This window comes from Dunckerocampus dactyliophorus, chromosome 10 (assembly GCF_027744805.1).
Source record: "Dunckerocampus dactyliophorus isolate RoL2022-P2 chromosome 10, RoL_Ddac_1.1, whole genome shotgun sequence".
Taxonomy (NCBI): domain Eukaryota; kingdom Metazoa; phylum Chordata; class Actinopteri; order Syngnathiformes; family Syngnathidae; genus Dunckerocampus; species Dunckerocampus dactyliophorus.
In genome coordinates, this window is record NC_072828.1 from 18,093,582 (window position 1) to 18,318,492 (window position 224,911).

A 224,911-nucleotide genomic window follows, 5' to 3' on the forward strand; every position below is an offset into this window, starting at 1 on the left:
ACACCCAAAATGGACCGGTTATATTTACCCCGAACTGAAGGTGGCTTAGGGCTCACCGAAATCGAGCTCTCGTATAAAATAACTACCAGACTTGAGAAATCCCTCAAAAGAACGGCGGACACTCTACTGAAAATCATCACAGACCATCAGAACACGATAAAACTTAACTCCATCACCAAAGGGGAAACGTTATAAGGTCACATGAGGCAGGAGGCAGGAGTTCTTCTTTTTGCGAGAACGAAGATGAGGCAAACACCAACTATGCCCGGCAAACAAAGACAGAGGTTAAGAATGTCAGTCAAGAACAGTTCAAGTGAAACCAGAGGCAGAAGGCTTTATAACAGCTGCAGAAGATCAAAGCTTGGATACAAGATGGTATCACCGCAACACCTTGAAAGATGGTACAGACTCCTGCTATAGAATATGTGGAAAATTCCCCAAGACCATAGACCACCTGGTCACTGGATGCCCCAGGCTGGCAAAGACCAAATATTACAAGGCCACAACAAAGCAGCTGCCCCATATATCTACTGGAAAATAAGCAAGTCTACTGATGAAAGACAAGTGGTATGAACGCATGAATGACAGTGAAAACCTCCACCATACCAGTCATCATCGATGCCCTGGGTCACAAAAGGACCCAACAAGTACACAGACAAGATACCAGGCAAAATATGATAATAATAAAACAGTTGTGTTGAGCCTTTTAAGTTGTTGTTTTTTGGATTATTCTAAACTACTACAAGTTTATTAACTTTTCAAAGAGACAATTTGGGTTGAATCATTTTCAGTGTAACTGCATATGGTTCTGTAACGGTACATATGTGAATGATACAGTCTGAGCAATTTTGTGATCACTAAACATCTTCCAGTGTTGCGAGCTCTCAAGTGTTTTCATCATGGCTGTCTCAATCATTCATTATTCATCTTACCGGTAGAAGCATGTGTCATCAAGCATTATAGATTATAGCTTAATCTATATCAAGCAATTATACATTTCTGTACATTTTTACTCCAGTGTGTATCTGTTTTTCATCTTTAATCTCGTTTTAACCTATTTTATGGTCTATTTATTATGAATTCTATTTATTCTTATTTTATTTACCGATTTCTATTTTCCGCTCAGCCATTTGTATTTTTAGTGTTTTATATCTTTATTTAACACCTTTTTATTGTTCTTTTCTTGTCCTTTATCACAGCATAAGATGTCTATGTACCGCTACAAAATCCCTGTTCTTTAATGTCTCTATTAGAAAACAGTAACACCTAAAGTGTTTTTACTTTTTAATGGCAAATTATAAACAAACTCATGTAAGTGTTAACATGTTAAACACATGAATGAATAAGCAGAAATAGATGAAGGAGAAGCAGTGGATTAAAAAATCTCTTGTTCTTCCCACTCCTTTTTGGAGTTGAATTGTACAAGTGTAATCATATGATATTCTTTAATGTCAATTGTTAAGCATGTTTAAAACAAAAAAAAAAGAAAAACACGGTCATGACTGATGACACGATGCAACTCGACGATCTTACATCAACAGCCACGTTCCGATGAAGCCGTTGAAGGGTTAATTCCCCACAGCCTTAACATGCACATAAAGTCATGTGTAGATCGGGGAACACAAAAGTTGCACATTTACTACACCGGTGTGCTTTCTTTTATGAAGTCCATGCTACCCCCCACCTTGAACCAAAGTGGCAGGTGGGAGAGATAAAATGTTGGGAGATCCAGCGCACAGGACATCAAAGGGATGCATCACCGGTGAGTCACTCCCACAGCTCCAGATCAGTGCCCTGCATCATGAAAACAGGACAGCGGGGCATAAAACACTCAGCCCGCACAATGCAACGCGGGATATGACAGGTCACAGAAGAATGTAATCAAAGTGAATTTTATAACATTCCGCGGCAGTGCCGTAGGACTCCACAGTCCTGACACACCATTCCACACTTCCACTTTTGGAGTGTGTATGTGTGTACCGTTAAGATGAAAGCGTGTGTATTTTCCATTCATTTATTTCATGAGTGCGCAGGAAGAGAATGCTAGAATTGTCTTAGGCTATGTCCACACCAACGTGGATACTTTAAAAACACACTGTTTTGGCCTTTCTCCCACACGCAAACAGAGGTGTTTTGACCACGGCAGCTTTTGGAAAAATCCAGCCGGGGTGAAGATTTTCAAAAACTCCGGCTTCAGCTTGAAATTGTGCTTTTTTGCTTGTATCATAAGAAATCTGCAAAATTATCTAACAAGAGAATGAGTAGTTAAGTTCTTGACTTGTGGCCGCTGATTCCATTTAGTTCAGCGGCAGATGCGCATGAGCAACTGATGACGCCCACAAGCGATGAAAACGAACATTTGGTGTGGTGCGGTCTGTGCAAGGGTGTGTTCACATTTAGATTTGGACTTAGACAGACTTGGTCCACAAGGGAAATTGCTTGGTTACAGCAGCTTAATTGCAGAAGAAACAGACAAACACACTCTTAAATAAAATGCAATGCAATATGAATAGAATCTAATCAAATTAATAGAATATAAGATAAACACGCGGTCGGTCAGTGGAGGAAGAGGATGAAACTATGGACAGGAACACAAATTCAATGTCACTCACTGAAAAAATCATTGACATTGTCCATCCATCCATCCATTTTCTATACCGCTTCATCCTCGTTAGGGTCGCGGGGGCATGCTGGAGCCTATCCCAGCTGACTTCGGGCGACAGGCGGGGTACACCCTGGACTGGTCGCCAGCCAATCGCAGGGCACATATAGACAAACAACCATTCACTCTCACATTCATACCTATGGACAATTTAGAGTCACCAATTAACCTCACCTGCATGTTTTTGGGAATGTGGGAGGAAACCGGAGTGCCCGGAGAAAACCCACACGCACACGGGGAGAACATGCAAACTCCACACAGAAATGCCCAGGGGAGAATCGAACCCAGGTCTTCCCGATCTCCAGGCTGTTCCTGTATTGGCCAACATGCTAACCACTAGACCACCGTGCGGCCATTGACATTGTCAATAAGTGTAAAACAAAAACATCAACTGATTGTAATGAAATCGATATGGAAACGCTAAAAATGGTTATCAACCAGATTGCAGAACCACTGACGTACATAAGTAACTTATCATTCCAGATCGGTAAATTTCCAAACAAAGTGTCAACAGTATGTTTGGGCAAAACCATCGTTGTGGCCTTAAAAAAAAGATGCATTGATGAACCAAAGCATGTTTTCTACTGTTGCATTTACCATAAGTGACCTAGGCATACAAGTACGATAAGTCAAACCAAAAATAACCAAAGATTTAATAACATCTTTGACAACGTATTACCCTGCAGCCATGCTAACAATGCATTGTCACAGCCAAACAAATGAGTCAAGTGAAGGACAGCTTGGCGAAGCGTGACAATACAACCCCTCTTCTTCCTGTATTTCTTTCTGTGACAGCCTCCTACTTCATCCCTCAGTGAACCCAATCTATGTTTAGACTGGCGAGAGATCTCAAGGGCCAGGATGGATAAAGCTCTCCCGCTCTTGTCTATGCATGGTGATTCTGTCAGTAAGGAGAGTTATAAGTCTTGCCCTTCCACCGCCCCTTGGCAAGTGGCAGTTAGTCAGCTGATTTGTGCTGCTGGGGAGGATTTGGTGTTCCACATAGGCTATTTAAATCGCTCCAACACCTCCCTCTGTCTCTCGCGCACTTTTCCACTCACTTATTCACAATCTCATGCTCCAGCTCTCTTACAACCACATAACTTTCCCCTCAAGCGCCCAAAGATTGCTCTGTTTGCTCTCGTCCTGACTCCTCTTTTCAGTGTATTGTGTGTGATGCATGTTCCCGCTACTGTACACTATCTTCATTTGAGAATTGTGTTTATTGGAGAATTGCCTGTCAGCAGCTTTTTTATGTTTCATCTAGAAAATAAAACCGGAAAACTGCACTTTTTGGGAGTTTTGCCCATCATCCACAATCCTTATGTGAAACATGAGCAAATATTTCTTTCCCTTTTCTGTGCGTTCTAATGAGAGACAGTGAGTTAGCATGAGGCTAACAGCTAACATTGCATGTTAGCTGCATGCACACCTTAAAAAAGTGTGCGAGTCATGTTTTGGATTGGAAAAAGTGCCAGAAGTGTTCCATTTACATAACTGACCTGTATGTTTAGCAAACTACAGTGATATTGTTATTGTAGCAGCAAACACAAAAAACTATATCAATCATGTGAAGTCATAGTGGGGATGGATGGAGGCTAATGTCGAGCTTTTTGTTGTTGTTGTCCTCTGTCAGCAGTTCTCTGACTTTGCCCTGTTACATTTACAGCGAATGACAAACATGATCATGGAAATTCTTGGAAATATTCACTATTAACAGTATTTGCTAAGCCATGCTTACAGACCGAGTGTAACATGTCAGGAAAAAGACTGAGAAGTTGTTACCGAAAATTAATTTAGATTGCATTTCCATAGGATAAAAATAGTTTATAGAAAATATACAGATAACAAATATGGACTAAGCACGGAGAAAAACTAACCGTAATAGCAGTGGGATCTGCTGGAAGTAGATGGGTAGAGTCACAAATTAAACTAAATAAAATGTCAACGCAGTACATGTTGCCGTGGCGGAATCCTGTCTCTTATTTGCAAACCTACTGGGTCCTCCATGCTTTAACTGTGACCTAGAAGATCTCGAACCGCCATGCTGTTAAGGATCTGATTTGTCAGCTATAATAAAATTATGAAAGTAAACAATAGACCTAAAATGTGTTGATCATGATTATAATCATCATAAAACACACATGAACGATTCATTTTTTCATTCATGCTTGTCCTCACTGGGGTCGCAGGGGTATGCTGGAGTCTATCCCAGCTGACTTTGGGCAAGAGGCGGTGTACACCCTGGACTGGTCGCCAGCCAATCACATATAGACAAACAACCATTCACACTCACATTCATACCTACGGACAATTATTACTTTAAATATATATACAACAATATCAGACAATGAAACAAGAGTAACAAAATGACAGAATTATTCTCTTATTGCTTTTTATCATACAAAAACAAGGTCAATAGTGCAAAATGACTAAACAAAATCAAAAACTACTATTGGCTCACATTCAATTCCTTTGCTTGACAACAGACAACGCAACAAAAAAAACAGATTTTAGTGATCTCATCATGCTAGTGTTGATCCGATAGTGATAGTAGCGTTGGTATGATGCTATCAGTATCCGGATTGAAGTCCAAATCATCATAGTGTGGAGGGACAAGGCTTTCATCTGATTCTTTTTCCATTTGCATGCCCTGCAAAGATAATTTTTTTTACTAATTCCTTTCACAAAACATTTCTAAATTGACAGAAATTGACTCCTTCCACATAATTTCTTTCCATCTGTCATCTGTCTGAAAGCATGATCTTAAATGTTTCAACAGCAGTTAACACAACAGTAATAGTTGCTTTAATGATGTCAAAGACATAGCATATGTTTATAGTCGTCTCCCTTTATTTGTGTGTGTCTGTGTGTCTGGTTGCCTCCATTCGCCATCTTCCTGCTGGGGAGATAAGCTGAATAAGCTCATTGTCGGCCTGCGGAGAGTGCAGGTGCACCTCTTCTTTTTCACCTCCGACCCTGAGCCCTCGACCCCACAAAGCCCTTTGTGAACCCTATTTGTTGACTCCAGTGAAACTGCAGTCCATTACCAACATTTCTTCTCTCCCTTTCTCTCCCTATTTTCTACTCTTCTCAAGAAACCAATTAGCAACAATACAAGTAGGTTAGACTCCCTATTCAGAGTTTGCATTGTTGAACACAATACCAGGAAGCATTGTGAGAGAACAATTAGCAGCAGTGGGGTAGAGTGTCGCTGACATTGTTGGGAGTTACACAAGGCTGGGTTTGTTCCCAAAGAGGGAGTTGGACAAGGGTGGAGGAAGCAAGGAGAGGGGTTGCCAGGTGATGAATTAGCCAGAATTCGGACACTTATCTCAAGCAAGACCGAGTCCCCAAGAGGGTGCGCTACTTTCTTGATGGGTATAGATGTTCAAGTTAAAGGTAACCCTACCTGGATGGGATTATCTCTGCTTGCATGCATTCCTGTATTTGTGTGGGGATGATGTGTGTGAATGAAGTTACCTGTGTTGTTCCCGTTGTCCATTTGCTCTTTGTATGCAGATGCGGTATTTGATTACTCCTAAAAGGAGGTGTTGGCTCAGGGTCCTCCCCTGACCTCCATTAACCCATGCTAATGCTAGGCCGCCACGTGAGGCCCCCACTGACGCAAAGAGGGTTTGCCCGGCCAGTGACTCCATGCTAGAGGGTCACAAGCAGAAGGTCAAGGGTTCAGCCATCATTGTTATCCTGCCCCCGCACCATCCACCCCAAACACATTCCAGTGACAGGATGACATCGTGGCTCACTCAGTCGGGTCAGGGAGTCTGGGGGAGGAAGGTTGGACCAGTCTCATAGGCGCAGAGCATCTGACGGTTGACACTGCCTCAACTCGTCAAATTTCAGAGTTTTTGTGACAGCTAGGTTGGTCCAGGTACAAATCATCTGAAACATTTGCTGGTGGAGAACGACACTCACACGCAATAACACAAACTGATTTATCTACATGGACAGTGATGTTGTGTATCAGATGGAATACAGTAATCCCTCGTTTATCGCGGTCAATTGGTTTAATAACCCGACCGTGATAAGTGAATTTCTCCGAAGTATGATTCCTTATTTATAAATGGAAAGCTCTGCTGGCCATTGAGAGGACACTGGTCAAGTCCCTGGAAAAGATGCCTAGTTGGTACGACAGGGTCACAGATCATTTTCGTGAAAAGGAACGGAGCGTAGAATTTACATACGGTATGAATAAATAATTATGATGTAGGCGGGGAAAATATTAGCTTCCCCTCATTGAATGACCAGCAGCCGCCACTGGTTTACACATTTTGAAGCGTCCGCTGGCGCAAATCAATTACTGTTGTTGCGCACTGACTGAAAGTGCTCACAATATTTACCCGCTTTTTCTTCTTCTCTCCATTTTAATGGTAAATTGCAACCACCTGACGGAGCATTATCGCCAGGTTCGCCCGATAAAATACCTAGCGGCTTTTTTACCCCTCATGAGAATCGACACAGCCGCGCACATACCCACACGTAATCCCTCCCTCTTTCGGTGTCTTGTGGGGATGCTGATGTAATGCAAGTTAATCTGTTGGCCTCTGGTTGGCTCGGTGGCTGAGCAGGAACTCTTTGTGTGGGATATTACCACACTCCCACCCCTTGGAGAGAGATTCATCAAGACTGATGCTGACACACAAGTAACCGGGTCTTTCAATGTGAGTCAATTATGCCTGAGACAACACAATGAAGAGGCCCACCATAAAGGCAATACTTTCTCACATGTGCCGGGGAGCACGTAGGCCAGAAATCTTGATTGGCATGTAGATGTGTCAGTTTGCATGTGAGCGTGTGCGTGTGCCTGAGTTTCCGATCAATCTGAGCTTTTTCCTGCGGCGTTTTCACATTGAACTGTTGTTCCAAGTGTCATATACTTTCACCTGAACGACAATTTATCGATTAGAAACATACATTTCAGCCCTAACTAACAAAAAAGCAATATGTCTCACAGATACAGTAGTTTCACAATGGAAAAGGAATTCATCTAATACATTAAAAGCTGCTGTGCATTGCTTTTTAAAATATACTTAAATACTTTTGGGGGGGAAAAAACACCATAATGTCAGGAGAAAAGTTTCAATTTGACAGTTACAAAGTTTGTTTAAATACATACACAGTAATCCCTTGTTTATCACAGTTAATTGGTTCCAGACCCAGCCGTGATAAGTGAATTTCCGCAAAGTAGGATTCCATATATATAAATGGAATATTTTTGTGGTTAGAGCATAGAAAACCTGTTTACAACCTTCTAAATATGATTTTTAACATTATTATAAACTGCTAGACATCAAATAAAACCACTATAGCAGGGATAGGGAACCTATGGCTCAAGAGCCACATGTCGCTGTATTGATGACTGCATGCGGCTCTCACACATTCATTCACACGATAAATTTTATTTGTTTTTTGCTGAGATTTTAAAGTAAAAGACTACAGACATCACAGTGTGAAAAAACACACTTATTGGTTCAGTGTTAACTTATTCACTTATTGTAAACTTATTGGTTACGTTATTAAAAAGAATAATTTCACAGTTATTATGTTATTATATTCTAAAATTGTTGGTTAAAAATGCACACATTTAGTTGTATTGAATGTTAAAAAATATGATATGGCTCTCACAGAAATCCATTTTACAATATGTGGCTTTCATGGCTCTCTCAGCCAAAAAGCTTGTCAACCCCTGTACTATAGTCACCTTTGCACTCGTATTACCCAATATAACAGAAATAAAAAGAGTAAATAAGCCATTTAAGACATAAATAACACTTGTGCTCGTGTGTGTTACGATACATGTGTTTCCCTCAAGGGAGGTGAGTGAGGGGTGTACAGGAAGTTACGTCGGGGGTTCAGATCTGCGTGGGTCACGGTCGCAAACAGTAGCCTGTGTATTTGTTAGGAGTTATTGTGCCTGTTGTGAGACCATTCAAATCTGCAATAAAAGCCTATTGTTCGACTCATCTACTAATTCTAACAATAATAGGCCATATTTAACCACGAAACAGCATGATTTATTCATTCATATATTTTTTTATTTTTCAGTTAACGAAAATGAGCAAGGCCAAAAATAAAATGAATTGCATAACAAAACACATCCTTTAAATGATACTTATATTCTATCAATTTCAAAGCTGCGCTTAAAGTTTGTGATGGTGTACTTGAGAATGAATGTACTGTACTTGGAGGCTATAGGTGGGCAATGCAACAAATGTTGGTATCGATCCGATACCAAGTCAATAACGCAGATACAGATACCGATAGCTGTACGTTTTAAGTGGACATTTTTTATGATCATTCAATGATTTTGTGATGGTTGCTTTAATTTGTTGATCAGAATAAAACACAAGACCAAGATTTTTGGTGAAAAAAAAAATATTTACACACACACACACACCTTAATACACACCATTTTGATCAGTTCAACAATATTTAATAAAACAATACAACAATGTAACAATATCACTAAAATAGCAAGATGAAGTCAGTAGTGTAAACTAATTGAACAAAAGCAAAACCCACTATTGGCTCTTATTGAAAAACACAACAAAAAACACAGATTTGTGAAATTAACCAAATGCAAACTGAAAAATACCGACTGTATCACGCTAGTACTGATATGATACGGTATTGGTAATATCGATATTAGCTTTCAAACATGCTTGTTGCACGGGACATATTCTGGTCTCGGATTTTTCGTTTGTTTTGTCCGTTTAAGTGCTTGTGGTTTTAACTGTCGTGCGTTTTTTTGAAAATTGCTTTTGCTGAGCTTTTAGCTGACATTCTTCCGGTGACGTGGATGTATAAAAGTGTATGTTAATACAAGTGTTGTGTAGCCGCTACCCATAACAACACAGATGCAACCCAGCTGCCCTTTTTCCAGAGGTCTGGCAGTTTTGAAAGGTACAATCAAATAGAATACAATTTTTATTGTCATTATAATACACTTCAGCGTACAGCACAACTAAATGAAGTGCACTGTGTGCACTTCATTTAGTTAAATGCATAGAATTTTGCAAAAGGTATTCATTCTTAGTCAGGGGTAGTACATTTTTTTTTTAATCATTTAAAAAGAATTTAAAATAAATTGTCTTTGTCTGCCTGATTGCAGCTGCCCATACAGGCTGTGTTTAAAAATAGAAATTATTTGTGGGCCGCTGTGGTTTTGGTGTGTGCTCAGCTACAGCAGTGCACTTAGCGTGTGCTTTAAATAGCTAACTCAAATAAAGTGAGAAGAGGCCAGGGATCAGTGGCTGAGAGCCGGCCTTTTGGATCCGCAAACGCCATTCGTTGCGAGCAATTCCAGGAATGTGATCTCGCCGACTGCAGCAAGCAGCAGCCATGGTTGTGAAAGCTGCCAGGTCACCTGGTGCTACCTGGTGACTCGACAGAAAATGCAACAGGAAGTTCAAGCAGAGGTCCAGTGAGAGGACAAAATGGTGACAAGTGAAGGAGAGGAAAGGAAACAGGAGCCCATCCTGTGAGCCATTTGCTGCAATGATAGAACTTCTATCATCCTGGAAAATCTCAGAAGCCATAAAAAGGGAAGAGGGCTCCTCCTCAAAAAGAGTCTCTTTTTCATCAGCCATTGCCTGCTCTTTTACGTAGTCTGTTAAATTTCTATTCTTTCTCATCCTTTTTACCTTTTGACGGCCTTCTTTGTGGGCAGGCTGTGGGAAAGTTTCCCGAAACGGTGAGGTCATCCACCACCAACACCCCCCACCACTACCAGCCCCTCTCATACTCTCACACCATCACTTCACCCCCACCCTTTATATGCTGGTCCCCTTTTTCCTGACCTGGCCAGATGACATGTACCATTTCCAGTTCCAGTTCCAGTTCCAATCCCCGCGGAGACCAGGATGTTGAATAGACCTTAATTCTAAGTTTGTATGGGATGATCTGTCTCCTAAAAATATCAATTAAGACACAGGCGATGAAGAGAACCATTGTCTGTGTGCTTCACAGGAGGCCAAGCAGTCATGAAAACAAACTGTCCCACACAAAGATTATTTTCTCATCTAAATCCATCTACAGTAATCCGCCGTTTATCGCGAATAATTGGTTCCAGACCCGACCATGAATGTGAATTTGTGAAAAGTGAATATCCGAGAAGTAGGATTCCTTATTTAGACATCAAATATTTTCGTAGCTGTAGCACAGAAAACCTTTTTACGACCTTCTAAATACGAATTTTAACATCATTAGAGCCCTCTAGACATGAAATGCCATCCCTATAGTCACCTTTACACTCATATTACTCAATATAGTGGATGTTATCAAATAAAATAAGCAATTTAGCCCTTTAAACGCCAAAGTCGCAAAATTGCGACAAGCAACGTTGCTGAATTCAAAAAGCCATTTCTGCAAATACGGTGCCTCATGTAGTTAATACTTTACACCAGGACACGGCGGACATCTGTAACTTCAATCCGAGCAAAATTTGTGAGTGTGTTTTATGCAAAGTTTATAAGTTTACAGACTAGGAATCCCCTTGTGCGTACGGCAGCGAGTCCGCTCGCCACGACAGTCCACACGCAGCATACTTGCTTGAGCCAATGCTTTGCTAAACCCTGTTCGGTGTGGCAGGAGGGGACGTGGTGGGTTGTCAAAACACCGCTAACGGTGAGGGGGGTAGCGGGAATGTAAAAAAAAAGCATGGAAATAGTGGCATACGTGGTAATATCCGCGGGAGACTCTGCACTGCAAATAGATATCACCTGAGAAGACAATGACCTGGATGAATGAGAATATTCACAGGCATAATAGATAGATAGATAGATAGATAGATAGATAGATAGATAGATAGATAGATAGATAGATAGATAGATAGATAGATAGATAGATAGATAGATAGATAGATATAAAGTATCTATCTATCTATCTATCTGTCTATGTAATAATAGCAGTAATAATAGCTGTTGAGGCAGCAGTGGTGTTCAAGATCCCGCTGTAAATGATGATGGTGATGGCTAGGTCTGCTTGAGAGATGAGGAAGAGTATCACAAGTGGATCAGACATTTTGATGAGCCTGTTGATGAGCGGGTATCGTGGAGACAGGGATCTGACAAATTCTGAGCTTGGTGACGTCATAATATGCAAATTAGATGAGTACATTTACTCCCATCACAAACTTTGGGTCGTACTGAGGATTTTTCTAATTTACAGTATGCCGTTAGTGCTAACCATTTTGAAGCTGCAACCTTTTGAAATAGTCATGTCAAAACTGATAAAACTGAAAGACATGAATAAAACTCATGCTTGTGTGTGTTGCTTTACGTGCGTTCCGGACGTGTGGAGGACAGGAAGTGACGTCAGGGGTTCAGAGTTGAGTTTTAGCTTGGCGTGGGTTACGGCCGCAGCAGTAGCCAGTGTTATTATTGCGATTATTATTATTAGGATTATTATGTTGTTATTGTGTCTGTTGTGAGATCATTCAAACCTGCAACAAAAGCCTGCTGTTGGGGCGATCAAGTTTCACCGAACATTAAAGTAACATCACTGACACCTAGTGACCAGTGTAGAATACTACATTCACCATTTGAATGCATCTTCTTAGTGCCTTGTATTTGTATATTAGTTCAATTAGCCATTTTTATTCTTGAAAATGCTTAATTTAGGCAAAACATATGTATGTTTGCTTAAATATGCATATTTTTTTACTAATTGATAGGGGTATCTTAAGATCTCGTGACACAAACTCTCACAATTATTTATTATTCATCGTTTATTACGGTTAAATGGTTCCAGACCCGACCGTGATAAGTGAATTTCTATGAAGTAGGATTCCTTATTTATGAATGGAATATTTTCATAGTTTGAATGTAGAAAACTTGTTTACGACCATTTAAATACATTTTTTAACATTATTAGACATGAAAAACCCCTATAGTCACCATTACACTGATATTAGCCCATATAGTAGATGCAATAACAGAAAATAGGCCATTTTGGACATACAGTAAGCATGTGTTGCTGTAATTGTCACAGGAAGGGACGTCAGTCATTCAGTATATTTCACTTTTCTTCAATCTCAAGTACATTTGTGAAACTAAGCTCAATGAACTGTCACGTTCATTTTTAATAAAGGATACATTTACTACAAACAGCCAGTGTAACATATATGTAACATCACAGATCTTTCACATTGGTTAGCAGTATTTCAGGAAGGACAAAAACATCAGAAATGTGTTGTATGTATTCCACTTTGTCTGCCGTACAGTATATTCCCCATCTTTTTCCTTTCAGTGCAAATGAGTCCGGATTCCTATGGGTTAACAGGGTAAAATAAATCTAGTTTTTACTAAATTCATGAGCCATAAATTGAGTCATCCATCACGTCCCAGCCCACGCTCTTAGAAAAAGTTGGCAAATAGCGCCATCTATTGGAAAAACTATAAAACACATGGTTAATGTTGAAGGGTTACCAAATACAGTATCGCAGACACATTTTGTCATGGAGGAGACGTTTATAGCAGGAGTATCCAACCTTTTTCCAGCAAGGGCCACATAGTGAAAAATGAAAGGATGCAAGGGCCATTTTGATTTTTTGTAAAAGCAACAATTCACAATTCCACATGTCCGAAAAGGAGTAGGAAGAAGCTAAGTTTATTTAATCCAACCTCATTCTCCGTTCCACATCAATGTCTAATACGTTTGTTTGCGCACTTGCTGTATTTACCAATTTTGAAATAGAAACAAAATTGAAATATCATAAGAAAATGATAAGGCCGTATATAGGAGTTAACAGTTGCAATGTATTGATAAATGATGTGACGTTCATAACAGAATATAATGAATATAGAACAATTAGTGCTGAAAAGTTGACACAACATAGTTTGTTGTTGAGTGGGTATTGTATGAACACAGTGGGTGTACTTTGTAAACATCAACCGCTGGTACCGTCTCTCGAAATGGCTCATTTTAGTGCATCGTTTGAGTTCATTACTCAATCCGTTCCATAGTTTGAGTCCACATACTGATATGCTGAAGGGTTTTAACATTGTTCTCGCTCAGAAGTGTTTTAAGTTGACTTTTTCTCTAAGGTCATACGTCCCCTCTTTTGCTGAGAAGAATTGTATTACGTTTGCATACTCGTAGCTGTTTGAAGGTTGAACAGATCAGCAAGTTCTAATAATTGTGATTTATTTTAGTTAGGTTCAGGGATAGTCTGTTTTTATCAAACCATCTATTTAGTATAGTCAATTCATCTGTGATTTTTTTTTTATTAGCTCCTGCGTACTTCCTCTAGAGCAAAATGCAGTGGTACCGCCTGCAAATAATACTAGCTTGAAGTCTTTTGTAACTTTACAGATGTCATGTATCCACAGGGTGGGGTGAACAGTTTTGGTGCCAGTATTGAAAAATTAAAATGTTATTTCCTTTTGTTTGTTTCTCATAATATTACAACTTTAAAAAAACAGCTAATAATAATATTTCAGCTCTACGCTACTAAAAGGACATTATTTTTCCTCATAATTTTACATTCATTCACTTAAAATTGTGGCTTTTCTTCTCGTTAGAATAAACAATTTTTTCTCGTAATATTTGTACTTTATTGTCGTAACATTGTAACTTTTTCTGCAATCAAGTTTTCCAAAAATTACACCTTTATTTGTTGTTTTGTAATAATAAATAAATCATAATAATAATATATAAAGATTTTTAAGCTACTAAAATGACATTATTTCTCCTCATAATATTACGACATCATCGTCAAATTGCGACTTTTTTGCTCTTCATATTTTGACTTTATTTTTGTAAAATTAATGCTGATTTTTTTTTTTTTTTTTTTGCTGTTATTTTCTGCCCTGCGGGCCACAGTTTGGACACCCCTGGTTTATAGGTTTATCTTTTGCCAATGTTCAAGATGTCCACCAATGGAATGTTTGTTTGTATGGTAAAATACATTCATCAAGGACAGCACACATCCACAACACTCATTATTCACACTCCTACCGTCAGGCAGACGCTACAGGAGTTTGAAGTCCAGGACCACAAGGCTGGCAAACAGCTTTTACCCACAGGCCATCAGGCTCCTCAACGAAGCACTCGCACACGCCGCACGCAACACACGCACACACTCATAGCACTTTATTTATTTATTTATTTGTATTATTTACTTGTATTAATGTCTCGTCTGTTGTTGTTGCTTAATTTATTGGTATATATGTTTATGTGTTTATGTTTCTTATGTTCTTATTCTTTCATTTGTTTCCTTTCTTTTCTTGGGAGAATGAACAGAATAAGATTTTCATTGCATGGTATAACTGCTGTTGTACTATGCACATGACAATAAAACTCTCTTGAATCTTGAATCTTGAATAATGTATAATTTCAAATGACATGAACCATATAGGCTTTTCCAGTGCAAATCAAGCAAATCAGGTTTGTATTTTTATTTTTGTACACAGAGTTTGACAGAGGTAATGCTTGAGCTTGTCTCTTTAGTGTTTTGGTGTCGTTGCCTAGCCTGGGCCTTCTTCACGTCGTCCAAACAGGAGAAATGGAGCGCAGGTTGTGCGATAGAGGACAATAGAACGGTGTTTATTAGATTGTTTTTTTTCAAGACAGTGTCAGTGGCTTCAACCACAGAGACCTTTAAAAACAGGTAAGCAAGGGAGGTGACAGTTCTTCAAAATAACACGTTTGTCTCTAATGACGTTCCAAGTAACAATAAGAATAAATATTTGGACTGAAAACTGTCGTTTTGGGGAAAAGAAATGTTAACAATTACACAGTTTTGAAAAAAAGAGACCACTGCAAATTACATTTTCCTTAACATCTTAAACTCTGGGCCATTTTGCTCAAAAAAATAAATAAAGTTTTTCCGTGCATCTGCAGGTCTACGTTTATGATCTTGGAATCAAAATTTACATCTGTTTACAGCAGATTGAACACGTAAGATATCAATACTGCTGAGTAAGCGTAAATGTTGTTTGTTCAGTGAGTTTTTATTTGCATTATTTGATATCTGGAAACTGTGTTTGGTTTTTTTTTGTTTTTGTTTTTTGTTATTTTGACCAGGTGTCACTTTCTCCAAATACATATTTTTAATACTCTTTTTTTGTCAATAGTTAAAGGGAAGTGCTCATTTTAGTCAAACACATACATGTAAATAGTAAAACCAGAGAAAATGACCATTTTGCAGTGGTCTCTTGTTTGTTTTCCGCAGCTGTACAAAAATGTTCCATTCAATAATCATATTCATCAAATTCAAATCACATGACATCAAAAATGCGACATAATAGCACAAACACCTGTCTTTTTATGGTGTACAATATGTGTTAAAATACAAAAATACAGTTTCTGGCACACATGCAGTATAGAGTATTTGGGGAAAATACTTTTATACATTTGAATAAATTGATACATAGTGTGGGAAATATCAACAGAACACCATCCAACATACAAGCTAGCAAAATGTCTTATATAGTACAGTTCTTCTTTTAATGTTTAAAACATACTTTTAAGAGTTAAGTTAAACAATTTTTTCCAATAAAAATTATAATCTATCGTAATGCTATTTTTAGAGCTGCTTGCTGTATCAATGAGAAAAGCAACAAGGTAGTAACAAAAAATGGTATTATATTGATCCTTTGTGGAAAGAAAGCGCTATAGTCATTCTTTGATCAGTTATGGATGAGGCGATACAGTACAAGATAGCGTTGGCTCCCTCTAGCGGCAACACCTTGCAGCACACTCAGCACAAACCTATCGAGGAGGTGTTGCGGAGCCTTTGTTTGGACATTTGAACGGCATGTGATTTCAGGTTTTGGTTTGTGAACTCACCGTTTTAATATTGGAAGTTGGTGGGGTAGCTGTGTTCGATTTGCCTCACTTCTTGTGTGACCCAATCATGACCTTTGAGACAAAGTTGACAATCGCACTCGCTGGCTGCTCTGGGTCATGTTCAGCAAAGAGATGGCAAATATTTTCAGTCTCGCTCTGAGATTTCCTTGCCACGAACCCAAAGATCCTGGCAGAAAGTCAAACAGGGATATTTGAATATAAGCATAGAGCCTTAAAATCAGTTGCAATGAGTAAGAAAGTGTCTGTCATGAAAGAACCATTGACCACGATGACCCACTTCTAGTTAACAAATGCAAAATACAGCACACTGATGCATCAATCACATAAAAAAAATGACTACAAGGTTCAGGAATGATGTTCTCTCACTTTTGTGCAAGTTATGTTCAGACATATCGTGCGCCCAGCATAAACGGTTGAAAAATTCAATACCATTTATTCAAATGAACTCTTCCAGATGTTCCCAGGCCAGTTGAGAGACATAGTCCTTTAGCATGTCCTGGGTCTTTCCTCCAGATGGGACATGGGACATAACCGGGAGGATTCCTAACCAGATGTGCAAGCCACCTCAACTAGCTCGTCTTGATGCAGAGTTCTTTTTAGTCACTACCCACAGCTCGTGACCATAGGTAAGGGTGGCAATGTAGACCTACTGGTAAATCACCTTCTTCACTATGACACACCCTTGCAGAGTCCACTGCAGAGTCACTGCTGACGCTGCACCGATCCCCTCTCCATTAATTATCTTGGGGAGGGCACTCCACCCGCACGGGTGATCAGCTCATGGGAAGAGGGACCACATCATAGGGGGACTTTCGAGCTATTTTTTTTAGCTTTGTCTTGGACTTTTTTTCCCTGGATGACCCAACCAGGAGCTTAAAGCCCCGGACAATTGAGCTCTTCGGATCAATGGGATGCAAAAACTCCCCCACCATGAAAAGGTGACGGCAGTGAATTTTGCGTCTAAACATACTGTACGGTCTAAAACTGGAGGCAAAAGTATTTGTGCACGGTTCCCTCGGTGCTTTAACCCGACTTCAGGTGTTGAGAAAACACGATGCACCATTACACATGGGAGAAGGAAAATGAAAGCACTTGAATGAAACACTCACTTTGCTGTAGAACCGCTGCCTCTTGTCCACCTGTGTGGAACAAAATACTCATTAGGTCCAACTGTTCCGAAATATCATGACAAATTTCAAAAAAGGCACAAAAAAAGAGTAATTTGTTAAGTTATTAGAGACATTTAGACATGACATAACACTCCTATAGTAATCTTTACACTTGTATTACCCCATATAGTAGACATAATAACAGAAAATTCAACATTTATGGACGTATACTGTATATACTGTACATGTAGACATGCACACATACACATCTAGAGAGATACCTGTACATGCATACTGTACATACGTAGTTCCCCACATAACTCACTGATTTATCCATGATCTTGTCATGTTGTTGGTTTTATTACAGTGATGGTGATGTCGGCAATAAGATTATAGTTATTACAGTTGTGTGCATTAAAGTCATTGTCATTTTGTTCACTATTATGGTTATTATCTTGTCATTTCCATTATGGTGTTTATGGCCGTCATATAGATTTGCTGATGTAGTCTTGTTTGTTTCTGTTGTTTTGTTATTATCATTGCAATTGTTGTTGTTGCTGTTGTTCTTGTCTCCCTCTGTATAGTCCCACCCTGCTCCCCGCGCTCCCCCCTCCGTCTTCTTAGCTGTTCTTTTCTATTCCCCTCCTGCCCCGGTCTGGCCGCTCCAAATTTGCATAACAATAAACATCAAATAAAGTCAAATCAAATCTATATAATAGTGGAAGAGTATCTTACACTTTTCCCTGGCAGAGCAAAACTGTTTAGCATGTAAGGGAATTTAGATCAACAGTATGCCCCGGTGCCTAGAAAAACAACAACAACAGAAAATAAGCTTGTGTTGCAAATATCACAGAAATTACCTCCTGCCCTGCGGGTCCAGAGAGCAGAAGATGACTGTATTGACGACGTAGTGTCTTCTGAAGAACAGCCTGAAGGAATAATATACAGATGAAATAGCTTCAGGTAAATTGATTGTAATTGTATAGACATCTATGGACCTATCTCAGGATACATTTTTAAAAATGAAGAACACTCACTTCCTCTGGTTGTCTGTGAGTGTGATTCCCTGCGCTGACACCTTAAAGTGCACAACGGTCGAGGCTGATGGAGGGTCCATGGCGAGTGTTAGTGTGGTCGCTTTCTGAACTGCCTGGTGTCCCGTGAGAGACTCCAATTCCACAGAGCCAAGGTACCACACATTACATGCTATAAAAACATGTTAGACACAATATCTACAGTTCACGAAGTTACACAAGTAAGTAAGTAAGTACCGTATTTTCCAGACTATAAGTCACTCAGGAGTATAAGTCGCATCAGCCAAAAATGCACAATGAAGAGGAAAAAAAAAACATATACAGTATAAGTCACACTGGACTAGAAGTCACATTTTTGGGGGAAATGTATTTTTCTAAAATCAGAGACCAAGAACAGACATTTCATCTTGAAAGGCAAGTTATAGTAATAACAATAAAATGGAGAATAACAGGCTAAATAGACGTCTGTTAATAGGGGGTATGTTAATGTAACATATTAAAAGAACCCGCAAAGTCATCTATATTCATCGCCTTGCAACCTACCTGGGCGTGGAGACGTAACTGCACTGTTGACAAGCCTCTCTCAGCAGCACGTTGTTCAAGCAACCACTTGTGAACTCCTCTAAGCTGTGGTCATCTAGCTTTTAGCCCGCGATTAGCTTTCCTTCACTGCAGTTAGAGCATCGTCCGCTTTTCGCCAGTCCCTCACAAGTTTCTTGTTCAGTCCGAGCTGTCTTTCTGCTGCTCGATTACTGTTTTCGGCTGCATATTTCACGTCCGTTGTCTTCCGTTTACGAGAAGTGGAATTACTTCTGCGAGTCATTATGGAGTAAAAGACAACAAAATATCAGGAGAATGTCGACTGGGGTGAGTCATGTCCGCCGAAATATTCAGATATTATGTTGCCTTGTCGTCAAGGCTCACTTCTGGTCATGTGACGGCGACGAGGCGGTGGTGGGTCGGTGACGTCATACACAGCAACTCTGGAAGCCGTTTTCAAAAAAAAACCTTTTTAGGTCCCCAGAACGCCGTTCCGTGTGGATGAGAGGCAGAAACTAAAATACTTTGCCGTTTTGACCTGAAAACGTTTCCGTGTGGACAGCCCCTCTGTTGTCTTTAGATGTTGATGTTCACATTGTAAATTTTCAATGGTACAGGAGTGATAGGAGTAGCAGATATTGGCTGTGATGCCTTCATATATCAACTAAAAAGAGAGAAACTTATCTCTTGTTTGGGTGGCTTTATTTCAGAGCGGGCGTAGCATAGCGATGCCCACAGATGCCTAACACAGTGGTGACATCTAGGGGCATTGAAGTGTAACAGCATGACACATACACATAACACTGGCACACAAGCCTAGAGCGCCCTCTCGCAGCTTTCAATGTGAAAAAAAACTATCTATAAGTTGCTCTGGAGTACAAGTCGCAGGACCAGCCAAACCATGAAAAAAAGTGTGACTTATAGTCCGGAAAATACGGTACTTGTCTAACTGAGACGTAAGTGTAATGTCAGGGTAAAAATTAGAAGCATCTTGCAGTATGACACAGTGCTACACCACAGCAAAATAAAGTCTTCACATTACTGTATTATCTTTGTAAGGGTAGATTTTATGTGTATTGCATCTCAAGTCTCAACTAAACCACACAACTAGATAAAGCCGAATCCCAGTCAGTATAGATTCAAACAGAAACATTGGTTAGTTTACTTTTCTGTACCTGCTCCTTGCTTTAAAAGTTCAGCTGCTGAGTTTGTTGCTGTCTTTACAGAAGATTCACTAAGCTCCTCCAACGGGTCTGCAAAAAAAGTCACACAATAAGTCAATGGAAAAGAAACACTCAAGCTAATTTATTAGCAGCAGACTAATGCTGAATTGCACCAAGCATTTGGTAACAGCCTGCTTTCTACACTGGTCGGTTTATTAAAAAGAAAAGTGCATTCTCACATTTAGTATGAGAGTACTTAGAGCCTACCTCTGTCGGGCAGGATGAGTTTGCAGGGCAGAGCGAGAGGTGTGATGGAGTGTTGACACACCAGAGCAGTGAGACTTCCTGACAGAAATCCACAATGAACATTAGACAACAAGACATTAAAAACAAGAGAAGAACGTAATCAAAATGGGGCATTCCACTCGAGACTTTCATAAGATTACAACAACTGGTATAGACTGTCAGTGAGCAATGTTAAACTGCTGAAAGCACTTACAAAGGAATGAATACAGGCCGTGTCTTTATTTGTGCACTTCCATACTTACACTTACAGTCTTTGGAGAGTATAATTGTGTTCACACTGACAATTACAACAAAATGTAGTGCACTGTCAGTACAGTATGTAGCTAGGTAGCGGAAGGGGAGGGACTAACTCAAGTAGTTGCAATTCAGAATTAAAAAGACAAGAAAAGGAAGCAGGTACATTGAAGGTGGTATAGCACCTCACAAAAGTGAGTACACCCCTGTTACAAGGTCACACGTGTGAATGGGGAGCAGGTGTGTTAAATTTGGTGCTGTCGCACTCACACTCAGACTGGTCACAGTAAGTTCAACATGGCACCTCATGGCGAAGAAAGATGGCCTTGGCCGGTGGTCTTCAATGGGCAGCTTTTCATTTGGCCCGCCAAGCACCACCCAAATAATGTCAACCGTTTAGCCTAACCAGAGAAGTGCTGATTCATGCAGTACTTCCTCTGCTCCGCGGGGGGCAACAGTGAGGCGTACATGTCACAATGAAGCAGCGAGAACAAGACGGCTTGCATTTAAAATAAATATGGAGCTATCAACCCTTAAAACAAGACAAGGATGTACAGTAGAACTTTGGTTGTATTAATAACACGAGAAGAGGCGCGCCATATTGTATGCACGCAAACCGAGGCAAAATTGTGGTGTACATTTTTCAACGTTAACCGAAAAACACGCTAACCGAGGTTCCACTGCATCTTCATATGCCAGGGGTCCTAAATTGCATTTGCTCAAGGGCCAGAATTTTGTTTGTCAGACACTGTGAGGGCCAGATAGTTGTTAATTATATTATATTATTTATTAGTATTACAGCATGACAAACTTCCGCTTTGTTGGTGAACTTGCAGCATTTCTCTCATGTAGCCGTTTTTGGGGTTTGTGGGTCTTTTTAGCATTTGCAGCATTTTTATATCACATTCGTTTTTGATCCTGCAGTGATTGCAGTATTTTTGATTAGCATCATTTGTCCGTTGCATCTATTTTATGGTATTTGTGTGTTTTTAGTTTTGGATCATTTCTGTATTTGCACAGTTTGGACGTTGCTGCACCTTTGCTCCTGTTGGCCACCATAAAAAATCCTTTTTTCTGATGTATATTTGGCTTATTTTAATAAATACTAAAACTACATTTCAGATTTCAGTACAGCGGGAGCCTTCTCACCAAAGTATGGCTCATTGGGGCAGCCTTTCAGACGAACTCCTTTCTGTGTGCACTCTATCAGGAAATGTCGAACCAGCTCATTGGACAGATCTCCAACTGCATAAACACAACATAATCATTACATTTGCATTTGGAACTGTTCCAGAGGGATTTACAATGCATGCTCAGGACTAAATCTGGTACAATGCTACACTTCAGCTTACCTTTTTTACTGTGTGTACCGTGCAACACAGATGGAGGGGGTATGGCTACTTTCATAGCCAGTCCATATGCCCCGCGGAATGAATGACTGTCTCTGACAATGAAAGAACCTGCGTCTTTATCTTTTAAGACTGAAATAGCTATGAGGACAGAAAGACAAAGCAACGTTAGAATGCTAAGAAATACAGTTAAACTCCTGGACACAGTTATTCAAGATCAGTATTTACATACCTTGGTCTCTGGAAATGTCAGGCTTGTACCAGAACTTAGAAGTGTCTTGAACAAATTTCACAGTGTCCTGCTTCGTGCCAAACTCTAAGAGAAAGTAGAGTAAAATATACTGGCTCACTAAGCTCCAAAAAATCCATTCTATTTCTTTGCAAGGTTTATAACCCTGCATTATCTAGCAATAAGCAAATAAATGAAAACATCGATCAACTCCTCGGAACCAACGGTGACAACGATAATTTAAATGTCCTAAAGTGGGCCTTGTAAAGTGGCTTTGTAATTGACTAACGCATCCATGTAGCTGAAACATTTACATTTTGGAGTGGTTGTCACGTGACAGTCATGTGACTATCCCAGGCTATGCCTTCCTCCAAATGGCAGTGTGTTAAATGAACAAATGTAAAGGCGCTAGCTAATTTCATATACACATACATCACATCAAGCTTTTAGCCTTAAAATTGCTATGGAAAGCCTGTGGCGACGTATTTGTCACAATAGCAAAAAATGGTAAGAAGCCACTCAATTAATTTCACTGATCCAATTACAGTCATCCCTCGTTTATCACTGTTAATTGGTTCCAGACCTGACCGCGATAAGTGAAATAGGATTCCTTATTTAGAAATAAAATATTTTCGTAGTCGGAGCTTAGAAAACCTGTTTATAACCTTCTAAATTATGTTTTTTAATGGTTTTTAAATAATATATTTTAATGTTAACATGAAATAACACCTCTATAGTCATCTTTACATAGTTGACATAATCAGAAAAAAAGACATAAATAAGCCATAATATAGACTCCCACACGCACACATGCCAGTGTTGCCAGGTCCGCCTATTATAAGTGACTTTGGGATCGTTTTTTTTAAAGTCACAAATTCTGAACACACACGCCTAACCTATGGTTCATTTCATTTGATATACTTACTACGCATTTATATAGTAATAATACTTAAATTCATATACATTATAGTTAGACACACACACAAACACAGTTCTTACACACAACCTTTAACATGTGAAAAAATTGTGACTTGTTCAATGATGATGATGATGCTATGTTAGATACGGTTACCAAGGCCCTTGTTTTTCAATCCCTTATATTTGTATTTTAGTTCATTTAGCCATTTTAATGCTTGAAAATACTTAATTTAGGTCAAAAACACGTCAAATTTGCTTAGAAAGCGCCCTGGGGTGTCATTTATAAAAGTGCTACTCTGCTACATAAACTGTGCATACACACAAAAGCTGAAAATGGCGTACACACATAAATACAGTATTCTCTTGTAAAAGCGTTCTCACGCACACCTGCACGCAATGTTCCTTTCCTGGAAATGTGAAATGTGAGACAATTAAATTAATAAAAGCACTTCTTCCACTGCCAAAGGATTTGTGTAACAGACGGAAGTACAAGTAATATGAGTGTCACGCTTGTCAAAAGCGGACTTTGCTGCAATTCTGTAGTGGCGTAAGGTAAATGTGAGGTACGGACTATTAGTGCCTCAGGAAACAGCAGTTATGTTACGTTGATTTTCTCCTGCAGGACTAACAATGTTGTAGTAATTACTGAAGAGTTGGGGTGCAACGGTACAGTACAGTTGCGTACTGATTTCCTACACGTGCACATTGAGTGAAGGACAGGAAGTGTGCCTTGTGTTACGCGTCTCCTCGGAAAACAAATACTGTACAGTGTAGCCCAGGCCTTGGGCTATCAGGAGTCATGGATAGTGATAGTGCCAAGGAGAAGCCAGAGCATGAAAACTCTCTTGTGTGTTTAAAGTCTACTGTTTGGGAACACTTTGCCTTCCTGGTGAAATACGTAAACGGACAAATACAAGTGGATAAGAATGAGCAGATGGGCTTAAAAAACTGATGTTTTTTTAAGTTAGAAGAGGAGTGGAATAGTTAGGGGACAGTATGTAAGCACGCGCTTTTTTATAAACATGTACAGTACAAATAAATGTGTTTGTATAAGCGTACAAATAACATGGCTGGTTTCGTGATGAAGCATATTACATTGTTATGCCAAGTTGTTTTAATAAATCACGATGTAAAAAGTGGCGTACGCACCTTTCAGGACCTGCTTTGTGTGTACACAACCTTTCTAAATGAGACCCTAGATTGTATGAGTACCTGCTCCACTTGATGTGGCCCCGCTTAAACCTTTGTAGAGGTCAGAGGTCAGTGACGAGAAAGGTATGCTGACACAGCTACCGCTGTGAGGACTTGAAAACCCGCTCAGAGAAGGTGAGCAGGAGCCAAGCTCACCACCCTCACCCTCTCTCCTCTTTTCAGGCAACAGTGGAGGGACGTCCGCATCGCCACCGAGGCTCAAGTCCCTGAGGTCCCCCATTGCGTCCAAGAGGCTGTGCTCCAGGTTGCCATTCACCATCAATAATGAAGAAAAGTCTGTGCTTTCAATCTCTATGTGGACTCCTGGATCCCCGCCCAGGCCTTTAAGAGCCCCCCGAGGAGAACTGTGGGCATTGGGTGTGCTGCGCTTGGTAGGAGTTGAAGGCTGCGAGGAGTTTGGAGTTTGCTGGTGCCACACAGGAGATGGCGTGCAGCTGCATGGAAGAGAAAGGAAGAAGTGTGGTTTTAAATGTTGAAGAAGAAAGCTTTAAAATAACCAGCACACTAATACTGTAATTAGTGTTTTATTACTATAAAATATCATCCATCCCATTCGCTACACTTGGGAGGATATTTAATTGGTTTTGTAATTTGGTTTTGTAAGTTTCTTTAAGTTTACAAATTTACGTGCACTGAAAACACAGCAGTGTTGTATATGGTGTCTGTACCTGTCTGAGTGAGGGAGGGGGCTGCTCGATGACACGGAACACATGGAACCAAATATCCGTGGACAGGAAGCAGAACTCACAGACATGTCTGATCCGAATAGCTCTCCATCAGTAGAGTTTCCTGTGTGGTTTGCACTGTCCAGGAAACTTCGCGAATCTAGAAAAAAGGGTCATTTATTAACCTTCAGTCATGGTAAATGTTAGGGAGGGAAATTAGGTAAAATAGCAGGCTATATAAGAGAGTGTGTCCCTAACGTCTGAACACTATTTATTAAAATTACCAGCAACATTTTATTCAATTGGAATATCAACAGTGTTTCCCACAGGACTGCAATCTATCTATGGTGATTGGTTACGGTGGGCATATGACGTGATCATCTAATTTGCATCAATGGCCATGACGCACGTCGCAAGAGTGCTTTGAGGCCATGTCTGCACAAATTGCTGGGTCGCACGTGACGTCACAACCGGTTGTTGTCCGCCCCCCGGCCTCATTATGGGGGCGTATTCATAACTACAAATTTGAATTTAAATTTAAAAAGGAGACAAACACCAATTTACAAATTATCGACCAGTTTCCTTGTTACCACAATTCTCGAAAATTGTGGAGAAGCTATTTAATAATAGGTTGGACAAATTTATTAATAAGAATGAACTATTGGCTAGTAGTCAATATGGTTACAGAGCCAACATTTCAACTTCTATGGCACTGATGGAAATCACGGAGGAAATCACTACTGCCATAGACAACAGAAGATGTGCAGCAGCAGTATTCATGGATCTGACAAAAGCTTTCGATACAATTAATCACACTATTTTAATTTCAAAATTAGAAAGATACGGAATTAGAGGTTCAGTCTTAAATCGGGTTAAAAGCTACCTAGCAAAGAGGAAACAATTTGTAAAGCTAGGAGAAAATACATCTGGGAGTTTACATACCACGTGTGGAGTACCCCAGGGGTCCATACTGGGACCAAAACTGTTTAACTTGTACATTAACGACATTTGTAAAGTAACAAACAACTTAAAATTGGTCTTATTCGCCGATGATACCACCGCTTTCTGTTCTGGTGAAAGCACACAAGAACTCATTAAAAAGGTCAAGGATGAAATGGTCATATTAAAGTCATGGTTTGACAAGAACAGATTATCTCTGAATTTAAGTAAAACTAAAATAATGTTATTTGGTAATAGCAGAAAGGACACGTACGATCAAATACAAATTAATGGAGCGGATATTGAAAAAGTGGAAGAATATAAATTCCTTGGGGTTGTAACAGATGAAAAAATGAGTTGGAAATCTCATATTAAATATATACAGCAAAAGGTGGCGAGAAATATCTCTATATTGAATAAAGCAAAATATGTTCTTGACCAAAAATCACTCCACACTGTACTGTTCCTTAGTATTACCATATCTAATGTATTGTGTGGAGATATGGGGAAATAATTACAAAAGCAATTTTCACTCACTCAATGTACTGCAAAAAAGATCTGTGAGGATAATTCACAATGCCAAGTATAGAGAACATACAAACCCTTTATTTTTAAAATCAAAGATATTAAAATTTGCAGATTTGGTACACTTTCAAACCGCTAGAATAATATATAAAGTTAATAACAACTCGTTACCCAAAAACCTAACAAAGTATTTCTCTATCAGAGAGGAGAAATATGATCTTAGAGGAAAATTAAACCTAAAACATTTATATGCGAGAACAACGCTGAAAACCCATAGCATTTCTGTGTGTGGAATTAAATTATGGAACGGATTGAGTAAAGAACTCAAACAATGTACAGAGATGAGCAAATTCAAAAAACAATACAAGCAGTTGATGTTTGCTAAATACAAGGCAGAAGAGTCCTGATTGTTCTGTCAGGTTTGTTATTTTATTTTTTTTTAATCTTTTATTTATTTTTTTTTATTATTATTATTTTTTAATAATTTTCCTTGTTGTGTTAAAAAAAAAAAGAAAAAAGCTTTGTTCTTTTTTATTTATTTATTTAGTATTGTCATCATTATTATTATTATTAATGTATATGTATGCATATATATATATATATATATATATATATATAATTTTTTTTTTTTTCTTCTTTCTTTTTTTGGGGGGCAGGGCTATCTTACCGTTATCTATTATGTGTTATCCTGACTATCACTGAAAACATGACATGGAAACCAGGAAGTGAACAACATGTACTGTACTAGATGTAGAATGGATGGGGGGTAGGATAAAATAAGCTTTGCTTCTTCCTACTCCTTTTGGACATGTGGAACTGTCAAAGAATGATTCATGAGATGTATTCCATTGTAACCTTCATGTTCAAATAAACTAAACCAAACCAAACCAAACCAAAACCAAATCAGAGCAAAAATGCCGCATACATGCACCATTCTCGCATGTGAAAACCATTCAGATAAATACACTCCTGATCAAAACCTTAAGACCAGTTGAAAAATTGCAAGAATTTGAATTTTTCACATTTGGATCTTAATCAGGCTGCACGGTGGTCTAGTGGTTAGCACGTTGGCCAACACAGTAACAGCTTGGAGATCGGGAAGACCTGGGTTCGATTCTCCCCTGGGCATTTCTGTGTGGAGTTTCCATGTTCTCCCCGTGTGCGCGTGGGTTCTCTCCGGGTACTCCGGCTTCCTCCCACATTCCCAAAAAAAACATGCAGGTGAGGTTAATTGGAGACTCTAAATTGCCCATAGGTATGAATGCGAGTGTGATTGGTTGTTTGTCTATATGTGCCCTGCGATTGGCTGGCGTCCAGGGTGTACCCCGCCTGTCGCCCGAAGTCAGCTGGGATAGGCTCCAGCATGCCCCCGCGACCCTAATGAGGAAGAAGCGGTATAGAAAATGGATGGATGGATGGATCTTAATCAGGTTTTAAGCAGAGCTAAAATATGCAAAAAAAACAAGGGGCAGTGAGACAAAAAGCATTTTGAAAAAGTAACTTATTGATCAGGAGTGTATTTTGGAAAACGCTATTACTAAGATTGTCCATCACAAGAAGAATAAAGTTTAGGAAACAACAAAAAAACACAGAGAAGCCACCTTTCTCGACATTTGTAAACCTTGTTGCTCTCGTCGAGCGGAGCCGAGTATGGACACGCTCTGGTTTACAGTGAGCAACAACAAGCAATTTATTGTAAAAATAAAAGTTAAAGCATTGCTGGAACTCGGAAATGTGAAATGCAGAAATAATTGCCTTATAACAGAAAACTATAGATCCGTCATTTCTACTACTTTTTGGATTATGTGAGTGTGTCCTTAATACCAGGGTTTTTTCAAACTTTCCCACAACCTGCAAATTTACAAAAATATCATGTTTCAGAGAGATTGTATTTGATTAATTCTTACTTTACGCTAATAAATATACCAGCTTGACAGTAGAAAACTGTAAAACATAGCAAAGAAATAAGAATCAAAAAATGTGTTTTAAGCTAAAAACAAACATGTCCAAGATAATTGATAATTCAATGACAGAGAACAAGTGAAGCATGTAAAAGGGTGGCATGTAAGCTTAAACATCCCAGATTGACATCCTGACATTCCTACAGCAGTGTGTCATGCAGCAAACATGAGCACAGGCAAGCCTGAAGTAGCATGAGTCACTGCAAACAGTCAAAGAGCTCCTTGTTCTGACAGACGCCCCCCGCCCGGCCCCCCATCACTCCCACCTCTCACCCAATCGTTTCATTCAAGGAATGGAGATGAAGGAATGTGGATGAGTCCAGCCTTTTTTCAACTAACTTCACTTGCAGCGCCACACGACATGCTACAATAAATCACCTCAAGCTTATACAATTACACGTGGGACTTTGATGGATTTAGTGCTTCAGCAGCACCCATAAATCAATGCCACCAAAAACACAAATCAAGCGTAAACACTGGAAATAAATCAGTTACATTATTAGATTCATTCTTTTCTTTTCCACCATTACAGAGGTGGGTCACCCAATCGCAGAGCTTCTTCTTCCTTCTTCGGTAGTCCGTTGTTACTGCCGATAACGTCCGACGCAAGAGTTGCTCCCAGAAGCGTATTATCTCATGTCTCCGGAGCCCAAACAAACTCTGAGGCATAAAACCTTGTTGGAGGTTTTTGGAAGTGTTTTAATATCAGTTCCTGTAGGCCGTGTTCCATTACGTGCAGTGATGAGTTGCCTCTTTTTATCTGTTTTTACATCTTTACAATGCACGGAAAAGAGAAAGACGTGTATTCATGTCTTACATAAGGAGTGTGGATGACAAATATGCATTTTTGTAACTAATAATAAGCTGTCGTCAACCGCAAAACAGCCATCATTTATTAATTAATTACTTTTTGAAAATACGCTAGCTACCAGGTCGAGCTAGATACACTGGAATCCACTTATTGGTTGACTAATTCTCGCTTCACAATGACAATGGAATGATCAGAGCACAAAACATGTTTTTCCACTGTTCAGTAGTAGTAATGTTATGTAATGTTCAGTGAGACAGAGGGCTCAGGCTTGATTGCCGGAACAACAGGTTTTTATTGCAGGTTTGAAACTCCACTCTGAACCCCTGACATCACTTCCTGTCCATCTCTCTTTCAGGCCCCCTAGGGAACACATTTATAGTAACACACACGAGCACTAGACTTATTTATGTCTTAAATTGCTTGTTTACTCTTATGTTGTCTGCTACATTGAGTAATATGAGTGTAATGTTGACTATAGGGGTGCTAGTTCATGTCTACAGGGCTCTAACAATGCTAAAACCATACTTACAAGGTTGTAAACACATTTTCTATGCTCTAACTACGAAAATATACCATTTATGAATAAGGAATCTTACATTGCGGAAATTCACAGTTGGGTTTGGAACTGCGATAAATGGGGGATTACTGTTTATAGAACACGCATATTTACAAACTAATTTCACTGTTATCAAATAAAATGATCAAATTGGCCTTTGTTTAGTAGTATTAGAAATTCAAAAAAATGATTTTGTTAAATTAGATTTTTTCTTTTTTTTTTTTAGCACAAATTCAAAGTGTTGACACTTCTGTATGTTCTTTTAAAACATTCAAGCTTGTCCATTGTTTTCTACTCCCTTGCACAGCTCTGAGTGAACACAAAGCCTGCTTAGTTTGGGTCGAAGCTCGCTAACCCACTTGTGTTCAAGCCAAGAGGGGTGGGCGGATCGATCCAAATAATGATAGTATTGATACCCAGGGTAGTATCAGTATCAGATCAATACTAGCGTGACGATATTTGTCAGTTCTCTCCTCTGTTCACAAATGTCTTATTGTTACCTTGCACATATTGTTATATTTATATATTATAATATTGTTTACAAATAAAAACTCACTTCAGGGAATAAGCTCTCAATGGATTTGAATGACAGCCAATAGTAGTCTTTACCTTTGTTGAATTATTTTACACTATTGACTTCATTTTTCCGGAAATTCATTGATATTCTCATCACTAACACTATATAGTACATACACACATATATAATCCTACCCTGTTTTTCTGTTACTAAAATACAGTAAAAATGGTCATATTTCAGACATAGTCGCAAATGGTGATTAAGCATGATTGACGCAAAAAAACTGTGACTTTTCTGATTACAAAATTGAATCATTTAGTTAGTTTAGTTTAGTTTAACAGCCCTAATTTCTATATCGTTCAGTTGTTCACAAAAAAGTAAAAAAAATACACGTAGAAACGAGTGAAGAATTCTAATTTACGGCTGCTGTTTACGGTTAAGGAGAGACTCATGATGCACTACAATCGCTTTATTAACAAGCAGAGATGACATGCAATGAACATTCACATAACAGCTGCTGTCGGCCTTTCTACACTGCTAACCTGCTGCTAGTACTCAGCTAACAACTACTACTCTAGCCAGCTGACATCATACACGTCACTTCCCACGCCCCGCTCCTTAAAGGAGCACGTAACAAGTCACAGATATTGTGTTACACTTCGTATCTCGTCTTTTGAATGCCTTATGTCTATATTTTCATTCATTTACTTGTTTTGATGCTTGGAAATTTTTAATTTAGGCCATGAATACGCACAATTTGCTTAAATATGCTTTTTTTTTTACTCATAATAGACCATTTTCAACCACAAAAGAGCCAACATTTATTAATTAATTGAGTTTTGAAAAAAATTACAGAGAGTGAGGGCATGATGTTCGAACCGAAGATGTAGCGAGGGACGGCCGTATGTCAGTATTTTGGTCTGCCACAATAATGTAATGAATTTAAAGGAAAATACCTCAAAGTGAGCGTTTTTCTATGCAATATTTAGGTGAGATTTCAAAAAGAGATTAATTAGATCAATTAATTACAATCATAGTTTATTAATCTCTTTTTTTTTTAAATCTCGACAGCACTAAGTTAAATGTGGAGTGTTATTACGGCAGAGTCCCTAGAGTCACACAAAATCCGACGCTTTATTCTGACTTTAGAGCGTCAACAGAGGTGCATCACAAAACACAAGCAGGTCGTTCCATTATGCACTGACAGGGTAAGCTCTCAAGAGCACACGCCGGATATGCGAAGGTCTTTCAAAAAAGTAGCACAATGATTACTTTGCCTCACACCAGCATCTTAAAAGTCAGCTGTGTGAACCGCTACCGTTGGTGTGCATGCATTCTTTTAGCCAAGTGACTGCTCCGAGTTAGCCCTACATGAGAATGCAATGAGTTTTCTGTCATTCAGTAAAACTCAGTTAAGATCAGTGACTGCGGTGCCTTCCCGCCAGTTTCTATTCAAAGCTGTCAAGTGTAGGAGGCATGTGCCAACCACATTCCTCTGCCCTCACTTGGTGTTTGGACAGCCGGCTTTATCAACTCAGCTATGGGGCAGCGATGAGATCAAGTTATGAGGCAGCTGCAGAGGAATAATAGCCAGCGGAGAGCCGAGTCTGAAGGGTAGGAAAAGTAAATGGAAAGTATAGTGACATCACTGCATTGTTGACAGATTGATGTTTATGGGTGAATATATTATCTTAGTCAAGGATAAATCAATATAATAGCATATTTAAAAATAACAAAGCATAGTCATTCACTACATAGCTGAGGGGCAGCGCGAAGCCTATGTTGATGTTGAAGTAGATTACTTTCAAATTCTAACCGAGATATTTAATATATTCCACAGAAAAGGGTCCGGACAATCGACTTTTGTAGCTATTCAAATTTCCTGAGACGTTGCCCATATGGTGAAGTAATCATCACTTTTTCTTCCAAAGTACGTTTTAAGGAAAAGAGCCAGTGCTCGGTCTATATTTTACAGGACACTACGATCATGCAAACATTGAATAAAAACTACACCTAACTTTCCTTTACTATATGTAACATCACAGATATTTGACATGAATGAGTAGTATTTTTTTATAAGAAAATATCACTAATGTGCTCTGCATGCTCCACTTGGTGTGTGGTATATCCGCCAACAATTTCCTGAAGGCATTAACGGGTCTGGGTTGTTGTGGGTTGTGACAACCTGTACAATAAAATATATTACTATATAGGAAAAGAGCAACTCTGTTGCACTTAGAGCCACAAATGTAATAAGTAACTGCTGCTGTGTGTACTACACAGAATGGTAAATTGCACTGTTTTGAATGCAGCTAGTGCTTTTGTGCTGTTATGTAATAAAAAAGTGAATATACCAAAAATGTTTTTTTGCGGCTAGTGCAGTGCTTCTCAAATAGCACGGCGGGCCCACCTGGGGGGGCGTGGCGAATTGTCAGAGGGGCATGCGAGGCAGAGGGAGTACTTTCAATCTTAGGGCACACCTGCCAACATGTACAAATTTTTTGTACTCAACATGCAATTTGACGCTTTGACACTTACAAGCTTTACTGCTCTCCATTTTGTTGCATTTTGCTGGTTTCAGTTTCGAGTTCAGTCTGTACAGTTCAGATAAATAAATAGATATTATCGCGAGGGTAAAAACATTTCTGTCCCCTAGTGGTGGCATGACAGAAAATAACCACCACCATAGCGACTGGGCTCGTGAGTCATTTGATGTTCCGCTATGTAAAATACAGGTCAATTTTGTGACACTAACTGATGCTGTGAATGACCTTTTCTGACCTCAACCACCTCAAACATCTTTGGGCTGACCTTGAACAGCCAGATCTGCTCGTCCGAAATCAGTGAAGTCTGACCTCAGAAATGTTCAATTGGGCAAATGGCCCAAATTTTCCACCGAACAATCTCTTTTTTTTCATTCATTTACAGTTCCTGACCATAGTTCACACATTACAGTTAATCCCCGCACATTTGAGATTCAGTATTCTGAAAAAAAAAGACCAAACGCCGTTTTTTTAGACCTTTTTGTAGACCTTGTAGATGCAGAGAAAAACATTTGTTACTTTTATTTTGGATATGTTGTCTTTCGAGTAAGCCTCACAAGCCTAAGGCTGAAAGATACTAAAACCTGCCCAGTGTAGGTCAATATATGCTAAACCGTCTAAACAAACCATCTTTGTGTTATCGGTGACCAAGCAAATGAGTATAATATCTAAGAATATACTCAAATCTCTTAAAAACAATGGCCCCTGGGCCGCACTTTGGACACTCCTGCAGTAAATAAACTACTATCCAAAAAATTAAACAAATCCAATCAAAAACAAGTAATCACCTAGACATAGAAAACCTTTACTTGAATGGGTTTTGCATGTGAGTGTGTTTTGGAAAGGGGAAGGCCATCTGAGATGAATAAATGCAAAATATGTCTGCAGACTTGGAAGACTGAGGGTTATTTCAGTGTGTACTCCTTTCAAATCTCAGGCATGGACAGACCAAAAAAGAGAATAAAAGAGATGAATAACATAAGAGACATGAGCATTTACTTGTACATACCAAGAGATGCAGTCATGATGTGACACTTAATAGGCCAGTTTCCTGTTTGCCCACAGATCTCCTGCTCTATGCTTCTCTCTGTTGTACGCTGTAGCTTCCAGTGTGAATGAAACACTCCCGTTATACTTGGTCAAACTTTCTTCTTCTCTGGGTCACTTCAGTACGCTAAGAACAATCTGGATTCTGTCTCACGCCAGCTATTTATCAGTTTGTTAGGTCGCCATGGCCAATTTCTTCGTCCCACTGATGGAAAAATAAGCTTGTTGTGACACCACTCGCCTTCTGTGTTTCCACGGGGGGAGGGACACAACGAAGGGAGAGAGAGGTAGAGAATACCCCCACCTCCAACCTCTTCATGCCTCCCTCCTCCTCTTCCTCTGACTGACCACGGAGCATTGTTGAGTCTGGGCAAAGACTTCACACCAATCAGAATGGATTGCAGGGAGGTCAAAGGTTACATGTGGTATTTTATGGACTAAAGAGAGAAGAGGGTGGCAATCGTGGTGGTTGTTGGCGTGGGGGGGTTTCATGTGGGCGTTTCTATGGCCTCTCCGTCAGGGTATGTGTCCACTCCTACCATCTGCTCGCAACAAGCAAGGGGTGGGCGATACTGCAACTTTGGCATCAATACGATACAGTAAATACAGAGCATGTATTGCCAATGCCGATACTGATACCAATCATTTTTACTTAAAATTTTTCACGATCCTTGAATGAATTTGTGATGTTGCCAATAATGTCTTGATCATGATTATAATCAGAATAAAACAAAGGACAGAGATTTTAGACAAACAATACACTGGAATCCATGACCCCTCTAACATTCATTAGCATTCAACACTCTTGATATTTAATGATGGCCGGGACAGTCGAGCGGTTGAGAGCAAAATAGAGGCCAATATTGGTGTGCGTTTCTTCTCTTTCTGAGCTTTTTATGATGTTTGTTTTCACTTTCATGGTAAGGGCTTTCCTTTTCTTTGGCGCACGGCCGCTTGCAAGACATAATGAACTACAAAGTTAACAAATGAGCGATTAGCGTTATTCTCCTCGGTGCAGCTGCGCAGGCACACACTGCATACTTGCCCCATGTGTGCTATTACTAGTTTTCGGGTCGCGTGCTTACGGACCAAAATTAATTAAAATTAATTAAGAGGACACATATTAGATATATATTACTAGGTATATAAATATGAAATACTGTACATATTATGTAGAGATACAAATAAATATTACATTTAAAGGTATAGAGAGATTTTACAGATGGATTATACTTTGGCCTATTATTACTCAAAGATATGCATATTTAAGCAAATTTTACGTATTCTTGGTTTAAATTTAAGATTTTCAAGCATAAAAATGGCTAAATTACAGAAAATATCAAACCAAGGCATTCAGAAGATGCATTCAAAGATGTAATATGTGGTACTCTAGACTGGTCACAATGTGTCAGCAATGTTATATTGATGAGACAATAGCCATCGGAGGAAGTACGCTTTTCAGAAAAAACAAGGAACTCTCCCAACTTGTGAGTCTATATTGTATCTAATTTATGTCTAATATGTCTTATTTCCTGTTATTACGTCTACGATATCGGGTAATAAGAGTGTAAAGGTGACCATTGGGATGTTATTTCATGTCTAGAGGGCACTAATAATGTTTAAACCCGTATTTAGAAGGTTGTAAACATGTTTTCTATGTTCTAACTACGAAAATATTAAATTTATAAATAAGGAAATCTACTTCATGGAAATTCACTTATTTCAGTCGGGTCTGGAACCAATTAACTGCGATAAACGAGGAATTTCTGTACATGAATATAACAATATCAACACTGTAACAACATAACCAATAAATCACAGATATTTCTATAATAAACATTGAAGAGAACTGAAAAATATTGCTCTCATCACACGAGTATCGATCTGATACTGATGCTACCCTTGGTATCGATACTATTGACATTTGTATCGATCCGCCCACCCCGAACTTCAAACACAGGGGCAAAGGCATGCAGGCATCCATGACCATGTCTCCTGCCAGGAGGCTAATCTGAGCACATCATAAATTTCACCAAAAAACTCCTGGCTGAACTGTGTTGCATTTACCTTTGTTTCAGTGATCAAATGTTCCTTGTTTTTAACCCCTTCAGCCCCTTCAACCCCTTCTGCCTGCTTATCACTTTAAAGAACTACACTCATACATATGGGATAAAACGAGGAATGTTGAGGAATAAAAAATATGTAATGTAATGTAATGTATCTCGGCCACACCCTTTGACATTCTCCCTGACCTTTAATCCCTAAGGTTTCAGACAGTCAAGTGTTTGTCTGAGCGAACCATCTGCCTCCAAAGCTCAGTTTATACTATTTACATTCCTCTGGCTCAAACCTGCTTCTGCGAGTCGCTTTCACAGGCACACACGTACATAAAAAAGGGGAAGTTATGTAACAAAGTGTACCTTGTGACTGTGATACCTCACTATGAAGACAGCTTCAGAAAAAAACAGCAGCAATAATGTCTGGATTGTTGGGAAGATGAATGATAATATAAGAGTCATTCTGTATGTTGACTGTCTCTGTACTCTGTACTGTATGTTTACATACTCTTATTATATACTATATTATGTACTCTTACTTTTTAATATCCATGTTATTAGTCATTCAGAGCAGATATTTCATTGTGAAATTAATGAGTATAAATAATCAGGTATTACAATACTTATACAGTCATCCCTCATTTATCATGCTTAATGGGGTTCAGACGTGACCGTGATGAGTGAATTTCCACAAAGTAGAATTCCTTATTTATAAATTAGTTATTTAGTTAGAGCAAACCTTTACAACCATATAAATACATTTTTTTTAAAAATAATTATAAGAGTCCTCTAGACCGGAAATAACACCCCATAGTCATCTTTACGCTCGTATTACACAATATAGTAGACATAATTAACGAAAATAAGACATAATATAGAGCACACATGTTAGGATTGGCGGAGTTTCTTGCTGTTGGTCCTTGTTAATTTCCAGTTTCTGCGGTGGCTGTCTGATCAATGAACATTACTGACACCTAGTGACCAGTGTACAATACCACACATCACGATGTCTTTGAATGCGTCTTTTTAATGGCTTATATTTTTATTTATTTTATTTATTTATTTACCATTTTTATGCTTGGACATGCTTCATTTTGGCCAAAAATAGGTAAAATTTGCTTAAAAATGCATATTTTTTTACTAATAATAGGCTAGATTCAACCACAAAACAGCACGATTTAGAAATTATCTTTGTGATAATACAGTGGAACTTTGCTGGAGGGTTCAGCCCAGTCATCACTTATCACTTCTTGCATCGCCACAGCCTCAGGTCATGTTGTGATTACAGTAATCACTGTAAACATGACATGAAAATAATTGAAATGCCGAAGCTAACTGTCCCAACGGGACAAACAGATTCTTTCCCAGACTGTCATCTGGCTTTTCAGTGGTAAACAGGAAGCGGTGGTCTCTGTGACTAGAGAGTGGGTCGTTGTTTTCTTGAAATAGTTCAGCCCAGCCATTTGAGAAAAGAACCATTCCACTGCTTCATCTCCTGATGCCTCTATGCTCTTTCTAAATATGTACAATAAACAAACAGAGGTACCCTTCAAAGGATTAATCTAGCTGCACACAATACGTCAAAATACCATCATACATATCAAACTAGATTTGTTATTAATAAACAGCTATGCGTCATATGCAAAGGTCAGACTTGTCATTGCATAATATACTGCATTTATAAATACATGTATGACTGAAATCAGTATGAGTAGCACAGTGGAAGAATGCTCCGTATTGCTGCATCACTTTGCAGTAGACGATAGTAATAGTAATGGTACAGGCTGGCGACCCCGCCTGTCGCCCGAAGTCAGCTGGGATAGGCTCCAGCATACCCCCGCGACCCTAATGAGGTACAAGCCTCACATACATACACAGGCCTGTCACGATAACACATTTTGCTGGACGATAATTGTCCCACAAATTATTGTCAATAAACGATATTAGTGTCAAAACTATTTTGAGACCATTTTTTTCATTAATGTAATGATAATAATATAGGGCATAATAATGTGAGTACAGAGTATCAAAAGCAACTTTCATTTCTCAAGAGTAATTAACATTGTAATTGGAATGTCAAGAGCTTTTAAATAAAATAAATTAAACAAACAACATAATAAATGTAAAACCAAAAAATATGAGAAAAAATCACTGAAAATCAAATGGACTCTTAGTCTCTTTTAGTAAAAATTGCACTTAGATAAAAACCACAATAAATCACAATATTTCTGATTTTGAATCAGTGTCACTTTTGTTGTTTTCAAAAAAAATAAGGGAGAAAAATGCTTTTATATCTTATTTATAAATTTGAGCAATATTAAGATGGGTGAGTGGCTGCTTTGCATACATAACATTTGTTTAAATATGCATTTTTTGTACTAATAGTGGCCATAGTCAACCACAAAACAGCAATCATTTATGAATTCATTTTTGAAAAACCGTGATAGAGGAAGCGATGCTCGAAACGCAATGAAGCGAGAGACGACAGTAGTCCTGAGAAACAACTGATATACACTCATACACAGAACAGCTGAAAGGCAGCACATGCAAGACAGCACATCGTATCGTACACATAAACGTAGCATAGTTGGCATATGGCATTGCTGGTGTGTCTAACTCAGCCTGGGCATTATGTGTGTAGGAATGCACAAGAAGTTTGACTTCTCAGTGAGTTTCACCATCATCTTACACTGAGTCAATCAAAACAATCAATCGGTTATTTAGAGTCTCTAATAACCTAACCAACATGTTAGTGTACTGAATTAGCAAGATTACACAAACCAATTTCCACAAAACTATGTCAGCTGGTGGCGTGAGCAGCATTACCTAACCATTACAGAAACTGATGTTGAAGTTGTGTGGCACATACCGCTCACCCTTTAGGCACTTGTCCCTCAGGATGTCCCAGCAACAAAAGACCCTCCCCTCTACCCCTGTCCCCTCCCAGAACAGGATGTGAGTGGACATCCTGTCAGCAGAGGTCTTCCTTTATCACCCAAATATATTATTAGACATCCAAGCATCAACTGTTCTCCGTGAACCTTAAGATCTGCTTTCCAAACAACCATCACGCCAACCGTGAAAATAAATAAATAAATACAAAGACAAAGTCACAAGCAATTGAAACTATAAGATCCAAATACTGAAACCACAGAACAAGACCTTTCTCTCCTTTTACTAGATTTACCAAAAACAAAGTCATACCCACATTGCACACCAATAGCAACAACATACTTGCCAGGTCTGTGTGTGTGTGTGTGTGCGTGGGTGTGTGTGTGCGTGTGCGTGTGTGTTATGCCAAGAGAACATTCCAGCCAGCTCTTGAACCCTGTCTAGCAGCCAGCAGCAGTGGATGTTTGAGTTCAACCTTCCTCAGCAGTCAAGCAGAAAATCCATTCTACATGCTGGCACTTCTGCATATATAAATGCTCACAAAGAAATTGTACCTTGTGTCCAGCTGTCTTTTCCGCACTGGCCACCAGTCTTGATGTGAGAAAACTCAGAAAAGTGTTTCACTGGGAAGGGAAAAATGAAACAGATACGATTCCATCACATACAAATACAGTACCAAGAGCAGAGGTGTCCAAACATTTTCCATCAAGGGCCATATCTGTAAAAATCTATTTAAAGTGGTTGAGCACATCAGTTGCATGTTATTTGTACCGTTTGACAGCTTCTTGTCTTCTTCAACTTCTTTCTTCTCTCATCTTTTAACCTTGTATACAGTGGTTACCTTGCTAATCTTGGTTAGCGTCATTATTTCGTTCCAAAATGTCTGACTACAACCAAAATGGATGCTGACCAAATCAATTTTTCCTGTAAGAAATTATGTAAATCCAATTCATCTGCTCCAGAAAGCCAAAAATGTTAACACAACACACAATTTTATAGTTTTACATGTATAAAACGTATAAAAATGCATATAAACACATATAAATGATGAATGAAAGGGATAAATTAATACCTAAGGTTACTTTTACGCTCACTGAAGACGTGATTCTTGACGTGACTGTTCCCAAAGACACGTGGCAGCAAGATCAACAGCTTCCTCTTCAATACCGCCTCCCTGTTTTGCCATAGTTATTTTTAAAATTCAATAGTGTTTCTCACCTAAATAAATGAGCCAAACAAAGTTGCAACTGCCAGCAGTTTGATAAAGAATGTGGAAAACACCATTGAATTGAAGAAATAACGAAGGTGGTGTTAAAGAAGGTGTTGATCTCGCTGCCACATAGTGTCTTTGGGAAAAGTCTTGTCTTCAGTGAGGGTAAAAGTAAGCTCAAATGTTAATTTATCCCCTTCGTTTGTCTTTTTTACTATTGTTTTATGGATGTAAAACTATAACTATAATTGTAAAACTATAAAAACTATAAAAACCTGTTTTCTATTAACATTTTTGGGAGTCAACCGCTGATGGCAACATAGACAGGCAACATAGCTGACTTTGGGTTCGGGTTGCCATTTTGTTAGCAAGCTAAGGATGCTAACAAGGACATTTGTGATAAAAATACATTAAGAACACAGTTGGACTCATGTCGTGTATTAATAATATGACAGGATGTGGGCCATATAGTATGCTAATCGGAGAATGTACACAACAGAGGCAAAACTCTGACAACCAAAAAACATGCTAACAAAACAGACACTAACCAAGGTTCCACTGTATTTGTATTTTTAGTGTGACCCTAATTGAATTTTTTTATTGGGATATAAGTCATGGTCCTATAAAAAACATGCTGGGCCAGACTTTGGACACCACTGAGTAAGACCATGTTGACAATGACTACATTACATACACACAATATTTCAGTATTTCATATATTTCATATATATATATATATATATATATATATATATATAAAACAATATATCTGTTTACATGTCAATCAGCATATTCGGAATACTGGTGGTCCTCGATTTGCGGCGTTCCAAGTTTCAGCGTTTCATGGTTACGTACGTACGCACTACATAACGTACAAAAAGAAAGAGAAGTAGTTACATGCCAGTGGCGGAGTAATAAAAAGGGGGATAAAAACATTGGCAGACTGGCAGAGTAACACGTTGCTACACTGAGAGAAAGGGCACCATCACTTTTGTTCTTTTTAGTTAACTATTTAAGTTTAATCTCGATTATGGCAGATTTGTCTGGCGGCAGCGCATAAAAGTGAAAGTGAAATTAAAGTTAGACATTGTAAGACGCTCAGTGAAGAAATCAACACTGGTTTCCTGCCCCGTCCAAGCTGCTGAAACATGTCGACCATCATGAAGGAAAAAGGAGCTGCTCCTATGAAATGGACAGTGATAAGAGTATAAGCAGTGTAGTGGTCTCATTAGTCTCTCACTTCTTCCTCCCAATAAGATCCGACTTGCACCAAAACTCAAGTTACATCACAGTCTAATAACAGAACTCACACGTAACTCGAGGACTACCTGTATTGTTGGTAATAATGTCATGATGTCAGAAAAAACGTATTGTTCTTTCCACTTGCCTTTATTTTGTTGCCTTGGCGGTTTCGCTTCAAATGCTGATTAAAACCATGAATTATATACTGTACACATTATCAACAGTTACAAGAATGGACAATCTGAGCAGTTAGCATGCACACTTCCGAATGTATATTCCCGTTGGATGTATTTTCCGATGTATGTGTTTACCCATATATGAACTAATAAGCCAGGGGTTCAAATTGGGTTTGACCTTGATTTGGAATTAGAAACCTGAAAAAGGTGTCTTGTTTGCATGTCTCAAAGGTTTTCTGAATATTTACTATATTCTGCTTAATGCAGGGATATTGTGTGTGTGTAAACATTGTGATTATCTCTTACCATACGGTGTTGGCGGAGACACTGGGAAGGCTGGAGTCGTTGGGACAAATTCAGAGCTATTGCTTGGTCCACTGTTGTCTACACTCTTTAACTTGTGCTTGAACAGATAAAGCAAGGAGGAGGGAATGGGACAAGGGAAACCAGGATCAATAATTCTTCCACAGTCATATGAGGCGATAAATCCACACACACCAGCAGATAACAGTCTTGTGACGTGTGTGTGGGTACAAGCTGTGTTTGGAGTAAACAAGACTGTCTATTCAGGCCAGCCAGCTTTAAGAATAAACAGAAAAAGCACAACTAAAACACAATAAGAAAAGAGGGAAAATATATCTCTAACGTCAATCTATTGTGAGGGGAAACATACTCTATTTGAGTTAGTTAAAAACAAATCAACCTTACAACAAAATGACCAATACATAATCTTTATGGCAGTTTTTAGCAGTATTTGATCCCCCCCAACCAGCAGGAATTTTGAGCCCCACAGACCAGTTATGTGCCCATGAAGCACACAAATTAATCCTGTTTCTTCAACAAGATGCTTGATGGAGAGCACCGGAAATTTGCTCTGAGCTCCATGCTCACCAGATCTCATCATGTGGGGTAGGGATGATTCTGATCCGTTGTAATGGATTGAGATTCATTTATAAACTTATTTAATTTGATGTTTTTTACAGATTTTTTTGATATCCTGTCTCTGTCTGTTCAAATAAAGCTACCAAAAAATGTGGACTGTTAATGCCTTTGTAAGGGGGTGAACTTAAGCAAGGGATCAAATAATTATTTTCCTCACAATAGGTTTAACTTGCAACTTAATTAATGTTAAGGCATATTCTTCCCTACAACATAGACTAAGGATCTGTTTTGTTAAAATGTTGGTGCTAATGCTTACATTGACATAATTAAAGACGTAAATTCTCTAAAATGTATGTGTGCATGCACGAGTATCAGATTGCTTTATGAATAGCAAAGAACCGGGTTGCGTGTGTGCCGCTCAAGATAATGTTCTTGATAACATTTCTCCAGTGAAGCATTTCCTGATACAGTACCAGTGAACATTACTCTCATAATTCAAATTTTTCAACCCAAGTACGGTAAATTGGTGTACTTCAGTGTACTGCCATTTTTGCGAGATCCTTGAAATTTACCTCACTGAACTCACTGTTCAATCAATCATGAGCTTCATAATTCAGAATAAGGTTAATGCAAAGCCTTTGCTTCCTAAAGGCTTTGAAAGCTCAAGAACACATAGACCATATTTTTACAAAGACGATCACATTTTAAAAGAAAAAGTAATACAAGTAAGAAAAGATAGAAGAGTGTAGTGAGTACAAGTATTTAGAACCCGGTCGATGTACTGGATTCATAATTTCCGGTCAGCAGCAGACACGGATCACAGTTTTATTTGGATTTGGATTCATACTTTGTAAGGAGGTTAAGGTGTTTTTCCACGGATTCAATGTTGTTTGAAAGACAGTTTACAATTTTATTTGAGATGACCTGTTGGGACAACATTCATGGTATACAGTATAGACTGTATAGTAGCGCAATTGCAGGATACCCAGTAGGTTACATTGTGATGATCAGCAACCATGCATTTGTAGTTTGAAAATAATACACACATTTTTTTTACTACTACAGTATATAGCAGTGGTGTGCAGTCAGGTCCAGCAAGGCCTTCTCTGCTGGCCTAACCATGACCAGAAGCACTGGCATACATTTAAATTATACTAATTTATTTCCGACAGTCTATTATCTTCATATGTATGTACTGTATATGTATGTTACATTATTTTGTCCAATCAGATTTCAGCTTCTATTTATTGCCACATCAATGTAATCAGGAGTGCTGGCCCATGTCAAATAAACTGGCGTTTACTGTATAATTATTTGTTATTGGGATACTAAATGTTACCTGTGATGTTAAGAAAGGGGGACTGTCGATCAAGGAGCCCCCAAAGCAGTGAGGTCCTCCCCCTCTTGATCCTGGACCAAAACAACCAGGTTTTAGCATCCAAAGACTTGAGTAGTCAGTCACGTCGCTGACCTGCTTCTGCCGCTTCCAGCCTGAAAAGGAGTAGAGAGATAAAACCAAGGGTGAAGGTGGGGACAAAAGCAATGTGGAATCAGTCAGCCAGACAATGTACTGTAATGAAGGTGTGCCACTGTGAAATTTAAAATTACAATTTGCATTTTGTTCCCTTACTGTACTAAAAATAAACAATCCTGACCTTAAAACTGAGGTATGTACTATACCATGATTATGGTGTACCGTTAGAACCCTGCTCTCTACTGATGTACTTTGTTTAGGTACTAATTTATAGTAGGATATACTGTAGATAAACCTCATTGACAAATAATCAATGTTGGTCACAATCATCCATCCATCCATCTTCTACCGCTTATCCAGCTTGTCCAGCTCCTCCCGGCAGATCCCAAGGCGTTCCCAGGCCAGTTGGGAGACATAGTCTCTCCAACGTATCCTGGGGCTTCCCCGAGGCCTTCTACCGGTCGAACTTGCCCTGAACACTTCCCCAGGGAGGCGTCCAGGAGGCATCCTGACCAGATTCCCAAGCCACCTCATTTGGCTCCTCTCAATGCGGAGGAGTAGCGGTTCTACTCTGAGTCTCTCCCGGATGACAGTGCTTCTCACCTTATCTCTAAGGGAGAGCCCAGCCATCCTACGGCGAAAACTCATTTCGACGTCTTGTACCCGCAATCTGGTCACAATCAAAAACAATAAAAAAAACAACAGGTTCGGTATTGAGTAGGGAACATTTATTGCCAGTGGGCAGAGCAGATAAGCTGGAAATGAAGGTTGCTTGACTGACAGGAGGAGGTTTGACACAGAATCAACTGGTCAGGAGTCTGAAGTGCCACTCTGGCTGCTGATAAACAATCATATTAACTCTCAGGGGAAGAGAAAATGTGTGATGGGCTTCATTTGTTAAACTCAAACTTCCCTTTTGCATCCTGCTAGAATTTCATTGATCCCTTAAGTATCTGCATGACTCCTCTAGTTGTAAGAATGCAGCCCAAAGAGACGAAGTTACCATGAAAAGCACATGGGAAGCATCATGTTTGTCCAACTTCAAAGCATTCCTAATCATTACAAATACCTGACTCAATTCATCTACTAACATGTAATACAAACACCTCTGTGCACATAGTCATCGTCCAAGTATCTTCGCTGTAAAATATCAGTGTTTATTATGCCCTTGAGAAATACTGTATTTATCACTAGCCCACTGACAGACTCTGTGACCTACTGTACATTTATCTAAAGACGTATTCTCCATTTTCTGTGTTGAAATTCCACGTCCTAGGGGGCACTGGCAAGACCTCTGTTCAACCTGATTTTCAAAAATGCAGGGTTAGAGGTTAATATTAGAACAGAGTTGACCTTGCATTGCTGCATCACCATGGGTCACTGAGGACCACTGAGAAGAATCCCTAAAGGATACCACCACTTCTCTGCTTCTTGAATGAACCAATGGACGACATGGCTGTGATGGAAGTGTTGCTTTTGCACGCTTAAATCTGGGGAGTGGTGACAGTACGTATTACCAATGACTTTTTTTTTCCTGAAACAGAAAATGAATCAAGGATGGAGGTCAGAGAAGAAATGAAGAAAACTCTTACTCCAGGCTTCACCACAGTGGAAATGAGAGATAGTAAATCTGTCATTGTCTGCCAGCAGGCTTAAAAGACAGCGGTAGCACTGAGTCACATGGAACATAAACTTCATCATTTTGAGACTACGGCACAAAAGTAGGAGTGTAACAGTCTGAATCTTACTGTATTTAAGGCCTAGGCTACCAGCACTTATTAGTTCGCTGACAAAACTCTTCGGATGAGGAGCGAAACGTCCGACACCTTCTTCACAGAAGTACAGATGACGTCTCAAGAAGCCTTTCCCTCGATGGACAACTCCTGTACGACTGAGAGCCTACACAGACGCAGTCTGAATTATTTTATTATGACTATATATTATTATTTAATTTTAGTTAATTAAATGTCCTTCTTGTCTAAAGTGCAACATTCATAGTTACAGCTTCCGCATCTCTACTGAACTATGTCTGCATACTGCTTTTGTCTTATCCACTTGTCTTTGTCTGTTTATGTATTTCACAGGGAAGGCAACATGTTCCCAAAAAGGCAAAAGGGAGACTTTAATAAAAGAAGAGGGTCTCCAGGCTCTTCTCCTCGTCACTATTGCTAGCCCTGACTCCTGCTAGCCATAGGCTGGTATGCACCGCGTTTGTTAACCGAGTAGACACGTGATGCGAGGCACACTTCCTATGCCTCACTCAATGTGTATCGTGTGGGAAATCGGTACGCCTCTGTACTCAACTGAAAATTCCGTACTGAAAATACCACTGAATGCTTGTTGAACTGAACACACAGTATAATGTTTATGTGCTTTTTGTCAAAGAAAATCTATATTTTGTGGTCAATTCATGTTGTTGCATGGATGGTATGGTACAGATATGTTATTTTGGTATCCCCCACAGAGTGACAAATGTATGCACCTGATCAAAAAGAACTACTCTAGATCTTAGATCTTAAATGGGAAGGTTGACAGATATGAGCAGAGCAGAGTTCTAATACCAGTGTGCGGTTCTCTAACAAAGGTGTAATACCCTTTCTGGCTATGGGGATTGTTCAGATATTTCAGTATCGGTCAAAGTAGTGTATAAACTGAATGACCCACCCATATATCGAAATGCTCAAAATTAATTTATACAACTAGCCACCATATACTGTAGTAGTACCCTACTCTATTACTACCATACCCTTACAAATAGTCGTTGATCTGTTGCACTATTAACAGAAAATCCTGTTAGATACTTGAAACAAATTGTTTATTTTGAAAGGTCTTACCAGTTACATGATTATTTCCTTTATCACTGAGGCAGCTGCTGTTGAGGGAGGTGGCTCGAGACAGGGGGGGACAGCCAGTAGGAACAGGAACAAAGGTGGGGTCCAAATCCAAAATCAGTTGGTTCAACTGTTCTATTGAGTCATCTATGTCTGTAGATAATGAGGCTAACTCATCTTCTTGGCAAGCATTTTTGGAATAAATTGAGTTCATTGTGTCTGATGTGTAACCCTCATCCAGCAGACCTCTCTCCACCAGTTTCTGGCTGCGGGTCCCGCTGGTTGGTGTATGAAGAGCCGCCAAATGTGACAGCTTCTCTTTTAGAATTCTGTTTGAGCTGTATTCTCCACTTAATGTAAAGTTATTTTCAGTTTGCATTTGCTGCTGAATCCTGGTGTGAGTGGAGTGGTCGACATGGGCTGACGTCATGGGCTCGTCGGGGAGGTCCTCAAAGGAAAAGGAGCAAATATTATTTGCCATGCCTGAAGAAGAAGGAGCTGCCACGCCATCTCCTTTATCCTCATCCTCCAGTATATCAGTCTCCCTTTCACTGGATGAAGCCTCTCCATTTCCAGACATTCCCTGATTTGTTCTATCAGAGGAAGCCATCTCAGTCATGACCTCTAGAAGACCGGTTGCCAGCTTGCCTGGCCCTGTCCTACGCTGCTATTCCACTCTTGCAACCCAAGACAGAGGCCTGAATTATTGCTTATAGATGGAGCTCGTTCACTGTAGATAAGTCATTTCCTTCATCCTCTTCTCAGCATGGGCTGTAGGTGTTCAGCTGTGAAGACATAATAACTGTGCTCAGTGTCACGTTTAAATGGATGGATCAGATGCAAACGCGGCCCAACAATGTTAGGGTGCAAATTTGGAATAATTCAACAAATTTAACCAGAAACTTTACTTAATGGAGACAATTTTGAGTCATCACCAAACTGTGCACCCTCAAAGACAGCCACCTGCATATGTGTGAATATGCAAGTTAGCATGGTTAGCATGTTGGCCACACAGTCAGGAGATCGGGACGACCCGGGTTCGAATCTCTGCTTGGGCATCTCTGTGTGGAGTTTGCAGGTTGAGTTTGTAAGGGTAACTTGTTTTTGCAGCATGGAATGCACTGGCAGTGTCAAATCACACAAAAACATGCGATTAAAGTTTTTATAATTGCCCACTACTACTAAAAACACAGTCAGACAGTGACTAAAACATAAAACACGACCTGGTCAATAAAGAAACAAAGAAGTACATGAGGAAAGTACATTGGAACATTGTGAAAGATATTTCTTATGTACCCTTGATAATCGTCTTCTTCAGCTTGGCCGCCAAACCTCCACTTTTTTGGTACTATAAGCTATCCTGATACTTTTTAAATTCAGCACCAAATTTGCTGAAAACAACGCTCATTGTTATGACATTATTGTAAAATTTAACCACAATTTTTAACACAACATCTTGTGAAATAAATTACTTCCTTTGTAATGAGTTTTTTCCTCATGTACTTCACATCACTACAGTGTTGTGAAGCACTGTTCAAGTTGACAAAACACAAAAACGCCAGCAAATAAATTTTGGATCATTGCCATCTCCCCTGACACACTACCAGAAGAAGTGTGCTATTGCACATGCATGTGTGTTGTTGTTAGTGTGCACGTCACGCAAAGAGCATATCTGTCAAAGACGTCTGCCAGAGGTCAAGAAGAGCTGATTGCTCAGGCATACAGAGAACACAGTCAAGCATTCTCATTCACTCATACTGTTATACTTTAACAGACTCAGGCAGCTACACAATACACTTCTTGTTAGAGGCATGCTTGAAAGTAATACATTGAGCAAGGTCTTTCCTGAAAATGTGTTGCATTTACAGTTCTGGTCAGAAGTTTACATACACTCATTTCAACGGTTTAAATGTCTATAACAACATTTTGGGCCCTAAAGTATTAATTTGAACACTTTTTTCCAGGATAGAGTGATAATATTACATACATCGTAAATGATTTATAAAACGAAATGGTAAATGGTCTTTCACTTGTATAGTGCTTTTCCACCTCCAATGCGAGCACATTTACCTACTGATGACGCAGCATCGGGAGCAACTGGGGGTTCAGTCCTGCCCGAGGACACTTCAACACGATCACGGGAGCATGGAGGATTGAACCCACCCACAACCTTCCGGTTGGGAGACGACCACTCTACCACCTAAGCCATGCCGAATTTTGTTTTCTCTTGAATTTACACAGGATCAGATTGAAATACACATACTGTACACTCCCCTATATATAGTAAGGCAGAGGTCACCAACCTTTTTTTTTTTTCCTGAGAGATACTTTTCATAGCTTATTTCAACTCAAACAAACTGAATAAACGTCTTTTGCCAAAACATTAACAAAACGATGGTATCACATTTTGTATTAAAACATCAACAATTACAAAAATGTTCATCTGTACCTTGTATTTCAGTATGCATTGCTTTAATGCATTATGCATTAGAGTAACTTTAACAAAAAAAAAAAAGAGAAGTGGTGAGCTATTTTTGTTTTATTTTTATGACTGACAACATAAATTGTACTTTATTACCGAAGCAGCTCTCTACTCAATGATCAATGTCTTTAAGCTATTTTTTGGTAATTTTTCATAAATAGAGGAAAAGTTTCTGTATTGGATAGTTAAAATACTGAAAGTTTAAGCAAATATTCTTTGACCCTTGGGTAAGCTACTCAAAATTAGCTGGCGAGCTACTGGTAGCTCCCAAGCTACTGGTTGCAGACCCCTGTTCTAAGGAGGGCAAAAAGTTGCAGAATGTCTTTTGGCTTGGCCAGGCCAAGCCCTACTGACTTCTTGTTAGTGATCATGATTGACTGCGTGATTGACTGATGTCTCTTTGGCAGGATAAAATAATTTGACAGAACTCATTAGAATCCGCAAACGCTGATGTTTTTCCGCCAGACAGGCAAACAATCTATTTTTATGCAGGGAAGTTGTTCACCAGCCAAACCGGGGCACAATAACAAGCACAAAAGGACAACCCACAAACTCACCAGGGACATAAATAGGCAACGCCACACCTAAAATTTTACAACAGACGAAACCTTTTGAACGAAAGGTGAAATGATTTTTGGGGCCATACGGAACCCATTTTACAGGAGTGACTGTGGATATGTCACCACTTGTGTGTTGTTTTGTGTCATTTTTTGATCATTCTTTTTTGGAATTTGTGTCTTTGGTTATAGATACTATTATGTTTTTCTGTTAACACGTTTTTCTTTGTCTGAATTGTTCAATTAATGGAAACTCTGGAACAGGATTGTAGTCCGCCTGCTGTCTAGATGTTTGTCATTACATCCATTCCCAGGAATGTCAGAGGCCTTTGGTACCACAACAGCTGTAAGCTGTCACACTGATGACCACACAATTACTCTCAAGACCACCACATTTGATTCCAATTGAGGTCCTCACAACAAGAGCTATTGCCAATGAATAGCAGTCAAGGTTACATTGATATTTTAATTCATGAGAACCCAGACCCATTTCTGCTTAAAGGAAGGTTATGGGGGATATACCACAGACACACACAGAACTTATTTTGGGTGTTTTTTTTCTAAAATACTATTATACTAATACTAATTAAATACTGATTCCTGTCAAAGATGTTTCGGATGTTTCGGAACGTTCTCAGTCACATACTGTATGTCATGGCTAGAGTTTGAGGAATATAAAGAACACTGGGGCTTGATTCAAAGACTGAGGCAAGTGTTTGCATTTTCAATTCCCGCCAGACATGTATGTGTACATGTTCACGGGCCAATATTTCCTGTTGAGAGACTGGGAGAGACAGCAGTACTTACATTGCTTCACAACACTGCCCCCACTTGGTAATTTGTTGAATATGGGATCATCCTAGTTAATATTCTTTCATCTACTATTTATTTTCTACAGCTTTGTTTAGGGTCACGGTTGAGCTGGAGCCTATCCCAGCTGACTTTGGGTCATAGGATACATCCTGGACTACACCCCTCTGATCACATTTACACCCATACATGATTGATTGATTGAACAGCAAATGGCAAAGCTACATACAGTATATGGAAATGTACAGGCAATAATAAAGGTAACAATTCGTGCAGTTTGAAATTTATATGATTGCTTGTGAGTGGAATGAAAGTTGACCTAAACCGTTGTTTACAGCAGAGCTGAATAAGACAATTTTTCAAGGATTCAAGGAATTTTATATCAACATGCACGATTTAGAACTAAATTGGAACTCCAGAAAAGGAAATATAGAATAAAGAAGATAGAAAAACGGGATAAATAGAATAGAACTTATTGAAGAAGTAAGTAATAACTGTAAACTGTGTACTTAGTTCCTGAGAGCGTCAATTTCGACAGTGTGGTGCTGTCCCAAATCTATTACTGTCGCTGCGTACTTACTGTACCTCTTCCTGCTCCGAGCATGTAAGCTACGACCCACATAACACACACACACAGGAACCTTGACGGTGTAGATGTCGGAACATCCTTCTTGTATTTTTCATACAATACATTTAAGTTAATATGGCTTCTCTGGGACTGCGTTTGTGTATGTCCGCTTGTTACAGGCATGTGCGTGTGTACAGGGGCAGCTGTGAGTGGCAGCCATGAACATCAGTCGGCAATTTCTATTCAATTTACAAAAATGTTCATCTGTACCTTGTATTTCAGTATGCATTGCTTTAATGCATTATGCATTAGAGTAACTTTAACAAAAAAAAAAAAGAGAAGTGGTGAGCTATTTTTGTTTTATTTTTATGACTGACAACATAAATTGTACTTTATTACCGAAGCAGCTCTCTACTCAATGATCAATGTCTTTAAGCTATTTTTTGGTAATTTTTCATAAATAGAGGAAAAGTTTCTGTATTGGATAGTTAAAATACTGAAAGTTTAAGCAAATATTCTTTGACCCTTGGGTAAGCTACTCAAAATTAGCTGGCGAGCTACTGGTAGCTCCCAAGCTACTGGTTGCAGACCCCTGTTCTAAGGAGGGCAAAAAGTTGCAGAATGTCTTTTGGCTTGGCCAGGCCAAGCCCTACTGACTTCTTGTTAGTGATCATGATTGACTGCGTGATTGACTGATGTCTCTTTGGCAGGATAAAATAATTTGACAGAACTCATTAGAATCCGCAAACGCTGATGTTTTTCCGCCAGACAGGCAAACAATCTATTTTTATGCAGGGAAGTTGTTCACCAGCCAAACCGGGGCACAATAACAAGCACAAAAGGACAACCCACAAACTCACCAGGGACATAAATAGGCAACGCCACACCTAAAATTTTACAACAGACGAAACCTTTTGAACGAAAGGTGAAATGATTTTTGGGGCCATACGGAACCCATTTTACAGGAGTGACTGTGGATATGTCACCACTTTGCCAAGGTTTGGAAATTGAATAGGATGTTCAGAAACCGCGCAAACCACCAGTGTCACTGACGATAGTGAAGCCAGTTTTACACAAGTTGATCTCCATGGGCTGAGAGGGTGTTGTTCAAGAAAGAAGTTCCTGCTCTGAAATTGACACCATCACGCCTGAATGAAATGTGCAGCTGCCGAAATGAAGCAAAATGCCTTCTAGATGTAGGACAAAGATTGAGCTATTTGGCCACAATGACCAGAACTACTGTATGTTTGTCAAATAGTCAAATAGAGTACGCTGTACCAACTGTCAAGCATGGTGTGGAAGAATCATGCTCTTGGTAGCTTTTCTTTCAGTGGTACTGGTGCACTGCACAAAGTGGATGGGGATGGAATCCTGAAGAAGGACTGCCTTCATTATAGAACTTTACTTCTAACCGATTTGGACACAACTGGTGTTTCAATAGGACAGTGATGCCAAACACATATCAAAATTGGTTTTGGAATGGATAAAGCAGGCTATAATAAAGCTTCTGTCTCCTTCGCAAAACCCTGTCCTCAATTCCGCCAAGAGTAGTGCTTATATATCCAGTCAGAATTATGCCAAAAATGTGTTAAAAGGAAAACTGCAATTATTTTTTTTATTTTGCCCATCATCCACGATCCACGGAGCCAACCCCACATGTCTTTCTCTTTTGTGTACATTCTAAAGAGAGAAAAATAGTTAGCATGAGGAATCTAACAATGCACGCCTTGGGACACACCTATTTCCACTATAAAGCCCTCTAAAAAACCTCCAACGTTTTATCATTTTATATACATGCCGTGAACATGCAGCATAATTGTGATACGTGGAGCACATAGCACATGATATCACAACACAGTCCATCTAGCCGTCTATAAACAAAACATAGAATGTGGGCTAATACTTTACAGATAATTTGGTTGTCTATTCGTAGTTGTTCATATGTTGTTCTTGTTTCCCAGTCAGTACAGATTGGTGTCCTATCCGATTGTTATGGAGTGGGCATGTAACATCTCAGTAGTGAGGCGCTTCACTATGCCAGAAAGATAGTTCTTCGTGTTAGCTGCTACAATAACAATGCCACTGTAGAGTCATTTATATCAGTGGTTCTCAATTATTTTCTGTCATGCCCCCACTGGGTGACAGAAATGTTTTCGTAATGTTTTCAAGAGTCAAATTGCATGCTGAGTACAACAAATTCATACATGTTGGCAGGTCTGCACTAACACTGAAAGTGCTGTGCAAAATTCAAAGTGAATTAAATCTTGTCCATCTAGGTTTTGTTTTTAGTGTTGTATAACCATCCCACCCTACAAACAGAAGGGTTCGAATAAATCATTAAGGGACCAAAATTGACATGACATTCATTATCATGATAAGTGTATGTAAACTTCTGACCAAAACAGCACACTTTATAAGAGTGCACTGTATACTGCTTGCAGCAAACCATACAGTGCATACCTGGACTATAACATCACAGCCTATTAAATCAAGAGAGGCAATAAATACCAGACATGCATGGTAAAATAACATAGTTGGTCGAATAGAACTCACCCATTCAGATGCGTCCACATATTTAATACATTTTTAAACGTATTTAAAACATGCTAGAGGATTAAACATGATCATTAATACAATAGAAGAAACAAAGTACATAGTAAATTCTAATAAACAGTATGAAAAGCAGCCTACTGTACCTGCAGTCAGAAGAAATCTTTCACCTTTCCCTCTTCAAACTAGCAGAACAATAGCATAGTTGCTGAGATCTCCCATCAGAGTATGTAGAAGAGGAGTAGATGATGACAAAAAGGAAGGAAGGAGAGGCACGGACAAGAACAGAAAAAGAAGTGACAGAAAAGAGATGGGAAAAAAATCAGAGGAGCCTCTATTTACTCTTCCAGTACTGCTCTTTCTGCTCTTTCTGGCAGTCGCCACAGAAGAAACTTTTAAGGTGCTAACAGTCCACCCACCCTCGGTCCCTCCTATGTGTCTCCCCTCCCGTGTCTAGGCTACACTGCTTTCTCACCTCCTCCACCTCAACAAATCTCCGCCTTCACCGTCACCACTGTTTTGAAATGGACCTGCTTAGCCGCGCGTCTCTTCATCAGCTTCCCTTTTCCTCCCCCGTGCATCCTGTCCCAGCTGACATACAGTATGTATCTGCAGAGTAAAAGTAATCATCCATTGTTGTGTTTTAGAGGAAGAGCGAGGTTGAGGGGTGATCATCTACACCATCACATACTTAATTAGGTAGAAGAGCTCGGACTGCACCCATAATGCACTTACATGTCAGAAAAAAGCATGCATGAAGGCCTTGAGCTGCACAAATATGGAGAGGGGAATGTAAACATGGGGGCGGGCTCTGAAGTGTCTTGTGTACAGAAGGGGGAGGTGAAGAGGCATGGACAAATTGCAACCTGCAACTTGAACCTGAAAGGCACAAGAGAAGCTGGAATTTGAGAGACAGGATCCAGATAAGAGAAAAGAACCCAAAATGAGAATGTGAGTGACAAAAGAAGAAGGCGCGCAGATAGAAATGAGGGGATGCACCCCCGGAGCGGGCTGAGAGGATAAAGTACTGTACTGGAGAACCCCCTGTGGTTGAAAACAGCATTCATCAAAAACAACATGATGATTTATGGGTGTTACTTTGTTAGGGTTGGAATTAGACTCAGGGTTCACTAGGATTAAGGTTTATGATAGGGTACGATAGGTTTTCCAAGGACGTCCTGTTCTGGCCGCCATGTTTTGGTTGCTTTTTTTATGGAAAGTGATGAAAATGTCCTAGTTTTCATTGTTTTTCATTGGGCCATTAAATTGACTCTGCTGCATGTGCTGTAATCCCTGAAAGGCTGCCATGTGGGCTCTTTTTGAATTAATGTTGTGTTGAAATTAGTGTTCAATTAGTTGCAAAAAAAAATGCCAAAAGCCAAAGAAAAAGCAAAACATGCACTGGGTTAATTTTCTGATGCTTGCAGCATTGTAATCTCAGAACATTTGGGACGTCCTGCACAATGGCGGTTACAATTCCTAAGTTCTTGCAACTTTAGAGGCCACGTTTTTTGCAAAAAATATCGGTCATATTAAAAAAACATAACAAGCATTTGACCTCAGGTTCCTGTGCCGTTCGGTTTTTGGAATATGTTTTGTGTCATTTTTTGATCATTCTTTTTTGGAATTTGTGTCTTTGGTTATAGATACTATTATGTTTTTCTGTTAACACGTTTTTCTTTGTCTGAATTGTTCAATTAATGGAAACTCTGAAACAGGATTGTAGTCCGCCTGCTGTCTAGATGTTTGTCATTACATCCATTCCCAGGAATGTCAGAGGCCTTTGGTACCACAACAGCTGTAAGCTGTCACACTGATGACCACACAATTACTCTCAAGACCACCACATTTGATTCCAATTGAGGTCCTCACAACAAGAGCTATTGCCAATGAATAGCAGTCAAGGTTACATTGATATTTTAATTCATGAGAACCCAGACCCATTTCTGCTTAAAGGAAGGTTATGGGGGATATACCACAGACACACACAGAACTTATTTTGGGTGTTTTTTTTCTAAAATACTATTATACTAATACTAATTAAATACTGATTCATGTCAAAGATGTTTCGGAACGTTCTCAGTCACATACTGTATGTTATGGCTAGAGTTTGAGGAATATAAAGAACACTTGGGCTTGATTCAAAGACTGAGGCAAGTGTTTGCATTTTCAATTCCCGCCAGACATGTATGTGTACATGTTCACGGGCCAATATTTCCTGTTGAGAGACTGGGAGAGACAGCAGTACTTACATTGCTTCACAACACTGCCCCCACTTGGTAATTTGTTGAATATGGGATCATCCTAGTTAATATTCTTTCATCTACTATTTATTTTCTACAGCTTTGTTTAGAGTCACGGTTGAGCTGGAGCCTATCCCAGCTGACTTTGGGTCATAGGATACATCCTGGACTACACCCCTCTGATCACATTTACACCCATACATGATTGATTGATTGAACAGCAAATGGCAAAGCTACATATATGGAAATGTACAGGCAATAATAAATGTAACAATTCGTGCAGTTTGAAATTTATATGATTGCTTGTGAGTGGAATGAAAGTTGACCTAAACCGTTGTTTACAGCAGAGCTGAATAACACAATTTTTCAAGGATTCAAGGAATTTTATATCAACATGCAAGATTTAGAACTAAATTTGAACTCCAGAAAAGGAAATATAGAATAAAGAAGATAGAAAAACGGGATAAATAGAATAAAACTTATTGAAGAAGTAAGTAATAACTGTAAACTGTGTACTTAGTTCCTGAGGGCGTCAATTTCGACAGTGTGGTGCTGTCCCAAATCTATTACTGTCGCTGCGTAGTTACTGTACCTCTTCCTGCTCCGAGCATGTAAGCTACGACCCACATAACACACACACACAGGAACCTTGACGGTGTAGATGTCGGAACATCCTTCTTGTATTTTTCATACAATACATTTAAGTTAATATGGCTTCTCTGGGACTGCGTTTGTGTATGTCCGCTTGTTACAGGCATGTGCGTGTGTACAGGAGCAGCTGTGAGTGGCAGCCATGAACATCAGTCGGCAATTTCTATTCAATTTGAGTTGTGATAGTGAAAAATATAGACTTTTTTTTTCTTTTAAACCACTCATGGTAACATTTGCTAGCCAGTAGTGTTCTTCCTATATTTTTTACACTTGAATTTTGTGGTTTAATTTAAGAGTAAGAACATTTAAGTTGTATTTACACTTAAAAGATGGTGGTTAAATGTATATGAAAATGAAGTTGTGACCCCACATTAAAGTTGTTAGATTAATTAAAGTGTACGAAAATGTAATTTATTTAAGTTATTTTACATATGTTATTTTTTATTATTTCCAACCTTTATAGATGATCAATATTTTCTTAAAAATGTTGAATTTGTGACCATATGAATGCGCCTTATAACGATGGGTTTCTATTGATCCAAATCCATGCTGCGTAATAATAAAACAAAATAAAACAAAGATACCTAACCAACAGTGCTGGGAGTAACGCTGTTATTGTTTTCCAGTAATGGGGAATCAAATTAATTACTATTTGAAATGTAACAACGGAGTTACTGTTACCATCAGTGAAATGTGTCACAATATTATGCACTGATTATATACTGATATCTACTGTATATCTGGATTTTGCTATAAAGCTTGTCGACAGGAAAACACTGTCCCCTAGCGTTTTGACAGAGAATTGCAAGTCACGAGCTCTGCCTGTTTCATAAAATTAGAGTTGAGGTTAGAGCTGAGAATTCTCTCAACAGAATACGCCAGTACAAAGCTAAATCCGAATTGTTTTGCATAGCTATGTGAAGTTGTTTTGTTTTTTTTAATTAATGCAATAATTACGTTGCCTGGTAACTGATTACATTTATGAATGAATAATTTTGTTATTAACTTAGTTACTTTTTTCGGAAAGTAACTAGTAAAGATAGCGAATTGCTTTTTCTTTAAAATGATATGACAAGACAATAATAACGCTCATATTATCAACCTAATGTATTATACCAAGCGGACTACAGTTGATTTTTACATAAATATTTAGAAAAACTTTTTGTAATGTATTCCACCACTGGCTTATGTGCTGTCCTGCAAAAAGAAAGTGAACTGAGACAACAAAACGTTATATCCTTGGTGGAGATCATACTGGTATATTGCTACTGTCCACAGTTTTTGTTCTGACCAGTAATGCAAATATCCGAGCGTTTGTTTTGACCCCGAATGCGCCATAATTCATATCCAATGAGACCCGCCCTACCCTACACACTGACCGTCAATCATCTGTCTCTCCATTCTCCAACAGCGGACGCCTCCTCTTACTGGCTTCCCTGATGACAAACTACAACTGTCTTTAAAATTTTAGCTCTTAGTGGAGAGCTAAAGGAGGTATTTAAGAATGGGGTGATGTGGTGCGGTAACTCTTTGGACGAGCTACGCAGCACCTTAGCATGCTAGGCTAACGGAGAGCCACATTCATTTGACTGGCCGGAGTGGTAAGTAACTGAGCGAGCTAAAGGCTCCGCGCTAACGAAGGCTAGCATTCAGCTGCAGGCTGTCTTTACTAACCACCGCGAACGGGATGGAACGTGTGAAGGAACACGAGTGTGGGGCCCTTTCAACTTCGCAAACACCACAGTGGACGCCAGAGCCTAATCATGACGGTGGTCCAGCGAAATCTATTGGATTTACAGCGATATCTGTTGGAAAGCGACCATCCATCGGGGAAGATGAGGGTGGAGGCGCTGAGGCAAAACTCTTAGGGAAGGGAATTGCAGCCACCTCCCTTCTCCAGATTGCAATAAGGAATGGGATCTATCAAAACCAAGTTGCTAACGCGATTGGTGGCGCCAAAAATAACATGTCAGCGGTGAAGACAGCTAACATCTACAGTCTGTCTTCCGTCAACAACAGCACTTCTCCCAACTCTTTGCTGAGCAAACGACGCCAGCGGCACAAGAGGAATCTATCGCTGGGTTCCCCGCCGACCAGCTGCTCTCCCGGGGTGTCTGCTGCGGAGGCGACCAGCCCCGCTCCTTCAGCCTCACCGCTGAGCACCCTCAGCCTGGATAGGAAAACGTTCCTCAGACAGAAGCAGTCAAAGCAACTTTTGGCCTCCGACAAGGGATGGGTGAGATCGGACCTTAAACGGGGTTGTATTCACGTCCATGACTGGCTCACGCCCTCCTACCCACGGCCGGTGCTGTGCACAGTGGATACTACTGCTAAAGAGGTGGCCCGTAAGCTGGAAGCAAGTAAAGCTGGGGCTGTCTTGAGAATCAACTGCATAACAACTGCTGATGTAAATATCTGTAAGACTAGTAATGGACAGACTGATGACATACATAGTATAGGATTGGATCCCAAAGACATAAAGGCAGAAGAGAATGAATCTCTGCAGTATAACAGTCACACAAAACATTATTTTGATACTAAACTGTCTTGTAACCCATTTGTAGATGACAGAACTGCAAGTAACTCTTCATCTGAGGTTTGTCTGAATGACATTGGCGTGGATTTGAATTCGAGTGTGGCAGACGGTTATGTTGTCTACTCTGGATCAGATATAGAGAGTAGCACTTGTGAAGACTTCAGCCTAGGAGGACCTAAAAGCACAGTACACCAGGACTCGCTAAGTGATGGCACGGGTTTGGGTACGGACTCATCAGCATTGAGCCCAAACTGTGACAGTGCCCCAGAGGGACCTGACCCATTTGAGAGCTCCTCTGAGGAGATCGAGCTCACATCCTCACCAGCCCATTCCACATGCAATTCTCCTGCAGACCAGCCCACTACCACTGACCTCACAAATACCCCCGAGCAATCGATAAGCACACTAGAGATTGACAGTGGGACTATAGCTGGTGACTGCAGTGATTCACCCCAACTCATCAAACCTCCATCAAAATGCTCCAGCAGCTCTCTGACTCGGCCCCTAAGCAGCCAAGCATCAGTGCAGTCTGACACGGAGGTTTCAGCAGGGAGCAGAGGCTGGTCAGAGCACATCAATACTAGCCCAACTCCTTCTCTCTTTGTCCAGCTGCACGGTGGAGTTGTGCGACATTTACAAGATGAGGAGAAGCCTCTGCAAATATTAAATGAGTACCTGACTAGCTTGGGCTTTGAAGACCCATGGAGGGTGCAGGAGGAGGGGATGAATGCTGGTATTGGCTGCCTGATTCGTTTCTACTTTGGTGAGTACTGAGACATGTATGCACTTATTTTTGTATTGTATGTATTTAAAAACAGGTTTCATCTCTTTGCCTCAAATCATGAACAATAGGTGACAGGGAGCTGCTATTTTGCTAGATATAGCAGGCCACTTGTGTGTGCTAGGTTGTTTTTATTCTCGGTGTTCCATGAACTCTATTGTGTGTGTTCAGTCGGACTGTTACGTGTGTATACAATTGTCCTAGTGGGACAAAACTCAGTGTTGTGCTCTTCTCTCTGTACATACACTAGTTGGGAGACACATCTGGAGGCATCAGGTGTGCTCTGTTACGTACTCAAAATAACAGATCTGTGACATTTTAAATGTATCCCCATCCTTGTTATGTTGTCATGGATCGCGTTGTTGCTGCAACTAACAGCTATCGTAATGTTCGACTAGTCATCGACTATTTAAAAGGTAAATCGACAAGGCGTTACAGATCGCTTAAAACAATCGCTCGTATGTATCCCTCAGCTAAATTTATTTTATTACTTTAGTTATTACATTATTAATTAAATGTAATATTGTTTTTCAGCTTGTTGTAATTATTGCATAACTGTGATTTTTTTTTTTTTCCTTTTACTACCAAGAAAGTCAACAGTCCTTCCAGAATCTCCCGTGAAAACCATTGGAAGTTTATTTAAAGAAGGACAAGACAATCAGGACTCGAACGATGATTATAATAATATGTTATAATGGTAGAGGAAGCTCTACAGCAGGGGTCACCAACGTTTTTTCTTGCGAGAGCTACTTTTAGAAAATGAAAATGGCCACGAGCTACTCATTTTTGTAGAAATGATTTTCATACCTTATTTCAACCCAAACAAATCAAATATGCTTGTTTTACCAAAACATTCACAAGATGCTGGTATCCACAACTCACATTTTATGTTTCAGAATACATTTCTTTCTAGTGTTCTCACATTATTAACTGAAAACCCGAATGAAAAGCAGGCCTGCGGGCGCCTCATGTGGTCGTGGGGGGCTACCTGGTTCCCGCGGGCACTGTGTTGGTGCTCTACAGAGTGTACCGGAATTGTAAGAGATAGGAAAAGATGGAGACAGCTGCTCTACATGTCCATGACCCCTGACCTTCAGATGTGAGGATGGGACTAGGCAAGGCGGAGGCAAAATAAGATTGTGCAGGTCGTCATAAAGTCTGTTACTATATATGTAAGAAGAAAGGAAATACATTTTGGTATTTATTATAGTACATGTTTTTCTAGCAGTGCCATAAACAATTGGAGGAATACTAACACACATATTTACAGTACAATTTATTTAGTTGTCTTTGATCATGCATGTATTTTATTAATATATTTTAAATACATTTACACAATGCCAATAGTTTTGTGTCTATGATACTGAACAGTTATTGCAAAAAGTCCAGCTCATTTCCTCTTTGCTCATTTCTTACTTGCTTTACATTACTGCTTTTCAGATATATATTCCAATTTTTCGCCCCTCATTGTAAATGTCATTATTTGCAAATTCTGTAAACATGCAGTAGTTTACAATAAACCAACAAAAATGTCCGTTAATTAAATGCAAAAATCCTTACATTTATTGATGCAATATATCATTGACCAATTTTGCCCAGTATTTCAGAAACAGATGTAGCCTGGCTTACTTTTCTAATGGGAATGTCAGCCTCCGCACACATGTAGTAATGTGTGCAAATCCTCAACAAACTGTAATGCCTGTGTTTGTGGTTAAGAAAGATGTGGTCACCAATGCAATTTCAATTTTTATTAATATAAGATATTTTATGACATCCTTATTTTGTTTACACCATTAGACAGCATGTGGTGAACAGCGCACAACCTGGATGCTGGACAGTGCAGGTGAAGTTTCCTAGATTCCTGTTGTTTTTTGTAAGGGAATCAGGTATTAATTATTAATAATGCTGACATACGTAAGAATAAATTATCAATGAGTACAAAAATGTGTTAAAAATGCAATAAATAATCCTGATGAACAGAGGGTGGTATAGGTTGCCATGATTAATTATTTACTTTAAATAGTGCAATCCAAACCTGCCTTTTTGCACCCAATGAGGGACATTATGCAAATCCTTCAGCAAATGGTATCGTCAATTAAGTGCTGAATATGGGGATTGTATTTGTAACATTCATGTGTTTTAACCTGGACATGCCGTGCTGGATGATGATGTCACTAAGCGTCACTGCTACTGGACCTTAAACTAACGTCCAGAGGCATACAAAACGTCCTTATTTTGCATATTGTGCCCAAAAATGTCACTTAAAATGAGTTTCAAATAAGGCCAGATGAGTTAAATATGAATACTGAATAAAGTGAATGAACTGACCAAAAGAAGAAGCGAATCAACTGTATTTCACAGGTCAACTACAACTCCTATTACAACCACATACCCGGAAGACAATGACTTCACCGACGTTTAACGTCTTTATCAAAAACTCTTAAAAAAAAAAAAAAAGCACACCCATATAAAGCCCTCTGTGCTTAAATCCAATGCTTCATTTACTAATCAATCGATTGATTACCTTTTAAACGATGTTAGATCAATATATAGTATATATGTAGTATAACTACCTGTTTTACTGTGCATATGACACTAAAACTCTTGAATCTTGAATATATATGTCCTCCTGAATGGAAACTTGAGAACCCAGATCGATGTAGTTGAATCCTAAGAATATAAATTGGTGCATCAATGTCGTGAATGAATCGTCACACCCTTAGCAAGTTTGTTTTTTATTTATCTTGGAGTTAATTGATTTATTGATTACCGTGACAGTCCTACCTCTCAGCTTTTCCCCTGTTAGAGGTCACCACAGCAAGTCAATCACATGAATGGTTTTGGCTTAGTTTTTATGCCGGATGACCTTCGTGATGCAACCCTGGCCGTAAATTGAACCCATGCCCTCTGCCATGAAAAGCAGAAGTGTGTACCATTACACCACCAGTGAGAACTTGTTTTAACGTGCATAAGACCTGAAAAAGAACCCCGTGTGTGCTGTGTATTAATCACTCCTCTGATATAACAAACCGCTCTCTTTTCAGGAAAACCTCGAGCAATAGGTGGTTCAGAGCGCGTGCAACTCTCTGGGGTGTTCAATGTCCGCAAAGGGAAGCTGGCGTTACCTGTCAACCGCTGGTCCAAACGTCAGGTCACTCTGAGTGGAACCTGCCTTATTGTGTCGTCTGTGAAACACGCACACACGGGCAAAATCCATATCCTCCCTCTTGTTGGTGGCAAGGTATGCAATGAAAGCCAAGCCTTGAATTGTAAACCAAACAAAGGATATCCCAATTTGCATCCCATGTCAGTTTGGTTTTGGGAACAAGGTTCTAAACATTTGGTTGCTGGACGACCACTTTACCACCTAAGCCTGTGTCTATGTACCTATTTACTGTGTATGTAGTGGGTTGCTTAACAAATTATAATTTAGGGCTGTCAAAAATAACGCATTACCGGCGGTAACTAATTTATTTGAATAATTACGTGATTTTTTTTTGTGTAATTAACGCATGCGCACCAGAGCAAGCATGCCTCTGTTACAATTCCAACACCAGATACTGTATGTATCTCCAACTCACACACACACGTCTCGAGTCCACTCACACTGGGAATGACACTTCCTCATTCTCTTCCTCATTCTCATTACAAGGAATGCAAGATGCATTCAGGGACACTCCGAACATCACAAAAACGGCTTTACAGTGTGCGTGTGTGTAAATAAACAGGAAGATCAAGAAAAACATGAAGTGGATATTCTTATCACATACTGCGTAACTCTTAATTCGGATGTACAGTTTGCTACATTTAAGTATGCTGGAAAATACACAGAAAGCAAGTAAATTTACCTTAAATTACGTGTCTGAACGTAACCCCTCATTGCTCATAATAACATGTTCTGCTAATATTACAGAGACTAATGTTAGACAAATAGATTTTTAGACTTGTGTGGTATCTTTTAGCTTGATTGACATATTCAGTTTTTTTTTTAATACATACAAATATGTATAATCCTGTCCTTTCATTTATCTTTCAGTTAATTAAATATTACATACAATAAAATGGGCATATTTCAGACATAGTTGCTAATGGTGATTAATCATGATAAATGTTAAAACATGTGATTAACCAGATTAAAATTTGTAATCATTTGACAGCCCTATTATAAATATAAGCAGTGGTATCTAATTGTGTTTATTGTCCCAGTGATGCTTGGAATCATTTGTGATGCAACTTAAATTGTCTTAGTCTTTGTCTAACACAGTAGATGACAGAAGACATTCATGATTTGCTTGTGTTGCAAAAAAAAAACACTTCAAGTTCCTTATTGCAGGTCGATGAGGTGAAGAGGCACAGCCACTGTTTGGCCCTGAGCTCCGCTGGTCCCCAGAGCCAGACCTACTACATCAGCTACGACTCCTACACAGAGCACCTCCGCTGGCACAGAACGGCCTCAAAGGTGTGAGACTGTAATTACTGTATGTGTGTGAACATTTCTTTATCCCACTACCAAATGAAAATAACGTGGTTTCAGTTCAGCTTCAACACCAATTATAAGTGAACCTTTTTTCTGTCCATCCTCCTGCTGAGTCAGATTGTGTCCCAGAGGGTGAACTCGGTCGACCTGTCATGCTGCAGTCTAGAGGAACTGCCAGCTCAGTTGTTTTTCAGCCAGGACCTCACACATCTCAATCTCAAAAACAACTTCATGTCCTTGCACAAAGGTGTTCCAGCACTTACCAGGTGAGTTTTCAGGACACACCACTACACAAGTGTTAGTGTTATAACATCCTGCCATCCTATTTGTATGGGCAGACATATTGTGTAGTCTGCCAGTAAACAGCCAATTTTTTTTCTTTCTAAATTTCGCAGTGCTTTTTACAGTCTTAATTAACTACAATAAATTCCAAACTGTAAACACTTGAAGCCAAATTAGACGTGGCCCGTGTGAAGCTGGCAACGTGATTTTAGCAAAGGACAAGCAATTTTTAGCATTAAGCTTTTATGATATTCTATGATAAAATATTTGTATTCAGGCATTTTGCCATCTGGGCCAGAAATAGCAGCTGAACAAATCTCTTTGTATACATAAAAAATGGGCAAATTTATGGTCATGGTAATGGTTTAGTTTATTTCCAAAATGCTTAATGGTTTGGCCGGTGACCAGTCCAGGATGTACCCCGCCTCTCACCCAAAGACAGCTGGGAAAGGCTCCAGCATACCCGCGACCCTAGTGAGGGCAAGCGGTATAGAAAAAGGGGGGATGGATGGATGCTTAATGGTGTTATATTAAAGTCCATCACATGTTTACGCTTGGACAAATCAAAATGTCCGAAAAGGAGTAGGAAGAAGCCAGCCTTATTTAATCCTATCCAATCTCTGAGTATCAGCAATTGCTGATAATTTTCTTGCTTCCTGTGTTTAACATGTACTAGGGGTGTAACGGTACACCATAATCACGGTTCGATACGTACATTGGTTTTAAGATCACTTTTAAGATCATAGTAAGGGAACAATATGCAAAACATTAAGCTCCTTAGCTTTTGTGTAAACGGTTTTAATGATTTTAAAAATGAAACATAAAAAAATTAAAACTGCTGACAGGTAATTGGCCAAAATAAATGGGGGCACAGCATGTACAAATTTATCATACTCAACGTGCAAATTGACTCTCGAATACGCCCGTATGCTTCACAGCTCTCCATTTTGTTGCATTTTCCAAGTTTCAGTTTCAAGTTCAGTCTGTACAGTACAAATAATTAAATAGATATACTAGTATTTCAAATCGGGGAGGCGTGAAAACATTTTTGTCTGTTTTCTCACTGTTTTTGATTAAAATGTCTTTGCAGGTTTTGTAAACTGAAGAGCCTCAGTTTGTCTAATAATGAACTGTCGGAGTTCCCACTGGCCTTGTGTGACATCATCTCCCTGACTGAGCTCAACTTGTCAGGAAATTACCTTTCATCTCTTCCTGTAGAAGTAGGAACCATGCTCAAGTAAGTTGACAAAAGTAAAGACTACAATTTTGGGCAGAGGTTTATATATACACACATTGGGCATACATGTCATATTCATTTTGAGCACTTAATGATTTATTTGAACAATTTTTTTTATCCACGGTGGATTAATTATCCAACATACATCTTCACTGATTTTATGTGCACAAGTTAAGCTAAAAAGAGGCAGCTAAGAATGCATGTCCTTTAAAACAGGAGCTGCTGTTGGCAAGAACCCGCGCCAGTCACACGCATGCTCCATACTGCTAACACTCAGCTAAACACAGTCAACTCTAGCTTGCTGACGTCACACACGTCACACACTTCCGAGGCCCCGCCCCTTAAAGACACACACAACAAGTCACAGATATTACTCGACATATGTCTTCTGAAGACCAGTCCAGGGTGTACCCCGCCTCTCACCCGAAGTCAGCTGGGATAGGCTCCAGCATACCTCAGCGACCCTAATGAGGATAAGCGGCATAGAAAATATATGGATGGATGTCTTCAGAATGCCTTATATTTGTATGTTCATTTAGCCATTTTTATGCTTGAAAATGCTTAATTTAGGCCAAGAACAAGTCAAATTTGATTAAATGTGCATATTTTTGACTACTAATGGGTCACAGTAAACCATGAAATGGCAATAATTTATTTTGAAAAAGTGTGTTTGGGTGAAGCTGAGAAATTCACAGTTGAAAGTGGCAAGGGACAACTGTATTTAGGATGTTTTTTTTTTTTCAAGTTCAACAAATTTTTCTGATTTATTAACGAAACCAAAAAACTATATTTGCAGCTTGCAGGCACTTCTTCTGGACGCAAACCATCTGAGTTCATTGCCTGAGGAACTGGGCTCCTTAAAGAGCTTGGCCTACCTTGGCTTGTCCTTCAACTCTTTCACCTGTGTTCCCCCTGTCCTGGAGAAGCTCAGAGACATAGAGAAACTGTGTCTGGCAGGAAACCAACTCTCTTTCTTGGATATGGCAGAACTGCAGTGGTTGCCTGCCTGTCACATAGATCTCAGGTAGACAACTCCTAATTCATGTATTGATTAAGAGGTGTGTTTTCCTACTGTTGTTCTTTTGTACCCCCTTTTTACTTTACGGTACCAAATCTACTCAACATAGCCAGGTACCAGCCAGGGTTGATATACTTCAGAATACTTCAGTGACATAAAACATGGCTTCCATTCTCAAAATAAAAATGGTCTCTCTTATGTGGTAACAGCGACATACCGAAAAGTACAATACAGTGTCCCTCTGTACTATACAGTGTATATTTCAGTAATGGAAAACCCACTACCCCATATTGAGCCAAGCTGAGCTGAATCCTAATGTAAAGGGGAAAAGCACCATAGTGTTTCATCAGCATGCAGCGTGCCTATGTCCAGGTTATCACCATGTTTTAACTGACTTATTGTTAATGCTAACTTTTTTATAAATTGTAGATTGTTAGTGTATCCAGAGCCAAACAATAAGCTCGTTGAATTGATTCATTTTGTATAAGGTAGTACAGTGTTCCCTCGTTTATCGCGGAGGATAGGTTCCCAAAATAGCCCACAATAAGTGAAATCCGCGAAGTAGCCAACTTAATTTTTTGACAATGATTATATATGTTTTAAGACTGTAAAGCCCCTCACCATACACTTTATACACTTTTCTTAGGCATTAACATTTTCTCACATTTCTCTCTTGTTTAGACACTCTCAAAAAAGTTCAAAACTTCGTTTGAATTTTAGTGATCAACCTACGAAGGTTGGACACAAGAAATTATTAAGTGACTCACATGTATTTCACTCCTCTGACCACGCATCTTCGTCCTGGCACCGTTCCGCTGTGCTGCAGCGTTTTTGTATCCTTATTAAAATATATTGCTCCTGTCGTCATATCGTCGTCCTCCTCGAACGAAGATTAATTTTTTCCGTAATGGCGCCCTACAGCCGCAACTTATACCTTCCTTCAGCATGTCCAGAAGTCCAACTTTTGTGGGATGGTTAGCATCTTCCTCTACCTTTTAGGGGTGACCGCAGATGCTTTTGATGGTGAAAGGATGTTTTGTCGACACTGTGGGTGTTGTCGGGGATAAAACTTGCAAACATACAGCACTTCAGATTCACACTGCTAGCGATCGAACATTTATGTACATTTGGCAAGCCGAACGCATTCTGTACTGCACAGGAAGGGACGAAGGAGATTGATGGACAATGGTCTACAGTCTCTTAGCCAATCAGGACGCAGAACACAATGCGTGGGTTCTCCCTTAGCCAATCAGGACGCAGAACACAATGCACGTTCAAAAAGCACAGAAAAAAAGTCATCGAAATGTGAACCGCAATGTAGCGAGGGAACACTGTATAAGAATATTTCTTAGCGAGCCAAATACCAGCTGATGTCCCTTAATTACTGCATGTTAATGATCATGCAGGCTGAACTGGCTTCAAAAGGTGACATTGGGAGATATGGAGCAGCTAGTCCACATAGTGCACCTGGACCTAAGGGATACTCGTTTACCAGTGCTGGATGTCAGGCCTCTCTGTAAACTGGAGGTTCTCCGCTGTGACAGAAACACACTTTCCCTCCTCAAAGTCAGCGGACACACCCTCAAGAGCCTGCATGCTGCACACAATGGTATAGAAACTCCCCGTGTTGGCTATAGTTATTAAACACATCATGTTTGATGCAAAATTTTAGTTTTCCGACAGCTCACAAAATAATCAATGTTCTGCTTATGATTATAGAGCTCAAAGAACTAGAAGTACAGCCTGTGCCAGAGAATCTGACTGTTTTGGATTTGTCCTGGTACTTCGACTCATTGCAAAAACAGAAGTGCAAAATATGTGCTTGTGTTTAGCAGCGTGTTGACTGTTTTTATTTTCTAAAAGGAACAAGCTTGGCCTAGTTCCTGACTGGGTGTGTGACAGCAATAGACTGGAACTTTTGGACATCAACCATAATTGTATTACAGAGCTACCCATACGGTGAGTGTCAAGGATTCAATAAGCTCTGTTTACTCCTTTTCAGACATGTTGAATTGTGCAAGGGTAAACGTGTTGCTCTTTAATCTAACTTTGTTAAACATGTTTGAAATCAACTAAACTGTTACCATTACCATCCTCTTGAATTCAGTATCTTAGCAAAAGCTAGTGGAATGTACAGTAATATACAGTACATACGTCTCAAACATGGGACACGAGGATTAGATAAAGTACACATTATGATTGTTAGTATGTAATTTCAAGAATAGGAACAGTATGTACAAGTCATCGTAGTAAAAGTCCTACAAACAAATGTAGTATCTTTACAAGTTAATACATTTAAAAAATCTAGTAGTTTTTAAGTATTCATCCTTTGTTTGATGTTCAACACTGAATTTTAAGTTACATTACTACAAAATAGCATGCGGCATTGTTTAGCATTGTTGATCGCTAGTCTGTTGTTTATAAAAGTTTATGGGTGCATATTTCCTTGAAGGAAAGGAAGATATAGTTGGTTCTGTCTCCTATTTAGGGTAACGTGGTAATGAAGATTGGGCTTGATGTGTTTTGTGTCGTAGGTTGCTGTCCAGTGGGAGCCTGATAAAGCTGTTTGCAGGCTGGAATGCTCTTTGTCAGTTGGCTGAGTTGCTGGAGAGATCACAGCTAGAAACCTTAGACATGCAGCACAATCATCTGACTGAACTTCCAAACAACCTCTTCATCAAAGCCCAGAAGTACTTACAACATCCTTTCTTTAATTTTTATCTTGTCTTATCTACATTTATATTGTTTTTTTTTTTATTTTATTTTATTGCAGCTTGCAGTACCTAAATGTGTCAGCTAATAAGCTGGAGTGCCTCCCTGCAGCTGGCCTATCACATGAAAACTTGAGCAACCTGAAGGAGCTCTATGTGACCTACAACAGCTTGACAGACAAATGTGTCCCTCTCCTACCAGCGCATGCCCACCTTAGAGTTCTTCACCTTGCTTATAACCAACTGCAGACCTTCACTGCCAGGTAACCGTTGGGTGGTGAGAAGTGAGAAGAAGTCACCCTGCATAAAGAAAATAACTGTCAGGGGGATATACTGCCTTTAACACAAAGTCACCTGGGATAGGCTCCAACTCACCGGTGACCTTGAAAAAGGGTAGTACAAAAAGTAGATGAAGGCAACCCAATTTAAATGACACCACAACATTAATCTTTTGCATGTCTTTATTACGGAAAATTATCTGTTGCCACTTATTTGTTTGTGGAAAATGTATTTGACCCTTTAATTCAGTAGTGGCGTGACCACCCCATGCAATGTCCCCGGTATCAATTTTAGCCCATTTCTCTCAGAACAGCGTACAATCATCAAGTATTTTGGTGGTCATCCTCACATGTACATCCACAGCATTTTTATTGATTGAGGTTTGGGCTTCGCTAATGTTTTTGGTCGTTGGTCATGCAAAACTAGACACAAATTCTTAATGTTTTACAAACTTCCCGCACCACTTGTATTACACCGAAAAAAGGATTTTTGTCATTGGCGTCATTAATACTTGTTTTGTTTTTAAGATGCTTTTCAAGTAATGTGATCGCTCCTCTATAGAGTGATGATGGAGAGCAGATGAGAAACTGAGAGAGAAATTCCATGCTTTCATGTAGATGAGGCTATTTAGTCTGTCTAATGAAAGGATGTATAAACGTGTTCTATATGAAAATCATGTATTTTAGCGTCCCGACAGAGAGACGCTGATGCCAACTTTAACACGCCAGCAGCAATGTTCCAGACCAACACCCTATTCAAAGGCTTACACACATGTTTTTGTATCAACACTTCCTCCTTCCTCCTAATCCACCACCTTATCACACTTAGTTTTGAACAGATGGAATCAAAGTCAGCTGTAGAAGTTACACTTTTGCACATGAACGCTTGATGAAAATAGCATCATCGGTGAAGCATAAAAACTTAAAAATTGTGGGCTTTTTTTTAAACAGTGGTACAGATATACTATACATTGTAACTGTATTATCACGTAGTTACAGTATCAATTTTTACCAACTTATGTTCCATGAGATGTGTGGAAAAATTGCCTATTTTTGAAGAAGAAACAAAATTCTTCAGACCACAAATCTACAAATTTGCTACCTTGCAAATGTGCAGGTATCCACTGTAGTTCAAACTACAAAACTTCTCAAAATGCCAGGATTCATGCACAAGCTTTTTTTGTTGCTGTGGTTTGCACGCTAGATGATTTTTCCAGTGAGAGGAATCAAAGACGTCTGACAGACAAACTACTTTCTGTCTTTCTTTGTGTGAACTTAGACAGGAAATTACAGTAAAGATAATGCTTTTGTTCCAAACATAGATGTTTGGACAAAAAAACAAACAAGCCATTTCAGTAGTTCTTTTCCTCCCATGTGCAGGAAGGTCACACAGATGTCAAGCACTGCCTTCTTTTCATTAATGCTGAAGTATAAAACTCCCTATAGACTGTCAATAACATATTAACCAGCTAAATTTTTGTCTTGAAGGTTCACACGTAAAAAGCTAGTTGAGAAAGGCTGAAATTTCGTATGCTGAACCAACCAGTAAACTTAAAAAAAAAAAAAATCTGTCCCTGATACAACTGCAACTCTCTCCTGCAGTAAACTGGCACAACTGGAGCGTCTCGAGGAGTTGGACCTGAGCGGCAACAGACTGAGGACTGTGCCCACAACGATCCTGAGTTGTCAGCGCCTGCAAACACTGTCTGCGCACTCCAATTGCATTGATGCCTTCCCGGAGGTCCTGCAGCTGCCTGAGATAAAGGTTAGCAGTCAATATTCAGTCATTCGGCGCAAGTCACATCTTATGCTTTCTCACAGGTTCTTTCAACGCCTCACAAGAAATTGATGGTTTTCTGAAAAATGGATGAAATTAGCATACATTGCAGTTAATAGGCTTCATGTTTCCCTGACCCTTACAGCAACAATATGCTGAAATATACATGCTGCTGCTAAACCAAGTATGGAGGAACAATAAATAAAAATGCATCTTCCTTCGTAGATGATAACTGTATGATACCGAACCAAAATTAGGCATTACAGATTAGGCATATATCCATCTTTGCCTCATATTAATATGCCACCTAATCTCCCTGTAATACCATCCAAAAACTCCCTGAATACAGAAACACCCTCTGTGTCCAACCATGTCTTTGTCAGTGTGTTGACCTGAGCTGCAACGAGCTAACTGAGGTTACTCTGCCAGAGTCGCTACCTCCCAAACTTCAGGAACTGGATCTCACAGGAAATCCCCGTCTCAACCTGGACCACAAGAGCCTGGAGCTTCTTAAGTGAGAACCTTACTGAACAATTCACACTCTATATATAAAATATATATTTGACTCATTGAATCGATTGGTGGTTTTGCCGTGATCCGTACTTTCTCTCCAGTAATATCCGATGTTTAAGGGTGGACCTGTTCCCCTCTGCATCAAGTGCCAGTGAGAGCCACGGAGGCCCAGCAGTCTGGAGCCACGGCTACACGGAGGCTTCCGGAGTCAAAAACAAGTGAGTTCTGATGTTTTGTGTGCCCTATTTTTTCATTTTTTGTATACCTTATTGTGTCTGTTGTGCTGTGGCTGTATAAGATAGTAAGGTAGTATTAATAAGTTTGTTTGTTTGAACCACATTTCCAAACATTTTATTGATACATTAGCATGGCCAGTTTAATTGAATGAAGCTCATTCCCATAGTATTGCCTCATGTAGTATAAATTCTACTATTGAGCTCTGCACACTATACAGCATCTTTCTGAAGATCTGATATTTGAAGACAAGCATTTGTTGCATCCAGTATTTAGATTTACTGTGCTGGAAACTGCAAGATTAGTTGAAACTGATTTAGTCGTGCTATGCTTCATGGTTGCTTAGTTTTTCACCGAGTTGCTGTTCCTCTCAGGTTGTGTGTGGCAGCTCTTGCCCTGGACACATTCTGTGGCGTCCGTGAAGCTCTGTATGGTGTTTTTGATGGCGACAGGAATGTTGAGGTGCCTTACTTGCTGCAGTGCACCATGGGGGATGTGTTAGCAGAGGAGCTCCAAAGGGGCCCAAGCCAGGGAGATTACATGACAAACACTTTCCTCACCATGCAACGGTTGGCAAATTACTGACTACTGTAATTCAGCAGGAAATAGAAAATGGGGCCTTGATAATACGGCCCCGGCTCCAGCTGCCCTACTGACCACAGAATTTCTTTGCTGATCTTACGCAGGAAACTGGGCACAGCAGGCCAAAGAATGGGAGGCTCAGCAGCTTTATGTCACATTAGACATGACCCAGTGCCTCCTGGTGAGCATGGCGGCTGCTTTACCCTAAAGGCTGCCAACGTAGGCAGATGCCAAGCTGTTTTGTGCAGAGATGGAAAAGCTATGCAACTCTCCACCATCCACACTGTCAAAGAAGAACTAGAGTACGAGAGGGTCAGGCAGCATAATGCCATCATCACGGAGGTACAAACAATGCTCTTATGTTTCATGTGTTCCTGCTGGTCATATGGACAGGCTTTATTCTTTCTCTCAGTCTGACCAAATTAGACACCAAAACACTATTTCCACAAACAGTAGAGTTTTGGTGTGGTATTCAGTCTTTCCCCTACCATTAAAGTTCAAATAAATTGTATTTTAATTTCTATATATCATTTACCATTTAAAAAGAACAGGTCAACTTACCTATTAAACAAATAAACAATAGCATTACACCTGCACGTGTTCCCAAACCTGCAGGTGTTCACAAACTTTTGGATGGCAGTGTATGCTATGTATCTTACTTTCACGTTCTTTCTGTCTCTCCTATCTTGTGCTTGTACAATTCTGTTCAATTGTTATATTGCTTGTGCTCATCAAAAGAAACTGATTTATTGCAGAACATTAGGTAGAAGGTAGAAACAAACCTTTTTTTTCTGATGACAGACAGGAGTCTGATCTTTCTTTTGGCAGGTTCCATGTTTATTTAGCCATAGAACACAATATTCTGTGTGCCTGGAAACATCAGTCAACATTGTCTAAAATGGACGGTTGTCTTTTGAAAAATGGCTGGGATTGAATGAGTTAATGGAAAAATTAAGAGTTGGCGTTTTGTACATTTGTTTCTTATTTGCTCAAAGGTCCTGTTTAAAATAGGGTTAGCCCATTTCAACTTTTTCACTTCCAATCCGAAGATATTGCAGCCTAGAATATCGGCCAATACCCACCGATATCGATCCAATACAGTATCAGCACAGCACATCTCAGTCGTCACTCACAATATTGTATTTTTTCAGAATTTAATTGATAAATGAAGGCTGTTTTGTGGTAGACTATGGGCTATTATTAGTCAAGACATATTGAAATACAAGTGATATGTAGTATTCTGGTCACAAGGCAGCAGTACTGACATAAAACATTGAGCCATTACTTTACATTGCATTACCTTAACACTGCATGAAGTTATGAATCAGCCATGGCATGTCCAACATGACAGAGTGGAAAACAGTTCGCCTCCCATTCTGTGTGGAAGTGGTAAGTTTTTGGCATCTTAAGCTCAGAAGAAATAAATTTGAGGCTAACTGATTAGCTCGCTGTTTCAAGTCCCTGCAGCATAAGAGTTGGGCAATGTGTTGTATGACTAATAAGAGTGTAAAGGTGACTATAGGCGTGTTGTTTCGTGTCTACAGGGCTCTACTAAAGTTAAAAAAAAAACATTTAGAAAGTCATTAACAGATTTTCTATGCTCTAAATACGAAAATATTCCATTTATTAACATTGAATCCTACATTGTGGGAGTTAATGTATCACGGTCGGGCCTGGAACCAATTAACCGCTATAAACGAGGGACGACTGTACTTTCGTTACTTGTTTAGTAGCGTGGAATGTTCGAAAAGGCGTGATCAAGAGAATAAGAGTCAGCAACGGTAGGTATGGGAAAAAACTACCTGCTTTGCCTTTTACTTATCCGCCTAGCTTCTGGTTTTCGGGATCTGTCTTTTTACCACAGTGACATTTTGTTTTTAAAACCAACAAGCAATGCGGTTAGTTCAGAGCTCGTTTTTGTCCCACGGGGAAGCCACAAGTGGATATCACGTTCATGGGTTGCGTACTAACTTTTTCAAGTGTCACTGAACAACGTTACTCTCTTGTTGTCATTATACTTATCATGTCTTGTCCTAAAAACACTATTTGTGTGTGGTGGTTTAATGAACATAAACACAGTGTGTCCAGCCTCATGATGGTGATACAGAGGTGATACAGGAGTCTCCTATCTCGCCAGGCGATTTTGAGTAGCTCACAAAGGCTCAAAGAATATTTGCTTCAACTCTTGGTATTTTTTTTTTTTATTGTAACTGTTCAATTCAGACTTTATGCCATTTATATGATGACAAATGACCACAAAATAGCATAAAGACGGCGGCCACACTGTTTCAATGGAGATCTGCTTGGTAAATAAAGTAGTGTACAATTGAAATGCTGCCAGTCATAAATAAAACAAATAGTCGACAGCTCTAATAGTGATGAATAGTGATGAGACCCCTGCAACCTGGACACTGAATTTACGTTGAGCAGGACATATTTTTATTTAATAAAGATATTTATTTGGATTATTTTACTGAGTTCATTTTGTTACCTTGAGCTAAAAAAATAACAGTTCATTTGCCATGTATTCGTATTACTCCAAAACATGCATCAAATTAAATTCAGGTTTCTGTTAAATAGTACAAAAATTGTTTCACTCAAATAAAGGCAAAAAAAAGTCTATCCGCCCAAATGTTGTTTTTTTTCCATACATACCTATTTGCTAGGGGCCCTTGGAATTGTCTTAACGGTGCTCAATAGCACTCATCATAAATAAATAGACAAATGTACAGTTAATCCATGTGATCGGTACCAGTATCGGATTTGGCAGCATAAAACCCTGATCGGAGCATCCCTATTGAATAATATATGATTAATGTGACAGTTCAGTGCAGTGAAACCGACTGTAATACCTAATGTGACCAGCAGGTGTACTCGCATCTCTTAAGTGATGTTGCTAAAAGCCTTACTCAATGAAGAAGACACACTTCCTGCCTCAAGAGTTATGCTTTTTTTTTGTGTCACAGCACGACAAAAAACGAGCTGTGGGCTGCAAATGACTCTCGGGCAACACTTGGGACACCCCTGCTTTAATTCTTTGTTGTTTAGTTTTTGAGTTGAACAATTAATAGTATTTGCAATTACAGTAATAGTTAATTAGTCAGTTAATTAGTCCCAGACCCGGCGTGGTAAGTAAAGTAAGATTCCTTAGCTCAGCTTGCCATGGGTTACGGCCGCAACAGTAGAACCTTGTTTTTATTTGGCATTTGTATAATTTATTTTTATTATTCTGCCTGTTGCGGAATAATTCAAACCTGCAATAAAAGCCTGTTCCAAGTATTGTGTCTCACAATAATATGACTGACACCTGTTGATTAGGGTAGAATACTATGTCAACGTTTTTGAATGCCTTATTTCTATTTTACTTCATTTAGCCATTTTTATGCTTGAAAATTGTTAAGTTACGCAAAAAAAATGTAACATTTGCTTAAATATGCATATGTTTTGACTAATAATAGGCCATATTCAACCACGAAACAGCATCATTTATGAATGTATTTTTGAAAAACTGAGAGTGAAGCCACGAAATTCAAACAGTGATGTGGCGAGGACTGCATATTCTAATACGATTTTCACCGTTGACATACACAAGGAAGAGTATTTCATAACGACATGACAGAAATCACTTGGGCAATAACAGATTTATTGTGAAAGATATGTTGCATTATTTTATTGTAAAATGTTCTAAGTTCTATTCGCTATGTGATCCAGTACCAATGTGAAATGTGATCTGGTGATGTAATTATTAGCCAGCTTGCACCGTTGACTTAAGGTTTCTTCCTTCTCTCTGCAGGACAATAAAGTCAGTGGTGTGACTGACTCCACCAGAATGATGGGATATTCCTTCCTGTGCCCATCAGTCACCCCCCGGCCACACATCTCTGTGGTAACACTCACCCCACAGGATGAGTTTGTTCTGCTGGGCAGCAGAGGCTTGTGGGACATGTTGTCTCCCAGCGAGGCAGTGGAAGCCGTCAGGAATGTTCCCGACGCCCTGGCTGCCGCGAAGAAGCTTGTAACTCTGGCTCAGAGCTTCGGCTGCTCCGACAGCCTCAGTGCCGTCGTCGTCCAGCTCAGTATCACCCAAGACTGCTGCTTCTGTGAGCTGCCGCCTCCACCTCCCAGCCCAGGCTTGGGTGTGCACGTGCAAACCGGTGTTCACCCTTGTTTGGTGAGCGGCGACGGGGGCAGCTTACCGCTGCTGCCTGCTTCGTCGGGAACTGTCAGCGAGCTGAGCGAGTTCAGCATGTCTGAAATGAGCAGCGAGGTGGGCTCCACAGCATCCTCAGAAGAGCCACCTCTTCAAACTGAGCCAATAGCGTCTCATCTGAGCCTGCCAGGAAGAACCGGCATGCGGCGTGTCGGTTGCGGCACTGGCAGCTTCCAGAGGCAATTCTCTGGAGCGCTGTCCGACAACGGGCTTGACAGCGAAGACGAGGAGCCCATTCCGGGGGTCTTTTCTAACGGGAGTCGTGTGGAGGTTGAGGCTGATGTGCATAGCCTGCACAGCAGGGGCCACTCTCATATGCCCTCAAGCACAAGGGTTCCTCAGTCCGTCGCGTCCAGTCATGATCCGTCGCCTCTTCCCATCTCAGCTACCCCTTTCCCTGTCACTCCATCCTCCCCCTGCCTCAGTGGAGAGACTCAATCAGGCACTCTGGGACGTAGGGCTCGAGCTAACGGTTCTGTTGCCTGCCAAGGGAGAAACCAGGACGTGATTGAGGAAGCGGCAGATGCACCCGTTAGGAAGCAAGGGGGCTACTTTAACGCTCCTGCCCAACCCGACCCTGACGATCAGTTCATCATTCCACCCGAGCTGGAGGAGGAAGTGCGGCAGATCATCCAGCAGCAGGAGCAGCTGGAGACTCACCAGCAAGCACCCACCTACCAGAAACCCATAGACTATTTCATCACACCTCTGTAACTCTTGTCATCTGCCGTAGTGGCGGCCATCTCCATCTAACAATCCAGACGTCGGTCACTTTGATTCATTTTGCACCACTTGGTCCAAAACCCGAGGATTCAGATTGTTAAGGACCAGACTGTTTTTTATTTGCTTTATTTCTACAGTTAACTCTGTGCCCCAGAAAGTCAATGCAATTTTTATAACACTCATGTTGATTAAATCATCACATTTAATGTATTTGATTTGAATTGATACAGCATCATTAATTTGAAGAAGCATTGTAAATGCTTTTAGTATCATTTTGACTACATCGCATCATCGATGGTACGTTTCAACAGTGTTGTTTTGTTGATGCTCACACTTCTTTTGGCCTTGGTTGTTAAGTCAGGCCTTCCAGGATTTTGAAATTGTTGCGGGCGTAAATTCCTGAGTTCGCAGGAGTTTTTTTTTTCCCAAAAATTGCGTTGGAAGTTGCTGTGTTTTTTCTAGATGTTTGTTGCAATATAATTTCGGGAGAAAGTAAAAATTGCAATAAACCGTGATTTTCCTCTGTGTAATTTATAGAGACATTTTTTTTAAAGAAGCAATTAATGAGCATATATTGAGAGCAAAAAGACTGAGAAAAGCATCTTACTGACATGGCACACAAAAATGTAGCAAAATAGGTTTTATTCAGCCACAACAAAGTACACCTCTAGTCCTGTCAGGGAAGACTAACAATCACAGCTCAGCCTTCACATGAGAAAAACATAAAAACTTTCACAGTTAAAAATCATTCATGAAGATGACTACAGTAAATGATGCAAAATTCTCTCAAAGCAACATACTAAAGGCACTTCATACTATGTTGACACGTCATACAAGCTGTACGCTGACTACTCTACAGTCAATTATATCCAGGCTAGTAGTCTCCCTTGAATATATACCGAATATGTACATATTCCTATGGTCATTTTCAGTATACAGTGGATCCCTGCATACTTGCAATTCAGCATTGGCTGATATTTGTTCAACATTTTGTTATTTCTTTCACAAAAATACGCAGTTTTTTTTTACACAAACACATCTCATTCAACCCGAGTCACTGCTAATTTATAAATAAGTGATGAGAGGTAAAATGTACAGCATACATATACTACTCTTATAAAAGGTCCACAATTTTTTATGTTTACCTTTACGCAATGCGTTGAGATTTTGGCAGTCCTTGAACGCACCATAGTTGCTGTGAGACGCAAAAGTGAAACTAAACTTCTACACCGTGACTCAGATTCCATCTGTTCATCCATCGTCTTACATTATCATTCATTAGTGCTGATGTGATTCATATTGAAGAGAGAGAGGTTCTGGAGAATAATTACAACAGTCACGCTTATTGCAAATGTTGATCTGAAATCGGAAGACAACAACATCCAGCTAGCAGGAGGATTTGTAGGGGGCTCTGTGTCAAAAGTAAAACATTTTCATGGGCGTATCAATTACTCCAATCGAGTGGTCTTGGAAAATAAACCCTGTGAATAGCAGGGATCTACTGTATTATTTTTTTCATAGTGTATTTAGGCATGGTGTGTTTACCTACATGTCTTAACCAACAGTTGCCTTCAGTGTGTTCCATCTGCTGGTATTTTTACACATGACCACTTAACACAAATGTGTGCATCGTTTGCAAAACACCACCACAGGCTCCCTTATTGTCTGCTGTGATCTATATTGGTGATTTTTGTTGGTAAATGAGAGATGATGAGATTATCATCTCACACAGACGTCTGCCAATGTGAATAAGGAAGTAGGACATGGCTGGGCGATGCAGGACCACATTTGATTGGTTAGACAGTTGATGTGCGCGTTTGACCGTTATTCAGGGACAAATTCGATGGTCGAAAATGACGATTGGCCAAAACGTGTGGGGAAGTTGTCGGGACTGGACGTAGTTGTGAGGTTGCGCATATTTTCCGGGAATTTGCAAGAATCGCAACATTGTGAAATCCTGGAGGGTCTGGTTAGTAAACTGTTTAACTCCAAGGAGTTTAAAACTCTTAAGTGACCTAGTCACTGATGCATGCTAATATTCTCTGAGAGAACAGATTTATTTCTGAAGGCTGTTGTTCCATGTTTGTGTTATGGCAGTATTGAGTGGTGCTGCGGTGGTGAGTGAATGCTGAACAAGAGGATCGTACTGTACGAACCGGCCCAGTGAATGTTCTCACAACTGTTACATATTTCTCAATGCACAAGAAAGCTCTTTTAATACAATATATAAAACATGTACATTTTCAGATAACTATTTCATGTTGACTCATGTCTTTAATAAAGATGGCCATGAAGATATACAGTACACCGTACTGACCCAAATATAAGACGACCCGAGATTTTTGTTTTCAAAATCACCGTTTCAATATTAGTGAAATAACTGGTAGAGTGGCTGCTTGACAGTTGTTGGGTGACTCTGCATCACTCATCACCGTGATGTTAAAATTGGCATCAGAACTCCTTGACAACTTGCCAAGCTTTTAAGGTGTTCACGCTGGTAGTTCGGTAACAAAAGATTAGTTGAGCATTCACAATGGCATTTTTGTGCAGTAAAAACACAAGTTTAAACTAAGGACATAATCAAGCAGCTTTTGCCACATATTACGTGATGTACATTAAGTCAAATATTCCAAACCAAAATGCTGTATGCTGGGTTGAATATGTTGGTTATTTTTATATTCTTCTACTTCTACCAGCTCAGATGTCATGAAAACCTTCTAAAATCTACTTTTAAAGTTTTTGGAGCATTCTGCCACACATAGAGAGGGGAAAGAGGAGACCTGAGATGGTGCTTCTATTTCCTCATATACATTTCTAGTTGTAGACCCCGATAATACGACAAGCCGTCCTTTTGAGACTTTTTTTTGTACAAAAATATAACATATTGGGGTCTATGTTTAGAGAAAGTGGCAAAACTGCCCGTCTCATTCATACAGATGTGGTTTCGGCCCTCAGTGGGGCCCTCTGAGGGTGGGATCTCGGCTGCTCTCTCTCCACCTCACGGTGTTTTCGCTCTTGCAAGTAGCGCTTCACCCTACGCATGGTTTGGATGGTGAGAACCGTTCCGACAGCATACAGGACCGCCGTAATGAGTCCAAATAATGCCACAGCTGCATCTGCGCCACTGACGTCACAGTTCATCCAAGTATACCCGTTTCGTGCATACAGCCGCTCGCGCTGCTGGCACACATCAGTGGCATTGACCCTGATGACAAAATGCAGATAGAGGCCAACAGCCACCACGTAGGCCACAGCTCCCACAGCCTGAAACACCAGCGCTCCATAAAAAAGCTTACGGGATATATGGTGGGGGGGCTTGTTGCCTGCAACCACAAATAGGAGCGAGACCACACCCATTGTCAGGCTGAAGGCAATGCCGCCGTAGATTCCCGGCGCTCTCATCTGGCTGTACTGCATGTCCAGTTCTCGCACCTTCTGCAGCTCAGTGCCTTGCAGGTTAAAGTTGGAGTTGATGTTGATGCCGCCCAGACCTCCCATGGAAGACAAGCCTGACATCACCATCTGAGCAGCCACCACGCAGACCAAGACCAGACCATTGGTCAGCACAGAACAGATCAGAACAATACCTGATCATGACAGGAAACATTCAGGTCACTATAAATCTTCCAATTGTTCAGAAAAGGCCAGTTACATATATTGTATTTTTTATTATATATTATTTATATACAGTATATATAATATAGCAACACCTCTCAGTAAGAAGTTGGAAGACCTTGCACTGGGTTTCTTTGACACTACAGCAGGTGAAACCACCTCCTGGCAGAAAAGAGACAGCTTTTGAAACCATGCTGCTAAATCCTAATGACTGCCACCTGCAGTTCAGATGAGACGGTCTCGTTCAGGTGTCAAAAGTTCTTTTCAACGCGGGCCACATTGCCGTGATGGTTGCCCTCAGAGGGTCAGTTATAACCGTTAAAGATGTATAAACATCATACAAGTGATCCATTAATATATAATTATTGTTATATATTTTGAAATCCTAATTCACTGAAAAATAGAGGCGAGCTGATGGGCATACATCCAACTACAGGTACATATATTGTATATTTTATTTTAACAAAAATAATTTATGGTAACAAAAATAGTTGCAGGGACTGCAGTGGGACTGACGGCTCCTTCACTCTGTGTGGGGTTATCAGCTCCTGTATCTACTCAGAAAGTGACAACTGCTGCGCTTTAAGGCTATGTCCACACGAATTCAGGATCTTTAAAAAAGGGCATATTTTTCTACGGCTTTTCGTTCACACGCAAACATACGTTTTTGTCCTTAAAAACTGAGTGTGGTGAAATTATCTTCATTAAGAATTATCTAAGTACGAGTTCCTATTCAACGACTGCATCTCATATAGCATCTTTTTACCTCGGAGTGAAAGAGGTGGTGAATGCAAGAAAACCAGTTTGGCCAGCGTGAAGTCATAGAATCCAGGATGAGCTACGCATATTGAAACCAGTCTGAGAAGCTCCAGTCTCACCTCTCCTGGAGCACATGTGTGTGCATTTGGAGTCGTGACGTTCAACATGTGGCACACCCTGCGTATGTGTGGGTTGATGGTCGTTTTCTCTGGAGTGGTATGGATGTTGGGAAGATGCTCTGGAGAACACAAAAGATGTTAGAAAAACAACATTCATCTATCCATTCCTGTGCCAATATTACAGATGGCTGCAGTCTTTCAAGTTAATAATACTGGTATGACTCACATTGTGGCAGTTTTTGTAAAACTTTTAATAAGATATAGACTGCAGTGGTGTAGAACTGCAGTATATTGTACTGAAAGGTGTTTCTATATTCCCCCCATATACTTATAGTATTAACGCATGTACTGTGACGTTTTACAGGTAACATGTGGTGTTTTCAGATGACTTCATGCACACCTGTCAGATGATGAACTCCCCCCACCGTGTGGCTCACGGGGCTGCCTACGGTCACCATTTCTGTCTCTGTGGCCCCGGTTTGAACGGGTTGGTTGGCTCATGGCTGTGGACTGAAAAAGATAAGATTAGAATGTGAAATAACATTTCAATATAAAGGGAGGTAGCCAATATAGATTACATTATAAAATGCATGGAGGAAGGTGTTTAAATGCCTTAAGTGCCTTTTGGACTGTCAATCAATCATCCATCCAATTAGTTAACAAAGTTGAGGTCCATTTGGTTTTAATTTGCTTTACAGTGGTGCAATCCTAAAAAAATAAAATAAAATGCTGTAAAAAAGTACACAATTTTGTTGCTATACAAACTTGCAAGTTGTGGCAGGCATTGTGTTGTGGCTTGTCAATTTGGTGTTCATAAGTACACAAAAAAAGTGGTTTCCTTGTCTCTTGTGGCATGGTAGGCTCCATTATCAGCTATTTAAATAATTCCCATGTATTTCCTTACTTGATCAGTTGCATAGACAACACTGGCTTCTTCAAGTTTTTCCGCCATTCATAGACAAATATTGTTGTTTGCCCATTGATGCACTCCATAATACTTAAGTCTTTAAACAGTCTCTTCACAATTTTGCTGGCTTTTTTTTTTTTTTAGATAGATACTTTATTTATCTCCAAGAGAAATTCACGTTTTCAGCAGCTCTGCAAAAGTAATAATACGTAATAATGATAGCTGGAGTAGCGTACGCTAGCGCCTCGACACAGGAAAGTACTTATGGCTTTACCAACCTCAATAGTGGCCATTTTGGCTACGTAGCAAAAGGGGAGGGACTAACTTGAAATAAAAGTGACAAAAAGAAGCGGTTAAATATTGTGATCGTCATTTCCGGTAAGTGTGTAGCGACAGTGATCAATTTGGGACCGCACTGCACTGTCATATTTGACACACTCAGGAACTAGGTACACAGTGTACACAGTATACCTATTGAAGTGTACTGGTGGAAGTATTCAATTAGAGACCACGCCTATGACCTACTGTGTGCTCACCTCACCATGCCAATGGACTAAATATCACAATATAACACATTACAAAATATATTCTTCATTAAAAGGAGTTGCTAACTGTCGAATGTGTTATAAGTATTGTAAACCCATCATCTTCCTGTTCTGAAACTGCAAGTCACGCCACACGTGCCTTTATGTTTGTTGGCAGCTAATGATAGCGATTCGGCAAAGTTGAGCTGCTAACGTTAGCCTCGGACATGCACATACTGTATATACCAGACAGCCGCGAGTAAAAGCCAAATGCTCACCAAGTTTAACTTCGAATTATGACAAATATACATTAGACATTCATTTGTTCAATCTGTTTTTTTTTTTAACCACTATTGGTAGAATATAATAGCCGCTGGTGTTGTACTTATATTTTATGGTTGTGGGGGGGGGGGAGAAACAGTGTAATTTGGAGCCGACGCAGGACAGCACCAGAAATGTACTGACGGTCCCCAACAAAGTGGAAATATAGCTGACGTTACGTAAACACTTTGCCAAATAAGTCTCTAAAACAAGAGTAGTTTTTCCAAGTCTCATAACTTTTAAATAACTCAAATCAAGTGAATGTACTTAAGCATGAAAAACTATTAAAATGTCACAATTACTAGACCACCGTCTACAACATAAACACACTTCTATTAAAACAAAACTATTAAACACGAAGCTTTCTCAAGAGTGCGCTCAAAATGGAACGTGTGTGCTTAACTATTACCGTTGACTGGAAAAGAAATAACGTTGAAATCCGAGCAGTGTAGTCCAACTATGTCGCCATTACTTCCCGTGCGCGGCTGGCCCAGGTAGAAGGGAAGGAACCCAGCCCTGTCTCGAGGTGGGGAGGCGGAAACGACACTGTAGTTTCAGGTGTACTGTTTCCATTAGCCCCTTATTAGTGGTCTTTAAAGAACATTGTAATGGGACATGTGTATTAATTCAAATATAGCAAATATTTTCTTCCTTCTGACAGTATTGAGGGACGTATTGATTGACGTTCAAATGTACTCTCGTGCTATGGTGTATTCAAGTGAGTTTGTGCAATCAGACAACAGCAACTTCTCTCCCAGTCGGAGTTATTGAATATTGGTATGCAGTATTTTGGTGCATTAATACATTTGAACTGAAGCATAGAAAACTATCGCACAATAAATGTTTTCATGTTGCAAATTCCACACACACTCACAGTAGAAGAGAGTGAGTTGGGTGGGCTTTACAGTTGCCAACGGCAAATTTTTGCATCTGTCCGATAAGAAGGCTAGTACTGTTGATACCGATACTTTTTACTTGAAAGTTTTCAAGATAATTGAATTATTTTTTGTTGTTACCTTTAATTTGCTTATTATGATTATGGTCAGAGTAATGCACATATTTAAACAAAGCATTTTATTAACATGGCGCTACATTTTGTATCCACTAAGTGGCAGTATTCAAAAAGAAAAAACAACATAGAAGTATTTCCGGGTTACACCATGACGACAAAGTTGCATGTTGGTATGGAGGTTATTTACTGATATAACAACTTTCCTTGGCCACACCAGGTGTCATTTGCACTGGAATAAAAGAACAGTTTGAGCCTGAGCTCATGTTGTTTTTTCGGACTACTGCGGGTCTCCGCAGTCCGCTTCTAACCAGTTTACGCAGCTTCCCCTGCGGCTCGAGCACCTCCAGAACCGCCGCTGCATACATCCAGGGCCAGAGCCCAGAAGCGCGTATTCGAGAGTACTTCTACTACATTGACCACCAAGGACAGGTGAGAGATATTTTTACACATCGTATCAAATCAGTGTTCCTTCCGTCACATGGCTTGTGGTCCACTTGCAGTTGTTCCTGGATGACACCAAAGTCAAGAACTTTGTCACCTGCTTCAAAGGTATAAAAACCTCAACACAAGCAGCATGCTGTTTTTTTATTTATCAGATGTAGACGTCATTGTAATTTAAATGCAACCTTCATTAGAGACGTAAAGAGTTCATTTGCTTCGTTCAGGTTGTTTTTAATTGAATATATCAGTTTGTTGAAAAATAATAGCTCTTGGGCTCTACGTATCTCAGCTCGCGCGCTTACATGCTTGCACTCAAGTACATAAGTGCGTACTAAGAAGTAAGGCACAGTGCAATGTGCTGTCCGACCCGGATCAACCGACAAACACGATCGGTTCTGCACATGCGCAAGACCTACGTAAGGGCCTCCATTGGCACATTTTTTCGACAGCGCTTCTATGACTTGCTCTATTATTTATTATTTTTGAAATGTATGAATATAAATGGTCAATAACCATACTTCATATATATAATATATTGTTGAGTTATTTTCTTAGTGACTCTTATTAAAAGACTTTGCTAGCATGCGGATGTTTCTATCATCTTCATTCACCAAGAGTGACACTACGTAAAAATGTACGTAATACACGTAGCACATGTGCATGTGCGCCACAGATGTAAACGTCATACCCGGTCACATATAATATACATAAATAAATACAACTACAGATACAATAAACCATATAAAATAACACATAAAGTGCAGTGATATTTAAAATGTAAACAACTGTAAGCAGAGAGCAAAGATGGGTTCATCTAGAAGTACGATCCATCCAAGCATATCTTGCTTGGTTTTTGAATTTTAAAACTTAATTTATACAACCAGGAAAAGAGGGCTTATAATTTTCCACTTGCACCATGGATATGGTATATGAAAAAAATCTTATGTTGTAATTTCTCCAATCTAAATTAGGCATTTTGGGAGTCAGGGGAGATGACGTATATTGCACATAGTACAGTTCATGTTGCCTGACGTTACGGTCTGTAACTGCCATAAAATAGACTGACGCATGATGTAGTTTACACATGCGTAGTACAAATTGAGTTGCCTAACATGTGACTCCCAAATAATAGGCCGACCGTTGTAGACGCGTTCTGCACATGCATAGAACCGATCAGCGGGTCTGGGCACCCTCACGGAAAAGTTCTTCCTGTGCCACTGTAATAAATATTTGTCAAAAACACTTCTGTTTAATAACTGAACAAACCCAGCAGAAGGTGTCAATCTGTGCAGTTTGACAAAAATGATTGCACAGTCACTGTAAACCAGGGATGTCCAAAATGCGGGCTGGGGGCCATTTGCACCTACAGTGTCTGCAATCAAACGACTAAGTTTGGAAGTCTGTAAATTGATGAACAATTAACAGAACTTGGAATTCAAAGCGTCATCATACATGATAAAATAGTGTCAATTTTGTAAAGTGAGCACTTTCACACTGACAATATGGGCACATGTTGTGAATAATAATAGTAATAATAACAATATCATATCTGGGTCGTCAAGTGTGAGTCCATAGTGATGTTATTCGTGGTCTTCCTTTGTCACCAGACAAACAGTTCCTGGCTTTCTTCTTCAGTCGTTTGCGTGTAAATCAGAGTGGACGTTACACTGAGGATTTCCCCTTCCTGTCTCTGTGTGGGAGGGAGAGGAACTTCCTGCGCTGTGATGACCGACCAGTGGTATTCACCCACCTGCTGCAGGCCATCACTGGAGACCAGGAGCTTCTATCGTTCTGCGGCGGCGCAGAGAAGCTGACTGCGCCCTTCCGTCCTGAAGCGCTTTATATGCATCCAACCAGCGGGCGAGTTTACCACCCCTGCTTGGAGCGGACAGGTGGCGTCGGCCTGGTGAGGTCCGCCCTGGCTATTGAACTCAGCTCGTTCTTTATTTACGCTTCAGAGCAGGGCCAATCGGGACCGCCCACACACTTCCTGTGGGGAGAACAGCAGCACTTACTGACCAATGAGCTGGCAGGAAGCTTCCCCACAGTGGAGGATGGCGGTGTAGCAGGAGTGCCTTAAAATCCAAATGAAGGATTGTGTGCGAAGTACTGCTAGAAGGATGATATAATGCCACTTGTTGTTTGGGATTGAACATTTCAACCATAATCATATCCTAAAACTAATAATGTTGTATTCCTCATTAGAGGACTTAAAATTGATGTTAATGGTGTGCAATTATATGAGAGCTGCCTTGTCCAGCAATATTAGAACCACTAAGTATGTGATACAGACAAAAAAAACACTGTTACATCTACTTGATTTCCAAACAGAATTTTATTCACTTCTGTCAATCAAGGCCACTTAAGTACATATATCAGACTAACTTTAGATTTGACAGTCTTGGGCTTCTTTTCGTTTAAATGTTCATGCATTTCATGTGATGGCCAGCAGGGGGAGACTCCCAACTTGCAAAAATGAGTACCTAGTAAAGTTTCCACAAGGAGTTCCAACATGACCCTACTAAACGTTTTACTGTGAAGTAAATTGATGAAAAATGTAGGTTCACCTACAATAATTCAATGGCATCCATTACAATATCAATATCCATTCCAATTGAGGTGTTTGTGCATCTGATGAACACTTCATGGAAATCAGAAAAGCGACAATAGCGTAAAACCCATGCATGTTGTTGCAATGTAGATTAGGCACTGTGGTTTTAGTTTGGTTCTGAGAGAATAAATAAAGAGAAACAATGTGTTAATTCGTGCTTTATACAAAGATGTGTGTTCTTAAAGTATCCTTTTTAAGGTGCTGATTTGAGTTGGAAAGGTGATGACGTAAGCCGAACGCATTCAGTACTGAACAGGAATGGTTGATTGACAAAGGTCTAAAGTCCCTCAGCCAATCAGGATGCAGACACAACACGTGGGTTCTCCCTTAGACAATCAGGATGCAGACACAACACGTGGGTTCTCCCTTAGCCAATCAGGACGCAGAACCCAATACACATGCTGTTAAAAAAAAAAAATCCGCAAAACAGGAAGTCTGCGAAAAGTGAACCACGATGGGAACACGATTCTGATTACGGATAAACTAACTCAGCGGTAAGATGCCCATATCTATAACGAAAGTTCTAAGCTGACTTGTAGTGGATAGTTATGTAGAAAAAAAGTGAACTGCTTAATGGCATTGCTTCGCATCCTGAACTCCACTATAGAAATGTGTGTTTTCTACGCCTCCGCCTGTTAAACTATTATTTCACGATTAATTGCAAAATGTGTCCATTGCTGAAACCTTTTTAATATGTTGCCTTGACTTCGGCTGCATTGTCTTTTGCATAACAACTTCCATTTCTTGTATATCGGTAGGGCGCATGACGGCCGAGTGGTTAGCATGTTGGCTACACAGTCAGGAAACTGGGAAGACTGGGGTTCGAATATCCGCTTGGGCATCTCTGTGTGGAGTTTGCATGATCTCCCCGTGCGTGGATTTTCTCCGGGTACTCCGGTTTCCACCCACATTCCAAAAACATGCACATTGGGTTAATTGCCGAAATTGTATGAATGTGAGGGTGAATGGTTGTTTGTCTATATGTGCTCTGCGATTGTCTGGCGACCGGTCCAGGGTGTACCCCGCCACTCGCCAGAAGTCAACTGGGATAGGCGGCATAGAAAAAAGATGGATGTATATCGGTAATGCTTGATAGCAAACGCTGTGTGTCTAATGAACACTCCGTAGCTATTTTGACTGACATATTACTGGTACTCTGGTCATGTACACAACTATTGAGGAATTATGTGTAACTATCTTTATTGTCATTTTGAATTGAATTGTGAATTACTGATATCAAGCGCATGGAGGAGATAGGAGATGTGGAGGAGGCCGGCCATAGCAACCCGAGCACTGCCACAGCGCTGCAAAATGATCACTAATGTGCTGCTCAAACGCCCCATGAGGGTTGCATGAAAGCCTGACATCTATACATGGGGAATGTGCTCACAACATTGTGTAGCAATATAGTCGTTTTCCAGAGAACACCAAGTTGGCCATTGGTGCTCTGTCAAGTCACGGGTTAGTGCAGATTCAGACAGCACATGTGACAGACGAGTAGAATATGTAGAATGTTCTGCAGCCTGTAACATCCGCCAGCATGACCGCTTTAGCAGTGGGTCAGTGATGTTCTGTCTGGGGAGGCATATCCGTAGAGGGCCACACAGACCTGACCTGACCTGACCTGACCTTACTGCCGGGAAGAGAGCACCAGCATATGGTCTAAGGCACAGACCATATGCTGGTGCTGTGGGCCCTGGGTTCCTTCTGGTGAATATGGCTGGAGGTCCATCACCTTTACACTCAGCTTCTTCAGCAAAGCAGGTTTCATCCTGGAGGTGTGTTTGAGGTCCTTATGTTGGAATACTGCCCTGAGGCCCAGTTTCCAAAGGGAGGGCATCGTGTTCTGCTTCAGTTTGTCACAATACATGTTTGCATTCATGTTTCCCTCAATGAACTCTTCTCCCCAGTGCCGGCAGCACTCATGCAGCCCCGTACCATGACACTCCCACCACCATGCTTGACTGTAAGCAAACTTTTTGCAGGCGTTCCCTTTGCGTCATCTTTAGAAGAGGCTTCATTCTGAGATGACAGCCAACGTGCCCGCTGTGCTTCAACTCAGTTTCATGATGTTGGCAATCTTCTTATTGCCTACTACATCTTTATGGAGAGACATCAAACTCATTTGCACGGCGGGCCTCTTGACAGTTCTGGTTGCCCTCAGAGAGCCGCAGCTCTGCCAACAATCTGTTCAGGTTGTCTTAGAAGACGTTTCGCCTCTCATCCGAGCAGGCTTCATGAGTTCATGCTCAAAGACCAGATAGGACGGCATGTTGGCCACAGTCAGGAGACCTGGAAGACCTGCTTTCGGATCTCCGTTGGGCATCGGTATTGGTTATGAAGTGCTGTACACTATTGGTATTTCGGATATCAGTAAAAAAGCCAAATATCGAGCATCTCTTCTCATAGCAGTCTTGTTTGTTTCTCCACTTTCAACATGTAGCAGAAGTGGGGCACTTGAACTCAATAATTTAGGTCTGCCAACCGCCAGCCAACATTCCTGCAGATGTGACTTTGTTCAAAGGCGGTAATTTCTTTGCAGGTCATGCATACATTCATCTCGCTTAAATGATTCAACGGTCACAATACATGCGGGGTCTATGCTAATTGGACGTGCACACAACTTGTTGAGCTCCAAAGCCGAAGTCAAGTCAAGTTTTTCTTTGCATCGATAAGGTCTTCATGGATGATCTTGGTATCAAAGGATGGTTACTGTAAATGGGAAAACGTATCATTGCTACAGGATAAAAGTAAATAAAGCAGCTTATTCAGTGAGCGTTAGCAGCGATGATACTTGTACTGTTGGAAGGGCTAATTAGTGTTTTGTTTTATGAAATGATTCATAACATATGCTGGTCTTGGACCGCTTGTTTGTTTTCTCAACATTTTCCCGTTAAGTGCTTGTGGTTTTAATAGTCTTCTCTTTTTCTAGAATTGGTTTAGCTGAGCTTTTAGCCGACGTTCCGTGGGTGTATGGCATGTGTGTACAGTCGTCCTTCGTTTGTAGTGGTTCATTGGTTCCAGACCCGGCCGCGATAAATGAATTTGATAGGATATGGGATTCAATGTTAATAAATTGAATATTTTCACAATTAGAGCATAGAAAACCCATCTAATCTAAATACGTCTTTGTTAACATCCTTAGAGCCCTGTAGACATAAAATAACACCCCTATAGTCACTTTACATTCCTATTGCTCATTGTTTACACCACATTGCGCAACTCATACGCTGCCGGGACTCAAGACGGCCGCTAGCTAGCACGCTAACAAGCTAGAGAGCTAACCAGTTAGCCTCAAACTTATTTCTTCTAAGTTTAAGAAGCCCAAAACTTACCACTTCCCCACGGAATCAGAGAACTTTTGTTCACTCTATCATGTCGGACATGCCACGGCTGAGTCCATGCAGTGTTAAGGTTATGTAATGTAAGCTAATGTCTCATCAATGTTTTGTGTCATTACTCCCACCTAGTGACCAGAATACGACATATCACCTGTATTTCAATATGACTTGACGAATAATAGACCATAGTCTACCACAAACAGCAATTCATTAATTTCTGGAAAAAAGCGATATCGTTAGGAAGCAATAATTGAACCGTGACTGTATTAATAATGTTAGAGCAGTTGCCATAGCAGCAAATAGGATCAGGCGGTTTCAATGATTTTAAGCCTCGTCGGGAATCGTACACCTTCAACATGACGATCACCTGTATTTCTCGCGTGTCTGAAATTTGGTCAACAGTTATGACTGTTCGTCGCCTGTTCCCCCCTCTCTGTGTACACGTGAGCGCTTAAGTCGATAACTTTGACTTTCATTTGTGGGTGATTTACCCTTCCGGTGTTCAATCAAAGCTTACAAAATGAAATCATTTTTATCTTTGCGACATTTTGCGTGGTTTTATTTCGTCACGTCTGGACTACTGTAATGCACTTTACTTTGGAATAAGCCACAAATTACGCTCTCGCTTACAGGTAGTCCAGAACTCTGCGGCACGGCTTTTAACAGGAGCCAAAAAGAGGGAGCACATCACCCCAATTCTAGCCTCCCTGCACTGGTTGCTTGTGCGTTTTAGAATTGATTTTAAGATTTTATTGTTTGTTTTTAGGGCGTTGAATGGACTGGCCCACTCCAGCGTGCACACTGAAGTCCGAAGGCCAGCTCTAACTGGTGGTGCCTAAGACCAGACTTAAGACCAGGGTAGACCGGGACTTTTCTGTACTTGTCCCCAAGCTGTGGAACACTCTCCCCCCTCATGTAAAAAACGGCCCCCACAATTGAAAGCTTTAAGTCTCGTCTTAAAACCCACTTTCATTCTCTGGCTTTTAACTCGGCGTGAGTCGTGTGGTCCTCTGTGTCTTTTATTCTTTTCTTTTTAGTTTTTATAGGTTTTATTTATTCTAGTGTTTTTCCCTTGTATTTATTGTTTTTACTCGTTGTTTCAAATATTTCACAATTTTAAGCGTTTTGTTTTTATTTGATCTTTTAGTTTTTATTGTAGTAATTTGTATTTTTACTTTACTTCTTTATTTATTATTGTATTTCATTCTTATTTATAGTTTTACTAGCCCGTGCAGCACTTTGGGAACAGCGTTTATAAAATGTGCTGTATAAATAAAGTGGATTGGATTGGAAAAGGTCTCACCTCAATCCTTTGCACACGGCTGGTGAGGAGTTGCAAAAACTAATGCTGAGGAAGAAACACAGGAACACAAACTTTTGAATTCACTCTATTTTCAGATGTCTTCAAGCTGTACAGTCATTACATGAGTTCTATGTTTGAAAAATAAAAAATAAAATATCCACAATCGAAAACTTATCAAAACTATCTTTGTTACACAAAAAAAATATATTTAAAAAGTAAATGAACCAAGATTAAGAAGCTCTTTTGTGCCGTCATGGAATCCTTCACGCATTACCTTTCTTCATTTGTCGGAATTACAGAATCTGATGAGCGTTGAACAAGAAAAGTAGAAAGCGATATCTTTCTGTTCTTATCTAGACTACAAAAACTATTTTCACATTCACACATATTGTAGAAAATACTTCTATTTGTATACAATGTACACCAATGTTGCGTCATCATCAGTACAAACAAGGACTTTTTTTTTTAAACCCATAAGAATCCACGCCACCGACACTTCCAACGTCTTCAAATGTATCGAATGCTGCTGCAGTCTGAATGTTGGGGTTGTGTATAACTGTCCCAAAGTTCCCACAAATCTCCCGCAGACCAGGGGGTGGGCGTGGGGGGTTCGCAAATAATTGGGTAAAAACGTTGACTCCGATCTGCGATTGGCTGGTGACCAGTCCAGGGTGTACCCCGCCTCTCGCCCAAAGTCAGCTGGGATAGGCTCCAGCATGCCCCCGCGACCCTAATGAGGATAAGCGGCGAAAATAGATGAATGGTTTTACTCCGGTTGCACAAAATCCTTGAAATTGCCAAGAAATGCGGCAGGACTCAGATGCCAAGTTTACTTCCGTAAACACACTCACACGCGTGTGACATCGTGTCTTGTGTGCATGCACGTTACTCCCCTTACACATTGGGTTCACATTACACACAGCTGCAAAAAAATAAATAAAAATAATACATAAAAAATACCTACGTAAAAAGATTGGATTTTAATTGGGTATCGTACACTGCAGTGCGAACATACTGTAGCCCGTGAGCACCTTTCCCCAGCTCTCGCACAGCAAAACACACCATTCAATGACGTACAGGTCAGATATGCCTGACTCGGACGCTCAGACTGCAGTAGCATCGAAAACATTTACATCCACATCCAAAAGAGGCCTGGCTTGCATTTGGAAAAAATCGGAATTATACTGTTCACATTGACACACGTCATGAAAACAAATCAGACACAGATCACACATAAGCAAGAACAGAATAGCGTAGCCTAAGTGACGTAGACGAAACATTTTGGGGTGACAGTCGTGTGACTATCCCAGGATACGGCTTCCCCAAAATGTCAGGAAAGCTAGCGAATTCCCAAAATGCTTATTTTTTGCCATTAAAAAGGTCACCCATTTAACAAATCTCATACTGGTGTCAAATATTACAACTCGACTGTTCTTACTATATTTCTTGAATGAATCAACATAAAACAAAACCCGTAAAATTGCTATGGAAAGCCTGGCGTGACGCATTTGTCGCAATAGCAACAGTGGTCACAAGCCACTCGATGTCGAAATGATGTCACCGTTTCAATTATTTTCACTATTTTAGATATCAGAAATGCGTTGTATGTGTTCCACTTGGCGTGTGGTATATCCCCCACAATTTCCCTTGAAGCAGAAATGGGTTCTTATGAGTTCAAGATTAAAAATGTGGTCGCTCGCGTCTTTTCGTGAGTTTTTACAGCCTGACGCAATCGGAGCAGCCACTCTGTGTCGTCGTTTTGCTTTTACTTTGATTAATACAAGCAGCTGTGTTTGTATCTTCGCCTGCGTGTGTCAGGTTTTATGCATCAGGTCAACGGCTCTCTCCTCCCGGCCCTCCGTAGTCTCAGCGTGTGTGACTGAGGCCGACGGGGACGTAAAGTTACAGCTTGAAAGTTAACAAGGACTTTTGGGGACACAAGCATGCACGACAAAGAGACAAAGACGGCGACAGAAATAGACGGACAAAGTGTCTTTTCTAGTTCATCTTGGCATTCCTTTCATTGAGGCGGCCACAACCCTAACGACCGTTGGCTTTGTGTCTTGTGGGGATTTTTGTTAGTTTGGGAGATCACTGTGGTCACTTTTAAAGGCCACTTCAGCACCTCACAGTAAACACGAGTCTCCTTGCATGGGTGCAAAGTATCTCAAATATTTCTTACTACACTGAGAAAGGCGCGAAATAGGAAGCAATTTGTGTCCCACAAAAGGTGCAATCTACATTAATGTACTTCTATGACTGGACCTTTTCCAGGGACGAAAAAGTGCAGCTATTGAGTAACAAGCTTGAACGCGTAAAAGCACAATGGTGCACTTGTAAAGTATTTTGTAACGTATGCAAAGATATAAACACATTCCTGCAGCAAGCCGAGAAAGCAAACGAACAAATAACCCTAAAGTGGGCCAGGAAAGTCCAAAGACTTCCAAACGGATCTGAAATAAATGACAAAAAACACATTGTACAAAGTTGAACTGTATAAGTATACTGTACGTATATCTTCAGCCGTAGCGACAACTGATCAAATATAACATCCGGAAATAAAAACTGTTGAAAAAAATCAATGAACATTCATCAAGGAAGCCAAGCAACTGTTTGACAAGGAGCTCAGCGGTGGAAGCTATAGAACAAAAAAAAAAAAAAAAGAAAAGACTAAAGACCTTGGTGGAGGTACGAGATAGAAACAATACATTCAAGCATTGGGAAAAAAAAAAAAAAAAAAGTCAGACAACTTGTAAAAAAAAATAACAGAAGGCACACATTTGTCTTTGGTCTGTTGCTTTATGTTATCTCATTTCTGCGGAAATGTCGTTGGTCTCATTTTTTCCATTTGCAATCGTGTCATGAATACCACGGTTTTACTGGATGCTGTGATTGCATCCTGAACAATGATTATTAGTGCGCTGTTTGGAAAATATGCACACAATTTCTACTACACTGATCATTTTGACCAAGTACAGGAGGTTTGGAAATCCATTTGTGTCCGCCGCCATCACGCAGGTTAATTACCGTGGGAAGCGTCTTCAACGTCTTCTGTTTTGCTTTTAACGCGCACCAGCTGCAAAGCGAGAAGCTAGGGTGTAGTTACGGCACCAAATTACGCCACGTGACTTAAACCTTATTAACTCATTCAATACCAAAGACGTAGTTACACCTTTTTATAATCCCAAACGCCCGATCCCGATTTGAAGGTTTTTTTTGGCGTGAGAGGCAAAAAGACGCAACTCTCCACCAATGCATTAACACTTCGGAGCACTTTTAAGCCGTAAAAACGACCACAAGGTGGGAGAAGTGCGTTTGGTAAGAGCTCGGCAGGGGTCATCTTAACGGACGAATCACACGACAGGAAGGAAAAACTGAGAGAGCGAGGAGGAGTGTAGCGTGCAGGTTGAGCACGGTAGGGAAATTTTAATGCGTGGACGCGCATAGTTTAGTTCCAAATGTGAAAATTGTAAATAGTTCACGGTGTTATATTTGTAAATAAATTGTTATTTTGATGTGAAACAAACCCCTTTGTTGCTTTGTTGCTGTTTAGTTGTTCAGATATTTCAGCTGTCACAAAAGCAAAAAAAAAAAAATGTGTCAAAGTGAAAGTTTTGCTTGTATCTCTTCACAAAAAGCTTGTTTTCTCCCTTTTATAGTCAGGAGCTGATATTTTCCTGAAACTGTTCTACTGCTGATTACTAAAGAACAGGAAAAGGTAGAAACAAACTTTTTTTTCCTGATGAAAGACGGGAGTCTAATCGTTCTTTTGGTACGTTCCATGTTCATGTAGCCATAGAACACAACATTCTGTGTGCCTTGAAACATCAGTCAAAATTGTCTAAAACGGACGGTACTGAAGGGGTTGTCTTCTGAAAAATGGCTGGGATTGAATGAGTTAAGTTAATTATGTACTGATTATGTACTGATTTCTAAAAAAAAAAGTCATGTGGTGTCCAATCATCAAGGTTTTGTCAGTGGTTGAAAAACACGGGCGCAATATACACTAAGTCCCCTACTAACGAACATCCGATGTGCGAACACTCGTAGATACGAACACAAGCCGACTGGTCTATTTTTTTTCATGATTTTTTTTAGAAAATTGCCATATTTTGTCATTTAAATTTTTTCGAAATACAAAGGCGCTATTTTTGTATTGCGGGCCATTCCGCCGCTACGAATGGTGGGTAGCAGCATCCCTCTCGCGCAATCTTTCATAGTTCGTCTGCACTTGTCGCTGATAACGTCTCGGCGCACGCCGTTTGTACCCCATTCGGTACTTTACAGAGACGTTTGTTTTCCGTTATCATGGCTGATAAATCGAGTGCAAGTAGTAGTAGTAGTGGCAGGAAACGTCAAGCAATTTCTATGGAAACGACGGTGGCCATCATCAGGAAGTTGGACGGTGGCGAGAAAATGGCTACTGTAGCGCGTGCTTATGGAGTGAATCGCTCAACTATAGCAACAATTTACAAAGGCAAGGTTCGAATTATGGAACATGTGAAGACTTCGACGAAGATTTGTCCTTTCTTCAATAATTCCTTCTCCTGCTCCACCACCACCACCACCGACATATGCTCGACCACTCCTCTTCAGAGGTAAATAACATTTATCATTACGTATTATTATATCATTTTTATTATTGTTTTTTCCATTAATTATCCTCGTTTAATATTACTACTGCATCCAAACTCATATTTACATACATACACATATATGTATATATGTATACACGTACATGTAGTACCTATATCATCGGTAATATTACCTTTTCCCCGACTTAAGAACGGTCGTCTGGAACCAGTTGTGTTCGTTAGTTTGGGACTTAGTGTAGTTTAACGTCTTTGCAGGGACTTACTACAACTAACAAGTCTTTGACCATGTGTCAAATGATTCTAAAACTTTTATGGATTACATGTATGGAAGCATGTAAACGGCAAATCCATTTCACTTGTATCGTGCTGAGTTCTTCATCAAACGAATGAAAGGATGATCTACAATGTCGCATTCACCTGTACGCATATTATCACTGTCAGTCCTTTGCAGCAATGGCTGCGGTCACACTTTACAATAAGGTACACAAAAATACAGTAGTAACTGAGGAACTAATGAAGAACTAGTGAGGAACTAGTGAAATTTAGACTAGTTACCGAGGAACTAATGAAGAACTAATGAGCAGAGTAGTTACCGAGGAACTAATGAAGAACTAATGAGCAGAGTAGTTACTGAGGAACTAATGAAGAACTAGTGAGGAACTAGTGAAATTTAGACTAGTTACCGAGGAACTAATGAAGAACTAATGAGCAGAGTAGTTACTGAGGAACGAAGCCACATCAATTTAGAGTACTTACTGAGGAACTAATGAGTAACTAATGAGTAGTGGTTAGGGTTAGGTAGGTTCGTTCCTCATTTACTACTTTTTACATTTTTGTAATTTTGTGTACCTTATTGTAAAGTGTTACCATGGCTGCTGATCCAAATTAATCCTTTTATACGGCTAAATGATTATTAGAGAAGCATTTTGCAATTATGTTGCACAGCTGAAAACATTGCACTGAAGCATCAGCAGTTCAAAACGAACAGAAAAAAATGAGCCGTCTTCAGGCACCCGTCCATCTATTGTGCGATTATTCGGTGCAAGGAAACTTAAAATCTCTTACCATGCTGTTAACTGCAGAGAGCAGCACAAACTGTCTAACAAGGGCAGCAAAATGAAAGGGGGCCCCTGATGCACAAGAAGACAAATATCTGAAATTGTGTAGTTAGAGGGAAAGCGCCTCACAGGTCAGCCGGCAGCTGCACTAAATATTCCTCGCCAAACACCACAGTCAGCATCGTCATCATGTATCAGGATGCTGGATTCACAGTGGTGTTAATTCAAGACATTATTATTACAAAATCATTTTTCCAACTATGTTTAAACTAAAAGTCAGACGAACCCTAGCAATCCAGACTTTAAAATTCTTGTCTGAATTTAAAAAGCTCCTAAAAGATAAAAAAAATCGTATTTGCCCTGTTTCTTAAATCACTTATTTCCTTTTCCTGGTGTTGTGGAGCATGATGAAACTAATTTCAAAGCTTTTGGTTGGAGTGTATTTGAACTGCATTCAGAATGGAAATAGACTGGTGGGAATCATACTGGGAGTGGTTATTCAAAGGACAGCAGGTCTGGGTGCGGCTCCGTGTCGTCGAGGCCCACTTCACTGTCTTTCCTGCAGGGACTGCCGTTGGCCAACAAGATTTCCTCATCCGGGCCGATGTGACAGGGAGTTTTGCCGGAGCTGGGGGTGGAGGCCAGTCTGGAGTCCAGACCTGATGGCTTTTGCCAGACATCGCAGGTTTTGGCTCTCGGCTCCAGCAGAGGAGGATCTTTGTTGATGAGGTCTGGCACAGACAGGTGGAGCTGGTGTTCCTCTGCATCTCCTCCACTTGGCTCATCGCTACATACCACTGTGTCCACCTTTCCATTGCTGTCCATTTCTGTCTCCCCCCCTGGAGACGTCTTATCAGCTTGGTCAATACAGCTGATCTCTGCTGATGCATCATCCAGCTCACAATTCTGCACATCGTCATCGCTTCTTGGCTCCTCCTTGATAATAAGGGGTGTCTTGTCGGGCGAGGACGAGTCTGCGGCGTCCAGAGTGGAGACCACAGGGTCAGAGGAGATCATCATGTCCTGGGTGGTCTTTAATGCCCGAGGGAGGCGCTTCTTTCCCGATGGTGGTGGTGGCTCCAACCGAGGGATGGAGTCGAAGGATATGTGACTGGACGTGAGGGAGTGGAGAATGTTGGAGATAAGAAATGGAAAGTTGGGAGCGGGGCTGACACAGAGAAAGAGAACATGCAAACTCCACACAAAAACATTAAATCTGAAAACTGCTAAACTGCGCACGCCTTTATTTTTCAAATGACTATAACGGTACCATAATGTACTTGTAACCGTGTACAGTCATTACATTGTGAGCTTCCAACAGTGCTGCTCTAAAAAGCTCAGGAACAATCCTGTCAGGAGGCCAAGCTGTGTGATCGTTAGTGTTTGGGAAAGGGATCTGGTGCTGCTACACACCCTAATCACTTGAGGCTAAGGGCAAACCTATCCACATGTTTTCATTCCCGATCCCGATACCTCAATTTGGATATCTTTTGATACAGCTACAATTCCCCAGGCGCCCACGCCAAAAGAACATCAGCAAATGTAGCTGGAGGGATATCACCGAACATAGCTGTCGCCACTGCACAGGCAATCAAGCGACACAGAACTCTTAACATCTCACATAATTTTGGGTCGCTCCATTATCATTATTGTTGATTTTATTTGAGGCAATAATAAACTCCTCTGTTCAGGCAAATATGGACTGGAAATGTCCACCGGTGGTGTCGGCAATTTCCGATTAGAGAATTATGCTGGTATCGTGTCCTGATACCGATACTGGATCAAATCGGCCTGATCTCGACTTGACTCCAGTTGAAAAATAAATGTCTACATACTGTGCAGTTTAAATGCAATCACAAAATAGTGCAGTGTATAAAATAAATAAAAAGTCCAGATAGTTGTGAGCACAGTGGTATAAGATAGGGGTCACTTTAATGTAGACGCAAATCGTCAGTCCAAGATAATATGATAGAGGCAATAGATTGAAAGTGGGCATTAAAACCTGCAGTGATTCTTGGGGAGTAATATTAAAGTGGGATTAAAGTCATTTTGTCCATCATCACATTAGCATATACTGTATGTGTGTACCTGTTTGGAGAATCTTGGTTGATTTGGTCCATGCAACTCCACACAGCACCAACGTTCTTGTTGACCTCAGTGACCCCGATGTCCCCATGACTGGACTCCTTCCTTCTCAACAGGTCGTTGACCTAAAATGACGGAAGGAAGGGTAAAATGTCAATGGGCCCACTTTTACTTCCACTAGAACTTACTGCTAACCTTTGCCCCGACAGCCTTTCCCAGATTAAAAGCATTTTTCAGCCTCTGTTGACCTCCAGAGGAAGGAGAGTCAGAGGAGCAGGCGCCCGTGTTAGAGTTAGGCGATGCTGCGGATCGTCTGGCAGAGGGTTGGCCTTGCCTCGGGGTCTGAGGACTCTGTTGCTGGGCAACAGAATTCTCAAACATACTTTGATCAACTGCAGAGAGAGAGGGAGAGAGATTTGAACTGAGTGTATGGAGCTGATATGCAAAGGTTGGCCAAGTCCTCACTCAACAAAACTGATGTCCTTTCGCTATATTCTGATGCTGAGGCATTTCGACATGATGCATTCACAACAACAAGTTGTACATATACTTGATTGTTTGAAGCAGCATTTTGAAAGATGCAGATTAAAGCTGTCACACTCCACAGACAAGAGCACAACACCCAATAGATGGTTGAGTCCTTTAAAGAGCAAAATGTCAGAATCATTTTGACAAAAGTCTTTGCCTCCTTCCTGATTTTGTATTTTTTGCATGTTTGTCGCACTTACATGTTTCAGATCAAACAAATTTTAAATATTAGCCTGAGAGCACGACTGAACACAAAATGCAGTTTTAAAGTGAAACGTTTTATTATTAAGGGAGAAAAAAAAATCAAAACCTACATGGCCCTGTGTGAAAAAGTGATTGTCGTCGCTGTGCTCTTGGGGTAATTTTGTTTGGTCGGCCACTCCTGGGAAGTTTTCACCATGTTTTTGCCATTTGTGGATAATGGCTCTCACTGTGGTTTGCTGGAGTCCCAAAACTTTATAAATGGCTTAATAACTTTTTCCAGATTGATAGATCTTAATTAATTTCAGTTAAGTTATGTGTTAAGGGGGGGGCAATCACTTTTTCCACACAGGGCCATGTAGGTTTGGATTTTTTTTCTCCCTTAATAATAAAAGGTTTCGTTTATAAACTGCATTTTGTGTTCAGTTGTTTTGTTATTAACTAACATTTAAATGTGCTTGGTGATCTGAAACATTTAAGTGTGACAAACATGCAAACAAAGAAATCAGGACGGGGGCAAGGACTTTGTCACACCACCGTACATACAACATCTAAATGACATCAGTTAGGCCATCCATTTTTGAATCCACAAACAAGACATTCATGAGAGAATCCATGCACTTCATGAAACCGGTGAAAAGGAACAAGGAATGGAAGGAACAACAGTAAAAAAACAGTGAAGTGAAGCTCAGGTGGTTTTCAATCCACCTGAGATGGAAGATCTTACCTCATGAAGAGGAACATTTCTCGGAAAGCAGGTAATGAAACAAGGCAAAGCAATCAGAATTCAGAGCATTTTAAACTCTCAAGAGGTAAAGCACGTTGAACTATTTTTGTTTAATCACAGGAATGCCTCTGATTCATGATGCACTGGGGCACAGGAGAGGGACCCTTAATGGCTTAGAGTGCAGTCTGGCAGTGGACACACGTCTGAGTGATACATTGTCTTGGCCAGATAAAAGGAGGGAAAAACATCGTCATTTGGAATCGGAAGCAGCCTCAAAATCTGGCAGAGTAAGTAACCTTGAAGCCGACCTGCATGCACAAGCATTTTACTTACGTCCCCAGAGATCGACAAAAACGCATTAGCCAGAGGACCACAGGAAATGAGATGAGGCATTATGAATCAACCCGGTACAGACAGCATTTACGTATGGCAAAGGTCAAGGAGATAAGGAAACAAATATGAGAAGGGTGAAAGAATTTATCTCAAACATACACATTTACAACAGTCATCAGATTGCCAACAAAAAAAAAAAAAACACTTAGTAGAATTTAACAAACACTGTGTGATGCCAAATCCTCTTTCATTCTTCATACACCCCTTCCAAGGTCAAAGTAAAGTTTTCCGTTTATCAGCACTGTACAGTTGTGGTACAAATACAGCATATGCATCCTGAAAATTCAAATTTTACATTTTCATATTAAAAGAATGGCATTATGCAATATATGATAAAAAAATAGAAGAAAGAAGAAATTACCGTAATTTCCGGTGTATATGCAGCCACTTTTTTCTCGCGCATGTATGGCTAAAATAACATGGAGCAGCTTCAGGAAGTGAAGTGGACGCTAATATCCCGTTTTGAAGTCTTATGCAGCGATCGAGTCTTGATCTGACACATCTTAAGTAAGTTTGATCAAGTGTAGAATTACTACAGCTTCTCTTTAGATGGCTCGGACCGCCAGCCGTCCACTATCACCAAAGGGTTTCGAATGGCTGGACGTCTGCATGATGAAGAGGACAGCTAAATTTGTGACAAAAGTGACACCGATAGCGACAACGAAAGAGGGAGCGAGACCGACGTGTGTGACGAAGGAATTATGAATCTGTTCAAATGTTCCGCTGAAGACGATGACTTTAGTGGGTTTAGTTCCCAGGAGGAGGATGTGGACGGAGATGAATGACTTTTCTGGCAGGCTACTATTTAACCAGCTGTATGACATGCACTGTTTGGGGAAAAACATTTATTTTATCAAAAATTAAAAGAAAAATTCTGTGTAACAAAGGGGTGTGTGTGTGTATGTCTGAGAGAGAGAGAGAAATATGCATGTCTGTGTCTGCTTCCGCCCAATAATAAGTGCACTTGTTTTTAATATTTACCATTTAAAGGCTTGTGGTTTGAAATGTGTACACATTTAGCTGATATTCTTCCGCATTGCCATGTCACGTGGCAATTACCATAGCAACACTGACAACTATTTGGAATGGAATATTTTCCACTGTTTTAGACAAAGCACTGCAGCGTGCTTATCTACCAGAGACATAACACATTCAAAGAACCTTTCACTTGGAAAAGATGCATCCTGTTGTTTTTATCTGTGCACACACACACAGTTTCTAGATATGCTACTTATGTAATCGCTGTCTGAGGAGTGATTAGCTGTCCAAACCGAGACTGACTGTAGTCAGTTTAAATTAACATCCCAAAGAACTAAAAAAAGGGACGTTTACACCCATTGTACCACCTCTTTGACAGAAGTGAGAAAAGAAAGCGGGACAGAATTTTTCGTCGGAGATCGATTGGACTTCGATAAACCTTCGCTGGCAGGTCATCGTTCTCTCCAGCACTGACACCGCAATTGCTGGTATCTACTCCTGTTTGAATTAAATTGCAACCTGTCCTTGAGACTTCTAGACTCATTTCAAAGCTGTTAGAATAAAAAAATAATGACGGGAATTTCGCCTTATAAGAGGGCTGGCCCCAACACAACCCAGCAGCCCCCAACTACCCAGCAGTTTTAATTGGTTAAAACATTATCAACACTGTAGCTTTAATCTTTCCTCAGTTTCAAATGAATCCTTGTTTTGTCCAACTTAGAACAAAATAATGGCTTTTAACACTTCAGCCTCTCATAGGCAATGAAGTCTCTCTTGCTCTTAAGAGTTAGAATGAAAGATCTCTGCCACACCTATTCGATTTTTTTTCCCTTCTAATGGGAGTCATGTCCCATTTTAGTAGCGGAATTAAGGATACATGTTCACCATGCATCACCCAAAACCATACTGTACAAGCATGGGGAAAACATGTAGAAAGGTTGAGCTGAGATTACAAAAAAAAATCCAATCTACCCGTGTCTCCATTGAGGTAGACATGCTAACCACTATTTCCAATAATCCGAGTGAATTTTGTCTAAATGTGGCCTGTGATTGACTGATGACCAATCCAGGATGCCCCAAGTCAGATGCGATAGTCGCAACCCTGAAGTAGTATAAAATTAACAAATGAGTAAAACCTTTCCAATAAAAGGGTTAGGTACTCCTACTAATCTAGGGTTGAAATGAAGTGTGATTACTTTTGACGAGACCGCCACAAAGCATTTTCTGGTTTATTATTCTAATTTTTGCAGCCATCTGCTCAGTAAATAGGCAGTAATGTTGAATGATGATACAATTAAGGCTTCAAATATGGCATACCTCTCTGGCACCAGATTTAGTATCTCAATGCGAATACTTTGGCAACGGTTGGTACTGTCACTCAGAGCAGGTGGGAACTACTTGCTCACACTCAAAAGTCTTCTCTGCCTTGAATTTTATCATATATTTAACTTCTCAACCCCCTCAGCCTGCTAGAAAAATCTAAGTAAAAAAATGTTTTTCTCTGCTTCTTCAAGGTCCACATGGATGATTGTGGTATCAAAATAATCAGGCTTTGATGAACGACAGATTAAAAACAGATTTATGTTGGGCAATTATGTCGAAAGACTGAACAGTTTCATGAGTCTGCAGAAAAAGAAAGCAAACCACTGACAAAGTATTACCATTTCTAATAATGATCGTGATAGTGATCGTTAAAAAGATGACATCAGAGCAATGGCAATGGATGCAAATGGTAATACCATGACATAACTGACATTTTTGCCTTTTTTTTTTAAAGCTTATACTGTACTAAATAATAGTTCAGCTATCCCAAATGAGCTGTGCATTGTGCTCATTAAATAACCAAAAATCTGGTAACCACGATTATCTTTATGTGTGTACTGTGATTTAGACCTCAACTAGCACGCCGAAACGGATTGTGTTTGACACGTTCCCTGAATCTGATGATTTCATCCTGGATATTGGAGAGAAAAAAAAAAGGACACAAAAACCTGACACCAATATTATGGTTTTATAGAGCGGCTCTGATATTAACTGTCATTACGTCCTGCAAAATGATTGCAGTGGAAGTCATTATTGATGGGCCGTTTGCAAAATACACACATCATTTCTGCTACACTGATAATGTTGACTAAGTTCAGGAACTTTAGAAATCCAAACACTATCGTTACCTCACGTGTCCGCTGCCATCACGCTCGTTAATTAGCGTGGGAAGCGCCTTCTGTTTTGCTTCTAAAACACACCAGCTACAAAGCAAGAAGCTAGGCTATAGTTATCTGGCCAAATTACTGCACGTGAATAAAACTTGACTAAACAGGGATGTTCCAATATTGGCTTTCTGCTTTTGCTTTGCAATTTGCTCCGTTTCCCCATCACCAGGCAATCTGCTTGAATCTACGTTCTTCTTCCTTAACTACGTTATACTGCATTAAGTACTACCTGTCCTTCATAGCTACGTATCAGTCTAATACTCAGCATCGGATGGGAAGTTTAGTCATCTAATTAGCAAACATTGTTTTGTCTCCTGTTCTCAGCAGTGCACAAAAGGGAAGTGTTTCTTAATCCACCTTTTTAGCATGTGGACAGTTTTACCTCCTGATTGTGTTTCCCAAGCCAAAAGAAGCAACAGAAATTAACTCTGTCTTTTCACTTCAAATACAACATAGTCGAAAAGTAGGGTTCAGAAAACCAAGGTCTTTGGTAAAAGCACTCATTTATGTCCCTTGGCATTTCCACAGCGTGTGTTACTTGCAAGACAAACAAAGGAGAAAAACACTGTCCCAGAAATAAGGCTGTTTATAATTAAGAATTCCTGTTGCAATTGTTTCAACAGACATCTAAGCAGAGCTCTTGACTTTTAATCAAGGACTGACAACAGTCTTAAGACACTACAATGCAACTACACTATATCGCATCTTTTACTCAAATTAAAGAGAGCACAACCTGTGATCAGCTTCACCTCTACACAAATTGGCCTTAACATACACCCAAAAAAGACAAAGGTGCTTAGAATAAATACAACAAACAAACCGTGTCACTTTGGGGGGTAATGCTTGAGAAGGGGTGGACAGCTTCACCTACCTGGGGAGCAACGTACACAAATCAGGAGGAACTGACGCAGATGTCAGAATAAGAATTGTCAATCTGGCGTTCATCAACCTTACCTCTCAGATCAAAGATAAGGATCTTGAACACAACAATTCAACCTGTACTTCTTTCTGTATGGGGATGAAACCTGGAGAACCACCCTAACCATCATATTTATAAACCTTTCTTTCTGAAGAATACTAAGAATCCATTATATCGATGTGACCCGCAACCAGCAGTTATAGGAAAGGACAAGTCAGCAGCTCATGGAACAGGAAATAATACAGAGACGTTAGTGTTGACAACCAAACAAAACAACACAAGGGCAGCGCTCAACTGGTACCCACGGGGCCGTAGAGGCTGACATCTGAAGGACGGGTAACGCCTGGCGGGAAGTAGAGAGACTGGCATAGGTCCAGCCTGGTTGGAGGAATCTTTTTGGTGGCCTACTGTACGTTCCAAGAAAAATGCTAAGCATAAGAAAGTAACACCTAATGGCTATTCTCAGCTGGGAAAATAGATCTTTGCAATCTACAACACTATTGCAGTTACCTCTCCCCTTGCATGTCAGCCCCATGACACATGCCAGCAAGCTAGTCTGTTCACCACAAAATAGTGGATTAGGAGCAAATCACAAAACCTCAACAAAGACAAATTTCTGAAGGTCAGTGACAACTACTTCATAACATGCACCAACTAGGTCAAATAAGTCAAATGAATCACAAATAATCACATTATACAGGAAACCTCAAACACTCCACAGTGTGCATACATTCTTTTTTGGCTTTTCACCGGACCCCTGACGCCAGGCCTTGTCGTTTGACTCTCCAGAGACTGCCGCCGAAGTTAAGAACGCACTGCTGAGGTTCGCTGTTTAGTCGCTCTGTCGTTATGTGTCACGATTGACACGCAGATAGGCCCTCAGCTGCACTGCCACCAAAGATTAATTTACTTGTTGAGCTATTTGCATCTGGAGGGCCATATGTTTTGGATTACATATTAAACCCAGTCTCCGCTCATTATAGTCTCTCGCTCTGCATTTTGGTCACATCAATGCTGCCTGGCACTACACCCAGAAGTCAGCATTTGGAACAAATCCTTCCAGAGCTTGGGTGTGTCTCAGCTGAGGTCCCCGCTGCTTCAAAAGTTCCACATGTTTTTGTCTAATGCCAGGCTAAGTCAAAAGCCACCCATGAGGAATTTAATCTAACAGCACAGTTGTTTGCATGCGGTTCAACAAGTGGGAGGAAAGTTAATCCAAAAACCCAAAGGGAAGGTCCAAAGAATGTCAGTTTAATGATGAGGAGTGTAACCAGTAAAAGAACACACAATTGACTACAAATCAACTTTTTTGTATAAAACATGATGTCTGAAAAATGCCCCAATTGCTGCTCATTTTGTCTGTCAATATATATCAAACATAATACAAAAAAAAATTCAGGTTGATCCTAAAAAAAAAAAAGCTTTACATTTGAGAATGGCAAGTTTGCGCCTTTGCCGCTTCTAGGGTTAAGTTGCTGCGCGATGGTTATTTATTTTTTGACACTGTATAAAGTCAAACTGTTATGTTGAGTAATGACCTCCTGCCGTTTCCAGTGTATTGATGATCTCATCGCAAGTTCCCTTTTGGCTACACCTTGCTGAAATAAAGAGAAACTTCCTTTTAGCAAGCTGACCTGCCTGTGACAGTCTCATGTGAGACCTAAGAGTGCCACAATATTACATTTTTAGATATATATTTTACATTTTTTTAAATCACTTACAGCCTACCATAGTTCAGCCTCATGACAGCTTATGGTGATGCTTGTTGACTAGTTCATCACTGGGTTGATTCCAGGCCGAATACTTGATGCGGCTCAGCCTCAACCAGACCTCACAACGGCCCCCAGTTAAGTTGAGTTTCAGCATGCGAACAACATTGGTCAGCTTTTTCCACTTTCTGATCATTTTACGATGGCTAGTTTCACTTGACTTTTCTTTAACAATGCGATCAGAAGAGTCTGGCTTATGTTTGGAAGACATAATGGAGGTTAAAGTTGAAAATTAAAGAACAAAAGTGACATTGTCCTTCCTCGGTGTAGCTGCATGCAACTTCGTGTTACTTCAGGGCTATCCACACGGAAACGTTTTCAGGTCAGAACGGCAAAGTAGTTTGTCGTTTCAGTCTCTCATCCACACGGGAACTACGTTCTGGGTGACCTGAAAAGGTATTTTTTGAAAATGGCATCCAGAGTGGGAAAATCTGAAAACGCCGGCTTGTCGTTGCCTTGTAGACAGACAATACGAGAACCATGACGTTACCGACCCACCGCTGCCTCATCGCTGTCACGTGACCAGAAGTGAGCTGTGACGAAAAGCCAAACATATCTGAATATTTCGACGGACATAACTCACCCAAGTCGACACTCTCCTTGACTTATACTCCAGAATGACTCTCAAGAATAATTCCACTTCTCGTAATTCTAAAAGAGCCGCGTTGTGCGTTACATCGTTTTCACTCAGTGATTCGTTCCCGTCTAGATGCAACTATTTACTAATGCGGCACAGTATGGATGTGACTTTTTTTCAACCTGCCAAAAAAATAAATAAAAATCTCAGGAACGTTCCCGTGTGGACAGGGCCTTTGCCTATGTATTCTTGGACAGCACACACGTAACTAGTTCTCTTTTTCTTTGTGTACATTATTAATAATCTATGGGAGTGTGTTGGAACCATGAAACATTGTGAAACGCAGACGGCCTGTATACCATTTTAAAGAAGTTGCAGCGATCCTACTATACTGTATTCAGTGTGTGGCCAAACTCTAGCCTTTTTTTTTTTTGTGTCTGTCGGTCTGTAGGTTTTGTGTGTCTGTAGGTTTAATGGATGGGTCGGAGGTGGTCCATGAGGAAGGAGGTTTTTCAGAACTTCAGAAGCAACCGTTTGAGTACCTCTTCTCTCAAAAGTGGAGCAAAAAAGCGAAGGAGGAGGATAATAATAGGATAATTCTTTTCACGTTTGGTGATCATAAAGGTACACATATGACTACATAATAGGGGACAATTCAGCGAGTGTCATGGATTGTTATCAGATTATTATTTTTTTTTAGCACTTTTTGCAATAACTAATAAGGAATTTGGAAGACATCGGTGACCTCGCTGATATGCCGATAGGTGACATGATTAGATCTTGGTTTTGGTCAGGGCACACCTTTAGGGTAAGATCCCACACAGACAATCTGTTCTCTAAATAAGCAAGACACAGACACAGGCAGGTCAAACTTGACATCTTGTAGAATAATGAGGGGAACGAGATCAATTAAGTGCACTGGTAACCATGGGCATTTACTGTAAATGGAGAGACATTAGTAGGTGGAATGGCAAGCTGCTGTCTTCTCTGAAAGTAGCTTAGAGTGTTACACTGCTATTTCATCTCCCAGACAGTCGGGGGTTCCTTGTTGGTTAAGAACATTTAGCAGCCTCAGGGTCTCTGCATCTGTTCCCCAACCAAAGAAGTCCATCTCCTCCTCTTCCTCGTCCTCCCCTTCATCCTCACCCTCCTCGTCGTCACTGTCATCTGAGTTTGATTCATACTCCGACACAATGCCTGACTCGCGAAACCTAGCAAAGACTCGCCGCCCCAGAGATTCAGCGTCACAGCCTGACAGCTTTGCTGTGCCCTCAGGCACCTCCAGCCTGTTGGTGTTTAGAGGAGGGGGAGGTGAGGGGAGTCGAAGTGATGGAGGCCCTGGGGGTCCTGGAAGAAAACGAAAACATTCCAGTTTGAGAAGACGGTCCCTACCTAGTGGGCTTCCCAGAGTCCCATTGGCGGAAGCAAACGCGTTACTGGTCCCGTCAGTGGAGCAAAGCTGGGGTAAGTTCAGGGCAGACACCTCCGGTTTAGGGGTAGTCGGGTCACAGATTACCGGGGGCACAGTGGACCGAAAAGTAATCTCCAACAAACTGTCCAGGGATCCCACTGACAAGTAAAATACAGAAAAAGATGTGAACAGGGTTAGAATTCCCTACTGTTGATAGACACAAGTGGATGCACGATTCAATCAATACAAAGTAAGCTACTCAATTTGTGCTTATTAATAAATGCATTTATGTGTTACAGTATGTATGCAAAAAAAGAAGAATCAGGTGTGCCCAGTAAAACAAGTTTTGCTTTCTTCATTATAGAAACAAAGTATAATAAATAAGGTTTGTAACATTTGGTGCATCACTGTCTGCATATGAGGAGGGCGATACTGCAAATTTTAGTATTGATCTGATACCAAGTAAATACAGGGCCAGTGTCACAAATGCAAATGCGTTTTACGTGATTTTTTTTCACAACCATTAAACGACTTCATGATTTTAAGCAAAATAGGAAACAAAAGCAAAAACTACCATTGGATCTCATTTAAATCCTTTGGTAATTTCTCCCAATATCAAGATCAACTACACAACAAAAACAGATATTTGTTAAACTGAAAAATAAAGGAACTGAAAAATATTGATTTAATCACGCTAGCAATAATCCAATACTGATACCACCCTTGGTATCAATCTTTAATGCATACCCAGTGTGTACTGGACTAAAACTAGCCAGACACAAATGAAAATACACTTCCTTTTCAGATTGAGACCATATACAACTGAGGTAGCCCCTGTATGAAAAAAAAAGGTTGCCCTGAAATGTGATATTTTATGTATATACTGTATGTTTGTCTGGATATGTGTAGTGGTCATGGAGGTGATGATCGGAGCTGGTGGAGTGCCATGATTCAGCACATTATGGTAATCTGTTTTTCTTTGTTACCGTCATTGTCCAATTTGTGTTTTCTCTGCACCATTTATCTCCAAGGGGTATCCATTTCTCAGCAGGAATTTAATTGAAATGTTTTCTCTAGAGTTTGTTTTGGCTGGTTGCTCTTTTTTTTTCCAAGGACATTTATTTTCATAACTAGAATGAAGAACATTGGCACTGGCAGCAGGCCAAACAATATATGTTTAGTCGCTTTAACTTTAAGATTTACCATGTACAGTATATATGACACAAATCAGAATCCAAATACAGAGGAACCCGTTTATGTCGACGCCCCTTGGACTGGCTAACTTACACTGACATAAGTGGTAGTCAATATAACAGAAATCTAAACCTGGCTGAAGAGCCGCGTGTTGTCGAGCGCGGGTCTAGGGCCTAACCAATTACTCGATTAATCCAAACAACAAGCTTCAGATGAATGAATGAATTGTTGGCGTAAGCAAGACCGTCTTAAGTGAGTTCCAACTTATGATAACTTATTGTATATCATCTACATAAATGTTGTCTACTCTGTATAAAGGCAATTAACAAGTACACTTCTTAAGTCATTCTTCAGTATTTTGCTACAAGTGTCATAAAGTGTGTCACCTCTATCCCTATCCCTATTATCATTACAATATTACTGCTCTTTATCAAGCCATAATTGTGTGCATTGTTTCAGGACCTTGCCCCCCACATGTACACAATGAGTCTCTCTTCTAGTCAATGTTTCTCTCTTTTAGAATTGCAATTTTTCCTTGCCTCTGTCGACAAAGTGCTTTCTCAAGTGAGGTTCAGTTGAATTGCTCTAATGTGTGAGGAGTGTGGTCTTGAGCCTACTCTACAGTATATGAGAAATGCCCCAATATAACCTTTTATGTGAGTGTGCAATAAATTCTCAATTGCTAGAGGACCTGTTTTCAGTGGGTCACAGGTAAAAAAAAAAAATAAATCATACAAAAACAACATTCTCTTTTTATTCTTAAGGGGGTATTTTTAATGCAGCGGGTTGTCATCTATTAATACTTTTTAAGCAACAATGCTTACGGAGTGCGACCTGAAACCCACTTTAGGAGAAGCCCTACAAAACTTGTGAATATTTTGTGGCAAGCTTGAGTGACAAGAAATGGTCAGAGGCACCTCCGGCTTGCTTTAATGAAGAAGTCTTTCCCAGAACACTCTCTGCCGACACAGAACAAACGAGCAGGAGGTCATCAACACAGACGGCTATCTAGCTGGCAGTGCGAACAAAACCAACACAAATGGAGCACACAATGCAACTGCACCACACGGACTACGTGGGTATCAAAATAACGCTTAAACACAAACATACATGCAAAACTATACCCACACCTACAACTCACAAGGCATCCTGGGTAACCTCATGGCCATTTACTGAGGACAAACAAGAACGGAAACCTCAATGTGTAGTGTGCGGCAAGGTATTGGCAAAGGAGAGCATGTAGATGTCAAGCTGTCAAGGTATGAAGAAGTCATGTGACCAAAAAGAAAATTCACAGAGGTAAGCTTATCTCGTTATGAGTTTGTGATTAAAAAGCTGCTCCCAAAGGTTGTTAGTGAGATTCAATTATTAATTCATGTATTATTAATCATGGTGTTATTAAAAGCGTTAAATGTGTGTATTCTATCATTTTTTTGTTCATTGTTCATTTGAAGAGTTTAATCACAGCAATTGCACTACTTTGATTTTCTCTTTAACCTCTCATCCCGCTCCAAGTCCAGCTGCTCTGATTCAATTCCTCAGATATACCATCTACTGAAAACCTTTACAGTCATTTTTCTTAATAGTGCACTAAATTGCACATTAAATATAAGATATTGGAAAAATTTTAGTCTAAAAATTTCTGCAATGTGGGTCGTCGCTTGTCATTAAGGGGTGATGGCACAAGCAAACAGTTGAGAACCACTGCGGTAGATGAAATTGAGTTGAAACAATGTATTAATGTGTGGGGAAGCTATACTCACTGGAGTTAGGTCCAGTGATCTTGGTCTCCAGTTCCTGGATCTGTTTAACCAGGAGCGAGATGTGCTGCAGCAGATCTTTGTTTTGCAGCAGTAGCTGATGAACTCTAGCCTGGGCTTCCAGTCGAGCTGTGGCTTCTGCACTTAGCTGGTCTTTTAAGAGGTGAACCTTTCACGGGAAGAAATGAGATAGGTGGAGAGAGAGGAGGAGACAACAGGATATGAGGCAGAGTCATCTCAGTGCAATGCTGAAGAGCGATCAACATAATAGGAATCTTTTGCTCTGACAGGATGAAAATTGCTTTAAAGTTCTAACCAGTAGAAAGTTGAAAAGTAACATACTGTAATACTGATTTAGTATCTGATCTCAACTATCTCGTGTCTTTTGAAATCATTAGTTTTTGCTTTGATAAATACTGTAGATACATTCCAGAATTTTCCTTTAGAATTTAGACAAGGAGCGTGTTCCTACAATAACAATTGGGCCACTGATCTTAGCTGCACAAGCTCTCTTGGGGCAAAATTCTACAGCTCATTGGCCATTACATAAAACAATTTACTATATAACTTTACATAACTTTAGGTTGATTGAGTTCCAAAATAAAACAACACAACTCTAAAACTGAGTTGTATCACAATTCTCAAGCAAAGTTGGCCAATAATTTATTATTATTATTATTATTATTATTATTATTTCAAAATATGCTTTTTTGGTAACTTTGTTATACTTTAAGTTAGCAAAGTGAAAAGAGTACACAGTTTCAGCAACTTGAAATGTTCATTGGAGACCTACTCCATGACAAACTGTAACAATAATCGAAGAGCTGTTTGTGGGGTTTTGCTTTGCAAACTACAAAACACACAGTTCCTGGGGAAAATCTTACATCTCTGCTTAGTCTACTGTGGGTGTGGAAAATTTTAAGTACTTGTATGTTGATCCTATCAAAAATGGGCATCACTGGCTTGGCAGCTCCTAAACCAAACATTTCCAAACGCTGCAGTGGCGTATAATCCATAACAACAGAGCTGTGTACTGATTTAAGCACGGTGGTATTATTTTTGACCAGTTACAAGAGCCAAAAGGGAATAGGTTACAAAAATGAATAGGTTCTGTACTGACGGGCTCTAAAGGAAGACCTTCACAAAGACATGGCACATGTGTACAGTGTGTGTAGGGCAAACCCACCTGTGCCACAGCAACTTGTGTTTGCTGCTGTTGTTGCTGAAGCTGCTGTTGGAGAAGTTGGATCTGGTGGTGTACAGATAAAGGGGTGCCAGGTGATAGTACACTTGACGCAGGGAGCAGCATCCTGGGGCTGGACATCAGCAAGGAGGTGTCTTCTGAAGCCTGTCAAAATAAAGGGAGAGATGAAGTCAATGTACATGTGAACAAATAATTAGTTTAGCAAAAATGAAAAGAGTTCACTTTTAAATATGTTTTCATTTGTTAATCCATCCCACCACAAGGAAGCCTCATTTGTATCACTTTGTATCACTATACTGTACATAAGTCGGCTGTTGTGCAACTGTGCTTCACAACACAAGTCGAGTTGATGCCCAAAAGCTCAATTTTGATCTCATCTGACACATTACTGTTAGGAGATGGGAAATGAGTTCTGTTGTAGGCGTAGAGCTGCAAACAAGACTTATCTGCAACACAGAGATAACACACACCAAGACTTTTCTCTTGGAACAAAAGCACGCTGTTCTTCTTTAACTTCACACACATACACATAGATTTACTGTATTATGAGTAATCTTTCCTGTCTCCTTGCGGGGACGCTCAGCACTCTATCCAAAAATTGGCTGAAATCAGATCGGGCTAATACACCCACAAACAGTTAACGAGAAGTTTCCTGATCATTGAGACCGCCTCCATAGCAGGCCTATTAGTGTTTAAACTACCAAATATCTCGGTTGGTGGGATGACCATTCTCTCCAGCACTGCAATTGCTTGTATCTACACATTTTTAACTAATTCCTTACCAAAGACGCATTTATACATTTTTATAAACCCGAACGCCTGATCCCAAAGACGTATTTATATGTATTTTCCTTTTTCTTTGCGTGAAAAATCAGTCCAAATCGTCTTACATGGCCGGTACTGAAGGGGTTGTCTTTTGAAAAATGGCTGGGATTGAATGAGTTAATATTAAACTGTTAAACTTGACTTCAGACTCATAGCCTTATTCCGACAGTTGTTACAACAAAAGAATCTGGGTGGGCAGTGCCCTGTAAAAGGATCAGCCCTCCCAAGCCTTGTTAGAGTCATTCAGGTGTTCATTGACAAACTTCAGACCCCCCTGTACATGTGTCATCTTGAGCAGAGAAATCTTGAGATCCAGATCTCAGTTCATTACAGTAAAGTGTGTTACTAATGATTTTCTTGGTGAGTGTGGCCCCAGCGCCTCTGAGATCACAGTTTTCAGCACACTCGTATTTAAAAATTAATGAAGTCAAACCAACTTCAGCAATTGCAGTTTTTTTTTTCAATAATATTAATTGGGGTGCTGGATCAGGCCAAAGAACACTGCAATGCGGTGTTGTTTTTCGAAGGTTTTCTTTTGGATTAATTTCTGAAGAAATATGCAGGTAAAAGATGAGTGTTGTTTATATCACTGCCACTGCATGAACACTGCAAGATGCGTTCAGCCAACTTATGTGAACAAATGCTATTCTAGAGCATCTACTGTATCTATTAGAGTGGGAATTTTGAAAAGGTTGTTAAACAGCTCTCAGAACCCTTAACATACATCATTAACTTATCGTTTAAATTGGGTAAATTCTCAGATAACTAAATAGCTAATGTATTACCGAATTATTAGACTGGAGACAAAAAAAACAGAAACTAAGGGACAGTTTCCTTACTTTACAAAATTTTCCAAAACTATTGAGAAATAGGTTAGATACTCTTGGCATTCTTCCATTAGAGTTGACAATGGTCTGGCTTAGTTGTTGTTACACACAGCATTTCCTATTATGGCTGAAAAGTCAAATCAGTTATTGACAGTCCTTGGAGAAATGAATGCAACTACATGTTATGGTTGTAACTTTACACGTTTTTGTCTTCTGTCTCTTCTCTTTCTCGGATTCAAGGTGCCATTTTTCAGCTTCCTTAATGCCACTGGATACGAGATGGTGCCACTTCCCGTTCGTTTACTTTTACACGTTCTTCACTATTTTCTTTTCCTATTAGAAAACATTAATATGGGAACCTGTCAAACACAGGAAGTGAACAGACAATCAGTAATTGCTGAGACTCAGCGAAGGGGTAGAATTAAATAAGTTACACTTCTACCTACTTCCCTTCAGACATGTTGAATTGTGTAAGTGTAAATGTGATGTTTAAAGTGTAACTGGTTGATTAAATAACATGTTTTGGTAACACTTTACAATAAGGTACACAAAATTACAGTAGTTAGAGGAACAAACCTACCTAACCCTAACCACTACTCATTACTTCTTCATTATTTCCTCAGTAACTACTGTATTTTTGTGTACCTTATTGTAAAGTGTGACCATTTTTCTTTGTACATAATGTGAGTATAGTAGATAGAGAGCCAGAAAGGTATGAAGTGTTAGAACCTCAAAAAATTGCTGCTTGCAGTATAGTAATTTTAATGAGAGAAAAGACAGATATTCATTCATGAGGCTGCATTATCTTAACATTATGAAATTGTTTGATTTCTAATCCTTCATCATGTATGCTCAACCTCCCCGGGAAAGTCTATTCCAGAGTGCTGGAGAAAAGTGTATGACCAAACCGCAGCTCCAAGAGGCGCAAGGTGGCTTTCGTCCTGGTCGTAGAACACTGGACCTACACCCTTGTAGGGTACTGGAGGGTGCATGAGACTTTGCCCAACTGATCCACATTTGCTTGTTGGACTAAGAAAAGGCATTTGATCGTGTCTCTCACAGTGTCCTGTGGTGGAATGCTACTACGTGTCATTCGGTCCTTGTACAACTGGAGCAGAAGCCTGGTTTGCATTGTCAGCAGTATGTCGAGCCTGTCCCCGGTGAACGTTGGCCTCCGCCAAGGCTGCTCTTTGTCACTAATTCTGTACACAATTTTTACGGACAGAATTTCTAGACACAGCCAAGGTGTTGAGGGGGTCCAGTTTGAGGGCCTTACGATCTCTTCTCTGCTATTCGCGGATGATGTGGTCCAGCTGGCACTGGAAGAGGTTGATGAAGACCGGTAAGTCTGCACTTCGTTACTTACAGAGACTGCTGCCTCCACGACCCCAGACCCAGATAAGCGTAAGAAAATGGATAGGTGGATGATGTATGCTCTTCACAGCACTTTTTTTCAGCCTATTTTGCTGCCAAACCAAGTGCAAACATCCTGCTTTGACATGTGGATACACAGCCTGAACAATGATTGATGAGTATTCTCAGACTCCTGTGAGCTCATTTGATTAGAGTGCACTGAGGGACTTGTCAGTCTAAAGGGAGCTGACAAGATGATAATGAATTTTAACATATCCAGAATGCTTTCCTTTTCATGTGTGTCTCAAAAAATCTTGCAGCAAATCACCCTCTCCGCCCCTTCACGGATACACACACGTTTGAACAATGCACATGAGGACTGACCAAGAAGATACAGAAACAATTCAGTGCTACATTTTTCACTTTCAATTTCAAATCTAAATATCTAAAACCCATTAAGGATGTATTCATTCATTTAACCTGCAATATAAAGTCGAATGTCTGTAATGTCTGTCTAAGTCTGCCCCAGTGACCTAAGAATATCATCAATTTAGAGATTCTTTCAGTGATATCAGGGCCAACAGGTCATTTACTTGGGCCCACATAACACCTAAAATCTGGTACACAACCTCTCCTCTGGCATGATTGGAATAGCTGGACCACGACCTGCCAGATTGGTTATGCTCACATGCACGCAACACAGCTGTATCATATAATTACTGTAATGTGATTGCTCAGTAGGGATGGTCGATTTTATCAATCTTGCGATATATATTGATATTTTGTTTTCAAAGAAAGCATCGATCTTTCAGAGGTAAGTATCAATACAGTATATTAAGTCCCATTCAAATCCCCTGTGTTCCACGTGGAGGAGTGATTAGGTCTGCTAGCCGCTCCTGTCGCTACAGAGCATTTCCAAAGAGTTACTCAGACACTGATGCCTTCCTCTTCTGGTTCATGCAGTCACAGCAAGAGAGACAATAGCAGCAATAAACAGTACAGCACCTCAGTGCTTAAAATCAGATGTGTGGGAGCACTTTGGCTTTAAAAAGGAGGACAACACTTCAGATAGAAGTATGACGGTTTGCAAGATGGCGTTCTAATGTAAAATACTCGGGAAATACGACAACCCTCTGAGCCCACCTCAAAGTCACCACCCACACAGGTAACGTTAGCACAGAAACCCAAGAAGAAGGTGTGGCATGATCCAAAATAGACCATTCTTGTCAGTTGAATTATTGTATTTTGTAGAAGTCAATGCTTACTTAAAGTACCTGGGCCCGGTAATGCATAATAAAGATGAGCCATTTAATAATATCAATAAAAAAATAGCTTTCCTCGCAAGTTATAAATGGCAGACACCAGCTTAAGTAATACAAATATATAGAAAGAAATAACAAGATAAGTTTTGAAATAATTCTCAAAGTCAGGAAAATTGCAGTGTACAAATGTTGGCACAAGCAAACAAGAACGAAGCACAAAAGCCAGCGGGGAAAGGGACATCACATAAAATAAGACAAATAAAGATATTGTGGTGAACAATTTTGCCAGCTCACTAAAGGGCCCGTGTGCCAAAGAGCACAGTGATCAAACATTTTAAACCCTCTTTGTACAGTTATCATGCTCTGCAATTTCAATCAAAAACAAAATTCCCCTCCAGTGCATGGAGCTTTAAATCCCAGTAAACCACCCACGGTATCTCTGCTGCACTGCCAACAATTGTTGTTGTTCAAATACCTCCGGCAAGACAGACCAGAGAGTATTTAGCTGGTTAAAGACAGAATGCTGATGGTGGGGTGCCTTCAGCCAGAGAGGAGGCAACTTGAATGAAAGCTGTAAACTCAATCAAATCCAAAGCCTCTTTCACAGAGATTCCACAAAAATGCAGTCGCAAGAGAGACGTAACAGTAGAGCACGCATGCAAAGGAGCTGAGTCATAGAATGACTAATGTGATCACACCTTACCCGGTCTTCATGGTATAGTGGGGGAAATTATTATATGTTACCCTGCTGATTTTTTTTAATGTTACCCACTTACAACGACATAAACAGTCCATCATTTTTATGCTCAGTTTATTTCAGAGGGAGACAGAATATCAACAAAACAAATCTGAAACCACAAAACGATAAATTAGCTTGTATTTGACTGAGTGACAGTATTGGATTCTCAAAATTAGTATGAGTGATAAGGAAATCTTTGTTTCCTTGGCGTGTGTTTGGGTCATTGCTATGCCGGAAGACCCATGACCCTTGTTCCTCAGTTCCGTAATCTTCCTGCATCCTTGGCAGAGAAACATCCCCAAAGCAGAATCAATGGTGTTCTTGGGGTCATCTTCTACCTCCAAAAACGGCAAGTTGAGTCAATGGCAAATGGCTCCATTTTGGTCTCATCTGACCAAATTAAATTCACCCAAGCCTTCTCTGAGTCATTGATTTGTTTGTTTGCTTACTTCAGACGGGCCTGTGCATGTGTCCTCTTGAGCAGGGGGACCTTGTGGCCACTCCAGGATCTCACTCCATTACAGTCAAGTGTGTTATCAATGTTTTTCTAGGGGACTATGGTCCCAGCTCCCTCATTAAGATCATTAAGAAGCTCCTTCTGTGTATTTCTGGGCTGATCTCTCATATTGATAACCACTAGCAAGCCAAGCCAACCGTCGCTAACGGCTGAACTTCAAAGGTATTGCCTAGCAACTGAACAACTCACGGCCGCAAAGAGGCTTCTCTCGCCTCGATGAATGCCCATCAGGACAAGGAGGAGGAAGATCCAGTAACCAGGTACTCTCAGAGAGATACTAACGATGGTGAATTACATCAGGGAAAATCTAAAACATCCACTGACTGGAATGGAATATGGTACATAAACTGTGTGGGGCCCTAAGAAAATTTTGAAATGTTCAAAATTTCTGGCACACAATCTTCGTGCTAGTTGCATGACATAGTCGTGAACATTTCACAACCTATGTGCAAGCAATCAAAGCGTGTCACACGCTCATGAATGGGTTAACTTTTCCACTGCCTCTTGGAAAAAGTCTGGGGAATTCTTGGATCTTCCTTGTGAAGTTGTGTTAATAACTGACCATGATGTCCAAAGTGATGTCTTCTAGTTAGCCATTCCTCACCCACACGTCCGTGCTTTATGCCTTCTTCTTTCTGCATTCTATCTTGGGATTCAGCAAGTAATACTAGTACTACAGCTGCAACATAATATAGACACTTTTTCTGCAATGAGAGCTCTTTCCCTGGAGTTCAACATCTTGTAGGTTCCTTGTAAATAGAGGAATTAATGAAGCTAAGGGTGATGCCTATTGTAAACGTGGCACCAAAAGCGGGACCAAATAATGCCACGACTGTTCCATGGATGCAGAATGTGGTGCCGATAATGCTTATCCATGCGGGAACAATGCGCGTCGTGCATACTATATTGTACACTAGACATAAACAATACTTGACTTAAGTGTAAATAAGTCTTGCTGGAGCATGGCATTTCGTGCAAATGTTCACCATGTTCGGTCACAAATTGTGTGCCTTATACATAACTTATGCGTAAACACAACACAAACGGTGCGTAAAAGTAGTCTTCACAATTTGCGGGCATACCATCTAAATGGCACGCATTGCTAGAACGAATTGCAGGACAATGCAGAGGCAAAATTCGTGCATGTGTCAAGGTGGCGTTAGTCTGAGCACAAGCCAGCACGGGCCAGGAGAGGGAAGCTCGGCATGACCTCGGCAAGCAAGACGACTCTGGATATACTGTCGTGTAGCATCAACATTTAAGCATAGATTGATCGTCCCACATTGTTCTTCTTGTACATTGTAAATAATTAGCTGTAAATGTGAGTAAATGCTGATTGATTTCATTCGCACAACAAAAATAAATAAATAAATACACTAACTTTAAAAACGGGTGGGCAAAGGTTGTGATTTCAATAGCTTCCACTCTGTAACTTGGTTTCTGTATATGTATTCTTTAATGCAAAGGCAAAGAAATGCACCATTCTTCAATGGCTATGTCAATTGCTTGAGCTAAACCTAATAGAGCATACTTTTCATTTACTGAGGATAAAAGTGAAGGCAGTGAGACCCACAAACTAACACTATCACGAATGGTAAGGGCTTTTCTTTGCAGTATATACAGTAGTTATACGAGTATTTCCCTGTTTACCAACACACTTGAACCAGCTTTCTTATTTTATTTCCAAACTTCCTTTCTGAACTTATGATCCATTCACCCATTGTTATGTGCTATGTTTTATGTAGAATAAAACAATAGAATGCCTTTTATTGTCACTATACACGTGTACAATGACATTTAAAGTAGCTCCTTCTCTGTGCAGCTACGTATGTAATGTGAGTTAAATGTGTTTAAATGTGTGTTCAAACTGGGGCAACAAGGGCCCCACTATCCTTTCTCTTATTTTGTATCTATACCGTGCAGTATATAGATGTCCATACAGTATATTAACTTTTCTCTTGATAAAATACTTCAAATGTGATGGGAAGCAATATGCCAACTTTCAATACGTTTTCGTGCCAAACTGTAATTCCTGTCAAAAACAATCAACAAATCTGTGTTGATGAAGAAATTATGTGACCTTTAACTCTAGCTACCTAGAGCCTGTTGGATCAGACATGAATAAATGTCAGTCAGTAGAACAAAAACCGTCATAGTGAATATCCACTCATCTTTTACCTTGTTGTCTGAGTGGTTGAGGTCTGATGTCTTGGCTGTGGCATCCAGATCTGTCACCCCTCTGTTTATGTTCAGTTCCTCTGAGATCGGTATTTGGTTTGTCTCATCAGCATCGATGTCTGTCTCCTCTGCTGCAGTTGTAGCCTTCTCTACTCCTGGTATCTCTTGAGATGAGCCAACTAAAGCACACACACATACAGCTGGATGAACATGCACACAATGTAGGTATGAGCATGTACACAGGCACACATGGGTGGACACAAACAAACACAAGCAAGTAAAGCACTTGATCCATACACTATTAGACTAGTTGCTTGCAATGAATGCATCTTCAATGTACAGTATTATCTGTTTAGAAGTAAGTATTTAATAAAGAAATGTAGATGGTAGTTCAAAAATGAAAATACAGCGACATAGAGAAAAAGGAAATAAACTCAGGGCCTGCTTTATCTAATATATACATCTATTATTGTGGTGTATTATAACATATTATACAATAATAATATTATTATGTACTGCATATATAACCTATATACTGTACTCTGTACAGTAATCCCTTGTTCATCGCGGTTAATTGGTTCCACAAGCAATTTAGAGTCTCCAATCAATCTAACATGTACAGTATATTTTGGGGATGTTTTATGCTTGGAAATGCTTAATTTAGGCAAAAAATGCATAAAATTATCTTAAATATGCATTTTGTTTTTATGAATAATATATATAGTATTATATATTCAGGCACAAAACACCATGATTTATTAATTCATTAATATATTTAGGAAAAACCGTGAGAGAGTGAAGCCGCAAAATTTTAACTTCTATGACGCTGTTCAAACATCGCTCCCTCACTCTATCGGGGGTTTATGAAAAGTAATTCATTAAAGACTGCTGTTTTGTGGTTGCCTATGAACAAAAATGAAAAAAAAACAAGTTACACAGTATGTAGTATTCTGGCCACTAGACATCAGTAATGTTACATGACATTAGATCAGATTACCTTCACACTGCATGTAGTCAGCCACGGCATGTCCAACAAGATATACTTCCACCCAATACTCCTTCCATTCCGTGTGGAAGTGGTAAGATTTTAGTTTCTTACTTTGTCCTTCTTCCCCACTCAGTTTGAAACACTTTCTTATGTTTAGAATAAGTCAACTGGAGAGGCTAACTAGTTAGCTCAGTAGCTTGCTAGTGGCGGCCATCTCTTGCAGTGATCCCGTAGCCTGCGCATTACAGTTGAGCAATGTGTTATAAACAATGACTAATAGGAGTGTAAAGGTGACTATAGGGGTGTTATTTAATGTCTAAAATGCTCTAAAAATGGTAAGACAAGGTCACAACTGGACGTATGATTTTTTTGGCTGTGCAATTTTTGGCATTCCCCAAATTGCTGTGTTTTTTCTTTTGTTCGTAGTTGTGGTGACCATGAAGAAGTCACGGAGGATGTACGAAATATCTGAACGTGCATTGCCCGCACTACACTACGTCTTCATGCATGGACGATGCATGAAGACGTACGAAGTGCGTACGTTTGTCTTGTAACCTGAGAAAAACACAAGTGCCCGTAGAGTTTGTTAGACATGACAAAGAACCTCTGCGGCCGGTCTGTGGCCAGTCCACAGCTCGAAAAACAGTACATCACACCTGCATCCTCCGTGCGTGTAGGAGCCTGTACGACCGAATGTGACCTAGGCTTTGTCGCGGTCGGATCTGGAACCAAGTAACCGTGACAAACGTCATGCAATTGTATTTATTTATTATGTAAATTTTTTCTGTCCACTTTTAATTATTTAGAATTTTATTTAGAATTCTTTATTACTACATAAGATATCTACAAACTTAACTTTCTATTATACTGTATTTGTTTATTTATTATTCTTTATTACAAAATAAGCTAAAACCAATTTTTGATATGATTAATAAGAACAATGGCGCAGTTACTCATTACTGAATGTGTTTTTGAAAACTGTATTTCTATTTTAGGGAGATTTCAGGTTTTTTTTTGTGATCTGAAACATTTTATCAGCTGATGAACAGCCTATATCAGTTTAATGGTCGCTTGCAATAAATATCTACCATTTCTTATTTTTGCATTTTGATACTCAGAACCTCCTTAACATGCAACATTGTAAAATGTAAATTCTTGCAATTTTTCAGCTGGTCTTAATATTTTCATCCGGAGTGTATAGTGAAAAATGTACAGTTTATACATGTGATCGGTATCAGTATCAGCCGATCTCACTCGTGAATGATCGGTATCAAAGTCGTCAGCATAAAACCCTGATCGGAGCGTCCCGAATATAAATGCTTTACCAAGGGGTTTCCTGTAATGTGTATGAGGAAATGTTCTCTAAAAACGGTTCCTTTTTCATATTCTTTCATTTCACACATACTGCATAATCTCACTAAATTGACAGATTGAGAAGAAGGTATTAGCTTTCATGTCCTAGAGGCTTGGCATCTTGTTGTGATGTTCTATTCTCGCTCGGATAAGACATCTGATTAATGAGATTAATTATATTTTCATGTGCTAAACCACTGTGCACTGTGATTCTAAGTATGCTGCAAACCCTATAACTCACAGTCAAACATCACTTGCTTTGTACTTTGACCCAGTTTCAGTTTTCTTCTGCACTACACAACCAAACTCTAGCCCCTCTCCTGCTCTCTATTTCATTGCCACATTTCCACTTGTCCCTCTTTTCAATGTATCCTTCCATACTTGTGCTTCCTACCAGACGTTTCTCAAACCTAACCACAGTTGTACTGTACTGCATTCCATTGTTACGTTAATTAGTTCCCAAGATAAGCTTATTGGCTGTGTGGAGGCTTGTGTCACTGAACCCTCGTATGACTTGAATCTGTGAGTGTGTGAATGTGTGCGTATGAATGATGATGTACGCATATGGGTTCCTCATCACAAAGCATGGCCCATTATAGCGTGTTTGTGATCTCGTGGCTCGCTCATCAGCATGTGAAAGCAGGTTCATCTCTGCAGGGCTGCAGAAGCGAGTGGAGGTAACACAGCCCGCCTCAATGCTCTCTGATTGGGGTGGGGAGGGTAACTGACTGTAATGCTTGTGAATATATGCCTAATGTGCTGCTATAAGGCTGTGGATAGAAGTGTGTGTTGCCCTCTTTCTTTGGACTCATCCTCCGTTACTTTGTCCAGCTGGCTAACAAAAATGACAATGGCTGAATAAATGAATGTTCATATAGTGAAAGCTGGAAAATGTACTTTTTAATTGCTTGTGTAGATGGGTCATTCTCCTGAAAGGGATGCCAAAAGCATAACATAGCAAAGAAAAATTGAAGTTATTCTCTAACCAATTTGCATATTAAAATAAAGTATCGCTTGTTCTGTTTCAGTTTGTCAAGAAAAACCTGCAAGAAAATACGTCTGTGTAGGCTCTCAGTCGTACAGGAGTTGTCCATCGAGGAAAAGGCTTCTTGAGACGTCATCTGTACTTCTGTGTAGAAGGTGTCGGACGTTTCGCTCCTCATCCGAAGAGCTTCGTCAGCAAACTAATAAGTGCTGGTAGCTTAGGCCTTAAATACAGTAAGAGTGGGCGGAATTGGTGTGCCAACACCCTCCTCCTATTGGTTCGTTACACTAAGCCTGGGCGGAGCAGTGGTATAATCCTATCCTGTTATTCACACCTACGATAAAAGGGAAGTGTCGCTCCCTGAATTGGGTATGAACGACTCTGATACTGGCTTGTTAGCATCTATTGTTCTGGCTCGGCCCTGCCTTCACCTCATTTGCAAGACTAAGAGCTGTGGGTTTTGGTCTCAGTAACCTGCTGAACACAGGGTCCAAATTAAACCTCAAACCACCATTCCGATTCAATGATGGGTTCTGCTGTTTGACAAAAATAGCTTCCTTAACTCCTCTTTCAAACCATCTGTTTTCTTTGGCCAAAATCTTAACCTCGCTGTCCTGAAAAGAGTGATTGGTAGCTTTCAGGTGTAGATGTACTGCTGATTGAGGACCACTAGCATTGTCCCTGCGATGTTGATAAAGCCTTTTTTGGAGCATTTGCTTAGTTTCCCCAATGTAGTGCTCTTTGCATTCCTCATCTTTACAGTGGATGGAATAGACCACATTGCTCTGTTTCTGGTTTGGAGCCTTGTCTTTAGGATGCACTAATTTTTGTCTCAGGGTATTTACTGGTTTGAAATAGGTAGGAATTTTGTGTTGCCATAAGATCCTCTGGAGTTTTTCGGAGACCCCCGCTACATAAGGGACTACCACTCCTCTCCTTTTTGCTTCTGTGGGCTTTTGGGTTTCTTTCCCTACTCTCTTCTTTTGACATTTGTTAAAAGCCCACCGTGGGTACCCACAGGTTGAGAGCGCTCTCTGGACATGTTGTGTCTCCTTTTTCTTTCCCTCAGCACTAGTTGGTATTTGTTCCGCTCTATGTTGGAGGGTCCTAATAACCCCTAGTTTATGTTGTAGTGGATGGTTTGATTCAAAAAGCAGGTATTGGTCAGTGTGTGTGGCCTTTCTAAAGACCTCTGTAAGTAGCTGTCTGTCCTTTCCTATAATTACCTTGCAGTCTAAGAAGGCTAGTTGGTTTTCTTTAGTGTCCTCGCGAGTAAATTTGATATTGGTGTCCACCGCATTGATGTGATCTGTGAAAGACTGAATTTCTTGTTTTTTGATTATGACAAAGGTGTCATCCACGTATCTAAACCAGTGCCTTGGTTTTGTCCCTGAGAAGGATGTGAGAGCCTGTTTCTCCATCTCTTCCATGTACAGATTCGCCACTATGGGTGAGACTGGTGAGCCCATAGCACAACCATGAATTTGTCTGTAGAATTTCCCTCTAAACTGAAAATATGTGGTGTTAAGGCAAATTTCCAGTAATTGGCAGATGTGGTCAGCACTAAGTTTTGTTCTCCGATGCAGAGTTGAGTCCTCGAGCAGTCTCTTCCTCACCACCGAGACTGCTGCTGAGGTGGGGACAGATGTGAAAAGTGAAGTCACATCATAAGACACCAAAGTTTCCTCTGGCTCCAATCTGAGGTCTTTGATGCTCGCCACAAACCCTTTTGTGTTCTCTATATGATGATCAGTGTTGCCTACCAATGGGGATAAGACTGTTTTTACATATTTCGCTACATTGTACGTGGTAGAGTCAATGCTACAGACAATGGGTCTGAGGGGAAACCCTTCCTTGTGGATTTTTGGAAGGCCATAGATACATGGTGTAGCCTCCCCAGGGTATAACCTATGATACATCTGTCTGTCAATTAGTTCTTCCTTCTCTAACTTTTGGAGACAGTGTATGATTTCTTTCTTATACCTACTGGATGGGTCCCTTTTAAGTTGCTCATATGTGTTGGCATCACTAATTAGACTTGTTATTTTTTCTTCGTAGTCCAATGTGTTGAGAACCACTGTGCATCTGCCCTTATGTAGCGGGGGTCTCCGAAAAACTCCAGAGGATCTTATGGCAACACAAAATTCCTACCTATTTCAAACCAGTAAATACCCTGAGACAAAAATTAGTGCATCCTAAAGACAAGGCTCCAAACCAGAAACAGCCTGCCAGCTTCTGGTCGTCGGATTCCAAATGTGAATATTTACTACAGTGACATTTTGTTTTTAAAACATACAAGCAATGCAATTAGTTTGGAGCTCGTTTTTGTCCCATGGGGAAGACACAGGTGGATATCACGTTCATGGGGTTTGTATTAACTTTTTCAAGTGTCACTGAAGACCTTTACTCTCTTGTTGTCATTATACTAATTGTGTCTTGTCCTCAAAACACTATTTGTGTGTGGTTACTTGATGAACATAAACACATAGCGTGCCCAGCCTTATGATGGGGACAGTATAACTGGGGGCTCCTATCTCGCCAGGTGATTTTGAGGAGCTCACAAATGGTCAAAGAATATTTGCTGCAACTCTTAGTATTTTTTCTTATAATAACTGTTGAATTCAGACTTCATGCCTTTATGTAATGACAAATGAGCACAAAATAGCATAAAGACGATGGCCACACTGTTCGAGTGGAGATCTGCTTGGTAAATAAAGTGTAATTTAAATGTTGCCAGTAAAAAATAAAACACAAATAGCTGACAGCTCTACTAGTGTTGAAAGTTGAAGCTGTGGTATAGTTGTTTAGATATTTCAGCTGTCACAAAAGCAAAAAAATGTGTCTATGTGAAAGTTATGCTTGAAATGTATCATTTCATTTCTCCCTTTTCTTGTTGGGAACTGCTATGTTCTACTGCTGATTATTAAAGAACAGAAAAAGGTAGAAACAAACATTTTTTTTATGATGAAAGACAAGAGTCTTATCTTTCTTTTGGTAGGTCTATATAGCCATAGAAGGGCCTAGTGTTTAGCCCACACTAATGGTCGGGCCAAGTGCCCTAGGCATGTTGACCACACAGTCAGGAGATATGGAAGATCTTGGTTCGAATATCCGTTGGTCATCTCTGTGTGGAGTTTGCATGTTTGCTCCGGGTACTCCGGTTTCCTCCCACATTCCAAAAACATGCATGTTAGGTTAATTGGAGACTCTAAATTGTTCATAGGTATGAATGTGAGTGTGAATGGTTGTTTGTCTATATGTACCCTGCGATTGGCTGGCGACCAGTCCAGGGTGTACACTGCCTCTCGTCAGAAGTCAGCTGGGATAGCCTCCAGCATACCCACGAGCCAAGTGAGGATAAGCGGCATAGAAGATGGATGGATGGATATATAGCTATTGAACACAATATTCTTTGTGCTGTCAGTCAAAATCGTCTAAAATGGTCGGTACTGAAGGGGTGGCTTTTGAAAAACGGCTGGGATTGAATGAGTTAAAAATCTTTAGTGGTCCCTGTGAGAAAGACTTTAAAACTGCTTTTGAAAAGGCCAGAAAACAAACAAATTGCATAAACCAGATCCTTAATGAAGAGGCATCCGAGTTAGGCGACTGCACACAACCAGCCCTGAGCAATTAGGAAGGGTTTTTTTTGCCTATAGCTCAAGGCATCAACAATTCATGAGAAAGAAACGAGCTCATTTCAAGCAACTTACTAAATGTGTTAATCATTCCATATTTGGCAAGTTGATGTGATATACACCAGACACCTGCACCAAAAGTATTTGTCCATCAGCTATAGCAGGTATAACCATAGCACAACATACACTATTTCACCATTTTATTGTGGGGATTACAATAAATTAACATTTTATACAAATTTGAAACAGAATTAAAGCATGGATGTGTTGCACACTGTGTATCAGTGGCATTTGCTTTGTGTGCTCACCGGTAATGGAGGAGTCATTGCCATTCTTTTCACCGTGGCAGTCCACCTTTCCTTCTGTGTTCTGCTGTGCGTTCTTCAGACTCAGTTTGTGACAAACTTCAAATGCCTGGCCGACTGTCCGAACAATGCGCATGGCCTGACTCTGGTGTGTGAGGAGAGAAAATATATAGTTACACCACTAGGAACAGGTTCATACAGATTGGTTGCATTTGAGTGTGATTTTATCTGAATCTGTGAATTAATCTAAACATTTCACAGTTCCAGTAACAAAGTCCAAAAGACGTCTGTGTAGGCTCTCAGTCGTACAGGAGTTGTCCATCGAGGAAAAGGCTTCTTGAGACGTCATCTGTACTTCTGTGTAGAAGGTGTCGGACGTTTCGCTCCTCATCCGAAGAGCTTCGTCAGCAAACTAATAAGTGCTGGTAGCTTAGGCCTTAAATACAGTAAGAGTGGGCGGAATTGGTGTGCCAACACCCTCCTCCTATTGGTTCGTTACACTAAGCCTGCATTCCTCATCTTTACAGTGGTATAATCCTATCCTGTTATTCACACCTACGATAAAAGGGAAGTGTCGCTCCCTGAATTGGGTATGAACGACTCTGATACTGGCTAGTTAGCATCTATTGTTCTGGCTCGGCCCTGCCTTCACCTCATTTGCAAGACTAAGAGCTGTGGGTTTTGGTCTCAGTAACCTGCTGAACACAGGGTCCAAATTGAACCTCAAACCACCATTCCGATTCAATGATGGGTTCTGTTGTTTGACAAAAATAGCTTCCTTTACTCCTCTTTCAAACCATCTGTTTTCTTTGGCCAAAATCTTTACCTCGCTGTCCTGAAAAGAGTGATTGGTAGCTTTCAGGTGTAGATGTACTGCTGATTGAGGACCACTAGCATTGTCCCTGCGATGTTGATAAAGCCTTTTTTGGAGCATTTGCTTAGTTTCCCCAATGTAGTGCTCTTTGCATTCCTCATCTTTACAGTGGATGGAATAGACCACATTGCTCTGTTTCTGGTTTGGAGCCTTGTCTTTAGGATGCACTAATTTTTGTCTCAGGGTATTTACTGGTTTGAAATAGGTAGGAATTTTGTGTTGCCATAAGATCCTCTGGAGTTTTTCGGAGACCCCCGCTACATAAGGGACTACCACTCCTCTCCTTTTAGCTTCTGTGGGCTTTTGGGTTTCTTTCCCTACTCTCTTCTTTTGACATTTGTTAAAAGCCCACCGTGGGTACCCACAGGTTGAGAGCGCTCTCTGGACATGAGGCAAGCGTCCCTTGAGCAAGGACACTTGGCAAGGAAAATGCAACAAAACTACATCAGAAAAATACAGAATTTGAGAATTAGGAGACTTAACATAGAGATAAAAAATAAACAGTCTGAAGTAGAAACCTTCTATCAGAGATTGCAAACCAAGCTTACGCACGAAACCTATCAGGAGGTTTGTGAATTTACCAAATCAGGTTATATGAAGCACCATAGCAAAACCAAAGAAAGGCATAAAGGAAAATTCCAGAAACTTCTATTGGAAAATCGACCACAGCTTGTCGTAAACACTAAGGATGGGGGGAATCAGACCAATACTAAAGAAAATTGGATCAAAAATCTGTCAGACAGAAGCCTCTCGGAGACAGAGAAGGCAGTATTAACCAAGGGTCTCAACTTCTCAGTGACTCCTAAAACGATACCCACAGTAGACTATATCACAGCAGCTGAATCGGCCATCAGGAACAATAACCTTTCTAGAACAGAGGCAGGGGACCTTCGTCTGAGAATATCGGCCCTTCTCAGTAGTGCCAAACCACCACCGTCCAATATCACGTTAGGTGAGAGGAAAGCATTAGCGGCTCTGCAGAAAGATGAGAGCATCACCATCTTACCAGCTGATAAGGGCAGATGCACAGTGGTTCTCAACACATTGGACTACGAAGAAAAAATAACAAGTCTAATTAGTGATGCCAACACATATGAGCAACTTAAAAGGGACCCATCCAGCAGGTATAAGAAAGAAATCATACACTGTCTCCAAAAGTTAGAGAAGGAAGAACTAATTGACAGACAGATGTATCATAGGTTATACCCTGGGGAGGCTACACCATGTATCTATGGCCTTCCAAAAATCCACAAGGAAGGGTTTCCCCTCAGACCCATTGTCTGTAGCATTGACTCTACCACGTACAATGTAGCGAAATATGTAAAAACAGTCTTATCCCCATTGGTAGGCAACACTGATCATCATATAGAGAACACAAAAGGGTTTGTGGCGAGCATCAAAGACCTCAGATTGGAGCCAGAGGAAACTTTGGTGTCTTATGATGTGACTTCACTTTTCACATCTGTCCCCACCTCAGCAGCAGTCTCGGTGGTGAGGAAGAGACTGCTCGAGGACTCAACTCTGCATCGGAGAACAAAACTTAGTGCTGACCACATCTGCCAATTACTGGAAATTTGCCTTAACACCACATATTTTCAGTTTAGAGGGAAATTCTACAGACAAATTCATGGTTGTGCTATGGGCTCACCAGTCTCACCCATAGTGGCGAATCTGTACATGGAAGAGATGGAGAAACAGGCTCTCACATCCTTCTCAGGGACAAAACCAAGGCACTGGTTTAGATACGTGGATGACACCTTTGTCATAATCAAAAAACAAGAAATTCAGTCTTTCACAGATCACATCAATGCGGTGGACACCAATATCAAATTTACTCGCGAGGACACTAAAGAAAACCAACTAGCCTTCTTAGACTGCAAGGTAATTATAGGAAAGGACAGACAGCTACTTACAGAGGTCTTTAGAAAGGCCACACACACTGACCAATACCTGCTTTTTGAATCAAACCATCCACTACAACATAAACTAGGGGTTATTAGGACCCTCCAACATAGAGCGGAACAAATACCAACTAGTGCTGAGGGAAAGAAAAAGGAGACACAACATGTCCAGAGAGCGCTCTCAACCTGTGGGTACCCACGGTGGGCTTTTAACAAATGTCAAAAGAAGAGAGTAGGGAAAGAAACCCAAAAGCCCACAGAAGCTAAAAGGAGAGGAGTGGTAGTCCCTTATGTAGCGGGGGTCTCCGAAAAACTCCAGAGGATCTTATGGCAACACAAAATTCCTACCTATTTCAAACCAGTAAATACCCTGAGACAAAAATTAGTGCATCCTAAAGACAAGGCTCCAAACCAGAAACAGAGCAATGTGGTCTATTCCATCCACTGTAAAGATGAGGAATGCAAAGAGCACTACATTGGGGAAACTAAGCAAATGCTCCAAAAAAGGCTTTATCAACATCGCAGGGACAATGCTAGTGGTCCTCAATCAGCAGTACATCTACACCTGAAAGCTACCAATCACTCTTTTCAGGACAGCGAGGTAAAGATTTTGGCCAAAGAAAACAGATGGTTTGAAAGAGGAGTAAAGGAAGCTATTTTTGTCAAACAACAGAACCCATCATTGAATCGGAATGGTGGTTTGAGGTTCAATTTGGACCCTGTGTTCAGCAGGTTACTGAGACCAAAACCCACAGCTCTTAGTCTTGCAAATGAGGTGAAGGCAGGGCCGAGCCAGAACAATAGATGCTAACTAGCCAGTATCAGAGTCGTTCATACCCAATTCAGGGAGCGACACTTCCCTTTTATCGTAGGTGTGAATAACAGGATAGGATTATACCACTGTAAAGATGAGGAATGCAGGCTTAGTGTAACGAACCAATAGGAGGAGGGTGTTGGCACACCAATTCCGCCCACTCTTACTGTATTTAAGGCCTAAGCTACCAGCACTTATTAGTTTGCTGACGAAGCTCTTCGGATGAGGAGCGAAACGTCCGACACCTTCTACACAGAAGTACAGATGACGTCTCAAGAAGCCTTTTCCTCTTAAAGTCCAAAAGACATGTCATATTTAGGCGTTGTCTGTCGAGTCTCTAAGCTTAAGTGGAAAAGCAGTATGCAATCGGCAGAAAAACAACAGACTGTTTTCTTTGCTATACTCTCCATGACTCTCCGCTACCTGAACATGTTTGCCATGCCAGGAAGTCCTTATTCCATTCGTATTCCTTCTCCATATTGTGATTATTTGCTGGGACCGATTTCTTGTTCCTCTTATTTCCTGGTTATCATTGTGCTCTTAGTTAGCACTGGTGTTTAGTTTATTGTGGCTTTACTCCATTTTCTTTGTTTTTTTTAGTGCTTTATTTGCTCCTTTATTCCCAGCTGTTGCTGCCTCTTTCTGTTGTACTTTTTTATTACTTTGTAGACACGCCGCAAACACGTTTTGTTAAATAAATATTGTTTTTGCATTGGGATTTATCTCACCATAACAGTTAGCTCATGTTCACTCTAAATCGGCTTTCAGGATATAATGGGACCACATAAGAAATTAAATATACTTGTTCCATAAAAATCCATCTTGAAAACCGTGAAAAAGCACAGGCTAGGCCCAGGAGATCTATGATTTTACGGTACAAAAAAGTACATATTTCATACAAATTGCTTATGATCATCCATCAAATTGACTCCAGTTGTTCACTGTGCTGGATTACACAGAACAGCAGCAACAAAAGCTACCACAACGTTTGTAAGTTAGAAGAATGTGGTTGACAGGGATACGAAGGTCACTGTTAGTACAACAAACATCTTCCTGAAATAAAACAATTGTATAAAATCGGGCTTGGAATGCTGGCGTACTTGCCTGAAAGGCACTGCGGCTTTAAAATCAATGAAATATAAATTGCTTTCCATAGTTACGTGACATCCTCGGGTTTGATTGTTTCATGGTGCAAAGCTCTGTGGGGAGACATATGCTTTAACATTGGATATGTTTCTTCCAGCAGCATGGTTTTATTTATTTCCTGGCTATGTGCAATAAACAGTGCATGACTTCTGATTCATCTAGACTGAAACTTTGGGCTGTTAAACCCAAGAAAACCTCCCCCTTCCAACTTGCCCAGCTCTGTGGTCTTGCCCATGGCAGTGGAGAGATGAACATTTTTGGTGACAGGTGTCCCTTATCCACATAACGAGTTGAGGTTAGGAGTACTTTCCTTAAGGTACAGGACTAATTTGTGTGCCACATGGGTACACATCACCAATCTGTGGGGCTCAGAAGGCTTGCTTGGTAGTAAAGAATCAAATTCTTATTTCCCTGAAACAAATACAAATTAATGTATAACCTTCATTTAAAGGGACTGTATGCAGTGGGTTGCTCCAGCTGCCAGAGGACGCCAATATTCCAACGTACTGCTAGCATTATATCCCACGTCTTCTTGCTTTGGTTACACTGGCGTAACACATGCGAACGCACTGGTTGTTTGTTGTCAGTTAATAGTAATAGTTGCTAACATTAGCTATCATTGAATGTATCGTATGTATCGTAACAAGAACATGACTGCAAATTGTTGATTGTCTCTCTGAGACTGCTTTTGTGTACATGCATGCACTTTGGACATGTACGTGAATACCAACAGCCGTGAGTGACAGCCATAAACACCAGGCATTTTATTCATGCCGAACGAACAATTTTTGTGCAGTTTTATTTGGAATTGTAAAAAATGTATACTTTTTTTTTTTTTTTGCATCATTTGTTCTTTTAAACCACTGTTGGTAAAATATGCAATCTGGTGGTGGTGTTCTTATATTTTTGGTTTCAAAAAATGGAATTGAATAAATTTTTTACTGTGCTTTTCAGGATTTTTTTCGTTTGTTTTGTTGTTTTTTGGAATTTAATGACGATTCAGTCTGATTGAGGACAAGATGGAGCTTGCCATTGCTGACATTGTTTTGAATGATGTAAATAAAAAACAATAATTCAATTAAACAAAACACTTGATTCCACTGTCCACAAGTGTGTACTTCATGCAAATGGCAGTCCTCTGTCAAGATGCAAATGTCCATTATAAATACTTGTCCAGCAATTTAACTCACATTGCTCGTAGTTATGGAATCGTAAAAAAAAAAATAGCTGATCGGTTAATAAAAAATTGGGTAAATAATTAATTTTGCTTATTTTTGTATTTATATTTTTTTGGTAGCGGCAGTGTTCAAAACATTTCTTACCTTCTTTTTGGACTTGAAAACATTACATCGAAAGACATTGCTGTGTCCATCTCTGGCGATGTAACTGAATATTTTTAGATCCTGGGAGTCATGAGACACATAGAATATTCTAAAAGACAAAAAAAAAGCACACTCACAATGAAACATCATAAAAGTACATTAAAAAACACAAATACAATAGGCAAATCAAGTATGATAAGGCACAAAAAAGCCTTAATTTGCTGGGGTTTGAACAGACATTGTCTTTGAGCTGAGCAATCAGCAAAACCATGTCAGTCTGTAGGACTACCAAAAAAAATCAGCTTTCACTATCTGATTCCTTAAATGTTGGGTGATAAGTATACTGTATGACTTCATATTCTAATTTCTACACATTTCACAGTTCAGTGGCATTTTTTACAACCATATTTCAGTAGACCAGACAAACTCCGGTTTTGTGGTATGTATATCTTTGGCAGCACTGTTTTCAAGCTTACCAGACTGGTAAGTGAGACACCCATCAAGAATTAATTCTCTCACACTGCTCCAAAGTACCAATAAAACTAGGACCGGATCCCTAGGTCGACAATCGAGCAATCACCAGAGTGGGGTTTCATTTCACAAGAGAAAACGGCAAAGCCGGAGAGGGGGGTATGTTTAAAATAACAATTCATTTTACAGAAGCTGAAAAACACAATATTTTTTTATTATGTATTAAATAAAAGTCTACCTGTTTAATAAGTGGCTGAACATTCTCGAAGAAGGGAGCTTTAATACGTGACATGACGCCTGAGCACATCCCTGTCTGGTAGAAACGCGCCAAACAGCTTTAATTTGACACCAAACCTTGATTTTTTGTATTTAAAAATGAATAGAAATAGAAATTGATGAAAATAAGGTCTGTATTTTGTCAGTGATAATTATTTGAGGTATTAGGGGTGTCCTGATACAACTATTTCACTTCCGGTTCGATACAGATATTGCAGCCTTGAATATCAGTTTATACAGATATTCATCCGATATCAACACGAATCACATACTTTTATTACTTATTTTGCAGTGTGGAATGTTAGAAAAGACTTGATCTAGTGATATTACTCAAACATAACAGTAGGTATGAGGAAAAACTGACCCATTTACTTCTTTATGCATGTGGGCTATAGTTTCATCCACAATGTAGTGGCAGCTAGGCATAATATAGTAAGAATGGAAGTGCTCATTGAAGCTTTAAACCCGACATGGCTCACCACCAACAGGGCTCGTTCTTTTCTGTTATAGCTAATGACTTTTTGCCGTCCTGTGAGAGTTTCCTGTGTGATGCCGCTTTATACTGTATGCGCGATGAGGATCGTAGTATTAAACTTCTCCAGTTCTGTGCCACCATGAGAAACTTGTGCATGACACGTTTTGCCCTCAGCTGCCATGTCTTTTTACTGCCACACGGTTGACATCACTTCTGCTCCTTGCTATTTTGTTAGCACGCTAGCAAACACTGTTGTGATCACATGGGCTACATCCGGTTGCTGCTGGATAGACGTGCTGGGGCAGAGTCTGGAATCTACCGCTTTTATCGCAATGTCAATATATCGGAGATTTGAAATGCAGGCCAATTTATCGGATCGGGACATCCCTAATGTACGAATGAACTATAATTGTATCGTGACACCCCTATCAAACACACACCACACATAAGAAGGGTAGAAAGCTATGTTATCCATTTAACCAGTCGGCTTCTACCAATAGTAGTTGCAGTAGCAGTATGCTTAGCACTAATGCTCAACAAAATTGAGGTTACATCACAAAACTAATGCAACAACCTCCTACATTCCAATCAATATTTCCACATGAATGAAAGAGAAAGGCATGCAGAACAAAATTGTTACCATTAAAACAAAGGGCACTCACATAACACTTCTTACAGTGCAAAACATCTCCACAACATCATGCTAATATTTTAGTTTACAGTCTGTAATATGTGCACATGACTGAATAAAATAACATTGTGCAAATGTGTATGCTCAATGTACGTCCGCACATTTGATAAGTTTGGTTTAACGTCGTTAAAATCAATCAATCAATCAAACTTTATTTATATAGCCCCTTACATCAGCTGTAGCTGAACCAAAGTGCTGGAAAACAGTGCAAGAAAAACAGCAAAATAACACAAGAAGAATATACTAAAACAAAAATAAAATTAAAAGAATACAAAATAAATGTATTATTATTATTATTATTATTATGTGCCAAATGCAGTTTGGAACAAACGAGTCTTAAGTTTTGCTTTACACAAATATAAGTCTGTGATGGCCGGCAAACGTTCCAAAGCCTGGGACCAGCTACAGAAAAAGACCGATCACCTCATTGTTAGTAATTGGACCAGCTGTTGGTTGGCAGACCGCAGAGCTCTGCTAGGACGATGAATGTTAAGAAGCTCACATAAATAAGATGGTGCAGCACCATGAATTGCCTTAAAAACAAACATTAAAAGTTTAAAATCAACTCTGAAACAGACTGGAAGCCTGTGCAGAGTGCATAAGAAAAGAGAGCGGTCGGCTCAGTGCAACATTTGCAAAACAACGATATCATGCAAAGGAGGGTGCGCGACCAACATGATTAAACACCTCTTGACGCGCTATGCCAGACTTCCTCTAAGCAGTCAGAATCAGGGAAGCCAAACAATAAATGATGTCTTTTTCATGGCAATGTAACCGAGGGTTTCAGGATGCCCGCTGATGTGGAAGTTTGGTGTAAATAAAGGATGAGAGCCGTGGCTGCAAGATGCAAGTTTATTCATGTGCACAGTGCGTCTCTTTGAGGAAAAGTCAAGACACCTTCTCAACAATGTTCCCTCTGAGCTGCTCGCCTGCGCAACCGTACACTGCTCCAGAGTTCTCAGCGCACAGCAAATTTATGCAGCGCACAAAATAAAATCCAAAATGAACTGCAAATAAAATCAACACATAATTTATTCTGTACTATTTTGAAATGCAACTCGCTGAGTAACAGGCGACAACAATCAGTAACAAGATATAACACAATGACGAACACTGTCCAGCCAATGATAAGATTTATTTTGACTTACGCAGCCAATCAATTCATTAACAGCACGTTAAGTAGTATATGCCCCTGTTTTCCAGGTTAGCGTATAGCTAATGAGAGCCCCAGGCTGCTCGCTAACCCGGGTTATGGTGAAACGAATATGCAGTACTTCATCCACACACCAAGCAAAAGTGGATCTTTCACGGTGGACAGGAAGAGGTGAATCTGGGTGAGGTTTGAAAAAAGGGCTGCTCTGAAAAACGTGCTGCAAAGCTCAAGTAGCAAGGGTGTACTGAATGTGTAACGTAACCGTGCATGTAGTACTAGTGTGCTTTTATTTTGATGGCCAAATTTAGCACATATTGGGTTTTCCCAAGTATTGCCAAAGAGACCTGAAGATGGTTGGTTTTTTTCGGGTGTTATCAGGTTTGGACGGTGTGATACGACATGTGTGCATGTCTGATGGCACCATAGAGTTTCAAGGAATGCTCAAGTCGTTAGTATGTATGCTCAGACACTTGAAAAATTAGAGGGACCATTGTTTCTCAACCCACACAACACACTACTGGCCTTCAAAAGAAGAGCACTTTACACTACATCCTGTTTACTTGTGCTAACAAAATAAGGGTATTATAAAAAAATTACTTACACCAACACTGAGTGAGCAAAGAAAGGATACTAGTGCTAAGTGATAACATTAGTCTGTGTACTTTTCATAGACAAATCTTTTACAAGCTGTTTAATTGTTCATGTTTACGCGGCTACAGCATCACACACTCACTAACGCATAAACAACAGCATATGTGAAAATGTTTTTTTATTAGCTTTTCAAAGGTATACATCTTTTGTGAAACTGTACTCCTGTAGAAAGAAAGTTCATAACATTTCTATTCAAGTTGAATGATGGTTGAAAGTAGCCCTGTGAGAAATTCATAGTAAGTAGTAGTTCTGGTTAGCGTCCTCATTTAAACCATGGCAACTTTTATGACCCTTACTCTTAAAAAGCATTGGGATTGAGAATCTTTCGGAACCGGAAATAGAAACAAGGAATCAAAATCGGAACCGGAATCGTTCAAATTCAAACGATGCCCAACCCTACTCCTGAGCTACTGCCGCCCCTAATAATTCACAACAACTGAACTTCAACATTAGGTCCCTTCAAGTCTTAAAGTTTGCCAGCAAAAAAGGACCACCAAAAAAAATCCAGCTCCTGTTTAATAACCAAATGCAACCCTTATCAAAAATGTTTGTTGTTAAATACTTCTGTATATTCCACCAAGCAATCCTTTTTGGCAGGCAGTATACCACCGTTGCCAAGACTCTTAACCTCTCATTATTATTTCCACAGCCAACATATGCTAATATGCAGTGCATGTTAACATACTGAATGTATTATCTAAGTGCTAAAGGTGTGACTTTGTGTAATGAACTGAGCTTATTTTCCAATCGGTGTGGTCATTTTTTCCCTTTGAGTACTCGTTGGCTGTGAAACAGAGCTGTTATACATCACAGGCTGAGAGGTAATGCACCACACTCAATATTGACCACTACAGTTAAAGTGATACAATTTATTCATGGACATACATTTGCTTGAGCAAAATTATTTTGGTGCTGTGCACATGAAAAACACTGCAATAAAACAGCATTAAACACTCAGCATGTAGACTTGATACGTTTGTCCATACCCATGACTTTTAGTCAGGATAACCCGCTAAGAAGGGCGCCTAATGCGGCGCGCCTTATGTGTGCACCGAGTTCCAAAATCTGTATATGTTGTTGTGTGACTTCATTTCCTGCCGACACGCTGCTTATATATAGAGGAAAAGCGGACGTGACTGAAGACAGCATTCGGACGTTAAAAGGGGAAGGGCGCGCGTGAAAGAGGATGCTAAAAGCACGCCCCCAGTAGGTATATAGTGCCAGTATGTGCATTGTGCAAAACAACATCGGTTTGGCAAGGACCCCCGAAAATGGCACCTACGAAGAGACACGCTTACGAAGCACAGTTTAAACTGAAAGCTATCAGTTACACGGAGGAACACGGGAATCGAGCAGCCGCAAGAGAATTCAAGATCAACGAATCCATGGTTCGCAGCAAATTAACTCGGAGCTTGCCATCATTCCGGGAGGCTTGACGAAGGTAAATCCAACCGCTGGACACCGGTGTAAATAGGGCGTCCAAAGTGAGCTGCAAGCGGCGTGGGAGCGATGGATGACAGATGGCGAACACAGCTTTACTAAGACTGGGAGGCAGCGCCGGTCGCGTTACACCACAATTTGTGAAGGGACTGTGGATGCTTGGGCTAACGTGTGAGGATACACTGATTTTGGTTGTCTCATTCAAAAGATCGTCAATCGTGTGAAATTCAGGCGTCGTGGCTGCAAAACAGTGGTTGTACATTTAACAGTAAGACAGAGACCAAGAAACACGATTTAACTATCTTGCGACCTTGTAACAGATGTGAAGCAGTGTTAAATCAAGATAAATTATCTGACAGCGTGGCTGTCCGCAAACCAATCTAAGAGCTATCACGTCTATAGACACACTATCAGTACACAAATCCAGTGTTATTGACTCCTCTTAACTCCTTTTGGATATTTAAGATGGCAGAAATAGTCAAGCCCGAGGGTAAAATCAGTACATAATCCATTTAAGTGCTAAGCCTGAGACAATTTTAACTCTTCAAATTTTCAATGATTGCCATCACCTGCACCAAGCACCAGAAGGTAATGTATCCGGTAGCCTTTTTGTGTTTTGTTTGTTTTTTTTCTTTTCTAGAATAGGTATTTGAATGACTAAACAACGCATTGTGGAAATTGCTTTAGGGGTGTTTTAACCATTTCAGATATGTACTGTCGTTGCTATAAAATAATACCAATATGCCTTTTAAATCTGTTATTTTCTTACCTGTTTTTACACCTTTTTAGCAAAGATGACACACGAACAGTTGTTTCTATTTTACTCTATATTCAAAAGATGTAAACCACAAGGAAAAAACAAACACAAAAAATGAGATCTCTTGACAGACTGGAAGGACAATCGCTCACAAAGAGCAATAAAAAAATGTAATAAACTCAGCCAGGGAAAACAAATAAAACCATGACCTTCTTCTCTCCTATAAATACTAATCTCAAGAATCAGCACAAAGAGAATAGTTCTGCGCTATTTTGGTATTCTGCCTGTGTTGATGTCTAGTTTATGGACCTTGGGTCTGGGTGTATAATGGACTATAGTAAACCTTGAATGGATTAAAGACATATTTTACAAATTTGAGCATGTGCCACCCACGAGGGGCCGCTGAGCATGAATAATTAACAAAATATAAAGTTCCAATTATACAGTATTTGCATTGGATTTGTACCTTTTTTGAGGAAAACCAAAGTGTTTTAAATAGCAGACAAAGTGAAAATATACCAAAAGCAAACAATCAAAAGATTAGTGTGGCTGTTGGTCTGGTCCTGGACCTTACAACTGAGGCAAACCATAATGACGGCGTTCCATTACACACAAAACTGAATTCTCACTCGTCAGAAGAACCAAACTTTAGGTGGCAAGCATGCTCAAACTCAACAAGAGGATGGAACGGATATAACCAAAATGTACGCCAGTCAGCTCGAGAGGAAAAAGTAAACATTTGAACAAGTGTAGAATTGCAGACATAAAGCTGCCACATGTCAGATACAGTATCACTTTAACTTTTTTCTTTTTTGCTTCACAATGCCTATTCAGCTCTGATAGGCACTGAGGTGCATGTGTTCTAAAATATTTGAATACACCGTTGGATGTACAATTACAGTCATTTATCAGGCCAATAGCACATTCAGTGACACATATGAGATGTTTGTCATCACTTTGCAGTAAAGGGAACTCAGCTGAGTTATTACAAGGTGACATAAAATGTCAGACACTTCAATGACGTGAAATATTGCAGCATTACTGAATGGTCTTGTCAACCTTTATTAGTTTAGACCAGTAAATACTGAGGACTTTTTTTTTTTTTACAGTGTAAGGTAACCGCTGTCCTTATCACACCTTTCAAAAATAATAAGAGGGACTTTAGTGCACTCTTACTCATCTCCCAGAAAGAACTTTCTGGTTAGAACTGAACACAGACATGAAACATTGAGGAAATTCCACTGTTGCAGTAAAAAAAAAAAAAAAAATTACACACACAGGTCAGAAAATAAACATAATTACTGTAAAATAAAAATGGAATGAAAGTAATACAGTAAGAGTCCAAATATAATAAATAATAACACTATTGTAACAAAGGGATGCAATGGTACATGGTAAAATACAAGATCTTTTGGTCCGCCTTGCATGGGACGATCCGCCCTTATGAACCACGGTTTTGCCAAAAACTCTGACCACTAAAACACTGTTGTTAAAGTCCAGCCACTCTTGGAGTGAACGGCTAATCACACGTTAGCAAGATTTGGAGTCAATTGATGAGCATGTGGGTGGTCTAAGGGAAACAGGCTTAAACTTGAGTGGACATTTTCCGCTTGGTCCTAGTGCATGGCTCGGGTCTATTTCCATTTAATATAGCGTAACATTGTAAGGCGCAGCAATAAATAAAGAAACTGCCATCCATCGACCAAATTTTTCTGGCATGTATGGCGCTTGTGTCACCGAACAATTTCTGACAGCTAGTGACAAATGTAGAATACTACATTCACAATTTGTGAGTTTTCTCTTTAAGGGTTTACACTGTATTTGTATTTTAGTTAATTTAGCCATTTTTATGCTTGAAAATGCTTAATTTAGGGAAAAAAATCTGTACAATTTGCTTAAACATGTATATTTTCCAGTAGTTATAGACCACATTCAAACACAAAACAGCATATGTTTGAAAAACTGTGATAGAGTGAAGCCACAAAATTCAAACCGGCATGTGGCGAGGAACGACTGTACAGCAAAGTGTGTTCAGATCATTAACCAGCTCATCCTTTGTAATTCTGGGTTGGTCCCTCACCTTCTGCATAATTGGCTTTACCCTACCAAGTGAAATCTTGCATCCTGCATGCTCCAGAACAAGGGTGATTGACTGTGCCAATTGTGGTGTCTTTCTCACCAAACCTCTTGCTGATGGTCTTGTAGCCAATTCCAGTCTTGTGCAGGTCTACAATCTTGTCCCTAAAGGACTTTGACAGCTCTTTGGTTTGCCCATGGTGGTGGAGAGAGATGAATGGAAAAGACCGTTTCTGTGTCTTGCAATTGAAGTAAGACTTCAAGGATATAAAAGTTCTACCTTTAAGGGGGTCACACCTGTGGCAAGACATTAAACCCAAATCATAAACTGAGGCACTTGCTTTTCTGAGACTGATGTAAACAACAAAATGTTGTATTTTAGAGAACACATTTTATATCCGCTGATGCCACTCCGAATAAAACCTTTAATCAACAGCGCCAATGTTTGTGTAAATAGGAATCAATGAGTGTATCTTCAGCTCTTTAAGTTGTTGTGACAGTTTATGGAAATTAAATGCTTAGATGAGTAGGAGGGCAGTTTGTTGGCAACCCTCATCAGGCTTTTAGAATCTCAAGCTGAGGCAGCACAAAAATGTTTTGCAGTGAAAATGTGAAAATTAATAACAGATTTTACTCACTGAAGCTACTGAGGTTACCACAGTAAAAAGAAACAATGCAATGTTTGCACAGAAGTAGTACGTTACAATTGTGCCTTGATGGGGTTGCCTTAGCCCTTTTTTCCATTGTTCCTGCACAAAAGGCCTGGCTAAATGGAGGCAACAAATCTCCAGATTGGATTCACTCCTTCGTTCATAGAGACATTTGGACAAATACTGTATATACTGTAGTTCTCAAGGAACTTTACTCTAGAACTAAACTCCTCATACAATGATTACAGGACACCAAAACCAACTGAACTCACATGAGCACTTTGGTGCTTGCTCATATATTGGTGAGGGGAAAAAAGGAAGAAACCTCAAACAGAACCAAGACTAAGGCATGACTCCATGAGTTTTGACTCACACCCATGGGTGTGTGGATGTCCACAGAGCCCTCACCTCAAAACTATCAACACTGCTGGGGTGAACTACAACAAACATTGTGAGCCAGGCCCTATTTTCGCCCGCCAGTGCCCTACCTTGCAAACATCACATGCTCCAGGAATAAGCCCCTTTTCCACCAATCAGGACCTTTTTTAGTTCTTGGTAATTGTAGTTCCTGGCTTTAAATGGTTTGTGTGGCTCGTTGTGTTTCCCGTGTTTCCCCGAGCATACTGCAAAGCAGGCTGATGAGGCTGCAGAAGCAACGTGCTTGATTGGGCTTAAGTGTGTACAAATTTACATCCCCTTCAACTCAACGTACACATATTATAGAAATAACAGTTGTCAGTTAGTATTACTCCACAACTTATACACTGCAATAAATACTAATTTAGGTATATTACGGTAAGATATGTACAGTATATTAGGTTTAAAACCACAGTGGAATTCAAGGATGTCTCAGATCTGATCTTCTCGCTGGCAGAGAAGTGAATTACGGCCTGTGCAATTTTTATATTCCATTTTCTGTTTCATCACAAGGTTTCCGCCACATGTAATTAATCGTGGCTGTGTGCATATATACAGTATGTATACAATATAGCTTATTATTTATGCACATGTGCTTTATTTTGATAAGCATGCACCGTAATCGCCCGTCTGTCTTGCTGGTAATTGTTGTTGTTGTTTTTTTTTAAATGATCTTATTAGTCCGTAAAATGTGTAGTCGATTGGAGACAGCTCGTCACATGCTACGCCTATTTATGCCAGCGTGTGTGATCGCTTACGTTTCAATCTCATTCCACTTTCTGTCATTTTTGTTTACATGCCTGGCTGACGGCATCTAGCTAGCTCATTTTTGTTGACCAACGAGCTACGATCACAATCACAACTTACATTTTTAAAGTGTCACTTAACAATCTTGTGCTCTTGTTATCATAATTCTTATGGCTTGTCTTGAAAACAATAGTTGTGTGTCAAAGTTGTGCAACAGAAACACATAGTGTGTACAGCTTTAGACAGTGACGCTATCACGGGGGTCTCCAACAGGTAGCTCCTATGCTAGCAGTAGCTCACTAGCTGACGTTGAGCAGTTCACCAAAGAATATTTGCTTCACCTCTTAGTATTTTTATAATTGTTCTATTCAAACATGACACCTGCCTTTAATGACAAATGTGCACACAGAGTGGAGAGGTGCTTTGTAAATAAAGTGCAATGTAAATGTTCGCAGTGCAACTTTGCCATTTAATTGTTTTGCAATGTTCTCTGTTGATGTTCTGCTAGTACTTGAAAAAAGTTACATACATAAAATACATAAGCCATAAAAAATTGCTATTAGTTTTTTTTGTGTTTTTTTAAAATGCATATGCAGCAGCGGCACACAACAGCGGTGGCACAGCGCCCTCCCGTGCAGCCCACCACCACAGCTTCAAAAAACCCTGCATCATAATGTGCTCTGAAAATATTTTATACGTTTTATATGTCTGCCCTGTTGGCACTTGACAGACAAGGAGAGGATGAAAAGGCAGGGAGAAATACATTTAAAGTTAGAATTTCTTGTTCAAGATTGGGAAAACGACCCTAATGTTTACATTAGTAAATTTAAATATAAAAAAATGCTGTCACAGCGACACAGCAAATAATCCTAGGGTAAACCCTTCACCATTCGTTCATCTGAAATGAACAGAAATGGTTGAATGTACCTTATCGCTTCAATTATTAGGTAAACCATGTTTGCATCCGCAGAGCCTGACTTCCTGCTGTACACCAAACGGTCCACGTTACGTTTGTACAAGGGAGCAGGGAAGCTACTTTCAGCTGTTATCATTAACGGCCTGACTTAAAGTTTGAACTTTAGGACTATTTAATAGAAAATACATACTGTAGCGTCTATTAGACACTATAAAAAGGACGAGTAGATCGGCGATTCCCAACCAAGGGTACGAGCAAATTGCAGGGGCGATGTGGAAACATTTAATTTCCAAGATGAGTAAATATTCTCAGTCATTTCATATTAAGCCAGACAGTAAAATGAAATATGTGCACCACAACTAGTTTCCCCAGGGAGACAATAACCTGTGGCACAACTGCACCAAAATCAGAGCGGATGTGTTAAATTCTACTTTTGGAGAATTATCAACACGTATGAATGAAGGGGTACCCATGGTATGACAAAAAGTGCTCTGGGGGTACACAAGGCAAAAAAGGCTGGGAAACACTGGAGTAGATGATTGATCAGGTGGTCGAGGTGATCAAACACCAATCGCTTTATTGAACAAAACAGGTTGCTGTTGGCCACAACCACACCACAAGAATCAGCGAGAATGTAGCAGCGAAAACAGAAAAACGTAGCCAACGGAACTGTGAAACTGTCAACTGTCACTCTCCTACTCACACACACACATACGCAAAGCCCCTCCTGACGCGTTCATGACCGCAGTTGGACTAAAGAGAACTGTTAACATCACAGATAAGTTCACGTCGCTACACTATATAACACGTGAAACAGACTTTCATCTATGGAGTGACTATTTACATCCAGCCAGGAAGAAGACACTCTGACTGTAGCATATGTACACACACTCACATCACCATGACGACACATGTAAACAAGCCAAGAGTACAATGTAGCTAAATATTCCTCTTGGTGAAACTCACATAAACTCACTTAAACCGGTTACATTTTCCGTCAATAGATAAGGTGGTTTCAAATTAAAAGTGTGCTTTATCTTTTTCACAGATTTCAATGACATTAACAAGTGACGTCATGGCAAAGTCTGCCTCCTTTGTAAATGATTCACATACACGTACTGTAAGTCCGCCTTCATTCACAGCTTACACAAGATGGGTCTGCTTTACGCACAGTGGGTGTGTCGGGAGTCTGGATGGGAGAATACAAATAAGGCAAACGTGCTTAACTCCAAGCACGTAGAAAAGCATTTAACGCAAACAGGAGACTAGGCTCCTAAATGTGTTAACACTTGCTTTTCATTGGACAGCGATTTTTGTGAAATTCACAACGGTTGGATGGCATTTTACCCCTAGTCGCACTTATAGGGTTGAAGTCTGGGTGTGAAATTGCTCATCAGTAACATTGATTCACTCAGCTCATCTATGCCCTGCTCTCTCGCTTATAGGTAATATCGAAATAACGATGAATAAACTGAATAAATGTGAATGCACCGCTTGGACCAAATAAAAAAACAAACCTAATTTGTCTGCCATGGCCTGTTAGTGCATCTAATACCACTTGGGACAGCAATGCAGTGCTTTGCTGCCTTGTGTAAATTTCAAAGTAATGAAAAGGTGTCAAGCAGCCAGAAACTGGTATTCACAGCACCGTGCTAATCTAATTAAAACACAGACGATGTAATAAACCCCTTCAAGATCTTTAAATCAACAAACGTTTTTCAGGCATTGTTAACAAAAGGCAGCATCATTGCAAAGGGCGCTGTATACCGCAATGTGCGGAAACGGTAGCTCTTTCTTTGGCAGGAGCCAATCACAATCTATAAGGGAACTCACGATAAGCTTGTCAACCCATCGGAAATCGCAGGAGGTCATTACTCAATATAACAGTCTGACTCACGGGGCCATTTTAGAAAGCTAAAATCATCACACAGCAACCTAACACTCAAAAGGTAGCTAAGAATTGTACAATACAAGTACCGATAGAAGTTTAAAATAAAAAAAAAACAGCAATTATTTACCTGTCGTTGTGAGAGTGATATAAGGTTTGCACCCTGCAAAACATGCCATGAAAAATATCTCACCGAGGTGGTACGTTAAAACTTTTAGTTTGGTGCGGCATTTGGGGGGCGGGCAATTGGCGGCGTATGGTGAGTTTTCGAGGCTTGCGATGTGATCATCGGTCGGGCGGCTGCTAACGTAGCCAAAATGCTGCACACTTACCAGTGTGTGCGTGGGAGTCAGCGGTCTAAGGCAGATAGCCCGAAAAGGGGTTGAATTCTTCGGACTGGATGGCCGGCGGTGGTGGAGGAAACCGGGTTTGCCAACTGTTTGAGGGTCCTGCTGGAGCTCCATAAAGCTCTGCGCTCTTGCATCCAAAGTCTCCTTAGAGAAGGTGTCTGATCCTTTCACCAGCGATTTTGAAAAAGTAAGTCTTTTTTTTTTTTTTTTTTTTTTTAATGAAGGTGATTTTATGGCTCCCCTTGCATATCATATGAAAAACTTATATGTTTGCAAAATACAAGAAAGAAGAGTCTTGCATTTTTTTATGTTTATTTGTATTTATTATTATTTATTTATTATTATATCAATTATTATATATGATTATTATTTATTATGATTGTGGAAAAACTTTGACAATTATATCACCATATTGCTACATTACCTTATCACCTTTCTATGTATTGAAAAGATCACATATGAAATACAGGAAGTGAATAAATGTACAGCAACAGATGTAAAACAGATGGGGGGGTAGGATTAAATAAGCTTTGCTTTTTCCTACTCCTTTTGGACATGTGGAACTGTGAATTGTATTATGTGATGTATTCCATTGTAACTTGTATGCACGTTCAAATAAAATTAAACCATTACCAGTACCATTACCATATAGACCAGCGGTCAACAACGTGGTGCCCGCGGGCACAAGGGAGCCCCCCACAACCACATGAGGCGGCCACAAGCCTGCTTTCCATTCAGGTTGTCAGTTGATAATGTGAGAACACTAGAAACAAATGAATTATCAAGTACAAAGTGTGAGTTGTTCTATGGAAATTGTTCTGTATACATCGGCATGTACTGTATTATTAACGTCCTCATCATCACTAAGCAGCATGCCACAACATAATTCCTGTCTAGTTACACGGTGAAAGCACGGCAGTATTAACGTGGATTCAACACACATTTTTTTAGATTGCTCGTCACGGGAAAAAAGATTTGCGCTTTGTTGTATTGTATTTGTTGTGTTGTTCATTGTAGTCAAGACATACAACTAAATTACTACAGCAGCTTTAGATACTGTAAGAGCATAAAACATTGTAATGTTGCTGGCATGATGATGAGGATTACTGTGCACAAATCAGCATTTTACTGATGTCTACAAAACAGCAAAACACCGCAGACGCTGTCGCTTCAACTGGAGCCGCCGGGCTTCTGCTCCGCCCCTCCTCCTGCATGCAGGGATGAGGGAGATATAGTGCAAATCCAGTCTATATCGATATCAACGATATGGTTGGTTTTGATATCGTGCTTAAAGTAAATATTGATATTTGGCAATTCGTCTTTGAAAACAAAATAATCACAATACAAATATACACAAATAGAGGTAAATTATGTCAACAAACTGCCATAGGTTCAAAAATCCTGTGCATTCTGCTTATGTCTCCGGCAGAAGTCACAAGTCAATGTGCAAGCAATGATCGTTTTTGGGTTTTGATGTCCACTACCACCAATGTCGATCTCAGCCAGTGTGAGGGGTACCAAGATAAGTGGGTTGCACTGTAGTACAGTGTTTATTGCTTATGAGGTACAGGAATGTTTGGTTGTTTGTGTTTGGTATGATTTGCCATTTGCAGAAATATCAGCCCTTAAAATTATATCACCTGCTATCCAATTAAAACAATATTATAAACCACTACCAGGGACTCCTGCCACAGAGGGCCGAGACACTACAGGTTTTCTTTCCAGCCGATCACTAAAGTAGGTGATTTTAATAATCAACACATCCTTCAATTTAAGGGAAGGAGCTCATCAATTAAATCGCCTGCTAGAAAAACTGGTTGGACAGAAAACCTGCAGTGTCTCGGCCCTCCATTGACGCATATACTCTAACTAATGACCACCACACAGAGAACCATACAGCACAAATGCAGCTATGGAAAAGGTCTATTAGAGTACACTAAGTCCCCAACTTACGAACATCCGACTAGCGAACATTCGGAGATACAAACACAAGCCGACTGGTCTATATTTTCATGTATTTTGCCTTATAAATCCATATTTATTTATATTTAAGTCCATATTTCACATGCTTGACCAGTAGAGGGCACTGTGACACTGCTAATGGGACCAACAGGCGATGAAGTCCAGGGGGAGAAAACAAGAAAAGCTAAGTTGTAGCTGTACAATGCACCCTGGCACAGCTTGTAATTACAGTTTATGAAGAAATTAATAGGCCTGCTTAATTCTACACCACCCACAGAACACTACCTCTTTTAGAAGAGTCTAACGACGACGATTTGTCCTTTTTTTTTAAATATCTCCTCCTCCTCCATCACTACCAACGACGTATGCTCGCACACTCCTCTTCAAAGGTAAATAACATTTATCATTACGTATTACTACATCATTTTTATTATTGTTCTTTTCATTAATTATCCTCGTTTAATATTACTACTACATCCAAACTCATATTTACATACATACACACATACTGTATTTGTATACAGGTACATGTAGTACCTATATAATTGGTAATATTACCTTTTCCCCTACTTAAGAACAATTCGACTAGCGAACGGTCGTCTGGAACCAATTGTGTTCGTTAGTTGGGGACTTAGTGTACTGGCAAATTCTTGTAAAATGTAAATGTATAAGGGAAGCTCTTATGGTAGCTTACCTGTAAATTGGGTCCTGCATCACCATCATTTTATTTTCATCCCACATCCACTCTTTCTTCTGTATATAAAAAAGTCCAACATTAGTACAATGGAAACTCACATACTGTATGTTTGGAATACAGTGATTGGACGATAACGATGTATGCAAGATACATATACAATTAGCAATATAAAATGAAAGATACATTTCTCTTTTTTAATGAGTATATTTGAGAGCCCCGTGTCCTATGGATTCATGAAAATTCACGCCTTGCTTTAAGTTAAATACAGTATTTCCAAATATTGACACATTGATGCATGCAAACCCTCACAGGCGCACACTCATTTTCCCTTGTCTATGCCTCCTTGGGACAGTTTAATGTCACAATAAAATGTCAACACATAGGCACAAAGAAATTATTTATATTGATTCCTATCTCTCCTCTGAGCTTTGTTCACGCAGCATTTCAATCACTTCTATCTTTGGCCCATGATTGTCTATGTACTCTGATTTGGAGATTAATCGCTGACCACCGCATGACACTTTTGTTGCCAGACAAGTGATTCCAAACAGGACAATAAAACAAGTCGATATAAACCATTGTTCCATAGACATAGCATTTTGCCAGATAATCTGACATTGAGCCTTTGCAATTACAAAGCTGTGCCCGGACTCAGTGTGCATTAAAACAAAGTTCCAAAATCAACACATCCCTAATTATACAATATAATATTATGTGCAGCTAACAGCCACATAGTCAGTTTCATATGCTATGAAATGGGCATCACTGTCAGTCTGTTCACTCCACTTACAGTATACAGTGGTACCTCAGTTAACATCCGTCCCAGTAAGGCACATAAATGTAAGGCAGCCAGAATTGAGTGGCCAAACAATGGGCTCTCGGCGTTGATGAGTCCTGTCCGTACATGTTTTCATCGAGTGCGAGAAACTTTAAATAAGCTCCTGTGAGTCCAAAGAAGATTGTGTGTGACAGCAACATTCCGAAGAGGGTGAAGAGCACTACTGAATTCAAGAAAGAAGTCATCACAAAGTTCAAAGATGCTGTCCGTGTTGCCGATCTCACCAGGATGTACCCAAAGCCATTATCAACAATAAGTACCATCCTGAAGAATAACAATGCGATCAAGTGAGCTAATGCTGTAAAAGGAGTGATGGTGTAAACAAAATAGAGACCACAAACCCGATGTTGAGAAGCTGTTGCTGGTGTGGATCAATGAAAAACAGCTAGCGGGAAACACTTTTTCAGAGATAATGTAAGGTAAGGTAAGGTAAGTCCCACAAGGGGAAATTCCAGGTTTGCAGCAGCAAAAGTACAAGAGCACACAATGGGAGATTAAAAAAAAACACACGAGCAGAGAAAGTGCAAAATCTAGGTAATACAGATCAAGAACTTATACACACTATTTACAGCTGTGTACATGTTGATCAAGCCACAGGTTCATTGCGTGGTTATTGCATTGTTTACTGCACGGTTATTGCAAGTTTATTGCACAGTTATTGCAAGATGAAGCTGCAGCATGTGTACCTAACTAAGAAAATGCCTGCAAAGAGTAAGTCTGTTGACAAATTTAAGGCAAGCTGAAGCCGGTTTGAAAACTTAAAAAAAAAGGCATACATAGAATTGTTAGGCATGGCGAGGCTGCAAGTGCAGACAAACGAGCCTCCAAACTTCTCCAACCCGCCTCTTTCTGGTTGTTGTTTGCCAAGGGTGTCCACTACAAATAATGTGAAATGTTAATTGTTCTATTTCGTATGTCATGTTTGTGGCATTATTTTTTGTGTGTAAAACTGTGCATGTTATAAAGTCAATAACACACCTCTCTGGATATATTTTTTGTGCCACGAGTGCAGTAACAGTGAGGAAAAAAAGGGGATTGCCCTCCAAGCATAAACTCCTCTCCTCCCCCTCCCTCTCTGGTTGTTCTTTGTTCATTCATTCATTTGTCATTTGTAATTACTGTATTTTTGCATCGTATTCCGCATGTAAAACTAAAATTATTGTCCATAAATTGTGTTTTGTGTAAAAAATTGTTGGGTGCCACCAACGTAATAATTGGATTTACATTATTTTATATGGGAAAACTTGCCTTTGTTAGAATCAGTTTTGGCACGGATTAATGACGCTAATCAAAACACCACTGTATATTGGCAATGACTCTGCACTGTCATAAGCTTCATTGCTAGCTTGTGGTGCTTTATCTCTCCATGCTGTGCAGTTTATAAAGGAAAGACAATGTCCACACAGACAGGAGAAAACAAACAGAAGAGTTCTGACTGCATAAAGAGTACCTTCTCTAAACAGAGCAACACAGAGAGAAAATAAAAAAGTTCACTCACTTTTTTCTTTTTTCTTATGGTGACTTTTACGCCCTCAACAGACACCATGATGCTGACCTTTTTCTTTTTGATGTTTTTCACCTTGAACTCATACTGAAAAGAGAAGAGACAGAGATTGCCATTAATTTTTACAGTACATCACTTGGCAAAATGAACAAAAATAGAAAATACAAGCAGAGGTCATCACTATGATGCAGTTCATTACGTCATGACAGGAGAATGCAACTGTTTTTCATGTAACTGTGTGGTAGATGAGTCATGACACATGAACATGAGTTCAGAAAGTTAAAATGGAAAAAAAGATAATGACAGTCTTTAAGTTATATGTTGGTGAAAGCAAAGAAGGAATTAGGTCAAATATACAGTAGTATTAATACAGTGGAGGAAATAACTGTTTCATCCCCTGCTGATTTTTTAAGTTTACCTCATTCATTCAGTCCTTACCGCCTCCATCACTGTTTGGTACGGTAACTGTACAACACGTGATAGGAAGGCACTCCAGCGGGTGATCAAGACCTCACAGAACATTGTTGGGGCAGCCCTCCCCTCACTGGAAGACATTTATAAAACTAGAGTCCTACGCAGAACACACAACCTCATCAAGGACAACACACATCCACAACACTCATTATTCACACTCCTACCGTCAGGCAGACGCTACAGGAGTTTGAAGTCCAGGACCACAAGGCTGGCAAACAGCTTTTACCCACAGGCCATCAGGCTCCTCAACAAAGCACTCACACACGCCGCACGCAACACACGCACACACTCATAGCACTTTATTTATTTATTTATTTATTTGTATTATTTATTTGTATTAATGTCTCTTCTGTTTTTGTTGCTTAATTTATTGGTATATATGTTTATGTGTTTATGTTTCTTATGTTCTTATTCTTTCTTGTGTTTTCTTTCTTTTCGAGGGAGAATGAACAGAATAAGATTTTCATTGCATGGTATAACTGCTGTTTTACCATGCACATGACAATAAAACTCTCTTGAATTCACAAAAATCACCAAGAGTCAATAATTTTTGGATACTCACATTTTCGGACAGAATATTAACAAAAAAATCAGAAAATGAACATTAAAGATGATAAATTAATTTGCAATGCATTTGATAGAGTGAAATAAGTATTTAATCCCCTGCCAACCAACATGTATTGCAACCCCTTGTGACCAGTTACCATAATTTCCGGTGTATACGCCCCTACTTTTTTTTCGTAAACTTGGAACCCTACGGGTTATACAGCAGTGTGGCAAATTTATGGCCATGTTCTAATCTTGTGATATCTCCTTTACTTCAGAATCGTTTGAATACTGTGCCGCTCGCGAGGCAGTGAGGAAACGGTGAGTGGGGCTTTATCGTTGGTTGTATGTATTTTTGTACTTCAAATACTGTTTTGTGCTTGTTGAATTTTCACCTTCAATTTGGTAATAAATTATTATGCAGGTTTAAACCATAGCCTTTGTCAGTGGATTAAAAAAAGTGAAGCTCACATTTAACGCAATCAAACGGAAGGATTACAACATCAAACTGGAATAAACGATATGTATGATGATTACTTATCTATTTATCAGTGCTCATGTGAACTTCACATGAGCTAACTATCAAAAAGATGTGTTTTTTAAGTGTGCCGGAGTAGGGGGTACATGGCTTCAGGTCAAATGTCCGAAGGGGTACGAGACTTTAAAAAGTCCGGTTCCGTCAACACCCACGCCCTTTACAAGAAGGGCCAGAGTCGCCTTCACCTGCTGAGGAGACTGAGGTCCTTTGGTGTGTGCAGGACTCTTTTACGGACCTTTTATGACTCTGTGGTGGCCTCAGCCATCTTCTATGCTGTGGGCTGCTGGAGAGGGGGCAGCACGGACAGGGACAGGAGCAGGATAAATAGACTGATCAGGCGAGCTAGCTCTGTCCTGGACGGTCCTCTGGACTCCGTGGAGGAAGTGGGGGAGAGAAGGATGTTGGCTAAGCTGACATCCATCATGAACAACACCTCTCACCCGCTACATGACACTGTTGTTTCCCTGAGCAGCTCCTTCAGCACCAGACTGTTACACCCACGGTGTAAGAAGGAGAGGTTCCGCAGGTCCTTCATACCGACCGCTGTCAGGCTCTACAACACCTGCACCACCTGAACCATGTTGTAGTCACTATGCTTTCTTTACACTGTTCTCTTTACTTGTCTTGCTGCTGTAACAAGTAAATTTCCCCGCTGTGGGATAAATAAAGTACATACAATACAATACAATACAAAAAGTTTCGGAACCACTGGTCTATTGTGCGCCCCTTTTTATGATTTTTTTATTATGTACTTTTTGGGGGGCCCTTGGAATTGGCACAACATTTCACCCTTATATGGCACCCCTGGCCAATACCACTCATCATAAATAAATTGAAAAACTTACAGTTGAGCCATGTGGTCAGTATCGGCAGTGATCGGCCAACCTCACACATGGATGGTTTATCAGAATTGCTTGCAGGCCCAAAACGTGTGTGTACCCCTGCCATACAGGGAGCTAAAAACTTAGCGATTTGCAAAGCAACAGCCTCGAAGCCTTCAGGATTGTGCCTGTCAACAAGGGTTTCTTCACCACGTATTAAGTCATGTCTGAGGTTTTCACTTAAATACTTGAACTTATACATTTTGTTTTTCCAGTCCAAAACGTTTGGAGAGGGATACATACAGTATTTTACCCACTGTATGTCGATAAATAGACACAGAGACAAATAGAGATACATACTATTAATAAAGTATATTGATGTTTTTGTGCCAGAGATGACATATTACCTTTATTCCAAGTATGCCTGTGCGGACTATGCTGCACATGCAAATGTTGAAAACTGTGAGGAATGACAGGTCACATGACTAACCTCTGTGGCGATGATTATAACAGCAATTTAACATTTCATTTCATGCTATGATGGACTAGCAAAGTATCATATCTTCAATAATTTGACACAGTCAAATCAGTCATATCAACCATCACCCAGCTCTTACTTGCAATGGCACTTCATCTTCTTTAGCAAGATGTTACAGCAATGTGATTAATAATGTTGTTGGTGCATCTGTCTGTGAAAATTACAGAATCAATGCATGTAGTAAGAAAAAATTACAAGAAAAAAATAAAAATCAACATTTCTGTAACACACACACCAAAAAAAAACAATTAACACCACATTTTCCGGCTTTGCAATTGTCTACATTTTTAGGTGTAACTACTATTGCGGCATGAAGTGAGATCTCAGTACAAATTTTGACTGAATTACACAGCGTATAAGTAATTATAAACCAATAGTAGTTTCAGAGAACAGATTGTACAAAAAATGTCTATCTCACTCACGGCTCGTGCACAGATACATGTCCATTGTGTGTACGCACATGCACACATAAACATACATACACAATAGGGGTGGGAATCTCTGGCCACCTCACGATTCGATGCGATTACGATTCAGAGGCCTGGCCTGCGATGCGATTATAAATCAATTACCAAAGCATATTTTTTGTGATCAATAGTTTGTCAAGTTTTTTATGCATAATTTTTTCTATATACTGTATAATTGATTTTTACTCACTGTGTACTACTAAAACAAAGCATATCTGTAATAATCTACAGTTAAACAAGATTAATTTACTTATTCCATTATATTTTAATAATTGGAAGGTTACATCTACCAACATATTTCCCATTGCACAGAACCAGCCATAGATGACAACTGGACTGGCTAAATGAAAATTTAGGATATTGATTTGCTTCACTGAAGACTACTGTTCCCAAAAACACAATGTGGCAGTGAGACACCACACAAACACATTCTTCCTGTTTTGTCATGAGTTATTTATTGAATTCAATCGTGTTTCTCACCTTCTTTATCAAAACGCAGGCACTTGCAACTTTCTTTGGCTCCTTTGTGGGTTAAATTATTGAGGTGAGAAACACTACTGAATTCAAGAAACAACTCATGTCAAAACAGGTGGTTGATCCCGCTGCCACATCATTAGGTCAATGGGCCTCATTCACCATATCACCATATCCTCCAAAGAATTGTCTTAGATTTTCTTGTAAGCTGTTCTTAAGGGGTTTCTTAAGAAAACTCTTCGTCAGATTCATCAACACGTTCTTAAACCACAAGATTGTTTGCACCTGTGTTCTTAAATTGATGAATCCCATCTCCTTGTAAACTGAAAGCCCGTGCAGGTGAGCCGAATTAACATGTGATTAGCATATGTAAAAGGGCATGAGACTGCAGCGTCATGAGCAGACACAGATTTCAAAATGCCAAAAGCAAAATGCAAATTAATTGGACCGCAGCAGGTGAAGAGAAAAAAAAAAAACTTTGGTAGTACAGAGGTGGAGGTAACTGCTGCAGGAAATCTTCCACAGGAAAATATTCTATTCAGTAGCCTTAGCGTATGTTACACCAACCCCCCAAAAAAGCAAGCATGGGAGGCTATCACACTTGCAGTGAACACTATCACGAGAAGGGCGCACAACAGAGGAGGTGACCTCAAATCCAATGCCAATAAAACCCCATTCAAAATTCACACAGGAGACGCAACGGACAGGTTGGACCAGTGTCCCAGAAATTGTCATTTTTTGAGACCAAATAAATTATGATTATATAATAATATAAATAAAAATAGTAATTGATCTTAATAATGTTAAAAAATGTATTTAGTACAATTTAGTACATCATAAACAGGTTTTGTTATGCTCTAACTACAAAACTACATTTATAAATAAGGAATCCTACTACATGGAAATGTGCTTATCGTGGCCAAGTCAGGAACCAATTAACCGCGATAAAACAAAGGATTAGCAAATGAATGTCCTGCTAACAAGATAGGACGTTTTGTGATAAAAATATACGGAGTGTATTAATAACATGGCAAGACTTGCCCCATATTTTAGACCAACTGGAAAATGTATTCAAGATTCAAGATTCAAGAGATTCAAGAGAGTTTTATTGTCATGTGCATGGTAAAACAGCAGTAATACCATGCAATGAAAATCTTATTCTGTTCATTCTCCCAAGAAAAGAAAGAAAACACAAGAAAGAATAAGAACATAAGAAACATAAACATATATACCAATAAATTAAGCAGCAACAAAAAGAAGAGACATTCATACAAATAAATAAGTAATAAATAAATAAAGTGCTATGAGTGTGTGTTGCGTGCGGCGTGTGTGAGTGCTTCGTTGAGAAGCCTGATGGCCTGTGGGTAAAAGCTGTTTGCCAGCCTTGTAGTCCTGGACTTCCAACTCCTGTAGCGTCTGCCTGACGGTAGGAGTGTGAATAATGAGTGTTGTGGATGTGTGCTGTCCTTGATGAGGTTGTGTGTTCTGCGTAGGACTCTAGATTTATAAATGTCTTGCAGTGAGGGGAGGGCTGCCCCAACAATGTTCTGTGAGGTCTTGATCACCCGCTGGAGTGCCTTCCTATCACGTGTTGTACAGTTACCGTACCAAACAGTGATGGAGGCGGTAAGGACACTTTCCATAGTGCATCTGTAGAAGCAACTCAGGATTGTGGTGGGCATGCCAAATTTCCTCAGTCTTCTCAGGTATGCAAACAGAGACAAAATTCCGGCATCGATTTTTGTCAATAACCAAAAAAAACACTAAACGGGCGGTACGCTAATCGGGGCGTACGCTAACCAAGGTTCCACTGTTTATAAAGAACATATTTTCCATAAGGTACACTACATGGATGAGGAAAGGTTGTAGTAACCTTCATGGTGTGGATATGTTATTGTGCATACAATGTATGTTGAAGTAAATTAATATAAATAATCAGAACTTAACTTGTACAAACAAGACAATTGTCTATGAGCTTTTTGTTAATTATTGAATACGGTACATAAATATGATCTATTATATTTTAAACAACTGCAAGCATGCCAAATAAGTGATAGTGATTCAGGGCCTTGCTCAAGACCACTAACACCCATGAGGAAAACCACATTCACTCGCATTATTTTACTGCACTTATCTTGATCATTATCTACCAACAGTATTCACTGTACGTCTATATTCTCAAAGGAGATTGCCTGCCAAGCTAGCGCTGAGTTCGACAATATGGGTGATGTATGCACTGTTAATAAAGTACCCTGACCTTTTATGAACACAATGACCATCTCATTATGAACAGTATATTAAAGCAACTCCATTGCAGCTCTTTATGAGACTGTACTGATAGATGAGATCAGACTACTAAAAGTAACAGCCACAAAAACAAGAGGTAGGCAAATTCATTAGCAATAGAGAAGCTTGGTCATCAGATATACTTCACTTGTACAACAGAAATATCAATGTCATATTTGATGTGGATGTTCGGTTCATAACAATTCCGCCAAAATATGAATTTTTGTTCTGTAATGTCAGTCTATTTTGTGTATTTGTGAGTCAAAAAATTAGTTAGCGAGAGAGACTACAAATTACTCTCAGTCATTTAGTTCCTTTCTTTTCGCTTACAGTGTATAAGATAATTATATGGATGGCTGAACTGTTGTTTCATTAAAAAAAAAGGGTTATTACTTGATAAAACCTTATTAAACCTGAAAAGTTCAAGGAACCATGGAACTTATCGCTCCAGTTAAGAAACACTGACTGACTGGCTGTTAACAAAATTAATTGAATGGAATGAATGCCAGTGTAAAATTGTTTAATTTGTGTGATTCAGAAGCTCGTAGTGAAACTGAAACATATTCAGTGTTCAAGGCTCTGATGGTTCCTCTATTTGGAGGTTATATCAGACTTTAAGTGCCTTGCCAGCTCCCTCATGCTGAAATGTGTGTTCATGTTTCACAGAAGGATTGTGGATGATGGGCATAATTCCAAATAAAAAAAGTTTTAATGCTCCAAAATTTACTGTACTTTTACTGTACTTTCAGTGAAGGCATGATTGATGACAAAGGCACAATGTGGCAGCGAGATCAAAACAGACACCACCTCTGCCTTTGCTTTTGATGAAAGAAATTTGCCAGTGCCGGCATTTTATGAAGGCGAGAAACACTACTACAGTAAATTCAAGAAATAACCCATAGCAAAACACGAAGGTGGTGTCAGTGTTGATCTCGCTGTCACACTGTTTCTTTGGCATCAATCACATTTTCAATTAAGGTAAAAGTAACCTTAAATGTTCATTCATCCCTTTCATTTGTCATTTAAATGCATTTAGATGCACTCTCCAGCAGTTTATCTTAAGAATGATAGATACTTTGTATCACTGCTGGTTTTGGTGGAAACACTGAGGGGAATTATTTTGACCTGATAAGGGAGCCCCAAATATGAATGGCTAAAATAGGTCAGCGTTTGGTGGTCAAAATGTCAATATTTCGATGGTCGTTGAAATATTGCAAAACTATGTACATTGGGTTCACAAATGTTTTTATTTTTATTTTGGTGAAATAGTAATTATTAAAATACGTAGTTAGGTTAACAATTTTTTAAACAGCCTCTAAGCCACCAAACATTAACAATTGCATTATTTCATATAAAGATTTGTAGGGGCCAGCGACCAGTCCAGGGTGTACCCCGCCTCTCGCCCAAAGTCAGCTGGGATAGGCTCCAGCATGCCCCCGTGACCCTAATAAGGATAAGCGGCAAAGAAAATGGATGGATGGATGGATTTGTAGGGGTTTTTCGAGAAAACCAATATGAAGAGTAGTGATGTTATCTGAAATCAGATCACTGGGGATTACCACTTTTCAGTAGCTGACTTTACCACGAACATTATGTGAATTTTCCATTCCCCAAGAACTTACACAATGACAGTGGCACAGGTCTGGGATGTAAGAAACACATTTGGGCTGCTAATGCTGAAAGTCATCAAAAAGCAGGGCTTATCTACAACAACAATTCATGCAACAAGCTCTTGAAGATATTTAAACCTTCGGCTATGGCTTTTGGTGTGTTGCCAAATCTTTGATGCAGAAGACTTCACGCTGTGTAGTGAGCCAAGCCTCACCCCTCCTTTTAAGCTTTTTCCAAAGAAGGTTCAGGGAAAGTAAATGTCAATTGATAGGTTTCAAATCGACAAAAAGCATGCAAGTTCTTACATCATAAAAATCCTGACCTCAGTGCCAGCAAACATCAAAGCTTTGTGACTGCAGGTCCTGTGAATATTTTAGGATCAGGTTGCAACATTAAGTACTTAGGAAGGTCTATCAAACTGTAACACTCGCAGGTCTTCATTAAAATACAAAACCAAATTAACAGAGGAGTTTGTAGTAAGTGTTAAATTAAATGCGACTACTACAACTATAAAACTTCCATCCTTAAAAATATGTTTTCCATTTCTGTGTAACATTCTGCTTATTCTACAGGGTGACATGGCTTAGGCGGTAGACTGGTCGTCTCCCAACCCCACAGTTGCTGGTTTGATCCTCAGTCTTCGTGTAATGGTTCAACGTACTTATGCTTTTCAACAATTATTCTCCATTTTGACATTCCAACATTTCAAATTCCGCTGTTTTCCGTCCGCTAACATTTCTCAACCGCTTCAAAACCACTACAACATCAAAATGTTCAACTCATTCAGGACATGTAGGCTATCTATCAGGACTTTTTCTAAAAAAAATGGACACATTGACATTTTCCATAATTCAATATTTTATGTGATTTCTTTCCCTTTGAAAATGAATGGGCAATTTCAGTGTCGTCCCCTATTACTGAAAATGTATTTTATTTAACATTAGATTTAACATTCTGCTTATTCTGTGCACGGTGGCATGGTTCAGGTCGTAGAGAGGTCGTCTCCAAACCTGAATGGTGTTGGTTCAATCCTCAGACGGTGAATAGATTTCAACACGTCTTGAATATTTCATTCATTCATAGCATTCATTATACATTTCAGTTGAGCATTTCAGCATTCACACACAATTTCGACTGAAATTGCTTCATCTAGTTTTATTTTTAGACTCTGTGGCGGCAAGAGAGACTTGTGATTATGCTAAACAATTACCTGCCAGACACAACTGTTGCCCTCTGTTCAAATTATGACGAGCATCTTGACATGGATGGCTAGCAGTTTTTACAGAAATAATACTGGTCGCCGCAGTGTGATGGCTACTTTTTTTTTTTTTTTTTACATCACAAAGCATGACTGTTAATAGCCACAAAAGGGTAGACAGAGTTGTCTGTTTGCCTCCACATTCATGAGGTACCCCGAAACAATTTAGATCGTAACTAAAGTTACAACCAACAAATATGTACAGTCGTCCTTCTCTGCATCGGTGTTTGAAGATCGCTCCCTCACTCTATCCAATAATTAACTAATTAATAAATGATCACTGTTTCAACCAGCCTATTATTACTAAAGAAAAGGTATATTTACGCAAATTGTACGTATTCTTGGCTTAAATGGAGCATTTTCAAGCATGAAAATGGCTAAATTAACTAAAATACAAATACAAGGCAGGAGAAGCATTCTACTTATGAATGCAGTATTTTGCATTGGCCACAAGGTGTCCACAGAACATGACACGTTTTACAATTAAAGTCGATTGGATTGGATCAAAGTTTCCAACTGCATAGTCCATGTGTCCAATCCTTAAAAGTTGAACACACTCTAGCGAAGGTATTTATGAGTGTTATTGCTAGGGAGGAAAAAAAAAAAAATCCTGGTATTTTAAGGGGTTAGCAAATAATTTTACATTTAAATAAAAAAACACAGAGTGTAGATGGTAGATCAGGGGTCATACAGGCCAGCCTTTTTGTTTGGTTGATCTGAAATGGGCAGTGGCCAGAAGCTAATCCCTCATTGGGACAAATTATCTTGATTCCCTGGTGAGATGGAGGATTAGAGTAGCTCAAAAGGAGTACAGCCACCACAAACATACCAGAAGGGGCACAGGGGACATTTATATGTATTCAAAAACAAACTTGTTTTGAAAAGTCATTGTTAGTCACAGTTAAGAAACAAATATTACTTGACTTTGAATGTAACGAATATTGTGTTTAGTCTTTTCATTGACTTCTTCTCTTCCTCATGCAGTTCTGGTCCTAAAATTAGAACACTTAGTATGATGATCTACAAGAATTGGTGAATATCTGACAGATCACACATCATTCACGATTTCAAATTGCAGATTTGCCAGTGGTTGGCAAATAAGTGTTTAAATTCCAAGACACCATACTTCATCTTGTATCTAAAGGCATTAACCCAAATATCCCACTAAATAGATGCATCAGAGCTGTAACAGTACTCATTCCTTTGCCTGTTACACAGTGGTAAACCCAGGAGCAGGAAATTGCTCTAACTGTATATGCTTTCACACAGCAACTGAATCCCAAAATCAGATCATTAGCTGCGTGACGACGTTAGTGCCAGCGCTTTGTGTGTCATATTAAATACTTGTCAGACTTCTTTCAAACTAACAATGTGAGAGAAGGGATTCCGGGCATTGCAGAATACCCTTACACACAGGTGGCACGTCTCTTTAAAACAGATCAGGTACTCCCTGCAAAACAGAACGTTGTGAAAAAGATGAGAAAAGGGCTTAAGATAAAAGGATTATTATTATTTTTGTTTTGTTTTGTTTTTTATCATATTTTCTTCACTGCACTGCACTCACACTGGGGTTAAAAAAAGAAAAAAAACATTATGCAAGAGATGCCAATTTCACAGGCATTAATGTAAACAGCACAATATAATTATTATTATTATTATTATTATTTTTTTACTAACAAGGCGCACCGTGGGCTCCAACTTAAAATTTTAGGAGCGCAAGCAGAAAATTTTGGGGCGCACACTGAAATCGACTTGCAAAGTAAACATTCACATTTCCTCTCATTTTCACTGTATTACTGATAAACATTATTAACTTCAATACCACTCTCTTTTCACACACATTGGCCCACCTTCTTCTTCTTGTCTCCTGTCTATAATGTCTGAATTGAAGAGTTACAAAAATCCTAAGAGCTGAAGCACATATTATAAATATTTAGCCTTTTATCCATGTTATTGGTATTACTATAACTTGCCTTTCAAGATGAAATGTCTGTTATTGGTCTCTGATGTTATCAAATAAACTGCACGCAAAAAATAGTCCAGTGCAATTTATATATGTTTTTTTCTTCTTCATTGTGCATTTTTGGCTAGTGGGACTTACGTTCCGGAGTGACTTATAGTCATGAAACTACGGTACTCTCACATCGAAAGTCTCCTTAAAGAAGGCATCTCATGCCATGTAAGTTTCACGGGTGATATATGTTCTCTTGGAAAACTAAAATATGTTTTTGTCTAAATTCTGGTAATTTTATGGTTCCTTTTTTCAGATCACACACCGTATTTTCACGACCATAAGGCGCACCGTATTAAAAGGCGCAGTCTCGGTTTCGGGTGCAATTTCTGTCTTTAACACATACACAACAAAAGATGCACTAGCTTAAAACATATGGTAGCATGCATGCACCCAGAAACATACGCTAGCATATGTTTTTAAAAAGGCAGCAGGAGCAAAACTGAGCGCGGTTGTACTTTATTGAAATTATATTATTATTTAACAATGTACTCACGTTATGTTATCAGCGTCATCCACAAATGCATCAAAGTCCTCATGTTCTGTGTCCGAAATGAACAACTGGGCAAGTTCTTCATCAAACACGGCAGGTTCCCTCTCGTCATAATCAGAGTCAGTGTCGTTGCCGTGCGGTTCCTCAGAAAGGATACCGGCTTTTGTGAAAGCTCAAACAACAGTACAAGCAGACACGTTAGTCCAGGCATCCACAATCCAGTCACAAATTGTGGCGTAACTCGCACGGCGTTGCCTCCCAGTCTTCGTGAAGCTGTGTTCACCATCCGTAAATCCATCGCTCCCACGCCTATCGCAACTTCACTTTAAACGCCCTGTTGACGCCGTTGTCCAGCGGTTGGAGCTCCTTTGTCAAGCCTCCCGGAATGATGGCAAGCTCAGAGTTCATTTGGTGCACTTGGTTTTTCACAGCGGCTGTGAGATGGGTGCGCACGGAGTCACATATCAACAAGGACGGTGACGTGTGGAAAAAAACATCCGGTCACTTTATGTACACGTCACTCAGCCACTCTTTCATTTTCTCCTCGTCCATCCAGCCCTTTTGATTAGCCTTCATGATGACACCGGCTGGAAACTTTTCCTTAGGCAGCGTCTTCCTTTTAAAAATCACAATAGGTGGAACTTTCTGACCATCACCATGGCAACCAAGCACAACAGTGAAAGCAGACTTCTCGTGCCCCGTTGTGTGTATAGCTATCGTGCTGGTCCCCTTCTTCTGAACTGTGTGGTTCACCGGGATGTCCAAAGTGAGCGGCACCTCGTCCATATTGGTGATATGGTTGGGCTGGATGTTTTTGTCGGCAATCTTTTTACTGCAGAAGGAGCGGAAGGTGGCCACCTTTTCCTTATAATCCACCGGCAGTTGCTGCGCCACGGTAGTCCTTGTCCGGATGGATAGATGGCGCCGTTTCATAAAACGAAAGCACCAAGACGGACCTCCTTGAAAATGTTCAATTTTCATTTCTTCAGCAAGCCTTACTGCCCTCAGTCGAATGGTGACTGTAGAATCGCTTCTCCTGGCTGTTCTTTGATCACTGATCTATTGCTCGAGTTTGTCTTCCAACTCGGGCCACCTCGCCTTGTTTACGCGGAAACTCAGCTTCGTCTTCTTTACTTGGCGAAGATTGTTTTCCTGCTTCCTCCACTTACGAACCATGGATTCACAGATCTTAAATTCTCTCGCGGCTGCTCGATTCCCATGTTCCTCCGCGTACAGTAACTGATAGCTTTCAGTTTAAATTGTCCTTCATAAGCCTGTCTCTTTGTAAGTGCCATTTTCGGGGGTTCTTAGCCAAACCGATGTTGTTTTGCACAGTGCACATACGGGCACTATATACATACCAAAATAGTAAACCAAAAAAAGGCTCCAGCACACAGTGGAATGTCATACAAAAAAAGACAGCACAAAATCCCTTCAACATAGAAACCCTGAAAAATTGTTGAACTTTTAAAGCCCACACCCTGGCTGAAGTTTTTCAAAAGGTCACTTCCCAGCAACCAGAGAGACAGAAAAAAAAATTTGACATACTCGACAACCAAATTAATTAGGAGAATGGATGTCAAATTAGCAAGTACTGAAAATAAGCCCATCTGACTAAATGAGGTCTTTATCTTCTTCTTGCAACAATCACACAAATGTGCAGGTTTATAAGTGAGCATAAACATTTCCACTTGGCTTACAGCCCAAATGCACAGACTCTCCTGCAGTCAGGCCAGATGTATTGTTCTCCAATGTCCCTCATGAACTTCCCTTCCTGAAACAACAGCACACTTCCAGTACACACACAGATACACACACACAAATTATCTTTCAGCTTAACAAAGAAGGAAGGGTGAGTGGTAATGTTGACAACATACACATCCTGCATGAAACAAAAACATTACCTACGCTCCTGAACCCACCACAAATACTCTTAAACTGTGTGCACATACAGATGCACGTAGACATTCCAAGATCTTCCATGACAAACAACATCACAAATGTCAGCTGGGTTTAGCACTATCTGGGAAAAAACATGACACAGAATTGCAGGCAAAAATAGAACAGTGTATTTTTTTCTTAAACTTGCATGCCGCATGACACATTTTGACGAGACTGGCTTCTGTAAAATCACAATGAAAACCATCTTTATTTGCCAAGTATGTTGAGCCCACAAAGAATTTGTTGCAGTTGTTGTCAAATTAGTACTACACAATAAAACAATAGCGATACACAACACAAACATTTAGGATACTTATTGAGGGTAAACGGACAAAAATCCCAAAATGTATTCCATGGTTTTGTTTTTAATGATTGTAATACGAGAATACAAGATTTAGAATATAGGTTAAGGGTTGTGACACCTTCAAAATTGATTGCTTCAGCGTTTGTGCTACCGTGATTGGTAAACATTTTGAAAGACACAAACACTGCCCATTGAAAGTCTGTAGCGGCGTTCAGCGTGTTAGTGTGTCTGACAAGCGGCTGTATGACTTGGTGTGTGCAACTGGTCTAACGTAAGGGTTTACCAAGTCTGCAGTTATAATTGCATCATCATCGTAATATCATTTGAATCTCAACCAACGCAGCTTTCCATTTACGTATAACACGCCTAGGCACGCAAACGGGGGCAGCGATATGTCGGAAAGACAAGGGCTTAAGTAAGATGGCTGTTATCAGTTAAAACTGGCACGGAATGGTCACATTATAGTCAATCTATGACTTTGCTACATGGTGCCCATGCATGACCATTCGTGCCGGTCATGTACGGTCAACCTCTTCTAATTGTGTAGGGGGGTACCAAACTTCAGCGCTGATCAGAGCACTCACACTCGCCAAACATGGCAGCCTTTGACTGGCGCAGTGTGAGCGTGCCCTTATTTTTAGGGATGCACCGATTCAAATTTTTCCCGATGCCTGAATTTAGATATCTGCCAATACCAGTGCTATTCTGAAACCAGAGCTCTGTTTTCTTTAATATTGTTATTGCAGCGTCTGCAGACGCTGTAAGAATGATGAAGTGTTGGTCAATAAATGTATTGAACAAAACAGGTTACTGTTGGCTGCAACCATGGCAAAAGAATATCAGCAAATGTAGCTATAAGAATATCAGCGCTCAGCCGGACTAAACATGCAAGTATGATATTCTACCTAGTCAGCGACCCGCAAGTTTTGTGTAGTGACAAGAATTTGTCCAACTGTTTTGTGTGGCCGTGAACACCTCAGGCGGAGTGCTTGTGTGTGTGTGTGTGTGTGTGTGTGTGTGTGTGTGTGTGTGTGTGTGCGGCACGAGTGAGGAGGACGGCTGCAAGGCTCATGTTCAGACAGGTATGTTCGCTGACACTCTTTTCGCTACATTTACTGATATTCTTCTAGCTACATTTGCTGACAACAACAAGCTGACAACGTTCGCACAGATATGGCTCATGGATTGGAAATCTCTGCAAGTGGTATGGGAAATTTCCGATATGTGAATCACGCTGGTATTGAAACCCAATACAGATTAAATCGGCCCCATCCATTCTTATTATAGCCAATTTTGGGAAGGTTGTGAAATCATAACAGAACAATGAAAAACAAAAATACAGATTTGTTCCAGTTGTTTTCATAAAAAACAGCTTCAGCAACAGAAGCCTAAACCTTTTCACAGGCATCACAATGTTGTGTGCGGGCTTTGAAACGAACGTTAGTTGGTAATCCAACAGGAAGCGAAGGATAGAGCTGTTCCTTCCATTGTTGGTCAATCTCAGCCAGCTATTTCCCACCATGACTTTAATACCTCCTCACAGAGCACTGCCAAACACATCTGCCAAGTTAATCAGATGCCCCTCTGTCCTTGTATTAGACAATTTTAGACAATATGGGACTGTCATTTGCTCAATCATTGCTTGTTGTTGCTCCTGTTTCTAACCTTTGCCTATTTATCCCATTCTGCTGCATTTCATATGCTTGTGTTACCCTTTTCCAACTAAATACACTACCAGTCAAAAGTTTTAGAACACCCCAATTTCTCCAGTTATTTATTGCAATTCAAGTCACCATGTCCAATGGATACCTTGAAATAGTACAGTACATAGGTAAAGTGGTGAACTGCGAGGTAAAACAAAAAAAAAAAAGGTTACCCAAAAATGTAAAATAATGTACATTTCAGAATTATAAAAAAGTCCATTTTCAGGGACCCCAATTGAGTCAACAATTTACAGCTGTTCTGCAGAAATGGTGGTTGATCAAGCCTTGACAGTTGGTGATACTATTTCCTACAACTGTTCCAACTTTTCTTGTATTGTATTGTATTGTATGTACTTTATTGATCCCACAGCGGGGAAATTTACTTGTTACAGCAGCAAGCAAGCAAGACAAGTAAAGAGAACAGTAAAGTAAAGCGTCGTGACTACAACATGGTTCAGGTGGTGCAGGTGTACTGCTTCTGGAGTACTGACTTAGTACTGACCTGGAGTACTGAGTACTGACTGAGTTTTTAGAACACACGGTGGTACTATACTCTTGTGAGCATCAGTTGAACAGTATTGTACTGCAGAAAGTGGGGAAATTGGGGCGTTCTAAACTTTTTGACCCGTTGTATACAGTATATGGTGTCTTCCCGCACCCTTTTTCTCCCTTCAGATATTCTTTTCATCTTTGACAGACATGAAAACATCTTGTTGTGCCTATCAATTGCTGAACTTTGAAAATACATGTTCTAAGATAAAAGAAAAATAATATATGAATCATTAAATGGCAGAAGCAACTGACATAGCTGTTATAAATCTTTTGAAATATCATTCAAGCAGAATGTTTTTGAAGCGCTGTTATTAATATAGATGCCATATTTGATGAGTCCAAATTAACAGCATAACGTGGTTCCTTTCCACATGATTCTGGAAATTATGCAGAGAGTAACGAAGTGCAGTTGGGGTCTGAAGCTATCCCTCTAGGTGCTTCTAATCTATTAGCAGGGAAAGTGAGAAATCCTGATGAAATTTCAAATTACTGGTCTGCAAAGCCAGTTTCTATGACACGCCTTAGTTGGGACAAGTGCTCTGCATATTTCCAATTTAACTTTGTTGCTAGAATGTCTTTGATGTCTGTTTTAATATTGACAGGATTTGGGGGGAGAAAACACAACCCTATTTACAATATATGCATAATATTTTTTTTTCATGCTGGTGTGCATCAACGTTCATCTTCTCAGCAAGCCTCAAATGCACAACATATAATTTGCGAACGTTACCTTATGTCAGGGGTTTTCAAAGTGCGGCACACTGAACCTCACTTCATTTTGTTCATATTTTTTACAAGACATATTCTACAGCTCTTAGAATAATAATATGCATTTTTATGCCTAGGTCTCTGCACAGATCTGTCAGTGTAAATCTCTACCGGACAAACAACATAGCTGATGTATATATACTGTAATGCATTAATAACTACTAGGGCTTTCTCAAATGATTAACTTTTTTAAATCAGATTAATCACATTTTTCAGATTAATTAATCACAATTAATCACCATTTGCAACTGTGTGTGAAATATGCAAATTTTTACTGTATTTTAATGAAAGAAATATAAAAGACACGACAGATATATAATTATTATATTTATATGTCTTAACAGCTCTAAATGAACTGAAAAGTAAATAAAGCTAAAAGGTAGCACACGTGACTGAAAATCTCTTTACCCAACACTAGTTTCTTTAAAAGTAGCAAAACATTTGAATCACACTTTAACCTTGCTATTATGAGCAATGAAGGACTGCGTTCAAAGACACCACGTAATTTAGGTTACCATAAATTCACGTTTTGAGTTTATTTTCTAGAATTTCCGAGCACACATAAATGCAGCAAATTGTACTTCCGCATTAAGAGTTACAAAGTGAGTGATATGTTTTACACACATAATAAAGAGGCTGCTGTGACATTCGGAATGTGCCTGAATGCATCTCATGGTCGCGACAATGAGGAAGTCGCATTCCGAAGCTGAATGGACTAGAAACGCGTTTGTGAGTTGGAAACACATATAATGTTGGAACTGCACTGCTGTTGATGTTTTCAGGTCAGAATAAAGTTGTTAAAAAGCGCCAGGCTCTGTGTGACTCTGTGGGAAGCTCCACTGTGCCACCGTCTGTTGTCATAACGGAGGGGCATGGCTTGCCATGATGCGTAAGGATTAATAACGCAAAAAAAGTTTACGTAATTAATTAAATAAATTTGTTACCGCCGTTACAGCCCTAACAACTACACACCACAACCCAATATCAGTGAATGTTATTATTGTGTTGTTGTGAATATGTATCTTTCTTCGCTTTGCTGTGCGTCCATCGGTGTGTTTTGATGAATCTGGTTGATGGAAAGTGCTCTCAGCATGACGTCATTGCCATAATGCCGGCAGGTCAGAAAACTCGCTGGGGAGCGTATGATAACCACGTACATTTCACTTATATTCTAAAGTTGTTCACTTTTATTGTGTTTTCCATATTTTTTTTGGTGTCATGAGCACATCAAGTGTGATAGAATAAACAGCATTTACATGTTTAGTGGAATAAGAAATGTCTATATACATTGCAGCAATATATAAAGTGAATGTGACAGGAGTACCCTACAGCTTTAATGAAACTGTCAGTAAAGAAGAAAAGTTTCATTAAAACCATATTGGAGGACAACATCACTTCATCCCACCAACTGCCTTCCACCACCCCAGTAAACATACACGTACATGTACACACATATACACACGGGATCAGTAACAATCGCTCTATCGTGCAATTTTTTAAAATTCTTTCATCCCCCAATCCACACTAAAACCCTGAGGAATCATTTACAGCACTACCAGCAGTTCTGCTGTGATAGTTCTAGATAGTTCAAACGTTTTGTGCAAGAAATATCACAGCCAGTGTGAAAAAGATTACCACTGAAGAAGACTTTAAGGGTTTCAAATAGGCAAAATGCGTCGCCAAATGTAGCGATTAATGCTGTGCGTGGTGCCATTTTAGTACATCATATGATTGTCTGAGACATGTATGAATGATCATTTATCTTTTCAAAATGTACCTTAAAAAATTAATATTCTTAAGTAATATTCTTAAGTGAAGATGAACTTTATTTTGCAAAGACTCTAATTGGCAGTAAACCCTTTGATTAAAATAATATAAGAAATACAGTTTTACAATCAGAAAAAAAAATAAAAATGCTTATAAATAAAGAGAAATGATGAATGAAAGGGATGACTGACATTTAAGGTTAATTTAACCTTCATTGAGACATGATTGTTGCCAAAGACACAATGTGGCAGCAAGATCAACACGGACATCAACTTCATGTTTTGCATGAGCTACTTCTTAAATTCAGTAGCCGAAAAACATGCTGACCGGTTTGTACGTTAACCTAAATTCCACTGAATACAGTATATGTTTTTACTTATATACCCAACCAAATATTACATTAGCCAGGAAATGCTAGGTTTTGACTTTTGTCTAATTAAGGAAATGTCTGAAAATAATGCCCATTCTGGCCACAATGGTTAAACAATGTAGTGGTGAATAAAATGTATTATTAAAATGGGATTCATTCATATGTTGGTTAATATTCAATCGCTATCATGTCTCACTTCAGTGTGTACCACATCCCACTTGATGGTATGATTTAGTACAATTCCAGTGCTCATCAGGCCTGAGCGGGGATACTGCTGCGTCAGCAAGTGCACTGTATACTGACAAAATAAAAATCCACACTGCCCAATAAAGCTTAAGCAATAAAACTACACATCTGTTTATAATTTTATAAAAACAACATTGGAACAAAACATTAAAATTACTCTTGTGTTCATATGATATTAATTTGCTTATTAGCAGCCCTACTGGAAACACATTTTTCTGAAGTCTCTTAAAGTCATAGAGTATACTGTATGTTGACATTTCAAACATAAAAGTGGAGGATTAACTTGGATTTGTTTAAATACCATGCAACACAACCTGAGGAAACCAGTTGGAGCACGAGGCTAATGACATGCACAAAAAGTACAGCCAAGGTGACAGTAGGTGCTTGGATAGGCCACTGGAACCATTAAGCACAAGCACAAGGAAACAGATAAGGACAAAAGGGATGACTGTGGGATTAAGGTGTCGCCACAGAGAGGAGGTAGGCGTTGGAGGAGTTGCAGTGATGAGATAAAGCCAAATGCCAGGGCTGATAGATCAGGACAGCTCCGAATTCAGCCTGGGAGCAGTGGATGACTGCAGAATACTGTTTTGTTCATGTACAGTATACTTGTGTGGGTAATTGAAAGTATGTTGCATATTTGTATCAGTACAAGGTTGTACATGTCTTTACATACCACTACACCTTGTGTGTGGTATGACATTTTATTTGTAGGGGTGTCATGCGATATCGCAAGATTAAAACATGACAATATTTTTCGTTTAGAGAAACGCTGTCTCGCGAGAACAGGGAAACCAGATAACACACGTATTATGTGTAACACTGGTATTACTGGTGTAATACTGGTTAGGGCATACATTGATAAAATATATGTATATTCCACAGCAGGTACTTCACGGAAAAAGGTTGAGAATCACTGCTGCACAGTATGTGATTGATCATTGGTCTAAATTTTGAGAAATTCAGACTGAAAAACGTGTGTGGAAAGGTGGAAGAGCTACAGAACGCATGCATGGAGGACAAGCTATCTAACCACAATCAAAATTCAGCATGCTGTGGGCTGCACACTGTAATGAGGAAGACGTGAAGGTTAAAGATATGAATGTGATGGAAGATTTAGTAGTTAGAAGAACAAGGAGCAATCCCAGATGAAAAGGAGTGGGAGGAGTAGGTTGGGGGAAGGGGGATAGGAGGTGGAGATGAGGGGGACAAAGATGGATTGACAGAAGATTGAAGTAAAGGGAGTGGAGGAGGAGGAGAAGGCAAACTAAAAGATGAGGATGAACCAGTTGTGGAAAAAACGAGTCAAAGATGTGGGATGGGGAAATCTAAAAAGGGTAAGGTGGAAAAATGCAATGAGAAGGTAAGAGAAAACCAAGAAATCTTGATTATAATATCTGTCATTTCTATTATGTACCTGATCTGGAGGATGTCTCAAAATGTATTTCAATACATACGATATTTTTCAAACATAAATTGGATGTTATTGGCAAAAGATGTCGGTCTTGGATGCAGCCACTCTGTACTTTTTTGAGGAGTAAAACCTAAAGACAATTGCAACCAGGGGCAAATCCAGGAACAGAAATTTCGAGGTGCTCCATCTCCAGTCCCACAGCTACTAATGTTTGGTTTTGGCAATCCAACAGATTAACCCACAAAATAGTATTTCACTGGAAATTCCCACCTTCAAAGACAAGCACAAGTCTGCCTCACACCTGCAGACCAATGAGGAAGGAACACAGCCAATTGTTGGGACAGTGTCAAGGTCACCACTGTCATCACCACTGCATGAAAAGGGCCGTATGCGGGAGTATGTGGAAAGAGCTTACAGCCGGCAAATCTGCCCTGTCCCAGCAAGATGCTGCAAGACACACGAACACACCGCATACAGCCGTTTTCTGGAGTCAGCCTGACTTGGTGTGACTTAGTCTTTCGTATGTTAATCATTGTCGGTGGGGAACCCAGTAGTGTTTTATTGCCATAGATTATCACTTTGATCTACTGAAAATAATTTCCATCCAACTTCTGACTGTCAGCTTCAGTATAGGACAGTAACAAATAGGCAAGGTAAGTTTACTTATAGAGCACAATTCGTACACAAGGTAATTTAAAGTGCTTTACAGAAAGGAAGGGTAAAAATCACGTCATAAAGTTGTTGCATAAAAAATAAAATCATTCTAAAATGATTACATAAAATTCCATAAATCATTCCATGAAACAAAAACAATAAAAAAAAATGAAGAGTGCAGATAAAATACTTCCAGTTATCAAATGCACAGTTGAGTAGAAGTGTCTTCAGCCTTGATTTGAACATTGCCAAAGTTGAGGATTGTTGCACATCTTCCGGAAGACTGTTCCAGTTCTTGGCAGCATAAAACTGAAATTCAGCCTCACCGCGCTTAGTCCTGATTGTGGGCACCCGCAGGGGACCACTTCCTGAGCTTCTCAGAGCCTAAGATGGTTCATGTGGCTCTAACATGTCAGAGATGTACTGTACTTTGGTGCAAGACCATGAAAAGACCTGTACACAAGCAGAGCTGTTTTAAAGTCTCTGAGCCACAGGAAGCCAGTGCAGAGACCTGAGTACTGAACTAATATCGTCATATTTCCTGGTTCTAGTCAGGACTTGAGCAGCACCATTCTGGATGTACTGCAGCTGTCATGATAATGGATAAATTCATTAATTGAACAATAAAAAACAGGTTGAAAATTATGACGCCCTCGATAAATTTACATGTGCATGTGTGTTTCATCTGCTGGTTCCTCTGTACCACAGGCTGGAAGACTAGAGGGTGAACCCTCCTGTCAGCCATTCAGCCTCTTTGTTCCAGTACATGGAGGCGGGGCTGCTAGTGAGTGGACGCAGAGTGCTAGCACCGAATTAGCCTTGTGAGAAAGCATATGCTAACATGAATGAAGGCACAGAACAGATAGTTTCCGAGGCGAACGCAACAGCTAACGCTGACTGGACTGAGGCAATTGGTCGCAAAGCAAATACAAACAAAACAGTGCAAAATGTTACAAATGTTTGACAGACAGTACAAATTGCCTGGGAGAACGTACGTGTCACAATCATGTTTGTTTATTTAATGTATTATATTTAAAACCTCTTGACATGATGATTATTATGTTAAATACTCTTGAGAAATTAAAGTGTATTGCATTTGATACGATGTACTCGCAATATTATGCCATATAAATAATGAAAACATGGTCTCAAATGTCAATAACAATGATTATCGACAATAATTTGTAGTACAATTATCTACCAGCAACATCTGTTATCATGACAGACATGCTATGCCCATAATTATCATTAATTAAATGAATTAATTCATTATATAATTATATAATTAATGAAAAAATGGGCTCAGAAGTTGCCAGTATGATACAGGCACTATTTTTGTCAAGGTAATAGGGCTAACACAAGGCTAACACTGTACATGAATACCATCTAGTGGTTGAAATGTGAATTACACATCTCATGACAATTATTAATGAAAAAATTGTCTCAAAAATGTAGCTGATAATATCGATTATCTGCAATAATTTATAGCACAATTATCGACCAGCAAAATTTGTTGTTGTGACAGGCCTTACTGCAGCTGTCTTACAGCTAGTTTAGAGAGCCCAGTGAGAAAGCCATTACAGTAGTCCAGCCTGCTGGAGACAAAGGCATGGATTAGTCTCTCTAAATCTGGCCTAGACATTATTCCTTTCATTTTGGCAACGATTTTAGGTGCCAAAAAGCTAATGATGTTATTGATTTAATGTGGCTGTTATGTGGCGGGTCTGAGTCCATTATTACCCCTAGATTTCTAACCCGATGATTAGGTTTTACAGAAAGACTCTCAAGGTGACTAATAAAACGTTGTCTGTGTTTCTGTGAGCCAAAGACAATGATTTCAGTTTTGTCTGACACACTGATCTATTTGATGCACTGACAAAGTAAATCTGCAGGACCATGTTCAACTGGGGAACCCCACAGATCATAGCCATTTGGTCTGAGACACAGTTACCAATCCAACAAAGTAGTTCCTGTCCTCCAGACAGAACTTGAACCAGTTTAAAGAAAATGAGCATTGTAAGTGTCAGCAAATGGCTCACTGACTTGGCTGAATTCCTAGTCCAATGTAAAAGGGGAGGTCCAACCACCAGTGGTTGGACCAAAATGAGTCATCCCTTGCCACTTCGCAGTTTGAATTTCGCGGCTTCACTCTCACTGTTTTTCAAAATATATTAATTCATAAATTATCGCTGTTTCGTGGTTGAATATGGCTTACTCGTCTACAATTGCATTTAAGCAAATGTTTTGTATTTTTTGTCTAAATTAAGCATTTTCATGCATAAAAATGGTTAAATGAACTAAAATACAATTAAGGTATAAGGCAGTGGTTCCCAGACTTTTTACAGTCACGTACCACTTCAGCCATTTCACCTGAAGCCGTGTACCCCCTACCCCTACACACTTAAAAAACAAACCTTTTTATCTTAATTAACTTGAAATATTGACCTCACGATGGCTATGATTTACGTCTGCTTATGAATTTAATACCAAATTGAAGGGGAAAGTTTAACAACCATGATAAAGCAGTGTCCGAAGTACAAAAATACACACAACCAGCGATAAAGACTCATTTTTTGCCGAATCCCCACACACTGTGACAAGTTTTCACCGCTCCACTGTGGGAGGATTGGAACACCAAATCTTCAATTAATTAATGCACAAAATAATCATTCAACATAATTACAGTATTTGTTCATATGATGAACACAGACCAATGAACAACTTCATGCTCTGTCTCCTTTCTGCTCCGTTCTCCTTGCGGCGTGAGGCGTTCAGGCGCACTCGTAATTGTGAGTGTTAGGCGCCAATTGTTTTTCATTTTTACCCTCATGACAATTGGTGTACCCCTGGGGGTACGCATACCCCACTTGGGGACCTAGGGTACAAGGCATTCAAAGATGTGAAGTATAATACTCTACACCGTTCACTGGGTGTCAGTAATGTTACTGTTATGTTCAGTGACACATCAAACTTGATTGCCCGAAACAACAGGCTTTTGTGGCAGGTTTGTTTATCGCACAACAGGCACAATAATCCTTAATAAGAATCCCTCGTAAAACATGGGCTACTGTTGCTGCCGTAACCCAGGTCAGGTTGAAACTCCAGTTTGAAACCCTGACGTCACTTCCTATCCATCCCTCACAGCTCCTCTTACACCAAAACAGTTTTATTTATGTATTAAAATGTTGTCAAATACATTTTCTGTAATTAAAAAAAGGGCATTGATTATAGTAACAATAGGAGGGGGGCAAATTAAGTTGTATACCCAGTAAATACATGAAGCAGACAAGGCATACCCTTGTTTCCGGGAAAAGGACCAGTGAATCTGTTTAAGTTCTCTGATGAAAAGTCTTGCAATGTCACAGTTTTAGAAGATTGTCTGAGGCAAAGGTACCGTGTGGGGGAAAGTGGCTGTGAGCAGTTGTGATTAAGAGAAGGGATTAAATGAAAGTGTGAGGGAGAAAAGGAGATTGGATAGACCAGAGGATAGAATTGGGGAAAAAAAGCTAGTAGAATAAAATGATTCACTGATTTACATTACATTCTTGAGCTTCACTAAAGAAACCATATAAAGCATTTATTAGGGATGCTCTGATCGGCCACTGATCAGTATCAAACAATTTCTGTTAAAAAAAATTGCATGATCGGCATATGCCGAGAAATGCCTTTCAACGCCAATCACAAAAAGCCGATCACATGTGACAAACACTATTGCATCAGCAGCGATCCTTTTGTGCAGTGTAGTGTCTTGCCCTAACTAACATCCTCCCACACCCCTCAAAACAAAAGCAATCATGAAAACTATCTTGCGGGGGTAAAAAGCTTTCATACTGCATTTGAAGAACAATACTTGACGAAGTATGGTGAGTTTTGGAGGCTCACGGCAGCTCATGTCAAACGCAGCCACTCACCCTTACAGTCATGTGAAAAAATTAGGACACCCCATTAAATATTCAGTTCTTTATTAAGAAATGTTCACATATCAATGTCTGATCTTGTTTTTCTTTATCTCTGGAAAAGAAAGTGATTTAATTGCAGGTAAACAACAAAAATTAACATTGTTTTACTCATTAAACAAAATATATCAACAAAAATGCATATTCTAACTGAGGAAAAAGTTAGGACACCCGACCACTTAATAGCTAGTGCTACCCCCTTTGGCTGAAATAACTTCAGTGGGACGCTTTTTGTAGGCATCTACCCGTCTTTGACATCGGTCTGAAGAAAGTTTGCCCCACTCCTCAACGTAGAATACTTTCAGCTGTGAGATGTTTGAGGGGTTTCTTGCATGAACAGCCCGTTTCAAGTCACCCCTAAGCATCTCAATGGGATTAATATCTGGGGTTTGACTCGGCCATTCCAGGACTCTCCATTTCTTCCTTTTCAGCCAGTCCTTGGTGGATTTACAGGTATGTTTTGGGTCATTGTCATGTTGCAGGGTCCAGTTTCGCTTTAGCTTTCATTTTTTCACAGATGATCTCACATGTTCCTCAAGCACCCTCTGATACACGATAGAATTCATGGTGGATTCTATGATGGTGAGCTGGCCAGGTCCTGCTGCAGCAAAGCATCCCCAAACCATGACACTTGCACCTCCATGCTTCACAGTTGGTATGAGGTTCTTTTCCTGGAATGCTGTATTGGGTTTATGCCAAACATGTCCTCTGTTCTGGTGTCCAAATAATTCAATTTTAGATTCATCTGTCCAAAGAACATTATTCCAGAAGTCCTGGTCTTTTTCTACATTCACTCTGGCAAACTTCAGTCTGGCCTTCATGTTCTTCTTGGAGAGCAAAGGTTTCCTCCTTGCACACCTCCCATGAATGTTAAACTTGTGAAGTCTCTTCCTGATTGTAGAGGCAAGCACTTTCACATCAACAGTAGCAAGAGCCTGCTGTAGGTCCCGTGATGACATTTTAGGGTTTTTTGGAGACTTCTTTTAGCATTTTGCGGTCTGCTCTCGGGGTGAACTTGCTTGGACAGCCAGACCTGGGCATGTTGGCAGTTGTTTTGAATGTCCTCCACATGTAGACTATTTTCCTGACAGTGGAATGGCTGATTTTATATTCCTTTGAGATCTTTTTAAATCCCTTACCAGACTCATAAGCGTCTACAATCTTCTTTCTGAAGGCCTCAGACAGCTCCTTTGATCTCACCATGGTGTTTTCTCTCACTTAAACAGTCAGGGGCACACCAAACTAAATGTGAGGTTTAAATAAGTCAAGCCTCCTTCAACACACTGGGTAATGATGTTCTAATCATGTGCACCTGATGTGATACACCTGTGTGGGATTTTAGCCATTTTAAGTGGGATTGAATGTGGGGGTGTCCTAATTTATTCCTCAACAGAAATTGCATTTATTTAAAATTACATTTTACAGAAAGTTATAAAAAAAAATCTTTTTTTCAGTTTTATTTGTTTAGTTCTATTACTTGAATCTCTCAAGATTGTTAAAATTGATATTAAATATCCATATTAGAAAACACACAGGCTTCCATAGTGTGTCCTAATTTTTTCACATGACTATGTGTGTGACAGTGTGACGGCTAACCTAATAACCTGAAAAATAATTGAATTCATAGGACGAGAGCAGCCATTCTCAGCAGTGAAAGTTTGCAAAGTCTTCTTAAAGAAGGCGTATTATCCTTCAGGTTTCAGAAGTTGTCTTCAAAAAGTAAGTAAAATATGTTTTTGTCTAAATTAAGGTGATTTTATCGTTCCTTTTTTTAATATCGTATCGTACAGTCGCAAGGGTGCAGCCAGAAATCCCATGGGAAAAAATCAAGTTTCTCCCCCCATTAATTAATTACTAATTTTATGCAAAATTACCTATTTTTGGGCCCCCTGGCAGTTACCTCGGAATTGTCCTGACTTTTCCCATTTATACGGCATCCCTGGCCAATATAAATGAATTGATAAATGTATAATTAATCCACGTGATCGGTATCTGTATCGGACGATTTCAGCCCTGGATGATCGGTACCGGAATCGGCAGCATAAAACCCTGATCAGAGCATCTCCAGCATTTATACATGTGGCTTTTGTAGAGATCGCACAAATTGATTGGTAGCTTACACAAACACTCAGGCTAGTTTTGTACTTTTTGGCTATTTTGTACCAATAAATGTACACAATTGTCTGCAGCTTCTTATATAGCCAGCTTCTACAGTAAGTATTGTTGAATTTCTGTTATTAAGATTCCAGAATTAGTAAAAAAAAATTATCAACATGTTCAAAACGGACTAGAAAGAAGCAGAGCTTATTTAATCCTACCCCTGCTCCATATCTATTACTCATAATTCATTCACACCATCCCATATCTTTTACATGTTGACACTTGTAATATGTCATTGTCTTACATTTTGTCATTTAAATTTTGTTCACTTTTTGTGTAAAGGAATAAAGGAAGATGTTGAAAAAAATATCAATACGGAAATAGGAGTTTAAAAAAAAAATACAGTATATTACTTGTTTACAGTACGTAGTTTGAAAGCTTTAGTTCACATACTAAAATTTGCTGATCCTGCAAACTTTCATACAGCTAAAATTGCACATAAAGCAAACAATAACCTGCTACCCAAAAACATAATATGTCATACTGAGAAGAAATATGACCATGGGGAATAATTAAACGTAAAACAATTTTATGCGAGAACGCTAAAAACCTTTAGGCATATCAGTATGTGGAATCAATTTATGGAACGGATTAAGTAAAAAACTCAAACACTGCAATAAAATCTGCGATTTCAAGAAACAGTACAAGCAGTTGATGTTTACAAAGTACAAGGAAGAGTCCTGAACCACTGTATACAATGCTACATCTAACAACTCTTGCACTTACTCCTAACTCTTCATTTCCTTGCGAGTACATTGTCTTTACTCACTCATCATCCACCTGTCAACAATTAACCGTTTCATCATTTATTATTATATATGTATTATTATGGCCGCACGGTGGTCTAGTGGTTAGCATATTAACATATTAGCTATATTAATGTCAACATTATTTTGAGACCATTTTTTCATGAATGTAATGATAACATACGGCATAATAATGAGTACACTGTATCAATAGCAATAAACTTTAATTTCTCAGGAGTATTTAACATTGTAATTGGAATGACAAGAGCTTAAATAAATTAAACAAAAAAAATCATAATCACAATATTGCTGATTTTCAATCAGTGTCACTTTCATTATTGTCTGAATATTGGCAAAAAAACAGATAAATAACCCAAAAATACTATGAAGTTGTATTGTGTGTCAAAGCAGACGTCAGCTCATTTGCATATACACTTCCTTGCTTCACTTGTAACATTGTGTGTGGAATACGCTGTTTACATTTAATCAGGTGTAACGTTTTGTCTAAGTTTGGTCAAATTACTTGTTTTGGATACAGAAAAAATGAGTTTGGTGCACAATGAGGTGTTCTACTTACTGACGGCAGGTGAAACGCAAGTTCCACCGTCTTGTATTATTCATTTAATTGTCTTTGTCACAAAATGTTTCATGTCACAAAATGACGATGCGCAAACCGGCTGAAGTTGACATCAGATCGTGTTTTATACACAACGGCACAAAGAAAGTATTCAACACTGTTTCCCTTGTTCATTCAATATGTTTGCAGTATATTTTCACATGGCTTTGGTTTCAAATTACTGTAATCTGTGCGCCATGACCCTTGAAGTCACTGCACTATCGCTGGTACCCCTTTCAGGAGAATCACCCATTTGCACTTACTTGCTTGTAACTCCTCACGACACTCACTACAACAATTCCAAGGGCCCCTGATTGCCTAAGGCCTCAAAAATAGTTAATTATTAAAAAATAAAAGGGGAGCCCAAGCATAATTTTTGTTTTCTCGAGGGCCAGAATTCCTGGCTGCACCCCTGCTATTGGCTATATGATCTGAACCATAAAACAGGGCTCCAGACTGCGACTAAATGGTCGCATTTTGTGACTAAAATATGAGACACATCGAGTACATTTTTCATCTACTCACGCATGTGTGACCAGATAAAATTACGGCAGTTGACAAGGGACACACTATTATTATCCCTTATTACAGTGAGAATGAAAATAGTCTGTGAAATGCGGAGTCATTTGACGACAGCTTGTCACAGTGCAAGCCTGATCGATGCCAGCGTGTGTGATTACTCACGTTTCAATCTCATTTGATCGACTTTTCTACCATCTTTGTTTACACATTTTGCCTCTCCCTCTTTGTCTCCACTGTCTCTGTGGCGGCAGCTCGCTAGCTGGACTTATCCGCCTAGGCTCTGGTCCACAGACTCCAAATGTGACTTTACCACAATGACTTTTTGTCTTTAAAACAAACAAGCAATGCGGTTCGGTCGCTCATTTTCGCTCATTTTTGTCCCACGGTAAAGTTACAAGTGGCTGTCACGTTCATGGGGTACGTGCTAACTTACTTTTTAAGTGTCACTTAACAACCCTGGTCTCTGCTTTTGCGCTCTCCGCTCTGATTTTCAGTGGCTCAACAAGGAACATTTGCGTCAACTCTTAGTATGTTTATAACTCCTCAGTTCAGACATGATGCCTGTATCTAATGACTATTGAGCACACAATAGCATAAAGACAATGAGCACAGTGTTTGAGTGGAGATGTGCTTTGTAAATAAAGTCACAAAACACAAATAGCTCACTTCTTTTTCTTTTTTTTTTGTCAATGTTGCTCTAGTAGTGCTGAAGCACCTGCACTATCATAAACCTGGAAACTCAGTTTATACTCTTTTATGCAAGACAGATTTACATAAGAAAGGTATTTCAATCATTATTTCATTCTGTTAATTGTGTTATTTTTACCAATACAATATATATTATTGAACAATGAATTTCCCATGTATTAGTCTTAAACAGGCATCAAATAGTGCAAAATCCCCCCTCCCCCAAAATTGCATCCCCCTCCAAAAAAAAACAGGCGGGTTGGTTGGACCTGCTAACTCAAAATGAGTTAACACCCCTGGTATGGTTGACAGCACAATTCAGTAAAAATAAAGCGGGTTAATTTTGTTTACAACTATGAAATACAAGCATAAAAAAGCTTGTGAGGCTATTTACGTAAATGCAATATGACTTTTACTATCACCTCATACTGTTTGACCAAAAAGGCCGGGGTCGGACATAAAATATATTTCTAAATTCTATTTCTCATGCTGATAGGCTCCAGCATACCCCCGCGACCCTAATGAGGAAGAAGCGGTACAGAAAATGGATGGATGGATGGATTTCTCATGCTTTCCCACCTCTGGAACCATATCAGTGTCATGCTTAGATCTCAAATTGCCCTTAGACCCTTCAAATCTTCCCCCCTACATGATGCACAGTCTCATTACAGTCTGTTAATCCACAGAAGATTATCGCGCTCCTAATCATTTTAAATCACTGTTAAGATCTCCGATCCTATTAACCAGATAATCTGCGACCATACTTGATGATGACAATGAAATACTTAATTTTAGTACAGTTGTGGCCAAACGCTTTAGGAGTGACTTCAATGTTTTCAGTGTTTCAATAACTCCTCTGTATTTTTTTAAGAAAAAAAATGTACATCTGTTATATAAATTTTTTCTGATCACAAAAATGAAGCAGTAAAGTTATTGAAGAACACATTTAAGTCACCTTTAAAACTTTTGGCTTGCAGATATTTGGTTTGGTTTAATTTTATTTGAACATGCATGAATGTTACAGTGGAATACATCTCATGAATCATCCTTTCACAGTTCCACATGTCCAAAAGGAGTAGGAAGAAGCGAAGCTTATTTAATCCTACCCCCCATCCATTCGACATCTTGTGCAGTACATATTATTCACCTCCTGCATCGCATGTAATATTTTTATATAATAATCAGTGTAATAATAAATAAATAATAAATAAAAACAAGCATGACAGAACAATAAGTATAATAACCAAGACTCTTCTGCCTTATATTTAGCAAACATCAACTGCTTGTATTGTTTTTTGAATTTGCTCATCTCGGTACATTGTTTGAGTTCCTTACTCAATCTGTTCCATAATTTAACTTCGCATACTGAAATGCTGTGGGTTTTCAGCGTTATTCTTGCATATAAGTGTTTAAGCTTAATTTGACTCGAAGATCATATTTCTTCCCTTTTATAGAGAAATACTGCATGAGGTTTTTGGGTTACAAATTATTGTTAACTTTATGCATTATTTCAGCAGTTTGAAAATTTACTAAATCAGCAAATTTTAATATCTCTGATTTTAAAAATAAAGGGTTTGTATGTTCTCTATATGCAGCATTATGAATTATCCTCACCAATCGTTTTTGCAGTACATTGAGTGAGTAAAGATTGCTTTTATAATTATTGCCCCATATTTCCACACAATAAGTTCGATATGTTAATACCAAAGAACAGTAAAGAGTGTAGAGTGATTTTTGATCAGAACAAATTTTGCTTCATTCAATATTGAAGTATTTCTCGCCACCTTTTGTTGCATATTTTTGATATAAGATTGGTATTTCAATTCCATCAGTGCCCATCAATTTAAAATATACTCAGTGTTTGGTTGTATGCATGCAAAATTCCAAAGAAAATTGTCTACAAGGCGTTTTGTATGTGGATACCCTTGTACAGTCATCTTTTGAGAAGCACTGAAGAAGAGGAAGGTCACCTTAAGTGCAGTTGTACGCACGTTACAAAATGGATGGCTGGATTAATAAAGCAGCGGATCCATAAGAGAATGATGTCCCGCTTTTCAACAATTGCCATTCATTCTAAAAACTTGTTTTCATTGAGGGCCACATCATGGTTATGGCTGCCCTCAGGGGGCCACTTATAACTGTCAATATATATGAATATACTGGAAATATGAATATAACCTCATGATATTACACAATTGCCCATGCATTTGATTATCATATTTTTACTAACAAACAACTTGCTTTGAAATGAGAAGTGAAGTGAGAATGTCAAGGTGACAAGCAGAGATTCAAGTATTTATTTTTGATCACAAAAAATGCTTGGAATATCATGTTGCATGATAAGACAATATTAGGGTTTAGAAGAACTGCAGCAGTACAATTTTTTCTGTCAAAATAAAATAACTACATTTTAAAGGAAAAAGATGAAGCGCATTATTGACACACATTCCCAGGCTTTCGTGGGCCACATAAAAAGATGGGCGGCCCACATCTGGCCCCGGGCCTTGAATGTGACACATATATTCTAAAATAATATGCAAAGCATGTGTAGTACATACGAGGGCTGCATGATGAAGGAAAATGTGAATCAGGATTTTCTTGATGAGAACCGAGATCACAATTCTGTGACAATTTTTTGGCCACACATACACTCACACATGCACACGCGCACACACACACACACCATGTTCAGGGCCATGTGCTTACTTCAATGACACGTGTTTGTATTATTATTATTATTATTATTATTATTAGACTAATTTTCTAGTTCTGCTTTTAAGAAACATCTAATGATCTTTTGGCCATATTTCCTGGGAGGTCCTTGAAGAACACACAAGTGCATTAGTTATTGTCAGCTAATGATAGCAATTGGGCAAAGTTTAGCTACTAACATTATCTATCATTGGAGGTATAGCCTATCAAAACAATACCATGACTGCAAATTGTTGATCGCCTCTCTGACACTGCTTGTGTGTGTGTGTGTGTGTGTGTGTGTGTGTGTGTGTGTGTGTGTATCATCCGTTAGCAGGTAGAACCAGGGCAGCAGAGCCAACAACTCACTGGGGGACGAAGACAAAGCGAGGATGTGCCGGCCATCAAGCCAATAACAGTGCAACATCTTTTTTGGACTTTAACCAAAAACACAGCCACTCGGGTGACATCACTTTTCCTCCATGCTAAACATGCTAGGACATGCTGTTGTTGTGATCACGTGGTTTTTGCATGCTGAATAGAAGGGCTGGCACGCTGTCTGGAATGTACTGCTTGTATCGGAGTGCCAATATCAGGGATTTCGGATGCAGGCCGATATAATCAAATATTGGGGTTTTTTTGGCTGATATCGGACTGATATCAATATCGGATTGGGACACTCCGAGAATAAATAGTCATCATTTAGAAATTAGATCACATGTTCGTGTGAAACAAGATCGAGATTATTTTTTTCAATTTTTTTGGTCCAACCCCAGGAAGGACAGGTGAAGAAACTTCACAAGATCCTACCGTGCTGCACACACCAAAACACTTGATAGCCCCTTTCTTGCTTTGCAATGTCACCAGTTTGTTATCAGCTATCAGCGCACAGGTGACTCATGCATGCAGTGAACAATGACACCACACAGGGACAGGTTGCCAGGTTACCAGTCTAGCATCAACAGACTGTGCAGAAATGCAGGCCAAAATAGTACAGAAGGCAAAGCACTGTTCAAGCAGAAATCCAATCATGCTCCTCCACAAGATAGTCATCTAATCAGATATTTTCGGCACTACAAACACTACCCAAAGTCCCAGGGTACTGGGAAAGTACTACGCTCAAGCAGGGTAACGTCTTAGCACTTCTTTCATCCCCAAGAAATGAACAGGAACATAATTTTGTCCATTGTCCAAAAATGCACAATTTCTGGGTAAAGCTGCTTGCAAAAGGGGCTATATCATGATATTAGACGATATTTGAAGTAGATGGAAAATTGCCAAAGGGCCGTGATAGGGAATCCTGAGGTTTCCCTCTATTGTGTTGTCAGGTCAGCGTCAGGCCATTTTTATACTGGAGTAGCCAAACTAAAGAGCCTTTTCCTGGCAACAACAGCTGCTATGGCAGCACACTGGGCGATCTGCTTCAGAGGAGTATGTCACTATTCTATAAAGGGTGAAAAGAGCATTTTGAGCCTTTTCTATTGTGCATGCATGCACAAGAGTGTGGCTGCTGTGTTGGAATGCACTTTACCAAACAATAACATGATAACATACACATATCGGGCCACCGACAAGGTCAACTTCATTATAACGGAATTTGAAGAAGCTACATCAAGAACCTTTGTTTTTTTTTCCTCCCTAGCTGACTGAAACCATTAAAACTATAAAAAAGGGTCATAAGATAAAATGAGGGACACATATATGCAATAAATCACAGCAAAATCTAATGAAAATGAGTCTCAAATACCTCCGCACCACTGGAAACCAATCCAATAATAGGATGCCATGTCAAACGTTGCCAAGCTGGCATGCATACGCTCATTAAGTCTCCTTTTGGATACAGCTGTAAATCTTGAGTTTACAAAGCAGAGGGTGGGGGCTGGGGGAGGGGGGTGGTGGGAATCACACTCTAGTGCACATCTTCAAAGAAAACTTCCAAACAGTGATGAAGTGCATGAGAAAGCAGCCACCAGGAAGTCCAAAACAGTATTAAGTCTGCACACTTCCACTCAAAAGTACAATCCGCATCCAAATTACAATTTTAGCTGTCATGAATATTTAATATATCATTTCATAACAAAAGCACTCTACATAGATTTGTCACCATATACCTCGTATATTGAACAAATGACCACACTCAAAACACTTAATTGGGTGCACTTACATAATCTAATGAGATTCAGAGATACAAGAGCTGTATCTGCGCTGCACCAGCCATAGTTTTCTAATGTCATGTTCCTTACAGTGTGAGAAACACATTAGAAACCGTATGGTGCAGTGCTACATCACTGCAAACTACATTTAAATATTATGAACACAAAGCTTACACAGAGCATTGTTATCTTTGAAAAGACAGAACTGTCTTAGAAAGGCAGGCCAGATCATCTTAAAAGAGGTCAAATACTCCAACAGTCTATACTTGATCGATTCAATAAGTTTTCCATCCAGTAAATTCATATATACATACACTCCTGAACATAATCTTAAAACCTTGATGAAATTAAGTATTCACATTTTGCTCTGGGGAAGTGTGACCCAATTACCATAAATTCCGGACTACAACTCGCTACTTTTATTCCCCCAGACGCTTTGAACCCTGCATCTTAACTTATTCAATCCCAGCCATTTTTCAAAAGACAACCCCTTCAGTATTGGCCATTTTAGACAGTTTTGACCGATCTTTCAAGGCACACAGAATATTATGTTCTATGGCTACATAAACAAGAAATCTACCAAAAGAAAGATTCGACACCCGTCTTTCATCAGAAAAAAAGTTTGTTTCTAACTTTTTCCATTCTTTAGTAATCAGGAGTAGAACATAGGCAAGTTTCAGGAAAATATCACCTCCCAACTAAAAAAGCGAGAAAACCAGCTTTTTGTGAAAAGATACATTTCAAGCATAACTTTCACTTTGACACAGATTGTTTGCTTTTGTGACAGCTCAAATATCTAAACAACTATACCACAACATAAACAATACCAACAAAAGGGTTGTTTTATATGAAAATGAAAAAACAATTTATTTACAAATATAATACAATGAATTATTTACAATTTTCACATTTGAAACTGAACTCTGTGTGTGTGCATTTACGGAACGTATTTTAAAAATATATATATACATTAGTCTAGTAGGAGTGTGTGGTGTTGCTGTATGGACACGAACGACAACGACAATGATGACTACTGTCTTTCTGGACATCATCTGGCGTGTAACCAGCGTGGGCTCACGGGACCGAGTGGGGGGTAAGTCACTGTTGATGCACGACAGTGCTGATGGGGATGGATGTCATACAACTTCATGTCAAAAAATCAGAACTATCCCTTTAATAATAACCCTTAATTTAGATGGAGGGGTTTTCGCGAACAAGCCCGTCGGCAGAGTATGCATCGGCCCGAGATGCATACTGAAGGTCGGTACCATAACGATATTGGTACCAACATAAAGGTAGTAACCAGACGGAAAAATTAAGAAGATAAGAGTGCCTCTTTTCAGTGATAAATGAATATTTACTTACCATAGAAATAGTAATTTAGTTGCACTGAAATGAGGCAAGAATGAGTTATAGTTACTGTTGAGTCAATTGTCGTGACAGTGTTACGCTTGACGTCAATTTTTCATCCACACAGACGACTGTGAATATCTAGCTAAATTCTCAGCCTGAAACTCTCAAAAGTTTGGTAGTCCAGTCGTGCCTTGTTTATCGTGTTTAGTTGGTCCCAGACCCGACCATGATATGTGAATTTCTAAGAAGTACGATTCAATATTAGAGCATAGAAAACCTGTTTATGACTTTCTAAATATATATTTTACCATTATTAGAGCCCTGTGAACATGAAATAACACCCCTATAGTCACCTTTACACTACTATTATTCTCTGTTTACGTCACATTGCTCAACTGTAATGTGCAGGCGACAGGATCACTGCAGGGACCCGAGAGACAGCCGGCGCTTTAAACATAGCATGCTACTGAGCTAACTAGGTAGCCTCCAATTTATTTATCCTAAACTTAAAGGGTTTCAAATGGAGTGGGAAAGGACAAAATAAAAGGAAAAAAAATGTACCACTTCCACACGGAATGGGAGGAGACGTTTTTTTCACTTTGTCATGTCAGACATGCCATGGCTGACTCTTATCTAATCTAATGTCTTATCTCACCAATGGAACAATACTGACGCTGAGTGACCAGAATACTACTTATGACCTGTCTTTCAATATATTTGACTAATAATAATCCATAGTCAACCACAAAACACCGATTATTTAATAATTAATACATTTTCAAAAAACCACGACAGATTGAGGGAGCTGATGTTAGAACCGCGATGTAGCGAGGGACGACTGTACTTCACCTCAGGTGCTTGAAGGTCATATTGTCCAAGTAACCTCTTTCAGTAACTTCATTTTGCTCAATTAATATGCAACTCTTGCATTTAGGAGTAACAAGCAAACACAGCTGTAACGGCAGTCTAATATCGCCACAATTGTGTGTGTGTGGGGGGGGGGGGTCTACCACTCCACTTTTTTGTTCCACAACCTTCAGCCACTTTTAATTTAAAATCACTGCATTACAGCGTCCAACCTCAGCAGCAATAGCACCTTGCAAGAGACCTTGCTTGTGCCGTTCAACAATCCTGCAGAAGACAGAAAGCATTTTTACCTTTGCCATCAGGAGGTCATGATAGCGTGAACGTGAAAACGCCATAAAAAAGCCAGAACTTTGATCATCAGATAAAAGCCTGTTTGACTTTATTTGAGTTCAATTCCAATAAAGTGCAGGCTGAGATACTTTCTGCAGATTTAAGATTTTGTTCAGGAGTGTAATCACCCACGTAGAACTCCCTAGTGAGTTACAGTAAGTACCTTGTATGTACTGTATTTTAACTCACTTTTTTATTTGCACAGTGAGCAAGAGTTAGAAGAAAGCAGCTAGTTCTGGGAAAGAGTTGATGGCGTCAACTCACCCTTATTCGTCTCATGGCAGCCACGATCTCAACTCGACTACTTGGTCGTGTCACATCCAGACTGCCGATGTACTGTGGTCAAGGAGGTGAAACGGACACAGGTTAATAATGAAGACATAATTTCGTATGATGCGATGCACTTAACCTGTTTTCAAATTTGGAAGCGTCAGAAAGTGGCGAATTATCAACCATGCGTCACTGTCTTAACTTGCTAATTTATTTTAGCAACAAGCCACATATTTAAGTTCTATTTGGCAGTACAATACGTTCACTGTTTAACACCGTTTTCTATTACTTTTTTAGCGCTTGACGCTATGGCTGTGTTGCTAAATGAATTTCATGTTAGTTTCTACACTTTTAAACGCACCTTTGCCTCGAAGTTGATTCCATGTTGGAATGCTTCCTCGTTGTGCAACGGGATCCTCAAATCATGCCCATCGTCAACCAGGTTGTATTTGGTTTTCCCAGGCATTTTCAAAGTATTCGAGGGGTAAAGTATACCAAGGCAAGAAGAACAGTGTCGACACAAGACTACAATAAAACCCAAATCCGGTCAGCAGTGCAGGTTCCTCGTCGAATTGGTCTGTCCCAGCATTGCACGCCACTGCACCGGGAACGTCGTCTCCTGCTGCCGTGTAAATATTCACGTAAACCGTTGAAAAACACGGGTGAAGCGGCGTGCGGGACGGAATTCTTTTCCCAGAGTTTGACTTTGACGAGCGTCTTGAGTGTGGAAGTTAGCAGCGCCCTGCCTCTCGCTTTACTGGACTGTTCCCCGGCATGCAGAAGGGAGGGTGTGACTGGAAGCGTCCGGCCATTCCAGCGGTTTCCATTCGACCAAAACACACCGTGACTCTCTGGAGGAGGAGCCCCCACCACTGTGGTACCTGCCCCCTTCTCACTGAGCTCACGTATGTGCCGGACAAGAACCGGAAATTTGTCTCCAGAGATCTAAGGAGTGGCTACTGTAGCCCTCGGGTAAGCACTGTTGATTGACAAAGGTAAATCCTTTGATAAACACTGTCTTAAGCACTGTATGTATTACCTGTAAAGTGTGCAACGTTGGCTCCATGTGAAAGCTTAGCAGGGACATCTAGCCGGGCATCAACTAGCGGCCCATGGGCCACATATGGCACGTCAGAATATCCAACCAGCCCCTAAAATAAAATTACTGAATTTGGCATAGCATCCTGGCACTAAATTCACAGCAGGTGGGCCATTTTATTGTGAATCTGAGCGCACTCTACATTAGCGCCAATTTCCTTTAATGTCACTTGCTGTGCAGCACATAAAACACCAGCACAGACAGCATTCACTGTGAGATCACAGAGGACATTAAGCCTAACTTAATCTGTTTTTTGTAGAGAATTATAAATAATTGACAAGCTGCTCTGCATGTATTTTAATGTTTATGCTGGTTGGTGTCATGTTGTATGTCTGCGATCAATCATGATGGTAATGTGATGGACTTCTTTAACACACAAATTAGCTTATATTTTTTAACTTGAAACATGGCCGGCAGAGGCAAATACATAGCAAACTTCAAATGCTCCAAACACAGAAATGATCCAAAACCAAAAACACCGTAAACGCATTCAATGGGAAAATATTGTAAATTAAAAATGCTGCAATCACATAAACGCTGCAGGATCATAAACAAATGCAAAAGAAATATGCTGCAAATGCAAAACACATGGATGAAGAGAAGTGTGTGTTTTTTTAATTTGCAGCAATAACCCGCTGCATGTGTTTTAAGGTATTTGTATGTTTGTGGTTTTGAGTTGCTGTGCCTTCCGTAGAAACGGGAATTGAATAGTTGCACTACAGTAAGCACACACCTTGCGACAAAAGTGATGTACAGATAAAAGTACCTTGACCTTGATACCTTGACTAAAAAAGTAGGTTAGGATAGTTTTGATACTGAATTGTGTGTGTGTGTGTGTGTGTGTGTGTGTGTGTGTGACTGAGATTAAAGGTAAACATTTCGATAGCGGACACATACGTGAATTGTATTATTTCAAACTGTCCGATAAGTGCAGTTTGGTATGAAAAGATAATACAAACATAGGATATAGGCCTACTTTGAGTAAACAAATGAACAGACTTTCAACACACTATTACATTTTTTATTTTAAAATAAAAAAAAATGTATTTGACTTGGAATTACAGAAAGTGTGGGTCATTAATGGATTTTGATCGTTGATCGTTAAATAAAGATGATTCCTCTGTAACACTGCGGTTTACTCAACATAATACGAACGCAGATGTACCAAATGTACAGTAATGAAAGGATGCCCTCTCGTGGTTATGTTTGGAAATATGGCTGTGTTAAGGCTTGGCACAATGGCTTGGAATACTGTATTCTCAAATATTTCAGTGACAAATAAGGAATTGTACTTGTCACCGTTTCGATGACATAGAAGCATTGTTTAAAATACAGTGCTTATTTAGATATTGGAAGCATTAATCCTGCATGGTATGTGGGGAAAAAGTGGGAAAAATATTCTTATAAGCATACTACAGTGATGCTATGTTTGTTGAACTGTGTTCATTTTGCAATGCAGTTGTCTCACTGTATAAAACAGAGGCCATCTGTGTCACCCTGGGAATAAAGATGCAGAACTCCCCTCAAGGTGGTCCCAGGGAGAAAGGAAAGGGGAAGTGGAGCAGCAGTAATTCACTTTCACACCACAGCTTTAGAAATAGTTCAATCGTTACAGCTAATGCTGTGCTGAACGCTTCACAGAGAGAAGGCGCTTGTAATCTTGGGATGTCTTGGTACACATTGAGCATCTGGCAACAACAACAACAAAACAATTGTCTTATCACATTCAGCTTCCTTGATTATTGTCACTTAGTACAAATTAAAACACTAATGTCATGAAAATGCTTGAGACGGCCACTGTCACTTGTTTTTAGTAGATGTAATATCATATGTATCATAAAATAAGTCATTGTCTTTATGTTTTATGACATTGCTTAGTATTCAGGACTTTGTTTTCTCTCAGTGACTGTTTGTATGTACAGTGGAACCTTGGTTAGTTTATTAATCTGTTCCAGAAGCTCCGACTCGAAACGAAACGTACCGTACTCTAATCAAATCAATGTTTCCCATAAGAAATAATGCAAATCCAATTAATCCGTTCCGGACACCCAAAAATGTTAACACCAAACACATTTTAAAAATAGTTTTACAGATATTGTTTTACATGCAGAAAACCATTCAAAATGCATATAAATGGTGAATAAAGGCAATAAATAAACATTTAACATCATTTGATTGAAGACTTAATTGTTGACCGAGGGAGGGGGAGAAATGACGTCCACCCAGACGACACATTCGTATTTTCCTACAAATTATTTCCCGAATTCAATAGCATTTAACCTTATTCATCAAAATGCTGAGACTTACAACTTTCTTTGGCTTTATTGTGGGTTACTTTACATCTGTGGTCAAAAGAAAAGCAAAGACTTGTGTAACTGTGTTAGCAAAGAACTACAGAGTCAACCGCTGATTACATCATAGACGGGCGACAGACCTGGGGGGCAATGACTTCCGTTTCCGGTTTAAAAATACATTACAAGCACAGATGGACTCACGCAATATATCAATAACACAACAAGATGTGTGCCATATTGTACGCTAACCAGAAAATGTACACAAACCGAGGCAAAATGCTAACCGGGTCGTACGCTAACTGGGGTTCCAATGTATGTGAACTTTCAAATGTTGAGTACATGTCTGAGTTGTGCACTGGGTCTTCTTCTTTGTCCAAAAATTGTGACAGAACCATCCGGCCTGTGATGAACTCGTCAGTATCACCCGAATTTGTTGATCCCAGACTGATGTTCTAGTCTCTTCTAGTATATGCTCCCGTGTTCTATTCCTTCCTTGTTAATGTAGACGGTTGTCTGTCTCCACATGTGCCCTGTGATTGACTGGTGATCAGTCCAGGGTGTAGTTTGGCTTTGGCCCAAAGTCAGCTGGGTGCTAGGCGCCAGCTCCCTGCGACCTTGGACAGGATAAGTGGTAGGAAATGAATGGCTTGATGGATTATTGACACATGAACTGTGGTTCTCCTCTTTTGCAATGTAATACTCGAAGGTAGCATACGTTGTATTTTCAGTAATGTGGCCACTCAGTCTGTGCCAGAGGAGACAATCAGTGAACCATCAGTCCATGGAGTTATGGCCTTTTGCTTCTGAGAGTGAGCAGAAGTGATTATCAAATGCATTACCCCATAAGAGAAGGCAATAAAGGAAGTGACTTCTGCCCATGGTTCGCTTACTTGTCAGCCACAGATTTGGTCTGTCAACCAGCCTCTCGAATAAATTCACAAGGCCAAAAGGGACCTCGAAGCTTAACTGAATTTCAGTCATCTAGATCAGATCAGGATTAAACATGGTTTGATCATTTAGATCTTGCATACGCAAGGCAATCGCAATGATAAAATATTATGAACAGTTTTGATACATATTCAAGATTACTTTTTCTATTTTCTTTGTAAAATAATTTTATCATTAAAAAAAACAGCATACATATATACATAAGAATAAAGATCATATATCATTACAAAAACAACAAAAAAGAACAGCAAATAGTGTCAACGTCTAATTTTAAGAAAAAATTATTTTAGACCGGGCTATATAAGCCAGAAGATCCCACCACTGTGCTAATGGTTTTCCCCTCAGTCAGCCAAAGAGGATCTTTTGGCTATTCTTGTAGACATGTGTAATCCTAAAATGTACTACTGCATTTATTATAATCTATAAATTGTGTAGTATTAATGACTCACAACTATTATTACATTGAATGGCAGGTGTTGTGTTTAGTAGTTCATCCCAATCAAGCATGTTGCTTCGTCATCAACCTGATTTACATAAATATTCTGGGGACCTATCTGCTGTACAAATGCAAAACACGGTGGGTCTCAGGAACATTTTAGTTCCAGGAACTACAGTTACCATGAACTAAAAGTTCCTGAACATTTGGTTAAGGACCTTCCGTCAGGGCCAACCACTTCCTTGGGATAAGTCTCCTCAGCTTTCTCTTGACGTGATCAGCAGTGTTGCAGGGTGTGTATGCGTGGGTAGGCGATTGGGAAGACAGGTTAGAAATGCGGATTTAAAGCTGCTGAAGAGGGTGTTGAGGTTGTTTTCTTTATTCCTCTCCCTGATGGTATCACATCTTTTACTGTAGCCAGTTGGGGTGTCATGAGATCTTGTAAGAGATTAAAACAATATTTTAAATTGATCTGATTTGTCGTTACAACTGCTGCAGTGTTAATGTCCAAGCAGAAGCTGTAGTATTGTACATTTGATCAAATTTACTTCATGTTTGTCAGATCAAGATACGATTGCTGCATAAGACTTCTATCAAAACTTGTGATACGAGCATCTATTTAGTCTGTTGTTTCAATTTGTGGAAAAAAGTTTAACAGTTAAGAGCATCATGCTTAGGTCAAGCATGCAATATTATAATACATTTCAAAATGCACCTGCTTTGTTTTGTGACTCAGTTAAATAAAAATGTCTGTTTGTCCAGTCCTATATTTTGTCATTGTAGTTTTCTTAAAAGTAATTAAAGTTAAAAGTAACGGATTTCAAACTATCCCAGACCTCCTAACTATTGTTTTGGCCACCAGGATCTTAATGTGCTTCTTCTGGTGCCACTCCTTTGTTGCCTTGGCCATATATTTTTGGTCGTTGTCATCCTGGAAGATCCGTCCACAACCCATCTTCAGTGTTCAGGTACATGGTCCCGTTCATCTGTTCCTCAGTGCGGTAAAGTCTTTCTGTGACCTTTGCAGAGAAACAGACATAAAACAGAATGTTTCCAGTAGGGATGGCTTTCTTGGGGCCATATTCAACATATTTCTTCCTCCTAACACAGTGAGTCATGTTGATGCCAAAGAGCTTAATTTTGGTTTTACCTGACCACATCACATTCTCACAAGCCTTCTCAGAGTCATTCCAGTGTATTAGCAAACTTCAGATGTACATGTCCCTTTTTGAGCAGGCGGACCTTGCAGTCACTGCAGGATCTTAATCCATTATGCTGTAGTGTGTTAATATTATTTTTCTTGGTGATCGTGGTCCCAGCTCCCTTGAGATCATTAACCAGTTCCCCCTGTGTAAGTCTGGGATGATACCTTCATCAGAATCATCGTTAGTCCACGAGGTGAGAGCTCCAGAGCGAGGGCTATGTGCTTGACTGTTGTTGACTCTGGTCTTGAATTTGCTCCATTTTCAGATGATCTCACCAAAAGTGGTCTCTCTTTCTCGCCAAGCGTCTTACCAAAGGGATGACTAATTTGTGTATTTCATGGGAACATTACTGGTCGTTGAGGATCAGAGTTATTGCTGGTTGGGAGGGGATTAAATACATATTTCACTCAATGAAATAAAAATACATGTATAACATTTATTTAAAGTTTTTTCCAGATTTTTTGGTTGATATTCTATCTCTCACTGTTAAAGCAAACCTACCATAAAATTATGGACACATCCTTGTAAGAGGGTAAACTCACATAATCAGCAGGAGATCAAATTATTATTTCCTATAACTGTCAGTCATCATCGTAAAAATAAATAAAACAACTCATTCCACGTGTATTACGTATATACTGTATTTAGAGCTTGAGTTTACTTATACCCAGATCATGTCTACGGGAGCCAGGGCAGAAATTAGCCACTGGGGCTGATCTAGGAGATGCAGGCTGGTCTATCACAAACCCCAGGAGGCCTTTGGCTGTGGAGATACCTTGACTTGAGCCGGGTATGGTTGAGTTCATTAGCTCATGGGGGTTTAAGTTTGTTTGGTTATGGTGCTGATGCCCAACAGCTGACTGCAGAGGAAGAAAAACAAAATATCAGACAGGGCTTTTATCTTTTTTTAAATGAAAGTACTGAAATTAAATATATAAAACACATAAATTGAACTTAAAATGCTTTTACTGATGTGACACATTTGATGAAATAAACAGAACAGACTGCTATAAAACAATTATGATGGATGGATTGACTGCAACATTAAGTCATTATGTGTATGGATCTGGACAGTTACCTGAGGTTCAAAGATCTCACACTTCACATCTACAATCTTCCTGTTCTGGAATTCCTTCCCACCACTGAATCTGAAACCACCATCATCTACATCCTCCAAGTGTGAGCTCAAACAGAAGCCTCGGTGCTGGGAGAAATACAACAAACAAGAATCTTAATTTAATGTCTGTAATGTTTAATACTTTATGGATGTTAAAACCAATATGTTGTAGGTCAATAAATGCTAAGCTCGCCAAAAATTTTCACTGGACATCACTGGACAGCCCTGTAGTAACCCATCTATATACAGTTTTTCCACTGTAGTGAACTCTCAAAGAACAACCGGCTACCGAACGGCTCTTAATTTAGTGTTATAATATAATTGGTTTATGTGTTCATAGGCGCTTTTACATTACATACAGTGTTGTATGGGAGGCCTTATAAATGTGTAATTTTGTGCATTTGTTCAGTTGTAAAAGCATTTTTAGTCTAGATTAAGCTCCCGTGTCGAGGTGCCAGCATGCGATATGCCGGCTTACTCCTCCCCCTCCAAACCCTACTGTGTACCGTGCACCTCCAAAAAACATCAAAATTCGATTGATGATGCGGACCGTAAAGGCTGGGATTGCTCAGCCAGCACGACATTATTTCCTGTGTTTACATTACGTGTCCTCAGGGTAAGACACACAAATGCCTGCTCCGATTTTGGATCAATTTTTGCAATAAAAGTGAATAAATGTCCAAATAACACTCTCATTTGCTCTTTAATTAACATTGTTTGCTCGTGACAGAGGAAGCTAAGAAGTATGCCATGGTTGCTCACATAGGCAGAGAATTTCACGTTATGGAGTCAACTCCTACAACGGGCCATTGGAGGGTCTACCGGCTTTGTTTGTTTAATATTTGAGCTCTCACTGGAAGAGAAGAGAAGAAGAGACTCCTTTGTTTCACTTCAAAGCATTGCTCATGACACATCACAAATCCACAAAGCTCCCAAAGACACTAAACGAGCGTTGTCATTGACATACAACCACTACAGTTGTAACCACCACTAACAGCTTTTTAATATCTTTACAATGGATAAAAAAATGTTGATGTAATATAATAAAAACACCACCAACATAAAACAAAGGATGCTTGACTTTTGTGTGATACTTACGGCAAACTGACGGTCCATTGGTGGGCAGTTGCCCAGTTCAATGTCTTCTGTTTTTTTGAGGCAAACCGTCTGTACAATGGTGAACTCAACAAAGTAGGATGGCCCCACAACCCACTAACAAAGAGACATTCACATGTTGAAACAATTCAGACTTTCCATATTCTGCACACATTTTTACTTTAATGCCTTTTTCAACCTGTATACTGGCCCTTGTAATATTCTCCAGTGTAAAGTAGTGGGCAAAGTGGCGCTCTTCATTGAACCTCAGCAGGGAGAGATGTGCAATGTCCTTGATGACCGGCTCATTCACATTCTCAGCTATGGGGCAGTCTGGACACATGTCCAACACTTCAGTGGCTGGAACTAAACACAAATATGAAGGGGTCAAAGGTCATCAGACAACATATTGGGGTTGTAATCCAGGCACAGCAACTATCTACGAGAAAAGTTTGCAATCATTGTAAACCCTCTAATTTAATTTATTGTACTAATTATAATCCCACAAAGTGAAATTACACTTAAATTACACTAAATTTACACTCTGTAGCGAACTTTAGTGCTGGTGCAGATTTAGTTCAGAGCTGACGTTTGAACTCGTTTAGGCCAGAACTGATTGTCCAACAGTTTTCATTTCCATTGTCCTGGAGTGCCATCCCATCATGTCACAATGGCTACACTTCCAATCAGGAAATAAAAGGAACATCAGGATGAGTCACACAATTAATTCATGTGTATTTGGTCAAATGTCAAGATGAAAAGCAATGCGTTTCCTGGGGCGCAGTTTACGGAAAAGCTTTTATTTTGAAGATTCATCATCCCTCATTTGTCACGCTTAATTGCTTCCAGACCCAAATATGTTTTTTAACATAATGAACAAACATGCATGCAGATTGATTGGCGGTGATTTCCTTAATTTTGCGGCATTGGTGATCGGCCGATCCTTACATATGAAATTGATCTTATTCATAGATCTTATCTACCTCCGCAAAGGTCTGAAAGTCTGCCAGTGTCCCCTTTTGCTCTGCCAGACTGACTGCTAGGCCTAAAGCTAAAGGAAAATGGAAAATGGAAGAGCCAGGCGGTGTTCAGTTGTGTTGTCATTGACTCATATTTAAATTTGTTTGCTGATCTGAAAAGTTTAACTGTGACAATTAAGGAAAAAAAAAAAAAAATCAGGGGGCAAACACTTTTTCACACCACTGCAATCAGCCACAAAAAAAAGACAAAAAACACCTGCTCTAATATCTTGGGAAGTGTTCCCCTGCCCCTTTCCTTTACATTATGCATGAGCGCGGTGGCAAACCCAAACATGCATGTCTGCCGTGTGGAACTTGGAACTATGCCATTTCTGAGAGTGATTTAAAGTTTGCATCCTGCAATATCTTGCGGTGCTAGCACATTAAATAGCTTTAATTTAAAACGGCATTTGAAGAGCAAACTCTTGACGGAGTATGGTGAGTTTTCGAGGCTCACGGTGCAGCATCAGTCAAACGGCAACTAACACAGCCAAAACTCTGGGCAACATTCTCCCATATGAGCGTGAATGCCACAAGGCTAAGCAAATAACCTGAAAAATAATGGACTTAAGTGGACTAAGATGGCCAGCCTTTCTCATCAGTGGAAGACACCATGTTCTACCGACTGCTCTTTCACTTGGTGCCCTTCCCCTGCCACCTGGAAGTGCTGATAATGTACTCACACATCAAGTAGTCTTCTTAACGAAGGCATTTCATTCTCTGTAAGTTTCAAGAGTGACATATGTTCTCTTGAATAAGTAACTAAAATATGTTGTTGTTTAAATGAAGTTGATTTTATTATTCCTTTTTTTCAGATCATATAGCCATAAGCAGGGATGGAGCAGAATTCTGGGCCCCATGAAAAAAAACAATATTTTTTACTTTTTAATAATTAGCTATTTTCTGGGGGCGGCAGAAAGTTAGTTAATCCATGTGTTTGGTATCGGCTGATCATGTCATGGATGATCGTATTGGCATAAGACACCAAAAAAAACTGATTGGAGCACCCAAACCATATGCATATTTAAGCAAATTTGACAATTTGTTTGCCTAAATAAAGCATATTGAAGCATCCAGATGGCTAAATGAAGTAAAATACAAAGACCTTCAGAAGACGCATTCAAAGATGCTGCAATGCTTATATAGTATTCTACAATGGTCATTTAAGACATAAATTAGACTTGAGCACTGGTCTTATTTTGGTCTTACATGCCTTACTTACTCCTAATATGTCTACTATATTGGGTGTGAGTGTAACAATGACTATAAGGGTGTATCCTACATTGCAAAAATTCACTTATGACATTTGAGTCTTGAACCAATTAATCGCGATAAATCAGGGATTACTGTATATGTCTGGTGAATTCTCCTTTTCAAAATCAACAAACAGAATGTACAAATGACGAGCAAAGAGCCTGATGATATACCTTCACGAAGTGCACAGGAGTAACTTTGAAGTCTGACTTGTGTGTCAACATAAACAGACACTTGACACTCCCCGTATACCTACAGAATGGAAGCAATGCAAGGAAATAGTCAGTCAGTCTGAAGTTGAAATGAAAAATGAACTATCAGTTATTTTTAGTGTGAGGTAAACATTTATTTCCATATCTTACTTACAGGAACAGAACCAACGCTTCGAATTTCGCATTGTTTCCATGGTTTACTGCTGATGATGTGACATTTAGTCTCAATGACATCAATGTTCAGTTTATAGAGAGACTCCCCTTTGTTCTGGACTCACACACAAACACGTGCCAAATTATTCACTTGACATTTGAATATTGTGTGTATGAAGTATTGATTGGCTGCTCACCTTTTCAGGGGTATGTGAGAAATCATACAGTCTGTTGAAGCCCAGAATGTATCCTTGGGTCCGATCTTGATTCATTTGTTCCAAGGCTTCTTCTGCAATATGTACAACTTCTGGGCTATTGCAGCCGGAAAAATTGGCTACGGCTATGCCCCCATAGGGCAGCACAACCAGATACACAAACAACAGATACATCCTCATCTTAAAAACACACGGGAAAATAACTATACTATTACCAAAGCCTTTAAAGGTATATCGCCATTTATTGTTTTGCCTTGGTCTGTGCACCCTATTTAAGACCCATAAACCTGTTTTTCCAGGCGCATAGGTGTGAGGCTGATTCTGGACTTTTCCCTCCCTGTAGGGTGAGTAAACAGGAACTATCTGATGCTCTATGGACCAAAAACTCAGGGTCAGAGTTCACACTCCTGCAGTGTGGTGTTTTTGTCTGTCAAAATTTAGAAACTTGAGCTATATTGGCTTTGTACAACCCCTTGACAAAAAAAAAAAACCCTCAGCAAGTAGCCATTAACTTAGTGGGGCAGGAGCTGTTAACAGACGAGCATCAGTGCACTTCAAATAAATAGAATGCCATGGCAAACAGCAAATTGCCTTTCTGTTCACAATCAGTCACTGTTCATTTGTGTCACTGTACTGTTTGTTTGAAGCATTCTCTCTCAGAAGATGATTTGGAGATTTTTGCCTTCGTTGAGAGATTTTAGACTAACAAAAACATATTTATTTAAATAAAATAATTTCAATAAAGTATTTGTATCAACAAACTTATTTGTCAACAATTTAACAATACAATCGTCCCTCGCTATATCGCGTTTTTTCAGAAATGAATTAATAAATGATTGCTGTTTCTTCATAGACTAAGGTCTATTACCTACATGTATGTTCCTAAAGTGGGACACACGTATCCCCCGGGGTATGCCAGTTGTCATGGGGGCACGTGAATAAAAATGAAAAACAGTTACTGCCTAACAATCACAATTACGTGTGCGCCTGAATGCCTCACAGCGCAGACCGCAGAGTCACAGCACAAAGATGCAAAGAGAAATTCTTGGAAAGAGAAATGAAGAGAAGTTCTCCATTTCTGTGTGAGTTGTATGAATAAAAGTTTGATGATTATGTTGTGCATTAAGAGTGTTTAATCTTGAAGATTTCATTTATATCGGTGTTCCAATCCCCACACTGTGAAAACCTGTCAAATGTATGTGTGAAGGAGTGGGATTTCCCCCGAAAATGAGACGTATCACTGGGATACTGTATTTTTGTACTTTGGATACTGCTTTACCATGTTTATGAAACTTTCCCTTTCAATTTGGTATCAAATTAACATGCGGATTTAACTGACAGTGATTGCAAGTGGAAAAAAATGAAGCTCAAGTTCAACCCAGGATCCCATTAAGAATCCCCACATCTCTTAATAGTAAAAAAGTTTCATTTTAAAACTGCATTTTGTGTTCAGTCGTGTTGTCGTTGACTAATATTTGAATTTGTTTGATGAGCTGGAACATTCAAGTTTGACACACATGCAAAAAAAAAAGAAATCAGGAAGGGGAAAAAAAACAAGACAGAAGACAGAACAATCGGCCAACATAAAGTAGCTTGCACACTCCGCAGGAAGGACTTTTTGTTTTACCAAAGCGCTTCCAGCTTAAACTACTTCATCAATGCGAAGCATACATTCGTCAATAATTCCTCTGTAAAAGTAAGATGCATGCATCAACCCATTTGGCAAATAGACTGCGTTGCCAAGTAGACTTAAACCCGCACACTGATTCCTTTTGTCAAGGCCACAGGCGTTTCAAAGGTTTTTTATTTGGCATCTCAAGATGCATTGTACAAGGCCACATCAAGAAGCACAATAAGGGCAAAATAAGGGTGCTCTGGGAGTACGGGATTGGTGGCGCGCTACTATGTGCCATTCGGTCCTTGTACAACCGGAGCAGGAGCCTGGTTTGCATTACCAGAAGTAAGTCGAGCCTGTTTCTGGTGAACGTTGGCCTCGGCCAAGGCTGCCCTTTGTCACCGATTCTGTTCATAATTTACATGGACAGAATTTCTAGGAGCAGCCAAGGCGTTGAGGGACTCCAGGGCCTTAAAATCTCGTCTCTGCTATTTTCCGACCATGTGGTCCTGATGGTCTCATCGAGCTTTAACCTTAGGCGTTTACTGGGATGGTTTGCATCTGAGTGTGAAGCTTCTGGGGTGAGACTCAGCACCTCCAAATCCGAGGCAATGGTTCTCAGTCGGAAAAGGGTGGATTTCGGAATGAGGTCCTGCCCCAGGTGGCGAAGTTCAAGTATTTCGTGGTCTTGTTCACGTGAAGGTTGGAAGGTTGGAGCGTGAGGTCGATAGGCGGATCAGCGCAGCATCTGCAGTAATTCGGTCGCTGTACCGGACCGTCGTAGTGAAAAGAGAGCTGAGCCAGAAGGCAAAGCTTAATTTACCGGTCGATCTACAGTATGTTCTCACCCTCACCTATAGTCATGATTTGTTTGCGTTGTAACTGAAAGAATGAGATACAAGCAGCTGAAATGAGTTTCCTCAGTAGGGTAGCTGAGAGATAGGGTGAGGAGCTCAGTCATCCGGGTGGAGGTCAGAGGAGAGCCGCTGCTCCTTCACATCGAGAGGAGCCAGTTGAGGTGGCTCGGGCATCTAGACTGGATGCCTCCTGGTGAGGTGTTCCGGCCATGCCCAGCCGGGAGAAGTCCCCGGAGCAGACCTAGGACATGCTGGAGGGATTATGTCTCACAGCTGGCCTGGGAACGCCTTGGTGTCCTCCCGGTGGAGCTGGAGGAGGTGGCCAGGGACCAGAAAGTCTGGGCTTCCCTACTGAGACTGCTGTCCCCGCAACCCGGACCCGGATAAGCTCAGGAAAATGGATCTCACAGATAGATGGATGGATGGACAATTAAGAATGAATGGGAATTAAGCGTGATCATCCATCCACCCATCTTCTACCGCTTATCCGAGGTCGGGTTGCGGGGGCAGCAGCCTGAGCAGGGAAGCCCAGACTTGACCTCTCCCCGGCTACTTTGTCCAGCTCCTCCTGGTGGATCCCGAGGAGTTCCCAGACCTGGGTCTTCCCCACTGGGGAAAATTGGTTACGTTTAGCTGACTTTCTTCTAGTGGACTAGTAGTCTAAGTGGACTTGTGTTTTTGATACTGAGCAATTATGACAGCAACACAGACACAACCCAGCAACCGCCAGTACCGAGGTCCTGTGGTTTTAAAAGATGAAGACAAATGATTAAAGCCAGTTGATTTATGTTTGTGAAGTACAGTGTTCAACTGTGTTTGTCAACATAAAATGCGAGACCCAAATAGGTGATTTTGATGAAAATTCTGTATTTTTATGTCAACAGCCAAAGTGAATTCCTAGTCAGTATAAGGTAATTTGGCAGCAGTGCAAGGTAAGCTCAAAGGCTGGCAGTATTAATCTGGATTCTACCACAGCAACTAACAAAATGCATCCATTAATTTCTTTTTTTAGATTGTTAGACAGCGGAAGATGTACGAACGTTTTATTTTCATTGTAGTCATACAACACAATTATCGCAGCAGCTCTTTCTTCAAAGAGTATACAACATTTGAAAACATAACAATAAAACAATAAAAAAAATGCACAAATGGAGGAAAACTATGCCAACAAAATCCTTTAATAGCGCCCATTCTCAAGTAAATGTGCAAGCAATGGCTATTTTCAGTTTTGGTTATGTCAACAATCGTTTATGTCAACGTGAGTTAGCCAGTCCTAGGGATGTCAACTTTAACAGGTTCCTCTGTACTTGACATTATTAACATCAACATTAGACAAATGATGTATTTACATCATTTTTTAATATTGTGCAACTAAGAGGAGACAGGTGACATACGAACACACAAAAAATGTCATGATTGCTGACATTGCTGAGGTTGAAGTGTCAAGTGTGAATGTCTTGTATCTTTGTTGGAGAGTCAAAGACAGATATGAAAATGAACATGCTTTTTTTAAATCACTAAACAACTTCCTGTGAGGAAAGTCTATTGGTGTGTGTCTGTCTGCCATGTTAGGCAACTGGCTTAAACAAGGGGTCTTCTTCAAAGAGTTCCTCCACTAGGGTTGCTCCTTTTTTTGCTGGTGCGCACTTCGATGAAACTGAAGTGGGGAATGCCTGAATACTTGGTTGCATCTCACCAGGTATCTGAGGATCTGGGATAAGAGGCAGGACAACTCCTACCTCACCTGCAGGTGTATCAGGGAAGGAAGGCAGGGTCATCGGTTGGTCCATGGCAGGCAAGACCCTCACAGTTCCCTCGGGATGATCATGGACTGTCGTCTCGTGGTCATGCTCATGGTGATGATGGTGGTGCTCATGCTCGTGCAAGTGAGCGTGTTTGTGGTCATGGTCCAGAGAAAGCTCATGGTCATGTTCATGGGTGTGCACGCCTGGTTCATGCTTGTAGTCATGGTGATGGTTGGGTGAGTCATTGCTGTGGTCGTGTGCTTTGGCATGGTGAGCGTGCACATGGTCGTGTCCATGTCCATGGTCGTGGGAGTGGTCGTGAGCGTGCTGATGAGCACTGCCATCAAGATGGTCGTGTGTGTGATGATGGTCACTGTCGTCAGCATGCTTTGCATTTTTATCATGGTGAGCATGAGTCTTGGTGTGGTCATGGATGTGGTCGTGAGTGTGGGCCCCATCTGCAGCATGTGCTTGATCGTGATTGTGGCTATGTGAGTGTGTGTCATTGTGACTGTGATCAGTTTCTCCGCCCAAAAGGTGCAATTTCTTCTCTCGGTCAGCAGCCTGGAAAACAAGTGAAAGTTGAGTACGTGTGGTACCATACATGTTTGTATTACCAAATACGCCAGGCTTTCCATAGCAATTTTAAGTCTAAAAGCCGATTTAACATATACATCACAGCAATTTTTTTTAGCTTGTTATATATTAATTCATTCAGGAAGTATAGTAAGAACAGCTGAATTGTAATATTTGACACGCTATCAAAGAATTAGAATTATGAAATGGGTTTAATATTACCTTTAATGGCAAAAAATAACCTTGTTGGAAATTAACAATGATATGTAAGTAATGATAATGAGTAATGATATGTAAGACATGATCGCCAGAACAACAGGCTTTTATTGCAGGTTTGAATTATCTAACAACAGGCACAATAATCCTTAATAAAAAGGCCTAATAAAAACATGGACTACTGTTGCGACTGTAACCCATGCCAAACTAAAACTCAACTCTGAACCCCAATGTCACTTCCTGTCCGCCCGCCACTCAGCTCTGCGAGCAACACACACAAACATGAGTCTCATTTAATGGCTTGTTTACTCTTATCGTGCCTACTATATTAGGTATTATGAGTTTAAAGGTGACTATAGGGGTGTTAGTTCATGTCTAGAGGGCTCTAATAATGTTAAAAAGAGTATGTAGACGGTCGTAAACAACTTTTCTATGTTGTAACTACAAAAATATTTGATTTATAAATACGGAATCCTACTTACGTACAGTAAACGAGGGAATACTGTATTGGGCCCAGTTTAGGACATTAGTGTCGGTGACATGAGTTAATTTTTTGTTTCAAGTTCACAATGCTGCTAAAATTGTATCAATTTGGCTTAGCCGCCATCATTATTGATTGTGTGAATGAGTGAATGAGGTGGCATTGTAAAAGTACTTTTAATGTGTGTGAACCCATTAACATTTTTTACTAATGATATACTGCAGAATGAGGACCGTATGAGGAGATTGAGTCATTCTTTGTGGTCTTACCTCAGGCTCATAGATCTCACACTCTACACTGATCTCACTGTCACCAGTGGGAGTGTGGTAGTGGGAGGCCTTACAGAAACCTTTGTGCTATTAATGGAAAGAAGAAGACATGAGATTAACACAGTTGGTTTCAGCAAAGGTTGTTTTTTTAACAATCATGACAAGTAATTCTGCGATATAATATAATACTAATATATAGTTAGAAACCCTAAAGATAAATGGGGTTAAATATTTTTCTTATGTTGAGCTCCACACTTGGGAAACAAAGTATTTTGGATTTAATAGAAAGGAGTTTGTCAAGACTCACAGCGAACTCGCATTCCATGATTGGACATTTGTCGTTTGTGCCTGCGTCTGTGGTTTTGTTGCAAGTTGTCTCCTGGATGGTGTACTCCACATGATAATACATTCCCATGGCCATCTGAACGAAAATGAACAGGCATAACAAAATGAGGGTCCCATCACAAAGACATATCAAAAAAAAGAAGTGGGTGCTCAAATAATCAGACATTCAATTATGTAAATATATCCAAATATATCCTCCATATTTATAATATATACAATATATACATCAAACAGGCTGTGTCACATTAATAGGATGTGACTCTTTTTCCATCCTCAGCCCATCAGAGTTTAATGAATGTATGTAAAAATATACTGTCAAGTGTAGTGGTTCTCAACTGGTTTGACTGCGGGACCCACCATCACCACTCAGTGAAAAACGGCAACCCAAATTGCCGAAATGTTTCAACTCAAATCTTATGTATTTTTAAAGGGACTGTTTACGGTTACGCAGCTGCCGAGGCATGCACCTTATGGCGGCATAGCAAGCAAATAGCACTGACAAGAACTCGAGGTGCATTCAACATCGGGCCATTACAAGACCCGCAACCCACAAGTTGAGAATCACCGGTCTAGTGTCTCTGCACAGATGTGTGTGCACAATGTAAAGTATGCACAATATGCACAGAAAGTCCTGATGTTGTAGGCATGTGTGGAGCATACCCCTGCAGTCGCTCTGGCAATTTTCAACAGAGAAAAGCGATTGGTCAGTCCACTCTCCTTGTTGAACTTCTCCAAAGATTGAGTCACAGTCTTCTGAATCTCAGCATGATCAAAATTGATATGTGACGAGCAGTCTGGGCACACTGTAGACACTCTTGCAGCAGGAACTAAACAAAGATAAATTATATATTAATAAGCTATGCTTATATATTTGAGTGTATGTGTGTGGAATGTGGAATGATGTGGAATTTAAATGAATCACTACACTTTACCTGGTCTAATGACGCAGTTGTACTTGTAGAGGCGCACCACCCTGTGCACCCTGTTCATGTAGATGGCTGCTTTGCACTGTCCATATACCTGTATAGAAATGTAATATCATTAATATAAAAATGAATTAATTAGTAGGCGTTTCACAAGATCTTGCGAGATTAAAACGTGTCAAGATTTCTTCTTCAGAAGAAAAAACTGCCTTGTGGTCACTAGGCCTGGGACGATAATAAATCAATGAATTAATCACACAAAAAATGAAAAATAACTGGATAATTTTCAATATATTGCCATATGCCAGTTCAACTCATATACGTGTTGCTACTAACAGGGGTGTCCTGCATGGGTCGAGCCTCGCAGTCCTTCCAGTCCTTCTTGCTGAGGACACTGCAGTTGGTCTCCACGACATCCAAGGTTAGGTAGAACACAAAACCAGTTTCTCCCTGTAATACACATCACACACAATCAATCAATGGACTCGCAGTATTTTTTCAACTGGTCACTTGGAATGATTTGAATTGAAGGCTGATCAGTGGTTATAAACTGCATGCATGTTTATATTTAAATTACTGTTCGAATCAGTATCAGCTTTATTGACCATGTGTGCTACCATCGAATGTCCCTTTCTTTTAGTTTGCACATCTCTTATCGGATATACATTTTAGTTCTACTGACCCCCTGTCAACATTTGCATATATAAATTATTAAAAAAAAAAAAACACCAAAGCTGCTTGGAGAGGATTTATTTATTTGTTTTTCTTTAATGAAAGTTAAAATACAGGAAAAAACATGAAACTATTAAAACGAAAGGGCACTGGGAAAGAAAGGCAAATATGGTAGTTTCCTGGGAAAAACGGTAGTGTTGGCAGGTGTAGTACTGACCTTTCACGCTATTTATCTATAAGACCCCATAAATGTTCTAAAATGGACCCCATACAACTTTGTGCTTGACTTTTAACTCATTAAGATCTGGTTTGATGTGACAGTATTATGACATATCACCTGCTTCCCAAAGTGGCAGTGTGTCAGGTCAACCAATTTCCAAAAGCTTATTTTTTGTCATTAAAGGTAATTTTAAACCCAACTCTAATGCTAGTGTGTCAGCTATGACAAGTGAACTGCTCTATATTTTTCGAATTAATTCACATATATTAATGTTTTTCAAAACATTTGTCACAAAAGCAAAAATGGTAACAGGTAACTCAAAAATGTTCACTGTGTCCATTATTTTGAATTAATATATTTTATTTCATTCAGTTCAAAGTACGCAATAACACAAATTTATCGTCTTTGGTAATTATTATATGGTACATCTGAATTCATCTTTTTATTAGAAAGTAAATTAACCTTGGAAGTACAGTAATCTTTGTGCTTCAAATTTTGCAGCTTCACTCTATTATGATTTTTCAAAAATATATTAATTAATAAATTGCTATTTCATGGTTCAATACGGCATATTATCAGTCAAAAAATATGCATAATTGAGCAACATTTTCGTATTTGTGTGCCTAAATTAAGCCTTTTCAAGCATAAAAATGGGTAAATGAAGTAAAAATAAATAAAAATACATCAAAAGTGTCTAAAATGGCTGGTACTGAAGGGGTTGAATTTTGAAAAATGGCTGGGATTGAATTAGTTACTCATGAAAAAAAACATATTTAGAAGGTTGTAAACAGGTTTTCTATGGTGTAGCTACGAAAATATGCCATTTATAAATAAGGCGGCCTACTTTGCAGGAATTCACTTATCAGGGAGGGATTACTGTACTAGTCAAATATGTTCTCTTAGGTTGTATTGCAGTGATACTGAAGCCTAAAACAACCAAATAACCTCTTTTTTACTACACAAGAACAAAACACACACAAAAGGTCTTATAGGTACAGCATATCAGGACTGTTCACTGGTGAGACTCACATGCTTAGCAGAGTGTGCATTGGACAGGCGGTGAAGGCCTAGGATGTAGCCCTCCTGTCGGTCTCGGTTGATCTTCGTGAGAGCTTCCCTGGCAGCACCCATCACCAAAGCATCATCACATGGCTCTGCCTGCATGGCATCCTGGTCCACTGGCGCACTGTGGATGTGCACACATCCCAGTGCCAGCAGCAGTGAAAACAGCAAAGAGTTCTTCATGGTTTCAGGCCTTGGATGTCTCTCTCCAAAGCATGCACGCCCCGGTTGAAGAGATGTGGCTTATATCCTGCAGCTTCAAGCCACCCCTCTGAAATCAACCAGTACAAACACACATTTACACTTTTATTCCTCATCAGCACTGGTAAATATAACCATTGACCTTCGACATGATTTTATCAGGGTCAGCCTGTTGTTTGACCTGTCGTTCAGGTGAACCGTTACATTACCGTCTTGCATAAGAGAGCTTATCAGCCTCTGCTCTGTAGTCTCCTGTTCTCAGGTCAGTCACTTGATCCACTCATGAAACTGATAGAAAAGAACCAAATGATAATACAGTCTCCAAAAGTAAATGAATGATATTAAGAGTTTTTAATTCAATCAGACATTCATGACCACTGGGAAGCATAAATCAAATAGAAACACTAGGACCCCACATTCCAAGAGTGACCGAATAATTAATTACAAATTTAGGAATCTAGCGTTAACGGTTTCACCAGGGCTTTATCCATATGGAGTTATTGTGGGAAGTTTAACATTTAACACTGGGCTGGTAGATCAGTTGTCACTAAAGGTAAGAAAGCGCTACAAATACCATAAAGTAGGCATATTTAGAATTTAGATTTCTTTCTATAGTCCTAAAAACTTGCCTCAGTGAATTGCAGAGGTCAAAACAACATTCTGACTTTTTGCCATTCTGATTTTGATCCAACAATGGCTGCCTCAGAATCTCAGAAAAACAGAGTACATTGTTTTTACCCAAGAATCACCACACAGTGAACCCAATTTTAACACTCCTTCCCCTCTTTTTCCTCCTACAGTTAAAAAGCTTGGTGTGTTTTTTGACAACAGTCTAAAGTTTGATAAACGAATTAGTTCTGTGGTCAGAGCAAGTTTCTTTCACCTCAGGCTCCTGGCAAATGTAAAGCCCTTTTTATCAAGTTCAGATCTTGAAAAAGCGATTCATGCTTTCATCACCTCGAGGCTTGATTATTGTAATGCCCTCTACACTGGAGTAAATCAGTCCCTCCTCCGCAGGCTCCAGTTGGTACAAAACGCAGCTGCTGGCCTCCTTACTAATGCTCCAAAATACGCCCATATCGCTCCAGTTCTCCGTTCTCTCCATTAGCTCCCGGTACAGTCTAGAATCAGTTTTAAAGTCCTTTTGCTCCAGCATACTTGGCTAAGCTTTTAAGGATGAGATACAAAAAATGGGGGGGATCGCGCTTTTGCCCCCACACTTTGGAACTCCCCTCCACCTGCGCTACAGTCTATTACAGAACTATCCGTTTTAAAATCTCATTTAAAATCTCATTTATTCAGACTGGCTTTTGACACATGATGATTATATGTATTTTAGATGTGAATCTGTGCATTTATTTTTGTTTAGATTTAGTTGTTTTTATTATAGCTTATTCGAGCTCACCTTGCTCTTATTTGATAGAACCTGTTTTTACTCTTGTGAAACACCTTGGGCACCATTGGGATGTTGTAAGGTGCTACACAAATAAACTTTGATTTGATGAATTCTATATTATATATATATTTTTTTTTTACAAAATCGTTGGGAGGCAGTATGGCCTCTGTCAGCACAGGGAGCACAAACTACATGGTGGAATTTTAGCACAGTCTTTGAACCGTGGTAAACATTTTAGCTTCCTCAAAGTCCAAAGTAAAAATCTATATTTCTTGTTAAAATGCTGCAATGATTAACGAGTGCACTTACATAAGTCACAGCTAGCACATGACTATTTATACTAAACAATATCCGTCCATCCATTTTCTATACTGCTTTTCTTCATTAAGATCTGGGGTAAGTCGACTTTGGTTGCCAGTCAAACATAAGGTACATATACTGTACACCACCGGTCAAAAGTTTTAGAACGCTCCAATTTCTCTGGAGGAAAAACCTACATTTTTAAAGTGTTAGGATGGTCTCTTCCATTGTTAATTCCCTTTTTTCTTGCCATTTTTGGAGCAACAAATTACTTTTTCCAGTACAATGCTGTTCAACTGATGTTCACGAGGGTATAGTACCACAGCGTGTTCCGAACACTGTTTTGATGCAGACAGAGGAGGAAGTAAGTACTCTAGAACGTATTTGCACCAACTGCCAAGGCTTGATCAACCTCCATTTCTGCAGAACAGCTTTAAATTGTTGACCCATTTTGTGGTCCCTGACACAGGCCTTTTTGTATAATTCTGAAATACACATTATTTTTCAGTATTGGGTAACCTTACCTTTTTTTTTTAACCTCTGGCACTTCACCACTTACCTTCGTACCATTTCAAGCTATTCATTGGACTTGAACAACTTGAATTTCAACCAATAACTGGAAAAACTGGGGTGTTCTAAAACGTTTGACAACCGTTCACACTCCCATTCATACCTATTGACAATTTAGAGTCTCCAACATGCATGTTTCTAGGATATTGGAGGAAGCCAGAGTAGCTGGCAATATTGCAAGCAGGCGTCACATTCCGATTTCTCTTCCTCTCTTTTATTTTGTTTTTGATTCCTCCCACTCACTGCTCTTTGTGTCCTCGTCAGTTTACCTTACATCCGGTGTGGTATGGAAAAGCAAGGCACACTTGGTATTCAGTGGCGTTCTTGCACAGCAGCTGCAGCAGGAGGACAACAGGATCGTACTTTGTAATACTCGACCCGTCCCCTCGTGATTGACAGCACTGATTTTGGATTACGCATGCCTCCGAGTCCTGTCAATTCCAGTCTGCATTGATCCTTGTGTTAGTACAGTTCCAACTATACAGTAAAGGTGTTCGTTCATGCAGTATTTCCTCCGCCCTGCAGGGGTAAACAGTGAGGCTTACGTGTCACAATGAAGCAGCAGTAGAAGAAGACGGCCAAACAGATATGGGGCTATCAACTGAAAAAAAAGAAAGGTAGACACTGGAAATTAGATTTTTAACTCATTCAATACCAAAGATGTAGTTTTTATATACGTTTCTATAAACCTGAACACCCGATCCCAACAATGTATTTATACGTCTTTTCCGGGGTTTTTTTTGCGTAATAGGCTTAAAGAGGTGAAGACGCAACTTCCCACTAATGCAGCTGTCGTCAGGGCAATTTTAAGCCATAAAAAACGGCCATTTGGTGGCAGAAGTGTATTTGATAATAGCTCAACAGAGGTCATGTGGAGGGAAGGATCACACATGACAGGAAGGAGGAAGTGGGAGAGCGTGGAGGAGAATAGCATGCAGAAGGTTACGCATTGTAGGGAAATTTTAACGCATGCACACGCACACACGTACCCACACATACATAGTTCAGTTCCAAATGTGAAAATTGTAAATAGTTCATGGCGTTATATTTGTAAATAAATTTTTATTTTGAAGTAAAAAAAAAAGAATTTTTTTTTGGTGTTGTTTATGTTGGTATAGTTGTTTAGGTATTTGAGCGGTCACAAATGCAAAAAATGTTTGTGTCAAAGTGAAAGTTATGCACAAAATGTATCTTACCACAAAAAGCTGATTTTCCTCCCTTTTCTCGTCGGGAACTGATATTTTCCTAAAACGTACCTATGTTCTACTGCTGATTGCTAAAGAACAGAAAAAGGTAGAAACTAACTTTTTTGTCGGGATGAAAGACGGAGTCTAATCTTTCTTTTGGTACGTTCCATGTGTATATAGCCATAGAACACAATATTCTGTGTGCCTTGAAAGTGCAGTCAGATGGCCTAATACGGCTGTGATGCTGCTTATTTTTATTTGATACACTTTTATTTTCTTTCTGTGATATACTGCTGCGATGCAACATATTTTTTGTTAAATGTACTTTTGCTGTTATACAGTGTTCTCGCTGATTTTTTTGTGCAATTTTAGTGCTTTTTTTTTTTTACAGCTTATGAACGCTGTTGCAGGTCGAGCCTGTAAAAGCCTTCCCTTTAAGAAGAATTGCACTGCGGTTATTTTATGTGTTATTTCATGTCTACAGGCCTCTAATATTGGCAAAAAAAACTTATTTAGAAAGTCATAAACAGGTTTTCTATGGTCTATGAAAATATTTAATTTATCAACATTGAGTCCTATCTTGCGGAAATTCATTCATCACGGTTGGGTCTGAAACCAATTAACCGCTATAAACGAGGGATGACTGTATACAACAATTTAGATGTCACTGACATGTAATGTAGCAATTAAAAACAATCCATACGTAGCAGAAAGTGTGTATTAAAAGTTTCACTATACAATAAATGTAAGGTATCTACACGGCAGATTTTTTTCTATGCCTCTGGTGAGCACTATAAACACACAACCAAACCACCTTTCATTTAAACACACATTAAAACATTAGAGACAACACCAAAGAGCTGTAGAAAGTTATATTACCCGTTATAGCAACAGCTTCTGCAAAGATGGCTTCACTGCTTCACTGAAGCCACTGATCTAAAAAAAAGACTGGATCGAGCTTCTATTGTTTTACTTTTGAAGCCAATGGAAATTTGCGGCGGCCATCTTGGTGAGACCACTTTGCTGTGAGACAACAGTATGGCAACGCACTGGTAAAACTTCGATTGATCGTATAGCCACCAAAATCAACTGCTAAAGGTCATAACTACTCAGATTTATACGCTTTTGTGTCATTTATCAAGCTAGTAAGATGTATTTTAGCTTCGAGACGGACGAAAAATTGGCTGTGTGGCAGCCTGCAAACATTGTTTACGTACGGAATTTAAAGTCTATCTTTGTCTAATTATTTTCCTACGGTAAACCATTATTTTTTTTATCTCAGGATAAGGTTAAGGCAGGAAGAAAGCAGAAATTTTGTCACATGTCTTCTACCTTTGCGTGAATCATGTGTGGTATCAGAATTAATGTAACTTGGTAGTTGTGGTAGCTTTTAAAAAAGCTGTTTTTTGGTACAAAAAGACATTAGATAAGTGCAAATACTCAAAGCCTACTGTAAAAAACTGCATAGAAATAATTTTATCATTGATTGCTAGGCTAGGCACCAAAAAAAGGCCTAGTTGTTACAGGAAGGTGTAACTAGAAAATTCTTGCAAAACCACCCATCAAAGTTCATACTTTAACTTTTGGTTACATTTCGAGAACTTTTCAAAGCAAAGCCGTTCAAGTAGTGGCACATATATCAGGTCAAAAAAAGGTGCCAAGTAAAAGTACTTACGAGTGGAAGGTTCTTGGGAAGTGCTTTTTAAGTTGTGTTTCCTCATCCTCGCTTCCTTCACTGGCACTCCTGATGTTTTTAATGATTTTTCACTAATTCTGCGTTCGTATACCAGCACAATCACAAAGCTGTGGCGCGTAAGGTGGTCTCACCAAGATGGCGGCGATCGAAAAAATCTGGCTTCAAATTTTGGCGCGTGAAAACAATAGGTTGCTCGATCCAGTCTTTTTTTTAGATCAGTGACTGAAGCCTGTAGCTTCATCTTCTTTTACACAGCCATTCAATGACCACAATCGCCCCCTAGCGTTTTTGAAAAAAGTGCACAAGGATCGAAGATACAAATGTACTTCACATCCAAAAAGTTGCCCTGCCTTGTATTACTGTTTGTTGCTATCTGGTCCTCCCTTGTCGCTTGTAAGTACTTTGTTCCCTGCTTCGCTTCTCCAGCAACGGTGTAGCTTTTTGGTTGGATTTTTTGCTGTAGCTGTGCTTGCTTGGTGTTCAGCAGTGCCCTTTTGTTCCTGTATAGTTTGCGTTCAGCAGTGCCTTACCTTCTTAAGTATTTTTCTCCTGCTTGTTTTTGTCAGCAGCGCCTTTTGCTTCCATTGTCTTTTTTTTTCCCTGCGATCTCTGTGTCTACCAGCTTTTTGTGTTAGTTTGTATTTTTCCCATGGCTCGGCCCGGCTGTTTCTGTTGTACTTAACTTTTTGTGTTTTTGTACTTTTCCCCTTGTGGGACACTTTCTGTTGATAAACTTTTGTTACATGGATTGACTCGACTCTGCATTCTGGGATGCTATACATCGGCCTTGGCCGACCGTGACACATCACTGTTTACATGAAAAATTTTGTGAATGTTACAATACAAACTGTTGAATGTTGTTTTTGATATATTTGATAGATATATTTGCAATATAGATAAATCTTACATACCGAAAATTGGTATCGTTCAGTGCGGTACCGATTCCGAGGTACTGTGCATCAGTACCGTATTGGTTCAAATGTGAAAGGTACCCATCCTTGTTAACGCAGTTGCTCATTAAGAGGATAAGAAGAAAACAAAGAGAAAAGCTAACTTTCATGAAAAATTGTGCTGCAGTCTTAGTCTCATTTATTTTTTTTATAAACTGAAAAATGTTTTTGGTCTGACCTTTTGTACCTATTGGAGCTTTCATCAATCATTTAGTCAATCACAGCTGGATTGTATTGTTTTGACTCATTTCCACAAGATTTCATGTCACACCCTGCGTGACTTCTAGTGTGACATCTGCCTTATTTCTTGTTTTTTTGTCTTGGTTCCGGTTTTCATGCCTTTATTTTGTCACACTTCCTGTGTTGTTCCGTTCTGGTTTTCCGTAGCCTTTACCTTCCTGATTATTACATGCATATTCTGCTAATTTGAGTTTCCCGTTATTTAGTTCAGGTGGTGGCGCCATTCATGGTTGGAGCATTGAGTTTGTTTCGTTCCTGCTGCGCATGTGGCGAGCCTGCTGTTAATGTCTAATGCCTTCGGTGTAGGTTTTTGTCACAAGCTTGGAACAGATTCCTTTTTTCTGCTCTGCAGTCATTAAAAGATTTTACGTGTGTGCATCTTGGGGTCGTCACAACACCATATCGTGACAACATTCAGTGGACTCACATTTTAGAAACACGCAAGATATTGACTCAACAACTTCTAGTTTCTAAAAAAATGGGAAAATTTACCATCACATAAAATAATTAGACTCATGCGTGAAGAATATAGTGAAAGAGTGATAGGAAACCTTCTGCTTTCCCTTACAACAATATACCACTATTAAAGGTTAGAAAACAGCTAAAATTGCTGCTAGTTAGCCAAAAAGTCAAATGGCTCAACACTTCGCTGTAGCATTGGGTGACCAAATGTTATGTTTTCCCAGGAAATGTCCTGTCCTGGCCGTCCTGTTTTTTTTACGAAGGTGATGCCAATGTCTTGGTTTTCATTGCTTTTCGTTGGGACAATAAATTGACTAGCATCAGGGCACTGTGCTGCATGTGACGTAATCAGTGATGATGATAGGTTTTCAATTAGTGAGACCCCGGGCGACCCAAATCAAATCAGCAGACACCGTCTGAGCATAAGAAAATGGCCGTTCTAAGTATTTTTCATCACCCCTGTTGCTATTCGATCGAACACGATCCATTCCGTGCATGTGCAAAACACGTCTACATCCGGTTGGCAGCTTGTCGACCTATACGCAATACGCACTCGTAACGCAATCGGTTCAACTGGGTTCCACGCATGTGCAAAACGCGTCTACATCCGGTCGGCCTATTTTTCGCCAGTCATATGTCAGGCATGTGTGATCTACGCCATCCATCGATCTATTTTACAGCAGCAAGCAATGTATGCCCCCCCCTCACAAAAATGTTAAAATGTGATGAATTACAACATAATCTATCATTTTTTTTTGTTACATTTTATATGAAATTTGCCTTTGTGGGACTAATAAAATCATCTTATTTGATCTTACCTTATCTTACCCATGGTGCAAGTGGGCAATTTAATAATCCCTCTTTTCTTTGCTCCATGAATTATTTTACATTTTTTTCGACACTGAAAAAATACACACAAAAAAAGCACACAAAAAAAGCACAAGATATGTTGGATGTTATTTCTCCGTCTGAATCCTCTAGATTGATTCGACATTGCACTCTGCTTATGGTTGTTTACATTGAAATACCACTACATTTTATGTGTTTTATTCAATTTATTTATGTACTGTATGCTATACTAACCGCATATGACGTGTACGTCTGCGCTACGTGCATTGCGTTAAGTTTTTACGTAGCTCAGTCTTGGTGGACGTCATAAGAGCATAAAAGCATCCGCATGCAGCAAAAGTGGAGAAATTGTAGAACATCTTTTCCTGGTTGTATAAATTATTATTTTTTTCAGAACTGAAAAAACTACAGACAAAAAACATGCTAGCAAAATATGTTGGGATGGATGACCGGATGGTGTTTCTCCGTTTAGAGGAAAACTGTAGCAGCTGGTACATGGACGAATCCACCTTTATGTAACATATACTGTTGTAACATAGCAGTTATTTGACATGAATTTGTAGCATTTAAAATAAAGAAAAACATCAGAAACGTGTTCTACGTGGTCCACTTGGTTTGTGTGTCTTACGCAGGAATGGGTCGTGGTTCTTAAATTAGGGGTGTTAACACCAGCATATGCAAGCCAGCAGGAGGCGCCAAATATCTTCTGTCCAAGCAGCGAATCAAAGGTGGGCAAGTTAGCAAACAAGAAGAGTTACGATGTCAATTTTAAGGCATTGGTGATCAATCATGCATGTGCACATGAGCACACACACAACATTGATTCAGGCGTACACACAACTCACCAGCTCATTGTCTCATCTATCATCTGGCTGTGGCCATGTCAGATCAAGGCACTGAATGCAGCCACCCAGCAAGGCTGCTTTTGATAATCATCTGAACCTGTATGCTGTTCCACACGTAGGCCCATCACCGCTCATTATGGCTCACCGTGACTGGATTACTGATGAGCTCTGTAAACAAACTCAGCATGAACTTCTTGCCTCTTTGTTGTGGGTCAGTCTGGGGGACACTTCTACTTGTTTGTGTCTATTTATGTGCTTGTAAATGAACGTATCGTATTGTTAAAGCATCATGAATGACTGATTTAAGATAAAAAGCCAATATATTTTCAACAAAAATATAAACATAACACTTTGGTTTGGTTCCTTTTTTATGAGCTGAACTAAATCGTTTTCTATGCACACAAAAGGCAGATTTTTGTCAAAATCAAATGTATTTAAATTAATAACAATAAGTGAGTAAACGTAACTTGGAAATTGTTTTAAGTCAGAGGTGTCCAAAGTGTGGCCCAGGGGCCATTCGTGGCCCACTTTTTTTTTGATTGGCCCGCAGCACATTTTAAAATATTATTTACAAAAAACTAAAAAACAAAACAACAACAGCAAAAATTTACAAATCAGCAGCAATTTTACGAAATATAAAGTGAAAATATTAAGAGGAAAAAAGTTGAAATGTAACAATAAATTTAACAAGAATTATGTAATATTATAGGGAAAAATAATGTTGCATAAAGTTAAAATATTAAAGAAAAAAATATGCGCTTTTAAAGTCGTAATATTACATGAAGAAAATTTACAAGAAGAAATTTGAAAAAGTTGGAAAATTTAAAAAAACAGCAGAAATGAAAAACACAGCTGTGATTTTATGAGAATAAAGTCAAAATATCAAGAGAAGAAAGTTGTATTTAATGAGAAAAACATACTCAATTTTACGAGAATAAACTCTTAATATTATGAAATAATGTCATTTTAGTAGCACAGAGTTGAAATATTAAAATTGTGATTATTTTTTTAAGTTGTAATATTATGAGAAACAAAAAAACAACAACCAAAGAACCAAACCAAAGACCGACGTTCAAACTAATAATATTCTCTTTCAGCAATATCACAAAACTGAGATGCAGTTTTTTCATGAAATATATATAACATAGCATATCTACATTTGTTGTTTTTAAAAATATCACAGTGGCCCTTGCATCCTTTCATTTTTCACTATGTGGCTCTTGCAGGGCATGACAGAAAAGAATTGAGAACCACTGCCATATGTAAAAACTCTTGAAAGTTTGCAGCACTGATCCTCTTGGTAAAAAATGACAACAGAAAAGGGTCCCATTCATGACCTGAAAATTGCCTTGGTCGCGTCATCTGACTTTTTTTTTTCAGCCCCTAAAGACAGTTTGACCTAGCAACATGATGTTAGATCGGCATCTCCAGCATTAGTACGCCTACAAAAAAGTCTCAAGAAACCGTGCTCTAAAATTGACTAGAAGACAGTCATTTTGGTTCGAAACAATCATTTTGGGTTCCTTTCCAGATTAATTCCTCCTTGACAATTGGATAAATCCCTACCAAGTCGCAATAGTGAAGAATTTAAGTTTTAGTGGTACAATGTGGGTGTACCATGGCGGCACATTTTGTGAATGACCAAAAAAAGGTCAGCACCCCAAGTTCAAACCTTGACCAATGTCTTGTGTATGATGAAAGTCCCCCCCTAAAGAGACACATATGGCAATTTTGTTGAACAGCGCCATATAGTGTTGGCAAAAAATGCTAAACAAAAATTACAGGTAGTATACAATAGCCATGTTCTCCTGGTAGAATTATTCTGGTCCCTATCCAAGCAAGAACAATATGGTGGGTGTCTGAAGTGTGACTTCACAAAATTGACTCCTTGAAAGTTTTAATAATTTAGCCCCTGAAGGCATTGTCACATAAGATCCTGATGTTTGGTTGGCATGTCTGGCATGAGTAGACCTACAAATAACAATGGTGGCCCGATTTCCTTCAAACTTGAGGCACTTGAGTGTTCCGACCTTTGCGTGAATCCTGACTTGCATGGCGACGCGATCAGCAGCACTGTGAGACGATTTAGTTGTTATTGTGCTCTGACTAAATGTAAACTAACTTCGACTTTCAGTGTGAATGGTAAAGAATGCAATCAAATAATCAGTGATGCTTCCTTTAATGATTGACACATAGCCCAGCCAATGATTGCATGAAGAGTTAGTAAGATAGCTGCAATGCTGATTAGAGTTCATCTATTGAGAGGAGAAGAATGCAGAACCTAAACAGTGCAATGGAATAATGCATGTTGCCTGAGGTCATTAAAATACTGACTTTTTAAAATTCTGTTAGTTTCCTTGCATGGAAGAGATTAGCTGTAATTTCCTGTTGTGGCTCACATTTGGTTCGGTTAAAATGAACTTGGTTCCCTTGAGTGCGAATGTGAACACTGCAGGGACTAAAGACATTGACGGCAGTAAAAAAAAAAAAAAAAAAGTGTTTTTAAAATACATTTTAGATGTTTTTAGGTTATATCAGATGAAAAAAAAATACAACGTAAAATAACGGACATATTTAGCTCTAAAAAACTTGACTTGACTTTAGTTTTATGTGTTATAATGTGCAGCTTTTTGTCCGATAACAAATGTGAGTGTGATTCTGAACGGACCGTACCAAATGTGTGTTTTGGTCCAGGTCAGAGTAGCGAATTACAGTGTAAACATAGCCTTCATCTATGTGTTTGTTCTTACTCACTGTGTTTGAATCTCCTTTTGGATCCTGAAGAAAACCATTACATGAATGTCCAACCAACCAAGTGTTTGCATACATTCCTCTTTTAAAATGGAACCTTTGGCAGCACCCCATGCCTTAAACACTCACATGTGTTTGCAACAAACCAGATACACAGATTCATGCTCTTGAGGTCACTTGCTGATTGAAATTCAAGAAGCCTTCTGGCATCAGATGAAAGGACTAGTAATACTGTAGATATGATGTCCTGTTCTAAAATCCGTGTGAGTAAAAGAGGGAAAACAATAACAATGGACAAAGTGCCTTATTTTTGCACTAATCTGTATCCCTTGTCATGCTTTTATTTTGGTTGTTTAGGTTCATCACAATTTTCTTGTTTTTCCTATCGTGGGATCACACTTCTCAACCTTCCTGGTAAGGTCTGTTCAGGGGTTCTGGTGAGGAGGATCCGCCGGATAGTTGAATCTCGGATTCAGGAGGAGCAGTGTGGTTTTCGTCCTTGTCGTGGAACTGTGGACCAGCTCTACACTCTTGGCAGGGTCCTTGAGGGTGCATGGGAGTTTGCCCAACCAGTCTACATGTGTTTTGTGGACTTGGAGAAGGCATTCAACCATGTTCCCCAAGGAATTCTGTGGGGAGTACTCCGAGAATATGGGGTACCGGACCACCTAATTCAGGCGGTTCATTCCCTGTATGACCGGTGTCAGAGTTTGGTTCGTATTGCCGGCAATAAGTCGGACCCGTTTCCATTGAGGTTGGACTCCGCCAGGGCGTTGGGGAGCTCCAATTTGGTGGCTGCAGGATTGGGTCTCTGCTTTTTGCAGATGATGTGGTCCTTCTGGCTTCATCCAGCCGTGACTTCCAACTCTCACTGGATCGGTTCGCAGCTGAGTGTGAAGCGGCTGGGATGAGTATCAGCACCTCCAAGTCCGAGTCCATGGTTCTCGCTCGGAAAAGGGTGGAGTGCCATCTCCGGGTTGGGGATGAGACGCTGCCCCAAGTAGAGGAGTTTCAGTACCTCGGGGTCTTGTTCACAAGTGAGAGAAGGATGGAACGCGAGATCAACAGGCGGATGGGTGCGGCGTCTGCAGTGATGCAGACTCTGCATTAGTCCGTTGTGGTGAAGAGGGAGCTGAGCCAAAAGGCAAAGCTCTCAATTTAAAAATGCAAAGCACTGTCATCCGGGAGAAGCTCGGAGTAGAACCTCTGCTCCTCCACATTGAGAGGAGCCAGATGAGGTGGCTTGGGCATCTGGTCAGGATGCCCCCCAGACGCCTCCCAGGGAGGTGTTCAGGACACGTCCAACTGGTAAGAGGCCTCGGGGAAGACCCAGGACATGTTGGAGAGACTATGTATAGCTGTAATTTTCTTATGTCCACAGAGAGACTCAAACTTTGTTATACATGTTTGTTTACATGAAAAAGACCAAAACAAAAGTGCAATCAATAAAATAAGTTTGGTGGAACACACACTGTGGCTAAGAACATTGAATCATTTACATAGAAAATAAATGTAGAATTCTTGCATTGCGTGGATTTTTTGCCAGTCAGGGGTCACCACAGTGATTCGATCACAAGAATGGCTTTGCTTAGTTTTTATGCCGGATGCCCTTTCTGATGCAACCCTGGCTGGGAATTGTTCCCATGCCCTCTGCCATAAAAGGCAGAAGCTTGTACCATTCCATATTGCAATTGCATGAAAAATTGTGTTTTTTTCTTTCTGGGTTCTTAAGTGCTTTCTGACCACTTTGTACTAATGGTTACATTGATCTACATTGATTATAATGAGATGTGATGAGGAGCATGTTTTGGCCCCTTTCCTAGCTTGTGTTTACAACGTAGTGCAACAAAATCCTGTTCAACAGTCATATATTTTTCCTCTTGTTCAAATGCCATATCACTGTTTTTTGTACAGCTAATTTAATATACATTTGTGGCTCCTGTCCCAGGAATGTTACTATTGCTGGAGGTGAATGTTAGTGGTCGGATAAGATTGCCAAACCATAACAGTAAATACTGTACAGCCTTATATTTTCTCACTGAAGACGAACATGACTCGGTGAGCAAAGGCTTTAATGAAGGACATCCAGTCAACGTCCGCTCATCGCAGCCACCTGTAGACTAATCAGGCAATGCTTGAACTGAGTTGGTAAATAGTAAATTGTGAG

At 39.8% G+C, this 224,911-nt stretch overlaps 7 protein-coding genes and 1 long non-coding RNA gene across 17 annotated transcripts; 3 read left to right on the forward strand and 5 right to left on the reverse strand.

Moving 5' to 3' along the window:
• Positions 1 to 12,284: 12,284 nt before the first annotated feature.
• On the reverse strand, positions 12,285 to 54,593 carry si:ch211-191a24.3 (tensin-3). Of its 6 annotated transcripts, none has more exons than XM_054789470.1 (17): positions 54,031 to 54,585; positions 46,921 to 47,702; positions 43,952 to 44,103; positions 42,037 to 42,133; positions 39,657 to 39,725; positions 25,258 to 25,414; positions 24,590 to 25,023; positions 22,463 to 22,546; positions 22,234 to 22,371; positions 22,031 to 22,126; positions 20,609 to 20,686; positions 20,354 to 20,431; positions 18,642 to 18,810; positions 18,465 to 18,533; positions 17,605 to 17,634; positions 16,475 to 16,661; positions 12,285 to 15,161 (listed from the first exon to the last, which is right to left on the reverse strand). In XM_054789470.1, the coding sequence occupies exons 2-16, from the start codon at positions 47,534 to 47,536 to the stop codon at positions 16,520 to 16,522; spliced, it is 2,409 nt and encodes an 802-aa protein (XP_054645445.1). In that variant the 5' UTR covers positions 47,537 to 47,702; positions 54,031 to 54,585; the 3' UTR covers positions 12,285 to 15,161; positions 16,475 to 16,519. The 6 variants fall into 6 exon arrangements, with proteins under 6 accessions (XP_054645445.1, XP_054645444.1, XP_054645443.1 ...); XM_054789469.1 differs by having other exon boundaries at positions 12,286 to 15,164; XM_054789468.1 differs by having other exon boundaries at positions 12,535 to 16,396.
• A 3,541-nt stretch (positions 54,594 to 58,134) lies between these two features.
• LOC129188637 (PH domain leucine-rich repeat-containing protein phosphatase 1-like) lies at positions 58,135 to 80,457 on the forward strand. Its single transcript, XM_054789466.1, has 17 exons — positions 58,135 to 60,077; positions 63,140 to 63,336; positions 64,429 to 64,554; positions 64,690 to 64,838; positions 65,945 to 66,091; positions 66,888 to 67,115; positions 68,516 to 68,718; positions 68,829 to 68,889; positions 68,973 to 69,068; positions 69,644 to 69,799; positions 69,883 to 70,083; positions 71,701 to 71,863; positions 72,259 to 72,389; positions 72,490 to 72,606; positions 72,997 to 73,191; positions 73,309 to 73,546; positions 76,998 to 80,457. The coding sequence occupies exons 1-17, from the start codon at positions 58,466 to 58,468 to the stop codon at positions 78,126 to 78,128; spliced, it is 5,151 nt and encodes a 1,716-aa protein (XP_054645441.1). The 5' UTR covers positions 58,135 to 58,465; the 3' UTR covers positions 78,129 to 80,457.
• Positions 78,452 to 84,994, reverse strand: si:ch211-191a24.4 (uncharacterized protein LOC100150331 homolog). The gene is made up of 4 exons (XM_054789478.1): positions 84,792 to 84,994; positions 83,031 to 83,140; positions 82,631 to 82,749; positions 78,452 to 81,724 (listed from the first exon to the last, which is right to left on the reverse strand). The coding sequence occupies exons 2-4, from the start codon at positions 83,129 to 83,131 to the stop codon at positions 81,066 to 81,068; spliced, it is 879 nt and encodes a 292-aa protein (XP_054645453.1). The 5' UTR covers positions 83,132 to 83,140; positions 84,792 to 84,994; the 3' UTR covers positions 78,452 to 81,065.
• A 536-nt stretch (positions 84,995 to 85,530) lies between these two features.
• Positions 85,531 to 98,473, forward strand: c10h8orf82 (chromosome 10 C8orf82 homolog). The gene is made up of 3 exons (XM_054789479.1): positions 85,531 to 85,823; positions 85,895 to 85,943; positions 87,443 to 98,473. Exons 1-3 carry the CDS (start codon positions 85,656 to 85,658, stop codon positions 87,913 to 87,915), a joined length of 690 nt encoding a protein of 229 aa, XP_054645454.1. The 5' UTR covers positions 85,531 to 85,655; the 3' UTR covers positions 87,916 to 98,473.
• LOC129188640 (carboxyl-terminal PDZ ligand of neuronal nitric oxide synthase protein-like) lies at positions 93,163 to 192,167 on the reverse strand. 4 transcript variants are annotated; one of them, XM_054789473.1, is made up of 13 exons: positions 191,631 to 192,167; positions 191,264 to 191,335; positions 153,677 to 153,769; positions 151,338 to 151,396; positions 135,724 to 135,832; positions 129,670 to 129,811; positions 122,401 to 122,600; positions 114,682 to 114,843; positions 113,499 to 113,664; positions 110,523 to 110,699; positions 101,024 to 101,220; positions 100,832 to 100,953; positions 93,163 to 99,854 (listed from the first exon to the last, which is right to left on the reverse strand). In XM_054789473.1, the coding sequence occupies exons 1-13, from the start codon at positions 191,733 to 191,735 to the stop codon at positions 99,239 to 99,241; spliced, it is 2,220 nt and encodes a 739-aa protein (XP_054645448.1). In that variant the 5' UTR covers positions 191,736 to 192,167; the 3' UTR covers positions 93,163 to 99,238. The 4 variants fall into 4 exon arrangements, with proteins under 4 accessions (XP_054645448.1, XP_054645449.1, XP_054645451.1 ...); XM_054789474.1 differs by having other exon boundaries at positions 122,401 to 122,579; positions 191,631 to 192,165; XM_054789476.1 differs by lacking the exons at positions 135,724 to 135,832; positions 191,264 to 191,335; positions 191,631 to 192,167 and having other exon boundaries at positions 153,677 to 153,739.
• Positions 101,870 to 103,704, forward strand: LOC129188643 (uncharacterized). Its single transcript, XR_008572681.1, has 3 exons — positions 101,870 to 102,315; positions 102,405 to 102,571; positions 103,227 to 103,704. It is a non-coding gene; the product is annotated as an uncharacterized LOC129188643 (long non-coding RNA).
• Positions 192,168 to 194,605: 2,438 nt separating the features above from the next.
• Positions 194,606 to 202,648, reverse strand: LOC129189212 (fetuin-B-like). 2 transcript variants are annotated; one of them, XM_054790670.1, is made up of 8 exons: positions 202,299 to 202,648; positions 202,103 to 202,216; positions 201,910 to 201,988; positions 199,663 to 199,829; positions 199,467 to 199,580; positions 198,330 to 198,455; positions 197,919 to 198,111; positions 194,606 to 197,065 (listed from the first exon to the last, which is right to left on the reverse strand). In XM_054790670.1, the coding sequence occupies exons 1-8, from the start codon at positions 202,494 to 202,496 to the stop codon at positions 197,040 to 197,042; spliced, it is 1,017 nt and encodes a 338-aa protein (XP_054646645.1). In that variant the 5' UTR covers positions 202,497 to 202,648; the 3' UTR covers positions 194,606 to 197,039. The 2 variants fall into 2 exon arrangements, with proteins under 2 accessions (XP_054646645.1, XP_054646647.1); XM_054790672.1 differs by lacking the exon at positions 194,606 to 197,065 and having other exon boundaries at positions 197,077 to 198,111.
• A 3,166-nt stretch (positions 202,649 to 205,814) lies between these two features.
• Positions 205,815 to 211,568, reverse strand: fetub (fetuin B). Its single transcript, XM_054790669.1, has 7 exons — positions 211,265 to 211,568; positions 209,680 to 209,793; positions 209,353 to 209,440; positions 209,081 to 209,247; positions 208,383 to 208,496; positions 208,076 to 208,162; positions 205,815 to 207,097 (listed from the first exon to the last, which is right to left on the reverse strand). The coding sequence occupies exons 1-7, from the start codon at positions 211,478 to 211,480 to the stop codon at positions 206,357 to 206,359; spliced, it is 1,527 nt and encodes a 508-aa protein (XP_054646644.1). The 5' UTR covers positions 211,481 to 211,568; the 3' UTR covers positions 205,815 to 206,356.
• Positions 211,569 to 224,911: the final 13,343 nt, after the last annotated feature.

Coding starts and splice junctions, on each gene's coding strand:
- si:ch211-191a24.3 (XM_054789470.1), bottom strand. CDS start 47,536: ATGACTGAGATGGCTTCCTCTGATAGAACAAATCAGGGAATGTCTGGA. Junction 44,104..46,920: donor AGGAAATAATCATGTAACTG/GTAAGACCTTTC, acceptor ACTCCTTTTCAG/GCTGGAAGCGGCAGAAGCAG. Junction 25,024..25,257: donor CCCCTCCCTCACTCAGACAG/GTACAGACACCA, acceptor TCTTCCATGCAG/CTGCACGCCATCTCCTGTGT.
- LOC129188637 (XM_054789466.1), top strand. CDS start 58,466: ATGGAACGTGTGAAGGAACACGAGTGTGGGGCCCTTTCAACTTCGCAA. Junction 63,337..64,428: donor TCCCTCTTGTTGGTGGCAAG/GTATGCAATGAA, acceptor TCCTTATTGCAG/GTCGATGAGGTGAAGAGGCA. Junction 64,555..64,689: donor GGCACAGAACGGCCTCAAAG/GTGTGAGACTGT, acceptor CTGCTGAGTCAG/ATTGTGTCCCAGAGGGTGAA.
- si:ch211-191a24.4 (XM_054789478.1), bottom strand. CDS start 83,131: ATGAGCCAACCAACCCGTTCAAACCGGGGCCACAGAGACAGAAATGGT. Junction 82,750..83,030: donor GGGAGTTCATCATCTGACAG/GTGTGCATGAAG, acceptor TGTGTTCTCCAG/AGCATCTTCCCAACATCCAT. Junction 81,725..82,630: donor ACACATGTGCTCCAGGAGAG/GTGAGACTGGAG, acceptor TGTCATGATCAG/GTATTGTTCTGATCTGTTCT.
- c10h8orf82 (XM_054789479.1), top strand. CDS start 85,656: ATGTTGTTTTTTCGGACTACTGCGGGTCTCCGCAGTCCGCTTCTAACC. Junction 85,824..85,894: donor ACATTGACCACCAAGGACAG/GTGAGAGATATT, acceptor GTCCACTTGCAG/TTGTTCCTGGATGACACCAA. Junction 85,944..87,442: donor CTTTGTCACCTGCTTCAAAG/GTATAAAAACCT, acceptor CTTTGTCACCAG/ACAAACAGTTCCTGGCTTTC.
- LOC129188640 (XM_054789473.1), bottom strand. CDS start 191,735: ATGCCTGGGAAAACCAAATACAACCTGGTTGACGATGGGCATGATTTG. Junction 135,833..151,337: donor ATGCAGGACCCAATTTACAG/GTAAGCTACCAT, acceptor TTTGTCTTTTAG/AATATTCTATGTGTCTCATG. Junction 110,700..113,498: donor GATCACTGGACCTAACTCCA/GTGAGTATAGCT, acceptor TTTACTTGTCAG/TGGGATCCCTGGACAGTTTG.
- LOC129189212 (XM_054790670.1), bottom strand. CDS start 202,496: ATGAGGATGTATCTGTTGTTTGTGTATCTGGTTGTGCTGCCCTATGGG. Junction 199,581..199,662: donor TTACAAGGGCCAGTATACAG/GTTGAAAAAGGC, acceptor TCTCTTTGTTAG/TGGGTTGTGGGGCCATCCTA. Junction 197,066..197,918: donor CTCCCGTAGACATGATCTGG/GTATAAGTAAAC, acceptor TTCTCTGCAAAG/GTCACAGAAAGACTTTACCG.
- fetub (XM_054790669.1), bottom strand. CDS start 211,480: ATGAAGAACTCTTTGCTGTTTTCACTGCTGCTGGCACTGGGATGTGTG. Junction 209,794..211,264: donor ATGCACACTCTGCTAAGCAT/GTGAGTCTCACC, acceptor TGTGTATTACAG/GGAGAAACTGGTTTTGTGTT. Junction 209,441..209,679: donor GACCCATGCAGGACACCCCT/GTTAGTAGCAAC, acceptor ATTTCTATACAG/GTATATGGACAGTGCAAAGC.